This window comes from Polyodon spathula, chromosome 7, assembly GCF_017654505.1.
Source record: "Polyodon spathula isolate WHYD16114869_AA chromosome 7, ASM1765450v1, whole genome shotgun sequence".
Classification (NCBI taxonomy): Eukaryota; Metazoa; Chordata; class Actinopteri; order Acipenseriformes; family Polyodontidae; genus Polyodon; species Polyodon spathula.
Genome location: NC_054540.1, coordinates 12,925,028 through 13,176,890, shown reverse-complemented (window position 1 = coordinate 13,176,890; position 251,863 = coordinate 12,925,028). Strand labels below are relative to the sequence as shown.

General features: G+C 35.9%; 3 protein-coding genes across 3 annotated transcripts; 2 read left to right on the top strand and 1 right to left on the bottom strand.

Annotated features, from left to right (window-relative positions):
• Nucleotides 1–11,807: 11,807 nt before the first annotated feature.
• On the top strand, nt 11,808–31,596 carry LOC121318191 (hepatocyte growth factor-like). The gene is made up of 18 exons (XM_041254604.1): nt 11,808–11,957; nt 13,843–14,002; nt 14,686–14,798; nt 15,122–15,236; nt 18,006–18,136; nt 19,385–19,505; nt 20,400–20,518; nt 21,921–22,086; nt 22,332–22,465; nt 23,606–23,708; nt 25,099–25,232; nt 26,137–26,169; nt 26,560–26,662; nt 26,838–26,912; nt 27,305–27,454; nt 27,723–27,829; nt 27,941–28,083; nt 29,593–31,596. The coding sequence occupies exons 1-18, from the start codon at nt 11,909–11,911 to the stop codon at nt 29,761–29,763; spliced, it is 2,127 nt and encodes a 708-aa protein (XP_041110538.1). The 5' UTR covers nt 11,808–11,908; the 3' UTR covers nt 29,764–31,596.
• A 19,639-nt stretch (nt 31,597–51,235) lies between these two features.
• On the top strand, nt 51,236–239,454 carry LOC121318188 (staphylococcal nuclease domain-containing protein 1). The gene is made up of 24 exons (XM_041254602.1): nt 51,236–51,469; nt 53,214–53,363; nt 55,159–55,279; nt 56,226–56,307; nt 56,690–56,850; nt 59,545–59,636; nt 59,832–59,990; nt 60,339–60,445; nt 63,548–63,638; nt 68,275–68,388; nt 91,438–91,539; nt 95,260–95,366; nt 96,289–96,399; nt 105,539–105,611; nt 118,798–118,939; nt 136,842–136,951; nt 193,516–193,704; nt 207,955–208,096; nt 218,229–218,352; nt 220,540–220,609; nt 223,005–223,118; nt 223,693–223,896; nt 236,049–236,093; nt 238,846–239,454. Exons 1-24 carry the CDS (start codon nt 51,392–51,394, stop codon nt 238,909–238,911), a joined length of 2,754 nt encoding a protein of 917 aa, XP_041110536.1. The 5' UTR covers nt 51,236–51,391; the 3' UTR covers nt 238,912–239,454.
• LOC121318190 (leucine-rich repeat-containing protein 4-like) lies at nt 159,889–162,680 on the bottom strand. The gene has a single exon (XM_041254603.1). It carries the CDS (start codon nt 161,933–161,935, stop codon nt 159,989–159,991), a length of 1,947 nt encoding a protein of 648 aa, XP_041110537.1. The 5' UTR covers nt 161,936–162,680; the 3' UTR covers nt 159,889–159,988.
• Nucleotides 239,455–251,863: the final 12,409 nt, after the last annotated feature.

The following is a 251,863-nucleotide window of genomic DNA, read 5'->3' as shown; positions in this document are numbered from 1 at the left end:
TTTTCATTTTGCCACCATGCAATGCTTTTTTTGTATTGTTTTATCTGAACAAATAATAATGCTTTTCCAAATTCAAAAAGCTACAACAGGTACACACAAAACTGCAGCCAGAAAAAAAATGTCATGATATATATATATATATATATATATATATATATATATATATATATATATATATATATATATATATATAGATAGAGAGAGAGACACACACACACACACACACACACAACAAAGACCGTTCAGTTGATCCAAACAGACAATATTTAGATCTGCAGCTCGTAGATCAAGGATGATTAACTCCAATCCTGAAGAGCTATTCTACTCCAGAGCTTGAATTAAATCCAAATAATGGCGGTGCCATAACTATTCTCAACTATAACGACACCATAAATGAATTAAGGCCTTTGAGACCTAGGAGGTTTAATTAGTTCAGTTAGACAGTTAAGAACATGGTTGGGTCAAATATCTGGTTTGAAAAAACTTGCCAATCCCTGGTTTAAATCAACTGACTATGTAGCCCGTTATTTACTTCAACGCTATCTTCTCAATCACAGAACAGTGATTGGAAATACACTTAGTAACTGTGTTAAGGTAAAGTATACAAAAGCCACTGTATAGGCTAGTTGTGTACTTCCAAATACAAATTACTGCCATTGCAAGTTCAATTGCAATTATTCTATAGACAGATGTCCACTAAACTTAGAATCTTGAAACTCACTTTGAACTTTAAAATTTTGAACCAAATAAAAAAATTATAATAATTATGGCATTTTTTAACATATTTTGTTAGTACACTGAATAATAATAATAATAATAATAATAAATAATAATAATAATAATAATAAATAAAGGGCTAGATTTTTCATCTGTCACAAATTGACTGAAAGCCAATTCATACGCTGTTTATATTTTATTGATGATGTGTTCAAAAGAAAGATGTTTTATTGGACTCACTTAGTGTTGTGCAAATCATGTCCATGCATGAGAACACCATCTTCAATAAATATCAATAAAGCTGAGACCCAAAACAGAAGTGTGCTTTTTTTATTATTTAATTAGAGTAGGGTTTTTGTGCACAATGTTTAAATGGTTAAACATATTTTAGGATGTTTCTTCAGCTGTGTACTAAGAAAATGGATGATGTTATGATTGTTAGAATAGAATGTCCATTCCAAGAGGTTTCAAAGTTCCTAGTTTGAAGACAAACTCACGTTCATTTTGTAAGGGAAGCAGATTTACACGCTATGGATGGATATTCATGTGGCACCTGGACATTGCTGGTCCTAAAGAAAACAGTTCAACCTCAATGCTGTCACTTTTCAGAAAAATCTAAATAAGTATTTAATAAGAAATGCAATTTAATTATACATGGAAGTGTAAAAAACTAAAAACAAAACTGGTTTCTTGTAAACATAACCCTTTTTTACAAAGTGTACCACATGATCCGTTAAATGTATGATCAGCTAACTAGCGATCACCTGTTTAAAAGTTCAAATGATTTTGTTCCTAAAGTCAGCTAAAGTTACACAACTCTTCAGCTAAATAAAAGTATTTCTTTAGAGTTCAGATCTTCCTTCACCCAAATGCTTGGTTGGAATGACTTACCTATCTAATGTATTTTTTACAGTACTTTTCTTAATTGTTAGAATCTCAGGAAACCAGTTTGTCTGTATCCTACAGCATTTGCTCTCCATGTTTACATTAAAGTCCCATCATCCTGTTGTAAAGTACAGAGAGACACAGTCTTTCATATTATTTCACAATATGATTGCAGCTTAATTAAAACCAGTGGTAGAATATTCTAGTATCTTGCCCTATTAAAATATTCTTCATGAAGAAGTTGGACCACAGTTCACAGATGGAATACCAGTTCTCAGCCATGCATCTGACTGATTGACACACATATTTCTGCATACAGTATATCAAATGGAAGTAAGTCCTTTTTTATTTGTTGTTTCACATGCATCAGTAAACAATGGAAAGGATACCGCAAAAAATAAGCTAATGCTTTCTAGGCTTTCTAGAATAAATATTTTGGTGTTCCTTTTCCCAGAAATTATTGTTTGAAATAATCCATTAAAAATGTGTACCTAGGGTATCAATGGTTTATTGTCTGTAGGCGGCTATACAAATATTATTTTGTTCACTGGCTGTTATAAAGAGTGTGATTCAAACTTTTAAAATATCTGTCCATTCCACCTCCCTATACTGTAAGATGTTAGTCATATATATTCACCATCATCATTTGCTTTTTTAAAAGTTACAACGTTAAGCGCCATACATTTTTAAACGTGTTGCACGTTGCAACATTATTAAATCAGAGCTGGATTACATTTATATAATAGTTCCCACCTTGCTGCATGGCTTTTTCACCATTGGTGGAAGGAAATGAAAAATAATATTTATACTTCCATGTATTATTTCATCTGAAGCCTTGTAACATGGTTCACATAGTATGAAGGCTTTTGTTTTTTTAAACTACCTAATCAGCATCACTGCCATTTTTCTTAGAGACAGTATTTTATTTTTAAACAGGTATCAGTACTGTAAAAAAAAAAAAAAGCACAATGTGTAAGCAATCCTTTTGTCCCTTGATTTCGAAACTGTGTAAAAGTAACAGTTAACCACAACATTGATTTAATGTAAATCTGTTCATGTTTTTCACTCAATGTAGCTAACAAAAAGAAGAATCATGACTTGATGCAATACTTTTTGCAAAGTGTGAAACAATGATAGTGAGTCTTTAACAAACAAAAACATAGTGAATAACAAAAAATGGGTAACTCATTCATTTGATTGTAATGTACTATATTTATTTATTTTGTGGAAAAGCAAGTCTTAAAAGTGCATGCTCTTGCTTTGGGAGCAGCTATTTCAATGTGATTGGAAGTAAATTTGATGCTGTCAGTGCTCTCTGTGCAGATTGTCTGGATCATGCTTTTATTTCTGGACTGTTTTCTTGGGATTGTTTGATGTGTGTTTTATCTGAGGGACCCTTAACTGTAATTAGCAGCACTCTAGCCTCTCTTTCAATCGCCCTTGACTGTGCTTTTATTATATTACAGTTCTGTGGAACTTGACAAGCCTGGAATACATTGTCTGTACATTTGTATAATAATGTTATTAAACAAAACAAAAATGTCTATAATATTAGAAATGGTGTGTTAATTCTTGTGCATACACAGTATATTCAGAATAAAAGTTTATTATATTGGTTGGTAAATATCTTGTTATTGATTCAAAATCAAGAAATTAGTAATGCGGTAATGCGGCATAATAAGTCAGCCAGTCATTGTGTTGTTAGATTGTAATGATAGATTACAACATGAGAAGCAGGTTTTCCTGATATAAAATACTCATATAAGTTTGTAGGCATCTGTTTTGAAAAACCTTTCTCAATTCATTATGCTAGCATTATGTGTACTGTCTTAGATTTAGGTTGCTCTGTGTACTGTAGGTTAGAACAGACTTCATCTGACATGACATCTGTGATGTTTCCTAACATCTTAATGTGTTTCTTGGCAGATACAATTACATTATTTCATTTAAAAATATACATGTTAAGGTAAAAATTCTAATTTGGTAAATCTTAAGTTTTACCATTAACTGTCAACATTTACCAAGTAAGGTGGTAAATGTCTGAAATTATGAATTAATAGATTGCTTTTCAGACATTTACCGGGTACTCTTATGATTTATCAAAGCTTATTGGCAAATGCAGCTATATCATCAAAGAATGTATTTATTCATGCATATGAATTGTCAATTAACAAAATAATCATTACTGTCGAAGGATATATTGGCAACTATATAAATGCATAAAGGCGATTAGAAAGCCATTCAGTTGTTAGCCAAAGACACTTGGTTATTATTGACATTTACCTGTAAACGTCTGAAGTAAAGTGTTACCATGTCTACTCGGACTCGGACATTTACCGCTTTACTTTCCATTCAACTGCACAGACTATTGAAAACAGTGACATCACAATCAGTCGCGTACCACAGCCACTTAATGGTATTCTCTTCATTAACCTTTTCACTCTTCTCAGTGTAATTGACAATGGACTAAATAAAGGCTGGTAATGATTGAAAAAACACATATAACTGGATATTTTAATAATAGAAACAATATATAATAGGCTTATTATGGGTTATGTCTGATAAACAGACCTCGGCTTTCAACCTCATAATGGATCAAGGGTGAATAATGAATGCAGACTATAGCACTGTGTCAATAAAGTAGTGTGTAGAGTATATAGAGCAAGACTCCTAAACCCAAATCCCACACTCCCTAATCACCATCTCTCATCAATTGGATTCATGTTTTCAGCGGGAGATACAGTATGAATTAAATTAAACAACTGTTATAATTGATATGTCAAGATTATTTTCACTAAGAATGCAATGTTGCTATGGTTAACCTTATATTCCTTATTATGGTGTGGTATAAACAATGTCAAGAGTATATCTGTACAACTCAAAATAATAACGCAAATATGAATTCTCAATGAAAACAGTAAAACAATTCCAATAATGTCACTTCTCTCACTTTGGTGCTTCAAGGACAAAGTTGGTTTGCTTTGCACAAAGGAATCATACCATTATGCTATTGTGCAATAGCTTCAAATGACTAGTCTGGCTTTTGCAGAAATAAAGCATTGCACTCGGGATGTTCACAGTACTTGAAATATTAAACCGTACCTAAACTTTGAAGGTAATTTATATTTATTTTATGTTGCCAGGAGCTTTTATGTATCATTAAATCGTCTCGAAGGCATTATAATGATCAATACTTAAAGATTTCTAATGATCTAAAGTCCAACATTTAAAATGATTGGTATATATGCCAGGAGCTTTTTTTTTTTTTGCTTTTAACCATACAGCAGAAATAACATGTACTGTATATAAATTCCATGTGTGTCTAATCTACTTTTTAATCAAATTATATTTTATACACCCTTAACTGCTAATCATTAAATAAATGCCTGTTGGCAATTATTTATTTTTTTTAATTACTATTTATAGATGTTCTTGAGTTGCTTTGAAGATACTTTTGGCTGCCTTGTGCTCACTAGGGCACTAATTTACTACCAATAAAATGTCTTGGTGCTCATTAAACACAGCCATGTCCCAAAACCTATGAAGTCTGTTAAAGAACAGGCCTGTTCTTGTCAACAGAACAAGATTTTTGTAAACTGCTGTTTATCCAAGGCCCCACCAGAACAGAACAGTCTGTCGGGAGTTGGTGTCAGATACATTATACACTGGCACTGACAATAGAAATAACTGTCTTTATTATAATACACAGTTAAATGCTCAATATTTAATGATCTCTATTGATCTGAAGTTTAAAATGTTAATATGTTGTGTTTATTTCATGTATGTATTGTTCATAGGCTGCCCTATACTTGTTGAAGGATACTACTACTACTACTACTAATAATAATAATAATAATAATAATAATAATAATAATAATAATAATATGCAATATGTACAAAACAAGTTGGATCATTTTTCAGTGATTGTCATTTTTCTTATTTCTTCAAATCTGGAGGTGAAAATCTGTTCTCCTGAATGACTTATAGATTCTCCACTTCATACTGTTCTTGTGAAGTAATGCAATTACTATCAAATATGTTCAAACAAAACATTCAAGAATAAAATATCTGGACCAATAATCTATTACAAATAGTTATCATTCATGATTAAGTTCTTTCCCAAAAATTCCCAAAAGTAATAATAATGTTAACCTTTACAGTAGTGGTAGCAAGTGCAGCTACAATTTAGAAAAGGTTTTAAGTTTCAATATGATTTATACATATACTGTATGTATGCACTATATTTACATTATATGGTATGTATGAGTTTGGACTGCAGCCCTAGGCAGGATTGGCAATTGAATGACCTGGTTATTTGGTTGACATTAATAAGTGTCTTGTGTAATCTGGAACCAAAGCCTTTGTCTTATTAAGTACGACAGAATCACAGCCTGAATGTGCAACTCTAAACCCATCATTTAATGCACAGAACTATATTTAACTTTTGTAACACATAATGATTAACGGATGGAAAATATTAGAAGTTGTTGTTTCAGCTGTGATAAGGCTCAGCACAAAGATGGCCTTCACTGAATTTAAGAGAACAATAAGAAGTGGGTTCTGTAGAATAAAACCAAAGAGCTGATGTCTTTAGCTTTTGGCCCATTGTTTGAATCCAGCCTTGGTTCATTGCTGGCAGGCTGAAGAAAAACAAATCTGGTTGTTATGGAGCTATTCTTAATGAGCAATTCATCACTCATCCCCCAAACCTCTATTAACACGCACACACACAGGCATCAGTTGGCACAAAGTCATGTATTCAGATATCGTCAGGACCTGGAAGCCAAGGACAACATAAAGAAGCACTTGTCAATCATCAAAGAAATATACATATATGCCAATTCCAGGACAAGGTATCTGTTTTGGAGGTATCTCCTTCTCTTCGACAAGGATTGCCAGTGATTAAAGTGTGCCCTTTGATAGCGTTCCAATAATTAAACCATTATAATGCACCACACTTTCTAAGTGTGCATAACTAATTAGAAAAGCAGTGTAAACTGCCCCCCCCCCCCCAATATAATACAGTGCTGGACTGCTTCATCATGCCTAGTTATAAAAGAAAATCAATTGCTCATTTAATGCAATCAATAAATCATCAACTCTATCCAGCAGCAGATATCTAGGTATTTCTATGAAGAGTCTACTGTACCTAGAATTTCCCTCTAAAGTTACAATGGTGAATCACTGAGTACATTTAAAAAATAACATTCACAGATGTCTAGTTCTTATGTCTAGAAATTATGATAATGTGAAAAATAACACAAGTGGTTTCAATTAAAAAAAAAAAAAGAAAATGTCAGTGGCTGCTTTTTGCACACAATGATACAAGTGAGCAATGGGGCAGACATCCGATGTTGCTGAATAGTCATTACAGTACATTCTCAGTACCTTATCCATACAGCTGCTTATGTCTCATGTTAAACCACAAAGGGTGGATTAAATCAAAACCTACAGTTCTTAGTTTTATTTTTCTGTATATGCTACTATTTAGTCAAACTTTAAGACACAAGAGGAAAAACACAATATGCCAGTTAGTTAACAAAAATGTCAACACCTTTATGTAAAGTTCTCAAGTTTTTTACACTTTATCAAATACAACAGCTGCTTATCAAAAAGATTTAATGTGGAACATGCCCAGACAAGTCTTTTGCATTGGACTTTTTGCATTGGACTTAAGTGTTAACATTCAATAGAACATTATACAAATACTATATAATGTGTCCCTGGAAAGTTTGATTGAATGTCACAATAAGACATGAAATTGGTAAAAGCACTTTATTTTATTTTTAGGTTACATGTTGTAGATTTCTGGTCAGATATGGTTGTACATTTTCTGTAAACTGTCACATGTTTTTGTAAATGAATATTGACTGTAGTACATAAAAAAATGTCACAGAGTTGGTGCTAGATTGTGAGATAACCAGGAAAACTATAGTCAGTCATTTTTGTTCACATTTGGACATAAGCAAACATCCTGCGACATCTGGGTCTTATAAACAAATGTCAAGTGATAAACACGAAACTGATGAAAACTGGTTAATCACAAGAAAGTACGAAAATTACAACTAGGTCACATTTCATTTCCTAGAATCACAATACAAATCTGACTTAATTGTGTAGTTTTTTAAAGTAAAACAGTACAATGCATGGGAAATCACTTGTGACTCAAAACTAAAAAAATATACATGGCACTTTCAAACTAATTGTTTGGAACAGGATTATTTCCAGATGTGCATGTGGCATTCTATAAAAACCCATCGAATACAAGAATACAAACTCTTCCAAAGTCTTCAAAATGTTCAATACTTCAATTTTTTTTAAAGCAACAACAAACAAAGAAAAAACAAAGGAGCAAAGTACCAATAAAAAGGTGAAACAACAGTTTGCCATCTACATATTATTGTGTTTCTAACTGTGAAAATAGGACAAAGTAACCAATAAAAAGGTGAACAACAGTTTTGCCATCTACATATTATGTGTTTCTAACTGTGAAAACATACTATATATATATATATATATATATATATATATATATATATATATATATATATATATATATATATATATATATATATATATATTTTTTTTTTTTTTTTTTTTCCCTGTATGTGTTAGTCTAAAACCCTCCAACATTTTTAACATTGAAGGCATCAGTAAATAGTTTGGGCAGTCCACTTTAACACAGTTATCAAATACATCTGTGTTCAGCAAGTCAAAATGGAATGTGGGAAATAGTAGACTTAACAGGTAACAATACATTGTAAAAGAATATTTCATGTTCACAAGTAGGGGGAGGTAGCACCTGTAGGCTCTCTCCTGCTAAAGTTTTAAAACAGTTTTCAAAATGATTTTCACCCCTGACACTACCGCACATACTTAAAGACTGGGAAATAACTTTCTAGAATGTAACAAGCACTTCATGGACCTATTTGGGCAGTATTCAACAAAACAATTACGTATTAATAAATAATGATCAGTAATTTACTGCAAAAAGATTGGAAATACATTTAAAGAATTACATGCTATGCATTTGTCTTTAATCTTAGCCAGATAAACAACTTACAGGAAGAGTTTTTGGTTTAACATTGAACATTACCCATGTTTCTTGTTACTTACTGACTCATCTTGACCTTATATTTGCACCCCTTTCTTCAGCTTGATCATGACGTGTTTACCAGGACTCCCCTAAAAGCACTCATGGGAGATAAAGTCAGACTGAGGCCTATGTAATTTGCTAGACATGAAACCAAACACCACTTTGAAGACTTCCATGACAAATTCCTTCAAAGCACCAGGAAATCTATTTGAGGGCTTTTCTTTCTTGACACCAGGCTTAATAGCACTACAAAAGTGAATTTCAGAGTTATCCTGCTGTGAAAATAGGGAGTGATTTGTAATTGACTAGTTTTATTTTGTCACAGATGTTATGAGTTAACCATAGGGATATCAGGCATGTCCACAGCCTTGATATTAAAGCCAGTATAGTGGGTTTATTGTATTCACAGTTTATGACATGAATAGCTTTAACATCATTCTCCAGGTCTGTCTTTATATCTCAACTATACACTTTTCCTGAGGCTTGTATGACCATGGGTAGACATCCTTATTATACTGAAGGAGCTTTGAGCTGCACGCAATGTCCTGGAAGCAGCTTGTTATGGTCGCCTCCTTCCAAGCTTCTCTGGATTAAATGATCAGCCCAAATCTTGATTAGGGCAAATGCTTATTCATCCCTGCTGCAATCTGGCTCATGGTGTGTCTCGGGTCAAAGAGTGTCGACCTACATCCCGAGGTTAAGTGGTTTCACACTACGTGGCATTGTGGCCAAGTAGCCAGTGCCAGTGTGAAAATGGGCTTTAGAAGATTCCCTATATATCTCTTGCCTGGTGCACCTTTTTGATAACTTTGCAAAGTTAGAGATGGAGATGAAGGGATTTATTCCTTCATACAAACTTATCTGTGCAAATGCACTCCTTGCACACATAACTAAATCTAGGTTTTTCTCAAATGCTTTATTCACTGCTAAAAAATGTATTGAATTGGACCCTAGATGGATTGTTGGTACTACTGTGTTTTTGTATATTTCTTTTTCTCAAAAGCTATTCTTCAAAATCTAAATAAAATATAATATGTAAGAGAACTTATTTGGTTTTAATGTAACTAACAACTTATTTGATAGCAACAAGCTACATATTACTGTATTTGTTCAACTAAACAGAATTTTCATATCCACTTAGAAACTGTGTTCATTTCATCAGCACATTTAAAAGTGAAAGCAAGTAGCATCCGAGAGAACTCATTAATATATTTTATTTTCTAAATGAAAATGCAAGTATATATATATATATATATATCTATATATATATATATATATATATATATATATATATATATATATATATATATATATATATATATATATATATATATATATATAATATATATATATATATATATATATATATACATATATATATATATATATACACAACATATATATATATATATATATATATATATATATATATATATATATATATATATATATATATATATATATATATATATATATATATATATAGATATATATATATATATATATATATACTATATTTATATATAGATATTTCACTAATTCGGGAGAGTACATCCCACTCTGAGGTGCTGGTGACTGATATGGGGAAAGACGATAATTTCAGAGTCAAACCATGCCCACCTTAATGGTGCACTGGGTGGTATACAAGTACTGAGGGTACGGAGACTACGCTTGCCCTTTCTTCATAAAGTGACCATACACTGTCATATAATCTGACTCACTTTCCAAATAAGGAAACCATAGAAACCATGATACACTTTACTACATCACTGATTTTTCTAGCCTTTTAGTACCATATGTCATGTGATCTCAACCCATAGCCTAGATTAACTGTCATTACAGTGCCAGAAGGGATGAAAATGGAAATTTGGAGCATCTGTTTACAACTACAACTATCAATCACCTTCTATACCCAACTGATATCTCCCCTGGTGGCATCATCTTGACACAGATTAATGTGTCGATAATATCGCAACCATGCATTCAACTGTGGTCAAAGTGGACAAGAAAACTAATCAAATAACATCTGCTCCCAATTTAGCTTTTTTTTTTTAAATCTAAAAAGCAAAGTATCCCTGCACACAGAACAAGAAAACAGCAACATGTGCCACTCGAGTTGTCCATGACTTTCCTTTAGACCTGAGGACATCTGAAATCATGGATAAATGTTTGGCCAAATTTTCAGGAGAACACCCTTTCAATCCTGTATGTTACCAGGGTGGTCTCTTGGCACACAATAGTTCCAAGTGATCTATTTTGAATGAATGCCTGATCTGGGCTAATGTACAGTAAGATATGCTTTGGGATGTGTAAAATGTGTTAAGCCTTCTGTTGATATATAAAGATGCCAAAACAGGTGACAGGGCAAAAAATAACTGTCCAACATGAACACACACTTTGTTCTAGTTATAGTAAAACAAAAAAATGCATACTGTACTAAATGATATCGTTAAAAGTAAAATTATATGCTTATATTCCAGAAACAAGAATACTACTTACAGTTTTGAAAAATGTTCAGTACAAAGGCATTTTATGACATCGTCCATTCATTAATGAGATCATTCAATTGTAAATGTTTTAAAGAATAAGTGACAAAAATGTTTTACAAAATCTATGCAAGCCTTTGCCACATAGATTTCCATTATTGGGGAGGGACAGAAGCCCAGTCTCTAAGCTTGTGCATTGTCCTCTGTACCAAATATGAATCTAATTAATACATTTCTTTAAACATCTGTAGCAACAGCTGCATTATATTGCTATAAGGTCTAACACCATTTATTATTTATTATTATTATTATTATTATTATTATTATTATTATTATTAGTAGTAGTATACATTCATAGTAGAGTAGTATATCATCATCAGTATCATACATCGTCAGAATTAGTATTAAAATCTTGTCTTGTTCATGTTGTCATTAAATCCTACAGGAATATATATAAGAACCCCTGGCCTAAGTAGTGAAATTAAGTATTTTGGTGTTGAGTTTCCTTTAAATATTCCTTAAGGGGGAGGGGAGACTGTGATCTGGTTGTGATTTGGGGGGGGGGGGGGGGGGGGGGGTTGAGCAAAGGATAGCTCCTTCCAGTAAAAGGAAATCTTGCAAGCTGGTGGTAAGATCGGGCAATAAAAGCAAGTAAAACAGGTCTTAAATCGCAGTCATTAGTTAGCCACGGATTTACTCCAGTTCCACAGAAAAAGCAGGACTCATGTGGGCACTCCAGATTCTCCTCTGCTTGGCGCTGTTGGTTTACACAGGTACGTTTGGCAGTGTCTTCTTGTAAAGTAATGCTTTAAATTCAGCTTTTTAATTTCATTTTACTTTACTATAAAGATTCCTTAAACAAAAATATGTATCCTGTATATCACAATACTGTACATAACACAAATATTGTTGTAAAACACCAATGCGGCAACGCTGTTTTACATATTTAATTATTCTAATAAACTTTTCTTAGCAGTCAGCATTGATCTTTCTGACTGCTTTTTAATGCATTATTTAAAAAACATGACAGTTTTGCTACGCGAGTTTGATAATGTTGCATTGCAAGTTACAGAATGTTTGCATTGGATACAGTCATGTCTTCATCAAATTTTGGCTTGAATAGAGCACAAAAAATCGTATTGTGAAAATACAGTATCTACAGTAAACAAAGTTTTTCTACTGACAATACATATGCTACTTTTCTTGAGTGACATTTATCCAGGACAGGCTGATGCAGTTTGAAAATAAGTAAGGCTGTAAATGTATCTGATTTCTAGCCGATACCCTATTCTGAAGACATGCAGTTAGTATGTGTATACTCATTTTAATAAGGATTTTTTAAAACTTTTTTTTTATTTTAAATGAATTTTCTTAAATTTGGAACCAACAGCATGTCTTAGGAAGATTATTATATGCATACATGAATTGCGGTTAGATAACAAGTTTTTTAAATAATATTTGAATGTATGGTTTGAAGTTAAGATCAAAACATACTGTAGCGATCTGGGTTCCCGCCTTCCCCCGTGCTACAATATGTTACAGTATCTATAATTACAATTGCAAAGGAAATAACACAACCCACCTTAACACACTGCTGTTAATTGTATACCTGTTGGAATGCGTGGTTCACAGCTGGTAGCCTAGAGAAAGGGGTTAACGTTTTCATGGAAACAAGCCTATTAGAAAACTATTAAAGTAGCAAATATCCACCTATAGATAATAGTTTACTGGATCAAGTGTTCACAAACTGTATATGAGAAACCATGTATGGTTTGTGTGCGTTTCCTTTTATTCTAACAGTTATTTCGCATTGATACATAAGTATTTCAAGCAACGTGCTCTTTGAAAACAGACGAACTGTAACCCCCCCCCCCCCCCCCCCCCCCCCCCCCCCAAAAAAAAAAAAAAAGTTTTTAATCTTAAATATAATTCTATGTGTCGGTTAACTGCACCCACCTAATGCTGTGCCTTCGGTGCACCCGGACAGCCCCATTGTTTTATGATTGTACAATGCGTATATAAGGCAGTGTTATCTGTAAGGGTAGCAATATTGACTAGTACGTTCCTTGGAAGTACTAGTATGCGCGTGTGTGTTTGTTGTTTATGCTCAACATAATCCCACCAGTTTGCAGGTATGCCAGTGTGTCAGGTTTGAAAGCTTTCTGTTTGTAATAAAGAAGTAAACGCATTGCAGCAATGATGCTTGTGACCATGTGTCAAATCATCTGGCTAAAACAGCAGTTTAGCATAAATACAGTTTATAAATAAGTAGAACTACACTGTCTTTAGAATGAGCTATTACTTTTACTTAATTTTTGCAAAATTCTGTTTTCCATACAATGTGTATATATATATATATATATATATATATATATATATATATATATATATATATGTATCTCAACAAAATACAGTATATCTGATTGCATTATTACCAGTATATTAGAGAGCGTTGCCACTATATTGGGTAGGGAGTTTTGATTTGTTGATTTTCTTAAGTGACCCAAGCATACATGCCAGACAAAAATGTCATCTTGGACTTCTTCATTCATTAATGACAGACGTATCTGCTATAGGAATGGATTTAAGCACAGTCATTCTGTCTGTTTTGGGTTTATGCCCCAACTGGTAAGTCTTAACTCAAACTTCATTTTGCAGAAAGTAGGGGTGCAAAGAGGAATGCTCTTCAAGATTATGAGATGAGTGAAGGAGTCTACTTGAACAGAACAAATAGGCTCCTGTCCAAAAGGAAAGCCCTTAGTGAAGTAAAGTGTGCGAAGTGGTGCAGCAGGAACAAGGACGTGTCTTTTGTATGCAAGTAGGTATTCTCAATTATGATAATGCATGGATAACTATATGGATTAATGCTGTTTTTATGAGCAAATCATACTTTTGCTACTTTCGCTGGGTTGCTCACAGAATTCAATTGTTTTAAGCATACTTTCTTTTCATACATTGTACATTGTACTTGTTATATAAAACAAATACTCAAAAATTGTCATTGGGAGCTGTGTTTGCTGGCTATAGTCATTTGTGGAATAACTACAGAATTCTATGAACGTTCATTTTTTTTTTTTTTTTTTTTTTGTGATCCTTACTGATTCAAATCTGGTGGTAGTTTTTAAATATTGGAGGCTTATTACATATGTCTTTGTATAGACATTCTTTACTTTCAAATCCAAGTAACGAATATTTAACATACAATCATGGTATTCATTTATTTTCCTCCAGTGCTGTTTTGGCATATTTGCCTTCATATTCTTCCCTTAGTTGGAAGGCTGGCTGCAAGATTCTGAAGCCAGGTTGAGGCTTTTATTCTCCTATTAAGGAAATCCTGAATGTTTACACTGAAGTCTATCCTTCTGGGAGAAGTAGAGTAGAACCAGTTACATTTTCTTATGCTTCTAGGGGATACAATATAGGAATAACACCACTTTGGAATGTATTGCATTAGACTTGAGAGTTATATGGTGTCCATGTTAACTATTTGTATGTCTACAGGGCTTTCTATTACAACAAGAAAGAAAATAAATGCCACTTGCTACCATTTACCAGCAAAACCCCAGGTGTTAGAAAAGAAATGGACTTTCGATATGATCTTTATGAAAAGAAAGGTAATTGTTGTTATTGACTTTAAATCTCTGACTATTACTCATTACATCTCTCTAAGCATTTCCCCTGCCCCCTGTACCTAAGCCTTAAATAGTGTGAATTATTAGAAACTTCAGTATAAATAGCAATAAAGAACACTGTAAAGCAAGCTCAATGATGTATGCAGGGTTAGTTGTACTACTTTATTTTGTCCCTGCACCTTTTAACTTTGATAATTTGGATATTTTTTATGATTCAGCTGTTTGCTTAAAATCAATTGTTTATTGAAACCTATTATAACCCAGTATGGATGTCACAGAATCAACTAAATACAAATTTTGTATAGATTATGTAAGGGAGTGCATCATTGGGAATGGATCAAACTATAAAGGGATGAAGACTGTTACAAAAACTGGCCTGAAGTGCCAGGCCTGGAGTTCTATGGTGCCACATGAGCACAGGTAAGAAGAGTTCTTTTGTTTATCAAATGGAATTATGGTTGGCTTTTGCAAACATTCGGGTTGGTTCTGGTTTCTACTGCTACCACACAAAGCTATTTTGTTCTATAAATCTACCTTTCCCAGAGCTTGTCTTGGGTGTCCTGCCAGGAATGAACAGCCTTCCTCATTACACAATAAAAAGGCAGAATTAAAGTAAATGGTATTATAAGGATTATGGAAGCAATTATACTACTTTTATTTTTAATTAATGAGAAGTATGTATTAAGTTTACATTATTCAAGGATTGGCATTGAAAGATTATTAGTAATCAGAAATACAGTTATTGCAATTATACATGATATAATGGTCATCTAGTTGAAACATAGTTACAGCATAGATGTGCAGTGTCTACCTGAACTGGGGGTCGTTCTTTCAGGAACAGGAGTGGAGGATGTCATCTGGAATCTCCCAAATAGCCCAATAAATGTATCTAGGTCCAGCGTTTTTATTTGCTCCAACTCTATCACCCCATGTACTTTAAACCTTTGCTATGCAATCTGCCATGTACACAGACTTGATAAGACCAGTTTTAGCAAAACCAGTGGCTTGTTATTGTGAGCATTCATAACCCCGTATTTCAAGCATACAGTTTTACCCTTCAGTGTAAAACAAGAATTTTGTTTGGATTTAATTAAAGAAGCTTGAACTCAATCGACACTGTGGTTCAGTACTTGCAGTGAGTCTCTACATGTTGGTAATAGCGGATCATGGGTGCAATATGAGCTCAAGCTATTGTGTAATTGCTCATTTGGGAAAATTACACTTTTTAATTAATCTGAGTTACTGGCAGTGGCTATCATGCCATACCACAATATTGTGCACATATGGCACAATTTTATTAACAATTTCAAGAATAATTTTAACCAACTTTGATGTATTATTAATTTGAGTCTGATTTATTTCCAAAAGGCTCAAATTTTTATTGCACTGACTATATTAGACATTATTGTACACAGTAATACATTCATTGAATAATTTTTTTGGGGGTGGACGTTGACTGCTATTTAACACAAAATGGTGGCTGTAAGTGTGTGTGTGTGTGTGTGTGTGTGTGTGTGTGTGTATGTGTGAAATCCACTATATATATATATATATATATATAAAGGGTGAAACCTGGGTGAAACCTGGTGCTCTGGCAAGTCTACTTTTGCCAAGGGCTTCTGGGCGAATCCTGAAGTTGGCACTTTTTTTTGTCACTCGCCGCGTCCTATTGGACGAATTTAGTTTGTAGCTTTATGAAGAAACAGAAACCCTAGATGGAATTATTTTTACTCACTGAAGCCCATCTATTATTTAAGCAACAGAGCCCGTCGATGCAGGCTCTACTGTGTGGTAGATGACCGCGATTGGAATTATACATCCTGAGCTGTAGGCGAGGGCGCTAACGAAAGTCAAGGTCATCTACCTCACAGTAGAGCTCGCATCAAGAGGGCTCTGTCACTATTAGAAAGTGGTGTATTTCTTTATTTTCTCTTAAACTTTAAAACCTCTATTTACCTTGAACTTCTGATATTTCACTAGGTAACCTTCTGCTGTGGAAAAGAGTCCCTAACATAATTAGAATAGAAAAACGACACACGTAGTGAACATGTTATTATAAAAAGTTGGCACTTTGACTGGTTTGTTTTGAGGGAGGGTGTTGTTTGGATCCAGCTGATGACAGAATTGTGGACCAATCATGCCTTTCCTGTTGATTTGCTCTCCAGTAGCTGCAAATGATTTGAAATTTACAGTTAGTAACATCAACATTCCAGCGGACATCTATGCAAAATAGAAGCCTGCTAGATCTGAAAGTTAATTAGCTGTTCACACTCAATCGTTCTAATATTTTATATGTGTGTGTGTGTGTGTGTGTGTGTGTGTGTGTGTGTGTGTATATATATATATCTATATATATATTAGATATATATATATATATAGCTTATATAATATATATAATATATATATATAGTATAGCAGTCATGAATTTCTAGCCATCTCTTGAAACAACTGTCTCAGTTAGGAATATAACTTTATACTTCACTCCAAGCTGTTAGGCTTGTCTGGATAGCCAACCAAGATAAGTCTCATTCCACTATCCTATTTGGTTATGTTGGCAGCATAACCTACAGTACATGTACATGACATGTGAATGCATTTAAATGAATGTCCTTTATAAGACTATTAATGTCTAGTAGACATGTCTTCCATATGCTTTATAGACACAGTGGTTTATTTTGAGCTCTGTCTTTCTCTTCGTAGTTTTATTTGGAAGAGGTAAAGAGTCAGACAGAGGTCAGGTTCCAAATGAAAAGGTTACATGCAAATTGTATTTGTAAATGTTTGCAGGTGGTGATGCTATGGGCAGTATTTTAAATGTAGGAAAATGAAGGGGGAGGTGGGTGGAAAGTAAACAGAGGACCATTTAAGATTTATTAGTATGTGGGCTGAGAGAGCCTTCTCTTAGTCTGTATTTCTTATGGGAAGCCAGGACTTCACATTTCTGACTAATCTCAGGGTTTTTTTTTTTCCCCGTTTTCTCCATAGAATGTACTGTTGATGTATTTACTGCATCAGAACATATTTTTATTGAATGCCATACGTAGTGTACAGTCCCATGGGACTGCTTCAGTATTATTTGTAAGAAAGGTTCTCATTCCAAATGCCAATTGAAGTCCTGTTTGCTCTATATTACACTGTATTATTTATGACCTTCATGCTCTTATACTTTTACTGTCCTTTTAAAACCAGCTTTTTGCCTTCAAAATACCTGGAGGGTAATTACTGCAGAAATCCAGACAACGAGGCTTCAGGACCCTGGTGTTTCACTACAGATCCTGACATCCGCCACCAGTCATGTGACATCCCTCAGTGTTCAGAAGGTGACTTATTTAATTTACTCCCAATGAATTACCTGGAATAGGCCAATTAAGTGCAATATCTTGTCTTTAAAGGTGAATGTATTACAAGCATGCTGCTGGGACTATGGGAGGGCCTCTGACCTTGGGATAGGATGGGCAGTTGCGCTTCATGGGTACTGTAATGTAATTTGAGAATAGAGGTAAGCAACTGACGAAATGAAAATAAATTAATTGAAATTGTATAGGCATTGGAGGCTTTGAACCCAAAGGGTTCTGTGGGTGTGGGGTAGTGTGTTAAGCAGGCAGCACCTGCCTCAGTGTTATAATGGTAAAATAAACCAATATAGGCAAGACAAAGAAGTTAGAACATATTTTACATTATGTGGCTTATGTCTGAATTGCTGTTTCATAATTTTTCTTGAGATAAACAGGAAAGGAAAACAAAATCACAATAAGTGATTGCTCTGGATTAAGAATGTTATCATACAGTAGAACACATCTGTCCTGTGCACACTACTTCTGCAAAACTACTTCTCTTTTTCAATGTTACCGTATTAGTTTTGGATATGCATGGTGGAGTGGGGTGTCATTGAAGGGACACAGTCTCTTTTAAATGGAATTTCAGCAAGAAAATATTGTGTTATATATACAGTAAGAACAGAAGACCTGTGTAAGTGTTGGGAAATAGGCAGGTTTCATTGCAGGGACAGAGAATGAAGGTAAGCTAAAAATGTTCCTCCTAACCAAAAGCAACTGAAGGAAAAGTCTTCATGGAAAAAAGAAGAATTCTTATCTGAAAATGAAACCATTTGTTACTACAGTACTTGTTTTTCATCTGCTTCATATATTGTGCAATACTCATGTGGAAATGGTTTGTTAAATTTCACATTTTGGTTTGTGATCGTTTATCACAGAATTCTAAAACAAACAGTTTTTCAATTTGAAACCATCAAACCATGACCGTTTTCTCTGTTGGAATTACGCATATCCCTCTAGATGTGAGTGTTGTGACATCATCTTGAAAACCACAAGATGGCTGTGCTGAAATTCTAGAATAATTTGAGAGGGATTTCAAGAGCTGCTAGTTTTATGGCCTTTATATCAAAGTGACTTGGGTAAAATGGGAAAAATTATTTTCATACTCACTTGACTTTTTTTTTTTGTTTTTTAAGTGAAATACAGCACATAATTAACACAATAATTAATAAAAATGTGTGTATTTTATAACCTGCACATAATGAAAAAATCTATTTGTCTTTTTTTTTCTAGATGAGTGTCTGACTTGCAATGGGGAGAATTACAGAGGGTCAATGGACCACACAGAAACAGGGAAGGAGTGCCAGCGATGGGACCTGAACCGGCCCCACAAACACGTGTTCCACCCCAAACGGTGATTGCGCTTATGTGAAGTCAGACAGGAAGGACTATGTCAATTAGTTAAGCAATCTTGCTAGGGGAGATGTACTTTTTAAAAAAAAAATCGTATGAACCTAGATTTTGAATTCAAATCACACTTCTAGTTGATAATTACTCACTTTGAAGCATATTTTCTTCCACATTTCTTAGTTGATTTGTATGCCCGTCTAATGTGGTTAAACCAAAGCAAAAACACACACACACACACACCCATATAATTAATACACATGTTTGAATATAAACATTTAAATGTCCAGGCTTTCTCTTTGCCTTCCATTCCCTCAGGATTAACCTCTGAGACAAAAAGCAAACAGTGGGCAATATTTATTTGTTCATATAAGGGTGAACATTGAGAAAACCCATCTAGATTTCTTCAGTTTCTAAGTGGTAAAAATTTAAATACATGACCCAGAGTCATGATCAAAATTAAACTGTATTTTGTAACCTGAGCTTTTAATTAAATTCACTTTTCCAGCTGTCGAGCTTTCTGAGAGAATGTGATGGTGTTTATTCATTTTATACAGCATACGTAATAGAGCTTTTCTGAAAGTTATACAATTCTGACTAAATGAGTCCAGGGCACATTATTGGTTAGCCTTTTACAAATTTGATTAGACTCATCAGGCATCAGTACCTGGATGCTCTTCTATGCTAGTTCTCAGTGTTAACCCTAGTCTAACAAATTTCAGGTGCTACCTCTGTCTGAAATTTTTAGATAAACAAACCCATTAATTGAGATTTACAGACAGATGGGGGAGAACTGCACATGCTTTATTATTTTAAATGTTGTGACATGTTTAGTACATACAAGCTATAAACATGTACTAAGCATGCCTAAACATTTACTAAACATGTCGTCCTTTTGCAGATACCCAGATAAAGGACTGAATGATAATTACTGTCGTAATCCGGACAAAAAACTGCGGCCGTGGTGCTTCACTCTGCACCCCAACACTACTTGGGAATACTGCAGTATTAAAGTCTGTGGTGAGTCACCATTCAATTTATTGCTTCCTTTTCCTGCGTTCACTCCTTACAGCCAACATCTGAATAATGTTAGTGGGAAGATTGTTTATTATACAGATGGAATGTGATAGGAAGAGTCTCACTTTTACAGATGATCAGAAGTTTATTTTGAAAAACAAATAAATACCATAAATAAAATCAAAGTAGCATCAAATTTCAGTTTCTTTTCTTTGTTTATACTGTTCCCTTTTTGTGATACGGTGTAAAGGTGCTTTTATTTGAGTTCAGGAGCTTCTCTTTGGTTCCAGTTACCTGGCATAGATAAATTAGATGTAAACTAGATAAGTCAAAGTATTGTTATAGAAGATCTAGTGGTCTGTCTCTTAGTTTTCCTGGCAATACACTGCTGTGCACTTTCATGAATTGGCACCTCATCCCATTGAATTGAATGGAAAGGCAAGGGCTGGATGTGAACCGCGAGGAGATTCATTAAACACTACAGTAGGTGCTTAATCATCTAAAGACACTGGTTGATCTAGCCTATATTACAGTACATGTGTCTATGGCAGGTAACTAGATGTGAGGAAGAGCTCCTGAACTCCTTGACAATATAAACCACTAATGACTGAGCACCATGAAAAGGTGCACCCTGGCTTGCTTGCATTATTTAACATCTTTGCAGCCTCAGGACATAGATTTGATATCCCAGAGTTTCTTCCATTTTTTTTTTTGACATGCTGCCAGCTTGGCAGTCCTCCATTATGCAAAGCATTAAACTGCTTTTCTGGCTGATTACATATTATGCAAACTCTTAGCTACCAGGAAAGTCTTATTAATGAAATAAAAGCCAGTTGAATATATTATGCAAAATATTCTGTTTGTTTTTGTCAAACAAAAGGTAACTTGGCTGGCATATGTACAGTACAATTACCATATAGATCACCATTCTGGTATCACAACAGGAAAACACAAACATGCACTGTGCATGTGTAAACAATTTCCTGACAAGTTTGTCTTAATATGCCCCAGTGCTGTGATCATGTATGGTGAGCTTCTAATGGTTTTTGACATCTGTATTACAAGATGGATTGCATAGTTAGCTGCAGGGGACAAGAACATACCAACTTTCCATCTCTGATGAATGACTAAGCCCTAGACACACACAATTTTCTTTTGAGCTAGAGGTTAAGTTCAAATGTCGTTGTTTCACCAGAATTACAAGCAAGTCTGGGATTTAAACTCTCAAATCTATGGCACTTCTATATAACCGAGGAAAAACACAAAGTTATTACCTAGCCAATGAGGTAAATAGCCTGCTATAGAAAGATAAATATATTTTGTACATCTGCTAAAACATGCAAACCCTGATGATTGTGTGACGTACAATTCTCAGTGATGGAGAAATGTCTTGTTTTCTTACCAGCTGAAAGTGTAAAATCTGATCCAGACACGACTACACAGTGCTTCCAAGATCAAGGGGAAAAATACAGAGGCACAGTTAACACAGCACCCAATGGAATTAGGTGCCAGAGGTGGGACTCACAATACCCACACATCCATTCCTATACACCCCAGAATTACAAATGCCAGTAAGTATGTTGACATAACTCCCCACCAGCTTTACAGTGTGGGCTCATTCTTGCTTATAAACTGGAGCGTATACTTAATGATCTTCTGTTTAGAAATCCTTTCGGTTCCAATAGTGTCTTCTTACTCAATACCTATGTGTTGAAACTCAACCAACCTAATCAAGAGGGGAATTATAATCTTCTAAAAGTAAAATAGAACTGTGTTTTTCCGATAATGAATGACCATTTTTAAAACCGTTTCTCAGAGATCTAAAGGAGAATTACTGTAGAAATCCTGATGGTGCTGAACTACCATGGTGCTTCACAACAGATCCCAAAGTGCGAGTCGCCTTCTGCACCCACATCCCACGGTGCGGTACAGACACTCCTGATCCCGAAGGTAAGAAAGTTAAATGAGGGTAGCCAAAGAAATGTTGATGTAATTACAGGTCTGACTTTAAAGTAACATGGGATACTACCAGATAGAAGCATGTGGCTTGCAGTGTTCGGGTGTACAGGTGATGCAGGTGCTCCAACAGCGACAGAAACAAAGGTTCAAAACAGTTCTTTATTTTTCTTTTTGTTCTCTGTTTGAGACTGTGACATGATAATGCTGGCTCTACAAAACAGTGGGTATTGCCAGCGTTTAAACCACGGGGTTCAGTCCCGAAATAATAATACAAGAAACAACACACAACACAGACAAGGCCACAGTGAATGCTCTGAATGCAGGTGCAGTGAAAGGTAATCACAGTGATATTGTGCAGTGTAGTCTGGGCTTGATGATGGCATTGTAACGACAGCTAATGGATCATGTTTAGCCATCTAGCAGTGACAAGCACAGACAGTTAGTTTTACACAGTTTCCTTTTTCAGTCAATCTCATAACCACATCAGAGGAGCAGATTACATCGTCACATCCCCAATTATACACTTAGTCACGCCCCCTTCGATAGCTAATTCAGTCATGTCTCCTCCAATCTATTACTGACACATCACATACCGCTTTAGGGTGATGACTTCGGCATTGTGACTCCACCCCCTTCATTAATAGCTGGCTTCCGACTGACCCTGGAATAAACTGCCAGACCAACCAGTAGGAGGCACTCTGTTCCTGTTAGACATCACTCGCAGATTGTGAGGGAGATTGTTGATTTTGATTCATTCGCTGTCTGTCACAGTGGAATATTCTGCTGTATGTTAAACTATATTTAAATAATGATTGAATGTTGGACATTTTTGGCCCATTGTAAGGGGTGCAAAATTTTAACGTCAATGTGCATGGAATGCTAGCATTACCAATAATATCTTTGGTAGGCATGTTCTTATTTTAGATTTCGTATGGTAATTAAAGCCACAGCTTTGCAGAACAAATGTTTGTGATGTGAATGCTGCATTAAATATTAATTATAAAAAAATTAAGAAGGAAATTTTGAGTAGAGTATGTATATGGCTTTTACAATAATAAACTTGGGTTGATGGAAGTATTTATATTTGGGCTAGTTAACAATGGCATGGATTTGTAATATATGTTTTCCTAGTACACTGTTACAATGGCACTGGTGAGGACTACAGAGGACACATGTCAAAAACAAGATCTGGTTTTCCATGTGCAATGTGGGACGAGAGCCTCAAAAGCAAAAGGTAATTGTGTTGCCTTTTGGGTCATGAGATTTTGCGAAATGTAATAGATCTAGGTATCTTAACATGACCAGAATCATCTCTTTTTTAGGATTCTCAAGAACAAGGTAGCAGTATTATTTTTATGAATAGCTTTTTGTATGATGTAAGCAAATGTATGTATTCCTCTGTCAATAGGATCACTGTATACATCTAAACCACAATTTAGGTTCATGCTTATCATCAGATATCTTGTTTTTTCTACTGTATATCTTCGGTCAGTATTAGTTTCTACAATTAAAAAAAAAAATGCTTTGAGCTGATAGATCAGTTTTCCACATATTGTGGAGTAGATTTTTTTAAACTCAAGTCCTAATTCACACTTTTTTTAATGGAACCATATCAGCTTGCAGAGCTTTTGAAATATGTACAGATGTGTAACTGTCAGTGTGCTATACCCCCGCCATTAACATTAAAGATGTGCAATGAACGCTACTATGCTAAACACTTAATCTTTGGTTTTGCTTCAGTTGAAATGCCTTGCTGTGCATCATACAAACAGACATGTCTACAACAACTGTATTTAGCACAGTCGGAGCATGAAGGAGTGCCACTGAAAGCCAGTATATATCATATTTCAGCTTGCAGAACTGCTGGATAGAGACCAGGCATCCTGATGTTCATATCTTGTTGGGTCATATTTTTTGGTCTTGCAAAAATAAAACCCTTGCACAAATCAACTGAAAAAAATCATTGACATTACAATGTTAATAGGTGTCTAAATGTTGTTTTTAAACATTGCTTCGTGTATATATAAAAAAAGGCAGATTGCACAGCTGGATGAGTATCTTAAAGGAATAGTTTATGACCTATTGGGAATTCTGAAAATCTGGCCCAGTCCCCTCTGTCAACTGGGATCAAAGCCAACCAGCTTCCTGGTTAGGCTCAAGTCCAGCACCTCTGCACAAAGAAGTAAGAAACTCAGGCTTTTGTGCTGAAACGCTTTTGACAGTTATGCTGCATTCACAAGACAACTGTCTCTAAACTGTTCTTCAGGGCCAAACCAAAATCTATTATGTCTAATAATAATCTTCAATTGAAATTACTATGGCAATGTGAACAAAATATTTGATTCCTTTATTCCCTTGAGTAGAATGCAAATAGTGCAAACACAATCTTGCTATTTATGATACTTGCCAAATGCATTTTGGAACAAATTTATAGTTTCTTTGAAAGAAAACACGAAACTTATATTTACTCATTCAAATAATTTATCTATAGATATATATATATATATTATATATATATATATATATTATATGATAGATATATGCATTCCGATTAGGATTTTGTACGTCCTTTTATAACGTCCTTTATATAATGTAATATCAAATACATTGGTATTTAATTTCAGTTTGACTTTAAGTGAACAGTCAACAGCTGGTCTGCAGAAGAACTACTGCCGGAACCCTGATAAAGATAAACATGGCCCCTGGTGCTACACAAACAACCCCTCAATTCCTTGGGACTACTGTGATTTAAAGCGCTGTAAGTACTAGTCTATTGATTACCATAGTTTGTTGACAGTGTTGCAGCTAAAAAAGCTGCTAATTGGATTTCCTTATATGGCAGATTTTTGTTTTGTTGCTTACTATCCTGTTATCCCTTTCTAAATAGATAAAAAATTTTAATAGATAATATGATCTGGATGTATTCTTCTCATTTCGCAAGCTACAGAAATAAAACAATACTCACATTGGCTTAAGTAAGATAGAAGGATACTGGCCAAACATATGAAAGAGAATTAAGGAACATGTTCTTCAAAGCTTTTCCACATGGTGGTAAAGATTTATCTCTGTGAACTGTATTCTTAATTGTGTTCATTTATTGAAACAGTGTTGTGATTTCATGACATAATACTGGGGACATTTCCAGGGACTGGTTTTAATCTTGTATGCCGATCTTTGTATTCTTTGTTTTGTTTCTGCTAACCACTGTACTGTGCTTATCCAGTGGGTAATAATTGTACTTCTTGAATGAAATATGTAACCAGGTGGTTTTAATTTATTCTTTTTTTTTTTCCTAACGAGCATTTGAAGGGCTCAGTACGAACTCGATATATGCCTATTGGATGTTCAGGGGAAATGCAAAGACAAATGTAGTACACTTGTGTTTACATTGCTAATGAAAATGAATTGTTTGAGCTGTTGAAGGTTATTCATTAGGAACTGTGTGCCTGAATGTGATTTAAAAAAAACAAAAAAACAATGCATGAGCATTTTGTTACAAGAAATCATTCCACTCATATAGCTGTAAGACTAGAGAAAAGCTATGTGTTTATGTTAACGCATAGGATGCTTGATTTAATTCATAGAGAGTGGTGCTGCTGGAATTGAATTGGTGGTTTATGGAAATGAGTATGTCAAAATGTGTTCATTTTTTGTATTTTAAGGTGAAACGTCTGGGCCCAACATTACAGGAACACGTAAGTAAAGATATGAAGACTTGGAGTGTGGCTTTCTTAAAACAAACCTGCTATTTGGAAAATCCCAAGGAACTTGTTTGGGCACGTTGTCTGATCTTGACATTGTCTTAAACAAATCCTACAAGATTGTTCTTTTATTACCTAAATTGGACCAAACTGAACTCTTGTGTGTTTGTCCTCAAGAGTAGTTAGCATATCATAATAGGCCTAGGATTATTGTTGTTTGAAACTGGAGGTAATTAATGGTGAAATAATTAAGATTACACCATGTAACGATCAGGGATTTCTACATTTCGACACCACCTGCTGAAACTGAAGGCACAGGGGGATTGCTGTTCTATGTACTGTATGTGTATCAATTTTTATTTCATTTTTGTTTTTGTTTTTAAGTTCCTTCACAAGAGTCCTGTTTTGTTCATAAGAGAACCAGAATTGTTGGAGGTGCTCCAGTGAAAATTAAGGAAGCCAGCTGGATGGTTAGCATACAAAAAGGGTAATTTTGATCACTTTAATATATGAAATAACTTATTGTGATCTTGAAGCAAAAATACTAACTTAAAACTGATATACAAGGTTTTCACAGAACATAAGCTGATCATTTTGCTATAAAGCATACAAAAATATTTGTACTTCTTTTCAATTTGTTCTCTCTTTATTTCTGTGCACAGCAACGACCATTGGTGTGGTGGATCATTAGTAAGAGAAGAATGGGTTCTTGCGGCTAAACAGTGCTTCTCCTCCTGGTGACTACAATTAAATAATTTACAGTGTACATCCAGCATGCAACTTATCTGTGATATTATTTTATTTTAGGATTTCTGCAAAATGCTGCCCTCTATAGGATGTGAAAAGCAATAGCAGTATTGTAGTTATGTGCAGTGATGTGTGATTCTTGGCTTGAACAAGCAAGCTATAGTAGTGTCACCACTTAAAAACACAATGCTCAATAACAGTGATGTTATTTTTTATGTTAAAATCCAATGTGTTTTTTCTCATACCTTTCTACCTGACGTTCAAAACCATGTTATTCTATTATGTGTACAAATTATGTATTTTTATGTTGTTCTTTTATTTATAGGAGATTCCTGAGGTATATATTTTTTTATTTATTTTTTTATTTCCTTTTTTGTTTCAGCATACCCGATTTAACAGAATACAGTGTCTGGCTGGGTTTTCTTCATCTCAATGAAGCAGGAAGAGAGCTTTCAAGTAAACAGGTTCTAAGGATATCCCATCTTGTCTGTGGACCACTGGGCTCTGATCTAGTATTGCTGAAATTATCAGGGTATATATTTTGAAATGCTGAAAGCAATTTTTAACTAACCTTAACTCATATAAAAAGTAAAAAAAAAAAAAAAAAAAAATTGCTTAAGTGAGACTGTGGAACTATGTTCTTTTTTGTGTGTGTTTGTGCATTGGTGTTTTGAAATCAGTCCTGATATGTTGAATATATACATGTAATAGAATACACACATAGATCAATTATACCCCTCTGTTATTGAAAATATTATATTTAAATGCATTTTGAATAAATGACTTTTCTTTTAACTTAGGCCTGCTTGGCAAACGGAACATGTTCGCATAATTCAACTCCCTGTTGCAGGATGTGTCATTAAAGAAAATACCTACTGTACAGTTTATGGATGGGGAGAAACAAAAGGTGCACAACATCACATTGCTAAGTATAATCTAATAGAAAACACTCTGGTTACCTCTGTTCAAATATGCAATAGTCTTTCAGTACTAAAATGGTGTGTTCTGTTTATTTTAGGAACTGGATATGATGGCATGTTGAAAGCAGTGAAGTTACCAATTGTTGGGAATCAAATATGTAATGAATATCATAAAGGAAGGATTACAGTGGCAGAATCAGAGCTCTGTGCTGGGGGAAGGAAGGATGAAGGAGTATGTGAGGTAGGTATTTTCATTTTAAAAGCATATATTAGGGTAAAGAATTGGTCGTGCTTTTTTATGGGGCACATTTATAACAATAATTAACTAGTTTAAACAGTTTATTTAGTTACTATATATTAAACTATACACTAACACAATTTTATTTTTTAAATGATCTCATTTGCTATTGTAATCAGTTAGTAAACTAACAAAGTACCTAAATAAATAAATAAATAAATAAATAAATAAATAATAGACACAGAGATTTAAAATGAAGCAGAACATTGCTAATACATGAGTTTGACTCAAGGAAAGCTAGCATGATCAGTCAAACATGTGACCTTTTTATTTATTATCTGATAAATAACAATGATTGTTATGGAGTTTATAGTAAGAAAAAAGAAAACATCCTTTTGATTACTTTTTGTGATCAAGAATCACAAAAGTGTATGAAATAGCCCATGCACTCAAAAAAAAAAAAAATTCTTAAGTTTCCAAATTACTTTACCTGATTCATCCAAGTCAAGTTTACCCTAGAGACAGGTAGGTTATTAACAAAATATAGTGTGTATTTGCTTGTACTGCATGCAACATCCATCATAGGCCGAGCAATTAGCAGCATGGTCCAGGTTACTGCTGTTAAGGTACACTTGGTTCATGGGAATAGAGTTAAAGACTGGAAAACATTTCTACTAAAGGGTGGTTAACAGAGGTCTAAACCATATTTAATTTTGGTAATGCAGAATGTACTGTAACAAGTGCACACGATCATATCCAGGGATCATATCCAGGAGAGGGAAATGGTTACTAATCCTGCTTTTTAAAGTGTTGAATACAAATAAGCAAGTGTAAGAGGGGGTGTGGTTTATCTGCTGACAGACAGGGAGACGCACTGAGGTGCATTGACAACGACGCTCAGGCCCGCAGGATTCATTTACAGTAACAAAACCTTATAATTCTATCAGCAATGGCAGCTCACGGCGGACATACAAAATAATGTACAAAAGGCAAAATAAAACACTGGAAACAAACTACAAACCCCGACCCCAGCTATACGCACAGTTTGGTATCTTACAAAGTTCTGATCCCAGTTAAGTTGTACAGTGATCAGAGGATTTCAGTTTGCAGATTTCATTGTCCGGGCGAGCGTGGACGATGTTGCTGTGTCAGGCGTAACCCCTCGCAGCAGCCCAGAGGTGTGTAGCTGACCCTTTTTATAAAGAGACACTCCTCATGAAAGCGCTTGTCAATCACCAGCTGCTTTTTCCCCAGGACCAAACACAGCAAGTAGGATGTCCCAGATGGAGCGCCTGGCTCTCTCTACTTATTTACACAACAGTGTTTACAGAAAACAAACACAACCACCCTGAAAATAAACAAAACACAAAACAAACATTTCTCATGTGCATGGCCTCAGCTGTGCCGCAGTTTGTTTTCTAAACTACAGTTGTAAGAAGAAGAATGTAAGGACATGTTTCGCAATAATTATCTGTCTTTGAGAATGAACAAACTCTCTTTCTCTTTTTGCAGAAAGACTACGGGGGCCCACTGGTGTGTGAGGAACATGATTCTAAAGTAGTACAAGGTGTTAGTGTTCATGGCCGAGGCTGTGGTCGTCCTAACCGCCCTGGGATCTTTGTCAGTATACCATATTACACAGACTGGATTCACAAGGTCTTCAAAATACTATCAAGCCCTTAAAACTTTGTTGTATTATGAAAGTAATTTATTATCAAGTATGTTCAATCTTTTTGAAGGACATTTTGTTTTTTGATATTTTTCTTTTTACGTTCTTGACATCTGTGATGTTGTTTCAGTTGCATTTTTGAATGTAGGTTACTGTTTAAGAAAATCATAGTTTAAGATGTGGTTCAATATTTACAATTCCAAGAGTTGTTAATCTAGCATTACAACCAAGAAGCAAGAAACACAGAAATGAAATGATAAGGATAGCTTTGTAAAAGGGTTTTTATAGCATTCTGTGATTTGCAGAAGGAAGTGTGAGTGCCAAATCAATCAATCAATATTTATTTTATATAGCACCTTTCATAGTGGACCACCATCACAAAGCGCTTTGCAAGATGCAATAACAACAAGAAAATGTTCTGTGTTGTACTGCAAAGCACGTATGTCTCCCTTACACTTTGTAATTTTAGTTTTATTTCGAGTTTCAGTTTATATTTTTTGCGTGGTTTACACACAATTTGTTTCCAATTACTAGCACTCTTGAAAACCATGACCTATATCACTCAACACAGATTAGTTACATAAAATAACATTTTTAGAATCAACACAAATCTGAAATCAACCGATGTAACTTTCTTTTTTAATTTTGACTTTTCTAGAGTATATGAGTGAAAATGGACTGATTCAGATCATATGTTTGTAATATCCTCCTTTAATTACTTGAATGAATACAGTATCACAAAGAAAAAGATGTAGGACCCCCTTAGGAAGCAAGTTATTTTCAGTATTGCTCATAATCAAACATATAAGGTTTTTAGAAAGTTGTTTTAAGCTGTGGTTCAGCGGGAGCTTTGGAATTGGTTTTATAGATACAGTTGAGTCGATCGTAGACTTCATATTGTACAGCAGGTCTTATAGATCTCATATTTTTACTTTGAAATGTTATGTCAATAGGTATATAACTCCTACTTATGTAGTGGTAGATTTACAAAGATATGCTCTTGCATAGAATGGCTTTTGCCCAGTGACAATGTGTGCAGTTCTCTGCTTTATGAACATTACTCTCAATGGAGGTTTTACTTTACTATATAGAGGAGGGATTCAATGGTAATTTCAATGATCATATCTAATGAACTTATTTTTGTTTGGTACTGGTGTGTTGCATATCAATTTAATGTTCAATGTCATGGAATATATCTTTGTAATAAAGTACAGTGATTTTTTTTTTTTTTTTGCAAGCGTATTGACTTAGAAATAGTAGTGTGTGTTAGTCGTCAAGAAATTATGTTTGTTTTTTTGTTTGTTTTTTAAAATCTTTCTATTGAGCACCTGAAAGAAAAAATTGATAATGCATGGCTTTACTAGTTTTTCTGCTGGACAGAAAATGGTAGATGAATATAAGGTATCTCTAAAAAGAGTCAGTGCCTAAGTTAAGTTGACTCTAATCAAAATGTCAGAGGTGCTTTGTTGAGCCCATATTAAACAGTTACTGCATTACACGTATGGTGGTAGTCATAGCTTCTTGTTGCCCATGAATTTGTCTGAACACCCAGCAAACTGACTTTATAATCACATGCTGTATGTATTTGCTTTACCTAAGAATGTATATACAGTTCTCCCTTGTTGCTTTATCATTTGATAATGGAGTTAACTATAACTTTTCATGCATCGTTCACCTACAGTGCCAAAAAAAGAAGGTAATGTGTCAATAGACATTTATATAGGTGCTGCTTTTTTGTTTGACAATGGATCATTCATAACCTGATTAAGGTGGGAATATTTTAAACTTGTGTGCATTTTTGTAACTCTTTGTTGTATTTGTTAGTGTATTAAAATATTTTATCTACATTTGTAATGTATTTTGTTCAGATTTGATAACGGAAGTGAGTAAACAATGTCTGACTTGGCAGAAAGTGTTTGTTTCTGTTTTTGTCTGTCTCTCTCATATTTCCTGCTCATAAATGCAGGGGCAGAGGGCGGGGAGCGAATCGGTAACCATGCATACTGCAGGCGAGCGTCTTAAGTAAGCAGTAACCCACGACAGCCTATGGCCTCATGCCTCACAACACACCTAGGCATACATACAATATGTCTTAAAGCACACCCTGGTGTGGTTTATTGTGTTTATAAAATGGCTCTGTTTTATTTTATAAAAAGAAAACAAAAACAAAATGTAATTTTAAACTAAGTTTTATGTAATGTAAGAAAAAAATTAAATTGGTATCATAATGGCAAAAATGTTAGTATAAAAGCACATCGTGCATTGCCATGCATTATGGACCGTTTGGTTGTAATAGACAAACAGTCCATATTTCCTGGTAATACCCTCTGCCAGGTCTTATTGTTTACTTTTACATATATACAGTTCTCCTCATTTTAACCTCACCTCACCCACTGGACAGATTCTGTAAAGTCAGTCCATCACACACTAGTCACAGAACTACCATGCAAACCTCCCATACATACTGTCATTTCAACAGAAAGTATTAATTAAACCAAAATGTTTTGCTTCTCGTTCTCGTTTGCTTTATTAGTTACCTGTTTATTTCATCCAACCAAATCTGTATTCTATGACTTGAAATGTGTTATTAAAACATTCCAGATTTAAAATAATATCTATGTTTTAAGTTATCATACTGCAATTCTTATTTGATAAATTGTTTTGCAACATGCCTGGTAAGGAACTTTATTGTTATGGGAACAAATCGGTATTGCTGCCCCAAAAAAACAAAAAAACACTGTAATCAGAAGCCCCTTTCACACAGGCATGCTCTACCCAGATCGGAACCTATCCGGGTCAGGACCGGTGTCATGTGGGTCGGCTACGTGATTTCACACTGCTTTTGCTAAAGCAGGGTTGACCTGACTATCAAGACGCAAGTACACAATGCACGTATCAATGCCCCAGAAGCAGCTTGTTACAGACACTTCCATCCAACCATCAGCCCAAATTTTCATTAGAGAAAATGTTTCTTCATCCCTTCTGCAATCTGGCTGATGGTGTGTCTCAAGCAACAAAAATATGGCTAAACAGAAACATTCCTTGCAGAAGTGAAACCTTCACGCAGTGTGGCTGTTTGCTATTTCATCGGTTTATGAACGGCCATCATGCATTTTGTCTCCCACAACCAGGGTCAAAGCATGTTGACCCACATCCTGAGGTGGGTTGCTGGGACCCTGGTCACCCTGGGTATGACCCAGGTACGTGGTTACACACTACACAGGATTGTGACCCGGGTAGCCAGTGCCATTGTGAAAAGGGCTTAAAGTTCAGTGTACATGTTTTTAGTTACAATTAATTAAAGGGGAAAAACATAGGTCGGGACAAAATGTTCATGAAAATGTGCCTACTAAATAGCTGCAGTCATAAAAAATAACAATTACAAAGTTTCCTCATGTGTCCACTTGTGTAGCCATACTTCCTATTGAGAGTGAAATCAGGTGATTAGAAAATATATATTATATAAATATATACTCTATAATTTGTTGAACACAAAGGCATGTAAAAAAATTGTCAACTGAATTGCTGAAAACAGCAGTGGTTTATTCTAGCAACTCGATTGCCAATTGAAAACGTGTTCACGTGATTATGTAGTGAAACAATTAAGAAGTGGCAAAGTGTCCCGTCCCTTTATATTTATTAGTGTTTTATGTCGTATGTAGTGTGTTAATGTTGGTGTTTATGTATAAAATACACAGGATATAAATATGGGTTACGAGCACAAGTGTTTAAAATGTATATTTGTATTTAGGCACGAGGATTGCACAGCACTTCACGTGCAGGTAAAATGTAATATGTGAGCACGGGGAATTGAACTTTATTAATTCACATGCAGTTGTACCGAGACTCCAATTGAATGATTGATTAGCAATCGAGTCTAGGTATAGCTGCATAAAAACAGCATATTTTCACTCACTCGGGGTTATGTGTTCGGGAAGTGGAGAACGGGTGAGAGAGAGAGGAGAGTTTGATTAAAAATATAAGCAATTGCTACAGCTTGCTGGCTAGAAAGCAGCACACTACTTGTTTGTCTGTTTGTCCACTGTCTTGTTTAATGTTGTCTGTTTTGTTTGTTTGGCCAACGCACCTTTTATTTTCAGTTGTGTGTTTTGTTTAAATCTTTTATTTGTATTATTATTTAATAAATAAACTGAGCGAGATGGCTCAGTTTTCACCGACAGCAAGTGTGTTTTTGTTTCTGCTCCTGGTTCTGACGTCACCCCTGCAAAGCCTTCCTTTCACAGATGACAACTGTTTTTTGATTCATAAAACACTTTATATACAAGAAAGGTATACCTCCAATACAATCATATAAGCATGATACTCAAACTGACTTCTGACAAGGCCTCAGTATAGCTCAATACATATGTTTGTAAAACACAGATATCCATGGAATCAATTCGAAAGAGATGAAAGGACAAAACTTCACAATGTTTGATATTTATACCTTTGTAATCCATTGTTGACTCCACCCCCATTTGTCTTACTGCTCTCTAATGATAGGGGTTTCCACTCTATAATTGTACATTCCTTCGGCAGGGGGTTAGGGGGGTGCTTACTACGTTGTACCTAGCAGGGCGCATCCATCTTGTCTTTCAGTTCTCCTCTCCTATCTCACACTCTCTCTGCTAATCTCTTGCCTTTTGGCATTTAGCTCAGACAGCTATCTGTGACTGAGTCTTGCTAGGCTAAGCAAAACTGCACATAGCTGGTTTTGCCAATGGGAAATGAAACTCGAAACTTACACAATACTGTATATAAACTTAATATAAAAGTATATTAAAGCAACTGAATTATTAAGCAATAAAAACACATTCACACACAGTTTAAACATAATCATTAAAAACAATTTAACTATAAAAGACACAAATACACATAATGTAAAACTTATAATGAATAACATAATTAATACCTCATGCAGAAAGCCATCACTACAATTACATGAGAGTAGCTGTTATATCTACTTCATGCTAATTTGGATTTGCTAATTTATCTTTCACCAAGATAAAATAGTGGTGGGGACAACAGCCAAGACGTAGCTTGTTGTAATCTATGAGCCTTCACTGCTATATCTTCCCATTGGCCTGGTGTTGTCAATTAATGACAACATTTTACTGTGTTCACAAATGACAACTGCAATATTAGTGCTGCCCTTCTATCACTGGACTCCCGATGGCTGGTTTGCTGCAGCGATGGCTTTGACAAGCCTTCCATTTCTACTTGGTCTCTACTCACTGGCATTGGGGGTCTTTTTAAAGAGCAGGACTACACTGGTGTACTTTTCATTATACGTGTGGCACTAAAAGACATTAAAAGGGTTCATCCAGTTAAAATGATGAAACCCTTTCATATCATAATTAAATATCAAATGTGTTCAATTATTCAGTATTGTTTCTTCAATATGTTGCTGTCTTTATTAAGAAGAAAAAAATGCCGCAATGCTATGGCCAAAAGTTTTGCATCACCCCATAGAATTAATTAATTTAGCTTCACAACTTCGAATGAAACCTGCTGAACAGTGTCACGTTAACATACTGAACTACATACTGCTTTATAGTTTTCCATATACTTCATAAAAAATAGACAAACATTTAAGAACTTGACGTTTCAAAATCTAACGTAAAATACTGTACCACTATTACGGCTTCTTGGAGACTTGTGGTATCATTTTGTAGTTTCTTTGATTACATGGTCAAGTAAAATTCAAAATTATGTTCATATAGTAGTTATGTCTCAATCCTAAAATTCTAGGTGGTGCTTAACTTTTGGCCACCGCTGTAATTGTGAATTGAACAGAGGGACTGAATTCCACTATTTACTAATTAATGTAAAATAAATAAATAAATAAATAAATAATAACTGAAGTATTTACTTAATTTTTCACTTAAGACATTATCTTGTGGATCATTTGAAGCTGTTTGTTATAGATCCATCAGCATTCTATTTGTTTGCATTATGCAGTTGCTATCCACGTGATCTCCTGTATTTATACTGGTAACAATGCCCTCTGCTGGCGCAGATCTGGAATGGCAACATAAAGAGGTACAGGTCATCAAATTCAGTTATTTTGTAGAGGCATTTAATTACAACACATTTGAAAGAGTCTACCGAATTTCCCATATTTTGAAAACCAGTGATAGAGATAAAGTGAAACCATGTGAAGTGAATAAACTACACTGGGCTTCAATGTCTGTAAAATGCAAAGAGCATTATAAAGTTTGCTAGACTCACTTGACAAAGTACCAGAGTAGACATCCAGAAGTTCAGTTAGCCACTCATATAGTTCCAGAATGGCTTTGTTTTTGTGTGTACAGGTAGCTCTAGCTCTATTGTATACGACATACAATACATTAAAACTTAAATTACTGTATTATTTATTAAGATTAATGATTCAGTTCCATCTGACCAATTACAGTGGACATTCCTGGACATAATAATAATCAACCTTATTTTATATAGCACCTTTAAAAGCATCATGACCTTGTCAGCATATGGGCGGCTGAGTTCTGAACATGTTGTAATTTGGACAGTGTGCTTTTTGGAAACGCTGCAAGTAGAGCATTACAATAATTAATCCTCGAGAAAACAAATGTATGAACCAGCTTTTCAGCTACATAAGCAGAAAGCATCTGTCGCACCCTAGCGATGTTTCTAAGCTCTTAAAATGATGCCTTAACAGTATTCTGCACATGAGGTTCAAAAGTTAATCCAGGATCAAAAATAACTCCCAGATTTCACATTTTGGATCTAAACTCAAGCATGGTACCATTAACTGACAAGTTTACAGCACTGGTTTTACTTAACTGGTGGGCAGTGCCTAGCAACATAACTTCTGTCTTGTCACAGTTAAGATGCAAAAAGTTTTGTGACACCTAATTCTTAATATCAGAAATGCAAACAGCAAGCACAGAGGCAGCAACATCAACATCAAATTTAGTATGCACATAAATGTGGGTGTCATCTGCATAAAAATGATCATTCAGGCCATGTAATCTTCGTATGTGACCAAAGGGAAACATGTAAATAATAAATAGCAGAGGGCCCAAAATTGAGCCTTTTTTGCCATAATGGCATGGTCTACTAACTGTGTGATACATTTCACATTTGCAACCTGTATTATTCTTTTACTTTGTACAAAAAGATCAATTTCTGCAAAAGGGTATCGAGTTTTTATCCCATTACTATGTCTCAGCAATGTAGATGTGATTCACTTGAACTACTGTTCATGTGTGTGTTATTGTAAGTCAAAAGCAGATGAGTTAAGGATGTTGATAGGCTGTGTTGCATTTTCTAACCAGTATCCATTGTTGCAGGTCTGGAAGGGATGAAGTGAAGCTTTATCTCCTTCAAGATAAAGACGCTGGGTTTGAGAACAAAGGGTTACAGGAAGTGATGCATAAGGCCTAGCAAAAACAGGAAATGATATCCTGTCCACAGTAGAATGTAAGTAAGAAGAGGCAAGAGAAGAAGTAACTGAAGCACAGTTTCCCACATGAAGAGGCATTCTACAACAGCTGGCAGCTGTGAAAATAGAAAAATGAAAATACATCATTGAAAATATACACATAAAATAAAATATCAGAAACATTAATTATATAATATTTTTGCACCTCAGTAGTGGGTCAAAACATGTTACTGGCTAAAAGTGACATGTCAAACTATCAGTCAATAGGGGAAGCAGCTGATTGGTTATTGACAGGAAAGAAGCCAGTGAAGGGGTGGGGACAATTTAACTATCCAGATGAAATGACCCAGCAAGTACAAGACAATCTAAAGTTTTCTTGAACCTAGTGTAGTAACAGATGTCAAGTTTTGAAATGAAAATGCACATGTTTCTTTCAGAACTGCACTTTTAAGACATACAGAATGAATAACACTAATAATATCTTTGTGAAGCGCCTTTCATAACGGACCATCATCACAAAGCACTTTACAGAGGTAGGCTGTGAACTGTGCATTATATGCAGAGTCACTTACAATAGGACATTGATTTCACATCTCATCCACAGGATGGACCACAAGGAGGTTAAGTGACTTGCTCAGGGTCACACAGTGGTCATTCAGTGGCAGAGGCGGGATTTGGACCAGTGACCTTCTGATTACAAGCCCTGGACCACACTGCCTCCTCTGAATGGTGGAGAGATTCTATGGCACTATTTTGTTAATGGATATTCTTACCTTGATATGATTTCTCTGATGTTAAAGTCGATGTTATATTATGAGAGATGTTTGCTGTTTTATTCTTACTAAAATCATAACTGTGTTCTTTCAGGTTGTCTGTGTTCAAAGGGCTTGGTATAGATAATGGCTCCCTCTGTTCCTAAATCATAGAATATGAAAGGTTTCACTTGACAGGTTTACAATAAGCATCACTGTCTACAGAGTATTTCACTCCATCCATGTTTACAGTCATCCTTATGAGATCAGGCAAAGAACAGATATTCACACTGTAGATCGTCCAACACACTTAACAGATTAGTGTGCATTCAAATTAGTGTCACTTTAAATTGTCACCATGCCTTTGTAGTATCTGTGGGTGATTTGTATTATAAATAAACATTTCAACTAACCATTATGAAGTGCTATCAATCCGCTAAGTCACAAACTCCCAACATTCACACTTATCCCAATCACTTCGTGTTAGTGTTGTCTTTGTTCATATAGAACATGTTTACAATGGGAAAAAAGGACTGTTGAGTTGTTGTACTTTTGTCATACAATAAACTTGTCTATGTCATGCAGGTAGCCTCATTGAAGCAGCTAAAATTAAATAACCTTACAATTAAAAAGGCCCCTTTTTATCATCAAAATTGTGCGTCACAGGAAGAGAACTTACCACTTTGGCATGGAAACATTCACTATAAACATAGCCATTCTTAATAGGAAAATTTTTACAGATACATTTTAAAGTAAATTGTTTGTAATATTGCCACATACAGCACCTGTACAGAAAGGCTGCCAGTTAATGTTGATGGATGATAAGCCGCAAAGGCATGAGGAGTAGGTGCTACTGAATTTGGACTCATCGTACACAAGGAACCTAAGTAAAGAGGAAACCAGACTGATCATTTTTGCTTTAGCTTCTACTTCTGCAAGACAAAAAATATATTAAAAGATTTTCAGCCAAACAGACTATAATAACATGTAATCAGAAAAAAAGAACACATACTATCTTTATAAGAAACTCCAGTCTTAAGCATATCCTCCCGTCTCCATTTAGCTCTTCTGTTGGAAAACCATATCTTTGAAGAAAAAGAAATAGATAAAACATCCAGCCAATTCACATGCTTCAGTCTTTAATTACAACATTGACCACCATATAGCTTTTGTGTTGCAAGCAATGTTTAAGACCATTTGGTGATGTTAACCCAATTTCTGTAACTCACAAGGCAGTCAAACAGCTGTTGGAGCATTTATTTTCTGGAGGCATCAAGTGACAGTTCAAATGAGTTTGAGGAAACAACCAGTGACCATAGCCCATGTCTTTAGCACAAAACCACCACACATACTTCCATAGGCACTAGATTCACAGGCACTATAAATACAATAATAATAATAATAATAATAATAATAATAATAATTTCCTTATTTTACAAAACTATCTGACATGGTGTTTTATAATGATCTTGACAACCATATTATCTATAGGAAATGCTGTGGAAGATTTACCCGTATTGTCACTTCAGAAAGCATGATCTCTGCAGCCAGTTTCTCTCTTACAAATATATCTGGATAGTGAGTCCTTCCAAACACTAAAACCATGATACAAAAAAGGTAACATACATCAAAAAGTGTGTCCCTGATAATGTATGTTATACATTCATATGAGCAAGGGTTCAAAGTTTCATTAAGTGTACACAAATAAGACAGTACCTTCTTCTAATGCCTCTAACTGTCCCTGACTAAAAACGGTTCTGTTTCGGTTCTGGCTAATTGCCAGCTGGATCTTCTGTAGCTCAGAATCCTTTCTGGCATCCGGCTCCAATGCTTTCAAAGTGATGGGCACGCTCTGTTCAATAAATCCTGCTGGTGACATACAGAATCAAATGGAAAACCAGTGTAGTTCTAAAACTCTAGCATTGTACAGCTAATCTAGAATGTAAGGATGTTTTGCGCTTACAATGAGGGACTAAATAAAATATACAGTGTAAATATACTCTGGTATGCCACTATTTTCAAAAACAGGGAAATGTATTTTGACTAAAAACTTTTATAACCCCCCCCCCACCCCCCAAAAAAAAAAGTTATAAAAATGTTCTCAATTTTCCCATTGGCTATTGGACCTTCTTTGTTTTCCATCAAAAGAGAGACTTTGGTCTGGATTAAACAAAAATTATGGCAGCGCCATAGCTGTTACAAATTATAGCCATGGGAGTGCCATAAGCTTTCATTTAACTCAGGCCTTGACCAGCTTTGATACATCATCAATTCCACTGATCCAGATTGTTTCAATCACAAATATTTTCTAGGTTTGATTTGAATATAGATCTCAGAGTAGAATTTTACAAATCAGATTCACCATCCCTCTTTAACAGCACTGTGATGTTGTGTAGATTCACACCTTGATTACATTGATATGTGAGAGAATTTTCCAGTAGTTGAGGGCCCAGTTCCAACTGTATGTTCCTTAATACTCGATTTACAGAAGAAACCTAGATTGTGTTGACATGAAACACAGGTTAGAAACAGCCTAGTCCATTAACTAGACTGTTTTTTTTCATTATACAAAAATAATCAGGATATATTTTACAAAAAATGTTGTATTTAAAAAGCTAGCGAAAGCAAAATAACAATTTATAAAAATATCACTTGACAATGCAGGCTCGAGAAACCTTTTTTTTTATTTTTTTTTTTTTTTTTTTTAATTTATTTCTAAAAGCTGATAATACATATTATATTATTTACGATAAAACAATTCACCTACACTTGGTACTTTTTCATGAGTACAGATCCTCTCAGCCAAAAGCTTCCCCTGGATTTCCCAGGCAAATATCGAAGGGTTTTTCCTCTTATACTGGCCAATTTTAGCAATGACCTCAGAAGTTAGGAGGCGGGGTTTACTGCCTCCAATTGCCTTTGGGCATAAAAGGCCAGTTTGATGGTACCTGCACAATATTTTACTGACACAGCCATTGGACACCTGTAATAAAATAAAATATATATATAATATATATATATATATATATATATATATATATATATATATAATCTTATATATATAATATATAGATAGCAAGGGAGTGTATTAAACAGTAATTTGTAGTCTTTCAAAATATTCATGTCTTATAATAGCATGCTAAAAACGAGGCCAAGAAATCTCCTACTGGTCTTTTGAAACGACCCCTGATTTTTGGATCTGTTCTCTTTATACAGTATATTTAAATGTACAAAATACAACTGAATAGATGGCCCAACTTGTTTCTTTTAAAGACCACAAGTGCTTCTATTTTTTAAAAACACAAATTCACTTGATCTAAAGGGAACTTCATGAAAATAACTCTTTGTGTGTAAATCTCTGAAGCATTTTCCTTTTTTTTTTTTTTTTTTTTTTTTAAAGTAGTGTTCCAGTTTTGGTCTAATTTTAATATTGAATGTTTACAGCTGTCATGGTTTAGATCAATTGGAAAGACCCCAAGGTCACACAACAATTGCTCTTCATTAATGATTAAAATAATTTCAGACTATTCTATTTTTATTCAAATAAATCTTTCATATTACTCCTGCAATAAATACAAAAAAAAACATATTAGCTTGTAAACACATAAGCTGTATCTTTCTTTTACTGCTTGCTTCACATCTTAAACAACCTAATGTTACCTTATACAAGGTAGTCCAAGATAAAGCAAGTGCAATAATGCATAATGTTTCAACCAATCAGAAAAGGAAGAATTTTAATACCTGTAAAATCCTAGAGATTTCACAGGGTCTCATTCCTCCTGCTGCCAACTGGATGATTTTTTTTCTTTTACAAAAGGGAAGAGGCTGACCATTTACAAACACCCCGCCAAGCTGATTTACGCTGCCAATCACTAAACAGAGAACAAAATACAACTTAAAGAACAGCTTCATGTGTAGACTTAGACACAAAGTTGGTCATGGTTTGGCTAAGTGGGATTTAATGACATATGAGGCAATATCTACAGAATAGTGAGCAGGAGTTCAACAGCACAACTAGGCACCCTCCAAAGCACAGTTTCAAAAGTGATACCTTATGGGTAGGACAAGTGCATATTCTTACAAACATACTGGCCAGTTTAATCGTCAACCATAGTGTATACCACTAACAACCAACAGCATTTAGGATGGTCCAACAAATGCTACCCTTATACTAAATATGTCTAGCAAAGTCTAACAACTATAGTCAATTGGTCTCGAAAGCCATAAAAAATATTTATACAAATAGGTAGGAATATGTTTATCGTCGCTCAATAATTTTTCACATAGCATAGTGTTTTTTTCTCTTTGCAATTACAAACAATTAATAAATTATATAGATAATAAATATATATATATATATATATATATATATAATATATATATATAGTATATATATAAAAATTAGAAAGCTACTCTGCATATAATTGTTAGCTAATATTGCAAATATTTGAACTTAAAAAAACGTGAATAGCAACCTTCATGTGACATTTTTTTTTTTTTTTTTTTTGCACAAATGCTTCAAGTTTTTCTTATTCTGGAAAAAAAGAAAACAATAAAGATATAAACAGTATTGGTTGTTAAATGTTCCAAACATAATATTTGGTTTATGCAAACGTTTTTAAAAATGTAATTGGCAGTGCGCGCGCGCGCGTGTGTGTGTGTGTGTGTCTGATTGGTTATATGAATCAAATTAATATAGATTATAATATTAAAAATAGATCAACTAAAAATAAAGTGTCTAAAAAACTAAAAACTTAACAAAACAAACATGTAAATATTCATTAATGTATTGGTATAATACAGCTGTAGGCTACTAGTTATCGAATCAAAAACTGTAATGATATCTGGCCAAAAAATACGAATTCTCCTACCTTAAAAGCGTAGTTTCCCTAGTAAAATATAACCATATGTGTCTCAGACGTTAGTTCAACTTCACCAGATCAATCCATTAGCTTGTTCCAAATGTGATGGGGCAGATTTATAGGGTATCCAGATGATGTCATCTAAGAGGAGGAGGAATGTAGATTGTTCTGTTTTGGAGGGTTGGTTTACACTATATCTCTGCATACCACATCCCGACTTTCAAGAAAACTATTGCTGTAAAAACATTTTCTGATACATATATTATTGCTTAAACTGCACCAGTTTGGCTATGCAAAATAAAATAATAATAAATAAAAACAAACATATATGCACATACAGCGGAAAAGGTGGTATGTAAACCTTTCTCTTAATTCTGTGACAAATACACTCCCCTCAAATCATTTTTAACAGACATATCGATGAATAGTATTCTGTGCGTTGTCTCGCAATCCACTTGGACGCAAGTAACCTTTTGTATATATATGTAAAATGTGACTTTGAGGTCGATTTGTTCAACATTTAAAAAATAAAATTTACGAGAAACAACTTGAATTGCGCATACTAGCTGTGGTTATAATTGAACAAGTGGTTGATTTAATCCAGGTGAGTTCCCTAGTATTATAAGACGATCTGAAAGATCCAGCTGTAGTTAATACTGGTGCTATAGGCTCAACGTATTAACCCCTAAGTTTTAAATCGCTGCAAAAGTAACCTCCTGGTTTTTAATAGATACATTAAGTGGATTTACCTTTGCTGAGAAAAAAAAAAAAAAAAACTACAAAAAAAACCTAACCAAAACATACACGTGGGCCTGTGATTATTGTTGTGTCTCTTCATATGGTATATATTGATACTTGATATTGAAAAACATACAATTTCTATTGGTCGACTTCTCTGCATGTGATGTATGATTTCTTCTATTGGTCTATGAGTATAGTTTTTGAATTTGCAGAGTAGCATAGTGTTACAGGTAGAGGTTTATAGCTGGAAAACAGATAAGCCATGTGGCTTGCAGGGAACAAATGTTGACCAGATTTCAGCACCAACACTAGTGGACAGCATCCTAGAGCATTGTTTGACTCAAAAATCAGTCATCACATACATTCGTTTTGTAGATTATTCCAACGTTTGCCAAGTAATTTGCCTATATGCATTATATTAAAAGGGTTAAAATCAAATGTCTCCTTAGTGTTTTGTTTTCATTTGTTTCATAAACATTGTTTTAGAAATGGCAAAACTCACTGTAGATCTGTTGTCACGTGACTTGAGCATCCTTCTTTTTGAGACAAGTGTTACCTGCTAGTCTGAGTATTTTAAACAAACACGAAAAACTGTTTCCAACACGCCTGCCATATGGTAAAGTGCATTTGATAAATCATAAATCCAACCTATATACTTTTTTATTACATTTTTTCCATGAACAAATAGAGGTAGAGATGGAAAATGTGGATGGCCAATTGAGGTTTGTATTCATAAAATACAGGCAAAAAAACTTTCACAGATGTCCCTCGCCTGGCCTCCAGATAAAAAATGTTGTAAACGTTTCAAAGAAAATATTTGAACAGCAAATATTAGCAAATGAAAATCTATACAACCCTGCTCGTTTGTCCTGTTTAATGACTAATTGGGCATCATTAGCAAAACCCACCCAGGTCTGAACACTCCAGAAAGAATGGGTAGCATTTTAAAATACCATATGTTCCAAATTATACATTAACCACAGCATTCCTTTCAATAATATTTTTAAGACTGTGTGCTTCACCTGCTAAAAAATAAAAGCTCTTTACAAACCACCATCACCTTGTCAACAGATTGAAAAGATACAAACACATGATTTCATTTTAATGAGCAGAAATCAAACTCTGATTGATTCGAGTTATTCCACATGTCCTTTTTTCCAGAAAACGAATAAAAGCAACATGGTAAAATGCCACATTGTATATATAATAAGCAACACGTTCAATGCGTAATTGTGAAACGCGTACATATATTGCCATTTGAACAAAACATCTGAAGGACAAACTGTTAAATATGGCTTCAGCAAACGTATCTGAGTCTGTTATGCTTAACAAAAATTATTGTACCTTGTACTTTAATTATTTAGATGACTATTTATTTATTTTTCTTTTGTGGAGTAAAGAGAACAAGAAAAAAAAAAACTCCACGTTCCACGATCTTACTCCCTGTTTCAGATAGCCGGGAGCTTTCCAAAGCGCACAGATGGAACTGTAATTGTTTCCAATGTAGGACAACAAAGGAACATGTCTAAAATGGGACAACTAATTATATATGATAGTGTGCTCTTTAACAGCAAACGCCTATCAAAACCTTTGTCATATGAAGACATCAGGTATTTTAACACTGTTGCGTGCTTGCCCAGGGTACCTTGGATAAAGTTTGGATAACTCTTGGGCATGTTGGTGTTAGGTTGGAAAACTTCGGTTTCATTTTTATTCTTATGTGAACCGTTATATAAAGTAAAACTGTTTCTTGATAATAAAGGAGTAAGTAAAACGAACAGTTAGCTTACTAGTGAGCAATATATGAGTTATTTTTTGAGATATGATTGTAGAGATAGTCCTATAATAATAAAATATCTTGGAAATGATTATGCGATTTATAAAATTAGCCTATATTGTACTTGCTCTAAGTACATTATCTTACTAGAATATATAAACCAAGTGAATCAAGTAGAATTAATACACAACATATAGTTAGATATGTATGTTTACAAAAAAAGATTGCTTAACCGACCGTTTGTGTACAGCCAGATGAAAGCGTAGATTTAACTTGCTTGGAAATTAGCATGCAATATTAAACAAAGCACATTCTTACTATGCACATTTTATTCTACTATACTATTTGCGGGAATATTGAGAGGCATAACGATTTTTCTAAGCATTCAAGACCCTTATTTTGCTTGCCTTTTTTATACTGGTATGATTAGAAGACTGCTTAGTAATAATACTGTCTGTAATATATGCATTTTACCAAATATTTGGTGCTACGCTTTGATTATATTGCGCGTGTCAATTAAGCAATCTGTGGTGGGGTGGCAGGTTTTGTAAAGCAGGCTCACTTTATAACCATCTAAGTTGAGAAGGGCTTATGTTATAATATCCCGATTGTTTTAAAAGGCTGACTTGTACATGATACCTATTATTATACTTTCTATATAAAAGGAAAACATATAGTGACTGAAAGGTTTATTCAACTCTGTAATAGAAGTTTCAGCGGCCCCAGACGTGCAGTATACTGTCCGTGGTAATCTGACAACAATGCGCAATTACCATGTAGCGCAGAAGCGTAAAACACCCACGTTTGTTATTAGCACAGTCAGCGCCAGCACCACACATGGTGATCATATAGACTAATATTGGAAATGGAAGTGTCAGGATCCAACTTAACAGAATGTTCGCAACATTACTGTCAACAAATCTTGAGCAGTAAACTGAGACTTGCCAAAAAATGTCTGTGTCTCTGGAACTTGTTTTAGTAGGCCAACAGTAAGCAGACAAGTGTCGGTTATTAGTTGTTTTATTTTTTTCAGACGCCAGAGAATTTCCCCAGTGATTTAATTGTTTTCTCTTCCTTATAAACGTGTTGTTGTTGTTGTTTTTATTTTATTTTTTTAAATATATTTTTTACAAAATAATGAACAACAAAAGAGTAACAAATGACATTTGGCTTGCATTAACAATTGGGCTTTTTCTATTAGCAATCAAACAATGCAGGTGTATGGGGAGATGTCTGCTGATCCAACTTTTGCTTATCAAAAAAATTGCAAAAATGTGTAATGTCTTTGTTTTAGCCTATGGTTTCTTTACTCCATCCCATGCAAATGTGTGTCTGATTGTGAAACTATGTAAGTACAAAAATGAATAAATAATGCTAAGGGCCCATTGTGTTTTCCATTGACAATATGCCTACAGAAAATTGAATGTCTAAAAAATGTAGCATCATAGTATAGTATAGTATGTGATGATCAGAACATAAGCCTCCTCCATAATTGCAATCACCCGGTCTGCAAAACCACCCTTCATATTTAGATAGATTACATTGGGTTTTAATACTGATCTTGATGCAATTCAGTCAATCATTTGAACTTAATGGAGCCACACTTACAACTGTTTATCATAGTAAATCTGCACAGTAAATCAGAATGTTTCCGATGGTTTTCTGAAGGCTATTAGTTTAACATGGTTTGTCATGTTTTTTAATATGCAGTACCATACCCTTCTGGGCTTTAGTGCTTCACTATTCTTCATTACACTTTGCTATGCTTTACTAGGGACACTTTTGGGGGTTTGAAACAGGTGCAATGACAAACTTTATGATAGCAGAAAACTATTGTAAAAGTATAGAATTAGCAACAAAAAAAAAAAAAAAAAAAAAGCTATAAAATGAGTAGTTTCTTTAAAAAAAAGACTTGTTTACCTGTACTAACTAAATACATAAATAAGTGGTTATGGTGGATATTTCAAGAAATACAATTGAGGTTGTAAAGGATTGCCTTCAGAAGAAACTAGTTATTGGACTGGATGGCAGATCAATAACCTGACTGAACACCAAATAGATCAAATGTGGCAGTCACTGAAAAATAAGAGTTAAAGCAAAAAACAACTGTGAGTTGAAACACATTTACTGCATTACATAAATAAATAATAATAATAATAATAATAATAATAATAATAATAATAATAATAATAATAATAATAATAATAATAATAACAATGTAACACAATTTTTGTTCCTGGGTAGTAAGTGTTATTTCCTAATTGCTTATGCCTCAAAAGTATAGAAAATGGCTATTATTCCCCACAAACTTTGCTTTTGTGACCAGGACAGTGATATTTTGAAATTTACCTATTTCCAATGAGAAAACAGGCGAATTTGTGTCTTTTCGTTCACATAAAGTCAGAAAAAAAAACAACATATGAATCCAAATTAACATGTATTTATACTAAAGTAATACAAAAATGACTACAAAAGATTTAGAAGTGAGTAGTTTTTCAAGATTTACGATTATACTGTAAATCACAGAATCAGCCCCCAAATGTAGTCTCCCATCATGTTCTCGTTATACTGTCCTTGGTAGCGGCGTTCAAAGTCCAGTATATCCTGGTGGAAGCGCTCGCCTTGCTCCTCCGAGTACGCTCCCATGTTCTCCTTGAATTTATCAAGATGAGCATCAAGGATATGGACTTTGAGCGACATCCTACAGCCCATTGTGCCGTAGTTCTTCAAGTCTCAACCACCTCCACATAGTTTTCGGCCTTGTGATTGCCCAGGAAGTCCCGAACCACTGCGACAAAGCTGTTCCAAGCCACTTTCTCCTTACGGAATTCATTGCACTCCAGGATCTTCTTTATCTGTGGTCCGACGAAGACACCGGCTTTGACCTTTGCCTCAGACAGCTTAGGGAAGAAGTCTTGAAGGTACTTGAAGGCTGCCGACTCCTTATCTAGAGCTCTGACAAATTGTTTCATAAGGCCCAATTTGATGTGCAGTGGTGGCATCAGCACCTTCCGGGGGTCCACCAGTGGCTCCCACTTGACGTTGTTCCTCCCCACAGAGAACTCGGTCCGCTGTGGCCAGTCCCGCCTGTGGTAGTGCGCCTTGGTGTCCCTGCAGTCCCAAAGGCAAAGATAGCAGGGAAACTTGGGCCTTGGAGACTCCTCAGGAATGCCACCATTTTGAAGTCTCCTATGACCTCCCAGCCATACTCATCATACTTCAAGGCGTCCAGCAAGGTCTTGATGCTGTTGTAATCCTCTTTGAGGTGCACCAAGTGAGCCAGGGGAAGAGACGGGTACTTGTTACCATTATGGAGCAGCATGGCTTTGAGGCTCCTGGATGAGCTGTCAATGAAGAGGCGCCACTCATTCTGGTTACAGGCAATTCCGGTTGCCTCGAACAGACTGGTCACATTGTGGCAGAAGCAGAGCCCATCTTGACGGGAGAAGAAGCTGGAAAAAGGTTGGTGACGCTTCCTCTGATCTGCGACTTGCACACTTTCATCCAACAAGTTCCACTGCTTGAGCCTAGACGTCAAAAGCTCGGCATTGGACTTGGTGAGACCAAGATCTCTAATCAAGTCGTTGAGGTCTTTTTGGTTGGGGTAGTATGGGTTTCTCTCCTCAGCTCCACCTCTGAAATTGTCATCTGGATCTACAACGTCTTCCTCGCTCTCTGACTTGCTGCTTTCTTCTAGAGACGGCTGCTCTTTCTCCGGAGGAGTGGGTAAGGGGAGCTCATGGCAGTGTGGCACCGGGGCGATGGATGATGGAAGGTCCGGATACGTGATAGCAGGTGCATTCTTGCCAGTCCGACGTTTGGAAGGGTCAGTGGGTTCCCGCCAAATTCTTGGGATAGCAAACTTCATGGGTCTCTTTTCCCCTCTGTACCATCCTACAAAAATACATTTATTTCACCCATGACTAATGTGTAAGAGATTCTCGCAACATTTTTTCATATATGATATATTTTTTCAATAACATTGAAAATTGTAAAACATTTTAAAATTAAAAACTTTTACAATTTTAAAAATTTTAACAAATTTTATAACATAAAATTCCGAGCAACAATTGTCCATCTTACCTTCCAGAGTTTTTCTGCAGTGCTCGCAGGAGAAATGAGGTGCCCAGGGTTTGTCTTGATCCCCGACAGGCATGCCGAAATATGCCTTGTAGGCCTCACACATCTTAGCAGATGCTTCCATGGAGTGCTTTTTCGCTCTTGTTTTGATAAATTGGCCGCAGACATAGCAAAATGCGTCTCTTGATGCCTTCTCAGAAAAATGCAGATATGTATCCACTTAGTCAGCTGGAACTAAACTGAACTGGTGGGCTTAAGGCCCCTGTATTTATACAACTATTTATATTACTAGAACGTTCTAGAAAGTTCTAGAAGTTACTCCAAGTTTACTCAGCACTGAATCTATCTGGAATGTTCTGGAAAGTAGGTAAATTTCAAAATAGCACTGTCCTGGTCACAAAAGCAAAGTCTGTGGGGAATAATAGCCATTTTCTATACTTTTGAGGCATAAGCAATTAGGAAACAACACTTACTACACAGGAAAAAAAAAAAAAAAATAATAATAATAATAATTGTTACACGGTGTAATAATAATAATAATAATAATAATAATAATAATAATAATAATAATAATAATAATAATAATAATAATAATAATACATTGAGACAAACAAACTTTAAATAAAAGTTACACAAAAATAAAAGCAGCCCAGCAAAATATTAAAATTGGGCAATACAATGTAGAACAAATAAGTCACCACACACTTTCACAGTTGTCAACTGTCACTTATTTCCCGGGACCCACGTTTTTTGGTTACTTCTCACAGACAACTCCCGCGACAGATTTACTCCCATATTTTGCTCTGAAATCTACTGTTAAACTCTTTATGTCAGCAAAAATTTAATTTCTGCAAAAGTCGTGTACTGTCTACAGTCAATCCGCGAGGGAAATCCAGATTGAGTGACAGCATTTGTTTATAATATACATAAATAATGTGTTCATTTAAATTAGAACATAGCTGACAATGAAATGTTACTGGTATTATTGATCTGCCACACAGTGTAATGAATAACGTCGCAATACCACGTTGTTGTGTATTTTGGCTTATTTGTATTTTTAATTTTTTTTATGATGGACTTATTTTGCATTTAACGTTTTTTTTGTTGTTGTTGTTGTTATAAGTAGGTGACATAGGTTTGATCCTTTGATGACGATTCAATATGCAATACCAAACTCAGCCTTTAGGTTTGTTGTGTGGTGAAAGTAACAACACCAACTGTGTATGCTTTGCTATCGTACAAAATCAACTTCAGTTGACCTTTTATATATATATATATATATATATATATATATATATATATATATATATATATATATATATATATAGACACACACACACACACACAATTCGAATTTGTACTAGGGATTATGTAATTATAATTGTGAATTCTGAGATAAAACGACCGTTTATAATGCAGTTATATACGAGACAAGCGAGCGGTTTTTGTGTATCGTGGTTTAGGGGATCAGAGTTAACAATTTCCTACACCAAAATAAATACAAGAAATAAATAAAATGCGTCAGTCAGTTTGCACTTTGTATTGTAATCTGTTGTGTAACGTTTGAAGATAATAATGTGTAAAGCATGCCCGCGAATGTATACGTGTAAACCTAACGGGTCTAGCGATGTGATTCTCAGTTTCACATTTTCTCAGTATACAGACATAACGGCAAGGGAACGACCAATCCATACAACAGTTATGTTCTGTATTAAAATGTGGTTGCTGCTGACGTGTCGTTTCTTGTAACCTGGAAGTTTGTATTCCTTTATGCTGACGTTTCATTGAAAGCTCTCTATTCCGCCCCTGTGTTTCCTTCACTGTTGCCCCGGAAAAGGTCGCTTTTTGACGTGTATATCCCATGCATGCTGGGGTTGCATGTCCGTGTGTTTCCGGTATAGAGAGTGTGTGAGTTGCACTCGGTCTTTTTTCCCTTCTTGGTCTCTAGATCTCGGTTGAGCAGTTAGTCAGGCTCACAACTTTTTTCCACTTGAATCCCAGAACGGTGCATTTTATACAAGCGACATGGCTTCTTCAGCAGCAGGACAGGCTCAGACCAACCCTTCTCAGACACCGTCGCTCCAGAGGGGAATCGTTAAAATGGTAAGCAAAGAAGAACTAGTGAAAGTTAAGTTAGACACAATACAGAGATAGTAAAGTGCTATTGTATGTCAGATTGTAAAATAATGGAATATTAACTGATGTTGATAAACAGAACAATTTATAGTAAAAAGTCCCATAGCTGCAACACACTGTGTACTTACTACAACTCTGTACTTCTGTTCAGTTATTGCTACTACGAGTACTACTAATAGAGAATACATACATTAAAACTAAGAATAATTTCCCCTAAGCAAATACGGTTAGTTTGTATAAATATGTAGTGTATGGCTTTTTAAAGCGCGAGGAGAACCATTTGGAAGTGTCGGAATAATTCCAATAACTACTGTAAGTTACTGGTGACTAAATACGTAAGCAAAGTGTATATTGTAAGGTTTTTGAGACTATAACTTAATGGTGAGAGATGATGCGCTTTTATTTTATATTGTTAGTCTGTGGAAGCATGAAGAGTTACCCGAGTTTAGTGTTTAGCTAGACGAGGAAATTATAGTACAAAAATAAATAAATCTCTTCACTTCGCTCCAATCTTAAATATTTGACCTGCAGCCGGAAAGAACAGCTAATCTAATAGTAAAACCACGCGAACTGACCACTTCAGAAACTTTGGGAAATGCAGGTGTTCACACCTGTGAGTGCGTTTTTTAATGTGGGACAGAAGCACTGTAGCGGGGTATGGTTGGATGTGTCGTTGTCGTAGTTTTTAATTGTAAAATGCTCTACCGAAAACAAAACCGTCAAATAGATCTGGCAAACAGAAAGCCCAATTACTCGAAAAAACTAGCTTGATACCAGATCAGAGATGTAACATACTCATTTAGATCCTTGCAAGTCTACTGTACCACAATTGGACACGTAGTAACTAACGACCAGTGCAAGGATCAATGGCTCCGACGAAGTAGAACGGCTCTGGCAGGAAAGTGACCCCCAGATGGCAATACTGGAATCTGCACTACACACATTTAAAGTCGAAGTGCCAAATTTAGGCTTGATAAGCTATAGCAATTTCACCTAAAATCTAATTTCCAATCCAACTCTAATTTTCTGTAATTGAGAACTGCACTCCTATTTTTTTTTTTTATCGTTTTCTTTCTTTGCATGAAATATGCAGCTTTAAAATGGATAAGTACCCTACATAATATTAGTTTAATTTTCAATATGATCTCAGTTTCCGATATTTGGTTTTGAATTTATACATTCTACACAAATCGGTTGGCACAAACACTGACTTAAAAAAGTGAACGACTTTAACACTTCCCAGCTATCATGTCCAGTACTGTATTTTGTGTGTGTGTGTTGATGTATAAAGGGCTTGTCCAGACAACTACATCAGTTATGAAAAATGTTACTATTTACTTAATAGTAGACGGGTGTACAGTACCTTGAGGTCCTGGTAACTTCAAGAAGGTCTCTTTTACATTAATTCAATATGAATTTACATTTAGCAGCCACGTTTCTCCAAAGCGTTTATCCAGAGTCACTTACAATAGGACCTTGTTTTTCATCTTATCCAAAGAAAGTAAAGAATGCACTTTTCAAATGTACAAAAACATGTTTATATGGTTAAGCAGTACAATTTGTTAATGAGGCTGGCCCACATGGTTTGTAACAGTGTCCTAATTTTCTTTATATCCTGGTTAGATGTTGTTGATGCATTTCAATTTTTATAATGGCCCCCTTTTATGACCCACTAAGTGCAGTGTCAGAATGACTCTTGTTGCACCTTCAGGTTTTATCTGGCTGTGCCATCATTGTCAGAGGCCAGCCGCGAGGTGGACCCCCGCCAGAAAGACAGATCAACCTGAGCAATGTACGTGCAGGAGCCCTTGCCCGAAGAGCAGCCCAGAGTCAACCTGATGCTAAAGACACTCCTGATGAGGTAAGAGGAAATATGTTTCTGTGCATGTCTGCATTTTTTGTTTTATGAATGTTTTTTGTTTTCTTACCCAGTGAAGATCTTGCCTCAGTATATTCAAACTGCCTTGAAAATATGGTGTTCATTATATTTAGAGCGTCTGTTTTTCATGTTTTATTAATTTCATTTTTTTGGTGCATATTTTTTTTTTCGCTATTTCAGTTGTGAAGCATTTTTTTTTAAGGAGGCTTTCACTTTTATACTGTATAAAATAGTTTTTGGTTACTTTTCAAAATTTGTGGGCTCTTTTTTTTCTGTCAAAATAGTATAGTAACCCGACAGTACTTGCACACTTCAATTATACCTTCTTTCCTTTGCTGTCTTCAACAACAAAATCCATGTGGTCATGGGCAGACTCTTCTGGTGGTTTTTGTGTGTTTTAGGCATTTGTTTTTATATTTTACCACTTTGCAACTCTGTTTTAAATTTCACGAGCATGTGAATCAACCCTATTGAACTGTAATACAGTAGCTTTGTCTCGTGAGCAAGAACGGTGCTCTGTATTAAATGGTAATCGCTTTTTTAATTTTGGAGGAAAGGTAGGTAATCATTCCGTAATTAACAGAATTCAGCCATAATAGAATTCTTTACAGATGTGAGCTAATAATTTACTACTAGCTCTGTAGTAAGGCCAAAAATGTAATGCATCTTATTAAATCCAATAAATGTTTCGAAAAGATCATACAGCTGTGGCTCTGATTTACTTTTACTCAGTAGGAGTGATTAAAACCCTCTTGCTTAGCCCCCACCCCCCCTTGGTCTTAAAGCCCAACTAATAAGGACTTCAAGCCCTCCTAAAGGACTTAATGCTCTCATTGTGCGGTTGTTTACATACACATTTGGAATGTGTGTTTAGACATTTTTTTTTTTTACATTTTACCACTTTGTAATTGTTTTAAGTTCCACAAGTGTGTAAATCAACCCTATTGAACTGTAATATAGCTTTCTGTCGTGAGCAAGAATAGTGCTCCATATTAAATTGTAATCTCGTTTTAAATCTCCCAAGTGTATACAGTCCTCCATTAGAAGTGTAGGAATTTGCTGCCGCTCCATAGTTGGGATGGGTTTAAAGTATTCAGAATGAATCAATGCAAGATACAAGTCAGAAAGGAGGAACATTGCCCAACTGCATTCTTTTTTTTTTTTTTCTTCCCCCCCGGGTCATTTTTTTTCACAACGAAAATGGTCAAGCCAATGTTTTGTTTTTCTAGTGTTGTATTGGCTATACACAGATTTCATTTTTTTGTATTGGGGTTGTTTTTTTTTTTAATTTATCGGTTAAAAGCGAAAATCAGAAGCCCTAATTCTACACAAGGGTAGGGAGTCAAAGCTACAGTATACATCAGGGGTTCTTGCACTTTTCACACAAACACATTTGGGCCACGCTGTCATGACGGCACGTTTCGGAGTAAGCAACATTACTCAAACTGCAGTATAACTAGCTGTCAGCGAGAGAACTCTGTAGGGCCTGCACATGGAGTGGACAAAGAACCACTGCCCTCAAACAGAAGTAGGGGAAATACTTTTTTGCGGTATGCCGCTTTGTAACACTTTGGAATTTCTAAGGCACTGAGATTTCCTGCTCTGACGTGTTCTGTGGAATCTGCATGGCAAACAGTTAAACCTTTTCAGTACCTATTTTTAGTCTACATATGTTGTCATACATGTTGAGGGTAGGTATTCCATACATTAGGTAAGTCAATATTGTGTATAAATTTGATGTGCCGTTGTAAATATTATGTCAATACTTGTCTTGTAGCCTTGGGCCTTTCAAGCCCGTGAGTACCTCCGGAAGAAGATGATCGGAAAGGAAATATGCTTTACTGTGGAAAACAAGACTCCCCAAGGAAGAGAGTATGGAATGGTTTACCTTGGCAAAGGTAATGGGATATTAACCTTTAGGGTTGTCTGATTTAAATCAGGTTGATTTAAAATCGCTGATTTTAAATCACTTGATTTAAAAAAAAAAAAAAAAAAAAAAACTTAATTCTTACAACTTTAACAACTGAACACACTATAAAAAGCAAAGTAGTCCTAAGTAACAACTGCGTGTGTTTGGATTGACACAGAAAGAAGAAATCAAAGAAAGAAAAGAATAACTGGGATTGTGAGGGGTATTTTTTGCTGGTGTTCGCCATCGCTAAATTCTTGTAGTTAACATTTAGATGATGTCACAGTGATAAATAATTTGCTTTATGTATTCATTTAAGATTTGAGTAATTTTGTTTGGTATGTAACTATTCACAAGCTAACATCCTTACATCTACTGTTTGGAGGTACTGTAGAGCTACAACTATGGTATGCGGGGGATGATTTAAATTCAAATCGCTGTCAAATTCAGCCTCAAGATGGTTATATACAATATGGATGTACATTTTTGTATTCTGCAATTTTAGCAGAATTCAGCAACAATTTATGGATGTGTAGCTAATAATTTACTACTAGTTCTGTAGTAAGACCAAAATGTAATGCATCTTATTAAATCCAACAAACGTTTTGAAAAGACCATGCAGCTCTCGCTCGGATTAACTTTTACTCTGTAGGAGCGAGTAACACCCTCTAGCTTAGACTCCCCCCCTTGATCTTAACACCCTTCTAAGGACTTCAGGCCCTCATTGTGCGATTGTTTACATACACGTTTGGCATATCTAGTTTATCTTGATTAATTCTCAGCTGTGTGATTTCAGAAAGCTACCATGCAAAACATGTTTTGACTTGCTGTATATACAACGTTACTTGCTCTGCATGGTTTATGATGTGGTTAATTTAGCAGAGATATTGAACTCAATTATTGAGTAACAAAGTCATTATCTACTCTGCCCACAGATACAACTGGAGAAAACATTGCAGAGTCTCTTGTAGCAGAAGGACTTGCAGCAGTCCGTAGGGAAGGAATCAGAGGAAACAAGTAAGAGACAAAGTGCACTTTTCCTGAAATTGCCATGTATAGAATTAAAATCTTATTACACCTGTATTTTAAAAGGAATCCAATGCAAAGGGAAGCAAAATTGTTTACATGTCTTCTAATGCCAACTTTATTATATCTGTAAGAGCCAGAATGTCTACAGCTGTAGCCAAAAAAAAAAATAGGGAAAAGTTTTGTCCTACAGAAATCTTATTCATAACTTGAACTATATAATGCAGGACTTCAAGTACAACCCAGAGTTGTTTTGCTAATGTTGGACAACCTAATATTACTCTTTATACAAACAACACAGCTGTAATGTTCATGTCCAGGCATAACCATGTACGATGAAATATCTTTCACTCAAATTTTGTTTTGATTTCAGTCCGGATCAGGTAAGACTTTGTGATCTTGAGGACCAGTCAAAATCTGCCAAGAAGGGAATGTGGGGTGATGGAGCAGGCATTCACACTATCCGTGATCTGAAGTACACCATAGAAAATCCCAGACACTTTATTGATTCGCTGCATCAAAAGCCTGTTAATGGTGAGTCTATTTAATGACCAGGTAATTAACATTCTTCAGCTACTTTTTTGTCCTTGATCATAAATATGTTTCACATCTGGGAGCTGTATATATTGATCTTGCCATGGAAATGTCTTTGTCACACCATTCGTTGTTTGTATCCAATTAGAAACAACATTTCTCATGGATTTCAGTATTTTGATTGGTTCATCTTTGCTAGGAGTCTTGCAATTTTTGCTTGCCATTTGGATTCTGGGTGTACAGGGGTTTATGAATAGGTATGACTAGGGGTCTACTGAAATTGTGGAGAATTTACATATTTTTCCTAGGTAGGTTATAGAATAAAATTAGTATTTTGCAGACATTTTATGGACCTGTTTAAACACTAAGTAAACCAAAGTGGATAATTTTTCAAAGTACTATAAAAGACCAAAAATAATGGTACTTGCTTCCTTATTAAAACGGAGTGCTGTCGTTTTCTAAAGGCAAACAGGCAGTTCCCCAAGCATCCCAAAGCAGTTGCTGCCGACATGCTGTCTCTCTGTTGTGAAGACTTGCCCATACATTGAGACTGCATGTTCTGTAGCTACTGAATTGGTTGGAAGTCTAAGGCAATACTTTAAAAAGTTATACATATGTGGAAATTGATTGGAAACAGTCCCAAAACTCTTAACTAACCAAAGACATCCTGGCATTTTTTAGTAAAGGCCATATATGCAGCACGTTTATTGTCATGCTTGTCTAATCCAGGAATTTATTTTATTAGTTCCCAAATCACAAGAAAGAACGCGCGCCTATTCGGGTATAAAATTCTAACTGCGTTTAAAGCAGCAGGTTGTTTGAAGCGAGGTGGCTGTGCTAGATCATACCTGCAGTACTGATCTTTAACTTGGCTACGGCCGACAGGAATACTGTTTGTCTGCCCTGACTCTAAAATGTGTTTTCTGAAAGCTGTTTTACCTTCTGTTTAGCAGCCTCTGTAGTAACCTTTCGTTTTAATGTGTGATTCTGAAGCAAAATGGCGGTCAATCGTATTTTTTCAAGTTATGTTTACAAGATGTGCGAAACAATTGCCTCCATCTGCATGTAAAGCTTCTTTCAGAAATTTCTGGACACGGTCCTCAGCTGAAGTACAGTTAACTTAATTTTGCTTTGTTGTACATTTGTGGTATTTTACCTAATGCTGAAAACTAGATTTTAGCACGCTAAACCAACATAACAATGCAACACTGACTTTGTCCCACCTCCTACTCTACAGTACAGGTCACAGAAAAGCCAGAACAGACGCACCAATAGGCTGATTTAAAACACTTGTCATATGAACATTAAATAATAAGTCTAACTACAGAATTAAGATACATAGTTTGTCACTTGCATTGTACAGTAGTGTTTTTTTTCCCCTCTTTCTCTCTCTGTCTCTCTCCGTACCTGTCCCGTATGCATTGGCCCCTAACAGTGAATTTTGCCGTGACCCCTCATGTTCGCGATTATGCAGAAAATCAGGAATTAGCAAAACACTATGTATGACTAAAGTCCATAGCTTAGAACATTTTAAAGTTTATCTATATAATAATAGCTTAACTAAAGCCCCTTTCACCATGGCACTCCTTGTGGCTACCCAGGTCACAATTCTGCATAGTGTGAAACCACACCTCAGGATGTGGGTCGTCATGCTTTGACCTGGGTTGAGCAAGACAAAATGCATGACAGCCGCTCGTAAGCCAATGAAGTAACAAACAGCCATGCCTACGTGAAGGTTTCTGTTTATTCTGTTTAGCCATATTTTTTGTTGATTTTGAGACACCATGAGCATTGCAGCGGCGATGAAGAAACATGTGCTCTAATCAACATTTGGACCGATGGTTCAATCCAGAGAAGTTTGGATGGAAGCGTCCGTAACAAGCTGCTTCCGAGGCGTTGATACGTGCATTGTGTACTTGTGCCTGTAGTGTTAGTGGAACTGATATGCTGGAGGTGAAGTCTATTCATCCTGGTCTTGCCAGCAATTCAAAACACTGGGTTTTCTCAGCTACCACATTACATGCACATAAAATACGGATTAACACAAAATCTAAATTATCCAAATGAACTCCCTTTTGATCAGCTTCTAGCACATTCCTGTTTCTATGTGCTATCTTTGCTGTGACTTTTTTTTTTTTTTTATACGTAACATGCACTGGAATTCACTTAAACTAAAAGAACAGAACAACTACATTCAAAGTCAACTTCGGCAAAGAGATCGGGGTGGTGATCTCAAAGATATTTCGGTAAATTGGTGGCATTTCCTCAGTTTGTTTTTCACTTCTTTAAAACATGTTCGATGTTTTTACTGTCCACGTTCAACCAGATTGCCGTTTGTCATCTGGCTGAAAACAAAAATAGTTCCACACCAAGCTTCTCTCTGGCATTCGCCATGACTGCCTCAGTAATTTTAATTTTCCCAGAGTGCACAGGGTATTTGGTTACTTCCACTAAGCTGAAATGAGTAAGCTTAGTTCATATTGTTTTTAAAGCACACAATTAGTTTTTTGCTTTCAAAGCTCAAAAAAACCAAAACACTATCAAAGACCCATGATACTTCGATATTTCCATTTTACCCCGATATTAAGTATCGTAGGGTTTTGGTATCATGATATACCATAGGTATCCATGTACCACGTTTCAACCTTGTTGAACCCAGTTCAGTTACTGTTTTTATTGTCCCCTTCTCCTTAGCTGTCATTGAGCATGTGCGTGATGGTGCGGTGGTTAGAGCTTTACTCCTTCCTGACTGTTACCTGGTAACAGTCATGCTGTCTGGTATTAAGGTAAGGTTTTATCGATAGTACTTAACACATAACTTAGTTCAAATAATTACTATTTTTAACAGAGTTAAATTCCACAAAGATCAGGTATTGCATTAGATGCATTTGTGTTTCAGAGAACTGTCTCTGTTTGTTTAGAGATTGTTCAGAAATTATTATTATTATTTTTTTTTATTTATTTTTTTTTTTTTTTTGTAGTGTCCAACATTTAAGCGGGAACCAGATGGCCAGGAAATTCCGGAGCCTTTTGCAGCAGAAGCAAAATTCTTCACGGAGTCCCGCTTGTTGCAGAGAGATGTGCAGATTATTCTAGAGAGTTGTCCAAACCAAGTCATCCTTGGTACCATCCTTCATCCGGTAAGGATAGAAAATAAAGCTCAACTACAAACAACTATCACAGTGCCTCTCTATAGTGTCTGAAACTACTTCTTAAAATGCACCACAGAAGGTAATGGATCTTCCACCTGTTGGGTGGTAGTTTGTTTTCTGGATGGATGAAGTGTTAAGTTCACACTACTTTTAATGTCAACTAGAAGGTGTACTGTAGGAAAAGTGATTTATTGTTTTGAGTGATCTCTCCTGTCATTCTCTTTGGATGTGGTACAGCTGTGCTTCATACACGAACCATCCCGAACACATAAATGAGTGAATGGCTTAGAATTTGGTTTTATTGTGTTTTTAATTTGTACAAATTTTCTTCCTTAGAATGGCAACATTACGGAGCTGCTCTTGAAAGAGGGATTTGCTCGGTGTGTTGACTGGTCCATAGCAGTGTATAGTCAGGGAGCTGACAAGTTGCGAGCTGCGGAAAGGTAAGAAACTAGGAAGGCAACTGACATTTGCATAATTCTAGACTGAGCATCACTGACAAAAGATAAAACCAGTACCAACAATTTCATACAATGAAAAACTGATGGTCGTAGCACTGCGCTGGCAGCATATATATATATATATATATATATATATATATATATATATATATACACACACACACATACAGCTCTGGAAAAAATTGCAAAATGATCAGTTTCTCTGGTTTTACTATTTATAGGTATGTGTTTGGGTAAAATGAACATTTTTGTTTTATTCTATAAACTACTGACAACGTTTCTCCCAAATTCCAAATAAAAATGTTGTCATTTAGAGCATTTATTTGCAGAAAAATGCCAACTGGTCAAAATAACAAAAAAGATGCAGTGTTGTCAGACCTCGAATAATGCAAAGAAAATAAGTTCATATTCATTTTTAAACAACACAATACTAATGTTTTAACTTAGGAAGAGTTCAGAAATCAATATTTGGTGGAATAACCCTGATTTTCAATCACAGCTTTCATGCGTCTTGGCATGCTCTCCACCAGTCTTTCACATTGATGTTGGGTGACTTTATGCTATCCCTGGCGCAAAAATTCAAGCAGCTCGGCTTTGTTTGATGGCTTGTGACCATCCATCTTCCTCTTGATCACATTCCAGAGGTTTTCAATGGGGTTCAGGTCTGGAGATTGGGCTGGCCATGACAGGGTCTTGATCTGGTGGTCCTCCATCCACACCTTGATTGACCTGGCTGTGTGGCATGGAGCATTGTCCTGCTGGAAAAACCAATCCTCAGAGTTGGGGAACATTGTCAGAGCAGAAGGAAGCAAGTTTTCTTCCAGGACAACCTTGGCTTGGCTTGATTCATGCGTCCTTCACAAAGACAAATCTGCCCGATTCCAGCCTTGCTGAAGCACCCCGAGATCATTGCCGATCCTCCACCACATTTCACAGTGGGTGCGAGACACTGTGGCTTGTAGGCCTCTCCAGGTCTCCGTCTAACCATTAGACGACCAGGTGTTGGGCAAAGCTGAAAATTGGACTCATCAGAGAAGATGACCTTACTCCAGTCCTCTACGGTCCAATCCTTATGGTCTTTTGCAAACCTCAGCCTGGCTGTTCTTTGCTTCTCATTGATGAAGGGCTTTTTTCTAGCTTTTCACCACTTCAGCCCTGCCCCTAGGAGCCTGTTTTGAACCGTCCTCGCCATGCACTTCACCCCAGCTGCCGTTTGCCATTCTTTTTGTAGGTCACTTGATGTCATCCTATGGTTGCTGAGTGACATTTGAATGAGTTGGCGTTCATCCCGGTCAGTGGAGAGTCGTTTTCACCCTCTGCCGGTCTGTAGCTTTGTTGTCCCCAATGTGTGCTGCTTGACCTTGTTCTTATGAACCGCCGTCTTTGAAATTTTAAGGATGGAAGCAACCTGACGCTCACTGTATCCCTCTGCCAGTAAAGCCAGAATTGAACCCTTCTTTTCCTCACTCAAAACTTTCCTTTTCAACTCTTTGGGCATGGTCAATATTTATGTTTTGATTCCAATTACTTTTGAGGTACTACTAGCACTGTTTTTTCATCCAGCTGGTCCTATTGCAAGAGGATAGTGATGACCACAGGAGTGGTTTTTATTCTTTTCCTCGTTAAATAAGATTTGGTTCAGATGATCCCCTAATCAGTACCTCATTCAGTAGAATGAGGTGTGCCTGTGTTGGAATTCAACAGACACTGGAATGGAATGGCAACCATACATGTAGAGATGCTGATTTAAGAAAAATTTGCAGTGGTCTCAATTTTTTCCAGAGCTGTATATTTAAATAAAAAAAAAAAAAAAAAAAAAAAAAAAAAAAATCAAAATCAAATTGGGTGTCGGGGCTACAATACAGTGCACAACAAGCAGTAAGCAGCAGTCGCGAGATTAATATAGCAGCTTTGTGAATTTGCTGCGAATGAGTTCAAGAATACCATAAGAAAAAATGTTTCTTCATGTTAGCAGCAACTTGCCAGACAGAAGATTTTATAGATAGACATTCAAGGAATTAAAACTCTTAACAAGGGCTCAAAAACTACAACAAAACAACTAACTGCTATATTAAAAAGATACAAATAAACACACATCTCATCTGTTGCAATGAATTTGATATGTTCAAATAATTCAGTTTATAAAACTGAGCTGCATTTCTACTTGGTCGTGATTGGATGAAACAGATGGCAGTGACAATGATTCCAGGAAAATAAAACCAGTTTACTGTCTAATAAATCTATATAATGCATTGAGTGATACAAAAACTGTATTCAGCTTATTTTTCACAGTTGTATTGTTATTAACAAAGGCATGTATAATAATGGTATGTCCCAGTTTTTCGGATTTAAACTTTTTAATTTAGGTTTTACTGAACTGGTTTTTGGATGTCAAAAACAGCTGAAAGTGCTAAAAACGAACCGATCATAAGACTTGCATCCCTAAAAGAAACCCTGGTTATTATCCAAGATCTCTACGAAACTGCGTTGTCCCTCGAATGTTGCTAATCCTTCATCATAAAGCAACACCGTGTTGGATTGCTTCATCTTCAACAGTCAGGTGCCACATAGGGTTCTGTTGACAGAACAGAAATGGAGAAGGACAGTCTCGGCATGGATGACATCAACATAATTGCAACTATTCTGCTTATAATTCTGTATTGCACTTCTTTTGTAACCAAACTGTTGATGGTGGTTGCCAAGTCAGTATGTTCTTTGCCACTAAGACTTCTATGTCAACTACTTACTCTAGTCACTGAATTTACAGACTAATTGTCAGATTTTTAAAAGATTTTATGTCATACATGTTTAGACATGCTCTCCTGAAATTTACTGGACAGGTACTGTAGCATTTTGCAGACCAACGGGTGGCGGTTCACAGTGACTTGTATCTCCCAAGTAAAAGTAGCTTCTGTGAGGCTTCTGCAATTTTAAATACATCTATGCAGAAGGGTGATTTACTATTTTGCATTGTCTGTTGCTGGATATTCATTTCAGACAGTGGGCTGCTTTAATCTTACAGTGATCGAAGACGTTGATGTGACGCTTTGTGTTCTTGACATTGCATTTTAATTTTATTGACAGATCTGCTAAAGAACGTAAAGTGAGAATCTGGAAGGATTACGTGGCTCCCACTGCTAACCTTGATCAGAAAGATAAACAATTTGTTGCAAAGGTAAGGCTTGTGTTAAAGGCACTGAAGGTTGATGCAGTATTTGTGTACAGTAAGTTTTTAGGTTGCACTTTGATAAAATACTTCCTTGTGGTAATGAAGGTAGGCATGCATTTTATTAAAGATCTGAGTTCTTTTTTGGGAATAATCGCTCCCGCTAGAGAATAAACTGACTGTAAATTACAGCTTTTTGAAGTCGTCAACAGCACTTAACCTTGAAAAATCCCTTGCTGCTAGATAAAATGTATCAATGGTTTGCATTATTGCTGAGTGAACTCTTGTCTAGTTTGATATCTTTAATTACAATAGATTTGGAGATTGCCGTACATTGATAGTAAATGTGACTTCATTGTAAAGTTACCATAGTTTCGATGTAGTGTCCCCAATGACTCACCTAGCTAAAGCACTGCTACTTGGGAGTTACTTGAAGTTGTAGAGAAACGAACAAAGACATTTAATTTCTAGTGTCCGTTTTTATGGTTTAGCCATGGTTTGTATTACAACAGAATGATGTTTGTTTCCACAGTCATCACCTGTGCTTTGCTTGTGTAGTGCTTAACTTGCCTTGGGTTTCATATGTAATTGCAACCCAGCTTGTCCCTCGCCTCTTATTGTCTGCAGTGTACCTAGTTATGATGAATATTGGATGATAGTCACTATGAACACTTACATGAGAGCTGTTAAAGACAGATACTGGAATTTGAAAAGGAAGTGCAGGTTTACATTTATAGCCACGGCAATCTCAATTGGCAAATGGAATTGTATGCCTGTTAAATCTACTGCAGTGCATGCGGTCATGAATACTAGTTAGAGGATTATGACATTGCTCTCTTGTATATCAAATACTCATTAATTTGTTGCCATATGACCGGTAAAATAATATTTTCACTATATAACCGCTGGTTTACTGCATCAGTGCACTCAAATTATGTTTAGTAATTTTTATATAAATGAAAGGTCAATGATCATGTTTCACCTATGGTTGATGACCAATTATAAAACGACCACTAGATGGTGCTGTTGTAATATAAAATCCACAGTAAACTGAAGACATGCCATTGCAGAGCTAACCTAAGCGTCCTACATATGCAGCTGTTCATCAGCTTGCATGTTATTGATTTTATTTTGTTCTTCGAGGGGATACGTGAATCAGAATAAGACAGATTGTAATGGCATTTTATAAATAGGTGAGGAAAGTAACAATAGGGTTGTTTGTTTTTTTTGTAAAGAATTTGAATTTTGTAAACCCTTTTAATGCGTAATGTCAAAATACAGTGGCATTGTTTTTAAATCAAACTCTATCCCACAATCTATTATGTCTTGCCTGATGCTGAACAGCTTTTGATCTATAGACTGTGCTGTTGAAAGTGTCTTTCATCTCTCAAATTATTGCTGGAGAAAGTGGCAGCTTGATTAGTTCAATGGTGTCATTGAACAATGTAATACTTTCGACAAAATTAATCTTCCAGTGACTACTTCTGTTATTAGAAGGGGCGGAGGAGGTGGGGCCTGTACAAAATGAATACATGAAGACCAATTGTTCTTGTCTAAAGTGTTTCATTTTAAGATTATGATGTCCCTGGTTTAAAAAGAGAAAACAGATTGGAATGTCCTTTCTGCAGTGTCTATCTGGAAAGCCAGAAAGACTTGACAGGCTATTAATCATAATACTGCAGGAATGTGATTTGTCCAATTTGGGGATAATACTTCCAGACAGGAAATCCTGCTTTCAATTCATGATTATGCCGGCTTCACACACGCAGCGTCTTTTAAAGTGCTTTGGGGCAACGAGAATGTGTGACTCTGACTATCACGACAGTCAGAACTTGATCTAAGGGTGCCCAGAAATGTAGTATGAATCCAGTATTAAAAGGAAGAAAATATTATAGAATAGTACTGTAGCCATTGTGAAAGACCTGCTAGCAGTGCCAAAAAGGGGTGTGGTGTCTTTATATATATATATATATATATATATATATATATATATATATATATATATATATATATATATATATATAGCATGCATGTATGTATATATGTTGGACAGTTGGCTGCAACTTGAAGAAACCTTTGTTTTTAATGAATGCGAGAGAAGCTTAATAGATACCAAGGGTTATATATTGGTCCTGCTAGGATAGGCTTTTACAGAGGGGGCCTGACTGGAAGCTGAAATGGATTTTTGCCTCCCTGTGGTTTCATTTCTGCTGTGTCAAAAGGCAGTAGGTCAGCATAGAGACAGGTGGATGATAAAACTGCTAATGCCATTCCTGGAGTTGAGCTGAAAGCTAATGTAAGTCCACCTTGGCTTTTGTGATGGAGGTGATTGTTCTTGGATAAATAGAAGGTATATGCAAATTTTAAAATCGCTGACCTGAAAAGATTCCCTGATTTGGGTTTTGTGGCAGATTGTATGGCACACCAGTATCTGTTTATTTTAATTGTCAGCAAAAAGTATGTTGGATCTTCGTGTTGCAACTTTAATTGGCTGTTTTGTAAAACTTGTTTACTTGCTAGCCAAGTCAATGTCATTTTGTGCAACATATAACTACAGTGAATTGCGTTCAATAACTTGGTGGTTTTAGGCTGCATTCACACTGGGTCCGTTTCAGACCGACTCGGTCTGGCCTGGTTTGTTTTGTTTGAAACAATTTATCAGTGTGCCTGCTGTTCATACTCATCTGTGAGCAAAAGGACAGAGTTTGTTTGGATGCAAGCTAAAGGTTTTATTTATTTTTTGTTCCTTTTTTCCCATTTGTTTTTTCAGGAAAGTTAGTTTGTGTTCACAATCCACTTTGCAAGTGCACTTGGTCAGTTTTTAAGCGGTCTGAACTGGATGTTTGCGATATCCTGCAAGACTTGATATCTTGAAAGATGGCAGCTATTGGTGTGCTGCTCTGGCTTTTGGTAGCATGTAGGTGCTTGCATATTGCTGTGGAGGAAAAGCATGGGAATTATGGGAGTACTATGCTAATTTAATACATGTGTTGAATGCCTATTGTAAGAGAATAGTGCAGTATTCAGTTATGCAATAATGCACTGTTCTACTACTGTAGGCATTAAACAAAGTAATTTGAGGAAAGACTAATTTTTATATTTTTGCACTGTTTGGCTTGGATTTTGGTGTCTGACCAAATTTCTGGCACTATCCATGCAGTTTAGCAGAGTTCCACAATGAAAAACGGGGATGTTTGTTTTTTCAAGTCACTGACACAGTAGCAACTCCTGAAGCCGTTAAAGTAACAGTGTAATAGCTGTATAAAAACACTGAGTCAAATTAAACATCGGTTGTTTTTAGGGTCGATCATAACTCATTATTTCCTTTTATATGGTCATCTAGTCAATATGTTAAATATACAAAAAGCCGTCCTAAAAAATAGATCAGTTGTTACAAATTAAACAAGTATTAAACCCATAATCAGAATGGTTTAAATAAGTAATCCGTAAGATTTGGTTTTGTATGGAGCTAACACAACCTAATAAAGTACTCTGCTAACTTACTGAGCACACAGGTACAAAAAATACTAACATTTATTAATGTTTTTTGCTCTACATGTTTCCTCAGAATATGAATTAAACTATGCGCAAAATGCTTACATCAGAGTCAGGTTACCTTGTATAGTTCGGTAGAATTTCCTGTCAAAGATTGATTTTATTGATTTTGGTGCAAGGATTGTGAAAGTCTCCCGTAACTTGATAGAGACGATGATGATTCAGTTTCATTGATGTAAAAAAAAAAAAAAAAAAAAAAAAAAAAAAAAAGCAGCTCCTTATTTAATTCAAACTGAATACAAATGGTGAGTGAAGTTAAATTGATTTAATTAAGTTGTAATTGAGAGGAAAATATTGCAAAACGGGTCGCTAATATTAAATCTGTGAAAAGCTATTTAACAGTTAGCTTTTTCTGTTAGGTTTGAATAAAAAATAGCTGCCTAATATTGTTTATGTATGTATTTAAACCATTTTTACATTATCAGTGAAACAGGTTTATCGTCACATTCAAGGTACGGGAGAGAAAACAAGTGATCTTGTTTCACAATCAATGCTTTTCCAAGAGTTTAATGGAGAAGTGAAGAGTCGGCTCAATAATTTCAAAGGGAAACGACCCTACATATACAGTAAAAGTGAAAACATGTATTTGTACAAGAATAAGTTATATAATCTTCCCAATATTAAATGACAAATCCACAAAACAAATATGGGAAGTTGGATGTGATTTGACAGTGATTTGGCCCCATTTTTGTAGTTTTGTTGAGGTTCAACAGGTTACAAGTACAGATTTCAATCAAACTTGGCTGTTATTACCATGACACTCTGGATTAACCTCTTAATGCCCTTCAGTATTGCAGTACATGGGTTGATATTTCAATTATTTCGAAAGAATGTTGTAACATTCTCTGGTTGAATAGCCATTTATAATCTTTCAACCTCTTGAAGAATGTAACAAATTGAATTGCACTGAATCCTGTAAGTTTTGGCTCGCGTGTTCAGTTGTCTGACTAGAAAGGTGAAATTATATATATATATTTTTTTTAAATAAATGTGCAGTGCCCGTGTTTTACAATTTGACTCTCATGGGGTTTTTTGTCCATACAAAAAGTAATTACTTTTTTTTTTTTTTTTTTTGCCTTTCTCAATCTAGGTAATGCAGATAGTGAATGCAGATGCAATTGTAGTGAAACTCAATTCTGGGGAAAACAAGACCATCCATCTATCAAGTATCAGACCTCCCAGAATAGAGGGAGAGGCAAACCAGGTAAGAAGTATAGTTTTTTGGTGTGTATTTACTGTGAAGGATATTAAATTACGTTTGGATCACAAATCGTTTATTTTCTATATTCTGCTGTTCACAATACAACAAGCTATAAAATGCATTATGTAGCAACCATGTTTAAGCTGTTTACGTATTCTCCAGTACGTATACATCAACATCCCCGAAAGGGGCACTTGCATGAGTTTGCTAACCTGCGCCCTGTACCTACTAGAGCTCGGTTAAGCCTCCAAATAGCAATTAATTGGGCACGCAAAATATAATAATTTGAAAAAATATCTGATTGTGCAGCCCACAGAAATTTTCGCCACCCCCCGCCCACACACACACCAATGTGATTATTTTAATATTGTTGCTGTTCACTAAAAGCTTGTGCACAACAAGAGGTAATTACCTGTAATTATAGCTTTGCACATGGTACTGTTGGAGTACTGGCATAAAAATTTATCAGCTGTGGGCAGCACTAATTGTACTTGCATTGACTAGATGTGGCCATCAATCAGGAAACCCAGACAAAACACGCACCCCGGTTTGAAAAATACATCGTAAAAAAGCACAGTATTATTCCCAGGTTTAACAGTTCACTTTGAAACTCCAAAGAAGCGCAACCTATATACAGTCAGTTTTCCTCAATGTGCACAATTCTTGTTGATCTGCTGTGGATCCATGGCACGCTTTTTGTTTACATCGGATACACAGAGGGACGTACTTACAAAGCATTTTCAAAACTGATTTGCTGGTAGTCAGGATTGGACTGGCAAATCGGATGGTAGTTAGCACTTAAGCAAGAAAAGAAGATTTAATAAAATTCAATAGATGAAAAAAAAAATTCCATTACAGATGGTTTCCAGTAGAAATGCACCTTCACTGCCATGCTGTTTGTAATCTGTGATGTAGCTCTTTCATGCCTACAAATCTGAATTGAAATGGTATACTCCATAGATTGGGCTATTGGGAATGCTTTTGTTTTTGTTCTCACACACACAAAAAATAAAAAATAAAATTCTAGTTGAACAATACTCTGTCAGCATGGCACAACTAATCTAACTTGAGTTGATGTTACATTTTTTGGTTAAATGTCTGTGGTAGTTTCATGGCTGCTGAAGATACTGTAACTGAAGCCCAAAACTTGGCCCATCAGTTTTGTTATATGCAGTAATCAGAGTGGCCTAACAGTGGTGCTGTTGCTGTAACAAGCAGCTTGGTTGGGGAGCTGGAGTGTTGCAGTGAATGAGATAATTGCAGAGTCACCATATGGCTCCCCTACTGCATATTTTATTTTTGTTTGTTTTTTTTTTATTATTTTCTTTCTCCAATCTTTTTTTTCCCCCCTATCACAGCTAGCCAGATGTTCAGTGATTTGTATAAAGTTAAAGCCAGAAGTGTGAAAAATAAAATATTGTCAATTTAAATGGTATACTTTTAGATGCATGTGTGGTGGTTTTGGTGTTCTCCTGTGTGTTTAAAAGGTGGATTTAACTGAACATTCAAAACACAATGCCTACCTACAGTATGTTGCAATCAAGCCTGTGGCTAAAGCCACTATAAAATGTGACCATTGGTTTATGGTTAACAAAACCCACTATTGCTTGTCGGTTTGGTGCATGAATAAAAGTGCAGTTTCCTTTCTGTAGTACTGTTCTATTGATTTACAAAAAAAAGTAAATGCTAGTTATACTGCAGTGATTCTACTACCATTTTCACATAGAAATGCAGCTACTGTGTTGTCTCAAACTTTAACAGGTATGGCAAGTACAACTTTCAAACCTGTCAATCAGCAGATTGTTCTCATGGCAACAACAGACTGTTCTCGTGCAATCTGAAACGCTGATAAGACCTGACACAAAGATGTGAAAGAATTAGGTGCCAGGGCACAAGCAATGATGATAATAATACTGACCCTAAAGCTGGGGTAACACTGCGCGATTTTTGCAATCGGGAGACGCAGCGCCACTCACACTTACCGATTGAGCTACGATTTCTCACCGTAGATTGGGGACTGCAAGCTACACACACTACACACAGATTTCTTGTCGCGGACTGCGCCTATTTTCATTGCAGAATAGTAGACATCATTCGGGGGAATCGTGGACTCAAGCGAGGAGGCGATCACTGTTGTCTGTGCATTGTTTTGAACAGAAAAAAAGAAGAAAACATGGAGAAGATCCATTTGGACGCGCAATTGGCTTAATAGACGTGGCCAGTATGGACTGATGATGCAACTCGAGTCGAGGTGCAACCAAAATAATAAAATCTAACCTGTTCAAAAAGCGCAACACTCGCTCGTAGTACAAAATATTCATTAGATTAAAAGATTGGCGTTGGACATTGACCGTCAAGGAATCTTCATCAGAATACCAAATTCTAATGAATAATTTGAAGACTTTTAAACTAATAAATATTTTGTACTACGAGTTGTGTTTTTGAACATGCTACAATACAACTTTAATAGTAGGCTACTACAAGTTTGTTACAGGTTTAAATATGCAACAACGTAATCTACATTCTCTCTGTTTCTCACACACACAGACGTATGCAGCAGAAGCCGCTGGTAGATTACAAAAACGATTAATTAAACTTGGGCTTGGTAGTTAACTTATTTTTTTAATAAAATTATATTCATTTAAACATTCAAGACACCATATATATATATATATATATATATATATATATATATATATATATATATATATATATATATATATATATATATATATATAATAGTTGTCTGTTCTTTGATTAAGTTAATGTTGACCTTTTTTTTGGCTTCATTCAGCTCCCATCGGTCTCACTCGGCCATTGAAAGGTTTTCTCTGCCTTTTTCATCTTTTTGATGTCAGACAGGGTCAAGGCACATCATGGCTCCATTCATGCCACAAAGTAATAAAAAAACACATTCAAAAAGAAACATGTAGCTACTGTTTTATTTATTTATAAAAAGAACAGTGAGTAAGATGTCTGCTAAAGTGCTTACAGTGTTTGTTTTATTTGTCCGTGTTTTATTGTGTGTGTTTAACAGGACATCTGTAATTGCAGTCCACAGAACAACCTATAACGCTGAACAAAAAAAAAAATGTTTTTTGTTCCTGGGTAGTAAGTGTTATTTCCTAATTGCTTATGCCTCAAAAGTATAGAAAATGGCTATTATTCCCCACAAACTTTGATTTTGTGACCAGGACAGTGATATTTCAAAATATCACTATTTCCAATGGGAAAACGGGCAAATGTGTGTCTTTTTGTTCACACAAAGTCAGAAAAAAACAACATATGAATCCAAATTAACATGTATTTATACTGAAGTAATACAAAGATGACTACAGAAGATTTAGAAGTGAGTAGTTTTTTGATATTTACAATTATACTGTAAATATAAAATGTTTTTTGAGACAAAAAATGGGATCTGTAATTAATTTTAAATATGGAGTTTTTTAACGTTGAATACACACTTTTTTTTATGGAGAAATGGTACGTTGTAAAATTGAGTTTTTTTTAATGCTATTAAAATAGATTACATTTTAGTGCTAATTTACAGTCCTTTATTCTTACCATTGTTTGTCTAAGTGGATCTATATAGAAAGTGTAACAATCCATCTATATGGAAAGAAAATAACAAACAGGTTAAAATGTCTTATAATATTGGAAGTTAAATATGAAATATGAGTGAAACATTAAATTTGGCTGTTTTAAACAGTTAAACGACTGGATTAACAATGGGTTAAGACGTGTAGTCAATTAAACGTAGATTTATGGCCCTAGTCAACACCTCTGTTTCAATGTGGGAATATGAAACTTGTGGGTCTAAACCTGCTGCCTGCAGGCTAATTGATTGTTATGCCTGTAGCTGATTTGTCTAAGTGAGTGTAGTATGTTACCTGAACCGACACCATGGTTCTAATGCAAGTGCTGCAATACATGAAAGGTGTTATGCATTTGAGTAATGTCAAAGGATGCTTGTACTGTAGCTCTCTGTAACCTCTGCACAGTACACCTGGTATTCGTCTGGCTGGCCTCAATACTGTCGCCAACAACGGAGTATCATTCTAAAATAGTTTTTCCTAATTCTTGAAACACCTCATTTTGATTTGTGTTATGTGCACAGATTATTATTTTAAACATCAAATATAGAAATAAATGCACTGATATCATCAAAATCAATGTTATTCAATCACTTTAAAATAGCTTGTAATTAAATACGTACAGAGCTTACCTCCATTGCTGTTTAAAACTCCTGCTGGATACTGCTTTACGTGATCTGCTGCAGTCACTTTTCTTGTTTACAGTGTGCACTATTTTAATTTCCCACATAGATTACGTATGACAATCGCTGCATGACACTGTGCATGGCAAATAGTGCACACAGTTTCGTTAATGTGATTATTGTTTGTTTTTGTATGAAATACAAATAATTTAAGAATATTGTAAAAATTGAGGTATTGGGTTAATTTCATGATTTCCGCGCAGCCCGATTTACATGGGGCCTTACTCATTAGTAATGTATTTTAAAGTGTATAGTATATGCAACTCCAGAACACAGATCTACAGAACAAGAAATTGGATCTAAAGCCCCTTCTAGGCTTTCTCTTGCATTATGTAATGGTTCGTCATTCTAAACTATCTCAAGAACCTTGACATTTTTATCATATTTTATCCAGTTGTGCACAAGTCAAACCATACTGTTTAAAAGGTTGGGTTTCTGTTTTTGATTTTAGGAGAACTAGAATCGTTGGATGAGGAGAAGAAGGCACATAATACACAGTGCTCAATATAAGGTGTGCTAAAGAAAAAAAATTGAAAAACCTTTTTTTTTTTACTAAACACAAAATATTGTGTTTCTATAAAATAAGACTGAGCTGAACTGGCATTTCTGTGCAGCAAATAAGTTTGGCTGTGATTCGGTATACTTTTATTAAAGGGATTGCAGTTGACCTGAAGATCAAGCACATAACAGTAGACACCTTTCTTCTCCAAGCTGAAGAGCAACATGCAGTGAAGTCAATTTCCTAACTGGGTGTAGCAATGTTGAATAAGCATTCACAAATAATGCTTTGAAAACACTCAGAACTGAAACCTCCCTTCATCTCCCCTGCTGTGCCAATCCCCACTTAGACGTTTTACGTTTGTTCTCCGTCTGCGCGGGATGCAAAGTTTATAGTTGAATTTACTGAAACACTTTGCATCTTTTGAAGTAAGTGAAAAGTCATTTTACAAAAATGTGGAGATTTATACTGGGTTATGACCTTGACTGAAGATGTCATTAGCAAAGGGGACCAGTTGTACTAACAAACAATAGACCAGGTTTTATTAACATTTTAAAACTAATAAACAATTACCATAGTGAACATTATCGTAGAATTTTGTTTTAAAACATAACACAATATATTCATAATAAAGTTGAGTTATTATCTAGAAACGTTAACACATTTAAAGCTTGGGACCCGCTGTCTGTAGCTTGGTGTTTTACATTTTCGTCTGCATGTTTTAAGTGATTGGAAGCTGAAATAACTTTTTTTTAAAACACACTTTTCTTATACCAATACAGTACTGGTGAGCGATAGTAAACTTGTTTGAAAACCAGGCTTTAATCACTGACAGGTACACAGGCGGTGATTCTGTGAGCGCTCCTGGACTCAAGCACCAACAGAGAAAACAAGGTCCCACATAGTGCAAATAAATCGCCTGTTCTGTCAATATATACTGTGGATGCATAACTTATTGCAGAGTTTTAAAAATATAAAATCCATTTATACAAAGTCTCCCAGCTTTCTTGAAAAGATCTCAATTTTTTCTTTTGTGTTTGTTATGCTCTCATTAGTATTTATAGTAGATTTAGCGTCAATTAGTTCTTGCAGATTCTTCTGTACTTGCTGAAGCGGTTTTCTTGCACTGCTAATTAAAAAAAAAAAAAAAACAGCCTAACAATTTCATCACGAGGGGTATAGTGAAATGTACCGTCTTTAAATTGGGACTTCAATGAAGACTGAGTGTGTATGCGAGTACAGTAATTGTTGTAGATAGGAGTTCATAGCCACGCAGCATTTTTGTAAATGGCAACACATGTAATGTAAAACAAACATTTTACTTGTGTTATCCTTGCCAATTTCAGGCGGAGCGCCATGGTCGGCAAGTTGACACAGCTAAGAATTTTTTTCTGCCTTTTTTTCAGCACGGAGTACGGTTAGTCGCTCAGTAACGAGGTGCAAACAGGTGATTGATCGATCTGTATGAGCGTTTACAAAGGTGCTTTTGAGAAAAAAATGTAAATCTAAATTCATAAGTGTGTATTTAAAAAAATCTAAGCTTAATAAAAAATCTAAGTTTTTTTTTTTTTTTTTTTTTTTTTTTTACATTTTTTAATTTTTTTATTTATTTATTTATTGACCCCAACTGTTGTTGATTCCAACTTGGGCACTTCATATAAGGACTAACAGGTTTAAATCAGGACTACAAAGTTTCAAAAGGTACTAGTCCTTTGAACTAGTTTCTAACCCTGGCTAGAATAACTGTTTTGTCACTTCAGTGATACTTATTTCCCTACATATCTTTAAATGCTCCATACAAAGCAGCCATTTTTCACTAGTTGCCAGTAATGTTTTTTATTTTCCCCTGAACTCCAATTTGGTTATACCCAGTCATTGAGTTTTTAGTGAACTGTAGAATCTCGGGACAGAGCATCCATTTTAACGGTACTATGGTTTATTGTAAAGTCTGGTGTTGCTGTGAAGCGAATACCCCGAAAATGCCGTGTCAATTTTAATATAACTCTGACGTGGTCGAGTCGTACGGTAGTAAAGACACAGGATGTCCTGAGTCTTGTCATTTTACAGAAGGCCTGATTTTGTTCTGTTAAAAAAAATCGGAGCACTTCTGAGAATTGGCTGGGATGAAAAGGAGTGGATGGTTCGCATGGGACTGAATTTCTCAGGTGTCGGTAAAAAGTCAGAAACCACCTGTTTTGTGATGATTTTTAGTCTTGTGCGACACAGGCTTTAGTTCATTTTTAACTGTTGAAATTATAGTGTGTGTTCTGGCACTTTTTTTTTGTGGTGGGGGTGGGGAGGGGGACTCAATCACTCAAGTAGGTCTTTTTTGCATAGTTAAGCTGTATTTGATTCTAATATGTCCCTCTGTGGTCCATTTGTATACTTTGGAAAGGCTTTACTGTAGGTTAGGTTCTGCTTGTTAAACTGTCTTGTCAGATGAAATGGCTGCTTTAAAACTGAGTCCACTGTTTAAAATAAGCCTTCATGCATTGCCTTGCTTGCTTATTGTTTTTTCAAATGCATTAAGGGGGTAGTTTGCTTTCATGAGGCAGGGAAGCCCAGAGAGCAAACAAGATTTTCTTGCCAATACCAGCTGATGAAATGCAAATCCTTCTAAAATGGTAGACTTCCAATTATGTAGATTCAACAAGGAATCAGAATTGGTAATGAAAGTGATTAAGAAGGGTTTTTGTAGGAAGTGCTGGGTTAGAGCAGCTTGATTTTCTTGTTTTGTAATTGGGCTTTGCTAATAAGATTTGAATAACTCTAGGGTTCCGAAATTAACTTGTTACTGTGGATTTTTTAAAAAAACAAAAAAAACAAAAAAAAAAACTTTAATCTGAAAAGAATGTGTCAAATTTAAACATTCCATTTTATATACCCCTCCCAGTTATGTATTCTGACAAGACAACCAGGAATGCTGAGTATTCCCCTAGCATTTCTTACACTGACTGGTTGCTACAGTACATTACTGGATTGTTCTGTGTCCTTGTCAGTCAGTGATCAATGAGCAGCAATGTGTGACATGTAAACATTTCATCCACATTGAACCTGTAATAGCAGATCAATAATGTACAGCATGGCAGCATTTTAAGCACCAAAAACTAATGACTTTAAATAATATTTTTTATTATTATTATATTATTTTCTGCATTGCATTTTTTCTTATGTGCAGTAGATTTTGCTTTACATGGAACTCGACCAATATGGGTGTCTTCATTTCATGCTTGGCTATCCTGCATGTGTGATTTTATTGTTTTGTAATGGTTTTGTATCCGAATAGGAGCAGCATTCCACAGATGGAATCTTTGGCCCATAACCTGCATGTAACAGTGTTCTTGTAACCAGGTGCATTAAGTCAGTAAGGTTGACTGTGTGTCGTAATGCAGACTTTCAGAGCTTCGGTTTCTGCAGGTCTTCGATCGATTTTTACAATGTCACGAGAGTGATTAGTCTTGTGATCTTGATCTTTTAACTAATAAATCGGCAAGGAAAAAGCTAGGATGTGATTGACTTCATTTTCATGCTTTTGTAAAGAAAGATGATCGTGTGCACAACACCAGCTTTTAGAACCAATTTTAAGTAGCATTTGTTTGGGTTGTACCAGGCTGCCACTATTCATTTCTGGGTTATTTATTGCAGTATCATCCTTTTTTAAGAATTTGAGACTGTTTGCAAACAGTTTTTACTCTTTTTTTTTTTTTTTTTTTTCCCATTTCTTAATTTCCCTTTGGGTGTTACATTTTAAGACGGTCTGGTTTATTTTATTGTATCCTCTACAAACCTAGAGCCCTGCGGTTAGGCAATTTGCCTGCAGTTCGTATCACAACTAACATAGCATGAATTCAAGAACAATAATCAATGGCTTTTCCAGCACATTTTAAAAAGCATTTAAACAATTGTTTCTTCTAATTTAACCAACATTTATAATATGTAATGGCATAATTGAAAACTGTATTTTTCTGTAGTCATGGTTCCTTACTTGATTTCCATTGTATTTCTTTTAATCTCCTCTAGCTGAATATTGTATTATGAGAAAGCTGTCTTGAGGCATTCAAAGAACAGTGTTGGATGTAAAACTAAGTTGATCTGACTCGTGGCTTTTGGTTGAGTAGTCAAGAGGAGCACTTGTGATTCAAGATGAAAGTGTCTTATGTTATAAATGCAGTGCAGGTTTCATGTTGTGGCTGCTTTCCTTCACATGACTGATTTAATGCAAGTGGCCTCTTTGACATGTATTGTGTAACTGTCTTCACGGTCACTTGGACTAAACAGTCCCCTGCTCTTCCCAGTCAGTGTATACCAGAAATTATTCTTTACAGAGCCTTTTAACATGATAATTCAGGTTTCACGTTATATCAGATTTGCATCTCCCAGTTGCACGTTTTTGGTTTTAGTTACAAATAGCTACTCCACCCCCCGCCCCCAGGAATTTTAAATGTGTATTCATACACCTATATGCCCCAAAATACTGCCCTCAAAGGGTCCTGCCCACTACAAAAGAAGGAAGAGGCAGAGATCATGAAAAAGTGTTTAGAATATCAATCAGTATTCCATTGGCTTTGTTTTATTGCATATCTTTTGGTACATATTTTGATTAGTTTTATGTACTCCAGCTTGGTGTTCATGCCAGCATAATAGAAAATCAATAACCCACAAGTTTTCTGCTTGCATTAGACTAGCAGTTGAATTTATTGTACTCTCATGTGTTTTTTTTTTTAATTCCATAGTCAAGCCAAATCCAAAATAATATAATATTTATCTGAATATTTATCATTTGGGCTTTTTATAAATAGTTAATATTTTTGTGTAGTCTGAAAATACAAGCTTGAGATCCATTTAAAACCCAATGGAAACAAGTGATGGAAGTCAGTTTAACTGCATAAAAGCACTGTCTTTGGAGATCTTGGTGCTTGTTCCCAGGGTGTTTGGACTGAATAAAATGAGGCTTGTCAGTTCAGCACACATGCAAGTAGAGAGGAGAGGGGAGGGCAGTTTTATTTATAAACATGACTTCCATGTACTGTAGTTCTCCTGTCAGTTATCCCTAAAAAGAAACCAATAAAGTATAATCTGTTATTCTTTGATCTGGAGCCAGAGAGAGAAATCTGTTAATTGATCCAGCAGTGGGTTAGAACATTACATTCTCCTTTCCACATCGGCTGATGCCGATTTGTCCAGAACTGAATTTATTCTGCATTTTTTTGTGCAGTAACTACATTTTCTATTGCTAGCCTGATGGTAGATCAAGATGGGTGCAAAGATTACACATGCTGAAATTGGTAGTTGTACATTTTAGCCCTTAATTAGCACTTGACCTTCTTCTTGAGAGTTGACGTAAACCTGTTTTTACCTACTACTTATACGTTTCTATTTTATCCAGCCATCCCCTCCTCCCAGTCCCAAACAAATTAATCACAGTGTTTCTTTGCCCAGCGGGAACCTTGCTGCTGCTGCTGCTGCTGCCAGTAGAATATGATGTATTTTGCTGTTCAAGCTAAGCTTTGTCTCTTATTCAGCAGAAGCTGCAAAAAAAAAAAAAAAAAGAGGTGAATCAGTGTGTATACATAAGAACTTATGTAACCAAATCAGGAAGCCTTGCCATCTAAGAGGCTACATTAGTATGCTAGTTGTACATTTCTTCCCTTTTGGCTGTGTCATTCGCTTGTTCTGTTTCATTGTAATTACACAGGTCCCTGAGTTTTCTTTACATTAAAATGTCAAACATTTGCAGTAAATTGTGAAAACGCACAACACGATCCAGCACAATTGGGATAACATAACTGAAGAAACCTTTATCTTACCTAATTTGTTAGTGTACAAGAAACCATGTTTTAGTTTGCAATACAGTATTCAATAAAATGCCCTTGAAATTTCTTGAAGCTAATTTATCTACTTTAAGACCCATGATGCAGAGAAGTGTGCTTGAAATGGGTATCCTTTTTCTGTACCACATTGATCCTTGTTGGTTATGATTTTGTGATTAGTGCCTTATGTAAATTTTGAGGATTTAAGTAATGTGCTACAATGGCTTTAGAACAAGCTTGTGTGCAGAAATCCCAGCTTATTCTCTGACTCGCTATGACTCTGGGCAAGGTTCTGTCCTACAGAGCTATACCCAACTGGAAATGGCAATGCGTGTTTTTGTTGTGTTGCTAATTTGATATATAAGATATATTATATACATACATACATACCACCTACTAATTAGATTAGTATATATATATATAATTATGTATATATATATATATATATATATATATATATATATATATATCTATGTGTGTGTGTGTGTGTGTGTGTGTGTGTATGTATGTATATATATATATATATATATATATATATATATATATATATTATATAATATATACATATATATATATAGATATATATATATATATATATATATATATATATATATTTATTTTATTATATTATATATATAAATAAAGCATGACATCAGGTAGAAGAATTGACTGTTCTAGGCCTTCTAGGAACCATGTTACCCGGTTCCTGGAAAGGGTTAATTACACAGTTTTTGCCCCTAAAACACTACAAACTAATATGCGTGTGTTTGTGGCTGTAGGGAGTGCAAGCCAGCTGACCGCAACACATTTTGTATTTTTTTTTTTTTTTTATGGTCTGTTTGAGAAATAAGCTTTGTTCAACGGCTGACCCGCTTTAGTACAAAGCTCACGTCACATACTGTTTTACATAATGGTAGCATTGCTCTTAAATTACTGTCGCTGATTCTTTGGCTCATCATTTCACCATGGAATCTTGTGCAATTAAATCACTTAAACTCCTGACTCTAACAAAATCTGGCAAAAGATAACCTTGGTTTGTTGGAGTTCACAAAAACAACTTTTTTCACCTTGGTACAGTAACCTTTTCACATCCTTGTTTAATACTTGTTATTTTTGCTGCATTACAGCCCTTCGTTAAAGTTTTCAGGGCATTTTGTTAATGACATGTGCAAGACACAAACCTTAAGTGTATTTTTATTTGTTGCTGTTTTTGATCTACATTTCCTAAGCAGTTGTTCATTTTAAGCTAGTTTTTTTTTTACACAGCAATACTTGCACGTTTGGTCTCCCAATTCTCTATGCTAATGATTAATATAATATTTCTACAGTAAATAAAGTACTGGTGTTCAAACTAAACAACTTCTCAGTCTAATTTCCGTTTCTGTCTCCGTTTTTGATACAGTATCTGAACTGAAGAAAAGCTGTTCTGACACTTTATAACGCAGACATCTTATTCAGAATTTGTTTTATAACTAAAGTACTTTGCCAAATAATTGGCATTCTTTCCTAATGTATTTACTTTTTTGCTGCAGAGAAGCTGCAGCTTTCTCTGGGAGACGCAACACTTCAGCCCCCCTCCGGCAGCATATTTTTTTTGTAAAAAAATATAGCATTGATGACATGGTGCTTTATGCATGGTTAATTCACGGAAAGTATAATTTTTGCTTTACTATATGTGCCTTGTAAAGAGGGAGATACTTTATTTTGTATTTTAGTCAGATATGTGTTGTGTCCCGCGATGCACCCCACCCCCTCTCCTGTTTATAACACTCTTTGGTTATAGCGCTCATTGTGTGTCCCTCGAGACCCACACTGTAGCGTGTGTGTGTATATAAAATAAAAAATAATCATTTACACCAGATTATGATTAGGACACATTAAAAGGAGAGCAATACATTAAAACTGGTAAATAAAAAAACATAGCTGACTATTTATATGAAATACAATGCTCTCACAAAAGGAGACAAATCTACATCACTAATACAAAAACTACTAACTTTAGTAAAATTACTCATAGCAGCGAGTTTTTACAGACCCTGTGCACTTCCTGATTCCTCTCTGTCCACAACAAAGGCAGACTGTCTCCGCCTCCTCTACACTCTCATTGGCCGGAATAACGGCTGTCTCAACTCTTGTTGGTCAGGCATCGTTTCTGCTGCCTGTTCTGAAGCCTTTAGTAGTGTCGGTGCTAGCAATGGAATACAGAAAAAACACATTATTGTTATCTAAGTTTTAGTTTTTTTTTCTCAATTTCATTGAAGTAATTTTTCACATTTGTCTGTCAGTATTCATTAATGAGTGTAACTCTAAATTTAAGTTAAATTAAATGAAGAACTCTCCCTTGTTTCCTATACTCCCGCTTAAATTCCGGAAGCGTCTGGCCGGCTCATTACATAATGGGATATGTGTAGGATCAAGTGGAGTTTACATTCAAACCACCAAGTCCTTTCTTTCATGATTTACAGTTTAATAAATGTGGCATGTTAGCAACTCATTTCAAGCTTGTATCACGATACACAAAGGTGTATCGTGTTGTAAAGTATCGCGATGCATTGATATGCATTCTCGCCCCTAATTAATAATGGTAAGTATGTATGGGTACATTAATGATACTTGCATGAATGTATATTCAATACATAGTTTGTAAAGACTGAATATCTGATGCTGAATCTCCTTCATATATTTTTAATTGGAAAAATGATGTGAACCACAGATTTAATGGCAAAAAGAGTGAAGTCTTGGCTTCTCTGAGCATCTTAACCCTACCAAACTGCCTACTGTAGTCTAAATTACCTCTTTGAGAAACTATGTGGTGGAAAGATTAACATATTTTCTTGTCATGTAATACAACTTTTTACTGCCAGCAATGCAGCGATCTACAGTAGTTCAAGTTTTGTCCTGAGTTAGGCAGACATCTTTTGGTTGATTTTATATATATATATATATATATATATATATATATATATATATATATATATATATATATATATATATATATATATATATATATATATATATATATATATATATATATATATATATATATATATATATATATATATATATATATATATATATATATATATATATATATATATATATATATATATATAATATATATATATATATATAATAATATATATATTATTTATATATATCGACTAGAAATCATCTTTAATTAAACTGAGACACTTAATTTGTTGACGACTGACTAATTAATTTCTGGTGAAACAGACTGACTCTTCAGCTAGTTCTGTCTTGAGTGTGATTTAAACAACTGTGACTTTTACTAGCCTTGGAGTATAATGCACTGTCTGCATCATTTTGTTCTAGAAGATGGGCATGACAGTCTTGTCATTATGCTAGTACAGTCAGTCAACGCTATACTCTTAACTTTTTAAATTGCTGTAGATGTGCTTCAGTATCTGCTTTCTTTTAAAACACCTGTTTCTAGCTCAGACTTGGTAATTCTCTAAGCCAGATGAGTTTACCATTAGATAAATTACCTTTGACAGCAGCTGCCTAACCTCTAATTTCTCTGCTCTCCTTCAGCCTTTTCAGAGTGCAGTGGACTTATTAGATATTAACAATTTCTTCCTGCTGGGGACATGGGGGCCGCATGATTGACATTCCACGGGCCAATGGTGCTAGTTGCTGCAGAATGTGGCATCATAGAAAACCTGAAATATATTTATTTAAGCGTTTTTTTTTTTTTTTTTTTAATAGGCAAAGCATACTGGGGTGACTTTACATCTGAGTGTATTTTTTTTTTTTCTTCAAATGAAGAGGTTTTTCTTCTGTTTTTGAAAAATGGCTTCTCAATATTTGCTTACCGGACTGTTTTTGACAGATTTTATTATTGTGTTCATGAATAATAACTTACCTTTCTGTATATAAAAAGGTAAGTTTAATGCAAATGTGTAGGGTTACATTTGAATCCTGGGTTATATAATCCATCATTTTACTTGGCTCTTGTTAAACTATCACTTTCATGACGTATTTATTTCCCTGCTGCCGTATGATTCAAGTGTAACCCTGCCTCTGTGTGTCAAACTGTCACAGGGCAGTAGTGGTTTTAGGCACACGCAGCCCATGCAATTGCATGTGGGGCCCAGGCAATAAGGGGGCCCCTGTTTTGGTGACTCGATTACTATTAAAAAAAAAACAAACAACTTCTATTGACCTCAAGTCTGCACCAGAACGAATGCCTTATTAGCCATTTCACCATTCTTTTTATCTATGCACCATAGGCAGAAAAAAAAAATACAAAAAACACTGCGCTGGGGTTTAAAGCCATGTGCAAGTTTGTCAGTATGTGCTGCGTAGTCATGTAACCCATGATTTAAGCAAACATGAGAACATTTTAAAAATGAACTAATTGATACACTACTAATTGATACACTGTGCACCAGATTTGAAGTAAACAAGATTATTCAGCTATAATTGCTGACTTTGTTGCTGCAAAAGCAAGAAAGGTTCATTTCTAACAGTCTCTCTTGTGTAGTCTGTTTATGTATTGTTATTTTTTGCGATTTTGCTGTTGTAAAATGTAATCCATTTTAATAGTCCTTGTTGCCCTGTTAGAAAGATGTGGTATCCTAGCATAGCGTTCCTGTTAAGAATAGGGGCCCTGGAATCAAGCTTTGCAGGGGGCCACTGTTAGATAAACGCTGCCACTGTCACAGGGTCATAATTGTTTTAGGAGTGATGACTTGCAGGAATGGAGACATGTTTGTAATGCAAATACAGCAATTTTATTTTTAAACCAATTAATGAAACAATTATTATTTGTGGTATTTTTTTTTTTTTTTTTTTTTTTTTTGATTTTCCCATGCTGATTAGCTTCATGGTGGCTTCTTGCTGAAATAAAAGCACCACAAACACTCCCACTGGAACACAACCTATATCACTGAATAAATGCTTCTCCACATATAGCCTATTCCCTTCCATACAGGTCATTTTATAGGTTATAAGTACTGTAATTTATGCAGACTAAAGGTGGACAACACATGTCATCATAAATGTTGTCACCTACACACTTTGAACATACCTTAGCTACATGGTTAGTCCATTTCAAAGTGCTCTCTGAAACAGTGGAAAGAATGTGAAGAAAATAATAATCTACTGAATGCTAGTCGTTTTAATGGATTTCTAATTCCAATCCAGTCCTTGTGTCATTTTAGTTACTTGAGTTAAGCCTCTGGCATTACTAACAAATGGATGTCTGCCCCACTACTATGTAAGCCTTTGGATTATGAGTCACTGATTTTGTAAGTGCTTCAAATAACCATTAAAATAGCAGTAACTATAATATCTCATAATTTTGCTAGCTGATTACTGATGCAGTCTTAAGGGTAGACGATTGGATTATTGACCATTGCTCTGCATTTAGAACAAACCATTCCAAAATATCTCTTTAACTGTGTTGTATAATTTGAATGTGCCATATTTATATTTTTTCCTAATTGCAGTATGAAGTACACCATAGTCATACAGTAAAGGGCTATTCACTATAGCGTTTTATTCGCCACGTTTTTTATGGGAGACGTTTCGCTGCTATTTTTGTTTTAGACTTGTGTGCAAATATCACAGACAAGATGGGGGAACATCTGATTTATGGCAGTGCAGAATATCCTGTTTGTGATAGGCAGCACAAGAACATGAGGAAATCGGAAAGTAAGCACTATTGCCATGTTAAAATAAATACACTGTTTTTGACTACAGGTTTGCGGTAAATATCAAATATGTAGCTTCTAGAAAGTGCATGTCATGAGATACCGCGGCCCATTATTAAATATAGACTGAACTACAAAACAAAATTGCGTATCTGATTATATCCAGTAGTGTACACAGGTAAGTGGTATTGTTTACTGCAAATTAAAATGGTTTTATTTCAATCCGTTTATGTTGGTATACGTGTATTTTCCCCCAAATAACATAAAAACACTGTGCTGTCTAATGTTACATGTGCAATGATAGTACCATCTTCCTGATTTTACTGTATTTATTTAAAAAAAAGCCAAACAAAATCAGGATTCGTCGAAATGACTATTGGTAGGGGTAAAACCTTGTGTGTGTATGTATGTAATATATACATACATACAGTGGCTTGCAAAAGTATTCAGACCCCTGACCAATTCTGTCATATTACTGAATTACAAATGGTACATTGAAATTTAGTTCTGTTTTGAGATCTTATTTTTAAACGCTGAAACTCAGAATCAGTTATGGTAAGGTGACATTGGTTTTATGTTGGGAAATATTTCAGTTTTTTATTTTTCTTAAATATTTCCCACTGTTGAAGGATCATTGGTAAGGCTGTGAATCTGAAGGAAAATGAAGACCAAAGAGCATTCTACAGATGTTAGAGATAAAGTAATACAAATGCATAGATTAGGGAAAGGGTACAAAATAATTTCCAAGTGTTTGGATATCCTACTGAGCACAGCTGGATCAATAATCAGGAAGTGGAAGCTGCATCACACCACCCAGGCACTGCCAAAAAAAGGCTGTCCCTCAAAACTCAGCGCTCAAAAAGAAGGAGACTTGTGAGAGAAGCCACAGAGAGGCCAACAATCACTTTGAAGGAGCTACAGAGTTCAGTGGCTGGGAGTGGGGTAATGGTGCACCAGTCAACCATATCAAGAGCTCTGCATAACACTGGCCTGTATTGGAGGGTGGCAAGAAAGAAGCCGTTACTCAAAAAGTACCATCTGAAAGCACGTCTGCAGTTTGCCAGAAAGCATGAGAGTGACCCAGCTGCAATGTGGGAAAAGGTTTTGTGGTCAGATGAGACCAAGCTGTAGCTTTTTGGCCAAAACTCAAAGCGATATGTGTGGTGCAAATCTAACACTGCCCATGCCTCAAGACACACACACATGGATGGAGGAAAATACTGCAAGAGAATCTGTTTCAGTCTGCTAAAAAACTGAAGCTTGGGAGGAAATTTACCTTTCAGCAAGACAATGATCCCAAGCACAAGGCCAAAGCAACATTGGAGTGGCTCAAGAACAAAAAGGTGAATGTCCTACACTGGCCCAGTCAAAGTCCTGATCTCAATCCCATTGAGAATCTGTGGCACTATTTGAAAATTGCGGTCCACAATCGTCGTCCAACCAACCTGAACAACCTGGAGCAAATCTGCCAAGAAGAATGGGCCAAAATCACTGACACTGTGTGCAAAGCTGGTACATTCTTACCCCAAAAGACTTAAAGCTGTTATTGCAGCGAAAGGTGGCTCTACCAAATATATTAATGTGTGGGGGTTGAATACTTATGCAAGCAAGAGATTTTAGTTTTTTATTTTTCTTAAAAATATTTCCCAACATAAAACCAATGTCACCTTGCAATAATTGATTTTGAGTTTCAGTGTTTTTAAAAATACCATTTGTAATTCAGTAATATCAGAGAAATGGTCAGAGGTCTCCAGACTTTTGAAACACTTCCGTGACCCCCCCCACCCTGTGTGATATATATATATATATATATATATATATATATATATATATATATATATATATATATATATATATATATATATATATTATATATATATATATATATATATATATATATATATATATATATATATATATATATACACACACACCCACCCACCCCCAGTGCCTTGCAAAAGTATTCAGACCCTTCCTATGGTGTCCCATTTTGGGAAATTACAAAATGATGCATTTTTTTAAACTTAATAATATTTTATTCAAAACATGAAAGCTCATACTGAAGACTAAGGGTAAGAAGTTACAGTAAATGTCAGCAAAAACTAAAGAGAAAAAACAAAAAAGTTGATTGCTTAAGTTTTCAGACCCGTCATCTCAATATTTTGTGGAAGCACCTTTGGCAGCAATTGCAACTTTGCACACCGGTTGGTGCAATTGTTACCATTTTGGCAGATTTGCTCAATCTCTCTCAAGTTACTTGGGGATCGCTTATGGACAGCAGTTTTCAACATTCGCAATGGGATTCAAGTCAGGACTTTGACTGGGCCACTTAAGGACATTTATCTTCTTATTGTTAAGCCAGTCCAGTGTAGCTTTGGCCTTGTGCTTTGGATCATTGTCCTGCTGAAAGGTGATTTTTTGCCCCAGTTTTAAGTCTTTAGCATTAGTATTTGCCTTTACTTTGCTCCATCCATTTTCCCTTCAATCCTAACAAGCTTTCCAGTCCCTGCTGAGAAGCATCCCCATAGCATGATGCTGCCACCATTGTGCTTGACTGTAGGGATGGTTTGATTGGGCATGTGCTGTTAGGTCCAATTTTGTATAGTCTGACCACAACACCTTTTGCCACATTTTTGCAGGATCACTCGGGTGCTTTTTTGTAAACTCCATGCGGGCTTTGAGATGGCTTATTTTTAATAATGGCTTCCTTCTTGCCATCCTGCCATACAGGCAGCTAGAGATGATGCTGGCGAGATGGAAGCGCGGTACAAGATGCCGTGGAAGCAAATGAGGATGCGTCATATTTTTCTGTGCAAAACCACGTATACACATCTATATGCTGCAGCTGACAAATTGGTATACAAAAGGAAAACCGTGTATACATGAATTCTGCGTTTGGCGAGTGTGTGTGTGTGTGTGTGTGTGTGTGTGTGTGTGTGTGTGTGTATATATATATATATATATATATATATATATATATATATATATATATATATATATATATATATATATATATAAAAAATTTGTGTGTGTGTATATTTTGCCATTAAAAAAGCCTTTATATTGATGTAAGTCACTGCAGGGTCAAATGTCTGTCTATAATATATATATATATATATATATATATATATATATATATATATATATATATATATATATATATATATATTTGTTTTGCATCTTCAGTATTTGCCATTTCCGTTACTTTGTTTTTAGCTCCAACATGGCATGTCCACCTCTGTTCAACCTGTGTCCTTAATTTATTAAATTAAACCCCTGAACAGTTCCTACGGTGGTACTTTTAATTATATGTAGAATTGAACACTTGCTATAGCTGCTAGATTCCATTTGCAGTTTTTGATTCTGTGGTTTCTGGTGGTAAAAGCTGATTTTTGGAGGAAAGGGTTCCCCCCTTTGTCTCAATGTCACATTCAGCCTTCTGCTATTAATCACCAGCAGATAACGAGGCTAGTTAACAAAATACCTTTCTGCAGCAACTGAAGAAGCAAGGGCCAAGCTATGATCTCAAACTGTCTTCATTAAGAGAAGTCTTACTTTGAAAAAATGACTTGAGGCACTGTTTGCATAATTGGTGTCACAAAGCTATTTAAAAATGTAATGCGAACCTTTTCGGGTAAATCGTGTGATTACGGTTGTACAGGCTTTAAATATCCCAATATTGACAAATTGTTCATTTTTTTCTGATTGGTAGCATTGATTCATGCTACTGTAGGTGTTTTTATTGTTTTTTTAATAAAATTCTCAATGAAATTTCTCTTGACTACATTGAGCACAATTTCCTAGATTTGGAAATTGCTGCATATGGTAATTAGCCAACCACTTCCTAATACACAGCATTTCACATATAGCTGACCAGAAGATAAATGATTTTTATATTCAGTATCTGCAGTTATTAAATTGTTGGACTTCTATTTATAGTGGTAGTTATTTTTAGTGTGTGCTCTCTCTCTCTCTCTCTCTCTCTCTCTCTCTCTCTCTCTCTCTCTCTCTCTGTGTGTGTTGTGTGTGTGTGTGTGTGTGTGTGTATATATATATATATATATATATAATGAATGAAGGCAATAATACAGTATATCCCTTTCACAAGCCTAGTCCTGGGGTGAATCTTCTGCTTGGTGGCAGTAGAAAGATGATATACTTTTGCTAGTCGTGCAGATCACATCTGAAATGAGTTTTGCGAAAGTTTGTAGTTGAAATTAGATGTTGAAGTAGTTTTTCTGACTTGTTTTTCCTACTTCGTAAAGCTATTTTGAGGCTTATTGTGTATTCCTGATGGTGTGGCTGTTCAGCAGTACAGTAGATGGAAGAGAATGTCTATGAAATGTGTGGGTGAATATGTGGGTAACTCATTGCAGTATTTTTTATTATTATTATTTTGTAACTTTTTATTCCATATGGATTCTTGCAGCTTAATCTTTTGGATTGGTGTATACAATACAGTTGACTGGAAGTTGAAATGTTGGGCCACATTTTTTTCATAGTCATTTTAAAAACGGCTGCTTTCAATTCAAACAAGATATAAACTTAGATTGGTTGCTCAGCTAATGTAGTAGGCCTATACAGTAGCTGTAGCTTTCAATATTTCTAAGTTTGTTTTTTCACTTTTCTGAACTTCAGACCAGGTTTGACTTTCAGGAGTTATTGTCTTCACAGGCTAGTTTTGCTGAATGCTTACAGATCCTTTGGATCCGTGAAATCCAGATAAGCCCTGATTTAATGGAATTTTGAAATATTTAAGTTGCAAAGCTGAGCAGAAAGTCATTGCTGTACTATACAGTAGTTTAGCATGCTGCGTGCAAAGCGATTGTTTGAATAATGGTGCAGGAAATACCACTTACGTAAAGTAAATTGATATACACTGAAATGAAATACTGTGCCTACAAACAAAAACAAATAAACAACAGCTTCATGTAGGTACCTATCTAGGGCTCATTTTTAGCCCCACAAAAACAAGTTTTTGGTAGCAGGTACAATAGGATATTTCGCCAAATTCTAAAAGTATTATCCAAATTACACTTTCAGACCAAATCAAAAGGCATCACCTATTTTTATTGCAGCACTTCCACGTTTTCAATAACATTCTTTATTTCAAACAGCGCATACACTTGTAGCAGACAGTTGGCAGCTTAACAAACTATATAGGCTATATTTTTTTCTAGATGGAATAAACAAAAGCTACCACTGCATAAATTACCTGGTTGTAGCACTGTTAGACATTTTTCTTTTTATAGTGTTCCATTGAATTAAGTTATATTCCCTTTTACACACTGCCTTTTTTATATTTTTGATTTATTTATTTTTTTCTTAACTCCTGTACACATACCACTAGTTTTGGACACAGGTTCTTCTGCTTCACTCTCGCTGTAAAGATCAGTTGCCTCTGCTATTTTGGTTGCGGCCAACATCAGGGCTCTACACTAACTTTTTTTTTTCCCTTCTTAGACGCACACAAAAATTTTAGTGCACATTTAAAAAATACAATTTTACAAAAATAAATATTTCATTACCAAGTTATGTTCTATGTCTGTTACAGTAAAACTTTGAATATTAGCAATTCAGGTTTTACTGGTAAATGTCGAAATAAACATAAGGCTTCATTAAGAACATAATAAATAGAATGGATGTTAGTGTGTAACCTATGTACTTTTCATTTAGTATAAAGTTTTATTTTTCATTATACTTTCTGTCAGTTTAGTATTTTTTCTTTGCTGTAGGTGCCTGACTTTTTTTTTATTACACAATCTATTAAATAAATTTGACAATGCACAGATGTAACTCTTATATGGGCATATGTGAAATATATACATAGTTCAGTGCTTTGCTTTGGCAGCTGCTGCTCGCGATGGGAGAGAAACATAAGGTAGAACACCATGCATGTTTTCCTGAGGTCAATTAAAAGGGTAGTTATGTATTTGTTTAATATGACACTTGATTACTAAATTAATGATGTACCTGAAATGCAAATGCAAGTGGGCATAGATAACGATCAGGTGCAGGAAATAACTATCACTGTTAAAGCTCTGTACTGGTGTTCTGTCTCCCTGGATGACCTGCTGCAAGCCTGATTAACTTTGCCCATAAACTCTTGCATTTATTCTTTACATTCATTTCAGGCATTAGCTTTGTTAATTTGAAGTTCAGTTCTCCTCTTATTTTGGTCGTTCTCTGCTCCTACCCAAAAATGTTCGAACGACAGGATCTTTCCTTTTCCATTTTTGCCCAATGACACTTTGCTGTTCGACATGTCTGTTTTTAGTGAGGGTAGGACAATTTGCTCCTGGACGCAGCAAGGCAGATGGATCAGATCAATAAGCAAGCATCATTCCCCCAAAAAGAATAAAAACATTGATTTATAAAAATAATGGCCATTTTAAAAACAATTAAAAAGCCATCTCCAGGTGGCCTTGTTTTTTTGGCAAATTTTATAAATTAAGCCCTGCTTTCCTGTGATGGCAATAACTCTGTAGAATATATATATATATATATATATATATATATATATATATATATATATATATATATATATATATATATAATCTTATTTAGGAATGATTAGATTTGACTGTTGTGGGGTTTATAGGATTAGTGATCCAATGTCATTGAAGGCAGTTTTTCTGTTATCTGGGTAAAGACAGTTTGGTAATACACTGTCAGTGGATCGGTTCGTTCTTTTACACACAAGGGGATAACAACACTGATCTTCTAACTATGTCAAGTAATGAAAATGTTTGAACATTGTTGTTTCCTGACCATCTTTTTCAATTCTTTTAGGAAAAGAACAAGGACAAAGACAAGAGATTCCGTCCTCTGTATGACATCCCATACATGTTTGAGGCCAGAGAGTTCTTGAGAAAGAAGCTGACTGGTAAAAAGGTAAGAGTTTTATGTATTTAATTCACATGTTTAGTATCTGCAGTTGACAGGCAGGCAAATTTCCTCTATACTTTCTAATTTAGACTTTATAAGTATCATTTATAATATACTGGTAAATTTAATATCCAAGGAATTGAAAAATACAGCAATAGGGAAATACTTAGGAGACTTGTGTTCCCTGTGCTAAAGCGGAGCAAGCGCAGATATCATTTCATGTAAATTATTTCGGTCAGTTTGACTGAATTTTTGCCTGCCCCCATAGGTTTGTCAGAATCAGTCATTCTTGTATGCAATAAAAAACTACAAAAAAAAACACTGCTTGTAAAAAATACGTTGTTTTAAATTAAATTAAATTGACCCTGTTTGATCCCATTCCTTTGAACAATATAAGCTGTCGATATGAAAAATGGTGGTAATCTACTTTTTTAGTATTCCGGAACTTTAGAACCCCAGCACGAGATGATTTAAATTGTCTGTTGCGCAGTAGATCAGAATCCGATTGAAGCAGACTGTCTCGCTCAGAAGTTCATTTTTTAAAACGGGCAGTGAAAAGTTTATTTAGGTTCCGGCATTGGTTTGTGGTCAAGACATCCACACAATAATGAGATAGTTAGTAGTCACTTTCACACAGATGAAGACTTTCAGCGACTGACTTCAGACAGAAATTAAACCAAATGCTAAGTTACCGACGCTTACCATATTATATTTATCTAGTATTTTGCTGTATGAAACTATAAACTCAGTAACAATGTATCCGTTTATCAAACGTAATTTTACAGGGAAATTGATTTTAGTAATGGTGTAAGCTGACATTGACAGCATAGCTTATTCAAGAGATCTCCCTCTGCAGAAAGTGTAGCAGTCCACTTTTTGTGGAACCTGACTAATTTATTCAGCATTTTAAAGGTCTGCTAACTCTAGGGGGTGTGTATATACAGTACCAGTCAAAAGTTTGAGTACACCTGCTTGAAACCAGGTTTTTCATGATTATCTATGCTTTTAATTGTATAAACTTGTCTATAAACATTTAATATTTCATTATGATACGTGTAGTTATATAGTAAGCTGATAATAAATCATAAGTGAATTGCAATCAATTTAATTTTTAAATGAAAATGTAAATCTTGTCAATTTCAATGAAATGGTCAACCAAAGCAAGGGGATTTCAGCCTGAAGCCCAAGTCAGTTAAAAGTCTGAAATGTGTATAACACAGTGTTAGAACACTGGCCTAAGTATAAGTGTCTTTGTTAGATGTTCTGAGTTTAACTAGCATGTTAAATAATTAACCTTTTCTCACCAATTATTGTTAACAGGTGAGGGTCCATGATTACTATAAATATAGGTATCATAGGCACAAGTTTGTCATTCCTGAATGTAAGGGAGCAGAAAATGGCAAATTAGGCTCAGTTAAGCAAAGAAAAAAAGACTAGTAATTACTTTAAGAAATGAAAGTCAATCTAAGACAAATCGCGAGAACTTTGCAAGTGTCTGTAACTGCTGTGGCCAAGACTATCAAACGATTTGAAGAAACTGGCACTCATGAGGACCGAACAAGGTCAGGCAGGCCAAGGATGACCTCAGAATCAGAGAACAATTTCGTTCGAGTCACAAGTCTGCGAAACCGGCAATTAACTGCCCCTGATATACAACCTCGGCTAAATGCTACTAGAAGTACAGACTGTTTCAACATCAACTGTTCAGAGGAGATTTTGTGAAGCTAGCCTAACTGGAAGAATTGCTGCAAAGAAACCATTGTTAAGCGTGCAGAATAAGAGGACGAGACTTGCCTGGGCCAAAAAACACAAACTGGATGTTTGAGGAGTGGAAGTCTGTCTTATGGATCGATGAGTCCAAAATTGAAATATTTGGGTCCAACCTCCGAGTATTTGTAAGACGCAGAGAGGGTAAGTGCATGATTTCTGCATGTGTGGTTCCCACTGTCAAGCATGGAGGAGGCACTGTCATGGTCTGGGGTTGCTTTGCTGGTGACAGAGTTGGTGATCTTTACCAAGTCCATGGCAAGAAGGAAAGTGAAGGACAACTCAATCTAATGACCTGGTCTGCCCAGTCTCCAGACCTCAATCCCATATATCTTGTATGGGACGAACCGGACAGAAGAGTCAAAGCAAAGCTACCCACAAGTACCCTACATCTCTGGGAATTGCTGCAGAAGAGCTGGGAAGACATGTTGGGTGATTTCCTGCTAAAACTTGTTAACCGAATGCCTCGTGTTTTGTGAGGCTGTTGTGGAAAAGGGTGGCTATTTTGAGGAATCCAAGATTTAGATACAGTTTTCAATTTTCTTGAACTTTGCTTTGATACTCCTTATGTTTTGTTTTGTATATTGTAACATGTTTTCATTTTCAAGTATTTACAGAAACGTATACGACGTAAAACATTGTCAGTTATGAAAAAAACCTAGTTTTCAGCAAGTGTACTCCAACTTTTGACTGGTACTGTATGTGTGTATAATCTGTCTGTCTATGTATCTGTATTTTTCTGTCTATCCTATATATAATCTAAATTCACTTCGTCATATAGGGCTCTGGAAAATTAATGAAACAGAACATTTGGCAAAAAAGGCTGGCATATTTTATAGCAAATAAAGTTTGATTTTTTGAATCTTAACTTTCCACAAGATCACAGTGTGGTTGATGGGTTTGGGGAGGGGTAGCTAGTTTTCACAGGGACCTTCTCTATGGTGCAACTTCATCTAATAAGGTTTCTGTTTCTCAAGGGGGGGGTGGGGGGGGGAGATTCCTGTCTGTTGTACAGGTTCATTTTCCTGTTAAAGTGCTTGCTGAAATTGTGAGTCGTGGGTGACTTTGAGTGTGTTTGCTGTACAAAGTCATAAACAACCTTTGTTGTGGCATTCTTCTTGTGGACATGCCTCATCTAGAGAGATCTACTGTTAGACTGATTTGATTCACACTGACTGCCACTGCCCTTGGAAACTCGCCTGTAGAGAAAAACTTGCTTTCCCAGATTAAGAATAATATGGGGCTGTGGATTAAAATTCTGAAAATCTTCATTTTAAATTGAGCTGCTCCCCCCCTTTTTTTTTTAAATATATAAAAGGGCTTTCCTACATTTTAATCTGGTTACAGCTCTCCCTGGTATTAAAGAAATACATAAAATGTGGTGATGCAGCTAAATTACTTGGCTAAGAATCTGCTTTATTATAAATGTATGTCCACTTAATCATTACATAGTGGTCTTATACTCTTTTATTATAGTGTTCCATTCTGTTTCTACTTGTCCATTTATTATCGCCTATTATATCAACTTCATGAACAAAACACATTTTAGGATGTACGCACAGTGTGTAGTAGATATGAGGACATATATAGATGGACTATGAATTTAAAGTGAAGTTAAAATGAAGATATGTGAAATAAGCCCTGGGAGTCGAGACCTTCATAAGATGTGATTTTTCCTTTTCTATACTTGCAGCCAAACCCTTTCACATCACTTGGGATTGTCTTCATACTCTATTTTACTTAATTTCCTTTCACAAAATTGAATAGGCATAATTTTAATGTGTCACTGGAATGTTTTAAATAAAACCAGTTTACAGTAATCAACTCTGCTTGTTTAAAAACTATGGCAGAAAATATTACCAAAAATGTTGATGCATTTTTTTCACAATCTGCTGTCGGGTTTATTTTCTTTTCTCTCTCTTTAATTTTTTTATTTTTTTGTTGCTTTTTTTGTTCTAGGTCAATGTCACAGTGGATTACATCAGAGCAGCAACCACTGTCACTGATGCAGGTACCACCCCTTCATTTCCAGAGCGCACCTGTTCGACAGTCACCATTGGTGGAATGTAAGTTTTATGTTGATTTGTTTATGTATGTAACTAAATTAACTAATCAGTTGGTTGTACTATATTTCACAAAAGGGGGGTGACTAACTTGTATAAAAGATGAACAAAAGAGAGTTCCAGTACCTTGAGAATTGTTCTGTTATGACCTTGAGGGTTGTTTCAGATTTTGCATATTACTGAACCCTCTGATTTAATTCTTCTGCATCTTACAAGAACAATAAATTGTTAATGTGTTCTGGCCTTTTTAAGTATTCCTTTCTGAATTAATTTATTCAGGAAACTGTGGAAAAGGTCATGCTTTTAGTTTTGAAGAAAGGGGCCTTTGGGATATTTCATTTTAAATATTAAACGGGTTCATTTTCAGGTTACTGTTGTCTGAAATATAATAGATTTTGACTAAAACAGCATTGTGTGCATATATGGTGGTACAGGTTACACCATATTGTGTAGACTTTAGTGGTACATTTTATATCCAAAATACCATGTATAGCTTGTAGTGGAAAATGATTGACCCTAAGGAACAGAAGTAACATGGTACCTTTATGTCCAGAGCCAGAGAAGTTTTTCGACCCAAGGGGATTATTTTTTTTTTTCTCTGTAGTCTGAAAACTCCAGTCAGTGTTTGTGGAATATTACCTTAAACACAGTCAACAGTCACTATCTGTTTTTGCTCATGCAACCCTATATTAAACAGTTTGGACCGTCAATATTTGAATACACTTTTTTTTTTTTTAATACTTCCAGGCACTTTTTTCCCATCCTAAGGTTCATTCAGGTGTTTATTGAAATCAACCAGACACACACTTACAAATTCACTTCAAGCTCTGAATGTGTAATCCATTGTTGAGTAAATGTTACCAGTATCATAAAGTTTTAAACTACAGTTTGTGCATTTCCTTATGTATTTATTATTTAATTACAGTAACATCGCAGAAGCACTCGTCAGTAAAGGGCTGGCCACAGTGATACGGTACAGGCAAGATGACGATCAGAGGTCATCCCACTATGATGAACTGCTTGCTGCTGAAGCCAGGTAAGACTCTTAAACAGTTGTGGAGTATAATAAACTACATTTTCACTGACATGCTGGGCTGGAAAATAATGGATCCATGAATTTCTGCACAGCTAGTGAACAGATTTATATTGCATCAGAGATCTGAACCAGTCTTTGTTACACTTTCAGCTTGAAGTAGACATCACTTTTTAACTTTGGGATTACCACCATCCTAAGATGACAGTTTAATAATTCAAATAAAACAATGTGTGCTGTAAATCCCGTGTAGATGTTCTACCAAATTGGATAATACTGTAGTAATGAGAAGGAAAAGCTAGTTTAAGAACTATTATTTTGCTTAAGCGTTCTAGGGAATACATTTGGTAACTCTTGGGCAAGACTAGAATCTGTTACAAGATGTGTTTTTAATTGTATTTATTTATTTATATAGCAGCTTACATCAGGCCCCACAGAAAACATAATACACACAGCATAATAAAACATTTAATTAAAAATAAAAAAGGTGATAAGTAAAAAGCTTAAAAAATCGAATGGAGGGAGCGGGCAACACAGTTATAACCTAGAATTCTTTGTTCTTTTCTGTTCCGAAAGACTGTTTTATATATATATAATAAGATATATATATATATATATATATATATATATATCTACTAGTATATATATATATATATATATATATTATATATATATTGTGAGTAATAAAAAGACCTGTGTGTATATAAATAAGTCTTCAATATTGACTTAAAAACAGCAAGACACCTAGCTTCTCTGACAAAAAAAAGGCAGACCATTCCATTAAGTTTTGTGTATACTGCATTTAGGCCGTGCAGACTTTTGTCCTGTTTTAGGTACAGTATTTATATTAAACATGTTGGTCCTTATATATCAAGCTATTGTGTGAAGGGAACACAATAGTATATAATTAGGGCTGTTGCTTGATTACAATTTTTGATTGGTTAATCTATGGGCATTTAGTTAATTTTTAATCGATTAAATGACCCGTATACATTCAATAGATAACAATTGGATAGCGGCTGTCCTGCTTAGTAATACTTCTAAATCAGTAGAAATAACCAAAAAAAAAGCCCAATGGGGAATGTAGTCTTTATAGAAGCCTTTTTATTACAATTTCACAGAACTACCATTCATTTCAGCCACTGTCAGTCACATACCTGAAAACACAAGACAGCTGAGCTGCATTTACCATTACAGCTACATACTTCAAAAAAGGCTTCATGCACTGCTCCTTTTTTTTATTGCATCTAGCAAAACCTGAGACACCGAAAGAGATTGTCATTCTGAATCTTGTTAGCGGTACCTTAGAATACTGTAGCTATTGACAAGTGATTGCTTTACATGCTTTCGTAGTCAAAAATCGGAGAAAGTAATTCAAGTTATCTCTATTTGAGGAATTGGTGCCTTCAAAGCCTGTTCTTACTTGCTCATTGTGATGGTATTGTATCTCTATGGTTGCAACAGTGGCTCGCCAGTGACTTTGGGAACGCTCATGTTTTTCTGCTGACTTTGTTAGATATCCTTAGATTGCTGTTCCATACAGCCTTTTCTTTACCGAACAAGACAGTTTCAGCAGTATTATGTTTAATTAACAGCTACCGGTAAGCTACGGATACCTTTTTAATAATTTAAATTTTGGAAGTGGCGAGTATATCCATTGGCTTCCTGTGTCGGTTCAGGTATTTGTGGTATATATCTCCATTTTTTTTCTGGGACATGTTAAGTTGATTAGTAACCAAATGGACTACAATGCCTGATATGTTTTTGTAAAAAGTCAATTGACTTTCTCAATATAATTCTCTAAAGCTCTGATAAGCAATATCATGCAAAGTTTAGCTATTGTTACTCTGCTTAAGGCCTAGCATATTTATGTCCCACCTCTGCTCACTCATGATTGGACAGCTGCAAAACCAGGGTAGATATTTGACTCTACCATTGGTTAAACTTACTCAAGACCGTCAGCTGAAGCAGAGAATACATTAAACTGTCTCTCCTTCGCTCACTTATGATTGGACTGCCGTGGAGAAAATGCAGTTCTTCTTTAGTTGGTTTTATTTTTATTGTGCACGATTCGTAAAAATAAATACATAATCTGCAATCAACTCCTTAGTTGATTAATTGGTTCGATTTTGAGTCTGTTAAATGGAGCAGCCCTAGTAATAACAGTAGTTCATTCAGAGTCTTTTTAAATGTAATATTTTTTAATTTTAGTGATACTGACAACTTGTGTGTGTAATTTTAATCCAATGCATTAAAATTACTAGGGCTAATAATAATATTACAGAAAGGAAAATATGCATGAATAGTATACAGTTCATTCACTGCATAGTCAAACGATTACAACGACCATAACACCATTAGCATACATGGTTAATATACCAATATTAAATATGGCATATCACACTGTGCCTACTTTGCATTAGTATTTAATACCCGTTTCTCTTTGTAATTGATCATGTCAGTATACACGAGAATTAATTCAACTTCCCATTCAGAACAGAATCCAACATTCCAGTACCTAATTTAACAAATTAGTTTTACCTTGTTAATTTAGTTTAGATGTGATGTACCAAACTAATATGTTATAAACCTCAGTTGATTTATATATTCAAATTAACTCAAATGGGGCAATGATCAAATTCTCTGCATTTACGAGGCAACTCCTTTTGAGTTGCACATTTCAACAAACAAAATACATTTCTTGCACACTCCAAAACAGTGTTATATTCTATTCCTAGGACAGTTTATCCACCAACGTGACAGTAACAACGTTACTTTCTCGAGTCATAAAGTATTTAAGATTAGACATGTTGAATACTTCTAGATTTCCATATAAAGTCAATCTGTGTTGATTAACACTGTAGCTCTCCAGATTCCAATGAAGACTGTACTTTGCTGTGCGCATTGTATTGAGTAGGCTCTCAATAAACAAGTGGTTATTTTCAAATGGAGATCAGCTTGTTGATATCCAAGTCTTGCATCATTATCTTTGTTGTGGACAGTTTTCCAATTGGGAATAGTTCTGTTGCTCATACTTAACTCAGTTCAGATAATGCATTGCAATTGAAAAGTTATGTGATTTGTAGAAGTGTTCTTGCTGCAATTCTCTCGGGATCTTCCAAAAGCATAACTGATGGCTTCACTTCAGTTTGTTTTATGCAGCTACATGGAAACAAAGACCCGCTTTCCAATTAATGCAGTATTCCATTTACTGATTCATTCTCTCGTAGGACAGTCTGCCCTTCCTCAGAAGATGATTTTAGCCATTAATCTGCACATTGGTTCTTCCTTGCCTTCCGTGAATTTGAACAATTATGCTCCCATGACTTCAGTAACTTTCTTCAGAACAGTTAAGCTTCCATTTCTCCCTCAGCATTCCTTCTGATTGTCAAAGTTCAAAGACTTATTCCTTGCGTGGGGAGCTCTTTCTTGCCTGGAGCCCTGTTCCTTTTGCAGGGAACTTGCTTAATGTGGGAAAAACTCTTTGTTTGTCGATAGCGCGCTCCGTTTTGAAAGTTGCACGGCTGCTTTTCATTTAGTTTATGAACTTGTCAAACGTGAACATGGAAATTGAAGAACAAGTGATTTTATATTCATGTATGAAAGATGTACCTAAACTTTTCTGGAAGTCAAATACTGATATGACCAACTTGCCCTAGAAACATGACACATTGCACAGCTAAAATTTAAAAGCCTATTTAATTTCATTAAATAGTGTGTGAAATTGCTTTATTTCCAGCAGCTTCTATAGTTTAACTTTTTGCCCCCAGAAGCAGTTTTATCATCTATCAAATTATTAGTTGGGAGAAATAAAATTTAAAATCCAGGTTACATCTAAGATTCTTAATTGTGCACACAGCTGTATTTTAAGAGTTTGTGTGTTTGCAAATCAGTCTCCACCGCATCTACTACTGCTAATCTATCATAACCATTTAAACTGGCAACTCCGTATTTTCAGCGTTATGGAAACTTCCCAGCACCCTTAGCTTTGACTGTGATGGTCTCCATATTTGGGATCCAGTGACTTTTTGTTTTTTGGATGACAAAGGCCTAATGCTTTGACATACCTCCTTCATACACTGCACAAAGCTGTGTTATGTGATTACCTCGATCTACGGTGCCAGTGACTTGCAGGGTTAGCGTATACATTTTAAACTGTGGTCTTATGAAGTTCTAGCTGCATAAAGAATGTACACTTTTAGTTATTGCCCTAATGTTCAGTACCTAACTGTCTTTTTTAAATTTCTTATTAGTAAAAATGAACCCTTTCACTGGTGCATTATTTTAACCTCTGACCATATCAGTCTTATTCAGTTAAGTGCTACACCCTCTATTATATTAAAGGTCCAAAGTGGCCTCATCCCAGACAAGTCAAGTCAATCGTACACACTTAATCAGGGGTAGTGGGAACAAACTTTCCGACAGTTGTGTACATTTTATTTTGGCTAATTTTGCCTGTTCCTTTTTGTGTTTTTCTCAAATGAATTGGTTCCATTTTTGTATTGTTTTTTTCAACAGTAATTATGGATTCAAGATTGTGTGAAACTCCAAAACTTGCCTGGGGGTGTCTTTGTCGGGGGCTACTGTTATTGTTCCCTTTTTGAGTTCATGAGCAGATTAGAAGTGCATGGTTTAAATTGTTCTGTTCAAACTGCCATCCGCTATTTGTGTTCCATTAGAAATCTCTTGTGCCAACTCCTTACACTGAACTGAAAACTAAATTAGAAACAAGGGGGTGATAGAGATATTAACAACCATGAATAATATTGAAATCAAATCTGCCTCCCTAAATCCCAGCTTCCCATCTCTCTCTCTCTCTCTCTCTCTCTCAATCCTTTTTACTGGTTTGAATGAATAACAATATTTGAAATTGATAGAAGTACTCAATTTACTTTTAAATATATCTTATATTTATAATTTAAGCAGCGGCAGACTTGAAACAAGTCATATCTCCAACTAAAGATACATTTTAGTAGGCTAAATTACAGAGATGTAAGAATCATTCCCAGTTTAAAATGCTACTGTAAATCAGCATGGAACAGAACAGCTAAACTCACTGCCAAAATAAAAAATAAATAATTAAATGCCATAAACACAGCTCCTCTCTTGTGAGGGACAATTAGTGAGACTTACATTCAGTCAGTACTCTACAGCGGCCAGTAAATGGCAGTATTCTCTATTTGCAGTTGTAGGAATTTGTGAATTTGTATTTATTTGTTTCTAAAAGCGGATGCTGCATGCAAACCACTTTATTAATAATAAATATCGTTTGCCCACACATCTTGCTAATAGGTTTAAAAATAGTGTATGATTGTTCTGAGTAATCTCTCTATCAAGAGTGTCTCCACATACCCTTCAGACGTCATGTCAGTTTTAATAAGACCCCTGGGCAGTCTAAATTTCACAGACATTGGACAGAGCAAATTGAAGATTGCTTCATTAATTGGCAAAAATGTAGGGCAACCATGCAAGTTGGCCATAGGGTTTAATTACATTCTGTGGAATGGCATTATATTGATTATTTGAGAAATACATTATAGAAATAGAGATTGGGAGTGGTCTCCTGTTAAAAGGCCATACCTGATTTCTACAAGATGTTAATAATGATGGCTAGATGCATCCTTCAACATTTCCTTTGTTAATCATAAAAAAACAACAAAAAAAAAACAAATGGAATGTTTTAATGATTAGACCTGGTTTTTAGTGTGTGTGTGTGTGTTTATTTATATATATATATATATATATATATATATATATATATATATATATATATATATATATATATATATATATATATATATATATATGTATATTAGTACTGTGCAAAAGTTTTAGGCAGGTGTGAAAAAATGCTGTAAAGTAAGAATGCTTTCGAAAATAGACATGTTAATAGTTTATATTTATCAATTAACTAAATGCAAAGTGAGTGAACAGAAGAAAAATCTAAATCAAATCCATATTTGGTGTGACCACCCTTTGCCTTCAAAATAGCCTCAATTCTTCTAGGTACACTTGCACAAAGTCTGGGATTTTGTAGGCATATAGTCAGGTGTATGATTAAACAATTATATTATATTAATAATAAATATAATTATTATAAACTAATGATCATCAATTCAATATGTAGGTTGAAACACAATCATTAACTGAAACAGAAACAGCTGTGTAGGAGGAATAAAACTGTGTGAGGAACAGCCAAACTCAGCTAACAAGGTGAGGTTGCTGAAAACAGTTTACTGTCTAGTCATACACCCTGGCAAGACTGAGCACAGCAACAAGACACAAATACTGTATTAGCAAGGTCTCTCCCAGGCAGAAATTTCAAGGCAGACAGGGGTTTCCAGATGTGCTGTCCAAGCTCTTTTGAAGAAGCACAAAGAAACGGGAAACGTTAAGGACCGTAGACACAGTAGTCGGCCAAGGAAACTTACTGCAGCAGATGAAAGACACATCATGCTTACTTCCCTTCGCAATCGGAAGATGTCCAGCAATGCCATCAGCTCAGAATTGGCAGAAAACAGTGGGACCCTGGTACACCCATCTACTGTCCAGAGAAGTCTGGTCAGAAATGGCTTTCATGGAAGTCTTCCAGCCAAAAAGCCATACCTCCGACGTGGAAACAAGGCCAAGCGACTCGGCTAGGTGCGAAAACACAGGAAATGGGGTGCAGAAAAATGACAGCAGGTGCTCTGGACTGATGAGTGAAAATTTGAAATATTTGACTGTAGCAGAAAGCTTTTTGTTTGCCGAAGGGCTGGAGAGTGGTACACAAATGAGTGTCTGCAGGCAACAGTGAAGCAAGGTGGAGGTTCCTTGCAAGTTTGGGGTTGCATTTCTGCAAATGGAGTTGGGGATTTGGTCAGAATTAATGGTCTCCTCAATGGTGAGAAGTACAGGCAGATACTTATCCATCATGCAATACCATCAGGGAGGCATCTGATTGGTCCCAAATTTATTCTGCAGCATGACAACGACCCCAAACATACAGTGAAAGTCATTAAGAACTATCTTCAGCGTAAAGAAGAACAAGGAGTCCTGGAAGTGATGGTATGGCCCCCACAGAGCCCTGATTTCAACATAGTCTGTCGGGGATTACATGGAGAGAGTAGCAACTGAGGCTGCCTAAATCCACAGAAGAACTGTGGCTAATTCTCAAAGATGTCTGGGCCAACCTACCTGACGAGTTCCTTCAAAAACTGTGTGCAAGTGTACCTAGAAGAATTGATGCTGTTTTGAAGGCAAAGGGTGGTCACTCCAAATATTGATTTGACGTAGATTTTTCTTCTGTTCACTCACTTTGCATTTTGTTAATTGATAAATATAATCTAGTAACGTGCCTATTTTTGAAAGCATTCTTACTTTACAGCATTTTTTCACACCTGCCTAAAACTTTTGCACTGTACTTTGTGTGTGTGCGTATGTATGTATGTGTGTGTGTGTGTGTGTGTATATATATATATATATATATATATATATATATATATATATATATATATATATATATATATATATATATATATATATATATATATACACACACACACACACACACAAAGTACTGTGCAGAAGTTTTAGGCAGGTGTGAAAAAATGCTGTAAAGTAAGAATGCTTTCAAAAATAGGCACGTTACTAGATTATATTTATCAATCTAGTACAGGACAGGGAAGTACTGTACAAGAAGAGGAGAGTGAACGATAGTTGAGCGTGATGCAGTTTTTTCTTAACAAAAAATATTACCTCTGAATATCGGTTTGGTTGTGTGTGTATATATATGTGTGTGTGTATATATATATATATAGAATATAATATATATAATATATATATATATATATATATATATATAGATATATATATATATATATATAATTCAGTCAAAAAGAGGTCCATTCCTATCATTTGTGTAGAAATACTCAAATTTGGGGGCTGGAGGAAAACTGATGTTTTTGCATGTGCTTGTGACCTTTTAGAAGTTATTTCTCCTTTTGTGAACTGTAACTTGAGTGAGACCATAGGCATCTAACCAGTAGAGCACATGGGAGGCAAACAATATATTTTGCCACTCTCCTTTTTTTGCTCTATGTAAACACACTATTATTCTATGTTGTGCTATGGTTTTGCCTATATTTTAAACTGCCTTACTTGTGGAATAATTATTTTCTAAAGAACAGTACTTTCTTTTTTGTCGTCACTCCTTTATTAAACTACATGTGGGAATTCTAGCACTGCATTTAGTACTGAACATACTGTACATTTTATGCTGACATTTGCACAATTTTGTAGGTTTGAAATTACTGAAACCATAACTTCACAACAGCAAGATTTGCTTGATTTCTTAGCTTCTTAATTGTGAAAATAAATAAATAAATAAAACAAAAACATTTGCTCCTCTATGCTGAGCAGTTAGTCCTTCAGTTTGCCCCCCTACTGTTTAACAAAGTTATTAGCCTATGATTGACAGAAAATTCATTAGCCTGTGATTGACACAAAATTCTTTGACCCTTGAATCCCTTTTGCTATTTTACATCACATACAATCGGATTGTTTTTGTGATTTGCCAATAGTATGTTTAAAATTGAAAATACATGCCTCCAAAACCAGTGTAAATTGAAGGGGCCCACAAAAAAAACGGCACCTGGGCCCATCTTTCTGTTCCTCCGCCACTGATTATACAGTTTAAATAAACTTCATGCAAAAACTTTTTTTTTTCGAGTTGGTTATCAGTTATCAACATAGAAAATGATTTCAGACTCAGAAAAACTGTATGAAACCTGTATTTACATATCTGATTAAGTTCAGCAGAGATTGTATATGATTTTTGCAGCAGGTTTTATGAAATTAACATGTGAATTGGGCACACATGCAAAATGTTTCATCAGTAACATTGTTTAACTAGCCTCATGTGAGATTTTTCAGGTTGATCCGTCTGGTAAAATGACAATTTGTAAGTGAAGTAATTTATTTTTCCACAAAGTCAAGTTCAAATTTGCTTCTGAAAGTGGTCCACAATGGCTGAGAATGCATCTGAGAGCATGTACAACCCCAGAGCTGGAATTCAGTCAAAATTATCATTGGCCACTTTCACCTCTGTGTGTGTGTGTATGTGCATATGCATATATATAAAATACAGTATTTTTGTTAACAGAGCTATAAAGAATGGAAAAGGTCTGCACAGTAAGAAAGAGGTACCCATTCACCGTGTTGCCGATATATCTGGGGTAAGTAGTACTGTAATTATCCATCCTGTAGTTCACTGAAAATGAGTAGATGTTGGGCCATTGTGTTTCTAAGTTTTATTTTTCTTACAAATAATTCAATTAGATGCCATTCTTCTTTGATCGTGCCCCTGTGGAAGCTTTGGTCTACACAGAGTTTGGCATGTCTTTACAAAACTATCCATCCCCTGGATCTATAGTATTTGTAACCTATTGTTTTCTATACAGTTCTGTTAAGACTACTTTTTCTTACAGCAGATCAAGTCTGTTCTAAATCTGGTCAAGGATCGCTTAATGCAATAACCATTATAAGGCTTAAAATAGAAGCAGGCCTTTTCTGCACCATGAAGTGCTAATATGCAGGAAGAGTAGATTTATTATGCAGACCACTCAATTGAGTAATCACATAATCCTGTAATTTAGTGTATACAATTAGTCAGCATACCATACTTCTGAAATCTTCCTTCTTTCCTTCCGTCTGATTTGTATTGTGAAGGGGCAAGGGAGGCTTGATATTGTACAAAAATTACCAAAATAATTGGTAATATATTAGACTAGGAAAAATAAGGAGCTACAGTACATGTAGGTATATTTGGAAAGAGACACAACTTATTTCGACCAGACTAAAACACCACATAGGAAAGTGTCCCTTGCATCACAGAGAACCTCTTGAGAAATTACATCCAATGCAGATTAACCTGTTAAACCCCCAGCCTCCCAAATGCAATTTCTGCCTGGAGGGCTATGTCCTTAAATAAATCACATTATCTTCCAAAGTATAGACAGCACAGGCATGGTTCAGGGCTTGAATTCAAGGTAACCCCTGGCCATTAGGACTAAAACCTCAGATTTGATATAAGTACCACACTGGAAGGAGATATCCAGAAAAAAAAAAAAACACAAAAAACAAGAAACACTTTTCATTTGTTTATTCTATCGTCATTTTTTTTACCTTGTAGCACATGAGACTTTTTTTTTTTCCAGCGCTTCCCCAACATGTCTACTATACTGAAACTGACTGAATAAAGGGATCAAATTTTACATGAGTTTTTACAAAGCTAGGCCCAAGGGTCCCCAAACCTCTCCAAAAATATATTGTGTAAATATTTATGGCCAGTCATACACTAGTTTCTTGAGCAAGTTCTAAAAGGGAGGCTACCTTCTGGCACCTCACATGCTATACATTGCCACACGAATTAGATTTTGTAATCCTCTTTTATATTTGTCCAATATTTCATTCAAAAGGTGGCCTTTTTGGAGAGCTTTGGGGTGCTCGAAATGTATCCATGATGAGTATGCATGACAAATACTCTCAGTTCATTTGCCACAACTGTCAGGCACATTGCTCTCACATAACTGTGTGTTTGTGCAGGAGAGTGTTGCTACTGAGATTTTTTTTGTAGTTCTGAATTTTCAGTACCTGACCTGTATTTTTGTTACTCGCTTGAAAGTATGTAAATGTCAAGAAGCAAAATGAGATTTTTATTTTTTTCAAAATAAAGTGGTTACACTCATTCAAGCACTGACAGGTGAACATTTGTTAATTATTAGATAAAGGCATCTGCTAAATGTGTTTATTATTATTATTATTATTATTATTATTGTTATTATTATTATTATTATTATTATTATTATTATTAAGATTGCAGACACCTTTGTTGCTCTAAATCAGGCTGCCAGACTGAATTTGACTGGAACACCTCAGTTCCTTTCATCTTTACTTTGATTGACATGTGGCAAACAAAGGAACTAAGTGAGTGATTGTTGGAGCAGGCAGACAGCTTATCTTGAAAGGCTAAAAAACCTACAGTGTCTCTAGGTGAGTAACATCACTCCTTGTAATCATGGAAATATAAAAAAGTTTGCATGAACACTGCCATGCAATAATCTAAATCAGTGAACATCAATGAGAAAATAATAGATGGCCGGGAAGCAACAATTACTTCTTTCAGCTTGTATTGCATCGTAAAGATCAGGGGCCGTGTACAAATAAAATACAAATTGTTAAAATGTTATTTCTATGTGCACCTTGAGAGTCAAATGGTTGCATTTTCTAATAACATTTACAGTAAAAATGCATATTGAAAATTATGCATAATAATAAATGTAGTGTGGATCCATTATACTTAGAAATCCTGAAGAGGCTCCAATCCATCTTCAAATGCTGCTTCACAGACGCTGACTCAGCACTCGCCATCCCAGAAAGTTGATCATTTTCGCTGTCACTTTCAATATTATCTCCTCAAACTTCAAAAAGACTGAATCGATTTATTTTTGTTGCTTTGGAACACTGCTTGCCATTTTGTTCGATTTTTAAATTTTTTTTTTTTTTTTTTTTTTTATAAATTTTACAAATTGAGAAATGATCAGAAAACTGTAAGAAACCTTGATCCTATCTGCATAACTCTGTTCTCTAGCTTGCAAATATGTGTCTTGTTTACATACGCACATCGATTACTCTTCAATGGATTAGGCTACAAACAAAGTCAAGGTTTGAATTGGACAGCTTGTGACCTCCCCTACAGCGTGATCAGGGAGATTTCACCATCAACAGATACATGTAAGGCCAGAGCAGCGAAATGCACAGCTAATCGATCTGAGTTGTTTATGAACCGTGAGGTACTAGATACATTGCGAAGGGAATATCTCAGCGGTGAAATGGCGAATGAGAAATTTCTTCGCTGTTTCACAGTAGGAAAACAACGTTTTTGATATTGAGTCAGCAAAAAAAAAAAACTGTTTTGCTTTTGTAATAATATTACAGATTATTTTTTAAATATAATGTGTAATTGCAGTACCATGTTCCACCCGCAGAACGGGGGCGTAAGAAAAGTCCATATTTGAGGTTTCACCAGGTTTCCTTTGGTGTTTTGGTCCTCCTGAAGGTTGGTGTATGTGGGGCTTTAGCTTTCCTTTTTTTACTTGTATCTAGAGAACCGCTATAATTTGTGTGGCAAGTAGGAAATAATTTTTTTACAATGAATACTTTTTATGGAAACTGTACAAGAAAAAAATAGCTCATTCAGGAAAAGGATACCTGTCCAGAGAGTGCTACCAAACAAAATGTTTTTGCACATGCATATTTTCTTTAAGTATGAAATGTTATCCATTACCGATTTGGGATATTCATCTGTGTACCGAATTACCCAAGTCATATGCTAAAGCTGCTTGTAAGAGCCCTCTGCCTAAGGCGTGAATAATCCGCCTCTGAGGAGATAAAGTTCTGTGAGCAGAAGGGATCTGTGCTATTTTCAAATTTTTCAACTTCTCTCCCTCTCCTTAAGAGGACACATTCACACTGCTAGTATATGTCATACCTTCATGTTTTTTTTCTGCACCTTTTAGCCCATCGTTCTGGTTTCTCTGCTCCTTCCCCAGGATCCAGTTCCCCCCTCTAGGCTAACTCTTGGGTGAAAGTTTTCCAACTAGATGGAATTCTGTCATTCAGAAGACGGCAGAAGTCCAAAAATGTATTTTAAAATTGTAAATAACAAGCCCTTTTTTACTTTAGTAGTGCGGTATGAAACTATTAATGTAATGGATTAATTTATCGATTATTACTTCTATGAATTGATTATTCGGATAAATACCAACACATCACTCAATAGGTAGCAAGTTGAACCATTTTTCAGATTTGTATGTAACCAGTACAGTAAATGTATCGAGGTGATTGCACTTCTGTTGCTTTTCTATTTCAGCAACAACAAATACTCCTCTACAATTTCTAAAGTATCTAAAATAAGATATAAAATAAGGAATACTCAGTGCAGTAGCCTTGTGATAAAAACTGCTAAGGACAGGTGATGGCAGCTGTCTAATGCACTGAGACAGTTAAATACCACAAATAAACTTTATCATTTTACAAGCAGAAACTATTTATTAAAGTTGACCACTTCATAAGACAAAAAGCAACAATGGGTTAATTGTTTCATTTTTAATAAATGTTTTTTCTAACAATGGGATGGTATGAAAAAAATGTAATTTTCCTTACTTGTAAAACAAAAATGGTCTAACTTTTTTCTGTTACATTTCACAGTGGGATGTACTTTAAACAAATAACCTGTTTGTTTTCAAATCTTAATCCAAGTTAAAAATGATTTTGCTTTTGTAGAAGATCTACAGTATAAACACAAATAAATGTACAGTTTATAAAATATCAAAACAATTTAAATACAGTATCTTCTTATTTAATGTTTTACACTTGTATTTGATACAAAGCCCCTTCGTTGAATAATAATGGAAGGATAATATTTTGTGCATTATTGTTTCATGCTAGTTCTTTCTTTTAACTCTACCACTCAACACTGAACGGTAAACACTAAATTATTAGAAATACACAAAATATCATCCTTACATTATTACAATTCTTATTCAACGAACTGGCTTTGTTGCAAACATATAAATCGCTTAAGTTGAGAGTCACCAATCGTTTTAGACGAACGCTTCGGCACAGTTATATAAACATTTCAAAGTAACGACGCATAGAACACAAGTGGGGATCCTGATAAGTAGGGCTAGGTGTTTGTCACAGAAAATTTGGACATAAATCACAGAGCAGTCATGGTCAATGCGTTCAAAATCGCAGAGAAAATGACAGAGGGAGAATAAAGTCACGGGGATAAAAAAATAAATTAAATAACATGCATTTATTATTTTTTTTAAACGTGAAATTTAATGTTAACGAGAAACACTTTCCAATAAAATCACATACAGATTGAACACAATTTTAGTGACATTTAAAAAAAAAAAAATTAATAATAATAGTGTTGTTATGATAAATTATTGACTGTTTGCATAGAGAGCAAGTTACAGTGCCAGTGGTTCCAGGAAGAAAAAAATCCCATGCCTTTGACTTGTTTTACTTCACTGCTTTTGGACGAAACTGGCCTGGTTCTCTGAAACAGCTGGGTGTAGTCCTGGAGTCAGAGTCTCTTTGCTTTCTTGGACGATAACCTCATGTCCACCATTTCAATATTTTCTCAGAATATCGTCACTGCTGACGATGGAGTGGGAGGCAGACGATTACAAACTGAATGCAGGCAGCACAAACGGCAAGAAATGTTGTTATGCATGTTTTGAAGTGAGAACGAGGGGGTGGAACCTGATGGAGGCTGATAAAAAACTGGAGAAAGTGGGCACATGAAGTAAAACAAAAGAAAGACGTGGGTAGTCTAGCCCGGGTTAAATTTACAGGAAACATTTTTCCATAAATAAACGAAGGGTAGTCCTACTGTCTCTTTGTTCACAGTGTTTATTTTTTTTTTATATGTCTTTTAGCTCTGGGAATATCTAGATTTAATTCGCTTCTCCACATTTACTATTTAAAAAAAAAAAAAAAAAAAAAAAAAAAAAAAAAGAAAAAAGCCTGTGTGTATTAGGGGGAGGGGCTCATATCACTGCTTGCTTCTGAGTGCTGTCTGTTTGTTAAAGAATCACCTGCTCCTGTGAGAACAAGGCTTAAGCACTCTCTGTGGGGCGGGGGCGGGTCGATGAATCGATAAAAATATTCATTAATGACGGCAAAATTTGTGATTTAATCGATTAATTCGAATAATCATTGCAGCGCTATACTTTAATGAAGTAGGCTAGAATGTTTTGTTTTTTTTATTTAAAAACGTGTCGGTCTTCATTTGAAATACATATTCAGCTTTCATAATGAAGCTTGTTTTACTGCTCATTCAATTAAACAAAGTAGAAATTTTCTTGCATCACCAGCAGACCCTCTTGTTGATGACCCTGCGGGGCTGCACTGCTGCACCGCCCCACCTCCAAGGGTGCAGGTAGCCGCGCTAGGAAACCTAGTGCTTGCCTCCCCTTCTGAGGTTGCGGAATCGGGTGCCATGTCTCTTGTGATGGCCCCCTCCATGTCAGGGGAGCTCAATCCTGTGCTTAAGAGGGCAGCTGGAAATTGAGTCCAGATGTTGCCTTGTTCGATAGGGTCACGACTGCCACGCGATAGTGCTCGCTTTCCCCGGTACTGGCAGACTTTTTGCAGAAGGTGCAGCCTTACTGGTGCCACCTGACAACCTTCCCTGCTGTCTCCCGAGACATCTGCTTTAGCTGTCCAAGTACAGGAACCCCAGGTCCTTCCTGGTGCCCAAACGGGATGGCGGCCTCAGGCTGATCCTCGACCTTAGTGCTCTACCTGGCCCTCAGGCGACACGTTTTAAGATGCTGACATTTAATTTAAGATGGTGAATGTGGACTCCAGGTCCGTGTTTGCAGAGGCTGATTGTCTGTTTGTGTGTTGTCCATTTTAGAACATCCTCAGACCTCACCCCGCCTCGCGTCAATCATCACACCGCCATACTATCCCCTACCCTTTTATTACGGTTATACTGGAATAGCTGGACAGAAATTTAGCAGTACAGTTTTACTTGCTAGAGAGACCGGTGAGTACACACATTTAAAAAAATAAATACACAAATTAAATAGGCCTATATTTAATATAGGTACACAAATGTACCTTAATAGGACACCGTGAGTTAGTATAGTTAAACGTTATGTGTTAATTTGAAAGTATGTTAAAGAAACTACGTAATATATTGTAACGCATGTGGGGTCTGTGACGTACAGGAGCGCTTGGGGTGGGAGGGGCTGTGTTTCGCATTGGTCCAGCAGCCTATGGGCGACGGGCACAGACCGCAGGAACTGCCGGTTATTGGTCGTGGAGTTGGATGAGGCAGGACTGGCTGGTGCTGCACACCAGTGACAGGGGGAGTGTTTGTTGTTCGAAGCAGAGAAACGAGTAAACGTAATAGTTCTACCCTGAGATTTTATTTTAGTTCCACTCTGAGATTAATTTTGTTGTTTTGTTTTAGCAGCATAGGTCGTGGCCCACAGCAACCTGTTAAATTGTTAGTTAACCTTGTTAAACTGTCTTTGATCATTTATTATTGTAATGAATAAAGATCGAGTTTGGACCTGAAATTGACTGAAGGATCATTATTATTTTTGTTACAATATGTTTTCACATTTTTTTTTTTAATTACTTTTAATTAGGTTTCTTGTGCTTTGCGACGTTGAACTAATTCGTATTTACGTATTTAGTTTCAGGATTAGTTGATCTGAAGTACGGTAATAGTGAAAGATTTCCTTAAAATAAACAATTTGAATATACATTACTTTTTATGAGGTCAGTGTAAATTTAATTACATAATTACAAACAAATCTAATGTTTATTTTATTATATTACTTTATAGGTAGCTAGCTACTGTCAATTTTAGTAATTTGTTGCTTCAGACCTTCAGTTATCTTTAGCCTACTTATTAATACATTATTTTCACGAATATTTACATTAACTCATAAACAACTTTTAAAATTAAAATAAAGCAATACATATAACGGAAAGTATGCTTGTTACTTAGAAAAAATGAGTCATTGGTGTATGTTTTCATTTAACGGATACGGTTGTGGTTTTCCGTCGTCTGATTTTCAACATTGCAAAAAACCCAGGATCATCCTTTTTCTTATCTTGGACTGCGTTCTGCTTTTGTGCTTATGGGGTTCCCTTGCATTACATCTCATAGTGGATTGAGTCTCGGCTGATTCCTCTAAAGGGCTAGTTTCAACTATACTCGCATCTACTAAAAGCTTCATATAACCCGGTGAAAGATCTAGCCTTAGAGGATGGGCTAATTGATTGGAATGCAGTCTTGGACAATATATTTATTGCATCTAAAAACCCCCAATCAATTCATTTTAAATTGTCAAGGGTCATACTGGACTCCTTGTAAGAGATACCTTGTCGCAATCACCTCAGACCCTCTATATAAACTCTGTACTCTTAATGCACCTGGCACAGTAGTGCACATGATCTGGGAATGTCCAGAAGTTAACTCCTTTTGGAGCCAGGTGATTTCTATACTGTCTGGAATAGTTGTACTATTACTTAATGATGAGCGCCAGCGGAAAATTTGGCTTGCTGGTTTAACAGCATGCTGCCTCCATCCTTGTAGACTACCTATTCGGCAGTGGCTGTCATATTTCACGACATAGTCATGCTAGAACTATCTACCGCTTGAATAAATAGCGCAAAAAAACACCACTTTAGAAATCTGGAAAGGAGCTGCAGCTAGCATAACTGAACTACTGTCTGAAGTCTGATTGTCATTGCAGTGGATAAACTATGACTGTTGGGATGCATTATCTATCAGATAAAGTCTGTGTCAATTTATTTGTAAGAGGTCCGGGGAGGGATGAGGTCGGGAGAAGGGGAATATAGTATATTGTTGTTTGTCTCTATTCTGTGAAAACCAATAAATTTGATCGCAAAAAACATTGCAAAACACAAGCAACCTATATTAAAAGTAATTTAAAAAATGTGAAAACATATTACGTAGTTTCTTTAATGTACTTTCAAATTAACGCATAACACATTTATCTGCACTAACTCACGTTGTGCAGATATATATTAATATAGGCCTATTTCATTTGTGTATTTTAATTTTTTTTAAATCGTAGTACTCATCGGTCTGTCTAGCAAGTAAAACTGTACTGTTAAATTTCTGTCCAGCTATTCCAGTATAACCGTAAAAAAGGGGAGGGATAGTATGGCTTGAAGCGGTCTGACGACTGAGTCGAGGAGAGGTGACGATTTGATGCGTGGAGGGGTAAGGTCCGAGTGTCATAAGACGGACACTGTATGCTTGGAACTTTTCCATCCCAACAATGAAGGTTGTCTCCTTCAAAAAAAACTGAATGATGGCAGCAGCTTCCTTCCCCTGGGGCTTCTGCACATGCACCCTCTCCAGGCCTGGTTGTCGCAGGTTTTTCAGCCTGCTGTGGAACAGTACAGCCTTCTCAGTCTCACTATGACAAACAGCCAGCTCACCTGTTCTTCAGGGCAACTCTGAGCAGCATCCAACCTGGGCTGAGGTGTAGTATGTAACAGGCGGGGAGTGTGGAAACTTCCATGAGAGGATCTCCACATCAGTCTTTTAGAACTGTGGGCAGTTCAGCTGAGCCTACAAAGGAGACACATGCTAGTTTGCACAGACAAAAGGGCACTGGTGGCCTATATAAATACCAAGATGGTCTCTGCAGAAGTAGACCTCTCTGCGACTCAGGAATCCGCTCACTGCCAACTCTGGTTCTTGCTGGAGGGTAGCCCCCGCTGTGCATAGACGATCGGCCCACGAGTGGCCCATTTCTCCGCTTTGTCTTCCCACCACTGGCATATCTACTGCTGTGTCTGGACAAAATCTGTCAAGAACAGACGCAGGTGCTCCTGGTAGCCAGCCTTGTGAGCTGCCTACATGTCGCAACCTGCTCAGCCAGGCACAGGGGACCCTGTGGCATCCATGCTCAGTGAGCCTACAGCTCCGGGTCTGGCCCCCTGACCGGCTGCAACTAAGCTAGCTCGGTTTCTCTGATGAGGTTATTGCAATCCTCCAGCATGCCAGGGCCTCTTCACATTCCCAGTACAGGTTTAAATTGGAAGCCTTCCAGAGTTGGTGTCTGTCACATGGGCTGGACCCCAACACTTGCCCCATGGAAGCCATACTGCTGTTTTTGAAGGACTTTTTTTTTATTAAGCATGTTCTGTTAAAATAGACTGTCTTCCCCACGAGGAAGGGAGATCTGAGGTTGTATCCTAGTAAGGAACTTGCCCCTCACTGACGATTTTAATGTGGTTCTTAATACGCTTATGAAACCACAATTCGAGCCCCTGCATTTAGCAGAGCTGAGATATTTATCTTTTGAAAGTGGTTTTCCTACTAGCAATTGCCTCCACAAAGCAAGTAGGTGAAATGCAAGCAATTTCCATTGCTAAAGCCTCTATTTTACACAGTCAGGACCTAACCCTGCCTTTCTCCTTTAAAAGCATCTCAGCTGTTCATGTCAACCAGTTAGGACTTGTCAGACCGAGCAGCACTTTACCTGCTACCAGTCCAAGTTTCATGGACAAGCCCTATCCAAACAGAGGCTGTTGAAGTGGATTGTGGACAGTGTCTGGATTGCTTATGATCAAGCCTGTCTGCCTCCAGCAGAGAATGTTGCTAGTCACCCCCCCCCAAGAGTGCTGAAGGCTGCTATTCAGTCTACCCTTTACAGCATGCACACTGAGGTGCGGGTTTTCCCCACACTTCTTTAGATTCTTTAGTTGTTTTTATGGGTCCTCGAAACCTATGTTTAGGGATCAGAGTTCTAAGAGCTGCCTCCCAGTCTACCCTTTTTTTCATGGTTGCTGCATTACTTCCAACACAGCGGGCTTCAATAGAAAATTGCTGCAGATTCCTCCTTCGTGCGGCACCTTATCCTTATCCCCTTTGCGCAATGGGTGCTGATGCAAACAGCTTTGACATGTCTCTGATAATTTGGGCAACAGAAAGGTATATCCCAGTTGGTAATGGATAACATTTCTATTTCAGAGAACCAGGGTTATGAGATATAACATTTTATAACGTTATATTGCAGTTAATCATCGATGTCTGGCGTAGTTGTGTTGTGACTTAATTGCTTGGTGGTGGAAGGACAGATGAAAAGGGCAGGGCAGTGATGGCTTTCGTGTTCTACAGAATGTGATTATGTATGGATTAACTGTGTTGTGGCGATGCTCACTCTCATCCCTATTTGTAGCTGAAAATCTATATGCCCTTGGTTCCTGATCCGTGTGGCAACACTCGCTCTCACTCTAATCACATTTGTGTTAAAACTCCAATGTCCATGTAAACAATAAACACTTGTGTCCTTCACCCAAGGAGGGAGAACTAATTTGTACATTTCTATTTGGTGTGTAATGTATTATGCTAGTTTTGTAGCCATGACACACAGTATATATATATATATATATACACACACACACACACAAAGTACTGTGCAAAAGTTTTAGGCAGGTGTGAAAAAATGCTGTAAAGTAAGAATGCTTTCAAAAATAGACATGTTAATGGTTTATATTTATCAATTAACAAAATGCAAAGTGAGTGAACAGAAGACAAATCTACATCAAATCAATATTTGGAGTGACCCTTTGACTTCAAAACAGCATCTATTCTTCTAGGTACACTTGCACACAGTTTTTAAAGGAACTCGGCAGGTAGGTTGGCTCAAACAGCTTGGAGAACTAACCACAGTTCTTCTGTGAATTTAGGCAGCCTCAGTTGCTTCTCTCTCTTCATGTAATCCCAGACAGACTTGATGTTGAGATCAGGGCTCTGTGGGGGCCATACCATCACTTCCAGGACTCCTTGTTCTTCTTTATGCTGAAGAAAGTTCTTAATGACTTTCGCTGTATGTTTGGGGTCATTGTCATGCTGCAGAATAAATTTGGGGCCAATCAGATGCCTCCCTGATGGTATTGCATGATGGATAAGTATCTGCCTGTACTTCTCAGCATTGAGGAGACCATTAATTCTGACCAAATCCCCAACTCCATTTGCAGAAATGCAGCCCCAAACTTGCAAGGAACCTCCACCATGCTTCACTGTTGCCTGCAGACATTCATGTACCATCTCCAGCCCTTTGGCGAACAAACTGCCTTCTGCTACAGCCAAATATCTCAAATTTTGACTCATCAGTCCAGAGCACCTGCTGCCATTTTTCTGCACCCCAGTTCCTATGTTTTCGTGTATAGTTGAGTCGCTTGGCCTTGTTTCCACGTCGGAGGTATGGCCTTTTGGCTGCACGTCACCCATGAAAGCCAAACCAGACTTCTCTGGACAGTAGATGGATGTACCAGGGTCCCACTGTTTTCTGCCAATTCTGAGCTGATGGCATTGCTGGACATCTTCTGATTGCGAATGGAATTAAGCATGATGTGTCTTTCATCTGCTGCAGTAAGTTTCCTTGGCTGACCACTGCATCTACGGTCCTCAACGTTGCCTGTTTCTTTGTGCTTCTTCAAAAGAGCTTGGACAGCACATCTGGAAACCCCTGTCTGCCTTGAAATTTCTGCCTGGGAGAGACCTTGCTGATGCAGTATAACTACCTTGTGTCTTGTTGCTGTGCTCAGTCTTGCCATGGTGTATGACTTGACAGTAAACTGTCTTCAGCAACCTCACCTTGTTAGCTGAGTTTGGCTGTTCCTCACCCAGTTTTATTCCTCCTACACAGCTGTTTCAGTTAATGATTGTGTTTCAACCTACACATTGAATTGATGATCATTAGCACCTGTTTGGTATAATTGTTTAATCATACACCTGACTATATGCCTACAAAATCCCTGACTTTGTGCAAGTGTACCTAGAAGTTCAACCACTTTGCTTTTAGTTAATTGATAAATATAATCTATTAACATGTCTATTTTTGAAAGCATTCTTACTTTACAGCATTTTTTCGGATTTGAAAAGTTGTCACGTCATGACACCACACACACACATATCTACATGTGTAATATTATATATAGATATATATCATATATATATCATTACATATAATATGTGTATATATATATATATACATATAATATATATATATATTATTATATATATATATATATAACTCAAAATTACAGAATATAAAGTATTGAGTATTTTAAGTTTTTATGGTGTTTGAACGGGACTCAAGAACCGATAATGGACCAATGTCTGAAATGCCAAAAATGCAGAAAAAAGTTAATACATTGTAAGTGTTTTACATATAAATCTGTTTCTAAAATGAACATTGGTGTAAAGTATACTGCAAAATGCATATAACGTCTGATGCTTTAGATTTATGTTAAAGTCTTGCACTTAGTCTGAAAGGACAGTTGGGTGTTTTTTTTTCTATAATCTTTTCATAATCTTGATTGGTATGGCATACATTTATTGCTTTTTAAAAAAAAAAAAAAAAAAAATTGTGTGTGCTGATTGATTTCAGTGGCTGTCATTTAATACTGCTGATCAAGGATGTATTTGACTTGATTCCTTTTTATTTATATTTTAGGTTTTCTTTTTCTTTTTTTGCAGTGTAACATTTATAACTTGATAAAGAATTATGGATTTTGCCTTAACCATCCCCTTTCCAGTTAACGGTAACAAATATAATTACACTACAAAGTAATGCTAAATGAAGAAAAAAAAAAGGTAAAACAAACTAAGATGCAGCCTGTTTTCCCTCTGCTATCTGACTGGGGGTCTTTCAGTTTGACTGCACAGCAGACTCCCTTTGCAACAGTTCATATGACTGCAGTTCAGGTTGAGGTGACACAGCTTGTTTTCATCAGTGATGTCATTTTTTAATCTAAATTTGTTTTTGTTTGTTTTTAAAGGACACTCAGAAAGCCAAACAGTTCCTTCCATTCTTGCAGCGTGCTGGACGGTCAGAAGCAGTGGTTGAATATGTGTTCAGTGGCTCCCGTCTAAAACTTTACATGCCAAAGGAGACCTGTTTGATCACTTTTTTGTTAGCTGGTAAGTTCTGACTTCACTTTGTTGTGATACCCTTCTATTATATAGTGCTATTGTGTAAAAAAAGAATAACACTTTTTTTTTTTTTTTAAACCTCCTGCTGGTCATTTTGTCCTAGCTGTGTTTTGTAGCATGTACCACTTTTACATGCCTTTTGGAATATGGCCATTCCAAACCTGCGGATAAAGCAATTTTTACGTTTAGTTGATTCATTTTAAATTGGCTTTTTTTCCCTGTGAATTTTGCTTCTATACGGTTGATCCAAAGATTCCTAATGGTATCATGCGAAATTGTTAAAGAACATATTAAATTGTTTAGTGCGTAGGTTTGCAGTGCATGGGTAACATTGTAATATCTAGGTTTAGAAGAAAATCCATGGTTTAGTGCCTACTAAATTTAACAAATTACTAGAATCGAGCGGTTTATTAAATACATAGAGGGTTTTCAGATAGCTGCCCTGTCCCTGCAGTTGCAAATTCTCATTCCATTAGAAGAAATTTATCGCTAGTCAAATTAAACTACAGCACTGTAGATTAATAGAGATTGGATTATACTTTAATAGGAAATTACTGAACAGCATGTGAATTAAGATGTTATCTGCTGCCATTTAGTTGTTGTTTATTCCAAATTGATTATCACTTGCATTTTGTCTTTGATTTCAGTCAAGGAGTTTATTGGGGGTGAAGAAATTCACTAGTTGAAATGCAACTTTATGTCTAATTGGCTGGGTGAGATATTGCGTGAATTGTAAAGATTATAGACCTTTTTTATTGTGTCTCTGCAGTAAGAAATTATATGGAAATTACACATTGGTAAACTATAGGCGCTGTATTTGTGTACATGGGACTGTTTTAAATGTGTGACGTTCACCTGTGTGTTTAACTCGTGTGTGCTTGTGCATTTGTATGTGTAAAGCTAATAAATAAATATATATATATATATATATTATATATATATATATATATATATATATATATATATATATATATATATATATATATATATAAATACACACACACACTACCGGTCAAAAGTTTTAGAACACCTCAATTTTTCCTGTTTTTATTGAAATTTACACAGTTTAATGTCTCAATGTATTCTGAAATTAAAGCATAGAAAAAATTAACAATTGGAGATAAAAATAAATAAATCTAGGAATAGTTTTGTTTAACAAAATGTAATCTAAATTTCCAAAGTATTCATCAAAGTAGCCACCTTTTGCAGATATCTATCTCTCCTATGGCCAAAAGTTTTGCATCACCCTATATAATTAACAAATTTTGCTTCATAAAGTCAAATGAAACCTGCTGAATGTTGCGTTAACTTATTAAATGACATACTGCTTTGTAGTTATCCATATACTTTATGAAAGACTGGTAAATTGAAAAAAAAAGGACCTTTTCAAAATGACTAACATGAAATACTGTACTACTATTATGGCTTCCAGTAGACTTTGTGCAGTATAATTGTATAGTTCTCTTTTGATTAACATGATAAATAAAAGGTCTGAATTATGTTCATATATAGTTTTATTTACTTAATTAAAATGTGTTCTCAATCGTAGGTGATGCAAAACTTTTGGCCAGATCTGTAGAAGAACAAAGGAAAATTTAAATGTACTCAATACCATGATGTCTGAAAGTTGAAATAGAAAGGAATATTAGTTTGTTATATAATTGAAGAAAAGCTGTGTTGGCACTTAAGACACCTTACTCGGCATTTGTTTTGTAACTAATTAAAAATTAGGCCTAGTACATTGTTATCATTCCTAAGGTATTTATTTTTTTGGTGCGAGAGGAGCTGCAGCTTTCCCCAGGAGACGAGACGCTTAAACTGCGCTTCAGCCCTGCTCTGGCAGCCGAAACTGGGGGGAGCCCATTCCCTCTTCATCTCCTGACTCGTTCTCCTTCTTGCACTTGGTTTGCTTGTCTGTCACTTCGAACTGAAGGCAGAACAGTTTCTCTTAAACGTGCCAAACATTTCCAAGACAGCTTGTATCAATTCGAAAATGTTATCAATTATTCTTTCCACTTTGCTTGCTAGAATGAATACAGTGGTGAGGGACGTGGGTGTGAACCAGTTTAAGAATGCTGTAAACCGACCGACATTTGGCCAGGCTGTTTATAGTTTAAAAACTACTAATTTAAAATGATCCACGAGTGTGGCTGTTACCTTTTTCCTTTTTTATTTATTTATTTTTGTAAAAAAGTGTTGATACATGGTGCTTTATGCATGGTTAATTCGTGTAAAGTTGCATTTTCGCTTCACTACACGTGCATTACAGAGAGGGAGTTATTTTATTTTGTATTTTAGTCAGATGTGTGTTGCTTCGCAGGTCGCCCCCACCCCACCCAGACCCGCATTATAGCAAGGGAGCACTGTGTTCTGTACCATGATGACTGTGTTCTGTAGGATGACAAATTCAGAGAAACTGTTAACTTATGTCATATTTAATTAAAATATGCAGCACTTGGAATGCGTAGCTTTAAACATGGAGCCTGTAATACTACAATATTGAGTTTTATAAGTTCAACATTGATCTTTCAGCCCTGGTTCCAGAGCTCCAGAGCTCTGGTTCTGGTTATTTTTTCAGAATGAAAATGTCTGTTTCATTCTGGTGCAGTGGAATTACAACACTTCTGAAATGGATGCATCCTGGACAAAAATGTGAGGGGAAGAGAAAATAAATAAATGTAATTAGTAAAATTGAATCTGAAGTTTTATATTCCAATAGCAAATCTTTAATATTTACTATTTTAAAATGGAGGTTGTGTCAAAGCTTCCGACTAAAAATACAATTACATTGCTTTAGGGCCGTCACTTTGGGAGATGAGCATGCTACTGCCTGAACCCAGCTCTGAACAAGATGGCTTTGTAGGTGATTAACAAGATTTGAAATTGAGTCTGACAGGGTGTTTTCTTTTGAAAGAATGAAAAGAATGTGCATTGTGTCTTATACTCGATTCATAGATTTATTTTAAAGATTTCTTTAAAATGGGTTTTATCACTTACTCATTATATAGTGCCACTTTTGGTATCTGATGTGACAAGTGCTTCCAACTAACAATTCAGGCACACTATTGAAATTAATACTTTGCTTCTCTGCAGTATATTTTAGACAATAATTTGTTCTGTTATTGTGCTTGGCTACAAAAGTAATTTAGCTGTGGAGAGTCAGAGGGGGTCATAGTATCATTCTGTGTATGAAATTAATAATTGAATTACAATTGAAATATACAAACGGGAATCCTAAGCCATTCTCTGTGCCTGCTTGGTTTCTGGTCACAAACTCCCCCCACTGACAAAGAATGCTTTTAGAAAGAGTCGTAAACTAACTGCTGGACAAGTGTTTTATCTTTACCTGTCACTGAATGAATTATTTAGGCACGAGCAGTATCTTGCAGAAGGCAAGACAGACCGGTTTAAGTATGCTTTGACACTTCGGACAATGAACAGTACCCCTCCATAAATAGAGTTGTCAGGGTCGAAACCATGGACCAATTGAGAACAGTGGGCTGTCTCTGAATGAGAACAACCAGTGAGAAACACCCCACGTGGACTCGGGCACAACCTAAAATAACCAAATTAACCAATCACAGGGTGGAAGTTAGGACAACAAAAGCAGCCGCGCGACTTTCCAAGTGTGTGCTCTGGACAAAAAAAAAAAAAAAAAAAATATATATATATATAATATATATATATATATATATATATATATATATATATATATATATATATATATATATATATATATATAAATATATACACAGATGTTTGTTTTGTTTTTTAGTTCATTGTTTTCCTTCTAGCCTTTTGATGTGCATTTGAGTCGAAGCCTTAATCAGTTGTTATTTTAACAGGAGCAGTTAAATACTGTAAGAATAAATAAATAAAATAATAACCACTATAAAACCATTGAAGACAAGTTTCTCTCTTTGTAGCTGTAAATATAAAATAATAACCCACTATAAAAACAATTGAAGACACTTTTTCTCTCCTTTTGGTAAGCATGTAAATTAAAAAAAAAAAAATCATCATTAACCCGTTCTCTGCTGAGGAGACTCCCCGTGCTAGAGGCATTTTGTGATTTTGTGAGTCTGTTTTATGAAAATATATTATACCTGCATCACATTTAGTCCCTAAAATGTTAATGTTTGGTGTAAGAATGTAGAAACTTTCAAGCTGCTGGATGTACCTATGCCTATATGTACATCTTTTCATTGGTTTTGGGGGGTTTACTTCCTCTAGACCAGTGGTGCACAACTTGGTCTTGGATGGCTGGTGTCCCAGTGGGTTTTTATTCCAACTGCACCCTAAAGTACTTTATTCTACCTTATTAGAAGCTTATTTGGTCCAATTAACTAATTTGGGGTATGGTTAGAACAAAAACCAGGAGGGAAACTGACTTGAGTTTTGACCTGAGTTGTGCACCACTGCTCTAGACAGACACCAGACAAGTTTGACTTTTCCACCAAGAAATATGAAGCCCACGGTCCATAGCACCCACCCCAAATTCATATGCCCAGTACGCCACCAAAGAATGAGATACCCTGGTATAAGTATACATTTTTTAAAACTGCATAGAATAAGAATTTTAGAAATGGGTAACATGACCTTGCATGTCAGTGGTGTGTTACCCATAACCCTTCTGCAATTTTGAGGTATTGACACTGTATATAGCAAAAGTCAATTGTTTTTCCTTATATTTGGACCTGTGAATCTGACAGCTTTTGTTCCACTGTTAAAATGGCAGTGGTTTTGAATTGCCCAGAGTGTCCTGAATTCAAAAATACCAAATATGTGTACCTTTTGTTTTAGTTTTTCAGGCATTTACAAGCCCTAGACTGAGACTAGCCAACTTTTAACTTTTCTCCTTTGAAAAACGCAGCCCATAGTTCATAGTACCCACCCTAATTTCAAGTGGCATAATCCTTCTGGAGCCCAAGGTAATGTTGCTGCATGACATAAAAACAAGTGACTGGGGTTTATTTAGTCTTTCCAGTACTTGTGTGGTGTTTTTCAAAACACTCCTCCAAACAGAATCCTGGCTGAAAGGGACAGTAGTACAGTTTATCCCTCTGCATGCCCTTGCAGAAAAACGCACAGCACCTTTTTTGTGGCTTGGCTTTTTTCTCAGACATTGGCAGTATCTGTATAAAATGTTGTTCACAAATTCTTGCTACTGTTTCCACTCCTTTTCAGTCTAGCATTTGTTGTGCATCAAACAGCAGGCTTGAGATCACAGAGGTCTGAAAGTCCAGAAAAGTGAGCCGATTGTTGGTAGCCATACTGTACACTACATGGCTGTTGTACAAAGAAATCTGGACCATGTACATGGCAAGTTTTTTTTTTTGTTGTTGTTGTTTTTTTGTTTTCCTAGCAGCATTGTATGGCTCCAGCTTCTGGTCATTTCTATTACATTAGTGGGGACCCACTTGCACACCCTAGAATGTGGCTCCAGGTTGTCTGCATGTTGTGCCTTTTATTGTTGGGCATACAAAGTGGTTTGGGTAACCAAATACTCAAAAAGGTCATCAGTGATGAACAACTGGAAAAAGTTAATTGGGGTAAATCCAGTTGTGTTCACTCTGGTACCTGGTGTGCCAGAAAAAGGAGGATTTTGAGGCTGGATGTTAGCTTCTTGTTGGGAATGGATTATTTCAATTCAGTGGGTTTGTGCATTTGAGAAAGGAGCAGAATTGGAGAATTAATTACCCTCCACTGTATGAATTAAAACAGTTTGCGGCTTTTTATCCGAAAAATGAGAAGAACCAGGTTGCGTAGAGGATTTATACTGGACCGTGGCGCACCCGACAAAATGAGGGAGTGGTTTTACAGTATCTTTGTTAGCCCATTTGTTTTTCTATGGGTATTGCGCTATGTTGCAGCCCTCGATATATAGCGGATTTATATTGGACCCCTTCACCCGTGATCTATCGAGTGGGTGGTGTATTTACAAATCCAACGTAACAAAGTCTGTGCCCTCTCGAGAGCTTATTTTCTGTTTTTATTCAGAAATATTATGGCATCCACATTTTCCAGTTTCAAAGAACTACAGAGTTTGTTCACAAGCATCCCTGCTTTGCTGAACACAAGCTTGCTCAGGACCGATATTGCAGGGATACTTAGCATGCGCTTTGCCAAGGATGCAAGGTTGGGAAAGTGAGTAGTTATTTTCCCAAGAAATCGGGGGATCCTCGTGGATGTTTTAATGGAGTTTCAGAGGCATAAATCGTCATCTCCTGTTTTGATTAAGGTTTCCTAGGAAGTAGTGTGTGGTGTTTGCCGTCCACGAAGTAACAATTCCATTGCTTGTTCTGTCTTAGTTTTCTTTTTAACAGGTAAGTCCTCTGTGCTGCACTCGCTTGTACAGGCACGATTTCCATCTTTTTTGAGGTTGTCCTCCACCAGCCTCACTAGTTTGGAAGACAGTGCTTCAGACACGCAGACTTTGGCCTGTTTTGATAGGAAATCTAGATGATGAAATCGGAGGTCAAGAAATGACACAAAAAGCAGTGTCGTAACCTCATTACTTGGGTCATTCAGCTGATGTAAACAAAATCTCAGAGACAAGTTGCGCATTAGTTTATCTCTCAAACTCCATGTAACCGGACTAAGCAAACCAATTGAATTTGAAGAAGACGGTGTCTCCCTTTCATCAGCTAATTCGGTCAGTCTATTTTATCCCTGTTGCAACTGGGTACAAAGAACTAGCCATACTGTTTTTCTCTGCACTCGAACGTACTGTAGCCAGTTCGAATGGCTTTAGTAGAGGTAGTATCTCAGCCATTAGCTTCCACTGCTCAGTCATGAGGTCTAAAGTAGCTGCAGACTTTTTGGTCAAAAATCTGGGTTTGACAAAACAGCAATAACTGGCCATTTAGATTCAAGAAGGCCTTCAAACATACCAGCAGTACTATAGAAGTGAATTATGAAAAATCATTGCACCCCACCTTTTAAAGGAACTAAAGGAAGGTGTACATTTAAATTGTACTGGTCCTGTTTTTATTTTTTAACCATCAATGGTTATTCCAACAAATCGATATTGTCCCAGCCCTAGATTTTCATGCGTTCTCATGATGTGTTTCTTGAAGCCTCTTGTCATACAAACACAGTGCTATTTCAGTGTGTATCTCTTTCTCTCTCTCCATATATATTTATTTTATTTTTATTTTTTGTGTTTTTTTGTTTAAACTGGTTTTGTGGTAATGTCCTCGGGTGCCTAATTCCGTGTTTAGTTTTTTCTCTGAATTCCGCAATTCTGTCCATGCTCTCCAATGTGTGGATTTCAAAAGGAGCTACGTGGATTCACTAAATTTGTTGTTGCAATGTGTTGACTTGATAATGTTTTTATATATTAATCCTTAACAGTAATGTCCTACAAGTAATTACAATGGTATGCTTTAGCTTTTAATTTAGTGTCATATTATCTTTAGTAATATTGGGGACTAACTGGGTGGGGTTGTTGTTGTGCATAATGTGACTGTTGTGAACAATGTTTAATATGTATGTTTGTGTTTTCAATCCTGTGTTGCGTATAGACAATGCATAGGATTTAAAGACTGCTAAATGTAACACTGTCATTGGCAGCTCCCAGGGGGTGCAGAAAGCTAGAAAATCCGTAACCAATTTTAAAATGCAGAAATTCGGAAGGTCCCAGATCCTATTAAATACACAATATCGACTTGCATCCATTAATGAATCCCAGGAGCTGAAATGAAGAATGGGTTTTATACTGAGCTTTTATTTTAAATCAGTTCTCTTGTCACTTATTCAATTGTTTCATTATTGTTGAGGACTAAGTGGATTCCTAAAGAAAATTAGTCGTTTTTTTTTCTTCTCTCAATCCAATAACAATTTAACTGCATAACGAACTGTAAATTCGTTTTGTGTACAAAATTGTGTATTTTTGTTCTTCGCCTTAGGCGAGTAATAACTCCTTACAGAGGTTAATGGTTACTATAGAGCACAGACAGGTACCCATATATGTTCTATCGAAAAATCACCTTGCCCGTGACCTTTCTCCTCTCTAAGGTCAAATTTAAAATTAGATTATATCTTTTTACAGTGCAATAGGGTTATGGTTACTGTACAACACATTTAGGAACCCATATATGCACTGTTCAAAAACTACCTTGATCATGACCTTTGACTGTTCCTTAAGGTTAAATGTAAAATTACTTCTAACTTCTAACTCTTTGTAGTGTGTAGGTAGGGTCATGGTTACTCTGGTGTTTTAAAGTATTCTGAATTGAAACTGCTTCATAAGTGATTTGTTGCTGACACTTGTGCTACAGCTTGCCAAAATTTCCAACTTGTACTAAGCTTGGAAGCCGTAAAACTGCCTGGAGTAATTTTTTTTTTCTTGTTTTGTTCTTTTTGATGTAATGTAATATGTAAAAAATGTTATTTACTTTGTGTCCACAGGGACAGCACAAGTACATCTCAATAGACACACATTTACCAAGATAAAAATAATACAAATGCTTTTAAAAAGACCATTGGGCTTAAAAAAAAAAAAGCCAAAAGAGTTTTCTTTTTGCTGGACAGGCACTATAAGATGGTGTTTATAATATGGGGGTTCCGTGATATTCTAACACGGATATATATATATAATATATATATATATATAATATATTATATATATAATATATATATTTTATATTAATTATATTTAATATATATAAATATAAATTACCAGTTAATCAACTAATGTACATAAATTAACTGATAATTTTTTTTTGGAATAGTGATAGCCCTAATTTCAAAATATACTTGTGTGTGTTTTAATGCTATGTAGTAACAGGCGGGTGCATGGCGGGTGGTTTTTGAAAAATTGTGATAATAAACAGGGTGTGATATTAAGTGAGGTGATATAAAACGGGTTCATCTTTAATACATTTACATAAATGAATACTGTGTTGTAATGCACATGTCCTTACCCTCCTATCTTCAGGTTCAGCAAGATTAAGATTTAGACAAATTGGCACAATATTCAGGGGCAATATTGGCACTTTCTCTGTTTTTATCTTTATTCTGTCTCTAGAGAGAACTGCTGTGAATTTAGTCCTTCAGCATTGGCAGCCCTAGTGCTGCTGTTCTGTTGTTTGTATTTTGTACACAAATTCCTACCAATATGTATCAAAGTGCATCAGGGGTGTGGATGAGTCCTGTTTGGAGCATTACATTCAGTTTGTCTGCCAGAGATTTTGATGACCAAAAATAATAGTCTACTTTACAGTTGTGCAGGTCTCAGCTGGAATGACTTGGGAGCAATTTTCTGTGAAGTCCCTGTTGTATGTGAAAGCTAATTGTAAAACCTTCTAAACCTGGTATTAACTGAGCAGTAGGAAGTATTTCTCAGAGATGCATTGCATTGATTGGGTATGGGTTTTGATGTTTGCCCCACTGTCGGCAATTGAACCCACAATTGAATAATGTGATGCTTGATAGTATCCTGGGTTTACTTGTCAACTACGGATTACATGTTTTGCTAATGAGCACTCACCCTTCAGAAACATTTAAATGTGTTACTAAAGATTCAATGAACCGGCTAGAAATGTGTTCAGATATGGTGTGTGTATTTTGTGTATCCTATATTGGGTGTGTGTGGGTAAATGTAGATACCATTTACATTATGGTGGTAGATGTATTTGAAATAGTAGTATTTCTAAAGGGTTTCTGGCAGTGTAGTTAAAATACATATTTATCGAATGTAAAACTCAGTTACTCGGTTAAAAAAAAGCTTTCAAAGATGACTATTAAGCAGAGTTGACTTACTGAATCCATTGGAGTTAGCCTCTTTGAGAATTAATAAAAAATAAGTGAAACAACATTAATACCTGTGGTTTTAAATGTATTGTAATGTCAGTGCCATTGATCGACTATGCCTGTGCAGAGAAAGTTATGGTGAAGCCATTTTTTTTTTTTTATGTAGACCACCACGGTGTAGAATTGACAGTTTCTCCATGCTCAGTACATTTAAATGTCCCTTTTGCATTCCTGAATAGTTTACCGCAAAAGCAAGTTGCAATTCTATTGAATTAGAAGTTGTGTAATCTTTGCACACCATCAAATGTGGAATTTAACACATTAAAAAATAGCATTGAATTTAACTGTTGCATGTAGTAAATAGGAATATTAGTTTATACTGTGTCTTCATTTTATCTCATTTGTAATGAAGATGTTACACTATTATAACAATTTTTTTTTGTTTGTTTAGTTTTTTGTTGATATAATATGTTAAAAAAAAAAAAAAAAGTTTAGTTTTATTCACTTTGAACCCACAGGGCCAGCAGACCAAAAACACAGAAAAGTAAACTATTCCAATCTACATGATTCTGGATGAATAGTCAGTATTTACAGATTTTGCAATCCTGTTTTTTTTTTTTTTTTTTTTTTTTTAAAGATATTGGAGGTTGTTTATGTTTGAATGTAATTTATTCTAAATATGGGTATCCTGATCTAGACTCCCTTAAGCTTAGAGTAATGTCGTGCCAGTTGTATTTGCATTCAGTATAGATCTTGCTGCACTATTATAGATGGGAGACCAACTTTGTCAGCACTGTATAGGATGCACTCATGTACAGATCAGCATAGTCTATTACAGGTACTATACTGTAATATTGTTTGAGTTACTAATCGAACATCCTTTTTGAGGGTAACACTGCCTGTGTCTGTATAGAAAACCAAGTTTAACTGCATTTGCGTACCAGATGTTCATTATAGTATTCAAAATGTAGCAGTAAATCAAGCCATAAACCATGGTATTTGTTAATTTCAAGACTGGTGCCATCATTTGATACAAGAGCAAGATTACTTTTAACATTGTACAGTTTAGGTGCAAATCCAGCAGCATGGTTTTAGTAGTGTTATAAAACCAATCTGCTATTTACTAGTTGATTTTGGAAGGCATAGAGGACAGAGGACTATCATTCTCATAAATTTAAATGTAAAATTATACAAATTAACAAGCTATTAAACGTTTCTTAATGTGTTTTTCTTTTTCCTCTGTGCATCCATGAGTATAAAATTATTGTAATTCCGAACTCTGTTGTAGATTTCAACAAAGATATTTTATTAGATACAGTAGAGCAGCTGGGTGCTCTATTTTCCTTAAGCAAGTTTTTCTTAACCTATCAGAAAAGACATATAAAGATATATAAAGATATATATAAAGATACAGGTTTTACAAGCCTCTTATCAACCAGTAATACTGTTAATCACATGGGGGCCACTTTTCTAAGTTAACGTAACTTCAAAACATCCTTTCACTCACAAAGCAATACAACTGTAGTTGAAATGGGAGGAAGAAAGATTAAGCTTTTTGACTATTTTCTTTGAAGTTTAAACTGTGGGAAAGTAATGTTTAGTCAAAGGTGTCATATCCCTATAAACACAGGATAGAGTACAATCTCCTTTCAAGTTGTCTTAACATTTAGTGGCACAAAAGCTTTCCTGCCATCTGGCTGCTTCACTTAATATTGAAACCAAAATTGTCTAATTTAACTAACTTTAAAACCCAAATACTAACTCAATCTAAAACCCAGTTAATTTTGTAAACTGTAGGTCTCCAACAAGAATATATAAAAAAAATAAAATAAAAAAAATATTGTGTATGCAATAATCAAAGCCAACATTCTGCAGTTTAATATTCAATTTTTATGGTCAACAGAATTGAAAAGCTTTTTTAGATCAAAGATAGCTGTGGTAAAAAAAAAAAAAAAAAAAAACTTGTCTATCGCAGAGAATATATATCATTTAGTACACTGGTAATGGCAGTAAACGTTATGCATGGGTCAAAAATCAGACTGCTCCTGTACCAATATTTTATTTTTCAGTCTCAAAATAACCTGTGTTTTGAATTTTGACATTATTTATATTGGTAGCAGTGCCAGATTTAAAGGCTTAATATTTGCTTGGTTCTATGTGTTTGAAATTTGATTAGTCAGAAAGAAACATTACACATTTAAATTAAGAATGTAAATTCCGTATTTGAACAGACGAACGCCTTTTGAATTACTAATAGACATTTGTTTCATTTTTATTTAATTGGGGGAAAAAACAACCTAAGCGAGAATTCCTTACTGCAGTTTAAATTACCTGTCTGAGTCCGAACTACAGGTGGTTTAGTACTTTCAGTGATCATTTAAAAGAAAAACTGGCTTGAATAAAATGTTGATTTTAGAAGGGTTTGCAGTGTTGTCTTCTGTCTCGCACTTCTATTTCAACATTGTTATACATTTATTTTAGAAATTCCTGTTTCTGCCCCCCTTGAACATTTTCTGGACATTTTGTATCGGTCCAGTAATAATTGTTTTTCAATTTTTTTAATATATATTCTCGGATAAACGTGGATAACTTTGGTTTTATTCCATGTGTTGTCTCCAAGTATGTGGATGTAACACTATTGTTTGCGGCAAGCTGGTATTTTAGATGCATTTTCATGGAAATAAAATACTATACTGTATTTAGCCAAATAATAACTAAGTTTAAAAAGTGAAGTTTTAGACTGATGTCCTTAAAATACTACATACTGAAATAATAAAAAAAAAAGATGTAGAATGATATTGATTTTTACTTTCTGTTCACAGCTAATTTAGCATGAAACAAAACGAGAGCAATGTTTTGTGCTGCATTAATATTGCTTGACTGCTCCTGTAATGCACTATGATGCAAATATCCCTCTGTCAAATTACTTCCAAATTGTATTTGTTTAATTGCCATCATAATGTAAAATTACAAATAAGCTAAAAATCATGTTAATGTGCTATTGCATTTTGAATGTGTTTATGTACCATGTAAAAACCTGATCAAGTTCACTGTAAAGGAAACCCTTTTGTTTATTTCTCTGGTGGGTTTTCTAACTCTAGCTCTTTTGTACAGTCCCACTGGGTGCTATTGACAAAACAGGAATAGATGTAAAAAATAAATAAATAAAATATAATTTATTTTTATATTGCATCAACATTGTTTCTTCTGCCTGAAATCCATAACATACTGTACAGTAGACAGGGCAAAGACATCAGCAAATAAATTACTTCAGTACATTGTTTATTTGTGTTAGTACTTAAACCAGTATTTTGCATTGATTACTAACTGGAAATCCTGGGTTTCTGAGTGTGTGTGTTATTCGTTGTATGAGTTACTGCCATCATTGTGCTTCACTAAGGCTAATGTTTACAGCAGTTTGCGTGCATGCTTATAATGTGAGAGAGTTGCCATTTATTAGCATTTTAAAGTCGATTTTAATTAGTCAATGTAGTAATGTGTCAAATTGGTTTTGAGCAGTAAGCAATGTATGTTGACAAAGGGCAGCGTTTTTAGATTGAGTAGCGGCTCTTAATCTGGCCACTTTCAGTCATCGAAGAGAATGAAAGCAAATCAAGAAGTACAAGATGTGCAACTGATGGAAGGACACCTTTTACTGTTACTTAAAAGTAGAATATGTTTGTGAATAGAATGTTACATACAGACAAGAAGTTAATTATTTCACTAACCTGTTTCTTTGCATTTTCTTTTAAAAGACTTGATTTCGAGATTTATAATTTACTTGCGTGGTTACATTATATTTACTGCAATATTTCTTGTCTGAGCTTACATTTTTGGCTTCTGAAATGAAGTACCAATAATTCCTTCTAAAACACCTTCAATTGATGCAGTCTGAAAGCTTGTTTTGAAATCATGGCACATCAGCTCCCTGTACCCTATATGCTTAGCACAGTGATTTGTAGCAGTTATTTCAGGGCCCTTGAGAGAGAACTAGCGGCCAGACTGCAGTATTTTAACTTTATCGTTCGACACAGATTAAAAAAGTTGCATCTTCTACCAGAATGTTGGAGACTTATGTTGTATGCTGACATTTTTCTAAGCTGTGAGAGTGAAGCAATAACTGTAAAGGGGATGTGTCTGCTGATGAAACAGACTGCAGTGTAGTGAAATGTAAGGCATTGTGGAGCGCATAAATACATAGCTCCTGTAATATACCTTTTGCATAGTAAATAAGTTACGTTTGCCCTAATCATATTTTCAGTGTGTTACTTCTGTACTTATGTTGGATAACTTCATTAAGCGCAAGTTGGAGTAATTTAAAAAAGCAAATGCATGTGGATCAACTTTTTTTTTTGGTAAATGTTTAAAAGTATAAATGATGGCACTCTGTACTATCCCATCTTTGTTGTTGCTGCATTATGTTTATCAGTTATTTCCACCTGTCCTTTTATGTGCGAATGAGGAGGCAGAGCTGTTGGAATTGCAGCTATCAAATTAGAAAAGTGAAAACATCAATGAAAACCACAGGTCATTAGCAGAAATGAATTATAATGCAACGTGCTTACAGCAGAATGCACCCTTGTGTTTTTACACATGCGCATACACACAGCCGAGCAAGAGGTCATGCTGATGGGCACAAACCTGTGGATCACTAGTTTAAAATGTCTAAAGTCTAAGATATCTGTATTTGAATTTGTCAGTTACATTGAAAGGTATTAGAAAGTAAAGGAGCATATGGGCACTACTGTCTTTATTTTTCTTTTATTTTTGGGTGGGTGGTAGTGGGGTGTTCCAGAAAGTCAAATATTTTACTCAATTGCGTATCCACCCAACACTTATCCACATTAACCATTTATCCGTCGTGCTCACCCTCTGCACTCTAGTTTATTATTGAACAGAGGCTCAGTTCAGATATTGTAGATCCTACCAAAGTTTTTGTACACTGTGTTGTATGTGCTCCGTGCGCTGCCATTGCTGATAGTGTCATGTAAGTTGATCAGTGTGTTGCTATGTAAATAAATCCTGTTCACCTGCGGGGCATATCAACTTCAACCTCCGTCTCGATCTCCTGCCTGTCACTCAGCAGCGAATGCACTCACCCACATGGCTACTCTGTCACAAGCATCAATACCCTGTATCTTTCTAAACAAAGGATTTAGGGGAGCTCCCTAATAAAAGCTGAATCTCAAAACAATGATTGTGTGACTATAGTAATTGTTCCAGCTGTGTATAATGGTATTTAAAACAGGATTCATTCATCTGACTTTTTACATATCCACCCTTACTCTGGTCTCACAGCAGTGGGATATGTGACGGATTACTGTATACTGTTAAATCTCGGGATTATTATTTCCAGTTGATTAAACACATGTTACATATTCTTTCATTGAAAGCGTGTTGCATAAATTCTGATGTCTTGCATTGCTTGCATGTGAAAAAATAAATTTAAATGTAAATGTGTTGGTAGCACTAAGTGTGGCCTACTGTGTTATTCTCCTAGCAGGTAGTCACATTCAAATATATATTCCTTTTCACACTGTCTTTCGGTCACATTACACATTTGCAATGCATGCATTTGAAAGTAGAGTATGTACAGCTATTTTAATGATAAACTAAATGAAAAGGCAAAACTGAAATTAAACTGGTTCAGGTTAAAAACGTTTCATTTTTCAAGCCTTGGATTATTTGGTGGCTAATACTGAGGGTACAAATGCATTTTTTAATAAGAATGTTGCAATATAAATTGACAAACATTGCTTAAAGCAGTAGCTGTATAATTTTTTTTTTTTTTTTTTTTTTTGCTCATTATCGTGATTCCTCAAGCTTTGCAAAGACCAGCATCTTCTTAAAAAATGTTACATCTATTTGTAGGTTTTGAATGTTTAACAGACATTAGTGGTTTATCTCTAAAACCACCTAATCGCTACAGAAGTGGGTGTCAGTGATGAAAGCACTATGAGCCGCATTCGGATTACTTCTGGTTAAAATAAAAATAAATAAACAAAGTGCTGGATATTTTAAGCGCTGTGAGACTTTATTCTCTCGTACGTGATTCTCGGCCGCTATCTATTATAGAAACTCAGTACACTGCAGTATAAGTAAACAGTTTTGAAAAAAAAACAAAAACTCAAACTTTGGATGCTGTAAAAGATACAGCTGGTTATAAATATGAATGATAACACTACAGTGATGTAGTACATTATGTAACCCTCTTTTTACTCTGCACTAGTTGCTTGTCACTTCCTTGTTGCAGTCCTGTGAACTGCTGAAACAGAAAAGACAATTTTGCTTTACCTTTAATAAATTGTTCAGCGTAGTTTTTACAAAGCATCTTCCTCACAAAGTGCAGCATTAGGGAAATATATAAATAAATCAATAATTGCATACATACATTTGTACCTGTCAACATATTCCCAAGAAGGCTTATGGGACTGAGGAGTAGAGAGAGATGATAGATGAACAAACAGCTAGGATTATAGGGGTGTGTTTTGATAAATGGGTTAAGGATTACCAACACACATCAGCAATTGTACTTGAACCAAAAAGTATAGTAGGGCAGTAGTGGCATTTTGACTTTATTACTGCATCGTCAGGGGTTAAAGGTGAACAGTAACAAGTGTCAACAGAAGCATTTAGCATGTTGGCTTCCTTTTGTTACAAATATTGTACCTGTAGTGCAATATACTCATTTCTGGCACCTTACTGAGTAAAACATGTCTGCCAGAATAACGATACTGGCAAACATTGTAGAAGCAAGAGGTTTAATTCCACATGTTCTGCCAAAATGTAGACTAGTGGTGTCCAGACCTCAAATTGCCCACCTTGGTCTGATATCTGCTAGTTTAAACATACAGTGCCTATAGAAAGTCTACACCCCCTTTCACCTTTTGTTGCCTTATACCCTGGAAATAAAATCCATTTAAAATAGTTTTTTTTATTTTTCCTTCTCATTAATCTACACATCCTACCCTACAACTTCCAATTGAAAAAAATATTCTAGAAATGTGTACAGAATTAATTAAAAATAGAAACTGAAATAGCTTGGTTGGATAAGTGTCCACCCCCCTTTGTAAACAGCAATCCTAAAGTAGCTCAGGTGTAACCAGTTGCCTTCAAAATCACACAAACCAAGTTAAGTGGCCTCCACCTGTGTTAAATTGTAGTGATTCACATGATTCAGGATAAATTCAGCAGTTTCTGTAGGTTCCCTCTGCTGGGTAGTGCATTTCAAAGCAAAGACTCAACCATGAGCACCAAGGTGCTTTCAAAAGGACTCCAGGACAAAGTTGTTGAAAGGCACAGATCTGGGGTGGGTATAAAAAAAAATATCAAAGGTCTTGGACCACGGTCAAGATGATTTTTAAGAAGTGGAAGGTGTATGGCACCACCAAGACCCTGCCTAGATCAGGCTGTCCCTCCAAACTGGATGACCGAGCAAGAAGGAGACTGATCAGAGAGGCTACCAAGAGGCCAATGGCAACTTTGCCAGAGCTACAGGCTTTTAATGCCAAGACTGCTCGAAGTGTGTATGTGACAACAATATCCCTGTGCACTTTTTAAAAATAAAAATATAAATACATTTTTTAGATCAAAATTTAAGGTTTTGCGGTTAATTCATTGAGACATGGTGACATTCAAGTAGTTTAAAACAGTGTTATGCCTTTTCTTAGTAGATATCATGTCATAACCAGGTAAGCCAAGTATACTGCCTTTTGCATTATTAAAATTGAATTAAATGTTTAAAGTAGACTGATTTATAAAACTGCTGTCATTTTTTAAATCTGTTAATTATTTATCTACAGTATTTGAAATTGGAATGTAGAAAGTTTCCACTTCTCCTGAAATAATGTTAAAAAAAAAAAAAAATCAATGATGATGAACAAGTATGCTGATTTAATACGGTGTAGGCATCCAATAAAAAATTAAATAAAAAAATCTAACTATCGTGGAAAAACATTTTTTTTTTTTTTTTTTTTAATCGGATTTGCTTTGGGGTGTTTTGGTTCAGGCATTGTTTAAAAGGAGCATGTTGATGATGAACTTCCTCGATGGACACCCTGTCCCCACCCCCGATCCTAAAAAAAAAAATCACTATAGTTTTTTTTTTGTCTTTTTTTCTGTGTTTTGTTTTTAGGTATTGAATGTCCTCGTGGGTCTAGGAACACTGCAGGTGGAATTCAGGACGCCGAGCCATTCAGTAATGAGGCTTGTCTTTTCACTAAGGAACTGGTGCTTCAGCGTGAGGTAGGACAGATTTCCAGCCATTTGTGCAAATTGGGAAATTTGGAGTATTTTTCACAGTTATTTGCTCGCTTTTACAGACGAAGGCTGTAGTGTGTGTTTTTATGTCCCTGTTGCACAACAATTGTGTTCAGAGTAAAATGCCTTTCCACACATGCATATGACGTAAGGAAGAATTAATCAGATGAATGGATAGAACCTTTGGATTCAAGGGCAGTGTTGCATAATATTTGTGTTACTCTTTGACCTAATATTCATCTAAATGTTTAGTCAGGAGTTCTGGTGAACGTGAGCTAAAAGCTAGCTGTAGGGGAAGCTTGTGGCAGGTTGTCTGGAAAGCACTTGAAATGATATTGCAGTAGTGAAAAGCATTAGCAGCTGCCAGTCCATTCCGTCATCTATGTATTTGCTCTTATACAAAGTAAATGTCAGCAATTTTGTGTTTGCCATCCTGAGTTATTTGCATTTAATAGAGTTAATAAAATATAACTGCTTTTAAAGCAGAACTTTTCAACTTAAACTGACCTTGACAGTGTTGCATTATAAATAACTGAATCTCTCTCCTATATTGAAAATATTGAATATATGAACTATTGCCGCTTCAAACATATTTTGTTGAGTGAATTTTCCATTTACATGGACAGTGCACTCAATGCTTCACACAGTCCAGTTTTAATGCACTGTACATACCAATTTTAGGGGTTTTAAAATGTGTAGTTCTTATTTGTCGAGACTTGTATGGTAAAGTAGAGGTACAGGGTAATAAAGTATTTTGAAGAACCTCATAATAGTGATGAGACATTTAAAAAATAATAATTTCTAGGTGGTCCTAGTTCTGGATTATGTGGGGAAAATACCCTGTCCAATATAACTAACAGTGTATTTTATTGGCAAGTTTTTAAAGCATCATATCTTTGCTCCAGTCTTGTCATGTCAGTGCTAGCTCCCCCACAATATTCTAAACACCCTAGCAGTAACCAGTACTTGGCACCACTCATGCTAATGTACACCATTAAGTTGTGAATAGGGAAGAGGGTAAGGGGTTCATTGTGGCTACAGTACTGTACATTTTAATCCTGTGTACTACATTTGTTTCTGTGATGTGACGTGCCATTTTGTAAGCATTTTTTAATACACTTTTTTGCATTAATTTCACATGATCTTAGCTCATATTTGAGCATGACAGATGCTGCAATGTAACGGTCAAGACGGGTGCTGTTCTGAAAATGCATGTACTCAAGCTCAAGAGATGGGGTTTAGTATGATTCAGTTAGAGAAAATAAAGCCCCTTAGGGAGCGCTGCAGTGCTACAGTGTTCTTCTTTGGAAGATGAAAATTGGCTTCAACTACTTGATTGCTTTGAATGGGGGGGGTGGAGGGGGGGGTCGTTATACCTCTGCCTGACTAATGAGCTGCTTAGCTCATAGTGAGAGCAATGTTATCAGCCACACTTTAACATTTCATGGGGCTGATTGCTCTGTGAACCTTTTTAATGTGTGTGTGTGTGTGTGTTTTTTTTTTTTTTTTTTTTTTTTTTAATGTGCTATTCATTTCCTATTCATTTATGTTTAACGAGTGCTACAACTGGATATGTTTTGCACTCTCCCAAATGTTGTGTTTTTGCAAATGGTCTCATGAAGTGTCAAGTCCAATGCAGTGGCCTAAAGTTCTACAAGGCCAAATTGGGTATAGCAGTGAATCTGTGAAAAAGTGAAAACAAAGGAAGTTATTCCACTGCCATTCTTGATCAAACACACAGAGTTACACATTAGAAGTGAAAACCAGAGCCCCTACTGTCAGATCTCCGCTCAGGGAGGTTGGTCGGTGGCAAACACAGTAATACAACACAAATGCATTTAGAATGGCTTTTGAGGAATTTAGAATGCATGTATAAAGGCTGGGATGAATGAATAGATGGGTGATTATTAAATCAGTTATTTTCTGTACAATCGGTTTTCACAAGAGTTGTTTTGAGCTACAGCGGCCATTACTGCGACAGTACTTAGGTTTGAAAACAGATGTTCTTAGGCACATGGTTAAGTCACACAAGACCCCTTATTTTATGTATTTTGTTGCAATTTTGCAGTAGATTAGAATTTACATTTCTGTTCAATATTTTATTAGCCTTGTAGCTTGACCTGGTGCACTACAGATACACAAAATGTTACCTGTGACCCCACCTCATTGAATATATAACATATTTTAAGGAAATGTTCCTTTCAGTGCAGTTTGGAACACGTTTGATAGTAAATTTTAAGGTAACATACGAAAAGTGCAATTATAATAAGCAATAATTGTGGAGTTCAAATATAAAAACTTCTAGCTAAAATACCATCTGCCTGTTTTTTTTAGACTTTCTCCAAGATTAATTCAACACCTGGTGTACAGGTGTTTGTTTGTTGCAACATAGATACAAAATCATTACCAACTGTTACTGCTGCTTTGTGGAACTCTGATTTTTCTTGATGTTCTTTCAGTTTTGTAACTGCTGAACCCCAGATTTTTAAAGGACTTTAGTACCTTCTTTCTACCAAAATGCATGCAGTATTTGCAGTAGGTGCCTTCAAATTCTGCAAAGACAATGTATGTTTATTTATTTTTATTTATTTATTTAAACAGTGTACATTTTACAGCTGTTTTTCCTTGGCTAACATCTTGTCCCATGATGGCTAACTAGAACACTCGCTGCTGGAGCAGTTTCATACCTGGATAGTTTTGCCTTTTTTGGGGGTGGGGGGACAACATTCTTTCTCTGCACTACACTCATAGAGTTAATTCATACATAAACAGATTGCCGTGAGATTTGCAGTCTGTTTTATTTTAAAATAATAAAATATTGTACAGATAATCTCATAAGCATTTCGTTTCTATCATTGTAAACATATTTGACAATCTTCATGTTTTATTAGTTTCACAAATTGATGGGTTATGCATGTCCAATAAATAACTAATATCGCTTCTGTTCAAATCTAGTAGTTTTTATTTTTTGTATTTTATTTTTTAAATCCAAAACATGTAAATATGGTAAATAGCAAACTAGGTTAGCAACACTACAATCGAAAGAAAAAAAAAATACTTAAGTTTGTTTCTAAACAGTAAAGTCATGTTTTTTTAAACAAGTACTGTTCATGCTTGACCATAAAGTTGACTGAAAAATAATTTTATAAATTACACAACATGATTTTTTGTAATCCACGAATACCTTAGCGACCTTTTTTTTTGTTAATTTAACTTTACTAGATTGCTGCATTTAAATGTGAGACTCGTGCATTAAGAAAACAGCATCACTTATTTGACTCTAAAAAATATACCTGTGTGTTCTGGCAACAGAACAAATATAAGAAAAATAAATACAAAAAAACTGCTTGTCTGATGGGCAAAGTATAATGGCAGAACTTGTTGTCCCTCACACAAATCTTGTCCGGGGCATTGGACGATAAGAATTGCACACCCCTGCCTATACTTGTTTCCCCACAGCTTTGCCTGTCATTGCCTAGTCCTGGGTCAGTGCAATTACATCATTCAAATGCAGCTAACTCCAGCTATTCCCCCTCCTGAGAGTCAGGCAGTAACATTATTTGCAATGAATGACGGCCCTCCTGCTTTTTCTTTTCTCCATTTAGCTGCCCTTTAGACTGTAGCTAGAATCAAGATCGGTGAACAATTTTGAGAATCACAGCAGGTGTTTGCAGAGTTGGCTTTAGGAAATGCTGCTTAAGAAATTTCAGGTTTTTAAAAAAAAAAATGTAGATATTTATTATCTATAATCCCAAGAAACCTGTTTACGTTGCATAGCAATTTTATTTATTCATTTTGTAATTGGGTAATTTGTTATGTTTTAACTGTTCTTATAATGGCCCTTTATTTTGAAAAGGATATATAAAAATGTTATTCTTGAATTGCTTGAGTATATAACTCTGTATGTAGTTGAGTGCCTAAGATCTAAGTGCCTGCACAAAATGAATGACCCTGGTCAAATGTCACAGAGCACATTTACTATAAGATAACATAATGAATGTAAAGGTCAAATTAGTGTCTGTTTGCCAGCTGCTAGATTTAATCATAATTTATTGAGTGATACATCAGTAAAATTAAATTAGTTGGCAATGTAATCCCCAGAAGAAAAGAAGTAATACAATGAACATTTCCGCTTTTAGTGATCGTGTCACTAAAATACACAGGACCAATATAGAAGCTTCAATTCATGAACATTTTTTGGGGTTCAGTCTGGTCACGGGATTAATTCCTCGTACAGTGTTCATGCACAATACTTTCAAACTCTTGATATTGAATTTAATAATGTGCAGTTGCTCTTTTATACCTAAGAAACTAGTCCAAATATTTCCTTCCAAGCAGACTATTCTATTTTACAGCCCCTTTTATGTGATCAGGGAGTACAAATGCTAAGAACCAATGGAGTGGACAGGATGTTTATACAGGAAGAAGTAAAACATGTTAAATGCTCAAGTTTGTCAGCAGTAAAGAACAAGCATGTGCAATGCAGACACTGATTCATAATACTTTTTACAGTAGCCCAAGGCTGCTCTGCTGCTGTAGAAGAATGAGCAATTGAGGGTTTTTTTTTTTTTACTAATTTAAATATAGATTTAAATGTTCCATGTTGCTCTACAGTACAATTTAAATGAAAATCTATGGTAGCTGGAGAGCACTAGAGAGCCTGCCTGAATGTGTGATGCCATGGAAACGATCCCTGTTCCTTTCAGCTCCAATATATAATATTGCAGATAACTGTACACTAGATAAATACAAATAATAAAATACTGTAATTATGAAGAATGACTATAGCAGTTTGGGAGAATAGTTTGGTCAGATGAATCACATTTTTGCTCCCAGTAAAACAAATTAGATTTTTATTATTTGTTTATTTATAACCAATGAATCCATTACAAAATGCAAATAATGTTGGCATGTGTAGATGCAGTTTTTGGTCACTAGACCTTTTTTGTGTTAATAGTAAAACCTGGCAAATCCATGAATAGCAGTTGAATTAAATCCTCACATTTCCCCTTGGGTGTGTCGGCTACTGCCCCAGAATGTTAACGGCATAAGCATTACTTGTGTGCATGCAGAATTCTAGTGCTACACCTTGTGTAAGTATTGTGTATGATGTAGGGTTTCCCAGCGCTGTAGGAGGGAGAGTAGTCTGCTGAGGGAGCGTGTGATGACTGCAGGAGTGGTGCTATGAATTGCAATAACAGAAGAGGGCCAAAGGTCTCATTCAATCAACCGTAGACCTCTTGCAACTAGTTGTATAAAAATATGAGGCAGCTGAACTGATGGATAAGCTACTAAAAACAGTTTGGTATGTTGTCTAACGTTAAGTTTTTTTTTTTTGTTAAAGCAGGGTTAAAGGCACATGTGGTTGAATTTAGTGAGGTATATGCAGTTTTTGTGTCTTTTTTTTATTGAGACTAACCTAGTGAATTTAAAGCAAAGGTTTGTCACCAAGATGTTCAAACTCACCGATTTTTATGTGCTTTAGTACAACTTAACAATAAAAGGCTAATTTTCGTCATGAATTAAGTTTTATGCTAGAAAAAAAGTGTTCTTATAACAATTAAAGTATACCCATGTAGTGCAATGGATCAGAGTAAATAAAATTGGCTTAAGTCTTTCATAATTCGACAAACAAAAGGCTTGACTCTTGTGGCACAGAATATATATCTTATATATATATATATATATATATATATAATATCTATAAGATATATATATATTATATATAATATATATATATAACTGCTTAATACCCTTGCTTACATTATATAGCCAGTAAAATTAGTACTACTGTAGACATTTTTTTTTGTGAGGAAGCTTTTGTTAAATTTAATCTTGCGATGCCTATTGGCTTTAGACCTATTATTTTCCTTGACCTACCCACCCCCCCAAAGTAATGTATCAGTAATAAAGTAACTACAAAACCTAAATGTACTGTGCTGCTTTATATACTACTTATGTGCAACCACAGGCTTTATTCTGTTAAGGGAGATGTCCTTGGTAATGTCAGTTGTTTTTGTTTTAGTTTTAGAAATCTGTCTGCGGCCTCTGGAGTACCAGTAATATTGAAACACGCAAGCCATACTATAAAATGTTTGTGGGGCACCTGTATTGTGCTAGCTCTCTATCACGTCCTTTGTGCTGTGTTGCTCTGTATAATCAGCTGAGCCATGAATCACACACATTCCTGATTACAGATTGTGCACTTCTGATAGATTATAGACTACAACTGACCTTTATGTTCAAACGATTTGCTGTAATTTTAAAGATATGTCTTCCAGCCTTTCGGTGCAGCAAATTATAGGTGGGTGGGTGGGTGTGTGTGTATGTGTGTGTGTGTGTATGTATATATATATATGTGTGTGTGTGTGTATATGTATATATATATATATATATATATATATATATATATATATATATATAAAATGTGTGTGTGTGTATGAATGAGTTGTCAACCCCTGAATTGATGCATTCTTTATTTGTAGTAGTAGGGAGCATTTTGGTAAATAAGTCTCTAAAAATTATTTTAGTAAATAAATCTGTCTAGATAAGAGACTAGTTGTGCAAAAAAGCAGATCATGTGCTGAAGTGCAATGATAGGTAATATTACTAACCTACATTTACTGTAAGCTGGGTTGGGAAGGTTTGACCTTGAGGAGGTAGAAACCAACCGTGTTAGGTTATTAGTGTGTTAGACAGGCAATGGCTTGGTGCTCTAAAAATAAAGAAAGCAGTAACCTTGTCCCCAGTGCACACAAAAGCATTTGCTTTGTTTTTTAAATGGCTCTTAACAGAGGCTCTGTGTGCAAAGTCTTTTTTTTTTTTATTTTTCATCTGTGGTGGTGTTTTACTTGGGAGATCCCCTTCAGTCTTTCCTCATTGCAAGAACATTGCATGTTCTGACTGGGATGACTATTGCATTAGACTAGTCTTCCTGTATGATTTGCAAGACAAGCAGAACTTACAGGTAGTGTGATTTAACCTTTTAAACTCTGCTGAACCGCAGTCATAACTTTCATGAGTGCCTTCTCCGTTGCCGTTGCTTAGAATGCTGTTCTTCTTGCACCTGCTGTCGTACTGTTCTAGATGTGTGTTATTATTACTTGCTGTTTTGAGCAAAAACTGTATATAGCTTGACATCTTGCCCTTTTTTCAAGTGTCTTTGTTCTCTTGTGTTAAGGTATTACTGGCTGTCAGCATGCCTTGTAATTAGTTTTAACTTAAAACATTAAGTGTTTTGAAACCTTATAATTCTATTGGTTTAAAATAAATAAATAAATAAAATCTAATGTAAGTGACAGCAATTGAGGCTGTCCGAAGTATACATTTTGTTACAGTGTTAATGACAAAACCAATTTGTACAAGTAGTTACCATACTGTGTAAGCATCACCTACTTGCATAGTTTGAACTGTATCTACGAGTTAATTCTGTAACTGTCCCCTAGGAGAATCCATCCTGATTCTCAGTGGTGATGAATTGCTTGTAACAAAGCATCTCAGATATTCACACATAGGAAATTGGATTCTCCTGCATCTCCGGGTCAGTTTTCTTTCTTTTTTTTTTTTTTAATTTGGTTTATTATGTTTTAAAATTTAATGAAGCCTATGTGAGCAGCAATATACTGTAAAGTATGTTTCTTGTATGTTGTGTTGCTGAAAGATAAGCCACATAAAAGTGCGGTCTGCAGCAGAGTTGAGCTCTAATATATATTCAGTTTTTGCCTGAAGCATCCTAATTTAAAAATCATGCAATGTGTTTTGCCCTGCTATCATTTTGCACGTGACTTCCCAGTGTTAGAAATGCAACATTTTAAACAAATTGATCTCTCTGCTTAAATGGTATAAAAATACTTAATTTGAAATAAGAAGCTGGGAAGTTGATGTCGAAAAAGGCCAGGTTACAACTCCAAGTGATGCCTTTCTTTTCTTCACCAACATTTATCAGTGGTGCTGTCACATGTTAACCACAGTTAGCACAGGTAGAAAATTGTGACATCTCTGCACATGACTGAATAATTGACCTATACTGAAAAATACCCTGTTCGCTATAGGCACAATGCTGCTGGATGGATGTATGCCCTATATAATCCCTATATAATTTGATGCAGCTCAATCTCTATAACGGTGATAAGGAAATGTAAACCATAAGGTTCTCGGTACACCACCATTTTGTTATTGAACTCCTAACTGGTGAGAGCAGGTGACAGTAGCTTGTATTCTGTAGTGTTTCAGAATTCACAAGAATTTTTGTAAACTGCTTTTCTGGACAGGCTGAATTACCACACACACACACTTTGTTCCAATGTGACTTGCAGAATTGTATCTTCTGTCATCAAAAACAGTCATTATAGATAGCGACTTTAGGAGTAATTTATTTTGCTCTAGTTGATAAGGCCATATGCCTGCATTATGGATTTTAAATGTTAATGTTTGCAAATAAAGGCCTTTGATTTTCTAATGGACTATATTATGATATACTGGACTCCTCTGCATCAAATAAGTTGTGTAAAAATGTTTTTTAAAAAAATGGATGAAAGCCTTTCTTGATACTAGAAACCAAACTACCTTCCTTAATTTTCATTTTGTCCTTGGTTTAAAATTTTCAGGAAAGTGAGGAGGGTTGCTGTGGATCAATTTTACCAGGTTTTGCTTTTTTAGTAGCTATAAGCTTTAGGCTTAGACTTTAAACTATGAACTGTATTTTGTGACGAGAATTACAGTAATCAGGTCTTTTGAAGACTAAAAGTCTTCTGTTTTTATACTGAATTTCTGTTATTCACCAAAATACTTCTATAGAAATATTAATTGGTTACAGTTTTGGGTCCTTCAGTAACTGGGTGAGGTGATGGAAACACTAAAGGACAGGTGCAACTTTACGAGCCTCCGCTTTAATTGACGTGAGCCACAAAAGCTCCAGAACTGGTAGAATGAATGAATGCATGTAAATAAGGTTTAGGGCCTTCAGACAATATCCTATTGACTCAGCCCTCTCAACAAGTACATCAAGTGGTTTAGAGTGAAAACACACAAGGTGAAATGCTGCAGAATGATTCTGGTTTCTGACTAACTTTGCATGTGCTTCTATGTATGTGAACAGAGGGATACCTTGTGTAATTATCCTCTTCAGATGTACAGTAGTACTTTAAGGTCAGGCCATGCACTATAGCTTCCCAGTCCTTTTCTATTTTCCATTTAATTATTCCTCTTGTCTCAGGAAAGGTGCTTGGAGGCATCCCTTCCAAGGTGTAATTGTTTGGGCTTCTGGACCAATACCTGTTAATGACTTAAGACTTTGTAATGAGATCTCAAAATGAGCAAACCTTTAGTTTCAGGGTGTAATGTTATGTGGGTTTTGCATTGATTTACTGGAGATAACTGTGTGAATGATTTTATTCAATAATTGCATTTAACTTCGGGTCTACTGTATCAGCCACATTCCTCTCCGGAATGAGTTCCCGCAAGGTGAAGGAGACCACAATATTGAAGGAATCTCAACTTAATTAAGGCAACTGTAACTAATCTGTATATCTTACTCCCTGGAGATCATTCACTGGTATTGCTGGAAGGATCAATGCACATAGGCTACATCATGCCTGCTGTAAATCTTCACTGCTGAATTGGCATTCTGATGTTGCATTTGTACAGTGCATAACCAAATTATACACTGCTTTTTTCACATGTTCTTATTGTTAAACACAAGTATGTGAAAAGACATGTCACTGGTAGGCATGTGACATTGAAAGGTTGCTTCAGTAGTGGTAAAATGTGGAGCTAATGCTCCTAAGGCATACATCCTTTTCCTAGCCTGCTGGACTGCATGGTTCATTCAGATATGGTTTTGTTCAAGGGACTGGGGCTGGTGTGAGGTGGGGGCTTTACTGTCAGCATGACTGAATTGAATTAACCAAACCATTTATGATATTTTATTTATTATTATTGTATTTATTATTTTAAATGCTGGTCTATTTTTGTCTTGTTGGATTTGTCAGCCAATTCTTTATAGGGGCATTAACAGATTATATAAATTATGGCCTCTGTTTGATTTGTAGTAATATTCCATTTTAATTCCGTACACATGCAATCTTAAAGTATTAGCACTGTATGGGTACAATGTTGAAGTTGGATAATGTTTGTACACACATGCTGTAAACTGGTACTCAAACAGAAGGCTGTAAATGCACTGTTTTGTTATTTGAAACTCCTTAACCCAGCTGTACATTTAGGCGATCAGTAGAATCCTCTCTGTGCTGGATGATGGATATTCGTTGCTGTCGTGCAATTGCTCCTGGTGTTGCTTGTCTCCAGATGCTCCTGCTTCGTTAACAGCTTTTTCAAAGCACTGTTTCCCTTTTGGTTTTCTCTCCTGTCCTCCGGAAAGACGTTTATGGTTGCCCGAGCACTGGCTGTTTGTCATCCAACATCTACTTTCTGCAGAAACATACACCCTATTCCCTATAACAGTGGTTTAAAAACCGGCTTTGTGTGAGGATTATTGCGGGCATTCCAATACACTGCTTTTGTGAGTGTTAGACCACCCAATAGTGCAGAGAAGGTTTTGGTTTTTTGGGGGTTTTTTTCTGGAAGGAAGGCACTTTCTTGCCAGATAGACATCTTCAAGCCCCTTGATGTTGATGCATTCTTTATAGCTTTAAGATTACACAAAAATGCATTCCTAGTAGCCACAGCTTTATTTGTATATGTTAATTGAAATTTAAATACAGATTTAATTTTAGTTTTATAAAGTTCCAAAATAAAAATTGTAAATTGCTGCATTAGAATTTACTTAATGTCAGATTTGTATTTTATATAGTGTATTTCAATTTGTTTAATCTTACGCCTCACTGTGACCTCCCTTAGCAGTTTCCTTAAGCCACGGCTACTGACTTTGGAAGGACGGCCTGATCAAGGCACTGTCTTGGTGGTGCCAAACTGTTTCCACTTTACAGTGATGGACCTGACAGTGCCCCAAGGGATATTTAAAGACATTGAAAGTTTCTTATGGCCTTCCCCCAATCTGTACCTTTTTCAATAATTTTGTCCGAGTTCTTTTGGCAGCTCCTTGTTTGGCATGTTTTGCCATTTCCTTCAAATTCACTTCATTCAACAGAAACAGCTTGATTCTTCATCCAAGAGTATTCAAATCAGTTGAACTACTGTGATTGGACACAGGTGGGCTCTATTTAACTTATGTGCCTTGTTAAGGCAATTTGTTGTTCCTGAGCTAATTTTGGTTTGCTATGACAAAGGGTGTGAAGTCTTATGCAATCAAGACCTTTAGTTTTTTTTTTCTTTTAATTTAATTACTTTTTGAATATTTCTATAATTGTTTTTTCACATTGGAAGTGTAGGTGGTGTTGTGTAGATCAATGAAACAAACTCCTACTTTAATGCATTTTGAATTTTATTTTTTAGGCAGCAGAATGTGAAAAAAAAAATGTATATATATATATATATATATATATATATATATATATATATATATATATATATATATATATATATATATATATATATATATATATATTAAGTCGTGCATAATCCTTTTGGTACAACACTATGACTGCACTTTTTAAAGTGAGCTGCCTTTTTAATATAAGCGTTTTGTAATGTGTTATAGTTTTTGCAAGGTCAGCAACATTTTACATTTTTCAAGTAATTTTAATGCTAATGGAATTATCAAGGGGAAAAGCTGAGCAAAACACTATTACCATCTCTGAATTAAGCAGCAAAATTAAGAGCATGCATCAAGGTAAAAGTTTGCTTTTTGCTAACCTGTTTTTCCCTCTTCAGGCACATTCATTGTTCTGAGCTGTGTAATTTGTGTAGTGTTGTAGAGTGAGGTGTTGGCAAGATCAATAGCAAGTCACCTTTTTCCTTATTGATTGAAGTGACTGGGAGAAAAATGATAAACCAGGGATTGCCATTTATCATAAAACACAGCATTTGTTGCAGTTCTAGAGCCTATTACGCTGGTTTCTGTTTCTGCGCAGACTCCCTCATTCTGAACCCTTCAGGTCTAGGATGTCTAGTTTAGGATATGAATCTGAGTGATGCACTCACCTTTTTTATAAATTACCACAGTTGCAAAACGCTCAGTAACTACAGGAACGTGTTTCCGGTGCCCTGCACAGCCCATGCATAGCTACTGTTCTCTAACTTAGATTTGTTGTGCAAAACCTTTTTTCTCCTGTGCTATGCCTCCTGCAGCCATAGATTTCTGAAGGGATTATGTGGTCGTCTGAAGACAGAAAATCACCTTGTAAGTGACAACCTCTTCACTGACATTATAGAATTTGTTTTGAAATGATTTGCACCAAGCCAAGTTTTGGGTTTAAGGGATGGATGTCTTCTTTTTTTGTTTTTTTAAACCAGATTATACAGATTCAGCGAAGACAAAAGTTAGAAAGGTGCCCTTGCTGGAGTAAAATTTGAAACGGAGGACTGTATGAGGACCTACCATAGTACCCCGAGCTGTGACTGGGTTGTATTTTATCAACAAAATAAAATTATCATTATCTTTCAGAAGTTTTCTGCTCCCTGCTGTGTTCAAGTGGCTTGTTGCTGGGTACAGTAGATTACTGCTGTACCCAGCTGGTGTAGGCAGGTTTATTAAATATCTTGTGTTGCACCTACAAGAACCCACCTTACACCAAAGTCAGTGTGTGAATTAGAATGTATGCGTCTATTTGTGGTTTTATTAATAACACTAAAATATTTGCCTCCTTTTTTTCTTTGACCCATGGGATAATGCCCCCCCTCCTCCCCCCATGATCTATATATTTTTACATTTTGTAAAATACAGAAAAATGGGCTATGTAAAATCCAAATTACACCGTGTAACAATTTTTTTTTTTTTTTGGTTCCTGGGTAGTAAGTGTTATTTCCTAATTGCTTATGCCTCAAAAGCATAGAAAATGGCTATTATTCCCCACAAACTTTTCCAATGAGAAAATGGGCGAATTTGTGTGTCTTCGTTCACAGTCAGAAAAAAACAGCATATGAATCCAAATTAACGTGTATTTATATTAATGTAATACAAAAATGACTACAAAAGATTTAGAAGTGAGTTGTTTTTTGAGATGTACGATTATACTGTAAATTTACAGTCCAATGTGTTATTACGTGGAAAACCAAATCCAGTACTGACTATTGAGTAGCCTGATGACTAAAACGAAACAAGTAAAGCAAAGCAGTTTCCATTGTTAAGTACCAAGCAGTGAAGTTGAGGACATTTAACTCCTCCTGATGATTTGACTTGGTTATTTTAGGCATCAGGATGAGTTTTTTTTATTTTTTTGATGTATTAATTGTTTGACATTGTGAAAACAAATAACGGATAGCTCTACAGTAGTGAAGTGTAATTTATTCTCCGAGTTTTCAGTCTGGAACTGGGGTTTGAATTTGACAGCTTCTGGAAATAGCTTAGGGTTTTGGTATGGAGACTGTCGTTTCCCCTGGCTGTGGGGCGGAGGCCGTCAGTAGCAGTTGTGTAAGTGATCCAGGTGGTCAGGTGTTGAGTGAATTTCCGGTTGGGGTGGGGTGGGGTGGGGGGATAGAGGGAATGGTGGTCATTGAATGCAGAGGTTCTGTTTTCTTCAAGAGGCTTAATTATTGGAAAATTATGTTTATTTGTCATAATAAGGTTCATTTTATTTTTTATCAAAAATACTTTCCTTCATTATTTCACAGACCTCTCATCCACAGGTCGGGCATAGACCCGTATTAAAAATAGTGACTTGTAATTGGAATGAATACTTTTTTATTTATTTATTTTTGTTTTTTGGGGGTGGTGGTGGTCACAGCCTGCAGCAAACTTAAATATTTGAACATTGATGCCTTCACTGGTTACCAGCTATTATAGGGTGCTTCACTAAACTGTGTGGTTTGAGCACAAATGTTTCATAATTATGCTTAGTTTAAGGATACAAATTGTCTTGCATACCCATCTCTTCACTGTCTGTTTAAGAAATTAAAACAAATAGTAAATTAATTGGTTGAAATGTTTTTGTTTGGTTGGTGGGTGTGACATTTTTAGTTCTCAAGCACTTTAACACATTTTGTAGCTGAATTTTACATCAACATTTTTTCAGTAGAATGCTAATTGCTTCATCATTAAGGAAGGTGTTTGCTTTATGTTTGTGAACGATACGTTGTTACTGTTACAGATTGCAGTCTTATTCCATGTGTTGCTGCTGGTTTGACATATAGTTCTTGTTGTTCCTTTTGTTCAGTGTTGTCTAGTTTTGTGAACAAGTCTGTAAGAGGATTCTGACCTTTTTGTAAACACTATCGATGCAGGATAAGTTATATTTATAGACTGCTCTTTCAGCCAATTACCACATTTGCAACCATTTGCATTCTGGAGCAATGATGACGAGGACTAAAATGTGCAGAGTTCTTGGAAACAAGTTCTGAATCTGACAAATGTTCTCATGTAGATTATTTTTAAAACAATTTTAATATTGAGTTTTTTTTGAGGAACATTTAAGTGATTTGCTTTGTTACATAGTCACAAAAAAAGTATCAAAATTAAATAAATAAAATAGATGCACCAAAAATCTAGTATTGCAGAATGTCAGCTGACAGTGCTATTTTAATAATCTGTTAACCTACATGTTGTGTTCCCTTGTTTCACCAGTACTATATGGGCTCCAAACATTTTATGGATCACACTTTGGATCAATTCAGTTCAACATGCAAGTTCAGTAATTACTTTGCCTGAATGCCTTGCTATACCTTTGAAATCCTGCTGTGTTCAGAGTATTGTCTTGTTACTGTGCAGAAAATATGTTAATGAGGAGAGAATGACAAACCTAGAAGTGGGTGTGTTTTTTAATTTCCTTTTCACTCAACACTAATGAAAATGTTAAGGGGCTCAGCTGCATCATTTACGTTGAGATTATAGCAGTTTATTTGATATTTGGTCAGTTGATTTTCTGAGGTAAAACCATGAAGCTGACATTTCTACCTCAACTGTTGCACCTCTGTAGCATCCTTTCAAGCATGCTCTTTGAAATTCACATGTGTGAAAAGACTTGTACCTGTCTTGTGTCCTCTAGGGTAACAGCTAACTGTGCTTACCTGGTCCTCCTTGTGGTGCCTAGCAGTTTTCTTGAGCTCCTGAAAATGTCGTTGTTGTACCCCCATAGGATCAGAATAATGTTTCTCGTAAGTTACTGGCAATAGCAGTCACTTGCTTTTTAGCTTTTTTTTTTTTTTTTTTTTTTTTTTTTTTTTTTTTTTTTTTTTTTTTTTTTTTCTGAATTGTAGTGCTTAGAGAGCTCCTGTTTGATGAGGACTCCTGTTCCACGGTTGTCAGTCATCCCAATGTCGAAACACACACCTTACCTGGGGAGAGACCAAAATCGTATTTTTTCTCACTAAGCCTCTATACTTCATGTGTAAGTACATTGATTCTCAGCACTGACTCGGGTGCTTTATATATATATATATATATATATATATATATATATATATATATATATATGTGTGTGTGTGTGTGTGTGTGTGTGTATATATATATATATATATATATATATATATATATATATATATATATATATATATATATATATATTACTATAGATGGAGCACTAAGGGATATTAAACATGTCTGTAGATAATCTGTTTCCATATCATGGAAAGCCATTTTAATTGACCAATGTCTATTTCTCGTTTTGAGAGTATGCCTTCAATAGCACAACACCTCGCTCTTCACGCAAAGTGATTTTGTTGTAGCATTTATTTCTAGGTTATCCGTATGTGAATTTAAACTGTGGCCATCTGGTTTAGGGTCTGGTGTCTTCACTGAACCACAAATACATTAAATTAATATTCATTTGAATTGGGTTTAAGTCAACAATAAGCCATTAAACTAATCTACAGTTTAATTTGGGGGTTGAATTGATGTATGTCTCCTTGACTATTTATAATCATTAGAACTGGAATGTAATCCATTATTTTAGGAAATATCTGTGGGGGGGATTCCATATGCTAGAGGAAAGGGTTAATTACCAATATAGTTAAATGAGAGAACCTATTGTGAAACGATTTAGTAACATTTTATCTACTTGGCAGATTTTATGTTTTGTGTATTGAATTGAAGCTCACTAAGGAAAACCTGCTGGATAGCAATTTTCACTGCATGATACCTGCCATCATAATACATTTTTTTTGTTCAATACATGTTTAAAAAATCCAGAATCTAAGTTTTAAAGTGTAAACAAACTGCATAATCTTAAAAGCATTCCCTTAAACTTCCATAAGTCATATTTATTATGAAGTGTTTAGAGCTTGTAGAATTTCAAACCTGAAGAATTAAAAAAAAAAAAAGTCATTCAGGTTAAACCGTAGTGTGCACGCACACACACAGAGGATCCTCATAGTCACACAGTACCTGAAACATTCCATAACATGTACAGATTTCTGAAAAGAGAATTACCCTGATGCTTTGACTTGACGCACTTGGTGTGAAAGGACCTTTATGCTTACTAATATAGTTCTAGTGTTTGGCTTATAGGTTACAGTTATAAGCTTAACACTACAAGTTTTTCATTGCCATTTTTTACTTAAGAAATCCTAAGATTAATTACACACTGACGGAAATGACTTGGCAATACTATAATATGAATCAATGTGCTTGTACTACATTGAGACCTATTGCTAATGGCTTCTTAAGAAATTGCCTAATTTACTTCCCCCTATTTTAAGTTTAGCAAAATAAATTGTTTGGCCACCCATCCAAAACTGCAGATTTCTGCTAAAATAACTTGTTTGCAGATGCACATTCACAAAAATGTGCCTTTTGGAACTAAAGGGGACCTGTTGTCATTAAACGTGCAGTAAATGTTGATACGATTGAAGCAATGCAGGGCAGGATCCCAACGGAAAGTTTATTGTAAAGCAATGGCTATTGAGAACTATTTTATTTATAAACCTTGACCATTTACCTTCTATAGACATTCTCCTTAAAATAAAAATAAATAAATAAAAACCCTTTTAATTTAAATGTAATCACCCCAAAATAGCCATTTATTTATTTTTTTGACATAAACATCAGCATTCCATGTGAAATAGTAATATTTTCCTTTAAATGTAGCAATGTAATTCTGGTAGAATTGTGATTCTATATATCTCATTCAAGGATACCCTTTTAGTGTTTGAGTATTGGTGAACTGTTACAGATTCAGTAGTAATCAGACACTTCTGTTTAACATTCTTCACCATGAGCAGTGCTACCGTGGCTGTCATTCGGCACATTTCCCTCATCTGAGCTAATTAGCAATATTAAAATGGAGAGCAAATTGTTTCTATTAGAACTTTGTGTTTCGATAGGCCTGCTGAAAGCTGCATTATTCATGCATGCATATCTGAGCTCTTTGATTGTGAATGTAAACTAACCTAGTGAATTTAAAGCAAAGGTTTGTCACCAAGATGTTCAAACTCTCCGATTTTTATGTGCTGTAGTACAACTTAACAATTGTTAGTGTGTCTTTTGTATCCAGTTGATTTAACTGAGGCACAAGGAGGTAACTAACCTGGGGCCCCTGCTATTCCTCATTGTAGCTTGTTGCATCCGTATCGGAGTCTTGCATTTTGTCTTTATGTACTTACTAGTGCTTTAAAAAAAAAAAAGGGCAGATTTTTGTCATGAAATAAGTTATGCAAGAAAGTGTTCATAATTCGACAGACAACAAAAGGTACATTAAATGCTCAAAAGGTCCAAGTAGCTTGTGCACAGAAAAAACAAAAAAAAAAAAAAAAAAAATATATATATATATATATATATATATATATATATATATATATATATATATATATATATATATATATATATATATATATATAATACACACACACTCTACCAGTCAAATGTTTTAGAACACCTCCATTTTTCCTGTTTTTATTGAAATTTACGAAGTTTAATGTCTCAATGTATTCTGAAATTAAAACATAAAAAAAAGAAATCATGGATTGTTTTGTTCAACAAAATTTAATCTAAATTTCCAAAGTATTCATCAAAGTAGCCACCTTTTGCAGATATAACAGCTGAACACAATTGTGGCATTCTTTCTACAATGGAAATCAAATATTGTTTGGAAAGTTCTTCCCAACACAGTTGCAGAAGTTCCCACAAATGTGTTGCACTTGTAGGTTGCTTTGCTTTCACCCTTCTGTCCAGTTCATCCCAAACCAGCTTGATTGGGTTTGTCTGGAGACTGTGCTGGCTGTTCCATGATTTGAAGCCTACCGTCTTGTTCTTTTCTTCAAAGGTAGTTCTGACATAGCCCGGAGGTATGTTTTGGGTCATTATCTTGCTGTAGGATGAACCCCTGACCAACTAGGCATATACCAGAGGGTATTGAATGGTGCTGCAAAATGCTGTGGTAGCCGTTTTGGTTCAGGGTGCTACTCACTTTGTGCAAGTCGCCGACTCTGGATCCAGCAAAAGAGCCCCAGACCATCACGCTTCCTCCTCCATGTTTGACAGTTGGTGTCACACACCAAGAAACCATCCTTTCGCCTACACGACGGCGTACAAAAACCCTGCGTGATGAACTGAAGATTTCAAATTTTGATTCATCGGTCCGTAAGACCTTCTTCCAGTGTTCAGTAGTCCACTGGCGGTGCTTCATGGCCCAGGCAAGCCTTTCTGTCTTATTTTGCCATCTTAGCAATGGCTTAATTACAGCCAATCGACCGACCTGTCAAACCTGCAGCTCGAAGTCTTCTCTTCACAGTTGAAACTGAGACTTGCTTACTTCAACCAGTGTTAAGCTGTGCTTGAAGCTGTTGTCCTGTGAGTCGTCTATTACGCAAGCTGTTGACTCTCAGAAACTTGTCTTCTGATTCTGTTGTGGCTTTGGGTCTGCCAGACCTCTTTAAGTGCCTTTTGATGGTGTAGGAAACTGTACTCACTGATACCTTGGCATTCTTCACAATTTCATTATGATAGCAATATACTACTTCCTGCAGTACAATACTGTCCAAATAATGCTTAAGAGGGTGTAGTAACACAGTCTGTCCCAACACTGCTTTTATACAGACAGAGGGTTTCTAAGTAATCAACAAAAGTTGGGACACCCGTAGGAATTGTTAGCATCAAATTTCAAGGCTTAATTTACTTCCATTGCTGCAGAACAGCTGTAAGTTGTTAACCCATTACTTGTTCCCTGGAAAAAGGCCTTTTTGTATAACTCTGAAATGTACATTATTTACCGCTTATCTTTGTACCATTTCAGGTTATTCACTGGACTTGAACTGCTTATTTCAATAAAAACTGGAAAAATGGGGGTGTTCTAAAACTTTTGACCGGGGGTGTGTGTGTGTGTGTGTGTGTGTGTGTGTGTGTGTATATATATATATATATATATATATATATATATATATATATATATATATATAATAAAAATATATATATAGTATAAGATAATATATATTATTATCACAGTGTATCCATATCTATTTTACAATTCAGGCTGAAAATGCAAGTATTGCAATAATTCCTATTACTTCCAGATTCATATGGATTAGTAAAGGCCTACAACTAAAACTTATTTATGTTTTGCAGATATCTTAAATGCAGAAATAATCAATTGCAGAAATACTTCAAAGTAATGTGTTTTTGATTTTAATAACTTATTTTTATCATCCTTAAATCAAGTGCAGTAATATTTTTTATAAAAATATTAGACCTACTTGCACTTGATTTAAAGATGATTAATAAAATGAATGCACCAACTATAGTGTGATCTGGTTAGTCTAATTTTTTATTTAATTTATTTCTACAGTGGACATTGCCAGTAAGCGTATGCCTTATCACTGAGGCATTCATTTTGAAAGAAACAAAAATCCAAAACACGTCTGACCTGTGCCATTGCAGATTTAATAAAAAACAATAACAAAAAAGTTTTTTTTTTTTAGCAAACTGTTTTTGAACCGTAAGGAATGTGTGCATTATCCCGATCCAGTACTCTGAAGAAAGTACTAGCCGAAACCATTCATCTGAGTTTCTTATACAGTTTGCTAGATCACCCACTAACTAGCTATTTATAGAATGTGGCTGTTCATAAAGACCTTTTGTACTTGTAACTGTTTTTATCTTTATGGTATCAGAATTAGGACAATGAACGTTGCCAAACTATCTTTGTTCATGGGCCCTTAGCCTCAAGTAGAATATAGAAAGCCTCACTAATGGAGAGGTGTATATAATAGTATAATAGAAGTGCATTTGAAACCTAGCATGAGAAATATCAGCAAAAATAAGACGTGTCAGCAGCAGTCCATTGCTTAGAATAGAGACCCGTGGATCATATTTTACAATAGGTGTCAGAGCACAAAGCCTGCTATCAGCAGGGAGAAACTGAGGAACACTGCAAAACACTGTGAAAACTTCATTAAGTGATAAAAAATCTTGAAGGTCTGGCTAGGGCACTGTCAGGCTTTTATTTGCTTTGTGTATATCAATTGGTAAAGGCTCCAAATCGCTAACCCATCACAACTATGTCAAGAAAATAGAATTTTTTAATACTGTAAGATGTTGGACATATCGGCCTGTGTAAATCATAAACAAACAGACAACATGAGGAATGTTTCATGGATATTTAGTCTTAAATGTATATCTACAGCAGAGCTTATATAATAGATATGTAGTATTATCTTACTGGCTGAAGAGAAATACCTATATCTCTGTGGATCTTTTAAAAATGCAATTTCCTGATTTCCTTGCTTTTATAAAACAAACAAAAAAAAGCTATTTTGCCTTCCCTCCCTTTTTTTTAATAATTTGTTCTTAATCCTATACGGATCCCTGAGTTTTGAATCCACATATCTTGACTGTAACACATAATTTGCTTTGCCTCGAGGTTTAAAGAGTTATGTAACAGTTCATGAATCACATAAATGAGATTACAGTAGAATACCTTCACTGTGTTACCCCTTTTGAGTTGCTTTGGCTACACTGGGAGTTGCAAATGGATGCTCTTCCGTTGACTTATTTTGGCTTTGCTATTTTGGTGCTTCTTGCATAGCAGTGTGTTGTTGTTGTTCCCCCCTCCTCCAGACAAACAGTTTCTAAGTGCCATTGATGATTGGATCTGTTCTTAGACTGATTCCCATAGAACAGCATTATGACCATACATTGACAAAACTTCCAAATTAAACAGCCAATAGTTCTGCTTCGCAGTCTATTCTAGTACTTTTGTCTCAAATGTGAAGAAACTGTTTTTCAGTATAAAATTCTTCTTCTGTTTTTTTTTTTTTTTTTATGTATGCATTTTAGGAAGGTATTACAATAAAAAAAGCCTCTGATGGATACATGTTTGAAGTGCCCCTAGCTAAAATTAATCTGTCAGAACAACAATGTTGATCTGGTGCTAGTTGGCTAACTCAGTGACCATTATTTTTTTAATCCCTGTCTGCAGCACTATAGAAAAGTAAGAAAAGAAAAAAACTCTAAACTATGAAAAAGAATACATTTTTTTTGTTTTACATTGAATTGGGACACACCCACACACAGACACACACACAAACACATGCTCAGATTTAATTTAGCTGAATTGCTGTTACAGAAATATCTAATTCTGCTTTTGGTTGAAGAAAAACACTCTTTTTGGAAAATGCTTATTTGTATTGAGTGTCATTTATAATTGTATAAATATAAATATTGAATTGAATATAAAATACCAAAAACATAAGAGTAGTAATATTTAACACTTGCATTCATATCTCAAAAGTACCATTGCTAATTTGCTCATATAATATGCTCAATAATGCTCATATATATATATATATATATATAATTTAGTGTTATTGCCTTGAGTAAAACTGCCCTAAATTTGAACATTTTATTTTATTTAGTACAACTTGAACATTCTTGTTCTCATTTTATTCATTTTTTCTCATTTATTTACAGTGACTCAATCAGAGGCAATATCCCAATAATGCTGACCAGCCAGCCATCTTTTAAAATGTTATTTATGGATTTTTCACAGCCTTAAACAATTAGAAACATGATCACCTTAATGGACTGACACAACATCAGTAATTCTTCTGCAGAACATAATTATTGTTTTTATGAAAAAAGCTGCTAGAATGATATACTGTACTTTCCTTTGTTTGACATCACTTTTCCAATGCAGTCATTTTCACCCAATAATTAAATGGCTCCAGTCTTTTTTTAAGGTTCTGTATGGTCCTAATTCAATGAATGCCAGCATTGCATGATCAAGACTTTTTTTCTTCTTTTCTTGTTACTATTAATCCTAGATCATGAAGCTAAACCACAATCAATTTGCTTTAGAAATCACACTGTACTAAAGTGTTAATTAACTAGAATATTATAGTTTTGTTTTACTTTTTGACAAAAGTAAACCTGACCTCGCCTCTTTTTTTTAGTGTTTAACATACCCAGCAATTGGAGAGTTAAGTCATAGCTGCAGAAATATAGTGCAGTCCGAAACCGTTTGGCTGATAGCTAAACCAATCTCTCTGGACTTACTTGCTTATTTTTTACACTACAAAAATGGATCTAAAAATGCGTTTCTTTTTTCCCAAAAAAATTCCTTTATTGCGTTTTAACATTTTGCACAGTACAAATTATTGGTGCTTTTACAAGGTAAACCTGTAAATATTGATTCTGGGCGTTTTAGAAAGACTTCTCGGTATAAATGAGTATTCACTGCATCCTATATAGCTTCATCTAAAAATTACAGAATGCCCTTTTAAACAGGTCCACCCTTATGTCTGTCATATCTTAACAGCTTGTTCGCTTTTCTTTCTTTTTAAATAGAAGTTACAAGTTAGAAAATAGTTTAAATTTATTATATAATCTCTGTCGCTTTTCTTTATCATAGTATAATCATAGTACAAGTTATATGTAGCTCTATATATATATATATATATATATATATATATATATATATATATATACACAGTTTTAATTTTGCACTCTGTACAAAAAAGTTGCTGCTTTTTTTTGTGCACTCTGTTGCATTTTATAATTGGGAAAGGGTAGGGGTAATGTTAAATCTGTGTCTCCTGTACCTTCTCCTTGGTGTGAGTTTGTATTATATAGGGCTCATGAATAGTGGTGATGGTGCTGGCCGTGGTGTGAAGAGAGTTGCCAATGCTGTTCTCTGTCCAGTGAACCCCATGTGCTGGTTTGTAGGTGTTGTAGTTCATGTGGTCATGGATGGTGGGTAATACAACCGGCCCTTCTCCCGGTATACCGGTGGCTGATGCTGCTGTGGGAACATCCTCGTCCACTTGGATAATCTCTATAGTCCTGGCAGCAGCGACTGTGCTCCTCAGCTGGTGTCGCTTGCGCAGTTTGTAAAATACTATTAACATAACAGCGGCCAGAAGGGTGACTGCCACAAAGCAGCCAATGATGATTTTGGTGGTCTTCATGACCTCATCCAAGCTAGCAGGTGGTCTTTCTGTGCCGTTCGAAGTGAGGACTGACACCTGTTTTGGCGTCTTGGTGTTCTGGAGCAGAACAGTAGGAGTGGATATAAATGCTGGTTTGTATTCCGTAGAAGGCGTTGTAACTGCCTTGATCTTCGGCGGAATGTCCTCCGATGTTGGTTCTACAATTTCCACTGTGACAGTCGTGAAGTAGCTCAAATTGGACGTGTTCAGCTCAGCAGTGCTGACGTTGAGATAGGACGAGGCATTTGAATTTCCCGCCACATTGGTGACCATGCATGTGTAGATCCCAGTATCCTTTAACAAAACACGCGAGAAGTTTAGTGTTCCATCATTTAGAACTGATATTCGCGGGTGATTTGACCCATGACTTAATATTGTGCCATTTGGCAGCAACCACCTAACAGAAGACATGGAGGCCGTGCGACACTTGAGCTCGGCCACTCGTTCTTCTGAGATGTTTAAATCTCGAGGAGCGTCTACAATAAAGGGGGCCGAACACTGGAAAGTGCTCCGTTCAACCTCCACTAAGTATTTGCCTCTCATGTAGGGTGGGGAGTGGCAGCGGCCACAGCATGTTGAGTTTGTGGGGATGTATTCACGCAGCCACCATGAAAGCCAAACAATGTCACAGTCACAGTTCCACGGATTGTGATGCAGATGTAATTCTATCAGGTATCTCAGGGGTGAAAAAAGGTCATGTGGCAGAGAGGTCAGGTTATTATGGGCCAGGTTCAATTCCACCAGTGCAGTGAGGTCATCAAAAGCATTCCGTTCAATCAGGTTGATTTGTGAGTTCATAATCCAGAGTTTTTTCAGAGATTTAAGACCCTGAAAAGATCCAGGTTTGATTTCAGGAAAAAGATTTTCAGACATCTCTAATTCCTCCAGCCCAACTAATGGGTTGAGGTTTGGCATTTCTCTAATGTTACACATTCCAAGATTAAGGTATTTCAAGTTGTATAACCCCTCAAAAGCACCTTCTGATATATACTCCAGTTTTCTTAACTCGCCCAAATCCAAACGCATCAAAGATGGCACCCGATTGAAAGCGTAAGAGGGTATGCTCTCAATGGGGTTATTCCTAAGCCATAACTCCCGCAGTTTGGACAAATACTCAAATGCTCCACTTGGAATAACTGTTAAGCGGTTATCAAACAGCTCCAGGGTGTTCAAACTGGTCAAACCATTAAAAGCACCAACCTCTATCTGGCGAATGGAGTTCCTCCCCAGCTGCAGCACTTCCAGGTGGTGGAGGTTCCGGAAAGTGTCCGCCTGGATCATTTGAATGTTGTTCTCCATCAGGTTGAGGTACCGAGTATTTGAGGGGATCCCTTGAGGGACCTCCCTGAGACTGCGGCGTGTGCAGACCACTTTACTAAACTGGTTACTGCACGAACAGACTGAGGGGCAACTCTGGGGTCCGGCAGAAGCTGCACACAGACTCCACGTTCGTACCATGAGGTAGACTACAAAAAGCAGGGAGGCATTCCAGGTACGGTGCACAGTTACCTGCCACAAGAGATTCATGATGTGGCACATTCATAATTCAACATCGTCTGGGATTTGGCACGGAATGGAGAACTGGCCCTACCCCGGTTTAAGTAAGACTCTGATTATTTTTTCCATCTACAGTGCAGGAAGGTGCCGATCTGAGCAAGAGTGAGTGAGAAAAAGGCTTGAATTAGTGGAAGGGGATGGGAACACTTTTCAGGCACCTACCTCTGTAGTTTTGTGAAGTCCAAACAGTTCTATTGTTAATCATCTATCCCTAAGCATTATGTAGCCTCATCTTACTGTACAGTAAATGAATATTCAAACAATCTGGCAAAATGGTTCCTAGTAAATCCAGAAACAGCAGCATTAAACAATGTTGTTGTAGAGGTGAGGCCCAATAGACTACGCAGGTGCAAGAATCCTCTCTGCTCCAAAGAGTAGTGCCAGAAGTACTCCCAGTGATTGCCCTTGGTTGCCGACGTGGGTTGCTGTAGAATGCCTTTTGCAATGTTCAATTGCTCAACTCTAAATTTAAACCAGGATTAAAAAAAAAAAAAAGAATTATACGGTCCTTAATTCTTCTGGTCTTCTGTTTTTGCTGTCGAGCTGTCCCACTGTCTTTTCCGTTTGTTTGCTGTACTTGGCTGAATTGTAAAGACTAAAAGCTGCACATTGCAGTCATTAGATTTCTTTTTAACTAGCTTAGCTCTCCAGCCAGTAGATGCAGCAGCTGCAGCCTGCCTCCTGCACAGTTAGCAATAATCCGTCAATTTCTTTAAAGGGGGGAGGGGGGGGGGTGGGGGGGGGGGGGGGGGGGGGGGTCGGGTGTCGTTACAACTGTTGAGGAAAAGATCACTCTAGTGAGCTCTCTTGTTCCCTTGGAATAAAAAGGAGAGAAAACAGGATTTTCAGTGATGAGCCCCTTTGACAATCCGCTAAAGACAGCACACACAGAGCTCCGTTGCTTTACCCCCTGTAGGTCCTGCTGTATCCCCTTTTGTTTTGAGGTAGTGAGTTGAAGCGTTAGCCTTTTGTTGCGGTTAATGTCTTTCTAGCCCGTGGACTGCAGTAGTAGCCTGAACAGCAGCAGAAGCGAGAATGGGAGAGGCATGGGAAAAACCCGTCCACGGCAAAAAAAATTTTAACCCCCCCCCCCCTTGTTTGTTATCCTTCTGTCTCCTTTTGCTTTGTGTTGGTGTTGCAGGCAGTCAAGACAGGCTGCTCTCTCTCTCCTCCTTTTGTCCTTCAGTTGAAACGTGAATGTACTGCTGACGCATACCGTTCTGAGCAGCACATTGGTTTGATGCAGTGTTCTTTTTGTATTAACACAATCCCCTCTAGGGGTTAATGTAGAATGCTTCCAACTAGGGTAGGTTGCGTTGATTTTGCTCAAGATTATTTTTTTTTTTCCTTTTTTTTTTTTTTTTTTTCCCTGAAGGAGGAGGCAGGCTCAGAGCAGTCTGTTAAGTACAAAACCTTGGAGTGTTTAAAACTATTTTGACCCCCTGTTGAAGATGATACAAGGTGGCAGTAGATAGGCCACTCTGTGGGAGTGGGTTGCTGTGATTTTAGTGATGTATATTGTCTTACTGATTTTTTTTATTTATATGTTTTTTTTTTTTTTTTCCTCCCCAATTGGGATAAGCACAAATTGATGTTTCAGCTGCCAGAGGCAGAAGAGCAGAGATTGGTCAGATGGCTTCCAGTGTGACGTCATAAACTTTTGATTGCTGACTTGGCTTCTCTTTGCCGACTGGGCAGCCTTTTGGGACACTGAAATCTAAGGCTCATGCACAGAAATAATAAAGAATAAAGAGGAACGAGGGAGTAAAAAATGTGTTGCTCATTTTAACAGATTAAGCATCATTAAAATGCAAAAGGAGTTCTTTTCATTTGTTGCATTTTGTTAACTACTTTTTCCGTTGCTTCCACAGGATTAAAATATGCTGCTTATCATGGGGTGGTGTGATGAGCTGTTCAGTTCAGAAGAGTATGGGTTGTATGCCCTTATGTATCCATTTAGCACTGTTAGAGGGTCATTTTACTTTCTGACCTTGGAAAATGGATCCCTTGTACCTTCTGAAATGGGAATGAAGAGTGCAGGAATGGATTTAAATTAAGTATGTAAAAGTTTGTTTGTGAAAGCTTTTATTTCATTCGTGGCAAGATACTCCCTGTCTTTGTCTTAAGTAGTTAAATCCACCTACTAGAATTTGAGTCTCTTGAAACAGTGGCACTTGGGACTATGAATGATTTAAAGTCTGGCACAGATTTCCAATTCCTTCATGTTCTGTAGAGAAGACTTCTGTTAAACAATCAGATGTTTTTCAGATGTACAGCGAAGTTTGTTGTATTTCCGTGATAGTTTGCATTTGCATATTGCACAAACTGCCTTGTCCTTGCTTATAAAAGGTACACCGTCTTGTCCTTTTTTAAATTTTCCAGAACCAAAAATGCTGCCAATCATTCCTTTTGTTTGCTCGTGGATTTCTCACCAGCTCCTGTTCAGACACCATGATGTAGATAGCCATGTGCCTGACAAGCAGGTTGCGTTCTGGTATTTAGGAAACAGCGGCACATGACTACGTAGTAATGTTAAATATTAGTTTCCCTCAAGACAGTTGGGACTGATTTTAAATAAAGTAATATCTATAAAATAAATAAATGAAAGCAGGTTACTCTTGATCTCTGCAGCATCATCCTGTATTTGTTCACACTCATTCTCAATAACTTTTAGAAGCAACAACACAGATTACGTTCTTGACAGTAAGTTAATATATACAAGACATTTTAAATTTCCTGAAATATTCGATTTCAGTAAAATATTATTAATTTGTTATAATTGGGTCCTAATCGATAGATAATTCAATTTGTTATTGTTATAAGCCTACTAAAATGTATTGACAATGTCGAGACTGGGAACTTTTTCGACATGAAAAAAAAGAAGCAAGGACAATGGAGATTAGATAAATGGGGCATTCAGAACAGAAAATAGGAGGCACTTTTTTACGCAGAGAATTGTGGGGGTCTGGAACCAACTCCCCAGTAATGTTGTTGAGACCCTGGGATCCTTCAGGAATTCTAGGATCAATAAGCTATTAACAACCAAATGAGCAAGATGGGCCAAATGGCCTCCCCTCATTTTGTAGCCTTTCTTGTGTTAACTTCTTAAAGAAAAAAAGTGTCTAGCCAATAGTTGTGAATAATACTCTCTATGTAGCTTCTAACATTTGCAAACTTTGACTGCATCAAGCTTAAAAAAAAAAAAAAAAATCCAAACCTATGCATGTTGAAACTTTGTACAATAGTATAAAAGACAATGTAACAATATGAAAGATTGAAGACAACAACATCCAAGTTTTTATGTAAACCAGGGACACACAACCCGTGGCCTGTTTATCATCTGACTGCAGCCCAGTGCATTAATTCCATTTCACTTATGAATGTATCGTAAATATATGGCCTTGCTTTTTCTAATTTTTCGCATAAAAAGCAGCATAACGTTTTAATTCATACTGCGGAGGGTAATTGCTTCTCTTCAGCTTGTCTGCAACTAATGTTATGGGTCTGCCTCTCCTTTTCTTAAATACACAAACTTGCTGCATTGAAAGAACCCATTGCCAACATAGGAGGCTTGTTGCTAGGGAAATTACTTCACTGTCCTGTGACTTTTGCTACATTGCTGCCTGCTCCAGCTGAACAACTCGTCTGCTAAAACAGCTTCAGCAAGTAGATTTTTAATTTGCTTTGTATTATTGTGCAATACATGTGTGGTATAACCATACAATAGTAATGCTTTGTTTAGAATTGTTTTGTATATTTTTGTTGTGTGTGTGTGTGTATAGTGCATATAGGAAGTATTCACCCACCTTGGACGTTTTCAGTTTGTGTTACAACCTGAAATCTGGATGCATTTAAATGGGATTTTTTTTTTTCCTTTTGATTTACACAACCTACTCAACACTTTGAAGAGGCAAGAGAATTTTTATTGTGAAACTACAGTTAATTGGGGGGGGGGGACTGAAATGCCTTGGTTAAGTATTCAACCCCGAGTCAATACTTGGTAGAACCACCTTTGGCAGCAATTACAGCTGTGAGTCTTTTGGGGTAAGTCAGGTTTGCACATCTGGATCGTGCAATATTCGCCCATTCTTATTGGCAAAATTGTTCAAGCTCTGTCAAGTGGACAGCAATCTTCAAATCTTGCCACAGATTCTCAATCAGATTCAAGTCCAGGCTTTGACTGGGCCATTCTAGGACATTCACATTCCTGTTTTTAAGCCACTCCAGTGTCACTTTGGCTGTGTTTTACAACTATTGGCCATCCTATGTTTTTTAATCCAATAATTAATACCATAATACCAACTAACCCAAATAGTAACTAATTAAGTAATTGTACCCCTGCCCCCGCCCCAAACTAATAAAACACATTCATGAGTTTTGTTGTTACAAGCATTTTATTGTGCTACTGTAGGATATCCTTGAGCTGCTGCAAAAACATCAAGCCAACCCAATTGACCAGCATCATCATTTTAACATAGCAGTCAGTCAGTATGTTTACATGACCAAGCGTTTTCCGAAAACTGGGTCAAGAAACTGATTTTCTTAAGTCGCTTTTCTGTGTTTATGTGATTTAACAATTGAAAATCTAATTAGAATTCAGTTTTCGGAAAACTACAGATATTTTTGCATGCAAAGTACTGTAGTAGCCTAAGTACGATTTGAAGACCGGACATTTCCGCAATAGGATGGAGACCAATCCAATAGAGTGCTTTTATCAAAGTGTCACATCTTATTCAAAGATTACTATCCTATACTTCTATTCAGGTTCCCCACAATGTGCAATCAGCCTTTAACAGCTTATCCTTTTCTATATTGCCAGTTTCTTTTGTGGACATTATTTTAAATTATCACATCATTTCAAAGATGGATAACATTTGCTACTTCAGTTTGGGCTTTTAACAAATACATACAGACTTTAACAAATGTATTACTTTATCCCTAAGTAGACTATGCATGCAGACTGACTACAGATTATTATCTCTGTTTTCTAAAACCACGTTCAGGAATGAAGGTCAAAGTTTGCACACGTGCAGTATACTTTCCGAATAATTTTTCCGAAAAGTGTGTTTACATGATATACATTTTGTATTAAGAGACTAGCAGTGGTATCTTAATGAATTCTATATTTCTTTGAAGAGATGTTAGGCCCAGGTAGGCTCTATCATAACCTCAAGGGAAGCCAGTACTTTAACCAGCTTCTCCATTTGACTCAATTTCATAAAATTGGTTAAATCCACAAATATGGTAACATTTAAGAAATGGAAGTGCTAACTTGTTTTCACAATCACAAAAATGAATACATTGTCTGAGGTTAAGAAAAGAAAAATCACTTTGTGTATGGTTAAAGTCTAAAAATGTTTCCTTTTTAAGATAATGTCACAGGCAGTTGATAGTAGAGTTGGCTGTAGAAGTACTGTCTTATGCTGAATTGTAATTGAAAACAGAGCATGTCCCCAAAGCACTGTGCAGAGAGATGTGTATCTGTGGCAAATCTTCAGTATTTTCAATGCAATCAAAGCAGAAATGCATCCAATTTGTGTCTTGCTGTCTAAGGGGAGTTTCTGGATGCACACAGAGTCCCCATATACTTCAAACCTTACATGGGCAGATGAGTTTGGATGGCCCTTGATACACACTGTTTGTCTCTGAGAAAATGATGCCATTGGGATCAGTTTCTTTTTGGATTTTGTTTTATTTAATAATTCAAAAATAAAAAAAAAAATTGGTTATCTGTTTAGCCATTTTATTTAGCCATATCAGTACATACTGATGTGCCAAACATTAAACACACATTACTGTTTGTCAGATGAGGCAAGTAGATCTAGGGTAGAGGTATTGTAACTACGTTTAATATATTCCACACATTTAAATGTATTCCTTACTAAAGGACATTCTTATCTCCCAATGACAGGCTTATTGATGTTTCGATTTTGTGTGTGTGGAATTTGGGAGCATCATGCTAGTAATTGAAACAAAACTATATTAGACTGAAATTGAGACATTTACAAATCCCACTTAATGATGCTGTGTTTTACTCGTTAAATTGTGAAGTCATATTTAAATTTCAAAGGTACACAATGTAAACCAATAATTATAGAAATGTAGTACTAGACAAGCTATGTATTACACAATTATGGTAAATATAGCACATCTTTTGCAGTGTGAGCTACCTTTTTTCTTTTTTTTGGTATTTCAGTTGATTTCAGTGGACTGTTTAATTGTGGCAAGAGTGTAAATTGCATTGCCAAAGGTAGGTTAATATCTGAGGACAATTCTGTTATACCAAGCAGGAGCCAATTTTTTTTTTTTTTTATGTGGTTGTTTCCCTCTTATGCAGATGTGTCTTGTGTATTCAGTGGCTTGATTACAATGTTATTAACATTCAGTAAACGTGTGTTTTCATTATAGCTATGTCGCCATGCCAACAGACAGTTCTATAAAGGCACATTGTGAATGTTCGATGTTTCGAAAAAGGCTTCAGAATCAGGCTTCAAGAGACGTTAAATCTCCTTGACTTTAACTGATGTAGAAATGTGATTGGTCATACTTCCACGGACCGCCAGGTCTGGGACATAGCTAAATTATCTTGGAAGACAAGCACAGTAATCTTTAGAAAGCACTGAACTTTTAAGATGCTACCCTTGTACAACCTATTCACTAATCGATGACCATTAAATCAAGTATAATGAGCTAAATAAGAAGAAAGCTTTTTTACAGATTTTGTATCCATATGTCTGTCAATGTTAGTGCATGACTGACTGCACATTGACCTCACTGTAGTGGTTGTATCTTATGAAAATGTAAGGTTAACTTTTTGTTGCTATCATTATATTTGTTAATATGAATTATGATTTAGTATTTATGTACATTAGCATGGGTTGTTGAGCAATTTACTGTTCAAGTTAGACACAATCTAAAGTGCATTCTTATTTGCTTTATTAACCACAAACAATATGACTAAAGCAAATAAACACAAACAGAATTCTTTTTTTTTGAAGGTGGATTATACTTAACAAAAAGTCCTGCATGCAGATACTGTACGATATATTTATAAACAATAATACTGAATTCCTTATTGATCGCCTTGCTATAACAATACAAAGTATCCGGACTCTCCAAATACAGGCTCTGTGCACATGCTATTTCCGCATTCTCTTATACCAGCATAGTTACTTCCGGTTAATGTCTGCTTGCGTTAGAATACTGTATTCAAGTCTGATTTTATGACAGCTTGTGAAGTGTGCCGTGGCCTTGTCTTATACATGTTGCCTTCAGGACTTACCAAGGATCACAGTTAATGATGTCCATAGAATAGTTAAACTGTGCAGCAAAGCTCCATCAAACAAACTGGAAAAGGGTTTAAAATGTACGTTTCCAGCTACCTCTGCAACTACGACAGTGAGTTGTTTACAATTTTCAGTCTTTGCATATCTGTAAAACTATTGTGGTAAAATCTATATCTAATAAGGATGCTTGGTTAATGAGTAAGTTATATTGTTATATATTGTTGTTTATAAGTATTGTATGTACTCTTACTATATTGTGATTATTGAACTGTAAGTATTTTTTAGTTAGTTGCTCTTAGGACTGAAGTAATTGTATATTTTACCTGTTCTTACTGTATTGTGAATTATGAAAGATGTATATTTTGTGACAACTCTTAAGTCGCTCTGCTAAGAAAATAAATAACATGTACTTCGTGATGATAGCATAACCATTTGGAATTTATTTGTTTGATAGAATTAGCCAAGTGGCAAACTGTACAACATCATCAAATTATTGTTGTAATGCTATGATGGTTTTATATTTTATTTAAAGCACTGTATTCCCTCAGACATAACGTCTATATTGTCGTTAGCCAGTATCAAAAAAGGCTGACAGGTGAAGTCAGTGTTAGGGCCGGTTGTTTCAGATCGATGAAGAAGAATGAGAAGCCACACAGTTTGAGTGTAGGATACAAATTAGTGTAGCTGTTGTTCAGGTTCAAGTTTTGATTTAGTTACATGAGTTCAATTTCTTTGCATTATTAAAGTTATTACTACTTTTTTACAATAATGAACAAGATCAATTGTTTTTTTTTTTTTAAGATCAATTGTTTTTTTTGTTTTTTTTTAACAAAAAGGGACACGGCAGTGCTCCAAGGTGCTTCCCTCTCGTTTCTGTTATTTCACAGATTTTAGTTTTGTACCTGTGGCAATCATTGTATAAATAAAACGATATCTAATAGAATAATAACAAAATAATCTTCAAACATGCGTATACCAAAAACTAACTACGATCACCAACAACAAGTATTAAACAGGAAGTAAGAAGGCCGGTATAAGGTAAACCGAAAGCCTGATGCCATCTTGTGCACAGAGCCTATTGCATATGTTATATAGATTTACCATCCAAAAAATTGGTTGACAGATAAGTAACCCATTGTATTACTGTGTGTACTTTAATCAATTCATTTCTTTTTTTGTTTAAGAATCATTGATCTGCTGTAGAAGTGCCAGTAAGTGTTCTGTGTGTGACATATTAATTGGGCACAGCAGTAACAGTTATATTGCTGCTTGTGGAATCTAATTTAGCTTGTGTCATGGTACAGGATAACATGTAAATTATTAGGGAAAAGAACTGCTAATTGGGGCGGTAGGTTTTATACAGTAATAAAGTGCATTATAATTTTCACATTGAATGCTTGCACAGGTCTCTTGATTCCTGTATAGTTATGAGCACATTAACCACCCTTAAGTGTTTATTTGGTCAGCTACTGATCAGAAGCAAAGAATACATTTTGAAAATTGCATTGACTGTATTTGTGAACCTTTTGAATGTTGAAAAACAGCAAGCCTGTTTTATCACTGATATTAAATTTGTACCCCGTTTACACGGCTTGGCTCTTTAGTATGCCTTTTTCCTAGTGTAAACCCAACCGTCCTAAATGTGGCCTGCTTGAGAGGTTGGCTCAGAGCCGCTTTTAGTGCGGGCGTGGTGAGCAGTACCCTTAGTGTCATTGTCATTCAGCAAGTTGCTTGGGAACAGGACACGTAAAAGCTAAACTACTATTATGGATGCTTGCTCGCATTCACATTTAATCTGGAATCATTCAAAGAATAAAGAATAGTGTATTAAGGTACTATTATATATTAAATAAGATGTACACACAATTGATCCATAGGGTTATGTATATAAATACTTACAAAAAAAAATACATTAATTAATATAAGGTGTCAATTTTGTGCATTTACACTTCCTTCTTTGTTTTATAATTTTTATAAACTCAGATGTTGCATCTCTAAAGTTCATAGATATGCATTGTGGTTCCTTGAGATTACAAATTATTTGAAACATCTCTGGTTTATTTTGTGGTTAACAGAGGTCCTTTTTTGGCCAGCAGCAAAGCCATATGTATTACATAATTGTTTTCTTTTGTATTGGCTACAGCCTGTATAGAAAAAATATGGACCATGCAGTAGTACATATTTATATCGCTAGAACATAGTGATAGTGAGAGTTAGCATGGCTTTAGCTAAAAAAATTCAGTTGGTATAAGTTTTCAATTTATAACAGCATTGATTTAATTCCTATTTTTAAACCCTTCTAATACAAACAGATTTGTTACAAACCCTATTTTCCAAATCTGTTTGATAAATTGGGTTTTTACTTGGATTACAGGATTAAAACAGATTGCATGCGCTGCATGGGTCCTTTCTGGAATACATGGACAAGAAGGTTGACACAGCACTGAACCTCTTTTGAGCAGTCTCCTGCTATGCCACTTGTTATAGGAGACATTGAAATACCTTGGTCGATTTTTGGGTAAACTAGATTTGAAATTTACATTCAGCATTTAGGGAGACAGGGAAGGCACCTTTTTGGCTTTCAAATTTTGTACAGTTCTCACCCATTAAATCATTATTCTGGGTCTGCTTGATGCAAAGTGACCTTGAATTTCCAGTGTTTCTCATTAAAGTTCAATTATTTGTTTTTTCCTTCTGTTTCTTAATGGCAGTTGTATTTCTTCCGTCAATTGTTGATGAAAGATTACTATTACAGAGTATCTGATCAGATTGAACGTTTAACTTCTATGATGGTGGCCAATAAACGTATGCTGGTTGTCTACATGGATGCAATATTCTTATAATAAATAATTCTCTACACCTACAGATCAACTCTCTCATACTTGCATTGTTTGTTTATTTTTTTTTCAGTTTATCCAGATTTTATTATGTAAATCCTGTAAAGTGTACATTTAATACAACAAGATTGGACACATCCACATTTGTGTTTGAAGTAAACCTAGCATGTATTTATGTGGCTGTAAAAGTTTACACTTGATTTGTTAGTTTTAACTGCTATTGTAAACCAATTAAGAAAGGTAATATTGTTTGTACTGTAACGGGATGCAGCTAGTGTGCCTTGCACATATTAAGACACCACCTTGAAGTCTGTTTTGCTGAAGAGTAACACATTGCCACTTCCCCTTTGACAGGAGGTGGTCTCCAAAGGTAAAATTGACACATGCAGGGCTGAATAATTAAGAGACTGACACTAGAGTTCACACAACACTAGTCTGTTGTGAAATACATGGTTTAAGGTGGCTCACTGGGGTTCTCCATCCACCATTTCAGAGGAAATGGTTTATAACAATCACCTTGCATTGAATAGATCTGGTAAGGTTATTGGAGTGGTAGTAGTCATGGTGACTATCCTTCTGCAGCCCTCACACCCCCACATGTCATACGGTGTAATGTGCAATGCAAAATATTATTGCGATGTTGGATGTTGCAAGAGAATATATGCTGGGGTGGTCTGATCCATACATGATGTGGTGGTGGTGGTGTGTGTGTGTTGTTTGTTTAACAAATGTTTTTAGTTTTCTCAAAAAGTAAAATAAGTTCTTTAACATCTGAAGTGGTGTATGTTTTTATGCTTATTTGCAGAAAGAAGGACAAACAGTATAAAATAGGAAGATAAATGTACACAATTCTGCTGGCTCAAGCAAAATTTTAGTGAAATACCCTGAGCAATATTTTATGGGCAAGTTGATTAGTCTACTGCAGATATTCCATTATGACAATGAGATACATCAATTGCAAATGTTGGACAGCAAAACCACTGTGCTTTTGGGCTGTTAATGTCTGGATATGAGTGTCAGAGTACAGTTAGTCTTTTTTTTTTTTTTTTCAGTGAATATCGCTGTCTCACTATAAACCACAGTAACCAGAAGCAGGTGAAAAGAACATAGTGGATCAAACAGTTGTGCACTTGGAGAATTCTGAATTAATGAAAGTTTACGATTTGTAAAATTGGTTGTTGTGGTCCTAGCCTTCGGTATATACGTTGTAGACCCTACTGTACTGTGCCATCAAGGCAAAACTGAAAACTTTTAAAGTAAAAGTCCAATGCAAGCATATCAGAACTGGCACTACCAGTTTGCAAGGGGGTTGGAAAGGATAGCAAGCCATGTCCATGCAGGAGGTGTCTGAACAGTGTAGCTTTTGTTCATTTTAAGAACCAGTGAAATTTTGGCCTTAAAGCTTTGAGATGCTTTTGCATTTGAATAATTAGTGAGATAGACCTGTGTGTCCTTACATCTGGATGATGAATGTCCAGTTGTGAGATGGCCTGCCCTTTTTTGAGCACTATTTAGTGAAATAAACATTGGATTTGAAAGGACACTGTCCCTGTCATGCCTTGCCCTTTGTTACTGAGCAACTTCTTAACACAATTACTACCTATTAAAACTCTCCTTACTTTCATTACAACTAATTTACGTTGATTCTGCAGCCTGCAGTGCCAGAAGAATGAAAGGTAGGCTAGAATGTCGGCAATCCTAACATGCTGGCATGGCCGACCTGGTAAGTTCGAGTGGAACCAAGGAAAATGTGCAGTGGTTGCGAAGCCACCCTGGGTTCTTTTGTATTGAACATTTCAATAAATGGCACACATTTTTATTTTTATTTAATAATTACCATTTACTGATTATTGTTAGCAGTTTTTTTGTTTTCATTGTTCAAAAAATAAAAAAGGGTTTTATCGCTATTGAACATGGGTAGGAGCATAAAGGGTTAATGAAAATTATATTTTTATATTAATGATATTTTATTTAACATTGTGTAATCAAAGAAACTACAAAATGATATTGCAAGACTCTACCGGAAGCCGTAATAGTAGTAAAATATTTCATATTGGATTTCACGTTTTTCAATTTGTCGGTTTTTCGTTAAGTACAGTCAACCTTGGTTAACTCGACTTAGTGGATAACTCAACACCTTTGTTTAGTTCGACAGTCTAGGTCCTAAATTTTCTCCATATAAAATACATGCATCCTGCCACTTCATTTTTTTTATTCAAAACCACGCTTTACTCGTAACTCGACTCATTACCGGTACCGCAGGGATAAAACTATTAAATACTAGTGGATAACTCAACACTGTCATTTTCACCTTCTGATCTACTTGACACTCTTTCACGCGACTGACCTCTGGCTGGAAATGGATTGTTCATCTGTTCATCCAAATTCGTATGTAGTTCAATGATAATGTAACATTCAGCTGTTTTTATTTGGCCTTTATGAAGCAAAATGTATTAATCTATAGGTTGATGCAAAACTTTTCTTTTTTTTGAGGGGGTGGGGGGTGCATATTATAAAAAAAAAAAAAATGATTCGGTGGTATGAAGACTGCTACTTGAACTCAGTTGCCCATGGTAACTATATTTGATCTTTGGTCTGCAAAACAATGTTTTTAGAAGGATGATTGTCTTCATGTTTGAGAGCCAAGAAGTGTCAAATCACCGTTTTCAAATATCTCTTGGATTCATCTGGTGAACTTCAAATGACCTCATACAACCCTTAATCTGCTGTGTCACCACTGCCCCGAAGTTCTGTTTCTTGTTTGCAACTTGCTGAGCGCAGTTTCTCTCAGATGTACTCCATCTCCTTCCCTCTCCTTTAAGGAAACTGAAGCAAGAACAGAATGCTGACAGACAGGGGCTTTCTCACAATTATTGGAGAAAACTTCAGGCTTTAAGCTTTCCCCATTTTTTTTTGCCCTTTTATCTTGGTTATTTCCCACTGATTGACTTTTGGTACAGATTGGTAGCAACCCAATGACATATTGAATTGGTCAGCAGCAATGTCTCTTGGAAACTCTACGTAGCAGGACACAAGATGAAGTCAGTGCTTTCTTTTTTTGTATAATATTTCTTAACATGTTCAATTGTCTTTTTAGTGTTTCCAGAAAAATCTAATTCAGAAATAATTTTAAAACATTAAATCACTTTGGCTTTCAGGGTTTTAACAGAGTAGGCAAGAGGGGTTCCCTGCCTCATTGTCTTTCGAGAGGTAATGCTTTGATCCATTTAGACAGCAAGCCAGTGACAGCAATTATGTTAAGACCTATAGCATATATTAGACTTATGTACAAGGGTGAATGACAGATGAGCTTGATGCTAATGTTATAAAATGAATATACCTTTTAAAGTCTAGTACACATATCAACTGATTTCAAATGCTGATTTAGTTGCCTCCTTTTCATCCTGTTGTGCTGACCTGAATATCTCTGCCCTTCCAGACTAAATACAAATATATTCCAATTTAGATATGTGTGTGTGTGTTAATTAATTGGTATGTTAATGAGGTAACGGTTTGATATGAAAGTTGACTTGATCAGTGTTATCTGCATAACTCCAAGCCTGTAGCCAGTATACAAAAAGAAAGTAGGACAGTATGTGCGGGCTCTACCTTGTTGGAGATGACCGCAACTGGAGTTGTTTTAAATAACTAGGTAGATCTTCAGGAGTGAGTTTGGGAGGCTTTGTGAGTTTGGTCTTCACCATACAGGTGTGTGGAAACATGTCATGCCACGATCAAAAGAAATCTCTAAGGACCTCAGAAAAACAGTTATTGATGCTCATCAGTCTAGAAAGGGTTACAAAACCATTTCTTAGGATTTGGGGCTCCACCAATCCACTGTCAGACAACAGTCTACAAATGGAGAAAGTTCAAGACCACAGTCACTCTACCCAGGAGTGGTCGTCCTACCAAAATCTCTCCACGAACAAACTGGAAAATCATCAAGGAAGTCACAGAGAACCCCAGACTAACATCCAAGGATCTGCAAGCCACTCTCGCCTTGGCTAATGTGAGTGTTCATGACTCAACTATCAGAAAAAGACTGAACAAAAATGGTGTTCATGGACAGATAGCAAGGAGGAAACCACTGGCCTCTAAAAAGAACATTGCTGTCCTTTTGAAGTTTGCAAAAGAGCACATAGATGATCCACAAGACTTCTGGAACAATGTTCTCTGAACAAACTAGTCAAAGGTAAAACTTTCTGGCCTTAATGAGAAACATTGTCTGGCGAAAAGCGAACACTGCGTTCGAACAGAAGAACCTCATCCCAACTGTCAAGCATGGTGGTGGAGTGTGATGGTTTGGGGCTGCTTTGCTGCCTCAGGAGCTGAACAGCTTGCCATCATCAGAAGATTCTAGAAGAGAATGTCAGATCCACCCATCTGTGGGCTGAAGCTGAACCGAAAGTGGGTCATGCAGCAAGAGAATGATCCTAAACATACAAGCAGATGCACCAGATCCAGAAATTCCACGTTTTAGAATGGCTTAGTCAATGTCTAGACCTAAACCCCATAGAAATGTTGTGGCAGGACCTGAAGCGAGCTGTGCATGCAAGGAAGCCCTCAAATGTCCCTGAGTTGAAACAGTTCTGTAAGGAGGATTGGGCCAAAATTCCTCAAAACCAATGTGAGAGACTGACCAACAGTTACAGGAAACGCTTAGTTGAAGTCGTCATTGCTGCTCAAGAGGGTGCCCCCAGTTACTGAATCTAAAGGTTCACATACTTTTTCAAACGTGGATATTGAGTGTTGAATCATTTGTGGATAAATAAGTGTTGAAAAAGTGCAATGTTTTTGTGTCTCTTTTCAGGTTTAGATTAAGATCTAATAACAATTTAGGTTTGAAATATGTGAAAATCCTAAGGGGTTCACAAAATTGGCTGTGTGTGTATATGTATATATATATATATATATATATATATATATATATATATATATATATATATATATATATATATATATATATATATTAGAAACCTCTGCTGGTAAGTTAAAATTACGAGAAACCTCTGCTGGTAAGTTTAAACATTTTTCTTTCATAGTACCAAAGTACATTTTCTCAGTTTTAAAATGCAGTGTTTTTCCCCTGTTGGGATCAAGCTTGGAAAACAGTTTCAGTCCCGGGAATCGGGACTAAAATCTATTATTGGTTCAGGAGTATTCAGGTAAAGCCTCCTTTAGGTTGCCAAAAAGAGAAAAGAAGTGTTTTTTTTTAGTTTTTTTTTAGTCACATTCAGGGACATTAATGCAGACATATTTGTTTCAGTAGTACTGTGTGTCAATATCCTCAATTCTAATTTTAATTCTAAAGTGATCTACTGGTGACAAATCTCTACTAAAAGCATTAATGGCAATTATGCATTGTTTACTGTGTGTTGCATACTGTATACCTGCAGAATTTTTGTGCTGCAAATCTAGAACTAAAAACATTGAGTATTGTTTCAAATGTACTGATGAATTTGATTTTACTTGTACAGTATACTGTGTGTAAAATCACATTTTTAAAAAGGTGAGTTTTTTTGTGAAATGGTTTGTATCAGTTTATTTATTTTCTTTTTGAATGTCACATCTCCATCCTTGACAAGAGTATGTGCAATATTAGGTTTTGTAATTTGATATCCATTGATTTATTTTCTATTTTAATGTATTTGTTGCTGAAAAAAAGGGAATTTTAGTTTTTGCTATTGATTTTAATAATCAGGCTGTTACAGTTTATTCAGGGCACACTACTCTAAAGTGCACAAAAATTAACATTTCATTACATCATTACTTTGCTACCAATAAATACAAAATGTGAGCACTTTCTACTCTCAAGTGGCACATTCCAGGGGATTCTGAATGTGTTTTTACAGTACATACGCTGTTTCCATGCCACAGGATGGCAGTTCACTCCCGAAAGGTGAAAAATGAATAATTTGCCTTAAATGTTCTTAAGTTGAAATATATAATAACATATATGTATTTATTTATATTCTTTGGAAGCCTCCTGCCTATAGTCACATATAAACTAAATCAAGTTGACATATTTGTGAAGTGTTTTACTTTTAAGTTCTGCCTTTAAAATTTGCATTGTGTTATGAAGTTATGGATGCATATACTGCGGCTATACAGTCCTGTAAATGCATTGGTGAAACAACATACATTTTAGTTATAGTTTAACCAGGTGAGCTCCCTTATGGATGACAGTATATTTTTTTGCTTTACTCACTAAGCTGATATTGTAAAGCAATGAAGTGGCAAAATTGCGAAAGTGGATGTCAAGCCTGGCTTTTTATTTATTTATTTATTTTTTTTTTATCAAGGGTATGCAGTTAGTTCAGGAACCAATGTCTTGCCGTAGAAATGCAATAAATGACTGAAATGGTCAGTGAAGTTTTCGTTTGGACAATGTGTAAACAATGAAGAGCTTTTTTTTTTTTATCCTTTTTTTTTATTCTGGAGGGGTAAGGTTACACAAGTCTAATGTTATAATTTTGCTCCCTCAGGAAGCAGTTTACTTACACACAGACTTGTATTTGATGGTGCATTAAATTAACTTTCTGGGGTAGTTTTAATTTGGGAGGTGGGCAAATTCTCTCCCTGATTTTCTCTGATATGAAAGCAGAGAGTAACAAGTCTAGCCTGAGTGGGCTATTGCTCCCATAATAAAGTCTTGCTGTGAAATCTGTGTCTACAGCAGGGGTCTCCAACCCAGATCCTGGAGAGCTACAGGGTCTTCTCGTTTTCATTTGTTACTTAATTAAACTTAAACGAATTAATTGTTTAATTAGTCAAGATTAATGTGTTCCAGCTGTTTAGCCATTGATGTAAAGGCACCTAAAAAAAACCTACAGGACTGGGGCTCTCCAGGACCAGGGTTGGAGACCCCTGGTCTACACTATATGACAATCATCCTGTCATGCATATGTATGTTGTATATCTAGGATTTATGTACTGTGTCCTCGCCAATTACCATTAAAGAAAATACCCATTACCCATTCAATAAACAAACATTTGTACATGATTTATACACTGTACAATTTCATAGAAAAGGGCATTCTGTAAAGGACTGTGTCTTGCGTACAATTTAATTAGTATTAATAGAGCAAGATTTAGACAAGCTCCTTTTAAAAGGGGCACCATTTACAGCAGTCAACAATAACTTGTTAAAATGCAGATGGCACCTCCAAACAATTTGTTATCCCTTTTGTTTACACTATCTTTTAATGCATTATACATTAACATTTATCAAAGCATGGCAGAAGGCGTTTCAATTACTGCAGAGTAATTAAGAAAAGGTGGGCAAAAGATGCTCCAGAACTGTTGGTACCAAGGTGGATAATTGAGAAAATTAACAAATGCCAGCCAAGTGGTTAATATTTAATGACACACCATACATCACCCAGCAGTGCTGTATGGAAAAGAGCAATCCGGACTGTAAAGATTGTAATTGATGGCAATTTAGTTTACAAGTTTCAAGTGTAAATTGTGTACAATGAAGGTTTTTATCAGAATTAAGTGTATTTTATATTGCAATTTTACACAAAGTTAGTATAAGAATTACTTTCCCCTGGTCTTGTGTCTCTAGCTATTTAGGTATTAAGGAAACCAGTTTTGAAAATACATCTTAAAAGCTTATATATGGATACACTTCTGTAAACGAATGTCCATTTATAACAGATCTTAAAACTTTACTATAAATACAAGACAAAATTATTTGAATGAGGACATGGTAAAGCCCCCTTTTGGTATTGCAGCATTTACACATTCACACCATTATCTTTTCCTATCTTCCCAGTTCTTTTTAAATAATTCTCATTTCTGTTTAAGAACTATTTGATGGCTTTTGCGTATCTTGGATGTCCCCGAAGCTAGGTGGCCATGTTTTCAGTCATGGACCATCCACTGTATAGCTACATTCTTATCTGAACAGGTTGTACCTACAGTATCAATTCATACTCAAGTGATTCTGTCATACCAGTTCCTCTAAGATACAGAAGTGAGAAGGGCATGCTACATTCTGTAATAGATATATCAATCAATCACACACACACAGTACCAGTCAAAAGTTTGTGTACACTTGCTGGAAACAATTGACAATGTTTTACGTCCTATACGTTTCTGTAAATACTTGAAAATGAAAACACATGTTACAATATTCAAAACAAAACATAATGAGTATCAAAGCAATGTTCAAGCAAATTGAAAATTCCTCAAAATAGCCACCCTTTGCCTTAATAACAGCCTCACAAACACGAGGCATTCGGTTAACAAATTTCAGCAGGAAATCACCCGACATGTCTTCCCAGCTCTTCTTTAGCAATTCCCAGAGATGTAGGGCACTTGTGGGTAGCTTTGCTTTGACTCTTCTGTCTAGTTCATCCCATACAAGTTCTATGGGATTGAGGTCTGGAGACTGGGCAGGTCAGGTCATTAGATTGAGTTGTCCTTCACTTTCCTCCTTTGCCAGATAGTTCTTACACAACTTTGAGGTGTTTCGGGTCATTATCTTGCTGAAGATTGAAGGACTGCCCAACTAGCCGTAATCCTAATGGAATGGCATGCCTCTGAAGTATGCTATGATAGCCATGCTGGTTGAGCTTGCTATGGACTTGGTAAAGATCACCAACTCTGTTTTGTAATGTGTAGTACTAGTTTTAAACTGTTAAGCAATTTATCATATTGGGTTATTTGAGATTAGAAAATGGAATAGTTAATGCAGTGCAGTGTTATTTATTGAATTTTTAAAAACTACCTGAATACAGTTCACAGTAGATAGGAGTATAAAAATTTATACAGATGGACATGAGTCATTATTTTACTTTATGTAACATTGGGAGAATCTATCCTTTTGGTTTATATATAAAAAAAATAAAAAAACTTCTCTCTGAATACGCAAGATTGTGAAACTGTAAAGCTCTTTTAGTTATACTAAAAGAAAAGACTTTAAACAACATTCACCAAAGACACAATGGATTAATGTTTGGAAGAACAACTGTTAAGTCCATTCACTTTGCATGATTCACAGATACTGTGTTCTAAATATTTAAGAATCAGTATTCTGTTTTTTGTTGTTGTTTTGTTATGTGCACAGACATACATACAGGCACACAGATATGTTTGTTTTTTCTATTTTTTTTTGTTTTGTTTTTGCCGAAAAGCAGTGTGTCTTATCTTTCAGGTTTCCTTCTCTCTCTTTCGAAGAACAGATTGTTTCAGTTTGTAAACTCCATTACCACTGTAAACCGCATCATCGACAGGATTTGAATTCCCAGCAGCCGTTGCTGGTCTGCCTGAAAGTGCACCAGCGTGTCTGAGCGCTGTGAGGTTCCGGCTCACTGAGAGAAGGCAGGAACAAGGTTAAACAGATGCTGCAGCCAAACTGCAAGATCGAGTCTCTGCTGTAGGCCACGAACGGGGGAGTAATAAGGCACCCTAACTCCAATTACGCTGCATTTTACAAAGAGTGAAATGTTGACTTGTGCAATTCCTAGTTTCAATTTTACACATTGATTTCATAGTGAATGTGCCTTGACCTTCAGCTTTTGACATGGGCAAACAAAGTATGTGCAGAACAACCACTACTTATGCTGCTTAATGCTACAGTGCATGTAATTTTAACCAGCAATAAAAGTTAATAACTTGACCTTCAGCACTTAACCTGGACTAGCCAAGTATGCACATATTGGCCATTACCTAGGTGGCTTAATGTTTCAGTACTTTTCAATACCATTGTAATTAGCAATGTACTTTCCATAAGGGTGCATCTACTTGTTCTGTGAAAGAGACCTAACACATGTACTTGCAGCTGCTGGATTTGAACAGTATTGCACAGCTTTTCAAAGATGTGTTAATCTGTTAACTGTCTGGTGTAATTAACCGTCATTTTTTGGAAGTGTGATTCATTATATTGTAGTCCTGCAATCTAAGTGTCTACAGTACATGTAATATTACATAGCAGCTTTAAGTGGATAAAAGAGCGGTTTGTGTTATTGCATAAAAAGGAAGAAATGAACTTACCTTCATGTGATTTTAGGAGTTTTGAGGTAGCCCTTCTGTTGAGGCTCATTTCCAGTGGGCAGTGCTTGCACTTAGCCTTACATACTTTTTCAGCATTGTCAGGTACACCAAAGTGCTCATACAACCTGAAGCTTTGTGTTTTAGACATGGTTGCTGTTGCTGATTGTTACTAGGATATCAAAGATGCAGTGTGACGCATGTATTTAATAGATTATTCAAATGCATTTGGAAACTGATCAATTGCATTCCGTCAAAAGCAAGTACTTTGCAGATAGATTAAGATAATAATTTGATTGAATATAATTGCGAATGAATTTTCATTTAAAATTACTTGAACCCAACTCTGATATACAGTACAGTAGTAAAATAAATACTTAACACACTTTTTTTTTTACTTTAGCCTGTAGGCTGCTGGTAACACAATAAATTGTACTACTGCATTCTCTGTACACATTACTGTACAATGCTGAAAAAATGAAAGATTATTTTAAATTGAAACAAAAATTGTTTTTAGCCAGTTACATATTTTTTCTCGTAGCCTTGGTCCACAATTAAGGCAAAATAGATCACTGTGCCGAATTAACAGGTTATGATACAGTACTGTACATATGCTGCACACACTTTACAGAAATAAATCATTTGTAAATGTGCATATAACATTTTACAGTGTACAGTCAGTAAAACACATAGCCTACTTGCTACTTTTTGTTTTCTGTTGGTATTACTTTCTATTCATTGCAAAAAGCAATTGAAGACTTGAAGTTCAGAATTGTAATCTGTAGTCCATCTTCTGTTTTGAACCACAGGAGTCGATCAGTTTTTCTGCAAGATACTTGCCCTTTTCCTACCGTTCTATCACAGTTAGTTTAAACACTGTAGTTTTATTCCCCCTTTTAATCAAGTACTTAATTTTAGTGATTTAGTAGGCAACTTGTATCTATTCTGTTTATTTTTGTTGGTGTCAGTATTCCCCTAGGGAATATTTTTTTGCGCACCAGGAAATTACATTGAAGGAAAAAACTCCAGTTTACTGCAAAGTTTGTATGCATAGTAAAGAAAACCGGGGTGTCTGGATGCAAGGGAGATATAATAATTATAATGTTCAAAGAAAAGGGGAAATGTGCACAAAACAATGATAAGCACAACAAAAGTAAACATTCCTACCTGTTAATATTTACTTTAACATAAGTAATTAGAAAATCATTATCAGATCATCTCCTAAGGACAGTTTCAGTTGATACTTAAGCTGTTGTGAATTTCAAGGTTCCCTTTTTTGTCATTTATTGGGTCAGTGACTGCCCTCTGAGTGGAAGGAAAAAATTGGGAAATTAATAAAACCGCCTGTGTCTCCAACCATGCAGCTGTTTGCTATGGAAGAAGACAATGGGTGGTACTTGTTGAGTTATGATTTATTTTTGTTCTATTTCCTTAGGCCTGCTTTTAATACTCATAACATTTCAGTACTGCGTACAGATAAATGTAAAAGGTTTTCTATAATTTGTCTGTTTGTGTACTGAACCTCAAAATTAAGGAAGTGACTGGAGGGTGGCAGAAATGTTGTTCCAGTGTCTGATTTTAGGCTTTACCCATAGCATTGGTTTAGATAATGTTAAGTTAACATAAATGTGTTTTTCAGCAAGAGGTTTATCTTTGCTGCCAACAGCAAAATCGACCATGCCTTCCATTCATCATGTCGGGTAAGCTAGATAGCAAAGCATCTCACTGTCCATGCTTAATTGGGTCAATTGAGATCAATCATGGTTAGGAGCCTCAGAACATGGGTTGCCGTGCCTCAGTTTCCAGGTAGTTTTTGCACCTTTTGATCTCCATCTATTAGCTTGACAGATGCCCAATTCCACAAGATGAGCTCAGGGCAAGACCTCATTTGGACATGCCTCCTCTTCAGAAGTAAACAGACTGTCAGCAAGAGCCACTGGTGAATCCTGGTGGTTACCTCTTTCTTGGTTGAACAATTTGTCAACTCTTGACAGGTGAAACATGTGCTTCATTTCTGAATTGGAATTGGGTGCTTTTTTTTTATTAAATAATAATAAAATAACAAAGGAATTTTACATTCATATTGGTATCATTATGGTTTTACATATCGCAGGGCTACCTCTTATCCTTGTAAGAGTGCTGTAATTTGTTCTTAGTGTGAAAAGGCCTACATTGCTGAAGGCACAATAAACAGCATTCTTTTAAAAAATGTTTACAATTTCCTGTTGGTTTATTTTACCAGTAAGGTATAAAACTGTACAGTGTGTTTATAATTGAATCGATATCTTTGTGCATGAAACAACACTGCTGGCAGATTTGAAAGGGTAGTTGCTACTAATGGTGACATGACTTTGCAGTACCCAGTCGACACCTATGGAATGTGTGTGTGTGTGTGTGTGTGTGTGTGTGCGTGCGCATATTCCCCTCAGCTGCAAAAAAAGGGAACAAGCCTTTTTCAGGACTCAAGGGACTGCTTTTCTCTGAGAATGCAAGATTCTTGCACTCTGTTTGCGGAACAGTTAGGAAACATGTACATTACTTTCTTCCAGTGGAAGGCAGATTTTCTTTAAGTAATACATGTCTACTTTCTCATAAAAAAAAAATTGATAAGGACCCCCGGCTGTCTCTGATTTTGACTCCACGGTCCTGTTTATTATACAGTTAGTGACTGATTTGTGTTGAACAATTCATTGACCTTGTTTTGACTTTTTCATCCTTGTAATTTAGCATTTGATAAACAAATGACATCTTAAATTACACAATGTAAAAAAAAAATGGTATAAAATAAAGAAACTAATAAAAAGGAGTGTGGCTATGATCTTTGGCTTCACAACGGTACAATACATACCACGGTATATGGTTTATGATATGCATCGTGAAACAATTCATAAAACATGAACATTGTTCATTTGCTGTTGGGTTTGGTTTTTTTTGTTTGTTTTTGTTTTTAACCAGATTATGTACTGAAATATTTCAGCTAGCTTAGATATGCCAGTATGAAACATTTAATTGTATACAATGGTATAATCCAGCAATCAACTTTTGTGGGTGCAAAATAAATTCCAACTAAAACTTGCGTTTTTGCATACTAAAATTATGTATTTTATTATGTTCAGCACATTGTTACAGTTGCTTTAAGAACATTCAGGCATGTATGATTGCTATGCAAAAGTGAAACCTTGAGCAGAAAGGACAAAACAGCCTCTGTATTTTCTCTTTAAATCTGTTATTATAAAATACACCCTACAAGACATATAACCCTAAGTTATTTTGAGAAGTTCTTTGAACGTAGAGGTTTTGAAAACAGAAGAGGAATAATATCAGCACCTTATCAGAAGAATATCTGTTAAATTCAATATCTAAGTGTTATAACTGAATCAAGTGAAAGAATGATTAAGTAACTGTCATCTTATGCCCCCTTTTTTGCCACCAGTTATTTGCTGTTCCATCGGTTATTTGTTCCTCAAATGCATGTAAACCTTGCTAAATTGATTAATTCTAACAAAATGTCACAGTATACTGATTTTAAATAGCACCCTTTTTAAATTTTTCACTAAAATCAAACTGTTTAGCTAAGTGTTGTCTTTCAGTATTGCTTCAATCCCAAGGGCAGATTGTCGGGGTGGGGGTAGTAATTAAGTAATTATATCTTGTGGTCTCACTTTACAGGTGGCATTCAGTAAGTCATCCTCAGAAATTCAGAGAAAAAAAACCTGGTTATATTGGTATTAATTTTGGAAATAAGCCACAACAACTTCATTAAATGTGTATTTGTTTTTAGGTGTGAAAATATAAATGGTCTGATGTTTAGAAGAATGTCTCTTGGCAATTGCGATTAGTATTCAAAAGCTTACAGTGCATACCTACTGTGTGATGTTATTTACTTGTTTCAAAATGCAGAACTGTGTGATTTTTCCATTTTAAAAAGTTTTGCAAAACTACCTGATAATTTAGATTCAATATTTGATCTTGTCATCACATCTAATTCTAAGTGTTGTTTAAACTCAAAATATGACAAATGCAAGTGTCCATTGTGTGCAAGGATCATGAATCCTCGGATTGTGTATAAAATCCTGTTCCAGTTTTAGGGATGGTAATAAACACATCTCTTTGGCTATTAGACTTAATACAGGATAACCTTTTTTTCTTTTTCTTTTTTTTTTTTTAAATCTAAATCGAGTTAGAAGTTAATTGTAATGTGCTGTTAGAGCATTTCTGGTTTACCTGAGATCTTTGAAGATAGGTAAACAGTCATTAAGTGTATCTTCAGGGAGAAATGCACTGTTTCTAGTGAATAAAGACATACTATAGGTAGTATATTCAGTCTTTCTTCACGGAACCTAATTTTAATGTTGGCCTTACTTTCTAACTACACTGTACATGTTTAATCAGCAGCAGGTAGTTTAGTAATTCAATATAAACCTCCTGTATTTCAGGGGTTGGAGTTTAAGAGTAAACCTTATAGAAAAATTGTTTATTTTTGACAGGGATTGTTTTATTGATGAATTATATCTTTATAGAAGAGCAGAAATGGTGTTGAATTCCGTAAAACATGAGTTTTGTATCATACCACAGAAGTTTTTTTTTTTTTTTCGAAAGATACTTCATCTGCAGAAGGTGAACGTATGAATGGATTTTAGGGTCTTTAGTGTTTTTTGACACATGGTTACTAAAAGAAAAGCTTGGAAACCTGTAACTTGCTTCTCCTCCCTGAAGCATTCATTCTTTGATTGAAAAGTAACAGCAGTGTTGCTGGACAGCAATATTAAGCCAGATAAACCCTGGGGTGACAGTTTTATCTTTCCTCACAAACCAAGATGGATACCTTTACAACCCCTTTTCTGAAGCTGCAGGGCATTTATTTGTTCCACCAAGGCCAAAACATTGGAAAATGTTCTGTCAATGGGATATCTTATTGATCTTGTATGCGTTCCCCGTTTTTAGCTTTTGTTTTTCTGTCACCCTAGATTGTTAGTCCCTATTTATTTATTTATTTATTTATTTATTTATTTAAGTGTTGGTGTCCTCCTCCTCTTGCGTTGGCCTTATATACAGAAACTGTTTATGCTATGTTTTAGTTGATTTGTTACTTAAAGTCAAAAGTATTTATCGCCAATTTGAAGTAGGAAGTTGTGAAGTTTTTTTTTTTTTTTTTTTTTTGACTACTCGGAATGGTGTAATTGCACACTTATTTGTTTTGTTCTAAGGCAACTTGAAAGGAGTACTAAATCCCTTTGCTACAAAAGGATAGTACTGATTTCCATTACATATCAGTTTCTCAACTGTTGTCAAAGAAACCTCGTTCAGTCAGTGGCCACAGTTGCCATGGCAGTGGACCATACTGAAAAAGCACCAGTTTTAGTTTGCCCAGTAAAGCGCTTCTGTCTTTGCTCTTCAACCCTTCCACTGCTTGTTGTCTAACTTCTCCCACACGAACTGTGTCCTTTAAATCCCTGTCGTACCATCTCCCAAGACTTTTCACTGGTTTCGCAGACAATGTTGATATTGCTTCACCATTAATGTAGAACTTTTTATCTACTACTTTACCTTTAAATATATATATATAATTATATATCCTTGATTTAATGAAGCAAAGCGCTCTCCTTCCACCTACCCATTTTGACGCCCTAATAATTACTTCCCTTGCCATGGTAAAAGCCAGTGGAGAAATGGTGTATCCTGGCATCATTCCAACTTCTAGGCATTGACATGTGGTGCTGAATTCTAAAGTTGAAAAACAAAATTTGCAAATCTCCAAAACAGTCTTTCACTAAATGTATTGTTGTCATCAGTAAACTGAAAAAAATCAAATGCTGCGCAAAGAAGCTCATGTGGCACTGAATCATATGCATTAGCCAAATCCAGGAATGTGACATGGAGCTCCTTCCTCTCCTTTTTAGCTGATTGAATTTGTTGCCAGATCACACTGCTGTATTCTAAGCATCCTGGAAAACCTGGAATGCCTGCTTTTTGTACTGAGGTGTCAATGAAGAGGTTCTTTGTAGGTAATTTGACAATCTCTAGGCAATAATGCCGAAGAAAGTCTTGCCTTCTACGTTTAATAGGAAAATAGGACAAAACTGACTGATGCTTGTAGAGTCTTTTTCTTTTGGTATAAAGACTCCACCTGCTCAACACCAGGCTCTTGGTACAACCTGTTTTTCCCATGCCACTTTCATCAATTTCCATAAGATTCATAAAACGTAGTTCTTGCTCCTTTCTTTTTGTAGCGTTTGTAATGTTGGCTCAAGGGATCAGCTTATTTGGCCTCCCCAGCGCATCCACACACACAGTGGCCACAGACTAACATAAATTACAATGTTAAAACACAGCTATAATTGCAACAGATTGCTTAGTGTTTTCTGTTTCCTAATCAGTTTTATGAGATGCTTTTCTGTTGTGGAGAGGCTTTTTTATGCCAACATGTGTATAAGCAAATAAGTAAAACAGCATGAATAAGTCAATTATTGATCTTTGTAGGGACAGAGGGAGGCTGACGACGAAGCACATTAGAAATCAATACAGGGTTTATTCCTAATATAGTAGAATGTGTAGGTGTTTGTGGGGGAAGTAAAGTCAATTATCACGTGGCTAATGCTTTTCATACACGGGCAGTATGCTTTCACTGCTGCTGTTCTGTGTTTACACATCTCACTAGAGCTTAAGTCAGTGAGAAAAAGTCAACCATTATTATATTATTTTTTTCTGTGGGGAGGGGGTTGGTGGACACGTCAGGCTTGTAAGTACCATTAATAGTTAGTTGGTAGTATCCCAGTAGCAAATTAATAATGGAAAATAAATAATATTTAAAAAAAAGTACACCTGCAATTGAATAAAAGAACTATGTATGTGTGTGATATATATAGATATATATATAAATATAATGACACATACAGTACCAGTCAAAAGTTTGAGTACACTTGCTGGAAACTAGGTTTTTTTCATAACTGACAATGTTTTACGTCGTTATATAACATTTGAAAATGAAAACACCAGTTACAATATAAAAAAACATAAGGAGTATCAAAGCAATGTTCAAGAAAATTTTAAATTGTCTCTAAATCTTGGATTTCTCAAAATAGCCACCCTTAGCCTTAATAACAGCCTCACAAACACGAGGCATTTGGTTAACAAGTTTCAGCAGGAAATCACCCGACATGTCTTCCCAGCTCTTCTGCAGCAATTTCCAGAGATATAGGGTACTTGTGGGTAGCTTTGCTTTGACTCTTCTGTCCAGTTCGTCCCATACAAGATCTATGGGATTGAGGTCTGGAGACTGGGCAGGCCAGGTCATTAGATTGAGTTGTCCTTCACTTTCCTCCTTCGCCAGATATTTCTTGCACAACTTTGAAGTGTGTTTCGGGTCATTATCTTGCTGAAGAATGAAGGACTGCCCAACTAGCCGTAATCCTGGTGGAATAGCATGCCTCTGAAGTATGCTATGATAGCCATGCTGCTTGAGCTTGCTATGGACTTGATGAAGATCACCAACTCTGTCACCAGAAAAGCAACCCCAGACCATGACACTGCCTCCTCCATGCTTAACAGTGGGAACCACGCATGCAGAACTCATGCGCTCACCCTCTCTGGGTCTTACAAATACTCGGCAGTTGGATCAAAATATTTCAAATTTTGACTTGTTCTCTGATCTGAGGTCACCCTTGGCCTGCCTGACCTTGTTCGGTCCTCATGAGTGCCAGTTTCTTCAAATCTTTTGATGGTCTTGGCCACAGCAGTTAGACACTTGCAAAGTCTTAAAGATTGACCTTCATTTCTTAAAGTAATTACAGACTGTCTTTTTTTCTTTACTTAACTGAGCGTATTTGTCATTTTCTGCTCCCTTACATTCAGGAATGACAAACTTGTGCCTATGCTACCTATATTTTATAGTAATCATGGACCCTCACCTGTTAACAATAATTGGTGACAAAAGGTTAATTAGGTAACATGCTAGTTAACTCAGAGAATATCTAACAAAGACACATTCATACTTAGGCCAGTGTTCTAACACCGTGTTATACACATTTCAGACTATTAACTGACTTGGGCTTTAGACTGAAATCCCTTTGCTTTGGGTTAATTTCAATGAAATGTGACAAGATTTACATTTTCATTTAAAAATGTAAATTTTTAATGCAATTCACTTATGATTATCAGCTTTTATAAGTACACTTATCATATAATGAAATATTAAGTGTTTATAGACAAGTTTATACAGTTAAAAGCATAGATAATTACGAAAAACCTGGTTTCAAGCAGGCATACTCAAACTTTTGACTGGTACTGTGTGTGTGTGTGTGTGTGTATTATATATATATATATATATATATATATATATATATATATATATATATATATATATATATATATATATATATATATATATATATATAATAATTTATTAAATAAATAAAATCGGAGCTTTCGCATTCCATCTGACAATGGGCTAGATTTAAGCAAAATTTGAAGCCATAATTGCCAGTGTTTGAATTTACATGCCTTTTAAACCTAAATTGAAAATTCAAGTAATTTCTTTTGAACTAATATTTTGTGTAGCTTTTTTGTTGTGTTCCTTTTCCTGTTCCTCGGTTGAAATTTAGATGTGCAGTGTTGGAGAGCTGAGTAACTTGGATTGCTGGGTTATGTAACTTAAAGGGCACTCAGAGAGAGAAGAAACGCCAGAAGCATTCAGAATACAGGGTCTCTGTAGTGTTTGTCAGAATCCTGATAAAATAACGGTATTCCCTTTTTCAAAGTTGGAACACCAAGCTGTGGCATGGAAACAAAAGCCAGCCCTTACGCATGTCGGCAGAAATTAAACAAAGGGGCTTATAATTTTGCAAAGTGCTGTTGGTTAAAGTGGTGCTTTTTTAATCGGACAGACTATGCAGTGACTGTTGTCTCATCAGGGCAGGCAGCAGTTGCCTTGCTTGTTGTAAGCAGAAACATAAAGGGCTAGGCTATCTAACAGTCACCAGCTAGCCTGATTTTATAACTGCTATTTCAGTTTAACATAAGCTTAATACCGGTATGTAGTGGTTTTTGTTTGTTTTTAAATTTGCTTCTTTAGAGAGTGGGAAATTATTTCTGAAATGAGATCACACTCTCTGCTCATATCATAGACCATGTGATATTACCACATGGTAGCTAGGATTTTATTTAAAAACATTTAGTAGGTATTTTTATTTTTTCAGAGTTCCTACATACCTGCCTAGCCCCTCACCATTTAAAAAAATATATATCAATATTTGCTGTAATTTCTGTTTATGAAACAAAATCTTGTAATGGGAACATAATTGGTTAGTGTTAGCAGTTTCTGTGTTGCAAAGCCCAGAAGTGAGCTGGGTATTTTAACAGTTCTGATGTCAGCAGATTTAATTTAATTCATTATAGGTTCATTCTACTCCTTGCAATAAAAGCCAGCAGTAGCTTTGGGCTTTACTTGTGTAACTGAGAGCAATGCAGTCTGCCAGAAGTCCATAGTAAAACACAGGAAAGATCATAGGAGGATATTTAAAGAGTATTTGTTAAAAGAAGGCTTTCTTAGAGGATTACATATAGTTGGATCGTTCTTGTTCTACTGCTACAGTATATTTGTCATTAGTATTTATAATGGAAATTATTAAATAGGATTAGTGGTGAATACCCTTTTCTTTCCAGTTGCATACTAGTTTCCTGGTTTTACTAAGAGATTAACAAGACACATCTGAGATTGTTAACTATACACTGTGGCTGCTCAAGTTTGTATTAAAACCTGGGGTGGGTGAAACTGCTATGCAGTATGTTGTATTTCCATCCTTGCAGCAGAGTCATTCTAAAGTAAAACCAGTATATCAGTAACATACATCCCCACCACCACTGTAAATTAAAATTCACATGCTCACATGTGGTCCATTATATTTGGAGTAGAATGATCCTCCCAGGACAGAATTGACAAACTCTAGACTAGAGCCTCCAAGCTCCCAGCAATGTTGTTAAGTGAGGCTATGAATCTAATAGTTGGAATAAGACGTGAATCTGATTTCTCTCTTGGTTAATGAAACAATTGGTTATGCTTGTAGTACTTTTGAATCATGCTCCTAGATTGTAAGGCCGTGTCCATGTGATGTCCTTGCAGAGCTGCATTGTTCCTTTTAACTGTCACTGCACTTCCCTCAGCGTTCTTGTCCCTGCTCCAGACTCCTCACGTCCCAGTCTGTGGTAACGTGGCTAATATAATTTTGTGCCAGTTAACTGGTCTTGAGCTGAGCCTTTTAGAGTGATTTATTTTAAGTAGGTGCTTATTGATTTAAGAGTGCTCGGGGACCAGCACAAGGACTGGCATGTGTCACCTAATACACTGAGTAAACTCCCCTTATGGCTTAGAGAGAAATCAAAGAGGCTCATCAGAGACACAGTTTAAAAAAAAAAAATAATAATAATTGCATTTCATCTCAACCTTTTTTTCTCATTTTATTCTAATCTTTGTTAATGCCTTGTTAATAACTGTTGAATAAATATAAAAAGTTGTGACAAGTTAGAGACACATTGCTTTCAGACAGGATATTAAAATAATCAAAATAAATCCAAAACGAATGCCTCTGTGCAGAATGCTGTCTAGAATGCCAAGTAGCTTTTTTCAATATTTAACAGGCTTAAAACTACCTTTTTATTCCATTGCAATAATGGTGCTATTGTCCATTTCTTCCTTATACTGCTTGGCCATAGTACTCCATAAACGAGCAACCCTACATATTTTTTTTTTCTTCTGGAGAAGCAAGAAACTGTTTTTCTCCAATCCTGGTATACATCTGTTTGATGTATCCTTATTGGACGAAGCCATGTCTTTTTTTTTTTTTTTTTTTTTTTGGATCTTTTGTAAAGGTCTGCAGTCAGTCAGCAGTGTCCCTGTCACCAATTTCAAGATTCATATTCCAAATGTCCAACCCAAAGGGCACATGACTTAAGTGAACTCTTTTACAAAGTCTATCAGTTAAAGAAAAAAAGAATCACACCCAATAGAATTAAAATATGAAAAACTGAAAAGCCTGTTAATGCTATATTTAAATTTAAAAGTTAGACAGATTTAAAGAAGTACTACAATAAAGCCATTTTAATTTAGAGACAAACTAAGGAACCAAAGTACATATAGGCCATAACTGCATCGGTGTTGAGAAGTATTTCTGCAAAAAATACTGTTGGCAATGTGTCTACCTAATTGCATGGGTTATTTTAAACCTAAAAACCTTAGCTGGCAATTTTATCTACAAGTAACTGTCCAATTTGATAGTTGAGCATCTTGCAATATACCTTGTGGTAATGTGCATTTATTGTAGTTCATTCTGTTCAGATAGCTAGTGTATTCTATGTTGTTTTGTAACTGTTCTCTTTAGATTTTGAACAATAGGTTAAAATGTACTTTTCCCTAAAAAATCTGTTAAATAAAGTATCTGTTTTTGTCTAGGTTGAAGTGGAGGTGGAAAGCATGGACAAGGCTGGCAACTTCATTGGCTGGCTTCACATTGATGGGCTGAATCTGTCTGTGGCCCTGGTGGAGCATGCCCTTTCCAAAGTGCACTTTACTGCTGAGAGGAGCTCCTACTACAAAACCCTGCTGTCTGCCGAAGAGGCTGCCAGGCTGAAGAAAGAAAAGGTAAGGTGGTGGTTCATTTGTTCTTTTTCGTTTTAGGCTGACCTGCATTAACCCAAGCGGTACTCGGCACTTCATGGAAGCCTGCCCGTTCCCATGTGTACCATCTAAGCAAATCCCCCTTTTTTTTTTGTTTCTTTCAGCCAGCTGTATAAATGACACCCCCCACCCCAAATAAAAGCAAGCCTTGTTAAAAACCTTAATCTTAAGCCATTGAGTTTAAGGCCGAGAAGGGATATATCGAATCAGCATTACCTGATAAGGTGGGGGGTGACCCACTCAGTCTGCTAGCAGTTTTGTAAATCTTCCAGCTGTGGGGTTGAAAGCATAATTAACCCATTGGGATCTACAGTAAAAGCTGAGAGCCTAGCTTTTCTTTTGAAGTATCAGCCCTCGTTTTCAACGAGTGGTGTTTTTTTTTTTTTAAATATTGCCCCCTCGGCAGTGTGTATACAAACACACAAGTTGCAGTGTCAGGTTTTCATTACACAGAGTTTAAAAGTAATATACTGGACTCATTAAAATTTACTTAGGGAGCTGAGGTTGTACTGTAGACATTTGTTCAGAACAAAATAATTGCTTATCTCTGCACAGTTTGGCAAGCCTCAACAATTTAAAGGAGAAGGATGTTTGTATTCATATTGTCACAATGTCCATTACGAATACAGTTGCAGAGAGTTGTTTTAAGTCGTACAACAGCGTTCAGACAAAAGAGCACATTCCATGGAAATTGCTGTGGCTGCAGGAGAGGTGTGTGGATACTATCAATAAAGATTCCTTGTGGTGGTTTTGCCTTTGCCTGTGAAGCAGATGAGATTGTTACTGTTGAAGCAGTACAAAGCAGCAAAAACATTTTACCAAATGCTTTTGATAAATCATTTAAGAAAGATCAAGGCAAGGTTGTTTTTTGTTTTTGTTTTTTTGTGGGGTGGGGGGTAGGGTGAGGGGGTTGAATGTGTTGATTTTAAGCTGTTGGGCAAATTTTGTTGAATGAATAGGACAGTCTAACAAATGATGTGATGTGTTCTGATAGAGGGCTTCCAGTATCAGTGCTGTATCCCATGTTATTGGATAATAATGACATAGAGGTGGTATAAAGATAATAAACCTGTCATAGTCTGGTCTTTTTAGACAGTTTGTTGTTCCAGGAGGGTTGTAAGTGTAAAATCTAGGTAATGTTCCTTAAGTATTTTATTATTTCACAATATAAATTGTAGTGCTTTTTGTGAAAATGTGTCTTTTGTTTTGCTACATAAATCACATTGCACTCAATCATCCATGCGATTTGATGAGATTTGGATTGCTGTGCCATCAGTTTAATGCTGTGAGCTTTGAATGCGTATATATATATATAGATAAATATTCAGTAGTTTGGACTTTTTAAATTTTATTTTTATTTAATATAGTAAATTGCAGTGATGTTCTGGACCAACGACCGGCATCATGTGTAGTATCCAAATACCCCTTTTGAAGGCAACATGACAGCACATTAATGCCCTAGTGACAGTAGCAGTGCCCTTCCTGCAGCAGACATAGAATACTATATCCCAGCAGGACGATGCCAGGCCACATGTCGCAAGGATCACATGGATGTTACTACTGTACGCAAGGATAATGTCCAGACACTACCAATTCTAGTGTTACACTGTTTAATGTTAGCAAGTAACTTTGTTTATTTTGTGTTGCATTCTTACTTTCACTAGCTAACTAGCTAGAAGATAAAATAAACTGAGACTGTGACACCTGTGTCTCCGAGTTCCAAGGAGTGGATGCTCTCTGGAGAGTTGGGCTGAAGTATATTGGCAGGGTGGTGAAATAAAACAGCAGATTTACTGGTGTGACTATGTGACCGTAGAGAACCCCATTCTGTTATACTGCACTGTCATTCTGTAGTCCTAATGGGAACTAAATGGTGCATTTAAATAGTATTTAAGGAAATGTTGCTTTGGTTTTAAGCTTGCTGATGACTTTTTCTTTTGAAGGGCGTCTTCTAATTAAAAAACATATATATAATTTTTTTTTTTTTTTTTAAGATTTACAGTGGATTAGAAAATGGGCTATTTGATTTGTCCTCTGATGAAAGTAGAAAGTAAAGGTACTGTCAATGCTGCATCTGCTTTCTAAGGTTTTGTTCTCTGTCTTTAGTATTTTCCACATCAATATTTTCTCTTGTACGGAGTTCTAATTTTCAGTGGCTTCAACAAAATTGTTGAATTGTTGTATTGCTCAAGGACTCAGTAATTTGCCTGGGGCCACCCTCCACACGGCATTTAGAACTGCATCATCTCTGGGTTTCCATTATAATCTACCTTGAACCCCTTAAGGTGGTGTTTACAATTCCCCTTATTCTGCAGGTATTGTATGTTTATATATAATTCCACTACTGCACTGGTGCTCTTTTTGGGGGTGATAGCAACAGAGATGGTAATGAGATGTGGCATTGTGAATTGCATTACTGCTAATTAATGCATGCTTCAGTACATGTGCTGTAACGAGAACACAAATGACTGCTGCCAGCTCTTAGGATTTGTATCCTCTCATTTCAAGGGATTTGAATTAATGCAGGCAGGGGGGATTGCATGCTTGTTTCCCTCCTTCTGCAGTGTTATATTCAGTCTTTTCCAGTTTAAAAAAAAAAAAAAAACATTTTTTTCCACACCATCTGCTTGTAATTTTATTATTATTATTATTATTATTATTATTATTATTATTATTATTATTATTATTATTATTATTATTATTATTATTTTGTTCTTTATCCTTCCACTTATCCTGGATTTAATTGACGACTCCAATAGGCAGACATGTAGCACAAATCTGTCTTCCAAAATCTGTCAATAGTATATAATTCCTTTTTGTAGAATATACTCTACAGTGCTTACAAGTCAATGGCTTAGCTCTTAAATGGTGCCCTTTGGCAAGTTATTTTTGTAATCCTATAAAAAAATAAAAAATAAAAATTGGCAGACAAATGTGTCTATCAGGTTGTCCTGACAAGCTAGTTTTATCCCCAAATTATTGTGGTTTTGCTATAAGGGTCAGTAGGGTCTGATGAGGTTATTTATTAACATGGAATTCTACAGTACTATAGCGAGGACTTGAAAACGTAAACCTATCGTTTTGAAGGTTTTCCCCTCAAATTTATCCCAATTTAAAAATGCTGCAATTTTTCTCTTTGCCTCTCCAAGCTTCAGTGTTAAGGTTATTTGGGAATATGGCCAAGTGCTATGGTAATTCAGATATAAATGTGAGGCAATTGTAGGATACCTTTTTTCAAAAGGCAGGAGTGCTGTAAGAGCAAATGGCTAGAAATTGATATATTGATTTATCAATAATTTCTCCAAGATAATACATCTTTGGTTCACCAAGATGTCAGGTTACACCAGGAAATGTGACTGGTTAATCGTCTATTTTACAGCTTCTGATCAATATTGGAGTCCTATAGCACTTCATTTGATTAGGAACACTCTGATGGCATTTCACAATGTAGATTGTATTCTCTGAGGAACTCCCTGCCTTTTTTCTGCACAGGACAAACCTTCCTCAAAAACATCTTTAAGAATTGCTAATGAACTATAAAATGTTGCCCACATCACTAAAAGATTCACTGCTGACTATACCTTTGCACTCATTTACATTCAACCATATTCAAATTGTCCTTGTTATAATGCGAACCTCATTAGAACATGCACAATATTTGTATACCTGTACGTTTCTTTATTGAGAGCGGCGTTTATTCGAGGGCAGCATTTATTAAAAAGTTGATATCTGAGTGAGGCGTTAATTTGAGGGTGGTATTAATTCAAAGTAATACACTAAAGTAACACAATTTACACTAATGTGCATAACAGCAAGCTGTGAGTACCATCGAGTGATTGACCTGTCTTGCTCTTTTTTTTTTTTTTTTTTTTTTTTTTTTTTTTTTTAGATGGGCAGTATTGTGTATGAAGAGAAATTAATTCTGGTTGTGTAATTATAGTTGCAGCTGGTGCCATGTGTCACTACACAGACTTGTTCCTCAAGAGTTAAGGATTAAAAAAAAACGAAGAAGACATTGCAGTTACAGCTGTATGAGAACTGTTTGATTCTCTGATTTTAGACTTCTTTAAAACTGGACGAATTCACTTTAAAAATTAATCATATGGCCATTGCAGTGGATTTTTTACATGCTTACTATGTCATTCAAATCATCCTGCATTTAATATAGCCAGCTTAATCACTTTATTAGCTTCTTTGCTTTTCAAATAAAGGATAATGAGTGTAAGGTTTTAAATAATATTCAAAACAGAGATACAAAAGTACATGGTCTTAATTTTAACAGGAGATTAAACAAATTATTTTCTTAATGTAGCAAGGCAGTATATTTACACTGAACGCTAATTTTTGTTTTTTACAGCTACATACTGTAAATTGCCTGTTCATTGACCAAAGGAAGAAGAATAAAGGTTAGGCTTCATAGTTAAAAACATGTGTAAAGAAGAAACAAAATAAAACATTGAAGGAAAAGTAATTCATTGTTAAGTTCATAATTAATTCTTGATGTGCTCTCTGGTCATAGTTATGCATTAGTGAAGCAGTCTTAATAGTTCATCATGCATTGTTTGGTTGAGTCACGCATTACATATACACGTGCCAGCTTCCACTTGGCTAAGTATGCATGTACAATGTTCAGCATCTAGTTGAATAGATGCACATTATGTATTGTAAAGATATCAAAAGCATCGCTTCAGTTCATTTACTTGTAAACACACAATATATCTTTGATACTTATTCTGCTGGTGCAATATTTAAAACAAAGTCTTCTTAACACGGCCGTCCTCTCTGTGGAAGTTAGTTGTGCAGCAGCACAGCATAGTGCAGTATCTCCGTGAAGTCTATAGGCAAAAACTTTTGTCGTTCTGGAGGTAGCCTATCTTCTCCGGGACAGCTTTAAAGATTACATCATTGCGTCTTTGTTGAAAAACTTCAGAGTTTGAGTTGAAAGAGATGATGTTTTCAAGAAAGTGAGTCCAACAAGCAAGAGTGATTCCAGAGAGAGCCCAGAAAACGAAAATCCTTCTTTTGAGTTTAAATAACACAATGTTTAGGTGTTCCGTTGTACTGTAAACAAATCCTTGTTGGTCCTTCCATTGGTTCACAGTATTTGATAGACAGTTGCATGTCACAAAAAAGGGTGCGTTAGATATGGAATGTATCCGCCTATTTCGTTATTAAAGGATTTTACATTTATCATTTAAACCTCCTATTCAATATAACTTTAGTTACATTCTTTGTACCAATTTCAGTTTCATTCTCTATGCAAAATTATGATTACAAGCATATAAAACACAACACAATACAATCAAAGGATAATATTTAAATATAGTTATTAGTTTTATAATCATTTAAAACACAATAAACCCTTCAGGTTTATTGGGAAACTTACTTAAAATAAGTATTAAACTTGTGTCTACAAGTTTTGTAATTAAAAAGCATTTTAACTAACTTTTAACACAATAATGGTACAACAGCATCGTCACTATAGCTTGCTTTGGTAAGTTTTATGACACCTTAGGACAATCAGATAGCATTTTGAAAGGTGAGCTTCAAAGAGTTAACACAGTTTGTGGCCTGTGCCTTATCTAATCAGCTTTGAAGTGGATCTGGTTAAGAATGTTCTGGAATCTGTGTTAACAACCCAATCCCCACAGCATGTCATGCAGACAACAGAATTAAATGTCTGAGAAATGGTTATATTAAAATGAATTTCCTTGACAGTTCCATTTCAAGTAGGGAATATTCACCATTACAGAATTGACTATGTAGCTGTAATGCCCCCAAAATGATGGGAGCCTCAATCTAGCATGTAAATTACAAACTAATGTGCACACACATAGTAAGCACATTTAATTTTATGGTAGTACAGTTCTGAAAGAATGCAAGATAAACTACATACAGAACAGCAGTCCATCAGAAGTTCTTTTAGGTGGTTTTGTTTTTAGTTCAATTGTAATTCCCGTACAAATAAAAACAACACTCTTACTATCTATGAGAAGATTTAGTTTCGGTTTCTCTTCAGAAAAATTACAGACAAGCAAGTTACAGTGAGAAAAAAATAACCAATTAAGATATATTGTAGTTTTTACAGAAATCAAACTATTCTGGATGTAATTTTTGGTGCAGAAAAACATATTTGTCACACTCTTGGATCTAACTGCCACACCAGCATTGCCTGCCCCTTAACAACCAATATGCACATCTGATTCTCTGGTACAGTACTCCTTTGACCTTCCAACTGCCTAATAGGCTCTCAGTAACTGTCACGATAAATGTGCTGTAGTCAACCTAGGTTAGCCACACACTCTGCTACATAGAGGTAGGCTACCGAATTACAGAAAATAAGTAACCGATACTTCTAAAATGTCATAAATAATGTAATAAACTATTTGAAAATTGTTGTATTATTTGATCAATTTAAAATAAACGCTGCGGCGCCAAATTGAAGTAATACAGTATAAGAATATTTTGTGGACCGTGTGGTTTTGCTTTCATATCCACCGGTATGTATATGTTTCTGTTTTTCATTCTTAGAGGTAAGTATTGAAAAATTCCAAGCGGTTATTGTAGGTGTTCCTACAGCTTGTTGCTGTTTTAGTACTGTTTCTGCAGTACTATTACAAAGGCTTTTTGAAGTACGCTTTTTCTATTGTCATGCGATAATTTAGAATTAGCCAGTGGCTGACTCGCAGGTTGGCATCCCTGTTGATTCAGTAACTGACTCATTTCCTCCGATCCTTAGGGACCGAGGTTACTGATTCAGTGCTGGCTGCTGCTGGTTTGGAGTTAGCACGGACTACACAGTTTAGCCAGTGGCTGACTTGCATGTGGGCATCCCTGCTAATTTGCCACTTGGCAGTAACTGATTTATCACCCCCGATCTCGCTTGCGAGTTTGAGGTTACTGCTTCGGTACCAAGTGCATCAAGTTGGCGCGGAGTGTCGGTACCAAGTGCCATATCTGCACAGTGTCAGTAACGAGTGCGTAGTGCAGGTACTAAAATACAGTACCAAAAAAGATTGCTCAGGATGGGCACATGGAGTGCATGTGTGACTCGGACCTGAACATGCGCAGAAGGCTTTGACAGACATCACTTTGTGTGATATCTGTGCATCATTCAAAAAACATGCTCGAGAACCGAATAGCACGTCGCTCTAGGGAATGATCCCTCACACCTGCGCAGCGCTCGGCATCACTGCGCTCGACCAGTGAAGCTGGCCCCCCTTCTTGTGATCCTGTCCACAGAGAGGGTAGGAGTCGAGCTAGGAAGAGCCCTATGTCTAACGCTACACCTCATTCCTCACCATCTTCCTACAGTTACCCCTCATCTACCCCTCCCTCCCTCCTTCTGAAGCAGAGGAGGAAGAAAGTCCACCGATCACGTTTGGCAGGCAGGGGGCAGATTTGACAAGATCTGGGAAGCAGTTTCGAGTCAGCAACCAATCCTTGCGGAACTGCTGAGAGAGTGTTCAGCTCCACCGTCAATGCCAGTAGTGTCACCGACGGCTCAGTTTGCACCCTTGCTGGATGATCAGCTGGTCCTCCCATCAGATAATGCAGAGTCTGACATGTCAGTGGCACAGCTCTCGCTTTCGTCTGAGCTTATGCCTGTAATGCAGCAGGCAACTGCAGTGCTGCAGGTGCCCTGGCCTGCAGCACATCTGAAAGGCGCTCTATTTATGATAAGCAGCTGACAGTTACCACTGTTGCCCCTCCGTCCCACCCGGACTTGCTTTACGAGTTATAGTCCACCTAGGAACATCCTGTCACTGCTGTGGCGGTTTCCTGTTCAATGGATGCACTGTACAGGGTTTCTGGTGCTGACGAGCTGGGTCTTACCTACTTCTCACCTGTAGAGGCCCCCATTGCTGCACTTGTTCAGCCTGCTAACTTGTCCTTGCTTTCCAAGGACAGAGCATGTCCAACCAAACAAGGCAGAGTGACTGAGGTTATTCTCAAGAAAGCATATACAGCTAATGCTTTCTCTGTTATTCTGGGAAGCTACAACAGCATCGTTGTAGCTTTCCGGGCTCACCTTATCGGGTCCGTTGCTGACCCATGCAAGCCCTCGTCTCTCCAGTTTGAAGAGTTGCACTTGAACTCAAGGAACCTGCTCAGGCTTTCCAAGCTTGGTGGACAAGCTATAGACAGGAACCTGGCAGTGTTGGTGGCTGCACGCAGACAGCTTTGGCTCTCCCAGGCATGAGTTCTGGATGGAGATAAGGCTACTTTGCTGGATGCTGCAGTCCCAAAATGCTACAGCATTTGCAGCGTGTAAGGGAATCCACCAGGGAGTTGGTGCACCGCCTTACAAAGCACAGTGCAACTTTAGACTACAGCCGCATAACAGACAAGTTCCGCAGGCTGCAGCGTCTTCGGATGGACCCGCCCCGAGGCAGCCTGCTACCTCTTTTGCGGTGGCAATCATGCTTTTAAGTGCCCTGTGCTTAGACAACAAGCACAGGCTGCGCCACAGGGAAAGGAACAGCCCTAGGAAATTGCTGCCACAATCCCAGAGCTCTTTCTCCAGGAGCCACCTGGACTACTGAAACCTATGCATCATAGACCCCTGGGCTCTCAACACGGTGCAAATTGGTTATTCTTTCAAATTCCAACGTGTCCCCTCCTTTCCAGGGCATGGCAATAACAACTGTCGTGGTCCGCAAGCCATCGCCCAGGTGGCTGAGGAGGTAGCAGCTTTGCTGCAAAAGCAGGCAATTTACATAGTAGTGGAGAGAGTAACTTCCTCTGTAGAGTTGTTTTCCAGAGGCATCGAATATCCTCCCCATGGGTCTTTTACATATACACCCTCTACAGCTCTGGTTCAGCCGTGTGGTTCGCCAACCACTGTTGAACCGCAACAAGCTTGTGACAGAGTCAAGTCACTGTTTACAGGCACACTCTTGGTGGAAACAGCCGGTTGTGCTCCCCACAAGTTATTGCAGCCACTGTTGGAGCAAGTTTAATCTGAGGCTGTGTCTAGAGTGTGCCACCCTTTCTTTTTCTAAAGGCTCATGTGTATTGGCTCCCCATCCAAACACTCAGACCTCTGCAGGTATAATATTTATCATGTGTGTGCATGTGCCTGCATCTTACAAAATTATTCTCTTGGTCTGTTGGTTAGTAGAATAATTTTAAACACTGTATGATCTCTTGTCTCAGTAGAAAGCTCTTTTGGAAAGTTTTTTTTTTCATCTTATTGTTGCAGCCAAATTTAGATTAGAGCTAGTGAGAGATGGGGAGATATGGAGTTCAAATATTCTACCCTTGATGGCAAATACTTTGTTTTTGTCCATATAGCAAATGCATGTATTCCACAAATGGTATGAGTAGTGGGCAATGAAATTACTGCTGTTATGGCAGGCAGACAAAGTAAAGAGAATGGCTATAACCACGCACACTTTCATTTAAAAAAAAAAAGTGTGATATACAGAAAAAAAGTCCCAGCAACTACTCTGGGGAGTTGATTCCAGACCCTCATGATTCTCTGTGTAAAAAAGTGCCTCCTATTTTCTGTTCTGAATGCCCCTTTGTCTAATCTCCTTTTGTAACCCCTGGTCCTTGTTTCTTTTTTCAGGTCGAAAAAGTCCCTTGGGTCAACATTGTCAATACCTTTTAGAATTTTGAATTCGTGAATTAGGTCGCCAGGTAGTCGTCTTTGTTCAAGACTGAATAGATTCAATTCACGCTTTTTAACCCGGAATAATTCTGGTCGCTCTTCTTTGCAGTCTTTCTAGAGCAGCAATATCCTTTTTGTAGCGAGGTGACCAGAACTGAACACAATATTCAAGATGAGGTCTTACTAATGCATTGTACAGTTTTAACATTACTTCCCTTTATTTAAATTCAGCACTTTTCACAATGTATCCGAGCATCTTGTTAGCCGTTTTTATAGCTTCCCCACATTGTCTAGATAAAGACATTTCTGAGTCAACAAAAACTCCTAGGTCTTTTTCATAGTCCTTCTTTTAAATTCAGTATCTCCCATATGATATTTATTAATTAAATATGACAGCATCAAGTGTCATAGTCTTGGCATATAGTCTTGTGAGATATTAAACCTGGCTGAATAAACACAGCTGAAATTGATCGTTCACACTATGGTACAGTTCGTAAGTCACGCTACAAATGCAGCCTTTTTGTTTCGCATGAACTTCTATTACTATATGCAGCTAACTTCTCCAAAAACATATTGAAATAATAGCAACACATATTGTTGAAAATGGAATTGCAATTGTTTTTCAAATGGAGTTAGGAATGTTAAATGCAGTGTGCTACGTTTATGCAGAGCGAAAGCGATTGTTTTTTTTTTCCTGAAGTTCATTGAACAAAAGCAGTAGAATGAGCACAGATTAGAAAGCAGTGCATTTACATGAATACTAGAGGTAGAATTTTTTATTTATATTTTTTTAAAATAATGCTAGCTTTAAAAAAAAGAGTAATTGAAAAGACACATGTACCTTCATAAAGTGCAAGTTATTTAGTATTTGTTTTGCATTAGAAAGTTGTTTTTTAATGGTGGCTTTGAAGGCTTGGTATTGCATTAAAGAGAGCTGTAATATTGCCTATATTAATTTATAAACACACCTGTAATAAAAGAATATGGACAAAGGGGAAAAATGCAGACTACGTTCATATCTTTAGTAGAATTGTGGCAGTTAGTAGAATTGTAGACCACCTGGAATTCACTCGCGGACCACAGGCTAATTCATTAATACAGTTTGCTTTCTTCTCTGGGACTGAGAATTCCAACACAACCCTAACTAAAATCATTGATAGTAATTCTGTGTGGGCATTTGACAGAGTCATGTAATTAGGGTTTGTGGAGTTGTCTATCTAATCACTATCGTTTCATTGCATTTAAAGTTCCCACTTCATACTGATACATGGCTTTTGTTGGTAACTTTGTCTGTCTGAACTATGATTCAAAATGTTACTTGTAGTGCTTAGTTGATGTACTGCACAGTGTAACAGTTAAATCAAAGCTTTAGACATTTCTATCTGTTGTGCTATCATACTTTATATGATGTCAATACTGTTCAGCAGATGTCTTGCATGCAAACTTTTATTATGCTTTTGTTTCCCAAAAGTGATATTAGGTGGGATAGCAGTCAGTTGTGTGACACTCAGTCAAATATGATAAGTTATATTATCAGGAGCTTGTCCCAGTTGACTCCCATTGTATGTTCTGACCAGGATGTTGTAATATTGTGATAATAAGCAAACATCAACAGGAGTGTTATTAAGCAGGTTTGACAGATATAATTTAAATCAGAAGCCTCAGAACGTGGTGTTCCACCAGCAATCTAAAAGTCATACCGCAAATGTTTCCATTGATAAACATCATAGGTGTACTTGCTCTAAGGTATAATTGCATATTACAGTACTTTCTCGGAGCCAAAAAAAGTATTTGATTCAAATTAACAAGCTGTCTGCTCCAGAAAGGTGATTTTTATTTTTTTCTGTCTTTATTATAATTATTTGTATTTTATTTATTTATACATGTTTTCCCATTCCCTAACTCCACTGAAAACTGGTATTGTGTTCTGGGTGCCGACAGCGGTCTCTACTTGTTAAGCTTCCTGGGGTTTGTATTGGAAATGACACGCTGTCACGTTTAATCAATGTTTAGGAGTGTGTCTGACATCTTTTGCGCAGGGGCATTGTGTGTTGGTGACGTTGTAACTCTGGAGATTTTATGAATGTAGAGCAGCAGTCTTTCAAATGAAGGTCAGGGCTTGAACGTAACATTCTCTAACTTCCAAAATACTACCAAAATTAGACAAGTTGGTATACATAAAACAGAACTGAATTAGTTGGATGGCAGAACATTTGTGTATTACACTTTAGTGTCACACTTTGTATGTAATTACTATGTAATAAAACTATGTTGGAACCTAATGGACCTACATTTTTGTGCAGAATATGAAATTCTAATTTTAAATTAACAGTAGTGTACCAACAGCTGCCATATTTTATTTGTAATTGATCTTGTTTTTTTTGTTTTTCCTTTTGAAGTTGTATGTGGTGTGGTGTGTGTGTGTGTAATGAATTCAAGCAGTTTTTGGAGCTGATCAGGCACTCAAACCTTATAAAAAAAAAGTCAGTATTTTTTATTTAGTTTTGCTTAGTAGCAACATACCTGCATTCAAGTGTAATAAATCAGAGTGGTAGTTCACAGAAGATTATATGCCTTGGGTGTTTGTCTTTCATGTCATCTGACGTATTGCTATTTTTCAGTCTGCAGAATAGTATGAAAGTAGTTTGATTAAATACCAAATACTGTAGGTATATTTGAATCTGACATATATGTGTGTGTATGTGTGTTTATTTTTTTCACTGAACCACTGTAACAGCAAAATATTAACTTCTTGGTAAGAAGCACACAGAAACCACAGTGTTTAGGCACTGTGATCTGCATGGCACAGTTGCAGTATAATTTTCTATTTTGACCACTTCACTGCTATAACAGATGGGGTCTGTCCCAGGAGCTATATCAATGGAGGCTGTCCGTCAAACAAAATCAAGCTGTTGCAGACGAACAAAAAAAAAAAAAAAAAAAAAAATGAAAATGGCTGCTGTTGACTGAAAATGACATCTTCCTTTTGAATTTAGCAGATCCCAGGAAACTTATTCTATTAACTGGATGCAGTAGCATGTAAATTACTTCATACTATAGCCTACATAATATTTACTGCACATAATGTTTTAGATTGTTTTATGAATTTCTCGTGTTAACAGATGTCCTGATTTTTTTTTTTTTTTTAAATTCTGCTAGGTATGCAGACAAATGAAATATATACTGTGTGGGTGATACCGTTTTGCTTTTGCTGTTTTTATCTAAAGTTGGAAAGGGGTATATGACGAACGTATACAGAATATGTATATAATTTAAATATAGACTAAATGGGTGGGGGTGTTGGTTGATTTTTGGTCATTAATGGTGGACAACTTGGTGTATGTTACTTGGGTAAGTCTCTTGATTTTAGTTTATTTTATATAGCCACCTGTAATAAACAAACAATACAAAATATTGTTGTCCATACTTCTGGTTTAAATAATGTGCTTGACTGTATCAATTTATATTGGACAGGGTGTTTATATGTAAATGAGTATTTGTCATATATGTAATGATTACAGTTTAAAGTATACATGTATAAAAGGCACATCCTAAAATACTTTAATGAAGCGGGCTTACCTGAAATTTTTGGTGGGCTGTCAAGGACTGGCTGGACAGCAAAAAAAATAAATAAAAATTACTACCCACCCCAATATCATATACTATGGAAATGTACAAGTAATATGGTATAAAACCCACAATAGTAATACAGAGTTTAGTCACAGAAATGCTACTAGCTACTACATTTATTTCAGAAAATGAAGATGCTATCCTGTTAGAATCCCTAAAGGGGTGTGCAGTAATACTGGGCAGCCTTGAGTACCGTGCTTGGAGTCAGTAAGCTGCTGGTGGGAATTAAGCTTTCTATGGTTTTGATATGTACGATAGTCTGAAGGGTTGGGAATGAGATGCCACATCCTTAATGAACCTTTACATATTTTAGCATGAAATACACAAGTCATGTAAGTTGAACTTCAATCGGAACATTCTGCCAAAAGAACTCTACAGCCATTTAAATATTAAACTGAGCACAGAAAACATCCACAAAGGAACGCCCAACTTTAATGAATATGTAATGACTCAAATACAACCAGTAATTCGCCTCAAATTAAAAATGCAATGTAACAGGTTCATGGTTTTTTGGCTTTGGAATGGCGTAATAATGGAATGTTTGATGTATAGATTTAATTTTGCTGTTAGCCAAAATCATGGCAGGTTTATCTTGGGTAATGTCCGGAAATGAATCACATCAGACTTAACACCCAACATAAACTCTAAATCAAGTATTCTAAAGGAATTACATGTACAGTACTCCTAGCAGGAGCGTATTCAAGCGAGACAGTACACTGTCCATTGACTACCCAGCCATTAGTATTATATTAATCAAGTCTTTATTCAAAGTAGGTTATTCAAAATGACACTCTAAATGACCTGGACATAAATTATTTACAATGTTGTACACAATTCCTACTTATCTATACTTGTTGTTAAACTGTGGTTTGGTTTATCTGGGCTAACATGGTAGTTTGGAAAAGCTTCAGTTAACACCCACCACGGTCCTTTAATGGTGTTTTCTTTGTTGTATAATTACATGACAGATCTGGTCCAATTATGAGGAACAGCCCACTGAGGAGGTAGTCCATGTGACGGAGGAGAAGGAGCGAATTGCCAGCTACAAGCCTGTGTTTGTGACAGAAATTACAGATGAGCTCCACTTCTACGTGCAGGATGTTGAGACAGGTGAGTTCCCATTTTTTTGGGGGTTTGAAATTCAAACAACTGGAGCCCATTACCCTCTTACAACCCACACGTGCCAGGTAGTCTCTTCCTGTAATTCACGGGAAAGTGTAGCTGCAGTATAGAGCAATCTGAAGACCTGCACTGCATGCAGGGACTCCTCCTTTGATCCCCCACATGGCTAGTACAGTAGTTTAATTATCAAAAGAAGGTTTATGTTTCCATTTTCATCAAAGTAAGGGATAAAAGCTTCATACTGAAAAACCATGTGATTAGAAGGGAATTTAAAATTAGAACAAGATTTAATAACAAATAAAGAATATTTGTTATTAAACAGAGAAATTCTGCTTGAATCAGAATAATCAATATATTCTCCTTGGGCGGTTTTTATTTTAACAGATTTTTTTTTTTTAATTTATTTTTTAAATCTTCATATTTTGGCATTTGAGGCCAATTAAATGAAAGCTTTGTTTACAGGTTTTGAAGGCTGAGATTATAGCCTATAGAGCCAGATTATGTAATGATTTCCATTGCCTCAGACTATTCCATTTCTGTCAAGAGATTTCTCAATTTGTGACCTTTTGTCTCCTAAATGACAGTGACCCAGGATCCCCTTCACACTGCTCCCATGATTTCTCTTTGGAGATCAGAACATATGTATCATGTTGTAGCATTTGTATTTCATAATGTTAGCATTGACTACATAGTCTGATCCATCAGGGAAAAATACCACACGCCCTATAGGATGTCAATATTTTTTTAGTATTGGTATACTAATAATAATTTAAAAAAAAAAAAAGGATTTTGCAATTCTGGTATTCAAAACATTTAATACAAATCGTATCGTACAGATTTGCATAGCCGTCTGTCTATATTGATTAGAATCCAGTACCCAAAGTAATTTTGTTGTGATAAATACACTGGGAGTATGGACATTTGAATAAGACTGTGTATACTGGTTCAATGTTCAGCCAAGCCAGTGATATCACTTTTGACACCGCATTGTCAAAGTGTACTGAAAAGGAGATTTTGTTACATCAGACTAGCCTATTCCTTATCACTTCTTTTAAAAACAACTACCATAATTTAACATACTGATTTTAAATTGGTTAATAAGCCTGTGGAACCATAATGCTGAAGCACCTGTAACATTTAGCCACTGTAGCAGAAAGTGTTCCAATTTCATCCAAAGAATATAGCTTGAAAAATAGTTTTTAATAGTGATTATTGAATGAATGAATAAATAAATAAATAAGTAGTTTCATTGTCAAACCTAAACCTACACATCTCCTAATATTCTTTAATTTCAGTGTTGCCTTATTTGACAGTAAGTGTGGATAGACTGAAAATCTAAAAGTATTTTATTTTTTTCCTATTTAAAGTGGATGGTTCAATAATGTGTAGTGATGTACTTTGCCCAAATGAATAACCCAGCATCTGAGCTGTGAAGTGCTCGTAGTGTCATGAATATCATGAAACCCTCTTTCTTTTTAATAGAGCTTAATACTAGCCTTAAGTGTATTGTAATGAAAGCTGCCATTACTTGAAGTTGGTTTTGAGGTGTTTCTCTATGAGGCATTGTCTGTAATGTTCAGTGTTGAACATATTTAAATAATTATATAGAAAAAGCTTAACTTATCCCAATTATAAAATGGTCCCTTGTTGCTCAGGAAGAGCTTGGTTCTCTGACTACTTTTTCTTTCTGAAAGCATTTTCTCTTGATCAGATCTTCACCAGCTGGATCTGTATTACTGAAATGTAGTTCTTGTTTTGTTCCCTTCCATTGTGCATGCTGGTTTTGCTGCATGACTGCACTTAGATAATGATGAAGGAAAGCGCTCTTTTTTTTTTTTAACTACTTATGTAGTAGTCTCTTTGTAGAAATGAGGTACTTAAATTCCCCAAGTGGTGTGCTAACGTAGGATCAGATTTCTTCTTAATTTGCGTGCAATTACCTTAACTTTTTACATAATCTAACGTAATATCAAATAAAACAATTTTTTAAAAATAAAAATACATGTTTAACAAAACTGAACATCTTTATTAAGTGTAGGTAGATATAGATATAAATATATAGAGTGGGGGTTTGGGAATGTCAAGTAGAACACAATCCACTTGAAATGAAACTCACTGGGTATGCTTAAACTAATAGTAGTAAATACTATTTACCCTTTTGAAAACTACTGGTACAATTAACATTATACTATGCCTGGTAAATTAAAAATAGACAATCACAGCTTGCCTTCTACACTGGATTGTCCTTCAATTATATCCTTGTGGAACTGGCATCAGGTGATTACACCTGCATTATATTTTTTTATGCCAGTCCAATCTCTACTTAATGTGAAAATCTAAACATTGCTACTTGTGTGTGGGTGTGGGCATATTTTTATTTTATTTTTTAAACTTGCATGCTTTTAATTTGTAGTCATGACAATGCAGAAAATATGTTTAAGATTTACCCAAAGTATAAATTGATTTGGGCTTCAGACTGAAATCCCCTTGCTTTGGGTGACCATTTCATTGAAATTGACAAGATTTACATTTTCATTTAAAAATTTAATTTTTGAATGCAATTCGCTTATGATTATCAGCTTATATAAGTACATGTATCATATAATGAAATATTAAGTGTTTATAGACAAGTTTATACAGTTTAAAGCATAGACAATCATGAAAAACCTGGTTTCAAGCAGGTGTACTTTTGACTTTTGACTGGAAGTGTGTGTCGGAATGTACACAGAAAGGGTGATTTAGGACCTATCAACAATGACTGCAAATAACATTGCATACAGTTTGGATTGAATGTTGATCGTTGAAAAAGGTATTAAGGTGTTTAGTTTCATTTAAGAAAGTAGCTTTTAAGTTAATGTTTCTAAAGCAGGGATGTAGTCATCCTCCAGTGAATATATTGTCATACAATTTGAAATGATCATCTAATGGTTATAGCAGTGACAGATATGAAGAATTGGTCTTTTTAATGAGGTTGAAGTGGCTAACCGTCAGATCCCAGTAGGGAAAGAGGACTGTGTGATGACCTGCTGGCAACAAAGAGAAGCCACTGTGTAATCTGGAGGGGAATTACTAGCTTTTTATTCTAACTAGGGGTTTACTTAAATCGCAATAAATTTACGTGTTATTCCCAGGTAGGTTATGGAATAAAATTAAGATTTTGCTGACATTTCACAGGCCTGTTTAAACATTAAATAAGCTGTAGTAGACATTGTTTCAAAGCACTATAAAGCCTAAAAATAGTGGTACTTGCTTCCTTACTAAAACAGAGTGCTGTCATTTGTTAAAGGCAAGCATGCAGCATCCCCCTGCAGCTGCAGTGTGACATTCTCTGTCTCTGTGGTGTGAAGACCATACATTAAGTTCTGCATCCACTAAATTGATTAGAAATGTAAGGCAAAGCTTTCCCAAGTTATACAGATGTGGAAATCGATCAGAATTATTATTATTGGCTAGTTTTGACAGATATTGGCAAGAAAAAAGGATGATCTCTTACATTAAAGAGAGTATATTATTGAAGCACTGCACAGTTTTATAATAGTTTAGCATCCCTGTAAGGGGAGTTCGTACGAGTTTGTCAGCCTGCTGCCACTGCAGCTAATATGTCATGAACCATTAAAGCTGACAACTTCATATTTCCAGTGTTGTGGAAACTCTGCATACAGAATCTAATGTAGGGTGACAAGATGTCCCAATTAAAATCAGGATTGTCCTAATATTAGGGACTTTGTCCTGTGTCCCAATTTTAAGTAAACATTAAAAACACAGGCGTAAAATATTAAATTGATTTTCATATTTTTTTTTTATATGTAGCTGCTGGACTGTTTCGCGGTGCAACAGCATACTCTGCTAGTTTAGGGCATGTTGTTTGAGTGAGTTGTTTGCATCTATGTGACTATCCAATCATGTTAACCTGCAGTCATCTGTTTTTTGGTGCGTGCGTCCAGGGCCCTGGCATGCGTATACGTGTGCTGCTGTGCGGTATTACTGGCGAAGTGTCATGATGGCTGGTAGTGTTGACGAACCGATTACTAAAAACCAAAAAAGCCAGAACAAAGTGGGAGGTAGGGAATTACACCTGGATTCAATCATATGACTGTTACAAAGACACGACGGCGATGTGAAGCATCACGCCGTTGGGATACAACATTATTTTTATTAGCAGACGCCCTTATCCAGGGTGACTTACAGTTGCTACAGATCACATTACAAAATGTCACATTACAGATAAGAGCAGTTATGAAGTACAATAGTCATTAATACATACGCGCAAATTCAAATAGATGAAAATAATTACAGTAAATTACATTTGAGAGCAATTTCGACTAAGAGCAGTTACTCTTATAAGCACATATTTACTATAAGTAAGTTCCATTGAGAGTAAGTAGTAAATAAAATAAATGGATAAGAACGATTTCAAGTAATAGTAATTAAAAAAAAAAGTGAATACGGTTACCTTTTAAGAGTAAAATCAAGTACAGGATACAGTAAATAGTTATAATTGAGCGCAGTAATAATGATTTCCATTACATAGAGTAGATATTAAAACTTCATGCTGATTTGAACTCTGCTCTTGCCAAGATAAGCACCAACCTAAGACGTAGCTTTACAGTAAACTAATGTGATCCATCTGCATCTCCATCCATTTGCGTTTCTTTCCATCTGATGATGTAGTTATCCTTCTGTCTGGTGTTGATGGCTGAAGCGTAATGTTGGCTTCAGGGATCAACGCAGTTCTGGGCAGCTTGCAGGCAAGCCCGCAGGCGCCCGGCCAGACTACAGGGGTTTCACTGGTGTGCGGTGAACCGAGGACACCTTGGCCAACTTAAGCCCCCCCTTCCCGCTTGACCAACTGTGCGCCGTCCCCTGGGAGCTCCTGTCAGGGGACGGCGTACCGGCAACCTCCAGGCTAATAGGGCACATCTAGTGCTTTAGGGAGCCCTTGTTGCCGATTTTTTGAATACATGCATCACTGTACTGTACTCGGATTTAAGATGCAGGCCATTTTTGAGAAGAAAAATTTGGTTTAAAAACTGTCAAGCAATATTTGAAGCAATAAGGTATATGTCCATATAATAAACCTTGTCGCTATTGCACTAGCATAATGGGAAAATTATGATATAAAACAGTTCCTTTTTATTTTCAGAATATAGAGTAAAATACAGGCATTGCTGTAATGGGATGTTAGTTTCTACATGCAAATTAACCTTTTTTATTAAAGCTTAGAATGTCATAAAATGAATTGCTTACATGATGTCCTTTTGAAATAGAAATAAAGTTTTTGTTTACCCAAAAAAAAAAAAAAAAAAAGAACCTTCATATGCAGGCAATCTTGGAATGTGGGTGTGTGAGAGAGACACATAGAAATACAAATCAAACATGGCCGATGGCAGCTACCAAAAGACCATGAGGTGAATCAAACAAAGCAGAGAGGTTAAACAGCTGTAATAGACTGTGTATCAACATGTCAAGTAGCTTTTAGGTATTGTACATGTAAAGTGGTTTATTTATTTGTGTTTCTGTTTTAACATCAGTATTATTTGTTCTGTTAAAATTAATCTTTGAGGAAGCCTACAACAAAAACAAGTGTAAAAACCTTTGTAGTCTAAAAGGTTTTGGCAGAAGTGAATCTGAGTGTTGTTTGTAGGACTGCACACTCACCTGAATCTAGCACTGTCAGAATGTTTCATTGTTAACTGTAATTGGTAACTAGTTCCTGACAGTTGTAGGGCTGAAGATACAGTAGACCCCAGCTAATCCATGCAGTTTGGGGCCAATTTGAGCCCAATTTAGAGGAAAACGCGGATTGACTAAAATTGAGTTTACTGTTTGCGACATCCCTGCGCTATTAATTGAAAACTTGAAAAATGCAATACAATAATAGAAATTATATATAAAGTCCCAACAGTGGTCAAAATATATGCTGTACATAGTCAGCATTGTTCATTGGCAGAGAGCTGGTTTAAAAAAAGTCACAATTAAGTCTTTAATTGTTGTAACTGCTCTTCATATTCAGACTGCCAAGCTAAGAGTCAAGTCTGCTTTCTGCTCGTTTGTCAGTGGTTTCAGTAACTACAATACAGTACTGTCCGTTGGTTTGCACTATACTGTACTGTTAATTGAATTAAATTATGACCTTGCACTTCTGCAGATACGCTGATGTTCTCACTAATAAAGCACATGAATACCTGCTTTCGCATAGATCACGTGATTTTTGCATCAATACATTTTGATAATGTACTGTATTAAACCGCACGGATTATTGAAACGCAGATTAACGGGAGTCGACTGTAGAGGTCAATGCTTAATATCGAATTTAAAAATAAATAAATAAATCCTAGCCTGGATGACTGTAGCAGATTTATAAATATTTAGCTCCACTGATTTGACTGCCCTATGCTTGGAATTAGGAGGCTGTATTTCTATAATGGGCATCCCATTAGTGCCTCTATTAGAGATACCCCTACTGATAGCTCCTGTCTAGAGGGAGAAACAAGCAAATAAATCCAATGTGCAGGGGAGTTACAGCATTGTGTAATGACCATGATAGTATTCTTTTAGACAGAAGTTGGAAAAAATGCCCATCAACCATTAAACAGGCTGGTACAGTACCTCAGTATTTGACTTGCAGGGGAATTTTTATGCCAAAAATGCTGACTTCTTAAGCCTGATAAACATTTTACTGAACAAGCAAACATTCAGCCTTAAAATATACATAATAATATTCAAAATTAATATTCAAGCCTTCATAGTGTAGTTCATTATGAACAATTTATACCTGAAAATTTTTTGGGCTGTGCATTGGTGGTATTTTGTCAAAGTACAACTGGAAAGTAGCAGTGACTATTTTTTGGGGGATTAAGATTTACCTTCTAACTACAATTTATGTGACCTGTAATTTTTAAATGCTGTTTATATGTTTAGTTTTTGATAGTGAAAATATATACAGTTGTAGACAAGTTTACATACCCCAAGAAAATGTATAGTTTCTCGAAAACAAATAATTATAGGGAAAATCTTTTGTAGCAAAAGTTTTGCTTTTGTGGATGAGGGAACAGTTACAAAAAATAGATGTCTACAATTATTTATTTTAGCAATTGTTTTGCAAAACTACAAAATGCTAATTCAAAAGTATTTATACCCTGACAATCAAAATTAAATTAATAGTTGTTTATGGTTGAGAAAGCACAGAGTTATTTTAGGTGATCTGGGAACACAGAAAACAGCAAAGTCTTAAAAAAGATCTTGTTTTAACTCCTATTTGGAATACTAATTTGCTCTGCTGTTATGACATGTCTGAAAATCAGATCATGCAAATCTAAATCAATCATTATTTACGGTATAAATTATACATTTGGGATTCTTTCAAGAGGGCTGCAGAAACCTTGCTGTAGTAAAAAGCATGTGGATAGATCAGCGTTCACATGCCTGATTGGTTTCAGTAAGAGGGGACCGGGTTAGCCAGTCGTAATATAAAATATTGACTCTGTTTTATTTTAATCTGGAAAGAAAATTTGTTCCAATGAGTAATGGAGTTTCTTTTTTCAAATTGCACCAAATGTCAGCTGCAGCTCTCTTTAATGGGGGATTAATGTGCAGAGTGGAGGCTTTAAAGGTGATACAAGTGCATTGCACTGGATAGTAGCAGATTGACTTTGAAAGGGTTTTTTGCAGTGGCTATACTGTAAGAACAAATCAATTGCGATTATATGATTTATTTATTTTTTTTATAACCTTATTCTTAAGTATTACAATAGAGCTAGTTACTTTCCCAGACTGCAGCTTGTCTGTGGTTTAACAATGGGTGACTCTTTTTGGGACCTGCTTCTTGGTTTGCATGCGGACCGACATTTTGTCTTTCTAAATCACAATAAAGGAAGTAATTGTTCCCCACATTACCTTTTTAATCTTAACTGCATTTTAAAGTAGTTTTGATTTCATCTTATTTACCTGGAAGTTTAACCATCAAGCTGTCTGCGTTGGCTCCAGCTGAGGTTTTTTGAAGTTGCTCTCTTTTTTTGTGAGGGGATGTTTAGTTGACAATATAATCATGCATGCACACCTGAATGCATTATGCAACCTCCAGGCCCAGACGTTAAAACTAGAGCCTGAACCCTTTTGGGGGAATTAGTCTTCCTCTAATATTTTGATCCTGTATATGCTGTAGTCTTTTTTTCTGTATGTTATACATTTAATTTTCAACAGCCGCTAATAACTAAGTAATAATAATTAAAAACACAGGCCAGTTGGGAAAGTACCAGAACAACTGCCCAGACCACAAATTGGGTTTGTGTCTTCACTTTAGGATTGATAAGAGGATCCACTTGAGTATTTTTCATTTATAATATTTGACAAATGTCTATGTGGAGCTTGTAAATGTACTAATGATTATGAGCAAGGTTTTAGACACTGGCATTTGGCTGTGTAAGGGCAGAGATGAGAGATTTCAGTGTATCCTCTGTGTCCCCATATGTGATCTATATAACTTGTGGTAATTTAATATAACAAGGTTTTATCATATTTGTATCGGCTCTCTAGATATAAACTCATGTTTTAAGGTTAGTAACTACCTTAAACCTTTATTTAAATATTTCAATTTGATTTTTAAGACAGTTCTCTAGTTACCCCAATTTTAAATAATTGTCCTGCATTTCTAATCTGCTTGGGAACTTTAACTATTTTAAATGTGTGTGTTTTTTTTTCTAGAAATAGGTGAAATGCAGAAAGTTGGAAATCTCTGTGTTTCGTAGTGTATAATGAGGAGTTTGGATATTAATTGGGTTAAATGAAGTGCTTCCATTCAGCTCGTAAAATCAGAGCATTCCGAGGACTCATTTACCACTTTCATTATTTAATAAGATCTCTGAGGAGTAAAAGTAGATCAGTACAGAGCACTCCTCATGCGTAGCCATCTCAAAACTTTATGTATTTATTTTTTTTAAGATCAATATCAAGTTAACAGTGATGGTCTAATCAAATTGTCTTTCAGATTGTGATGTCTAGTGTAAGTAAAAATACTGTGAACTATTATATGATGGCGTTAAACTTAAGGTAACCACTGTCTCCCAAGTGTGTTAATAACAGTTGTCTGCCTTCATGATCTGAGCATGTGATCTTTTGAAATATAAAAACATAAGGCTTAAATCACTCCAACAGTCCTGTGGGTACTTGCCTCTTAATATTTAATCTTTGTTATTCTGTATCCTACAGTTGTCCCAAAAAGTGTTCCAGATTTAGTTTCCCTACAGGCCTTTCCAAAGAACATTTTATTTAGCATTGACATAATGCTAATTAAGGTAGCAACTTAAATAAAATGCCTTTGGCTTACCTTGTTCACATCATATACATTTTTAATAGTGTTCTCTTTTTACATATGATAATGTCCACAGCTAACATGGAATGCTTATTCCTATTTGGCGTTCAATTGCAAACCAGCTAGTGTACATAAAAATGGCCAATTTGGGCTTTACCTTATATATATTATATATAGTATATATATATATTATATTATACGCTTCTATATAATCATATATATATATATAATATAATTATATATAAATATATATCAATAGATAAAATTTTTTTTTTTTTGTCTGCCAAATATTACGGTCTATGTTGTGGCGTTTTTCAAACAGATAATAACATATTAATGTTCAAAATGTAAACCACCTTGATTGACAGGAAAGGTTTATAATACAGACCACACTGTGACCTGTACAAACAGAAAAACATATTATTTACAAAAAGCAAACCACCTTGCGTTTGTTTACATTGATATATCTAGGGAATGTATTCTCCAAGCCTGGCACCATAAACTAATAAAAAACATACAGGGCACTCAAATTACAGTCTGTAATTATACATAAGTGTCATTTCCCAGGTGTCAAACAAGCTTTAAATATGTAGTTATAAAAATGGATTACATCCTTATGTGTATTTTGTGTAATAATGAATAGGAACATATGGTACACCTGTATAAGGAACTCAAATAGTGTGAAGTCTTTTTTGAAGGTTATCTGCATTCGTTATCCTCTCCTTGCCATGTGTGTCGACAGGGTACTAATTAAGATAGCAGTGTGACAATGCTGACACTATTATCCTTTTGGCCTTGTATCTTTCATAGGCACCCAGCTGGAGAAACTGATGGAAACCATGAGAAGTGAGATTGCTGCTCATCCCCCTGTTGAGGGTTCCTACTTGCCACGCCGTGGGGACTATTGCATCTCTAAATTTGCGGATGGGGAATGGTAAGGAGCTAGCCTATGAGGGATCAGAGAATGACAAGTACAATAGAAAAATTCAGTCCCTTTTAACATTTTGGAGTGTATTTGAATTAATGAAAGTGCCAACCATTGAAATGACACACATGGAGTGCAATTCACCCTTTCAGAATGTTTACAAGCAACTGAAGGTATCTATGTTTCCTAAAAACTGTCTTGTGCATTTTAGAGGTTTTAAAATGTAAGAAAATTCAAATTTTGCACATATCGTAAACAGGGTAAAGGAAAAGGAAAGGCCAGCATTATTGGGACCCCCCTGCCTCCCCTCCCCAAAGCCATAAACAAATAGGTTAAAGTACATCATAGTTAGTAATAAAAAAATCTGTTTTAGAACCCGACTGAGAACACTTGGACCGAATCCCAGTTTTGTGCTTTATTTTTTTACCTCATTTCCATTAGAGAAGTTTCTGAAATTTCAGATAGGAACATTCAGTTATATAAAATGAGTTATTGTTACTTCACCCCATGAATCATTTAAACTGAAAGTGACGGCAGCAGGTATACTCTGAAAAGTTCAACTTTTTATTTATTTTTTGTTCTTCTGTTATAAAACCACTGTTTTAAAGGGATACTTTAAAATTATTAGAAAAAAATGAAATACTACATAAAGCAGAATAAAATTGGATATGAAAAAGGTACGTAATTAACGTTTGTAGTAGATTTTTGGTGTTTATATTGATAATGTCATTAAAATTTCCTGTTAAAGACCACCAAAGTCATGGCTAAAAATATTAATGCAATACTGTCAGCACTCGAATATCCTTTACCCAGATGTACATCAGTCACATTTTACGACCCTTCTGTTAAGAATAAAATCTATTGCCATTTTTGTGTGTGTGTTAATGCACTTACCTGTCACACACGATTTCCAACCAGTTTTCTGATACAAATCCCATCTATTCAGTGTTAAAATTTATCTGAATATCCGTCACAGCCCGCGTGTTTTTTTTTTTTTTCTGTCTCTAATGCCAAATCAGCCTCAGTCTTATATTGTTCAGTTACACAGCACTTCCTCCAGTTTCACCTGACAAAAATGCAGCCAAACTGTAACATTAGGGCCTTACCGAGCACTAGTAAATTCTGCAATTTGGAATACTGATTTGGGATACTGCCTATTCTGGAAACTGTGTTGTTATTTTTAATCTCTTGGTTTTGCTAAATTGCATTGCCTTTTATGTTTTACACAGATTTGTGGATGGATAACATTTGGATGTCATTTTGCTGTTAGGTTGTTAATGGGAAATTTTACATAAACAATACATACTGGATTTAAAAGTATGTACTGTGTTACAGTTAACATGCTGTGTTTGGCAAATGATAATTTCAGAATCATATCCTTCTGAATTAAAATACTACTTCTGTTGAAAAGATAGTACTGTCCTTTCAGATATTTATTTTTGATATTGTATATTTTTGTGTGTTCCCTGAAAAATGGACAAGGGTTCGAACAGGCCAAAATAAAACAATCAGATATGCATCTCAGGTCAACATTTTATAGGGTCAGATATGTAAGTGCTGACTGTATCAGACAAACAGTGTTGGGGAGTAACGTGTTACTGTAATTAATATTTTTCAGCAACTTTCAACTGTAATGGTTCCTTTTTCAAAAACAAATGTACTTACTGTGTTAAAGGACTATGGTTAATGCATAGTGTGGAAATCAGAAAGCGCTTCAAGTCTTACATGACACATGAACTCGCTTTTTATGTTGTATCCTGCTTGAAAATGGCAATGGAGGATGGAACAAGTGGGTTCAAGCTGCAGCCTGGCCAAGCCAAAAAAAATCTCTATGAATTGTAAGCAGTCTCAGAGAAGTAACTATTGGTAACTGTAAGAATTTTTCAGAATTTTTAGCTCTGAAAGGGACACTGTTATGAAGGTGTGTGTATAATGGCATGTATAGTTCTTTGTGGCTATGAGGTTCAAAATAAGATATAGAAAAGTTGTATTTTTATGACAAGAACGCTTGTGTACTTCAATCCAAGTTGAGACCCTCATGACAGCTTATATTACTATCCTGGTTTGAAATCGATTTGAAAACTCAAAGGTGACAGACTCCATATTCCATTTTCAATGCATTGATACACCCAGCCTGCTGGGAAATAAGCATGCAATGATTTATAGCTGTTCTTTTTGTCTCTACCCCCAATTTAGGTACAGAGCACGAGTAGAGAAGATAGAATCACCTGCTAAAGTTCATGTCTTTTACATCGACTATGGCAACGTAAGTAGTTGGGGTTTTTTTTGTTTTTCCTCTCACTTCTAAAGTAAGTATCCATAACATTATCAGATCCTGGATTTCAGAGTTGCTGTTTGGCATCATTAGTATTTTGAGGTTATGTATCAGATTTCCAAAACAGATTAGAGAGAAGGTACACACCAGGTCAAAAAGAAACCACAAACATTATACATGGTAGGTGGTGAGGGTTGTGTACAACTAAGCATCTTATACAGGTCTGACAACAATGAGTGTTGATAAACGTTTGTGCAGCACGTATTGCCCTTTTATTCTGCATCCACAGCAGTGCAGAAGCAGACAGACTACTTTACCTCAGGCAAGTAGCATGTTGAGTTATTTAAACCTGCATCTCAACTGGCAGCTGAAAGCACATTTTTATATTGGTGGGTCTTTTTTGCTTGCTTTTATGTGGTACAAATTAGGTCTATGACATTGGATCAAGTGAGGATAATTGAAATTATAAATCGGGACTTGTGGTTTGAAAAACACAACTCAATCTGTGCTATAGCAGTGATATGTTGTCTGGCCATGGTTGTTTTAGAAGACAGTGAAATTGATAGAAATGAAGAAGGTGAGTTATTCTAGCTCAAGTGGGACCAACAGGTGGTTTCTCAAGTTTACTTTCCCCCTTTTTTTAAATGTTGTTTTTTCTTTTGTTTTGTTAAATAATTTGTAAAAGGTGTCAAATACATAATTAAAGTATGTTGTCCTGGATATCTAGAGAATTAGATTCTTTGTTTCTCTAACTCACTCAGTTGTTCTCCTACAAGATTTACATTTTCCCTTATGATTAGTCCAACATTAATTGAGTAATGTTTACTTGATTTACTTAAAGAAAAATTGGTTTCTTTTTTTTACATGGCTTGTCATTTAATTTTATCCAAGCTATGCTCTTGTTTAAAGTGTGTGTTCCACTGATGGCTAGTGCATAAACAACGTATCATTGTACTACATTATTGTATTTAGTAGTGTTCTGTCTGGCACTGGTTTTCAGTTTGGAGACACTGCTGGTGGTAATAGTTTCTCCAGTTGAATTCTTGTAACAAACTCTGATCTCAAAAGGAATTCTGGTCTACCCAACATAAATTTCTATCAACAGACATTAAGAGTAGGCTATGTATTTTATACTTAAATCCAATATGTCAACCCCCGGCAACACATTTACCCACAAACCTCTTTATCCAAATTAACATAGTCTAGGCTCTTTTATAGTTTATTTAATAAAATCCCTTCCTATTCTGTAAATCATCTGAAGTATATTGCTCCCCTGTTTGCTGAAGAATGTGTTTTAATCCTAATTATAGTCCTCCCTACATAGTCCTACATTCTCAGATCAGGAAAACAATCTTAACGCATGCATTTAAATACAAATTACTGGGATTCCCATTTTCAACCATTGTATTGTCAATTACACCTGTATATTGTTTAGGGTTATATTCCAATATGGTAATACCATAACAACTATTTACATATTTTGTATACTGATGTTACACACACACAATAATGTGTGTAATTTTTAAAAGTGAGTGTCTCATATGATCTGTTTCTCCAATTAATTTTGAATTGCTGAATTATTTAAATATGATTTACATGGAGATTTTGGTGGTCCAATGGTTAAAGAAAGGGGTTTGTCACTGTGAGTGACCCAGAGCAAGTCACTTAAATTTCTTGTGCTCTGTCCTCGGGATGAGACGTAAAACCAAGGTCTTATTGTAAGTTACTCAGCAGCAGCAGTTGTGATGCATAGTTCACCCCCTAGTCTCTTTTGTTGCTTTGGATAAAAGTATCCAAAGAGGTGTGTAAAATCCCTCTCTGTACTCTTAACTCACCTCACCTCTCGGCTTTAAGTGTGGCCGCTATTGCGACCCTCATTATCATGATTGCCGCTCATTATTTGTGCGTGTTGAGTAATTTGCATTACCCTTAAGCTTACATAGGCCACAGTGCAAAATAATTGCCTGGCTGCTAAGCAATTTAGATTTTGCAGGCACAATTGTTTGCACTGCGCTAGAGTCCTGTGTTTTTCACAAATACGAAATAAAACTAAATGTAACTTACAAACAAAATAAAATAAAAAAATCATTATGAAGCAAACATAGAATGACATTTTTAAATTGGGAGGATTATACAATACATGCTTTAAAGACAAGGCTCAGCCGTTACCATAGATGCGGTCTGAAGGAAAACGGAAGCTCTGTCAGCACTGTTATTTTATTAATGCAATAAAACTAAACAAAACAACATTTTTAGATGAGAAAACAAAAATGAAACGAAATTTGTGAAAAATAAAACGCAATTATAAAAAATAAATAAATAAAAAGGATTTCACGGGGCTCTGCACTGCGCCTGTCCTTACATCAGCCCCTTTGTGTTTCTTCAGAGAGAGAACGTACCTTCCACCCGCCTTGGAGCACTCCCTCCAGCCTTCAACATACGAACCCTTTCTGCACAAGCTACTGAGTATGGGTTTGCCTACATCCAGGTCCCACAAGATGTAAGTGATTTAATTAAAAAGTTATCAATATTTAAAAATATGTCTTCTGTCTTAGTATTTCAGGACTTTTTTTTAGAACTAAATAGTGTCAACATTGAAATAAGCTACTAAGTGTTTTTCATTTGTTTTTATTCATCTTTTATACAAACAATGTTTCCCCAGTTAATGGAAAATGCTTGATTGGTCTAGACTCAGGGTGCCTTGTGGTCATCACTTTTTGCTAGTATTCCTTTTCCCCAGGGATTCTGCAAGCATTCCTTTTCCCCCATCTCCCCATGGACACCTGCTCATTAAATTTTCATAGAGACTGTCTCTGATGTGCACACAAGTCTCTAGCATGATAAACTCCAAACATGACTGGTTAACTCCCCTTTATTTTAAGTGCTGCCGTCAAAATGGCAGTGACTTATCATGTTTCACAATGTGGTGAAGTTTCAAATGGTTTCTAAATGTTTATTGTGTTTTCCTACAAAAATCAGGATGAAAAAATTCTTAACAACTTTGAATGTCTAATCACATTAAAAGCTAAATAAAAGAAATGCAGTCTTTCTGATAACCTTCTCTGCATCTACAGGAGGATGCCCGTGCAGATGTAGTTGACAGCATTGTGAGAGATATCCAAAACACTCAGTGTCTGCTGAATGTAGAGTATATGGGGGGAAGCTGCCCGCATGTCACATTGCAGTTCACTGACTCCAAGGACGATGTTGGACTCGGACTTGTCAAGCAGGGAATGGTCATGGTAGATGTGCGGAAGGAGAAACATCTTCAAAAAGTGGTAGGTGACTTGCTTTGGTGATTGCTTGAATTCAAGAGTGCTCTGTATTTCACACTTCTACAGTATGTGTTAAATGCTTACCCAAGTTGGTCTGCATATCACAAATTCCTATGGGTTTTAATCAAAATCTTTCAGAGCCAGTAATTAAACAATGTGTCCCTGGGTACTGCACAGGTAGAGCAAAGTATTGACTTAACTGAACTGCTGGAAAATAGTGGGAACTGCTTACAGGCTGTAGATTAAATGGATTGTGTTTATAACATACAGTTGACTTACTAAGCTGTGTTGTAGATCTACTGTAGTAGTAAATATAATGTACTACAGGTAATAAATGAATGATTTATGTTTTGATTTGCTTCAGAGTTATGTTTTTAGTCCTATAAGTGGCAAATACAGATTATCTTCACAAACATACTACTGCTACTGCTGTTTTGCAATATCTTCAAAACACTTGACAGCCACCAGGTCATTACTAGGAATAAAAGAATAGCATTAAAGGGAAGTTGTGTAAATAGTAAATTACTTAAGGTTATTGGGTTTTTGATGTGTAGAAATGCTAACTTTAATTGTGTGTGTGTGTGCAAGCGAGTATACAGTGCCTATAGAAAGTCTACACCCCCTTTTAAAATTTTCACCTTTTGTTGCCTTATAGTCTGGAATTAAAATGCATTAAAGTAGTTGTTTGTTTGTTTTCATTGATCTACACATCCTACCCCACAACTTCCAAGTGAAAAAAAATATTCTGGAAATTTGTAGAAAATTAAACATAAAAACTGTTATAGCTTGGTTGGATAAGTGTCCACCCCCCTTGCAATAGAAATCCTAAGTTAGCTCAAGTGTAACCAATCGCCTTCAAAATCACACACCAAGATAAGTGGCCTCCACCTGTTAAATTGTTGTGATTCACATGATTTCAGGATAAATTCAACAGTTCCTGTAGATTCCCTCTGCTGGGTAGTGCATTTCAAAGCAAAGACTCAACCATGAGCACCAAGGACTTTTCAAAAGAACTTTTGGACAAACTTGTTAAGGCACAGATCAGGGGATGGATACAGAAAAATATCAAAGGCCTTGAATATCCGTTTGGTGCACAGTCAAGACGATTATTAAGAAGTGGAAGGTGTATGGCACAACTGCTGCCAAAGGTGCTTCCACCAAGTAAGACTTATCGTTCCGAAGGGTTCATCTGATTATCCACAATTATTGGTATTTTTAAATTTTTTTTTTTTTTCCTCAATAAACTTTTTTCCCCCCTTAGCAGTGTGGAGTATGGTGTGTAGATAAGTGGAAAAACAATCCTCATTTAAATGCATGAAACTCAGTGGCACTGACGCAACAAAATGTGAAAAAAGATTCAAAGGGATGTAGACTTTCTGTAGGCATTGTATATACAATTCCTTTACATGTCTATTTTTAAATGGTCACTTGATTTTATTGTTTTATTTAAACAATTTGCCTTCATTGTGATGGATTCATAACATGGTTTTTGGTATTACAGCTGCTTAGAGTAAGTAGCTGGGTTAGAAAAAAAAAAATGTTATATAGGTACATTATTTAAGCAGTTGTAGCAACACCTGGGGACGTGTAACGCTATATTTTTCAGAACCCTGTTACTCAAACAAAACTACTTCAACTCATTAAAAATTAGAAACTTAACATAAAAGGCCAGCCAGAGTACAGTGTCCTAATTGTCGAAGTATGTGTCATCTAAAAGATTTGCCATAAAGACACCAGTTAGGGTTAGGGCTTCTCTCGTCTTAATAGATGCATGGTATGTTCTGGCTGGGGGAGGGGAGTAATACATGGTTCATTACATAAGCCAGCAGGATTGCATATTTAAAACCTATTACAAATAAAACGTTTCCGGAAGACAAAGATTGACCTTTTTTTTACTTTATACTATACCAAGGATAATGCAGTTATTCTGGGGGCAGGGGAAAGCCTCAGTCACAAACTGTTTTTAAACAGAACACTTCCATTGTGTTGCTGCAGTCGATTTTCTTGCCTCCAGCAAGGCTAAAACTGCTTTTTTTCTTCAGCGTGTGTGGGGATGAGACTTGCTTTTTATATTGATGCATACAGGTTCTATTACTAACGTTCTTTTGTACTGTTTTGTTTGGTTTAAAAAATCTGGTAGAAGATATTGTTAAATTGTAGTAGAATGTGGTTTCACATTCTAATTGGTTTTAATTCCCTATATTGCTTGCATGTATTGCAAACAGTGTAGCTCTTACTCTCAAAATACAGAGATTCACGTTCTGCATAGCCTCTACCAAAAAACGCACAAAACTGTAGTCAGTCTATCCATAGGGAGATGATTTATATTTCTTCCTCACAAATAAACTTGTTTTTTATTCAGCAGGCCTGTTGCAGCCTCATTATCAGAGAATGATTAATTCGAATCATAAACTGAGTTTGAAGACATATTATGCTGGCTGCCCCCATAGCTTACAACTTTACTAGATCTCATCTTTGACATGGCAGCTCCCAGCTGAGGGTTTTACCGCAGAGCTTATGATTTATGTGGGAGGGGGTGGGAGAACAACATAAATAGAACCAGGCTTGACTTGGATTTTATGATTTCTAATATTTTAAATGCTTAATATGTAAAAAGGCCTAAGACGGTAACATTGCAATTCACTGTATGTCACACCATTAATAAATAGAGTACCGCTTCAGGCACTTTCCAGGTTCAGTGCTAATTAGCATGGGTTCTGTCCTGTATTTTAAGCTTTCACTGATGAGAAGTGTGGTATGTACAGTATGCCCCACAAGTCAGGCATTGGCTATTGAGGCCCCCTCAAAGGAAATTACTCAGAAACAGTAATTTAATCATTTACCAAAGACCTATGCTGTTAAGCTCCACAGTACGGTATCCCTTTTTGGTAAATTATATTGATGCTGACATTGTCGGGTGCTGTTAAACTAGTCTGATGTATTTTTCTCAGAACTTGGGAATTTGGTGTGGAAAATGCATCGGAGTATTCAGAAAATGCCTTAAATAACACCTTTTAATATAGTAAATGCTTTGGCAGAATATGGCTTTTTGTTTTTTATAGAAGAGCATTTAGTTTCTGCTAGCCTGTGCACAAATGGGGACATCCAATGCCAGATCCACCATACCAAGGATGCCAGGATTTTTAAATGTCTCCCAGTAATGGTAATGCTGGCTTGTAACTGTGTAATTGAAAGTAGAGCATTAATACTTCCATTTAAATTAATATGAACATCTGTTGGTCAGTCCGGTATGACATTATATTATTAGTGCTTAAATTAGAAACATGTTCTCTATGTCTGTCTCTTACCTAATGATGTTGTGGTGGTGGTGTTGTTGTGTGTCTGTTTTTTTTTTTTTTTTTTTTTTTTTTTTTTTTTTTTTTTTTTTTGTTGTTTTTTTTTTCAAAATTGTACTAGTTTTGCATATAGAAAATATATTAATACTGGTCAGCCCCAGTGGTGGTGTGCATATAAAACTCAGTTTAGTGCTTTGGGAGGCTTGAAATGTATGAAATTACAAAGCAGCTTGCTTGTGCTTTGACATTATGCAAATTTAACTGGGAACTCAAAAGCGAGTTATAAATTGTAGAGATAAGGAAGATGGGCTATTTGTACAATAATTATTCCCATTAAACTGTGACATTCTTTAAACCGTTATTTACTCTTGCAAGATTCACACGATGCCAAGATGACAATTTTGGCAAAGAGCATTTTTAGTAAGGATATTTTTGTTTTGTTTTGTCTTTTTTAAATAAGTGTGTGTGTGTGTGTATGTGTATATATATATATATATATATATATATATATATATATATATATATATATATATATATATATATATATATATATACACACACACACACAGCTCTGGAAAAAATTGAGACCACTGCAAAATTATCAGTTTCTCTGGTTTTACTATTTATAGGTATGTGTTTGGGTAAAATGAACATTTTTGTTTTATTCTATAAACTACTGACAACATTTCTCCCAAATTCCAAATAAAAATATTGTCATTTAGAGCATTTATTTGCAGAAAATGACAACTGGTCAAAATAACAAAGTTTGTACAAGTTTGTCCTGGAAGAAAACGTGCTTCCTTCTGCTCTGACAATGTTCCCCAACTCTGAGGATTGGTTTTTCTAGCAGGACAATGCTCCATGCCACACAGCCAGGTCAATTAGGTGTGGATGGAGGACCACCAGATCAATACCCTGTCATGGCCAGCCCAATCTCCAGCCCTGAACCCCATTGAAAACCTCTGGAATGTGATCAAGAGGAAGATGGATGGTCACTAGCCATCAAACAAAGCCGAGCTGCTTGAATTTTTGCGCCAGGAGTGGCATAAAGTCACCCAACATCAATGTGAAAGACTGGTGGAGAGTATGCCAAGACGCATGAAAGCTGTGCTTGAAAATCAGGGTTATTCCACCAAATATTGATTTCTGAACTCTTCCTAAGTTAAAACATTAGTACTGTATTGTTTAAAAATGAATATTAACTTATTTTCTTTGCATTATTCGAGGTCTGACAACACTGCATCTTTTTTGTTATTTTGACCAGTTGGCATTTTTCTGCAAATAAATGCTCTAAATGACAACATTTTTATTTGGAATTTGGGAGAAATGTTGTCAGTGGTTTATAGAATAAAACAAAAATGTTCATTTTACCCAAACACATACCTATAAATAGTAAAACCAGAGAAACTGATAATTTTGCAGTGGTCTCTTAATTTTTTCCAGAGCTGTGTGTGTGTGTGTGTGTGTCTATATATATTACACATTTTTTTTATATATATATTTTTATAAAATGTGTGTAAACATTCTCATTTTTCCAGCCACAGATTATATTTGCTGCTATTCTTCAAGTGATCCATTTCAAAATGTATCGTTTCGGTTTAAGTACTTGTGGTTTTGTAGGTGTTGGCTTGTTTATTTTGATAAAGGCTCTGTGACAGGTAGAATGAAGTCCTAGAAAACCAAGGCCAATACAGGATAGATTCATCTACATAATGTTGGCTACTGATGTCTAAAGACATTACAGTGCAACAGCTATTTAATCCATAGTATATTTAAAAAAAAATTAAAAAATGATTGCCTATTTGAAACAGAAATTAGTTTTCCAGCCTGTGTTCTTTATGCAATGCATTCCAACTCCACGCAAGTGAGGAGGCAATGTCAAAATAAATGTCTTGCTATGAATATATGAAAAACATTTTACAATTTCCCATTTAGAATATAATCAATGTAATGTAACACTGTTAACAAAGTCGTAATTTGTGTCTTGCATTTAAACCTTATTGTGCAGAAAAATGTTCCCTGAAGAGGTTATTTAAAAAAGAAATGAAATAATCAATTTAAAAAAAATGTTTTACATCGGATCATGCACATAACACCATCAAATAGAGAATCAACTTTGATGCCAGGATACTGTTGTGAGCTTTGGATCAATAGAATTGTATTAAGCAAGAGTCAATATTTAATTTTCACAGAATTATGTATAACAAACACAGCAATCTGGGTAATTGTTAAACAATAAAGCCCAAATCTTGGCAACTCAGATTTCATCACTCTCGCTTCCCTTTGTGAGCTTATTCTAATACACACCACACACAGCTGCCTAAAAAGTACAAGTTGTCTCTGAGTGTTTAATCATTAATGCATTACTTTTGGCCATTGTGGCTTTCATATTAACATCTGTCATCAACATGAGATCTATAGTTTATACCAGTGTAGTGGAATGGGAGAATCTATTTGCCCTGTGAAGGGGGCGAGGATCTCAACAGCCTTATTTTAAGTAATACCTGAAGTCAGAATTACCAGAGATTTAGGTTAATGTCAGTAACAAACTAGAACTGAAGTTGTGTTGGATTTTCTTTCTAGTTTCTGGTGATGAGGACCAGGTTTCATCCAGAGTTTCAATGACATTTTATTTCAGTTAAGCTTCTGTATGAATGGAAAACTGTACATCTGTGGAGATGTGTACCATAGCTTTACAATGTTGTATCCAAAAACAGTTGTTCAGAGGCTTTTGTTATCAATAAACAGTGACTGTCTCCAGCCCTGGGAGAATTTTTCAAGTGGAAAAACAAGAAAATGTTGAAACAGCATTGCTCCAGATGGTTTCAGTTATTTGATGGAAGCTGCTACCTTTTTTTTTTTTTTTTCTTAAGTTTCATGATAATGTTGGTTAAGTGCATCAATCCCAGAGTTTTAAAGTCTCAAGGCGGTGTTTTTAGGAGTCAGTTATCTGTGTGTGGTATAATTATGAAATATACATACACAGGACAACAAATTGCCCATAAGGAGCAATTGTGATCTTTATACAGTAGTAGACAAACAGCTTTGTTTCAGCTTTTTCTTGCTTGGGTCAGCAAACACTGTAGTAATTGGTCGTTGACCTACAGTATTTCAGAGAACAGGATCACACAACTGCTGAACACAAGCATTTTAGGATTTTTGACATGTTATTTACTTGATTTTCATTGCCATGAGAAGTGCAAACACAAGCCACAGATATTAAATAAAAAAGTATGTAACAGTAACACGTGTCCTGCAAAATAGGCTTAATTTAGATTTCTATCAAGTAGAAATCTTAAGTCGTATACATGTAGATGATGAGTATTTAAAATAGATTTTATTTTATTTATTTATTTTTTTTTATCTAAAATTAACTTTCTGACAGATCCAGCCATGCACTAAAGGGTTAACTATCTGAACTGATCTTGGGAACATACCCTGTAGGAAGCCTGTTCTAAATGTTGATCTTGATCTGTCTTTCAGTGATCACATGAGACTGAACATGGTGCCCTGGAGTATGCTGTGTAAATCCACCATCTTCATCGAATTATATATTTCTTGGCACAGAGCCCAAATACATATAGCAAAATAGTTTAAAATTAAAAAGTCTTTAAATACTAAGACATATGTTATTGGATCGATGTCTACAGTTCACATGACATTGCACAGTTAGTTTTCAAATCTTGTTACAAATGATTATTACAAATCTACAGTTGTACAAGAAAAGATTTCTTCAATTGCTTAAAATGTTTTGAAAACTGTACCTTTTAGAATAAGTAGGCTATCCCTCTGCAGTCGCTTGTCTCATTTGAAACTTCTATTCTGTGTCGCTGACAATTTCCTCCAAAACCATTACATAATCAGTTCACAATATATTAAAATAAACTGACTTATTCATAGCTCTATAAATGCATTACAGATAAAATGTTGTTTTACTGTAGCTTTTATTAGGCAACATAATACAATTATCATGAAGTTTCTTATGTTTTATGTAAAAGAAAAATGATGCTTCACTGACTGTGAAGATAATAGCCTTAATACAAATTATGCTGCTAAACCTTTACTTATTTTGCTGCACTTCTGTTTTCCTGATTTCTCTTGCAATTTCTTTAACATGTGTTTAGCTCCGAGAATCAGAGTGCTCATTGAGCTGTTTTTGTTTTTACTGGTTATTTTGGAGCAATGAGAAATATTCTCATGATGTCGCATTTGTAGTATTAAGGAGTTATTTTACCATGTAAGGAATATAGCCATGTAATTTCTTGCTCAGGTGATACTATGTTGCCCTCCTTCAGCTGTGTGTATCTGTGGGTGATGTCATGGTTATCAGAATAGACTGTTCAGATGTTCCTAGTTTGAAGATTAACTCTCATTCCCTTTGTTTCCGAGCAAGTGACATCTTTGGCAGTGTATTTCTCATTGTTGAAATGTCAGACTACTGGAAATGTGGTGGTGTTGATTTGAATGCTTCGTAAATGTTTTACAGAGCGGTCTGCAAAATGCCATTAACCTTTTACACGCACCTCTAAAGGAATAGGGTACTGCACTATCTGCAAAAATGCAACAAACTGTACATTGGGGAAAGTAAAAGGCTTTTAGGAAGTAGTTGAATCAACACAACTACATTTCCAGCAGCATTTCACACAAGGAGAGACGGTCTGACATCCATTAGTGGTGACACCCTCACCAAGTCATGGACAGTTATCTATGGAACAAACCGTACCTTGGAAACAAGGTCAATACAGTAAGTGTGAAACCTTGTAAGAAAAGACTGTATTAGTACTGTAGTAGGTGTCTTACATGTAGTGACACGTGCTGAAAGAAGAAGGACGTGTCGACTTCCCTGAGACACATATATATATATATATATATTTTATATATATATATATATAGATATATATATAATATATGATAATATTATATATATATATATATAGATTATATCGGAATACCTTGGCCGTGGCTTTGCACCACTCACACAATCAGGCTGTGTGCCTTTGGTCCTTGTCAAGTCCAATCATGCTGCCCATTGCTCTGTAAAATGTTACCATTCCTCTTTGGTGATGGCTCAATACCTAACTAACAAGCCAAGTTTGCATAATAATTTTAATCAAAGTTCCTATTCCTAGTATTGCCCTTAGGAAGGCTATTCAGGCCAGTAACATTTTCTGACTGGCACTTGTCGTTCCAACGTTAACTGTGTTGACCAGTCTTAAGGGCAAATGGAATACACATTATTGACAAGGTTATTCCAAATGAGAGTGTTGTCTTGAGCATGTGTGTCTGTGTGAGTTGTAAGTGGGGCAGTATCATTTATTGTGACTCATACTGAGTGTTCCTGTTCACAATAGACCTGGGATTAGTATATCTGTGGAAACAAATCCCATCTATCTGTAGACACAGGGCTAACACCACTTATGTAAGTCAAGTTTACTCATGGAAGAAAAAAAAAAAACTACTAGTTTTTCCTAGCTTATGTAATGCAAACTTTTTCTTTTTTTTTTTTTTTTTTTTTTTTTACACAATCTGATAGACTAAAAAGCAGTCTAAAAGCATCTGCATTAGGCTTTTAGTGACAGAATGATGCCCTTACTCAAGCAAACTCTTCTAATCAAACAAGCTTTTATGCATTTTCTGTCTTAGAACATATTTTAAAAGGTCTCTAGTAAGATGGGCCTCAGGGGGTTCTTGCAGAGCTCATATTGAACAATCTATTTATATTATATACTGACAACTGTTAAGAACTGCTGTTTGTGCCATTTTGTGTAGGTAGTTCTGATGCAGGTTTGAACATTATCAGGTGTGACAAAGTTAATTTAACATCCAGGTCGGCCTGTATAATTCAGCCTCTTGCTTTTGATTGTCCAATACACACTCCTATTCTTCTTGCTATGATTTAATAGCTCTGACCTTCTGTAATAGAAATGGAAAAGTGATTGCTCTCATTAGTCAGGATGCAGAAAATGTTTCCTTGGATAAATCCACACTGCATGTAAAAAACAATCCTATTGAACAATGTTCAAAGTATATTGTTCAGTTGTATAAGTGAATGCAATTAGTCATTCAGAATTCTATTTTAGTTTTGGTATATGATGAAGTTATTGACCTGCAGTACATGTTAAATAAGTAAAAGCAGCATTTTCATTGATTTTTAATGTGGGGATGCTTTCAGGGGTACAGATGTAGTGATTTCTGATCTGAGCTACGGTAAGTAATGAAGTAGCTGGACCCTGCTGTGATAGATAATGTTTGCAGTAAAGCATTGCAGTACAATAAAGGAATTTGATGGGCTGAGTCATAGGATTAAGTATGTAGGGATGTAGCAAATAAATACTGCGGTGAAGGACTTGCTGAACTGAGATAAAGCAAAAACGGGTGCTGTTAAGAAGCTTGTGGGTGCTAATATAAAGAAAGTGAATGAAGTGTACTTCCCAGTCTTTTTCAAATACTGAATAGTGTAAATTCACAAATACAGATAAAATGTGATCCAGTAATCCTTCTATCAAAAAACATCAAAAGCTGAAGCAGTTGTACGGATTTTGAATCATCAGAGTACATGTCAAACAATGATTAATCCCCACCAGGAACACCGCTTCAGACGTAGTGACAACCTTGTAGCCAAATATACATTTTGTTTGGCAGATTAAGGTCCATTTTTGGAAATAGACTGTTCAGTCTTCAGTTTTTATAATGAGCTTAAAACAAAATATTTACACTGTCAGAAAACAGCTTGCTTTACCCTTGACATGACAGTACACTATGGTAATACTTCGGGTCAGTCCTTTTTTAGTTCATGTCGGTAGTGTGTGGCACATAAAACAGATCTATTGCTGGTTTGCAGCATGCAGTCCTTTTGGGGGAGTATGAAAGAATTTAACACACTGTACAAATTCAGTAGGCATTCTGTTATAATTGAGCGATGCTGAATTCTGCAGGAATGCTTTGAAAAGATTATATCACAATGGATTATTCTTGTGAAGATGGTTTCACAACAGTGAAAGGTTTAAAGTAATATTCACTTGAATTAGGATGACTCACTGGTACTGTAAATGTGAGGTTTCATAAAAAGAGCATGTATTGTATAAAATTAACATGTGCACAGTGTACTTGAAATGGTGATCTCCTGAAGTTAAACTTTTTTTTTTTTTTAGCCCAGTGGGGAAATTTATTATAGATAGTGTTAAAGCCTTTGCTGTAGTGCAGTGATATATTTCTATTCCAGTAATGCATTTTCTATTTCACAGATATTTAACCTGGGTTAGCTAATATAGTTTTATCGTCATTGTTGTGGACTAGCGATATATATTATATATGGTACGTACTGCTGCCAGGCTGTTCTGATCAAGCCATGTTAATTAGTGTATGTTAATGTTATTTATAATTCACAGGTTCTCCAGCTTATTACTATTTTTTCCTCATAAGATTTAGTGTATGTACCACATCTTGCAAACTCTTATTTTAGCAGTTGCATCTTAGAAAAACGCAGCTCTCTTAATAAGTGTAAATTTCTTGGCTGTGCTGTTATTTGTTCTTAATAGGAGTTATGAAACATGTACTGTTTTTAATATGGCTTCTGCCTCCTGAAATCCATTTATCATATTGTCTGCCTATCTTTCCTACTGAAGTCGAAAAGATTAAGCTGATTGTGCTCCATTTCAATGCATACCTAATGGAGAGAATGTCTGATTAAATCAAAACTTGTCATTTGAAGGTAGCTGAATTCACCTTTTTTGTGGGGTTGGGGTCTTGAATGATAAACGATATTTGAGGGTTGCGCATGCAGACGTCTATATTAGAGTTATTTTTGTAGTTAAACTACTGTAGCTTTGAGATTGAAAGATTGTTATATTTATAAACATTTTCAGCATTAGTTGTTGCTAGCAATTGTAATCTTACCTGCATATATAGTAATGTTATAGGCTTTCATTATACTAGTGGAAACACACATTATGCGAGCAATTTAGTCATTCAAAAATGTAATTTAGCAAGGGTCCAGTGTTGTGGGGTAAAAAAAAAAGTGTCTGATGAACTTTTCATACCGGGTTGATTTGGATTAAAAACTCAGGTTGGTATTCTGCATGTTGGATTAAGATTTAGTGCACTTTGAAACGACTCATGTCAGATTTGATTTTCAACACAAGTTTTTTTTTTGTACCGCGTTTTAATTCTTTAACGAATTGGATAAAGTAAAGGCAGAATGCTGCATATATGAAATGAACAGGTACATGTAATTACACTTTTATAAAGTTTATTCTTCATTTTGATTGTCCTTTTGCTATAACGAACCCCTCAATATAACGAACAAAAGTCTTAGATCCCAACAGGTTTGTTATAGCGAGGGTGTAGAACCATTGAGTGATTTGATAGTTCTGTGTGAGTCTCTACAGAAAGTGATGTAGAGTGATGGCGTATCATCATCCAAAGGTTGCTTGCTAAAAATGGTGGTCACATTGAGCACCTAAAAACATGCTGTGCTATCTGTATCCATGGTATACTATTCCTACCTGTCGAGATTCATTGCTCTGTTGTCTGTACTTCTCTGAACACAGGCATCAACTTTGTTTAGTTTTTGTAAGTGGTCTAGTGTGATACTGTTACAGCAATTGAGAACTGACTCAGTCTAGCTATTGGCCAGTATGAACTTTTAGTCAATTTATTTCTGATGTTGATGAATTAACAATTTATAAATGTGGTAATTTCAAGTTTTGCTAAGAGAACAGAGGAACATAATTGCTCTGTTCTGCCATCTCTACAGGCACATAGTCTACTGTACAGTGCTTATTTACCATAAGTGCATGTGTGGTCATGTATTGTTGCTTCTGGCTGTAAACCATCTATTCTGCTGTCTCTCTCCCACAGGTCAAAGAGTACCTGATTGCACAGGAATCTGCAAAGGCTGCCAGGGTAAGTTTTCTACAAATCCGTTTCTCAGTAGTATAAGCCAGTTCAAAAGGTCTGGATGAGAGTATATTACTGGTCTGAAACTGTGAAATGCCTGAGAACAATGTTGATTATGAGGCTTCTTATGTCTGTGTTAATTTTAAATGTTGCTAATTTGTTCCAGTTCTAGGTTAACAGTGAATTATTTTATGTAATGTCTATAATTTTATAACATTTTCTATTTATAATTGTCCCTTTTGAGTCAGGCCACTTAACATGCAAGTGCTTCAGGCGCTATCTACTTGAACTGACCAGTTTCCATAATGTGTAACCTGCTGTTTCCACTAATCCTAGTTCCCAAGCCCTTGTGGGACTGGTAGATGAGTGTCAATATTCAGGTGGTACAGAACACTGAGTCGTGTCTAAAACAAACACTTTACTTACTGTTGCTGTTTTGTGTACAGTAGTCTTTACAGCAACAGTAAGGAGACTTTCATATCTAGTTCACTTGCTAATTTTTTTTCAGGTTTACTTTGGTTCGTTTCACTTCAGAAAAATTCAAGAAAACTTGAATTTGTTTTGGTTCACTTGCAGCATCATCCAAACAAGTTTTATTGGTTTCACATTTCACTTTTCCAAACACATACGGCACTCTTGCCGATACTAGTGCGGACGTTCTCTCTGCAATATTACCTTGAGTCATGAGTAATCTTGATTAAATACTGTGCAGTCTTTAATGGTGATGAGTAGGCATTTAAAAAAGAGCCTTCCATTTCAACTGCAATGTTACTTTGAACTACCACACATGTGTTCCACAAGGTTCTTTATCGGCTTAGCACATTTTTTTCAAGATATCAGACTGACTGCAAATTAATTCCGTTATATTTTAAAATTGCATTCTTCAACTCTGAACATGTTAAAACGTCAGTATAAAGCCATACGGATACATGAAATAAGGAAATGCATTAATAAGTTATAAAACAGTTGTTTTAATATTATAGGCGCCTTTGTTTTTTTTAAGCAGTAGCCTCTGACAATGTTTCCATATTGGATTCTTAGCTGGTCTGGGGTGTTTACATTTCAACCTGTGTAGCTTTGAATTTCTTCTTCTTACTTTGATTGGCTGGAGAGAAAACAAGGCTAGATCGAGATTGGATAATGTTTGTTCAGTTGGCTATTTTTGTGTATAGTTTCCTAGTAACGGATGACATTGTATTCTGGGAGATGTAGTTTGGGAGATGGAAGTTCTAGGGGAGGCAGATAAACTGTGCAGCAAAATTGCTATGCATATTTTGAAGGATTAAACTTAATTTGTGTGTATTTTGTATTTTTTAATGCGTAAAAATGTCATACAGGGCTAATGAGTGGTGCATCCATTAAAGGCGCTCCGCATGGAGTACAGGATGCTCCCTATAGCATGGAGGTCTACGATTTGAGTCCAGGCTATTGCACTGCCAAACGTGGATTAGCCGAGCGCCGTCCAGGGTGGGAGGGCTTAGGTCGGCCAGGGTGTCCTCGGCTTACCACGCACCAGCAACCCCTGTAGACTGCCTGGGCGCCTGCAGGCTTCCCTGTAAGCTGCCCAGAGCTGCGTTGTCCTACGACACTGTAGCTCTAGCTTGGCTGCATGGCAGGCCTGGAGAGTGAAAAGAAGCGGTCAGCTGACAGCACACATTTCAGAAGACAGCATGTTTGTCTTCACTGCTTCCAAGTCAGCACGGGGGTGGTAGTGGTAAGCTGAACCTAAATACATTTGGCCATTTCAAATTGTGAGAAAAATTGAATAAAGTCAATTGGCGACAACTAAATAAAAACGAACTCAGGTATGCAGCTTATCTGGACCGCTGATCATGATTATGAAAAAGATTTAGATATTGCACATTCAACCAACTGCAATTTAGCTGTTTATGAAGAAGAAGAAGAAGAAGAAGAAGAAGAAGAAGAAGAAGAAGAAGAAGAAGAAGAAGAAGAACTTCTGTGACAGTGTGGTGAGATAGATGCAAGAGGAGCTGGTTTACTAAACTCAGGCGGAGCAGCGCAAATGCAACAGTGACTAATGTCAGTACAGACAGTACCGCTTTGTTTTCCCTGCAAGTGTGTATGGCAACATTATTATAAAACCAGATGCAATACAGGTGGTAAATCATTATTCAAGTGTCATTTAATATTTTTTCTATGAATTTGCTTGGTGCTTGCTGAAGCAGTATGTCGCTTCAACGATTTGCTTCCCTGTTTGGAGCGGTTTGTTATCACGTGAGCTGGAAACGTTTGGTTTCACATTACAAAATGTTGAAACAGACCAAAGTGCTAATGTATCAAGGCCACTACCAAGCGAACTGAGACCACCATTTCAAGTGATCTCGGTTTCCTTGGTTTGATGCGCATCCTGGTGCAATTTACATGGTTCTCATAGGTTTCACATACCACTCCAAGCAAACCGAACCACCCTTTAATCCACGTCAAAGGGTCAAATGAACTAAGTGTGAAAGTGCCCTGGTTTATTGGCTTAGTTTAGTCAAAATTGTTTCTGGTACTGCGGTAAAAAGATCAATGGGCGTGGTGTGTATATTTGTCAAGAAAGATTTCTGACAAAGCTTGGATTTTTATTATTATTGCCCTTTTGTTAGCTGTTTTAGTTTGTTTTAGGGGTTTAAAGTAATATTGGCTTATTTACTTTCAATACGAGTATTCACAATGCTCACTTTTTATTGCTGAAAATAACCACTCACAAAAAATATATTCTGTTAACTTATTTGTATATTTTAATTTTCTTTAGCTGAACCTGTGGCGCTATGGAGACTTCCGTGCCGATGATGCTGATGAATTTGGCTACAGACGCTGAACACGCCATTCCAAAGAGAACATCCTGAAGACATCCTAAAACAAAATTATCTTTTTTTTTTTTTTTTTTTTTTTTACTATTTTATGTCCAGTGACTTAATGGCCCCCTGCACTCACCTCCTCTACTTGGACAGCTCTATATTTGTGATTGTGAGATGATGATTATTGTGATTATTATGCGATGAAGGAGGGGGAGAACTGGAAATGTATCAGCTTGCTTTCCTGTGAGAATGCTTCCTATGAAAGAAATTAACTATATCGTTAAACACAAACAAGCAGGAATTTAGTCTGTTTTTAATGGATTACATGAACTTTAACTGAAATAATTAAGGATACAGTGTGTAAGGGGGTTTCTTTTCTATGTGGTAGGAAGCTGCAGAAGCCTTAAAATACATTTTAATTTTTTTTTTCTCGCTTGTGTCTTACAGTTAACAGTAAATCCTGTATGCTGTAGCAAACAGTATTTGGTTTTGTTTTCCAAGATCGTAACGTTGTCATGTATTTAAGTCTTTCACAGCTCAATAAAATGTAGCAAAAGCTGAAAGACTGGTGTCCTTTTTATTTGAATGCCTAAATCTAAGCCTGTTCAGCAGAAAATACTAGAATAGCATAGTGTGTTGGGAAAAGGTCAATTTAAGTGATTTGTGATACAGTATGTGTCAGGTTTTGCAATAAACTTGATTAATTCCTCATCAGTTTGTAGGAGCTGTTTGGAGTAGATGGTATTAACATTGACCATTTCTATTGCAGGGGCAAAGGGTAGGCCTTCCTCTTCCAGATGCATATTTTTGTTATATATTATATATACGTATAAAACATACTAAACACTATATAGATCCCAAACTATCCTAATATATATATATATTATAAGATACCTCATATATATATATGTGTAAATTAGTACACACATTTAGTCCTCACATTATTTTATTCATGTAATTGTGGTTTGGGGGTCTAAAAAGATTCTGATCGTCACAGCCCAGTTCTTAAGGCTTAATATTTAGCACCGTTTTTCTTAATTTCAAATATATTCACTCTCATACAAGTTTTGGGAAGATTAAAATAGTCACTCATACACTCCTGGTATATGTATATTATGGTGAATTTTGCATTATGGGAGCAGTAGATCTTACCAAGATTATAGCGGCTAGGGATATGGCTTTGAGATTATAAGCTCTAGGGTGTTTTTAAATCCTTCAGAAGTTTCTTCTTAAATACATAGTATGTAATTTTTGCTACATAATCTGCTTACATACATAAATATGCAAGTGATTTACAGGATTCCCTTGCGATCTTCAGAGGAAGAGTCAGAATTGATCTTATGGCCTCACGTCTGTATAAAAAGAAGAGAAGTTCCACATTTATATGCAGTAGTAGTTGCCACACACACACACAGAGGTAGTGGACAAAAAAATGGAAACACCAATGTGAAATCACTTAATAGGGCCTTGAACCACCACATGTGGCCAATATGACCTATATGCGCAGTGGCATAGTCTACCAGCCTCTGGAATTCTGCAGGAGAGATGCAGCATCATTCTTCCAAACTCATGGCTGGTTGATGGAGGTGGAAAATGCTGTCTCAGGCTTCATTCCAGAATATCCCATAAATGCTCAGATCTGGTGACTGAGTAGCCACGGCATATTGTTAACATCACTGTCATGCTCATCAAACCATTAGGTGACCACAGGTACTCTATGGATCGGGGCATTGTCATCCTGGAAGACACCCCCCCAGCAGGAAAGAAATGCTGCAATGTGGGTTGAAGATGATCACTCGGTACCATTAACTAGCGATTAGCATTGACCTTGCCTTCTAAGGGAATGAGTGCAACCAAACCATGCCAGGAAAATGCACCCCAGAACATTATGGAACCACCAGAACCCTTTACTGTTGGAAACAAGCGCTCAGGGCTATAGAGTTCTTTAGGTTGGCGCCACACCTACGCTCGTCCATTTGTTGAGAACATGGTGAAGGATGATTCATCTGACCATATCACATTTCTCAACTGCTCGGACTCGCAAACGTGCATTGCCAGGTGTGATGTGATGTTTGTGCGCTGAAACTCGACTATGGTATCCCGCTCTGTGGAGTTCTCGGTGGACCGATTTTGATGAAACTGGCTGCTCACGCCCAAGGTTGAAATTTGCAGTCAATTGATCTGCAATTGCTCGCCTGTTTTGCTTTGTGCTTCGAATTAATGCACGGATATCACGAACATGGAGTATGTGCTTCTGCCCACTGTTGCTCTTTGCTGATTGATGCCTTTCCCTCGGAGTTCCATGCCGACATCACCTTAGACACTGTTGTTTGTGAAACATTAGCAAGTTGAGCTGTCTTGGTCACTGAAGCTCCTGCACCCCAACAATCACCCCACTTTCAAAGTCACTGAGGTATCCTATTGCAACCATGCTAGCCATAATTATAGGCAACCAGGCCTGTCCAGCATTTTTATACATGACTCTAAACATGCTGGGATGTTATTTGCTTAATTAACGCATGAGCCACACCTGTGTGGAAGCCCTTACTTTTAATATACTTGATGTCCCTCATTTACCCAGGTTTTTCCATTTTGTCGTCCACTGCAAAATGATCAGTTTCTCTGGTTTTACTATTTATAGGTATGTGTTTGGGTAAAATGAACATTTTTGTTTTATTCTATAAACTACTGACCACATTTCTCCCAAATTCCAAAAAACAATTGTCATTTAGAGCATTTATTTAGAAAATGACAACTGGTCAAAATAACAAAAAAGATGCATTGTTGTCAGACCTCAAATAGTGCAAAGAAAAAAGTTCATATTCATTTTTAAACAACACAATACTAATGTTTTAACTTTAGGAAGACTTCAGAAATCAATATTTGGTGGAATAACCCTGATTTTCAATCACAGCTTTCATGCGTCTTGGCATGCTCTCCACCAGTCTTTCACATTGATGTTGGGTGACTTTATGCCACTCCTGGCACAAAAATTCAAGCAGCTCGGCTTTGTTTGATAGCTTGTGACCATCCATTTTCCTCTTGATCACATTCCAGAGGTTTTCAATGGGGTTCAGGTCTGGAGATTGGGCTGGCCATGACAGGGTCTTGATCTGGTGGTCCTCCATCCACACCTTGATTGACCTGGCTGTGTGGCATGGAGCATTGTCCTGCTGGAAAAACCAATCCTCAGAGTTGGGGAACATTGTCAGAGCAGAAGGAAGCAAGTTTTCTTCCAGGACAACCTTGTACTTGGCTTGATTCATGCGTCCTTCACAAAGACACATCTGCCCGATTCCAGCCTTGCTGAAGCACCCCCAGATCATCACCGATCCTCCACCACATTTCACAGTGGGTGCGAGACACTGTGGTTTGTAGGCCTCTCCTGGTCTCCGTCTAACCATTAGACGACCAGTTGTTGGGCAAAGCTGAAAATTGGACTCATCAGAGAAGATGACCTTACTCCAGTCCTCTACGGTCCAATCCTTATGGTCTTTTGCAAACCTCAGCCTGGCTGTTCTTTGCTTCTCATTGATGAAGGGCTTTTTTCTAGCTTTGCATGACTTCAGCCCTGCCCCTAGGAGCCTGTTTCGAACCGTCCTCTCCATGCACTTCACCCCAGCTGCCATTTGCCATCCTTTTTGTAGGTCACTTGATGTCATCCTACGGTTACTGAGTGACATTCGAATGAGTTGGCGGTCATCCCGGTCAGTGGAGAGTCGTTTTCGCCCTCTGCCGGCCTGTAGCTTTGTTGTCCCCAATGTGTGCTGGTTGACCTTGTTCTTATGAACCGCTGTCTTTGAAATTTTAAGGATGGAAGTAACCAGACGCTCACTGTATCCCTGTGCCAGTAAAGCCAGAATTGAACCCTTCTTTTCCTCACTCACTTATTTTTTGATTCCAATTACTTTTGAGGTAGTACTAGCACTGTTTTGCCATCCAGCTGGTCCTATTGCAAGAGGATAGTGATGACCACAGGAGTGGTTTTTACACTTTTCCTCGTTAAATAAGATTTGGTTCAGGTGATCCCCTAATCAGTACCTCATTCAGTAGAATGAGGTGTGCCTGTGTTGGAATTCAACAGACACTGGAATGGAATGGCTGCCATACATGTAGTGATGCTGATTTAAGAAAAATTTGCAGTGGTCTCTTATTTTTTTCCAGAGCTGTATATATATAATTTACTATAAATATAGATATATATTATAGATATATATATATATATATATATATATATATATATATATATGGTTTTGTTAAAGACCAAAAATCATTTGTGTTAAAACCTCATCATATGTGCAAAAATAGATTGCCCTCACATCCTTACACCACCGGGCAATAGTCTTGTGGTTTGAACTTCAAAAACTTTTTTTGTTATTTATTTCGTTTTTTACTTATGCTATATCAGCTATATTTAAAATACTGTAAAGCTATATATATTTATATACGACCATAATATTTGCCGAATCACACCATAAAACCTAGTTTGCTTCAGAAAAAGTTGGTGACCTGTAGCACTGGTAGTAGTATATTACTTCATTATATGTACAGCATAAAGATATTTATACTAAAAATCTTTTTTTTTTTTTTTTTTTTTTTTTTTATTCAAACCAATTAAATTGTTACAAAAACCAACTATTCTATAGTCCACTCATTTGTGATCTTGTTGAACCAGTGCTAAAATATACACTGCCTTTTAGTTAAAAATAAAAAAAGAGAGAGAGACAGTCGGTAGCTTAAGAACAAATAAGCTAAATGCTCTGTATCTGTGTAGTGTGAAATTTGAATGTGGACATCAAAGAATTACAGGATATGTTGTTTTAAAACCTTGAAATATTCCTTTGCTTCAATGACCTGATCCCACATATCCCACAATTCTTTTCAACGTGCATTGGCTGGGCACCGCAGAGCAAGCAGGGCTACACATTCAAATCTGTTCATTAATTGGCACTTGAGCTGTAAAAATGTAAAACATGATACTTTATGGTTGTTAACTAGAAAGCTAATCAGATTTCAATATACAATACAAGTCAATTTACAGTACTAACTACAGTGCAGGTCATCTCAATTTATTTCAGAGGGTTTTTTTTAATAATACTAGCTACAAAGGAGCTCGGATGACAGGTTTTAGGGATTATACTGCAGGACAGACAGCTTTTTCACCAGGATCAGTTGTGCATTAAGTAACAACTGTGACATGTATTCAGCATGCTAAACGTATTAACTAAATGAATAAACATTGTGGATTATTTTTGGTTGATGTATGTGTTTTTCACCCCATATTTTATAGCATACATTTTTTTTTGTGGAAAATAAAGTTTGTTTAATAGCTTCGGACACCACAAGACAAATTGTTTTTGACATTTATTAGTAAGGTATTACACATTAGTTAATGCAAAAGTGGGAAAAATCAAATATATTTAAATTGTTTATACTATTAAATGATTGTTACCTACTGCCTGTGGACTTATGCTTCAAATATAGATGATGCTATTATCTAAAAAGAAAAAAAATCCCCACAATATTGTAATGTCTCCAAAGTTGACTGACTGTTTTGTTTCTTCAGCGTTTCAAAATGGGGACCAAATAGCTTTAAATTGAATAGAAAGATGATTCAGACAGTTTAAACGTATGATTTATTTGATGCTATTTATTTTATCTTGATTTTTTGTGAAAGGCTTTGCAGAATGTCTAGAGTATATTAATTATTCTGAGATGCATTTCCATATTTTACATTAACTTTTTACCCTTTATTTTACTTTAACTTTTTATAGCCAGCTGGGATACAGGCTCTGAATCACCACTCTTATGATAGAGCAATGTTTAAGTCCTAACAGAAAACAAATAGCTAAGATGTTTTTTACTTAATAATTAGGATTGTACAAATGACTACGTTTTTATAATAAGTGACTTTCCACATTAATCATTATTTTAATAATTTAGTTTAATTACTGAAATCATACAATCATTAAAAATCAAAATGCTAATTAAGAAGCAGTCTGGTCTAATTGATGGAGAATAGTACAATGAGCTTGAGAACTGCTTGGATCTGGGTTTGGCAACTGGCTCGTGCATGCTGTACTCTTCATGTCTGTGGATCAATGGATAGCAGCAATGTAGTCTTGGCTGTACCCATCTCTCAGGTAAGAAGTTCTGCTCCAGCTGCCATGGTATTCATACAAGAAAACATGTATACTCAATACTCAAGTATACAACATGTATATTTATATACTACAAGTAGCCTGAAACTTAGTCGAGTGTTTTTATTTTTTATTTTTTATTATTATTTATAATGTAAATTCACTTCAAAGTAAATATATGGAAAAGGCATACATGGCAAAAGATTTGACATTAGGAGGTGTATGCAAAGTGGATGGATTTGTCTAGGAAGCTTCCTCGCTGTTTTTTTCTCACATCTTTGAAATGATCATCTATTTGTGATTCGTTCCAAGATTGTTATGTCTGTGCATGCTATCTTGCAACCATTGTCTCTATTACAGCAAAATACCAGTTTGTAGACATATGTTGCAGTATTTTCCAGACTGTCTGTTCCACCATGGAATTCAGAATTGATATCCTCTAGCGGCTACTTCATATGGCTAAACATATGATAGTCAGCATTAATCAAGGCTATGCGTTGGTCTGTAAGAATACATTTGTACACTTGTAAATCCTCAATACTGATATTGTTCCCAATTATTTTTGCTTTGGCGGTGCAGTTTTTATGTGCAGATCTATTTAAAGCATGAGCTTTCACATTTGTCTTGCCTTAAAGTGACTTGGACCAAGTATCATAGTTTAACCTGCATAATATTTTGCATTCATTGTTTCTTTAATTAGAAACAATTAACCTTGGCTAAAAACATTTTCATGCTGTGGTTTACCGTGCTCTTGTTTTCTCATTTCGGATAGGGCCTGTCTCCTTGTTTGGGTGGCCTGAGGGATTCCTTTGTGCCTTTTTAAATGAAATTCCAAACATCAAAGTGCTACTTACAAATAGCACCGGTCATTCAAATGCTGACACCTTATCAGCCTACCTGAAGGTGAATGACATGCGGGTTCGCTTTTTTTCAAAAATGAAACAATGTAAAATTCTTAACCATGTTTGTTATAAACATTTTGACAGCAACAGACTCTGGAAAACCTAGAATAACTTGGATGGTACTAGTATAGTTAAAACAAAGGTATTTCTTTGTAAAAGTAAAATATACTTACTAATAAAATGTTTATTTAACTTAAAAGCAAGCATCTATTCTTGCATAATAAAGAATTTAAGTAATACATTAATGGAATTAGGCTTACATTTAGGTTAGTATAACATGAACATACAATTTAAAATACAGTATTAATGATATAGGAATAAGTAGGTATATTGATACTGCAGCTTTGCCTGCCTGTAACCGATAGGCCATTGAATGAATTCATCCTAGATGACACTGCTGCATGGCATGCAAAGCAAACCATATACTAGCATCTTTAAAAGCTAGATCGGGGGAACTCTTGAGTTAGAGACTTGTACTGTGATGCACCATGTCAGAAAGAATGATGACGCGCATTCTGGGAGTTTAGGCAATAAACTAAACATACCACCATGCTTTGTGGATAGATCAGCTCATAATGCAGAAAAACAACAAAGTTATTTCAAGTCATCTGGGAAGATAGGAAGCAGCACAGCAAGGTCCAATATGTCTTACAGGTATTGTCATAATGTATATGGGTATGAGACTGGCTCTTTAAAAGAACTTAACTCCCTGGCCTGGGAGCAATTTTGGAACTATGGTCACCACAGATTTGCTTTATGAAAATGCATGTGACCTGCTGTCAGGCAGTATAGGATGGAAGGAAGTGACCAAAATATCCATTTGGAATTTGAAGAGATTAATTGAAATAACCAATATCAACATCAGACTAATACTATTAATTTGAGCTTGTGCAGAAATTTGCTGGAATTGATTATTGCACTGAATAATCAACCATGCAAAAAACAGACTCTGATTGTTACAGCATGCATTTTGCCACTAGGATCACACTAAGTACACTGATAGCTTTGGGCTACTTAATATTTGTAAAGTCTATTTTCAACTGGTTATAATCAATTTTTAAAAGGTCAGATTTTAGAGCCATTGCAACACAATGCCCTTTGAGAAAAGGTCCCCTAATATACTGTATATAGTTATTAGTCATACCATCCATTGGTGTAGCAAAAAGGTTTTCATTTTCATGCTTTCTTGTAACTTATATAAACATTTATTAGTAAATGTATTTTACTTTTACAAAGAAATACCTTTTTTTAACTATACTGGTACCATCCAAGTAATTCTAGGTTTTTCAGAGTCCATTGTTGTTGAAATGTTGAAAAGAACTGAATTCTTACATCTACAGTACAAGTCTTGTTATATGAAGATGCAAATTCAATTGAATTTGGCATTTAATAGAAAACCCACAACTCATGCAGGCCTGAATTCTATTTATTATAATTCAATTTATAATGTTTACTGCTAATTCTGTTTTAAAATGTACAGCATATTAACACATTTTATAATGAGAAATATAAAACAGGAAACTGTCAGACTAATACGTACAGATCACGGGTACAGCAACAGAAAGTGCTGTAGTATGAAAAGCAACCTATCCTCTTATACCCATTAGCTTTATATTATAATATAGCTGCCACACAGCATTTGCATTTCATGGCTCCACCACTGCATTGTTTTCCTTGACTTGGCCACATGAGAACTGCTATTGGTTTGCTTTCTAAATAGTGCTTCTTGAGTCTTGCTGTGTTTGAGCCTGTAATCAAAAGCTACAAGTTTCCCATTGGGCAGGGCTTCCCCTCACTTAAATCTATTTTTTTTTTTTTTTTTTGTGATGCTTGAATTGGTTCACCAAGTACACATCTTTGGCCTCCCATTGCTTTTTGAATCTGAAAGATCCAGTTTGCTCAATGTTTTTTTTTTTTTTTTTTTTTCTTTAAATAGTACGTTTATAAATGTAAAATGTAAGGGTCCCGAGTGGCTCGCCCCACTCACACCAGGCTAGAGGCCCGCAGGCAGTGCATTGGCCTTTGTGTTTCCACGGATTAGTGAGGAAAATCAGATGATACTTGTTCATCCCATCACCCACTACTGGTCAGTCTAGATGGAGAATTTCACAGCTGGGCCATTTCTTTAAACTGTTCATTAGTGCAGCTTGGCAACATCTATTGTTTAGTGTGTCAAAAAGAGACAACTGGCTTTTAATAGTGGGAATTCAGTTCCGCCTGCTTAGAAAGTGTCAAGAATCAAGTTGAAAATTTTGAATTTGGTAGAAAAACCAAGATACAAATGATCCAAAAAAAATGCATGTGTTACATTTCTTTGGAATACATTTCAGTCAAAGACTATTTTTTTTTTTTTAACAAAGACCAATTTTATCAAATTTCTAAATGTTTTAACTACTCTCAATTTCACTGTACAATCACCTCTACAGTAGAACAATCCAGAAAGTCACCCTTGCGTGAAACCACATTGCAGGGTTTTTCATCAAGTTGAGGTTTTTCGTCTGTTTTTTTGATGGTGCATGCCTGTTTTGAGTAATCTGCCATGCAAGGTGACACCTACTGGAATGGCAGTCTTTGCTAAAGGCAGTTTTTCCACCAAGGAGGTATTTTATTTTTTTTACTCAACATACCCACTAGTTGGAGCTCCACATATCAACCTTGTTCTAACTTGGGGAGATCATTCACTTTTCACACCTATTTTCATTCTTGACCAGTCAAATATCACCTTATTCACATCAGTCTGCTCAGCGCTGCTATCAACGCCTCTTTGGAGGTGCCCTTGGAGTGATACTTATACACATAAACACCAGAATGTCACTAGGATTGCAAGAGGCTGAGGTCCTCACTATGTGCCCATTATGCCAGTCTTTAGCCTCTACAGTGATGTGTTTTTTTTAATTTCTTTTTTTATTCCAGCTCATGGCTCATTAAAGCCTTCGAGGGGGCTGAATCATATAGCTCAGCAGTCATTTGTAACAACACAAGATCCTATGTGTTGCACTTTTTGTTTTTTACAGTTCTTTCCAGTTGAAGGAAATTTCCATACATTGTAATTTCTTGTCAGAGGGGAATCTTGAATTTATTTGAACAGTGTTTGGGGGGTTATTAGCCATTTCATGTGAGGAAGAGGAGGGACCTGTACCTGTACTTCACAGATAAATTAAACAACAAAGAAGTAAAAAAATATATACATATTAGATATTCACAATCATTGTATATTGGATCTACCTAGTTCTAAGTTTATTTCAAGTCAAGACAGAAATAAATGTTGAAGAAAATATTTCCAACCCAAAATGTTAAGTTTTGACAAAATGTACGTGTTACCATTTTAAATGTATACAGTTTAACCCTTCCGCTCCAGTGAACATTCTATCTGTTTGAGGTCTGTTAGTAATCTCACTGAGGTCCTACATTTTACTATGCTACAATATCTATAAACACTAACAATTAATATCTCTGCTAAATATGTGTATGTAAAATCTGTTCTCAGTAACTCAACAATTGTGTATTAGTAAAACTGATTACAGAATCTGTAGCAACAACTTAGATTCTTGTATTTTTTCATTTAGTAGTTGACTTTTAAACTAGTTTAAGGTCAGAAGGGTTAAACACAGACTCCTTAGACTACATTACAGTCATTATGTAGCGTTCCAATAAACATTTCATTTAACTGCCTAGCAAATAAAATTAAAAAAATTAGGAGAGATTGTTTCAGTTTGATCTTATTAATTGTAAATAACACCCGTTCACCCTGGCCTCAATGCCACATATCCACCAGGATACCAAATGGAGGACTGTGCACCTAAGTGGAAAGAAGTAGAGCAAGCTGTGAAAAAAGCAAGGGCATCTCCAGGTCCTAATAGAGTTCTGGACAGAAAGTACAAGAGTGCTTCTGGAGTTCTACGAATCCTGTGGAAATTGATGAAAGTGGCATGGGGAAAACAGGTTGTACCAAGAGCATGGAGCCAAGCAGGTGGAGTCTTTATACCAAAAGAAAAATATTCTAAAAGCATCAGTCAGTTTTGCCCTATTTCCCTGTTAAACGTGGAAGGCAAGATTTTCTTCAGCATTATTGCTCAGAGATTGTCAACCTACCTATTAAAGAAGTGCTTCATTGGCACTGTAGTACAAAAAGCAGGCATTTCAGGTTTCCCAGGATGTGTAATCTGGCAACAAATTCAATCAGCTAAAAAGGAGAGGAAGGCGCTCCATGTGACATTTCTGGATTTGGCTAATGCATATGGTTCAGTGCCACAAGAATTTCTTTGGGCAGCATTTGATTTTTTCACTGTAGTTGGAGATTTGCAATTTAGTTTTTCAACTTCAGAATTCAGCACTACATGGCAATGCCTAGAAGTTGAAATAATGGCAGGATGTACCATTTCCCCACTGGCTTTTACCATGGCAATGAAATTATTAGGGCATCAAAATGGGTAGTGGAAGGAGAACACTTGGCTTCTGGAATGTGACTACCACCAATTCGAGCTTACATGGATGGCATGACAACCATGACTACAACAGCAGCTTGCACTAATCAGTTATTGAGCAAATTAACCAATAACATTGAACGGCACAAATGCAAATCAAGCCCACTAAATCAAGGCATATCTTTATAAGTAAAGTTAAAGTAGTAGATAAAAAGTTCACAATAATGGTGATGCAATACCAACAGTGTCTGAGAAGCCAGTGAAAAGTCTTGGGAGATGGTATGACGGGGATCTAAAGGACACAGTTTGTGAGGGAGAAGTTAGACCACAAGCAGTGGAAGGGTTGAAGATCATAGACAGCAGTGATTTACCGGCCAAACTGATGGTGCTTTCACTTTGGTCTTCTACCAAGGCTGCTGTGGCCACTGACTGTTTACAAGGTTTCTTTGACAACAGTAGAGAAGCTGGAAGCTTTAATCAGTTCATACTTCAGGAAATGGTTGGGAGTTCCACGCTGCCTCAGCAGAGTGGGATTTTATGGTAAAGGAATACTGTAGCTACCATTCTCCACTCTAACCGAGGAGTTTAAGCGCAACAAGGTCTATCTGGAAATTATATTAGTCATGCGACAAATGCATAAGGGAGGCAGCACCTGTGTTAAAAACTGGAAGAAAGTGGGCTGCAAAGAAAGTTGTTAAATATGCAAAGGCTGCTCTTCAAATCGGTGATATCATGGGGTAAGTTCAGCATGGAAGAGGAGGTCTTGGTCTCTGTTCAGCTCCTTTTATATGGCACAAGGCAGCCCCAGCTCAATGGAGGAAGCTGATAGTCAAAGAGGTGAAAAAGCAGCAGGAGAGGACGAGATGTGTAAAGGCCATTTCCCAGGCCAAGCAGGGTGAATGGATGAGATGGGAGAGTGTGGAACAACGCAAGATTGGCTGGCAAGACCTATGGACAATGGAACAGAGCAGGATCAGTTTCCTCATCAGATCAACATATAATGTTCTCTCATCGCCACAGAACATAAACCTCTGGGTGGGTGAGGATCCCTCATGTCCTTTGTGTTCATCACCTACAACATTTAGGCACACCTTGACAGGATATGGCAGTGAGGATGGAGAGACCAGGTTTACCCAGTGGAGGTGGGTTGTCGAGGGCTTGTGGCACACTCTACAACCTGCTTTCTCAGGATGTCGTGTTCAGCGGCCAAGAGTTGCGTTGAACAGTGAAGAACTTATCTGAAGCAGCAGAAAGGCGCAGCAACTGGCTGCGGTTGAGACAGAAAGATTCTGGCTGGGGATCTCAAGCATAATAGAAAGGAAGCAATGCTGATGTACGGTTAAGTAAGCTGGGCTGAGTTGAGTTGGGGTCGGAGGGGAGTGATGCTAGGATGCCAGAATCACTGTCAAGCCCTCTTGAGGTGTCCTGGGCTAGTTGATGAAATACAAAGGATGGAAGGTCCCCACTTGAAGACCCCAGAGATACCCTTCTTAGCTCAATGTAAGA

What these genes read in the sequence shown, in the direction of transcription:
- LOC121318191 (XM_041254604.1), top strand. Translation starts at nt 11,909, where the DNA reads ATGTGGGCACTCCAGATTCTCCTCTGCTTGGCGCTGTTGGTTTACACA. An exon ending in TGATCTTTATGAAAAGAAAG is followed by an intron (nt 14,799 to 15,121) that starts GTAATTGTTGTT and finishes AATTTTGTATAG; the next exon opens with ATTATGTAAGGGAGTGCATC. An exon ending in AGACACTCCTGATCCCGAAG is followed by an intron (nt 22,466 to 23,605) that starts GTAAGAAAGTTA and finishes ATGTTTTCCTAG; the next exon opens with TACACTGTTACAATGGCACT.
- LOC121318188 (XM_041254602.1), top strand. Translation starts at nt 51,392, where the DNA reads ATGGCTTCTTCAGCAGCAGGACAGGCTCAGACCAACCCTTCTCAGACA. An exon ending in AGAGGGGAATCGTTAAAATG is followed by an intron (nt 51,470 to 53,213) that starts GTAAGCAAAGAA and finishes TTGCACCTTCAG; the next exon opens with GTTTTATCTGGCTGTGCCAT. An exon ending in GATCACTTTTTTGTTAGCTG is followed by an intron (nt 118,940 to 136,841) that starts GTAAGTTCTGAC and finishes TTTTGTTTTTAG; the next exon opens with GTATTGAATGTCCTCGTGGG.
- LOC121318190 (XM_041254603.1), bottom strand. Translation starts at nt 161,935, where the DNA reads ATGTGCCACATCATGAATCTCTTGTGGCAGGTAACTGTGCACCGTACC.